The 249,581-nt window shown below is 41.3% G+C and overlaps 2 protein-coding genes across 3 annotated transcripts; both read left to right on the top strand.

The window, feature by feature from the left end:
* The first annotated feature begins 86,447 nt into the window (after positions 1 to 86,447).
* has2 (hyaluronan synthase 2) lies at positions 86,448 to 90,239 on the top strand. Its single transcript, XM_028425884.1, has 3 exons — positions 86,448 to 87,074; positions 88,633 to 88,734; positions 88,825 to 90,239. Exons 1-3 carry the CDS (start codon positions 86,448 to 86,450, stop codon positions 89,752 to 89,754), a joined length of 1,659 nt encoding a protein of 552 aa, XP_028281685.1. The 3' UTR covers positions 89,755 to 90,239.
* Positions 90,240 to 110,975: 20,736 nt separating this feature from the next.
* On the top strand, positions 110,976 to 234,703 carry znf407 (zinc finger protein 407). Of its 2 annotated transcripts, XM_028426289.1 has the most exons (11): positions 111,002 to 111,067; positions 112,696 to 112,773; positions 113,515 to 114,193; positions 114,541 to 116,724; positions 122,153 to 122,267; positions 168,117 to 168,191; positions 187,332 to 187,498; positions 194,195 to 194,278; positions 196,469 to 196,589; positions 200,794 to 200,972; positions 233,270 to 234,703. In XM_028426289.1, exons 3-11 carry the CDS (start codon positions 113,584 to 113,586, stop codon positions 234,148 to 234,150), a joined length of 4,416 nt encoding a protein of 1,471 aa, XP_028282090.1. In that variant the 5' UTR covers positions 111,002 to 111,067; positions 112,696 to 112,773; positions 113,515 to 113,583; the 3' UTR covers positions 234,151 to 234,703. The 2 variants fall into 2 exon arrangements, with proteins under 2 accessions (XP_028282089.1, XP_028282090.1); XM_028426288.1 differs by lacking the exon at positions 112,696 to 112,773 and having other exon boundaries at positions 110,976 to 111,067.
* Positions 234,704 to 249,581: the final 14,878 nt, after the last annotated feature.

Here is a 249,581-nt window from a genome sequence, read left to right as displayed (position 1 = left end):
CCTTCTGCAAGGGACATACCGGTGCAATCATTTTACTTGATTCTCAGCATTTTTGGGGAATGCAAGATCATAACTTAGCACAATTATGCTTCATGTAGTTAAGTCCCACTCTTTGTGTGATTGTTTGCGTTATCAGCAATTTGCCTCACATGCAATATCAATTGTGGTCAGACATCATGAAGATATTATACAATTAGAAAATAATGTCCTAAATCATGGCGTATCTACCAAATTCATTTCTGCTGTGTCTTTCTCTTTGTGTGTCTGTCATGGTGTCTTTTCATGTGTGAGGATGCATGACTGGGCTCTCTTCCCAATGTCTCAAAGAAAACATCCAGGACATTTAAGCCAATTACATGCTCCCTGACTCCATGGCCTACGGAGGCAGTGTAATACCTCAAGTTAAATGCTCCTAATTCTCAGTTTTGGGCCACAAAATATTCAAAGTGTACAAGAATTTTAGTGACAAAAGACTGTCCATTAACAATAATGTGAATATCTGTCACTAGTACTTTGTGGTTTAATTTTACCAGCCCATGACAGGAAAACACACACAACTCTCATGAGACTTTTTTTTTAGTGTCTCGCTAATTATTTTCCTATACTGCAGATGTCGCTACCTCATCTATATTCCAGAGGAGGAAGGACAAAAGTCCCCAATACTGGCCTAGTCCAAGTTTTTGCCTCTCATTAGGCACTTTTAATCCGTGTGAAACTGTGAAACACCCAGAGGGTAACTGCCCATTGGAAGCGGCCCTTAGAACTACTGCCTACATTTTTTTTCCAGTAAACTTGTATTCACACTGCCTGTGAAGATGATGACATGACAGTTTAACAGCTGGCAGTTAGTACTAGTGTCATCACTTAGCTCTGTGTAACATGATACTGTTTGGCCATCTTTAGAGCTATAGATCTCTGGTTTAAACACTTTCTACCAATTTTTTACATGTTTAAAAGAGGTTACCAGAGCTATAGTCATGTGTTCGATCATTTAATATATATATATGAAAAAATGCTATGTATTTCTAAACATACCTAATCATCTTGTAAAGTCTTTATGATTATTAAACTTACACAATATAATTATTAAGTATATGCAAAAAGCCTTTCAAGAATATTAACGCTTAAAAGGATATTAAAAAATAGTAATAATGTTTCTATAATTTGGATGCTTATTGTTTGGACTCAGACTATAAGACACAAATAGGCTGGTCATAAATGTATTATTAGCTTCACCACTGCAGAGCTGTTTGCTACCAAGTCCAGCAAAATCAACAAAAATAGGAGAAAAGTCATGAGGCTGTAATATGTTTTTCACTTCTGTTCAGCATTCTCCAATCTTCTACTTAAAAACTTATTAGTTTTAACTCTGTCCTCTTGCTAAACCTTTTTGGCCCAAAAATGCACATTAAACAACAACCTCTTGTCTAAAAACCACAATTTAGTTTGTAATGTATTTTAGTATTGTGTGTAGGGGGTCTCAAAATTTGTTTAAATGTGCTGACAGTGATGGATGTACATGGCAACATTTCCCATGATGGGTGATGAGGGATGTTATGTGGTAATATGCTAATAAGCAAAGGCACCAAATGCAGTGTGGTGGTGACACAATGTCAGACAGATGCTATTGTCTCAGAGGCTTATGGAAATGCTGCTGAATAAACACCATCAGTAGTGTATAAAGTGTAGTGAAGCAGAATGTCTAAGGAATTCAGTCTATTTCTGCCATTATTCAGGGAACTTTCTCTCCTGCATAGTTTAGCTAGAATTGAAAACATTATGCATTTGTTCTGAGCTCCAGGAAAAGCCTTGCTGTGGACCAGCCTCACATATTGATGATGAAATGGCTAATTCTTGCAAAACATCAAGACAGAGCAGACTGTCTAATGCATCCTTGTTTTGACACATACAAGAACTCACTTCATAGAATTTATCAGCTAAATAAGATCCAACTGCCTCAAAAAGTGGGATAACATGTTTTGTTAGGTCAAAATGACCTTTGACCCTTCAATCCTAATCAATTCATCTCTCAGTCCAAGTAGACATTTGTCTAAAATTGATTTTGATATAAGGTTTTAAAACTTTGGCCTCATTGTCAACGTGTAGCAGCATCCAGTAATAAACTGAATAAAAGCAAACAGAAGGCCAGGGAAAGACTAAAACATAGCATCCCTGAGAGGAACTGGTCTCCATGCTTATTCATTTAGCATGTGGAGAATCAGCTTAACCGTTACAGTTACTTTTGTTTGGTTTTCTTTAAGAAGGTCTTTGTTGAAGTGTTTCCGTATCTATTTATTTGTGCATGTGTGAGTGTGTCTGTGTGGTCTACTCTCTCATTCCAAAAGTAACACATCAAGGCTCCAGAGGTCATTGGCAGTCACACAACATAACACACAATCAGATAAAATAGGGTGCAGAACATTTTTGACAAATAATAGTGACAGTAGATTTATGCAAATAACTGCCTAATATATTCATGCAAGCTTTTTAAAGGATTTTTTTAGTACCTTTTACATAAGAGCAGAGTAAACAAACATCTCATTGTTTGAGCCCACCATAATATTCATATAATAATGATAAATTACATTGTAACAAATTTACATGCAATTGTGGTTCTATGAATTTTCAATAACAAAGAGATAATATCAGTAGGTATGACTTTTAATACCAAGGTAAATGAGTTCATGTGCAACATATAAACAACCTCTTTGGCAGTGTTTTCTTGCTTGTGATTGTGTGTGTGTGTGTGTGTGTGCTGCACAGCAATCCTCTCCATTAAATAGACCTGGATGGAAGCCTAGTCCACTGTATGCAGCCGTAAGAGAGAGAGAGAGAGAGAGAGAGAGAGAGAGAGAGAGCGAGATAGAGCGAGAGAGACAGAGAGAGAGAGAGAGCCTGGGCAGAGATGATGGGAGGGGTAATGTGAGGGATTACAGACAAAGTATTGGGACAGTGAGGTAACATTTGGCTGCTTAGCGCGTTTGGGCTAACAGCTCTATTACTTTATTACAATCACAGTATTGTTATTCAGTAACAAAATGTAACCAAGCCGGCTGTGCACTTGCAGGACTGCTGTTTTTCCTTTGTGCTGGGCTCACAGTAAACTGAAAGGCGACTGTTTCAGATCAACCTACAGTAGGTCTAAGAAGTGAATTGTATTAAGTGAGAAGCTTGAGCCAAGAGACAGTAGTTTAGCTCAGCATGAAGACTAAAATTATAGGGAAACAGTCAGGGAAAGTTAAAACCCACCTAACAACACTTATAGGACTCACTGATTAAACAAAAACTGGGTTTATATTCTACCTTTTTTCTTCCAGAGAATGTATATAAAGATTGATTTAACCCTTTTGTACCAGCTGCAACCATACTTCTGCTATATTGTTGATTATTTTAACATGGGTATCATTGGGAATTGACCCCCTCATAGAGCCAGCCTCAAGTGGCCATTGGTGGAATTGCATTTTTTTCCCACTCTTTATTTCTCAGCCATGAAGCTTCTAGCCTAATTTTTATTGATATATAAATTACCCCTCTGATGCAAAACCTCAATTTCATCTCTGTTTTTTTTCCATGACTTCCAATACATGTTCACACATTTGTACAAGCAGTCATGACACTTGAAAAGTTACTGGTGCTCTACTGTGGATTACAGTTTGTATCAGCCAAGCATTCCCTCACTGGATGGAAACAAGAAAAAAAGGTCTCTTTCGGTCATTCTGACAGTCACACAATCTGTCAACTCAATCATTCAATCGCATTTGCATTAACAGTTACAAATCTGAAGAGTCTGCTCTTGGTTAAAAGCAGTTTTGTTATTGTGTCTATGTGTCTGTATGTGATATATGCAGATCCATGCAGACACACACATCTATATTGTAAACCTATTCCATAAAACACATTATTTTACCATTGTGAGTATTACCATAACCCCTAAACCACAACACCACACACATACATCCAGTTTCACAAGTGCTCACGTTCTCCTGGCAGCTCCTCTGAATGTGCATTTAAACCACAGTGGAGTATTCTGCCATGATTGCCTAATGGTGATGAATTTGTGCAATAACGCACAACAAGGTCCACAGAGAACTGGCCTTCACGTCCAACAATACAAAGACTCATAGTGATTCCATACAGTTTAATGGCTAATGGGCTGCAGAGAGTGCAACCACATTGTGTATACAACCCACTCTGAGAGAAGGGGGCGGTGTGTGTGTATGTGTGTGAGGCAAACATGGTAGAAAGTGGGGGTAGGAGAAAGGCAGATGTGAGTATATTGTAATGGCTAAACTAACAGAATTAAAGAGCTTGTCATCTCATTAAGCCAAATAAGGTCAATGTGCAAACATTAAACAGCCGATTATCAAGGCACCACAGGAAGTGGAAGAACTGTACTGGCTGTTTGCACCAACAATTACTACAATTAAAGTCCACAATAGCTCAGGTGTAGAATTGTCAATGCATGAACTTAAAGCTACATTATCTAATATAGATCTTTGGCCATTTGAGAGCAGCAAACAATCTTTTATCTAAACTGATAGTATTGTTACAACGGTACGAGCGACACAGGATAAAAAAATGCATGACGCATGCGCACATGCAGTCCTGAACAGACTCTGTATATTATGAGGCGCCACCTAGCGGTTTGGAGGACAACAAACAAGCCAGGTTAAGCTGGATTGAGTGTGGACACATGTGTGTGAAAGCCAGATTTGAAAATAGCTCTGAACATATCCAATTTAAAGGCTATCCGGATTCAATGCTACTCTGGATTGACTTTCTCCAGTGTGAACAGGGCCATAGTCTCCTTATCAGTTTCCGTAATTATGTTAAACAAGTGAGTTAGTGAAATGTCCACTCCTGTAAAGGGAACTTATCAGTAGAAACCAAACTTGCTTTTTGTAGAAGGCTGTAAAAATGGTTATTTATGGTTTAAAGTTGGCTATTTTAACATGGGGGTCTATGGGGATTGACTCACTTCCCCCCAGAGGCTGCTGGGGAACTACAATTTTTAATGCATCCGCGTGGGCTTTGTTTCTTCCTGGACTTTGCTCCTTGCTCTCAAGTTTTCTGTTTGGCTGAAACTAAATAGGGGTGGTGTGGCTATAAAATTGCTTTATTAACAGTGACAGCAACATAGAACTTGTTAAATCTCAGTGGTATTGCTGATGGCACACCCCTTTCAGTGACAAGTGGAACACTCACACGTCAGCAGAGTAAATGCTTATTAAAGGAACTTTACTCCTGTTCTCCTCCTCTCTCTCTCTCTCTCTCTCTCTCTGTCTCTCCACCTCCCTGGTAATTCAATCATAAGATTAAATGTTGCCACATCACTTCTTTGGATTTGGACGCTATTTCTTTTATCACTATGGAGCTTGGCTGCTTGGTAAACACAGCAAGAGAGAAAGTTGGCTTCTATCTGAAATGTCACACAAGAGCACAACCACCTTGTCTGTTGAGACTTGAAAAGCATGATGAGTTTTGCAATGCTAATATTTGTACATGTGCTTCAAATGCATAAAAAACACAAAAGTGATGCGGCCCTGTTGACAAGCCAGCATTTCACCATCTTTCATTGCCTTGACAACTTAGAAAGCTCTTTATATTCTGGCATCATCATCACATGTCAGGTGCAATAAGAGCACCAGACCCTTGAGCTTGGAGGATGATCTTGCAATGGAATATCAGCAGCTGCAGCGCCAATACGTTGATGTTCCAGCCCATAAATACAAGATAGTTTATTGCAATATTTTCTTGTCAACAACCCAAACAAATATTCACTATTAGTTTTTTCCTCCAGAGTGTAAAGGAGATGGATTTTCTTCTAAAAGGTTGTCCTATGTCATGCAGGTACATCAGCTGTGGAAGTCCACCCATCCATCCATTTAAAAAAATTGGGTCACAGTAGCAACACAAGGAGCAGAGGCACCCAGAACTTCCATTCTCTAACAACTTCCTCCAGCTCCTCCCAGGAGATTCCCAACCAACCACTCCCCTGGCCAGCTGGAAGATGTAATCCCTTCAGCTGCTCCTGGGCTGGCCTTGTGATCTCCACCCAAATAGTTGTGTCTGGCACACCTCTAAAGGTAGGCACCCAGGAGGCATCCTACCCAGATACCCAAACCACCACAACTGTCTTTTCTAAGGTTAAGGCCTACACTGTGGCAAAAGGGGGGGGGGGGGTGCTTGGTCTTGTGGATTGGTTTCCAACAAAACCTGGCCTGCTGGTTGGCAGTTGGGGGTGGGGGTGGGGCAAGGGCACTATGGCATCACCAGTTTTGGCAGTAGACACTGGCTTTCATTACAGGAACCAGGAGTTAACTGTAAATCAAATCCCAATAAGCTACCTTCTGACAGGTGACACCATCCTTTTATATCCTGCTTTTAAAAATCTTACACACTACATCATCTGCATCCCTAGAATGGACTAATTCCACACACACACACACACACAGAATGGAAATGGCATGCTTGCATGCTGAATATGGAAGCCAAGCTTGATGCTCTATGAACTACTTCATATAAAGTGACAGTTAGCTGGAACAGAGACTATATAGGAACTCAAGTGTATCTTCATCCTGTTGATATTGATCCATAACTCATTGCACAGTAAGTGGACCATAATGGTGGTTCACAGTCTTTTGGCTTTTATGGCTGAGGTTCTTAGTGGATCTGTTGGAATTTAAGCGGGTTCAAATATGTACCAAGAAAAATGCAGTCCTGACTAATTCGTCTCCAGCAGTCTGTATTCCACACATACATCAGCATCAGTCACTGTCATCATATTAAAGCGGTTATGGAAATACTCTTTGATGCTTGATGAGTTTTACTGCAACATCAGTATCAGTAAGTAATGTGAGATACTTGTGGTTACAAAGTAACTGTGCAGAAATGGTGTGCATATGGCCCACCTGTGAGACGACACACAAAGACTCACAAAGACTCACAAAGACACACAAAGACGGTATAGTAGTGGAATTAATAGGCTTTCTTTTTTTGCTCTCTCTCTCTCTCTCTCTCTCTCTCTCTCTCTCACACACACACACACACGCACACACACACACACACAGTGTCATGGAAACTAGGACAATGGAAAGCCCCTTTTCTCCCCTTCTCACTCTGGTGCGGTGTCATTTAGTTCAATGCATCACTCTATCGCTGCTTCGAGTAACACTGTTTTGATGTGATTACTGTTATGCTTCAATTTTAAGCAAGACTCCATTTGAGCAGTTAAGTGCTGCAGCATTCATGGCAGAGCTGCTCATCCTGCATCAATTACACATTGGCAGTGTGGTGGAAGTCCTCCAGCCTCCATCAGTGATTCAGACCTCTGTAGCCTGTTGCTCATGTCTCTTATGTTCTTCCAGCTGCGACACAATGTAAGAGAATTTCCCATTGAGGTTGGAGCAGTTCAGGTCTGTAAATTGTAGCTCTATAATGCATGAATCAAATGTAGTGCTTCAGGCAGTTGCTTTCTTTTGCACAGCAGTGTAACATATGGAGCCTAAGAACAGTGTGGACATGTGGATGAAATTTTTACATTTAAAACTCACTGCCTGTTTAATCTTTTTTTGTTTTTCTGCTTTAATCAGGTATAAAACCTCTGCTCTACCACATAACATAAGGATTTTTATACTTTTACTCACACTGCACTTTTGTATACCGTACTACCATATGCTAAAGTTTGGCACAGAGATTAGTGGTCAGTGTTGTTACTTCCAACAGATGTTCAACTACATAAATATGCTAGGAGAACGTAACCATTCCACACATGTGCTCCACCTAGCTTTACACTTCTCCAGACCAGAAAGATGCCAACAACAAATTGTACTGTACTAATCTACAGGTTTCAATGCCTCTGTCACCAGTGTGTTTACTGTGTGTAACACTTTTTTTCCATTTTCCTGGTATTAGGTTGCCATTTCTATAGATCTATTTTGCCACAGTGTCATCACTCACCAGGTCTGGCTCCTATATCCGATAAGCTTGTTTTACTTTCATGACTGGACTCCTTATCGCACCACTTCCTGTGATGCAGCCTGAGAGACCAGAAGTCTGGAACTTCCAGTGTTATGATATTAGCTATGCAAGAATGAATAATCACATTGAGATTTCATTGCAGCCTAGACCCATAACTGATATCATCACTGAGATGTGTCCGGGAATTGTTTGACTTAAATGCCATCTCATCAGCTGATTTATTTGGTCCTAGGTTTTCTTGACAAGTTACACTACTTTTTGTTTGAAACCAAGGGATTTTAAAGCTCATCCGAACACTTCCTGTGACTCAGGGTATTACTTGGCAAGGTCTAAAGAAGATTAATGACTAGAGAAAACAACAAAGATCCACCCATCATAAGGAAAACTGTGGTCTACAAACAAAATGAAGACAAAGATCTGTTCAAGAAATCATATTTAATTAAGATCTGACTTTGCTTTGCAGATATTGTAGTTTTTGTCCTACAATATAAAAAAAAAACAAAAAAAAGAAAATATAAATAACTGACTATTGTGTACTTACAGTCAGATAAATACACATGGGTGCCAAGTGGGTTGATTGACAGACTGTCTTATAAAAGAATAATGATAATTATTCTATAATAATAATACAAAAGACATCAGAATATGAGACATCAAAATAAAGAAATACCACTCATGTAAATTAGATTTTCATAATCATATGTGAAACTGGTAACCTCTGAAGCTGGAAAATGAACCCCATACAGAAGTGTAAAAAACAACAGTTCCCTGCAGCCCTCCATGTTAAAATGGCCAATCCTACAGCAGAAATAAGCATATTAACAGGCTGGTTTTGGTTACTATTAATTAATTGCTTCTTTTTATATCTTACTCATTTTAAAATTACATAATGTTGGGTGGACAACTTTGAGTGACAGGTGGGGGCCGACTCATACTGACACCACTCACACTTCTTTGAATTGACAGATTTTGTGAACATGATGTCAAAGCCTCCAAGCTTGTATGAGTAAAATGTATGACATCATGAATGAGTCGAGGTTTCCCATCCCATCCACACCTGATGCCTGTTTTTCCTGTGCTTTCCCAGACAGTGAAGTTAACTCCCAACCTGCAGAAGTCTCACAGGATCCCTAAAAATATCTGCTGAAGCCCGTACAGACAGGTGACCTTTCGTTACTGAGTGAGGTAAGAAACAATTCAACAGAGGATGACATACTGCAGAAATCTGCTACTGAATCTTGGTGATGTCACAGAGCAGGTGTTTTTCCTTGATGGGCTGATGGGAAACACCTGTAGTCCAACGTTAAAGGAGGAGTTTTTGCCCCTTGATTCACTGTTGATTTACCCTTTAAAATGGACACAGTGACAGATTCATACCTAGACAAGTCAGGTGTATTTTTCTTGTGAAAACCAGTTCTCCTATTAATCTATTGAAGAAAAATAATTGGTAACACACATAACCAAACCCCTGCAACAAAAAAAGTATTAAAAGGTTATATATAAGTCTTATGATATACACACATTTTGCATAACATGCTATCATACAATTTATTAACCTTTCAGAATAGCAGCTAAATTGTCAAAAGAATCCCCCTTGGATCATGGCTGAGATTAGAATTAAACACTGTAAAACACTCCAAGTGTCACAAACAATACAAAACATCTGTATATAAGCTTAGCTCAGAACCTAATCAATCATGGAAATATATATATTTTAAGCAGCATTATATAAGTTATAAGTTGTTGTTGAACAGCATACCAAGCCACATATAGTAAGTTAACAAATAAAAGAGCTATATTATATTAGACTATTTCATTACATGTATAACACCATTAAAAAGAGAGGACATAGCAATATGTCCTATCCACTGGACTAAACCAATTCACTTAGGAGGTGATTGATAAGGCAACCCAGAAAATACATCTGTGTTCTGCCAGTATGATGGAATTGTGGTTCATTTGGTAGCATTTTGTAGCCTGAATAATGTCACTGATTGCATTTGTAGGCTTGTATTTGAAGTCTCCACTCCAACGGGACAACTGAGGTCAACCTACACTACCCCACCCAACTCCTCGTCTCCCGTCACCCCTGTGAGATCTTCCCAGCAATGCTAACAGCTCACAAGGAAGCCTGGTCTAACTCCATAGCATCATGATGGGATGTATACATGCTGCAGTGAACCACTGCTTGGTGTCACCCATACCTAAATCCTCCACTGTTCTTTGGTTTAACATATTAAAATATGATCACACTGTTACGGTTCTGTGCACCATCTTTGATTGTGTCTTTCATCGGTCTCAGTGACTCAGACACACAACATATACACAGAGATTTTAAGGTTGAGGGTTAGTTAAACACATCATGCAGCAGTGATGGGAAGACTGTAAACCCATCGCAGTCATAAATCACAGTGTACGGCTGTGGTCTAGAAATCCCCGTTATTACAGGAAAAGGGGAGCTGACACACCGTGAGATAAAACAGCTTTATCTGTGATTACTGTCTTTCTTACGGCTCTGATGGTAATATTTATCTGTTGGGGAAACACTTTGGTCCAGACGGAAATACATCTCGGATAGATTGCTCAAAGGTCAAAAGTTGACTCAGAGAGCTCTGGTGTTATTGCTGTAATGTCTGTGTTATTACGGCGGCTTGGTCAGGTGACGTATCTTCCTCTGAGCAGAGGATTATGGGTCAGCAAGCTGACATCAATAATAGTTTTCACACAATGAATGATTTAAGTGCCAGCAGAGGCCAAATGAGAGCGACTGACCAGGAAGCATCATCACCAACCTGACGTTAATAGCTCACAACCATGGCTACGAACAAAAATACAACATAACACCACACAACCAGAGCCAGAAGGAAAAAGGACACCAGCTTGTAGAATTATGGCAACAACAGCCAGCTGACTGTGAATGCTTTTCATCGAAAGTCACATTTGATCATGTGAGCTTCTGTGAGATGCTGGTGTGTGATCTTGCAGTCTGCTGAATCGTCTTGCATGAACCTAAAAGGGGATGTTCCATCAATCTATTATCTAAACCTGCTTCGTCCTGCAGTGCAGGGTCATGAGGGGCTGGAGCATATCCCTGCTATCTACAGTTGAGAGATAGAGGTACACCCTGGACAGGTCACCAGTCCATCACAGAGCAACATACAGACAAACAACCATTCACACTCACACCTACCGGCAATTTAGAGAGACCAATTAACCTAACAAGCACATCTTTAGAATGTGGGAGGAAGCTGGAGCATCCAGAGAAAACCCACACAGAAAGGCCCCTGGTCAGAATCGAACCAGGAACCTTCTTGCCATGCTGCAGGAACTAGAATCTTCTGCCTGTAAAATAAATAAGGAGAGTTTTGTGCATTTGATAAGTGAAATTATATCACTAGCTTACTATTATTGCTGTCATGCAAATTAATCTCTTTCTCATTCACTAGGCAGAACATTGTGGAGTTTCAACAACATCCGTTTGTGTGGCCTGTCTCACCCACCATATTCTGCACAAGGATTCTGCACAAGGTAATCATAGTAAAGAAAACTGATTTAATTTCAAAGTCACATTTCACAAACCCCCAGTATAAACATTGTCCAAAGAGGTCAAAGGACAGCCAGATAAACCAGAAGCAGTCATTGACATCACAATAGTTATCCATCGGAGTGTATTATATTCTGGGGCTTTCCACCGCTGCAGGGTTCCCAAAATCACACACATGCATTGTTGCATTGTTAAAATCAATCAAGATGTTTCTCATCTTGGTGCTTTTTTTTTTCTTCTTCTCTGCACTCCACAGAGAGCCGTACAGCCAATTTTTATGGCCGTTATGTTCTGTTCTGATCTCTGCTGCGATGTGCAGGACTGTAAATATGTATGCTATCATAGAAATCAGCAGATGTCTTTCATTAGCAAGGATCTTCAAGGTTGATACATGCAGGTAATGAGGTTATTCATGACATAGTAACATTACATTATATGTCCATGTGTTAAAAAGAAGTGTGGAGACCAGGATCATGCGTTCAATACATTTTGCTTGATACAAACAGAAACAATTTGAGTTTGTCACCTTCGGTGCTTTGTGTGGGAACCTTAGAGAGATTTTGTTTGCATGGTTTGTTTCTGAGTTGGAACTCAAATGATCAAGATGTCCTTATACTGGCATTCAAACACAAAGCTTGGGCAAAACACATGTACACCAGTATGAATACACACACACACACTGCACTTGTGCTAATCAAAGGCAGATACTGAGCTGATGTATAATAGACTCCGCTTTTCAGGATACACACTCTAAATCAACTGCTGGCCTCTTCTGATCTCTTCTGCCTCCTGCTCTTGATGAATTTAAGCCGTCCTCACAATCCCTCAGTCGGACAGGTCAACCAGGGTCCCAAAACCACACAAATAGCGTGTCTTTCATTTCAAAACACACACTTGACGTATGAGTGAAGTCAGGGCCCTTTGAGGGTTATGAGAGCAGGACACATCACACATCACCATTTCCCATTTTCAGTCAACATTACACAAACATGTCACAAAACGTGCAACCGTCTCATGCATCACGTTAAAAAACAAGTCGCATTGATACTGGTTGCTTATTTGCTTGGTTCAATATTCGGCTGTGTTCAGTGTGGCAGAGTTAACGGGACCCAAACACAGACTCAAAAGACTGAAGTTCAACAAAAGAGCTTTTAATAAATAAAAGTCCTTCAATACCGAATCCAAGAAACACAAAGTACAAACAAAGAGTAAAAACAACTGAACAAACCAAACCACAGGAACACAAGGAAACAGGAGAAGCTGGAACAGAGCGTAGGTACAAAGACGGAGGGAAGCAGGACTACAAACTAGGGGAACATCACAGATGGACTGACAGGAACAGAGGGGAGCACAGGACTTAAATAAGAGAGGGAAACAAGACACAGGTGAGGCACATTAGGGCGGGGTTAGCAATTCTAAAGGAGGGAAGTAGGAAGTAGAACTCAGAGAAATAAATTAGGGAACATGAATTTTCAAACAGCACACACACACAGGAGGTCAGAGGCAGGACTGGAGGAAACTATTGAATATAATTATGATAAGGCAATGAGAAAACAGGGAATAAAACAGGGGGCAGCAACACACAGGTCACAGAATCAACACAGGAGGTCAGGACAGAAATAAAAACCAACCATGAAATACCATAATGTTAAAATAATCACGGACACCGAGGAGAGAAAGAGGAAAACAGAACACGAGATCACAGGATCACAACACTGCTGGGCCTATCAGTGCTGAAAATCTTTATGACTCACAGAACTGTAAACACTGTTTGAATGTGCACCATATGTGGGCCTATCTATTATATAGCGCGGGCAACCACTGTGTAAATGATTAACATCAAACATTTCCTGCCGCTCCAAAAAACCCAATTAAAAAAGAATAATAGACTGTTTTACTTACACATTTAATCAGACTAATGACCCACTTCCACACAGAGTGTCACGGGATGCCAGTTTGTTTTGCTTAGCACTAACATATGTTTCTTACAGTAGACAAAATAATAAAAAAATCCTCTCATTTGGTTAAAAACACGGTGTCTCATTTCTGTGGATGAGAAAAGTCACAATAATCAAGAATGAAATGTTGCACCGTCTGCATGGTGATGTTTGATATTTTAATGTACAATCCTGTTGCTCATACTGGCACACACTCACTTTATTGGGCCACATGCACAGTGATACCGTGACATAGCTTTAAGCAGGACTGCATGCTGGCAGCGTATTTAGACTCATATGAAACTGAAAACCCTCAATGCCAGTAGATCAGGACAGATTAAGGCTAATAGTTTTGCTCTGACCTTGTTTCTTCCAGAGTTTTCCCAGAGTAAAAAAAACACAGTGTATATTATAAAATTTTAAATCACTTAATCACTTCCAGCCATTGGGTATGATCTGTGTACCCTAAGGAAACAGGCTGCTTCTTTTCCACTCGTGCCTCCTTTCACTTTCTTTACCTGGGATATTAATATAACGTGGGCCTGGGTTGTCCTTTGACTGACAGTGTGCTGCTCTAATTATTGTAGCTACCGCTGTTTCCACTGCTTTTGCTCGCTGCCCCCCCACAAAGACACATTTGCCTCTGATGGGAACCACATTGTGGGATCTATCTGGTTAGACAAGAAGTTCAAAGAGACCTAAACTGTCTGCTTCTGTCTTGTATGCAGTAAAACACACACATACAGTTCAAATTTACACTGGATACCCGGGGGGTGCTGTGGGAATTTTGTCAGGTGGATAACCACAAATACCCAAATAATTGACTTTTCTTTTACTTTATCTGTGTTAAATGTGTCAACATGTAACTTTCTAAAAAGGCTGTCATGCCATATATGGTACATTACTGCCACAAATGTTCAAATAATCTCAACACCAAGACCCCGTTCAGACTGGGGAATGTCAATCCAGCTAAAATGGGATCAAATTCGTATTGCTTTTGAGCCAGATACGTTCAGACCTACTTTCGAATCCAGGTATTGCACACAATTGTCCGTGATCAATCTGGCGCCTTTGCTGTCCTCCAAACCGCTAGATGGCACATCATAAAATTCAGACCTCATTCAGACCGGTGTAGGAGAGGGTGTGTGCATGCGGTGCACAGTTTCTCCTGTTTCATTTGTTCTCTTGTCTGTTTTTTTTTTCGATCTAGAATGCTACTTTGTAGCCATGTCGAAAATAAACTCCTGGCAAAGCTATCGCAGTTTGATACACACAGCTTTTGTACGTGACCCGGATACTGTCCCTGTGAAGAAGCATGGCATCACTGGAAGTAAACTAAAGTGGGAATATGGGCCATATCTTTGTATGAGGTCACCCCACGGTTTCGCTCAGTCTAAGCGGACATGGAGCAGACGCCATATGAGACACTGCAGGTAAACACAGTATTGATGATCAAAGCATAGAGCTAATCCTGTACTGGGTAACGAAAATGTCAGAGCAGCCCTATGAATGAGTACACTGTGTGGATGTATGGTGGGTTTTATATGTTTGGTCTGGCCTTTTCCTAAACAAGAACATCAAAGAGGCCATCTTTAACTTAGTTCTAGATATGTCTGTGGCCATCTGTGATATTTGAGACATTGCTGTCAGTCTATGATTTTCTTTCATTATCAAAGTGATCTTTAATTATCTTCAGAATGATTAAATGTACTTATAGGGGCGGCTGAACGCCTCCTCTCTATAACTGATACATATGATTTTGTGAGATTATCCAACTTTTTCATGGCTCTACACAGATGTATGGGAAGAGAACCCAGCATTAGATTAGGCTTAAACTAAAAGCAGTTTAAAAAAGATCACATATGGATACAATGAGACGCACTCCATGCAAGCAGAAGCAGAAAGCCCTTGGTTTCACATGTTTAATGTTAGCCGTCCCTGTCCTCATCCAAACCGTGGTCGGGAAAACAGGGGAGAGTGGTCTCCAGGGCCGAAGGCGGTGTCCCCCGGGGCTAACTCCCTAACCTTAACTCGGTTGCCAAACAACGAAGAATGGTGGTGGTACACTAAATAACAGAGGTTGTTGGTTGAAGGGTGACTTTATTTGGGCTAGTACTGCACATGAAAACATGGGAGTAAACTAACCTTCCTCCGGTCGCCAGCTAACCTTCACCCGGTTGCCCTCTCTCTTTCTCTTTTTTCCAGGCTCGTACCAGACCCCACCGGTGCGCCTCACATCTCATCTCACAACATTAACATATAGCAGAGAGGTGGTGGGAATTTGTCCAGATGCACTTGTGGTTTGTACTGTATATTGCATGTTATTTGTAGTGTATGTGTGTATCAATATTTGGTTCATTGGGGAATTGTTGTAGAAAATGTTTCACAACCTCCATCCATCATTCACAACAAAACAACGTAAGAGGGAAAAACTGAACAGCGTACGTCTGGCCTCTGGGACATATCATACTTCTGAAGGGCATGCTCATGTTCTGGTCTCAGTGCTGGACTGGCCAATGTTGAACTTGAATGTCAGACCAAAAACACTGAGCGTGTTACCGAGGGAGTATTGCGTCATACAATGGCCCATTTAGTTCAGAAACTGGGTGTGTTTTAAATGGCTTTTCCAAGCACACCCGCAGACAAGCAGGTGTAAAATATAGACTGTCATTGTTGTTTATATGCTTTGCTGTGGACCTTATATTGACGTCTATACAGGTTGAAAAGACAAATGCAAATTTAATTTGGCCATGTCAACATGACTAACCATGACTAAACCATGAAACTTTGTACACATGGTGCCTTTTGTTCATATGAGACAAAGGCTTGGAGCTGTTTTTGTTAGGATACTGAAACTCTACTGGACACATGACAAAAAAAATCCTCATTGTGATTAAAAGGCCCCATTCTGCAGTGGAAATCAAAGCTAGGACACTGTGATCAGTGGGCTCTATCACCTGAGCCACTGTCGCCTGGCTGTAACAGCTTGTCATAGTTGATTAGGTGTTTACACCCTTGCTCCCCTTGCTCGGCTTTTAGCTGACTGAGAAGTAAAAAGAGAAGCTGCTAGCACCCAGGAGCAATGAATACAATATGTTTTCCTTTATCCCTGTATACGAGAGCTGACTGGCCATATTATGCAAATGTATACCACTAGTTAACCCCTTGGAGGTGTGGCTTCTTATCATTTTGAGTGTGATTTGAGCAGACTGTTTCATGTCCTCTCACGCTTCTGACTTAATATTTTTAATGAGCCTCTCATGACTCATCTCCATCCTGGCAAGAACATCAGGCTGACTCTTTAACCTTGAAGATAAATCAGATATATTTGGTGGACAAGCAACAAAAACTTTTGTTACTGTGGAGAAAGAACTGCAGTGTCAACAACAGCCGTATTTCTAATGTGAGGGTTAATCTCTGTTAGACTGACAGATCTGTAAGTAGTAATACCTGTATGCTAACTTATCATTTTCTTTCTTCATCCATCATAACAAATGTACCATGAGACAAAAAGCACAAACCACAGACACAGACAGACTGGGACAGAGTGAGTGAGTGTCAGAGGTGGGCAGACAGTTTGCCAAGCAGCCAGCCATGCAATCATCCATTCAGACTGCCAGACAGACAACATGCCCTGTTGCTGTTCACCTTCCAGGTGAAAAAGGTCAGCGGCCCACTCCTGTTGGTGCGTGTGGGGTTTCACAGAGACTCTATGGAACAGGAAAGAAGGGGGAGCATCTGGAGGACTGTGCTGCTGACTGAGCAGCAGACAAAAAAGACTTGTGACAGTCTGAAGATTTGTCCTTCACTTGGATCAAAAAGATTTTATTAGCAGAGTCTCTCCACTGAAGATTCTCCCAGCTGAAAAAGTATTTGGTTGTGGACCTGAAGTATTTCACACGTGTTACCCAGAGGTCTATTAAAACACTGGTGTTATTCCTCTTAAGCTAAGTAGTGAGAATGTGTGACCCGAGCATGCTTTTATTCTGAAAACAAAAACGTGTGAAAGTTTACCTTTTAAAAGGTTTCACAGATTTTTTGCAACAGCTGGAGCCTCATCTACCTCTTCACTCCAGATGTTGATTGCTGTAAGCTACGTGTAATTGGTGGTCGAAGAATCATCATTCTTCTTGGAGCTCCATCCTTGGTTTATGGGTTGTGAAGTTTTGGCTTCTGACTGAAATGTTGACAGTATGTGTCTACTCAAAGGAAACACCTGCATGGTGTCTGTGAGGGCCTCAGGGGCCACAGACGGCTTTTGAAGTAGTGGAAACTCACACACAGGCACAGACAGAAACATAAACAGACCCTAACTCAATGCTAATCTCAACATTAACCCACAAATCAGTTTGCTTTATTGAGGGGACTCCGGGAGTCCCGCTGAGAACCTCTGGACCTCACAAAAAGTGGTAAAACATATAAAAGAACATGCATGTATATTGATGCACATGGCATGCTGTGCAGCAAGACATTTGGTTTTAAACACCTTCTTATATCTCATTATGTCTCTCCTTGTCACTCCTCTCCTTCGCTCCTTTGGGTTTGTGGGCCAGGGCCCCAAATTGTGCTGAGCAGACAAAATTCCCATGTCCACTGCTTTGATTGCCATTTGCTAAGAGACATCCTTTGTTGTCTGCTCCATTGATCAGTGTTGATTAATATAACACCCTTTGGTGTATTATATAGATTATGCCCCACCCCCTAGTGGTAGTTGAGACGTTGATTCCACCACTCCTGCTGTCTGCTGTTAATTGCCTAGCAGACATTGTGACCTTTTGTCCCACTAATCCTGCCCTTGTAAGACGTCTTCCTGACCTGTACCTGTGAAAACCTCACCTCACCTTTTGACCACTGAATCATTTGCATACATTGAATTGAATTGACATTGAGTGAAGAACCCACTACAGCAAACTTGGAATACGATGTTAAGTGAATTTCTTCAACAGCAGTAAACACAGCCATCAATTTGTCTTCTTAACCACCAAAACATACTTCAAAGCCTTTCATGATAAATGATAAGAAACCTTTAAACACTTTTCTTCCAGCTGAAGAAGAGCTTATAAATACGTTTCCCTTTTCTTCTGAGAAGCAGAAGATTTCCCAAGACGTGGTAAGAGAGACAGTTTTTAATAACATTTCTCTCTGCAGAGTTTACACAGCGATAACTGATTAGTTAAAATATTACATTGTACCTTCAGCTCTCATTACATTGGGTCAAGAGTGTGTTCCAAGCCCCTGGTCAGTTGTAAGGGAGACACAGAGGCTTTCTGATTCTGCAATGATTAGAAGCACTAATCAGAACAGTTGTTCAACAACACGTGAATGGATGCTTCAGGAGCAGTTACACAGTCACATCCACCACTCAGACTTTTCCAGCCTCTCCTGGAGTCCGAGCCAGCTACATTCCATGTAAATGTCTCTTCTACTAATCATTTGGCTACTGCTGCCCTCCAAAGTTTGTCAGTAGTTTGTTGCCATCCTGTGATTCAACCATTAAAGGAAAGCCAGAAAACCAGCTGGGATCTGCAGATGCTTTGTAAAAGATCACAGTTTTCCATGAGCTCACCAGTCTTTCCAGGATATGTTTGAAGTAAAGTCTCCTAACATAAAACTCATTCAGTGTCTCCCCTCTTCTCTGCGACCACTATTGTCTTTGTAGAGTTTGCACTAGTAAAATACAACTGTTTATCAAGCTGACATTTAACGCCCACGTTATGATTCAGTATGTGATCTGTGTTCAATGAGTAGCACTAAATATAAGAGCACAGACCTTTGATGAGACTTGACCAGTTCATAGTGTTACCACTGGTGTTAAAATGGGTTAAATAATTCAATGTTCCACAAATGCTGCTGTAAAACCTTTTTTTCTAAGCCCCAGTGGAAACACAGGTTTTGAGTGTGTGTGTCTGTTTAATACGGCCTCAGCTGAGTGTGTTAAAGGACCTATGACTTTTTATAGGTTTGACCAGAGAGGGGATCTGAGGTGTGCAGTGACTGTATGTTAACTTACATCATGTTCACTGGCTTGACAGAGAGTGCATGTGCGCTTCTCCAGTATCCTCAAGAAGTCCAAATGTCCACATGTGAACTTGGGGTACGCATTAGCACACTTGTGCTTATGTGTTTGAGGGTATGTGTTTGTGTCTGAGGATGTGTGTGTTTGTGAACCTGGATAGACTAAAACAGAGGGGTCCTGAAGACAGATCCTTGGGAAAACATGTGTCAGGATGACAGAATGATTCCTTAACCCCCCTGGTTTTTATTGTTCCCCTAAACTCTTATACAATTAACGCTGCATATTTTGCCACACAAAAGATGTAACACAATCACAGTTTCTGATCTTGATGGACCTGTTGGCAGCCATAACTGGTAACTAAATCCTTTTTTGACCATTTTCTTTCCACTGGTGACCCATTTCTTACAAAATCCCCTGTCTCTCAGGGAGACATCTTTGTCCAGCAAGAAAAGGACCAATAATAGGCCGAATATGAACAAAAGAAGCCAACATTTGCTTTGATGAACAGCTTAGCAAACCTCTGCAGCCTCTGTTACATCTATGTTCTCTCTATGTTGACACACACAATGCTCATTTTCAAAATGTATAATAATTTCATTATTTTAATTATATTAATGTATATAAATGTACAAAATTACTTGTGTACTGTACAACAAAGCGATTCTGTAATAAAGTTATCTTTGTACTGTATATAAAGCTAAGGGTTTACCAAAGTGACCCACAGCTGCACAGAATGTCATAAATACAATGATCATGAATGAATTTGTTACTGCCATATGAACTCCAACAAGAAGTTAAATGTCGGTGCACAAAAACACTGAGCTGAAGTGCTGCTATGTAGTGCTGTAATCAGCAGGAGGAATTTGACACAAGGTTATGTAAACCATTTAAAAACTCCAGCAGACAGGACCCAATGACCGGACGAGGTTTAAACAGGGCTGGAAGTGAAGTGACATTAAGACTGTCTGCTACTTTTCTGTTTTGTCATCATAATTAATCTGTAATCTGTAACCAAAGAAATATTTGGTGAAGTTTTCTTTTTTTAACCTACAGTAGCAACAGTTCAGTGAAAGAAAATCACACTGTAGACCCACAAAGCGTCACTGCAAGTCACTGCGTGATAGAAAGCAAAAACGCAGCACTGTTTTTCTCATCTCCATGGAAGGATTAGTGACTCCAGAATATGAGGCCACCTTTAACCTCTTAACCCCGCCACACCTCAGTCCCTCAGCTGAGCATAGAGATCACACACACACAGGCAGCACATACATTAAACACGCAAGCACTCGATTAAAGAATTTGTGTGTAAAAATGTCCTGCAAGGTGAGTTGCTCCTAAGATCCATTTGACTTTTTCCGACAGACACACACGCCCTCATATGCTTGACATATGCTACGTTAACCAGACATCAGGCTTGGTCAGGTGGTGTCGGGCAGTAGAAAGTAGGTGAGCTCATCTGGGAAAAATCATACAAGAGACAGCCTGACGTAACAGGCTCTTGTTCATAAAAAAAAAAAAAAAGCTTTGACAGAACACAAAGCAAAATGCCTTCAAAGGTCCTTTTATCTTGTTATTATTAATCAAATACAGTTAGGCAACATTGCAGCTCAGGGATTTAAACAGGTCCGCCTTCTCAGAAGTGATGCGCTATGGTGTTTTTCTGGGACTCTGAGAAATGTAACCATGGCAACAATGTGTATTTGTTATGGTACTGCTGAGTCCAAAGTGTCAGGAAAACACCGAAAATGAGGAAAGACACAGGGAGAAAATAAAAAAAAGACAAAGTGGTGTTAAAATGGAGAGAGTGGCGGTGAGGGGGAGGAGGAAGAGGAGGAGGAGGAGGAGGGTTGCTCCAGCGTCATCTGTGTTTCAGACACCTGTGACAAGCTGCTGCTGACACGAGTTGCTGTTCTGCAGTCTGCAGCTGATGTCTCTGGATGTCCTCACCATACTGTAGAGATGTAATCTCATATTTCTCAATGCACACATGTGGAAAAGTTTCAAGCATGTATTAGGATAAAGGTTAAAGGTCATTTAAATTGTTGTGGGGATATTGTGCTTGTCTTTGCCTTTGGGAGTGTGCTCTAATACAGCAGAGAGGTGTGGTCACATGACTAGGACTAAAGTCAATGCACACTTATGACTTCAAATGAGACATAAAGCTATAGAAATATGCAAATGAATAAAGATTGTTGATTGTTAGGTATTCAAAACATCAACCTATCGGAGGATTCCAGTGCAGTATTACATAACCATAGTTTCATAGAAGCAGCATGATCTTTTGATTTTCTCCAAGTAAAAGTTATGTTGCAACATTTTTCACAACCTGGATAAAATTATCCTCACTGACTGCTTTTGATAATTTCATTAAATAGACAATGGTTTATGGTTAAAATAAATTCAAATCCAACAAAACTCTAATTGGATGAGAAATTGTGTATCCAGTTTTCCCTAAAGGATAAATCAAATATTTCTGATTTTGATTTTGAGATTTTTTTCTTTCTTAACTGATAAAAGCTCTACAAGATCACAAACAGAACAGAACTGTCAAAATGTCAGCCAGAAGCACAATGTGCAGCCAGGTTTTCATAATAAAAGAACATTTAAGGCACTGTGCTTTACAAACTGCAGTGCAGTCTCACTACAAAAAAATATCCAATCCTTTTGTTACTGAGGAGGTCTTTTCAACAGATAAACTATGCAGATGGATAACAAGTGTTACAAAATGGTTCTTTTCTCATCCAGTTTTTGCCATGCATTGAGCAGTTGTTGACAGCCTAGAATAAAAGGTCTTAACCTTATGGTCCTATCTGACTCCACTTTGTTGGAATGTAACACTGATGATCCTCTTTGTTATGCATGAGCCCCCTTGAATGCCTCTATGGTGAGATGTTTTGAGCAGTGACATGCTGGAGGGACTATACTCTAGACTCTTGGCCGACCTGGGAACACCTTGGCATCCTCCTGAAGACACTGGAGGAGGTAGCCAGGTGTCCCTGCTTGTTCTAAAACGAGCTGACAGGCATGTACGACTGCTGTTTCATCTGTTTTATAACAGACTAAAGGATGATCACACAAATTTTTTGGCTTGTCCCCCTTAGAATTAATAGCAACTACAGATTCCTCACAGAGCAAACATTACACAGAGCAACAAATGCAGTGAAAATATAGTAAATCATCACGACGGTCCAGTGGCCAAAATCAACAAAACATGGCAACACCTACAGCATGTTTTTCTTGTTCAAGGTCTTGGACTCCACGCTACACTTCGATGTAGTGTTGGGGTTTAGAGAGAAGAAGGGTGGGAATGTTATTGATCATTGTCATGGCAATAAATGAAGATGTGTATGCTGAATGTTGGAAATGCTCTAAGGAGTTTGTGTGTGTGTGCAGTGTATTTGCAAGTATGTGTGTGTGTGTGTGTGTGCATTTGAATGTGTCATGTTACACAAAGAAATCCTGCACAGGGCCAGATGTGAGGATTTGTTGTTAGTGACGCCCATTGTAAATCAAAAACCTCAACTAATGAACAACCAGAGAAAGAGTCTAACAAAGAGAAGTGAAGTGAAAGACAAGGAGTGAAGAGGAGAAAGTTTGGGAGAACAATTGAAAAGAGGAAGAGAAAGCTGCCTGTGGAGAGTCAGAGCAACAACAAAAACAAAACCTGATGTAACTGGAGGGCATCAACGCTGTGGCACCTAAATGACAAGAACCAATCTTTCAACACTCAAACCAAAAATCACAAAGAGTACTTGAGCCTCCTTCCCCATCTCTGTTCCTCTAACCTACAGGAACTATTTTACATACCTGTCAGTGTGATTCAGCTTCTCATTGCCTCTGTCTGTAGAATGACCATGGTCTGTGAGTCAACCGGTAACACGAACTTTTGAACATGTTGTGGTTCTGTTGGTATTTGGAAGAGCAGGAATGTCCACGTTGACATCTCTGACATGAGAACTCATTCATGAATATGTATGATTTCCTCCATTCACATGATAAATATTTATGTTTGTCATGTTTTGGTCAAAAAGTTGACTTTATAGAAGGAGAAGTAAAAAAAAACTGACCTGTATGTTCACATCCACTTCCATCACGCCTGTCTGTATGATCACAGCTTGACTCAGGGGAACGGGGTTATATACATTTTTCAGACATTTGCATAGCTTCCCAAAATACTCAAGTTGAACATCTGGCTATGATCTCTCACTATATTCTTGTGTCTTTTTGTTCACTGCATTTTTATTATTAACTTTAAAGACATTTATTGCACAATATCAGTTAATATGGTCACTGCTGATATGTTTATTTCTGATATAAAGTTGGACATTTATGGTTGAATTTTTTTAATCTATATGTTTGTTTTAATGAAAAACATTTTTAATAAATATACTTGATCCCTTAAGTTTTTTTTTTTGGTTTTGGGGTCATTAAAGTCATTAATGAGAAAAATGAGCAAACAAGAAGCTGTTTGTATACCACAAGTTCCATATCCAAACAGCCGTAATGTGTTTGTGTGGATCTCCAAGCAACAAACAGCACACCAAACAAAGCTCAAGAGATCCATATCACTGCACAAATACGGAGATAAATTCCTCTTTTTAGAGAAAAACATAAATAAACTTTGGACATATTTGAAGGTAGTGAAGATTTAATTTGAAAAAGAAGCAATTTATATGCTGAAACAGGACATTGATTGTCTGCTATTTCCTTCATGATGCATACGATACGATTTCATTCTATTTTTGAATTATTTGTGGTGCTCACTTATTAAAGGTCCTGTTCTAGATTAGCTGTAGTATGAAGAAATAGGTTATAAAGTACGTTTATGAAACACACATGGAGTGCATTTTTCCCAGTTGTGTTTTTATGTGTGGGTCATTCAGACTGTTTCCCTTCAAACCAACAAATGTGGCACCTCACTCACATGATCTTTAATATTATGCTGAATTTCTATAGTAGCCAAAGGGATTCAACATTGTCTTTCTTTCTGCAATATCCACACACGTTTTCATTAAAGCCCCTTATTTCCATATGGTTCCACGTCTCAGCGTGCATCATCTTTTTGACGGAGGTCTCAAAGCAGCACCTCAGTATGAAGAAAATGAGGACAGAGGACACATTTATTATTAGACAGCCCAGTCTTGCAGCATACACAAATGTGTAACCTGATTGGTAGTCTAATAGGAAGTCAAAAACAAAAATGGAGCAACAAAAATGTCTCAAGTGTGAAACACCTGTGTGTGAGTGGATTATCCTCCATCCCTTTCAAGCCCCAAGTATGGACTTTAATCGGCCTTTGTGCAGGGTTATATCAGTAACTTTCCCGGCAATTAAATTAGGGAAAATTCGATGCAGCTCAATGCCCATGAAAAACAATTCCTGTAGGATATGTTTGAGCTTTTGATGTATCTTTTTTTGGCACAGAAGTCCTGATGTATTTTGAAATGTGGGTTCTTTAGAAGTAAACATGGTTCTTCACTAAATATATATAGGTCTTTGTTTGTAGTGGACCTTAACCTACATTTCTGCAAAGAATTACCAAACATCACTGAACTTGGTCATGCTTATCTGACAGACAGGATATTGAGGCCTTTTTACTAACTAATGAAATCTGATTTCATCTCAGAGGGTTCTTCGTTTCTCCACTGTCTGCTGCGGTGCACCACATGTTTCTCATGCATTGATTTTCATGCATTTTAACTCGGAGGATTGTTTAAAGTCTAAATCAAACAGAAGTTCTGAGTTACACTGTGATATCAAATGGCTGATGTTCAGTGTGTCCTGCCAGCTTGGTATCCTGGGGCATGTATGACACATCGAGAATCAGGATGTCTGTGGAAAGATGTCAGCAAACTGTTGAGCTGGCTTAAACGAAGCTCCTGGATGGTGGCTAGGATTATAGCTGCATCACCACTGGTCTCACTTTTAACTTTAACTAGGTCATATGAGTTAATACTGTTAACTAGTCCCACACACTAGTTCTTCATCAGTAGACTTCTCTGATGTGTAATCTTTTAGTTGTTGCCCATGGCTGTGATACAGTGATATGATAATGCTGAGAAAGTCAAAGCCAATAACATTAACTTCGAGCTATGATGGCGTGATAAAATGGCACAACAGCACCAAAGCCAAAATCAACATGAGATACAGTTTCTCTCACAGAGAACAATCGTCTCTTCTTCTTCTTCTTCTATTGCTGTTGCTGAAAATGTGTCTTTGAATGTGTGGAAACTAATTGTAATGAGCTTTTTCACATTTGTGTGGTTCCTACTTACATACCTATCAGTGTCTGTGGTTACAGCTTAGACTCTGACTGAACAGGGTTTCACATCTGCATTTTGCTGCGTGAGGTTTTTACTGTGGTTTGCTGAAGATGTGTTTCCGGAAAACCACAAGTAAATTCCTGCTTGATGCGGATGATTTGCACGTCCTGTGCTCTGCTTCACATATCCCTGCATGAGCACAGTCACATGATCGGATTGTAATATGCGACTAACTTCTCACTGAAAGCATGAGTTTTTAATGAAGGAAGTGTGTGGTGGCACTGGATACCAAAATACCGACAAATTATAAAATATGTGACTGACAAATGTCTTCAAATTTCTAAAGAGAGATGCTGACCAGATGGCCTGTGGACTGAGTTTATTATAGCATAACAACACACAGTTGGAGTGCCAAATATCAAGGGATTGATTCAAATCAAGAAAATTATCTATAAGTGGACTTCCAGTTTATCCACCACTGGCTGTCCCAGAAGGTTTGAAGATTTATTGGAATACGATGCATCAATAAAAAAAACTTTAAATTTTATCACAAGATCTGGGGAAAGCTCATGACTGTTGGTGTCATGTGTCTATAATCAGAGAGAGAGATTGCACAAATATGTCCTGCATGGGAGGTGTGTCACGCTTTGCTGTCCAAGGGAAACATTATGAACATATAGACAAATTGTGCAACCAGTCTACACACAATGACATAAAAAATGATGAAGAAAAGCAGGTAAAGTCAAGCAAAAGTGATGCAATTAAGAATTTGTAAATCAATAAACAAATAGGGACTAACCTAAATTGGCTTGATCCGGTTTGAACAAAAACACAAGAAAAAAAAAAAAGAAGAGCAGCCAAGTGAAAGAAGCCTCTCTCCAATCGTTCCCCCTTAAGATCAGATTGCTCAACTGTTTGGGCAAGCCCTTAATCCCCCCTCAAAGACACACACACGCACCTCACACAGACTCACACACAGCGGCCCAGACACACACTGATGTAGACTCCCAAGGCTCCCTTGTATCTGCTGAGTGGGTGTTCCCACCACACTGAGTCATTAGGTGACACAGTCACCCAGGGTTAATGACGCTGGTTGACGTGTGCTTTTATGTTATTACTCCAAAGACTGTGATGTCATGCCAAACGAGAGCAATTTCAGAGTTATGCTCTGCACTGTAAGGAAGCGTGCAGAATAAAAATCAGCAGTGATCAGCAGCAGCAGTCGCAGAATTATTTGTTGGTTTGTTATCTACATTGAAACAATACAGCAGAAATTGTAATGCAGTTGTCAAAAATTAGCGCATTTTAATAACATTTCTTTGCAGAAGGCTTTTTTTTAAATAACATTTTTAATAAATAAGCACCATATTACAGGCAGCACAGTGGTGGAGCACTGTCGCTTCACAGCAAGAAGATTCCCGTTGTGAATCTGGCCTGGGCCTTCCTGTGTGGAGTTTGCACGTTCTCCCTGTGCCTGCATGGGTTTTCTCTGGGTACTTCGGCTAATCCACATGCTTGTTTGACAATTGGTGTGAATTGTTGTTTGTGTCTGTGTTGGAATGGCGATCTGTCCAGGGTGTACCCCGCCTCTTGGCCATGGATAGCTGTGATACGCCCCCCGTCACCCTGAAGAGGACAAGTTGGTTGGATGGAAGCATCTATTATATTAAAAAATAAGCAATAAACTGATGGTGGAAAAAATGATTTGTCTATTAACAATAAATATCCCTTTGAACTTTATAGTAAAGCACCACAATGACTCTTTTTCTATCATAATAATAAAAAAAAAACTTATTGTACTATGTAGCTTGTACTTGTTCACGCTCCCCTGAGGATAAACCTGAGATAAACCTCATTTTGACACAAACAGGTTGCCATACTATGACTGAGCACAAGTCATGTTATTCAGAGTCTAATGCTGAATGCTTCAGTTGGGTATTAAATGTGTTAATTCCAATTTATGATAAATAGATTTCCACAATACAGAGTGACAGTGCGGCAGGCCCTAAAAGGCTGATGACATCACTGCCGACTTGGGAGTGTTCACCCAATGCAATTAATCAGTTTGGCTCCACGAGTATTCATTTAATGATTATTCCAGTGAACTGATGCTGGCACAGCCACACATTTATATCACACAGTTCACTCATTTTTACAGGCATTTACGCCAGCAGCTGAAGCACTTCAGGCAGTATGACTCCCATCTATTGGACATCCGTGCAGCTCGGTCTGTCCCAGCTCATTTCTGTGACATCTAATGTTTCACTCACTCAAATGTTGGCCCAAGTGATCACTCTTGCTGTTGCTTAACACTGGTGTCTTTGGCATCAGATGCATGCATATGGTTCTAAGAGTTGTGTGCATTAAGAGACACAGTAAAAGGCAACATGTGGAATATAATACTGTATATAGAAGCAGACCAACTTCATTACAACACACAGGGTTTAATCCAAGTCAGCAGAGATGGAATGATAGAATTACAGTTCAGCTGGCCGTGTTCAGAATGTTTTTGTGATACGTGGTTGCCTCACTGTTCAGGATGACATTCTGTACCCACAGTTAAGTTACAAATTCCCAGTGCATACTGTACATTGTTATGTTCCTGCATGTCTCTAAGCCTCAGCTAATCATTTTGACCTCAGTATAATCACGGCTGCTCTCATAACGTCAGCATATTTGTCAGCACGTTTCCACCATAATAATTATTCACTTGTGATTGGCCAGTGCCCTGGTTGGGACCTGAGCCCTGGTTGGCAGTGAAACTGAAGGCGGGCTCTTCCCCTTGTAGTGAAGTCATGCTGTTTTCAAAGTTGTTTTTCAATTTGTCTTTCTCACACTGAAAGTTGTGTTTCCATCACTTCAGAAGACATTACACTAATGCAATCTGAACCATAACTGACTAGAATTCAATGATTTACCTCAGATATATGGTCCACACATAGAGCATGCATATACACTGTGTATGTTGCCATTGACACAATGCACATTGCACAGTTGTAACTACACTGCTTCAATAACATTGATTCACTCAATCTTAAAAGTGACCTTTTAAAATATTTTTGTAGGATTAACAGCTGAAAGTTTTTTGGCCAGGGACAGCCAGAAATAAGCATAATAAAAACTGCTACACAGCAGGAAACTTATTTATTGACAATGCTGTCCTCGAGGTGAATGGATGCTCCACAAGGGAGCAGTGATGACTACGTCCATTACACAGCTGGTGAACCCTCAGCTGTGCTCTTCCACTCCTCCCTGTGCATCACTTCTTATTGGCATGAGTCAGTTAATCCAAAGCAGAATTTAGTAGGAGGTGAGAAACCTGGTTTAGGACAAAGGTTTTGTTATTTATGGGAAACCATAACAAGGGTGAAACAACACTTTCTACCAATTTATAATTTTTAGGTTAATTTTATATAATAAAATTTTACAAAGACCATGACAAATATGTTATTTTTACCAATCAGCAAACTGCGTTTTTAAAGATGGGATTCCACAGTGTTCTATTCTAGGTCCACTTCTTTTCAGTTTGTATCACAGCACATATTCAGATGTATGCAGATGACACAATCATATATACCTACGTGTCATGTAGACTACATTGTACCTTCAACAGTGGAGTGTAAATAAAGATTGGATGAGTGGTCCTGAAACCCCCAAAAGGCGACTGAGAGTGGCACATTGAATGAAGACAACAATGTTCCCCTCATTTTGTTTCCTTTTACTGATTTAATCTGGGGAGGATCTCACATCAGGGATAAACTTCTTTGCTTTCTTTCTGGACAAAGGCTGTGAGGACAAATTTCCAGGAAATCAAGGCTCCTGTGTGAGTACTTATTTCCTGAGTGTTTATTTTAATGTTAAAACCTGATGAAAAAACAGGAAGCTTAAAAAGACAAATGATATTTTGGATTAATTACCAAAGTTTGTTTTTCAAATTTGGATGTTTTCTCACATAGAGACAGGCCTGTATGCCACAGAGGATAGTTTAATTCATCATGACATCATTTGTTGATATAAGCTGGACGTGCGTCATTGTCTCATGATGCATGTTAACAGAGCTGACCGCCTGTCAGTAGCCACTTTGTAACAGAAATTTTAAGGTCGCAGCTATCTTTATTTTTTAATCATCAGCTGGAGAGACTTCCAGTGCTTCAGTCCCTTACTGATGATAATTTAATCATATCCTATGTACCAGACAAACAGTTTGAAAGAAGGAGAGGCAATGTTTGTGGGTAAATTCTGTTCCACAAAGCAGGACACCTGTATCTCTGTGCAAAACAGGCAGTCAGATAAGACTGGATGGCTTCCCTGTCTCCTCTAGTGAAACAGATGCGATAACAAAGGGCGACAGGGATCTGAAATCTGAACAGAGCAGACACCCTCCAGTATAAACTTAATAGCTCAACAGCTCTAAAACTGCAAATTGCTCTATTTACATAATTCATAATAAGGACTAAGTTATGATGTATATGTTTAATAATACTGTTATTTTACATGTTACTTTGGTGTCTTAAAAATGATCAGTTTTTTTTTTTCACATCCAGGATGAAAACAAGGAGCTCTATTTACAACTGTGCCTTAGTGTGTGTGTGTGTGTGGCCACCTTCTAAAATTACTTTACAGACGGAAGTGGATAACACACACACACACAGATAGAGATATAGGCAACCATTGTGATTCTGTTCCAACTGGTGATTAGCCAAGGCGGAAACTCACAAGATGTTGGGGTGTCTTTACGCACAGACTCCCGTCTCGTGAGCTAATTTTCCAGTGAAAACACTTCCTCCGTGTGCCTTTGACCCCTCTCCAGTTGAGATCAGAAGGAAAATTAAGACTGGAAATAATGTATGTTTGTGCATGTGTGCGCACATGACTATGAGAGGGGTGATTATCCACTTGTTCACAGACAGCATGTAACATTTTTGACACATTTATCCCCACCTGCTCGGTTTAATTTGACATGTGAGGTGATGTTAATTTTTCATAAACATTAATGCCTGACTGATACAGTTGTCTGAAGTCTCAGCAGGGAATCTTTGCTCTACACACATACACACACACACACACTGCACACACAACTTCTTGTTCCCACTGCTTTATTAAGCATCTGGGCTCAATTTCACACTTCAAAAACATTGGGAACAGCACAGCCAGTGTTAGCCAGCACTGTGTGTGTGTGTGTAGTGCGTTTGTTGGACAGCAGTTGTCCCACTGGGGAGAGATTTGACTGTTGATATTCTCCGGCTTGTTCCTGTTCAGGGACCACAGCCAACAATGCCAGGGAAAAGAGTTGGCGTTTGGATATAGAGCAGCCTCTATGTAGGGGGGCAGCCTTGCATCATGTGAATGTGTGTGTGTGTGTGTGTGTTTGAGCTGGAGGCTGTGGAGTTATGGGTTGGTTGCCAGGTCTGCCAATCACCAACTCACTGACCAGCTAACACACATATGCACAAACATAAAGTGGGTTTCCTCCTGTACCTGTAACACAAACACCTGGAGCATCCCTGTGACTGGCGCCAATCTAATCTCAGCTTTATGCAGAAATAGACGGACAGGTAGACGTTTCTCTTTTTAACTCGCCTCAAGCAAATATGCAGTCTAAGTCTCAACATATGACTCCAGTCCTGGGTGACAGGATTGTTTACTTTGGGATTGACGTTTCTTTGATGATTGTGTGATCTGTGATCCTCTTCATTAGTTTTAATATCTTCATCTATATCATCATTGACCAAAGCGCCTCGCTTCAAAGTGGTTGTTGAAGCTCGTCTCTTTAAAATCTACCAATGTGGTCGTTATACAAACATCTTCCTCTCTTCTGCATCGGCTTCACCTCTATAGTATTCTCCATAATCGCCCTTTAAAGTTTAAAACCCTCGTGTAATCAGCTGTGTGGATCAGAGGGGAAATCCCCTCAAAATTACTACAGGAACTACTCCAAAACTAATCTCACTTTTACTCACAGGAATCCTCCCGTTCCTTTCTTGACCGTCTCTGGCTCTTGTCTATCCTTGCTCTCTGGCAATGATGATGAGTCTCATTTATCTCTATTTGTCACAGTTTGACTGGGAAATAGTCATATATGTGTGGTAACATGAGATGTAAACACATCTTTTAACACTATCTGCAATAAGCTGCCATTTTCATGCCCACCATAAATTATGGTCAATTGATGTACATCTACTTGAGCCTTGTGTAGACAACCATAAACTTTTTTTCTGAGAAATAGACCCTGACTCATTAGGCAGTGAAAGTTGTTTTTGAGGTGAATGTGTCAAACACATGCCTCTTGTTTTAATCACATGGAGTAAAAATGAAAACTTGAATATTAACCTTGAAGGACACTTGACCCTGAACAGGCTGCAGTGCCCAAAGGCAGAGAGAGCTCAAACAGATGGACCTGAGAACCAGCTGTTGCCATGGACGTCACTATATACAAATGCACACAAACACACACATGAACCAATGCTGAGGCTGTCCAACCAGGGAGCTCTATTCTCCAAGAATGAGATGATGTTTCAGTGTGTATGAAAACCATTTTCATCTTTGAAGGAGAGGAAGTAATCACACAGAAAATTACAGCAGTGAAAGTTAAAGATGGTTTTCGCAGAATCAGGTTGGAGTCATTATAGTGTAAGTGTAGGATGTCTGAGTTTTACCTGACTAGTATCAGCTTAGTTCACAAGTGTCTGAACTTAATGATATAATTTCGGTGGATGGAGTTTGGCTGAGCACTCTTCTAGGAAAAAAACAATTTAGTTCCAAGAAAACGTGTAAGACTGCTGTACAGGAGTAGACTTCAAACATAGTAATATAATCTATGTCCCTGAGCAGCACAGTCTGCTAATTTATACTAAGAATAAGTGTGAGTTTATTCACCAATTTAAAGTTTTAAAATCCACAAAAATGTAATATTAAAAACAGCTTTTAAATTATGGCTTCTCATTCAATAACCACCTCAAAGACACTCAGCATGAGCATGCTGGATTCAGGCTGCTGGGGTTTTGGTCAGATTTATCTTCCATACACAATAATTTAATACAGCCATCTGTCCATCCATCCATTTTCTACCGCGTATCCAGGGCCGGGTCTAAGCAGTGACACCCAGACTTCCCTCTCACCGGACACTTCTTCCAGCTCTTCCGTGGGGATCCCGAGGCGTTCCCAGGCCAGCCGAGAGACATAGTCTCTCCACCACGTCCTGGGTCTTCCCCGGGGTCTCCTCCTCCTTACTACAATCAATGAAATGTAATTGATAATAAGAGAACATTGCTTAATTGTCATTTGCCTTATTATTCAAGTGAAATGTACATCCATCACCTGAATTCAATCTCCGGTGTTTGCAGGTATTTGTGTTTTTACGGATGCCTTTGCTCTAAAAAATACACCTTTAAAGTATAAACCTAAGAATATAATAAAGGACACAATATGTGAAACCATGTTCTGCTACATAACACTCGCCCAGAATCATCCCTTCTTCATTACTTCCTGAGAGCTTGACCACATGAACGCTGTGTTTCATTTTGTCCTTTATTTGTCACAGCTACCAGTTGTCTGGTACCCTCAGTGGATGCTTGTGTCTGTGTGTGTGTGGCAGACAGTGAACAAGATGAACAGACCGGCCGACCAGGTCACCGGAAAACTGACTGCTCCCTATCTCATGTCTCACACACAGAGATATGGGGATGGCTCTATGTGCGTTTTTGTGTTTTGCTCCCAGGGTGGTTATCAGGTGCAGTGGGTGGGAGGAACAGCTGCAGTCACCCCTCAACTGATACACCGCTCGTTTGTAAAGGGGACAAAATTGGACCCTTTGTGTGTGTGTGTGTGTGAGTGTATAAAATGTACGTGTGTGGGCTGAAACCGAAGTGACAGGGTTATTTCTGTTGGCGTGCAGTAATTAGCTCTAGAAAGAGTCACAGTGGTTTCAACTGTAGTAGTGTGTTTCTGGAAACTTTCAACACTTTGGTGCGTTTCGCATCACTGCACCTCAGCACAGCACAGAGGTCTATGGTTAGTTTGAAGCTTTGTTAGATGCACTGTGATAATATTCATCACCAATATTGGCTCAAAATTGGCTGCGAAAGGGTTTCGCAAATATGATCTCTACTATGATCTCACTTCTTCTTATGTTCAGAAACACGTTCTGTAAGCTCGCAGTGCCTTTGGAGTAGCAAAATCTCATCTCTCAATCATGAAAGTCATGAAAGAAATCTGTCTTTAAATAAATTCACAAGAACAGACGGGAAAAAATATAACCCACTACAGACTGAAGTCAGTAAGAAACAGGATGACACTTCCCAAAGTGATGGACTAAATGTATATTGAGGTGATTTGTGTCAAGGTAATGGCTGTTCAGCCGCCATGTATCTGATAATATATGCATTATATGAATGTAACTGGCACTTGTCTGTTGCAGGAAGGTGTTTAATGGCTACGTGCTGAGACGGGGACTACAACATAAAAACTGTAGACATTTGTAGTACTACACTTAATTTATTTCATCTATCACTCCAATTAAATCACTGAAGGGAGTTTTGGCTTCAGAGCGTCTAATATGGAAAAGCCACTGTTGTGTTTTTTATGGACTGGTGCTGGGAACCATTTATTCTGGCATGTAGCTTTCCAACTCCATTTTTAGATATAATCTCCAACCTGGGAGCAAAACAGACTCAATATGACTTGATTTACAACATGTTCGAACATGGGAGTTGTAATTCTTTGAATTTGAATCCACGACCTTTGTAGACACACACACACACACACACACACACGTGCATGCAATTATTTGTAATACTTTACCTGAATAATGATCATCTGCTAATTATGTTTATAGTAATAAAATTACAATGAAAAGTTGATTTCAGTCACTGTATTCATACGCTTCTCTAAAGTCCGTCCACACTCCTGTGTGACCTGCAGGATTTTTGACATTTGGCAGCTGAGAGCCATAAAAATATCATCTATTGATCTGCTTTATTCTCCAATGCAATTCCATCCATCCATCATCCATTAACCTGCTTCATCCTGCAGTGCAGGGTCAGGGGGGCTGGAGCCTATCCCACCTAACTACGGGTGAGAGGCAGGGTACACCCTGGACAGGTCACCAGTCCATCGCAGGGCAACATACAGACAGACAACCATTCACACTCACATCTACGGCAGTTTAGAGTGACAAATGAACCAAACAAGCACGTCTTTAGAATGTGGGAGGAAGCCAGAGCACCCGGACAGAACCCGCGCTGGCACAGGGAGAACGTGCAAACTCCACACAGAAAGGCTCCAGTCAGAATCGAACCGGGAACCTTGTTGCTGTGAGGCGACACTGCACCACTGTGCCTCCAATGCAATTATTAAACATAAATATTTATAGTTTCATTTTCTGGTTCACAAACCAGGACGTGAGGGTGCTCACGTCTCCGGTGATGATGGGGTGTTTAGGTCTTCTTCTTGCAGCTGTTTAAAATCTATAAAAACACAGGCCGGTTATTCTGATGACAGATTCAACCATCATGCAGAAAGAGTTTTCAAAAAAATCTGGATAGAGTAAGCAGTCTTCTCTCAGTCGTGGCTTATATTTAGATTTGGTGGGTTAACCATCTAGGGGTCAGGCTGCATCAGGTGTTATTGTTAATTGTTAATGTATTTTAACTGTCCCAGATATGATTTTACATGGTGAAAAACATTGAGAAAAAAGATTTTTGCAAAAGCCTAGAGGGTAAGTGTTTAAAGGAAGCCTTGATAGGTTGCCCAGTAATACTGAGTAATGCTAAATACTTCCAGGAATAACTCTCCTTCAAACAATAGAGACAATCTGAAATACGTATTCTCAAAGAAAGACACAGCTTTCTTTGTTGTATTGTTAAAGCTTTTCAACAACATCAGTAACAGTGTAATTTCCTTTAATGTGTTATATTTCAAAGCTGGCCGGACTGAACTCAAACTGACCCTTTTCACCCGTCATGAGTTCTGCCAGCAGGAGCCTAAGTGATCAATTTCCACTTTTCTCCTCCCAGCGGTTGTCAGACTTTGAGAAATGATTCGGTCAATGACATGTTAACTTACAGTGCTGCGAAAATGTATTTAACATGAGCTTCATCATTGCTCTGGTTCTGTTATTCTTTTCTTTTTTAAGGGGTTACACACAAACACAACTCTAATAATAAATACTAATTCATTCATCAAAGATCATTTTACTCTTCTAAAACTTTTTATTGTTCCTAAATGCAGCTTTGCTGTCTTCACACAGCACCCATTCTAAAAGAAGAAAGAAGGAGACGACATATTTCCTGTTATCAGGCCGTTTCTATCATGGTTCCTACAGGTTGTTTTATGTCTCACTGATGTACACCTGATGGCCTGCAGGATCAAATATGTACAGATGGTGCAAGAGGAAATGAATAATCTTCATCCTCATGCACAGACCTGCCGGGTTAAGAATAACTCGTGATAAATGTGAGAAATTCTTTATCATTAAAGCCACTGACTGTGTTTTTCCCCTTTTGGCCTACTTTTAGATGGAGTATCTCACAGAAAGAGGGAAAGAGTGGCTTTGAGGATAAGAGGAACCACACCACTGGACGTACCGATCTCTCTCTTTCACTCAGCCCCTCTCTGCTTTCTACCACCCTGTTCTATCTCTCTGAGAGAGGTAGACATGAATTTTATACAGCAGCACATGGTTTCCATTTTCTCTTCCCTCTGCAGCACCCAACCTCCCATTGGTGTCTCCATTTTGACTGTGACCCATCTCCCATCCTTCTCTTAAGTCACCCTTTTCTTTCTTTTTTGTGCCTTAAAAATTCACCAGCTTCACATCTTCTGGTGAACATTACTTATTTTGTTTTAAAGTTTTGATGAAGCTTGCACATCAGATGCTGTTAAGCATTGGCTTTGGTCCACTTTTTCCTTCTCATTGACCCTCTAGTCACCTTTGTCCCTTTTTGCCTATCTCTCTTGCCACCCTTAATGGGATATGTAAACCAGGCCCGGCGGTGTGTGGTAACACAGAAGGCAGTTTAGGCCCCCCCCAAACATGCTGACCTGTCACTCTTGCTAACTCAATACAGGCAGCCCCCTCAGATCGACAGAGCGATATGACGGTAAAAAGTAGGTCATATTTGTGAGCGTAGCAGAGTTATTATGGAACCAATATAAATAATATTCCTTCAGGACGATGGAGGCAGATCTGCATGGAGAACGAGCGATGTGACAGTTTGATATGAAGACAGAAAAAATGAGAAGAACCGAGTCCCTGGACTGAAATGGATATTCTTTGCTCCACAAAGCTGAGCTTGTCTGTGTCAGTTATGTAACATGAGGTCACCTGCGGTCCACCATCCCACTGCGAACAATAAGAGAAACCAGAGGTACCAGTTACCTACAGGGTGGTGTTGTTCAGATGGTTTTACTATGGTGTTTGTATTAAATTTTGATTTTGAAATACTTAGAGACATAATAATCCCATCAGGGAAGGGACTTAAGGCTGCCAGTAGCCAGTGAGTGCACTGGAGGCAATGCTAAAGACATATTTGTGAAATTTGTGGCCTTTGGGCATCATTTTCCAATAATGTTGTTGACTGACATTGTTATGTAAGAGGTGCAATTGCAATTACAGGATATAAAATAAACATATTCGAGTAAAAAACCAAAAGAATCCAAAAACTAAACCTGAGGCCAGGTAACACAGGGATGGCAAACACAGAGCACATGGACATGGACACATGGACTAAATATACAGTAGGTGAGTAATGAGACACAGGTGGAAGCGCGTGATGACAAATGACAGGAAGTAAAACAAACCACAACACAACACAAGGAAACAGCCTAGGAACCTGACACAAAACAGGAAATAAGCACATAGTGCAGGAGAACAGATATTTCAAAATAAAACACAAAATGATTCTAAAGATATAGGTCGTGATATAGAAAGCTACCAAAAACAAAACAGGAAATACTACAGACCTAATGACATTTTCGGACGTTTCCAAATAGAAAACAGAAAACTAAGGATTATAACAGAAATTATTAGGCTACACTATATGTAATCCCATAACTCCCTGGTTGTGTTTATTAAGTTTGTCCTTTAACAACTTTAAACATGTGGAAAGACTCATTGTGCAATTTGTTGTTGTATTCCACTCACAAAGTGTAATTGAGGAAGGCAAGTTACATCAGTGAAAGTTCCCACAGCATTCACACAGTATTCCATGTATTTCAGCCTTTTCCACTTAAAAGCAGCCACCAGCACTGTTTATAATACTCACTTCTGTCTTCAGTGGGAAAGGGTAAAAACGGCCTTCATGAAATGCAAATACAGAATAAATGTTTTTTCTTTCCCATCCCCCTATTTTCTGTGTCATCTGTCTCCATTTCAACAGCTGTCATAAACATTGAACATAACACACACACACACAAAATACTGCAGATACACCTAACACAAAATGCAAAAAACAAAATAGCACATTAGCATCTCATATTCCATGTTCTGTACCTGCACTACTTTCCATAATGTGGGTCGAGCCAGACAGTTTGATTTCAAAAACATGGTCTGCATTCTCCAGATGAGGATAATCAATTTGACCATGACGAGGTGGAGGCTAATTTACATCAAATGTCCTCATGCTGAGTCAGGTTACATGGAGCAAATCTCTAAAGGCATCTCATCAGACGACCAAAATTCTCTGACTCCCATTCAGATTTCTGGTTTTGTGTCAGTCTCACACAAATCACTGCGTCTGTGCACCAGAACAAGAGAGAGAGAGCGTTTAACAAACAGGCGCACACAGTCGTACAGTAAATGCCTTGATGTGTCATGCTCACTAACAGACTAAAGCCAACTCCATTGATCACAGAGTCATAGTGTTAAAATAAAATAATAAAAGTTATTGCAGTGTATTATCAAATCCTTTAACACTGTCGGAATTGGTCTGGCCGATAAGTCTTAAATCACTTAAATCATTGTAGAGCACTGATCATTAAATCAGTGCTAAAATGTTTGAAAATGTTTTCACAACAGTTCCATTGTGTTAAAAGGTCTTTCATGTCCATTTAGTGTCTGATTGTCTGACACTATTGTGTCACTTGTAACATTCTTACAACTACAAATTATAGTCAAACAATAACATGTATCCAGATCCAACTAAATCAAGTCAAAAGAGAGAGAGGAGAAGTACTGAGTCATTATTTGACACTATTCTGTGGTGTTGCTGACTGATGTGGTTTTTAAAAGTCATAATTATTACCTATATATTGATATTTAGGCAGTGCAAAGACTACAACCTGCATCAGAGTCTCTCACTCTCTGATTCACTGACGGCAGTCGAGCTGTCTGTCAAGTCTACACCGCATACAATAACTAACCCTGTGTTAAACAACCACACGACATGCTACACATCATTTCTCCACCCTGTTGTTGGCTCTTGCATTAGTGCAAAAGACAGCTCTATTCTAATTTTACTCAATGTCAGTGCAGTTGTATTGTTCATAGGACCTGCCCTGAAACCACAATCAGCACAAACTCCTGAGGGCCGATTTACAGTAACCACAGCTCTAGTGCTGGTCCAGCTGCGCCACTGATTTGTACACTTCTTTTAAATCTCACACAACTTTCTAATCCTCAATCCAGACTGTTATTTTGGGCTGGCTGCCAGGCGGAGTGAACGGTTACAGACCGGTTTTCCCACCAAGATGTGGGTGGGATATTAATCTGAGCTCTGCAGTCCCTGCTTTCAAGACCTCTGCACATCTTTCAAATAGATACATTTAGATCTAATCAATACATTTTTTTTGGAGAGATGATGGAGGTTGCTGACCAACTCATAAACAAAACACACACAGGTAGGTCAGTGTGGTCAGAACACAGCTCTGAGACAAGCCTGTAATGCTATGGCAGGACTCTAAAGCCCCGTGAGTGGTTGTCACCTCTGGCCAACATCAGTCCTTCTGTCCGCAGACTCTTTTTTTTTTTTCTTACAAACATTTATCTTCCCTGCTCTCCTCTCTTAACCTTATTTTAGCAGCCCTGCCCAGAGCAGGAGCCAGAGCCAGGCCAACTCAAACAAACCTCTGTATCTCCTACTAGCCTCCTTATCATCACAGCTGACTGCTGGCTCAGACGGCTCGCCTCACAGCTGGCTATGTTGATAAAAACAGTTCTTCATCCAGGCCACCCGCGCCCTTTAATTTTATTTGTTGTTTTATTCACAGCGATTACACTTTTCGGACAACTTTATGTCTCTGGGAAGTGATGAGATGAAGTTGATAAGTGCATATTATAACCACATTGCCAACAATATGAATTTGTCAAATTAGTCTGAAGTTGGTCGAGACAGCCATACAATGACCAGGATGGATTTCAATATAGATTTCAGCTGACAAAAACAATCAGACCAGCGGTGATATTGACAAGTTGTGTAGCAGTGCTGTGTTTTGAGGGAGGGGTTCCAGATGTGAGCTTTGATATTTTTTTTCCTGGCAGGGGAAAAAGAGACCCACCCTGCCTGTCTTTAACCGCAGAGTGACCTCTGCAAACTACTTTTGATTGTCTGGTCCTGTCATCTTCTTGACCTCCATCTGCCAGTCTACCAGCGGCTGAGAGCAAAGAGTCATCACCATCCCTGCAATTCTGAGAAATCCAGCTGCTCAACAAGAATTTCTCCACAAAAAAAACCTGTTTATGATAAATGAGTCTGGTAGATTCATTGACAAGCTGGTTGCCTCGCAGGGTGTGGCAGTTCTACTTCCACAACCTGGACTTAGCGTGTGTTGTTGTCTGGCCAACATATGTAGAGGTCTGGCAGAGAGAGATACTCACCAGGGTGTTCCTCCTGGATGACTGTGAGAAAAATCTAAAAAGCTGGAGAGAGTCAGTGTTTCTCAAACTGTGGGTCAAGTCAGGATCCGCACACTCTTACAACCTATACTATTACCCAGCCTTCGATTTATAAGGGAACGGTGCTCAAGGACTCTTCTGTAGGGCGGACACTCGAAGAACAAGACCTGGATCTCATGATAGGTTTCATCTACAACTGATTCACTTAATTTGAGGGGATTTTAGCCGGTGGCTAGACATGATCTTTTAATGGATGGGATGAGGCCTGGTGATATTCGGATTTCCTTCCTTTTCAATCTGTTATGTCATTTAAAAGCACAAATACATTTTCTCATCAAAGTATTTTGATGGTCCTAGGCTTTAGATTTCTATTCACAACTGTGTTCATAGTGCTACCATTAAATTAAAAATTGAATATACACATATAGATAAATTTCTAACAAATATTGAACTATTCCTTTAGGTTTAAGGGTTATTGTCAAGGTCACATCTGTCATCTGTGTATCTGGCTATCCAACCATATATTCACAATTATTATTTTTTTATTGATCCCCATTTGTATTTTTTAAAGTAGATCTGTGAAAACCGATAGCACCACAGAGCTCTGTGTTGTCTCTGATTGATGAGACTGTAGAGAGTAAACTTAAAAAAAAAAAAAAAAAAAACTAGGTCAGGAGTGAACATGTGAAGGAGAACGAGTGCAGGGATGGTGTTTCTGCCAGGAATATAGTACAGGGACAATTTCTACATCTGCTAAGCGAATGGGAAAATGCTGCAGCCTTTATCATGTGATCAAAAGTCTCTCATCCAAGAACTAATAATAATTTACTACTCATTAGAAAACCATTTATTTATATCCTTTAAATAAATGGTACCCCAAAAAAACAAACAATCAGTAGTGTAGGCCATTTAAAAGCTGTTAGACATCATTATCAGCATATCTGAATGATTGACAGGTAATTTGTTAAATTGCGGTTGAGACATCTGTGTCTTGTTAAAAAACCAAAACATTTAGGTACCAGTTTGGCTCAACGATCTTTTTTTTCCTAAGAAAACTGTAAACTGTAGAGTGTGTGGACATAATGCAGTGCATAGATTCTGATTCAATGATTGGTCCACACAAGGAGCCCAAACACAGCACTACAGTGAGGCCTCCATATCTGTAGAAAGAGAAACCCTGAACAGACACTGACTCTACAGAGGGACACACACACACAGTTTCTTTAGAGAGTGTTGTAGATATAATCCCGCTGAGGAAGCTGAGCTGGGGTTCTACAATAACAGAAAGGGTGGATCAGATCTGGCTCTTATAAACACAGTGATCCACTGGCGGCCTCTCCTGCTTACTATCAGGGTCCTGTGCATGAGTCAGGCAGTTGTCTGTTCATAAAAAAATCAACATTACACCAAACACAAAACAGAGTCCTGGAAACGGTGGTGAGCATGATGTGTTCTGTTGTTACTGGCGGACGTAAATGGCATTATTCAACTTCATTAGCCCCACCACACATACACAATAATGCTGTTTAGTAAAAATAAACAAAAACAGATTAAGTCAGGCACACCCATACCAGCCTGCAGGCCGCGCAGACCCATGATAAACAATGGGAACTTCAATGGTAGCTGTCTAGAGGTTCCCATATATGGCGAGTCTTCAGCCATTCAGACACAGAAAATTACAGGACTGAGGCAAGTCCACATAAAATATTAAATTCTGGCTTCTGGCCACCCCACACATATAACATAATATTGATTTGGCATTTACAATGTCTGAACAATAATTTATTCCTGCTATATTTCCCTACACAATGCACCTTATACCTCAAGACAAACAATCTTCACAGTAAGTCGGGCCTCAGACCTACATAATCAATTAATGAATAGGCAAGGCAAGGCAAGCTTTATTTATATAGCACCATTCATACACAAGGCAATTCAGAGTGCTTTACATAAGAGGAAATCACAGAATAAAATAATAATATTATTTATTATGAATAATATATAACATTTTTTATAATTTAAAATCTGATTATATGACAGGTCAATAAACAACTTGCAGCATCTAGGGGCTAAAAAATAAGCCAACATGGACGTGACAAAAACTGCAGTTCCACCTATGCCCACTTGAGGCTGCATCCACAAGTGAGTTAACAGGTCGACTTCTAAATGGAACAGGAGCTGGCACCGCACACTCGCTTCCACGCACATATTGTTGTTGCTAAGAAGCTCACAGCTAACGACTTATACCGTTTAGTCAGCAGGATTTTTAACGGTGTTGTGTTGATGGTGGTGTTAAGTGGAACCATGCTGTGTAACATGAGTCTCTCTGCCTCCCCCAGACTCTTCATAAGTATTATAGTTATAGTGTAAGCCACTCTATAAATCTCATACTGAGAGCAATTATTGCATTACAGTATTCAGCCAGCAGAGAGCAATGGGAGAAAAGGAGAAACGGGGAGTTATGAGGAGAATAATTAACGATGATTCTTCAGTTGCATTAGTCATGTTTTATATCTGTGGATGCTGCCATTTATTTTTTATAAAAGTGCAATGAACACACACGCTGTCTCCTGTGCTGAGAGAGAAAGAGATGGGAGCCGAGCATCTGCTGTATGTTCATGGAAAACTGAAACTCAAATTAAACTTGCACAGCTGTTGGCGTGTGTGTGTATGTGTGTAAATGTGTGTGTGCGAACATGTGCCTAAATCTGTAAAGCATTTGTTTGTGAGCGTACTGTATGTATACAATGGATGCATCCAAGCTTGTGTGTCATTGTGGATTTGTGTGGATGTCATGGCAGCAGCTTCCATGAATTACAGGAAGTTACTGAACACACACACACACACACACACACACACACACACTTATGTAATATCTGACGGCTTCTCTAAACGTGTCTTATATAAAAGATATTTCAAAACATTAAGAGCGAGGCTAAATTTTATTGTAAAAAAAATAAATGGGCACAAAAAGCATCTGCGTCAAACATCTGTTTGATACATTATTAGATCCTTGATAGCCTGTGCCTCATGGTGAGAGACAGAGTTATAAATTATGATAAAGACAAGTGACATCCAAAAGAAATAATGTTGCCGTCCCAATGACATTCAACTGGAATGTCTGAAGGATTCTTTAGATTTACATTCATATTTGTGCTCCATCCTCCTACTTCAGGACACAAATGTATCAACATCGCCTCTCATTTGGTTCTGCATCTCTTATAACTGGGTCACATGACTGACTTGTCTGGCTCAGGTTGTGCAAATATAAACCTCATGGACGGTAATAGATGTTTTGGCATGGCTATGCTATAAACCTGTATATTTCTCAGTAATACTGCAATAAACATTGGAAGTATCTTTTGTACACCTCACTACACACACACACACACATGTAAACAATGTTAGATGGGTGACATTCAATACTATTGTGCAACTCTGAGTGTGATCACAGCATCTGTGCAGCTTCAATTAATCTGTGGGGACAAAAGAAAAAACTACAATATTTTATTGGGGTGAATATTGGATTATTACTCCTAATGATACTGTGGAATATGTGCAGAGAGGTTGTCACACACATGTACACACATACACATTCAAACATAAAGAGAACAATGAGGCTTCTGAGTGTTGTCCCAGGCTTTAGTGTGTCCGTCCAGGCAAACTGTAATCTACACAGTACTGTTTGATGGAGTGTGTCTGCTCCAGCAGCAGTCCCACCCACACTGTTGGAGTGTGCACTGGAACGTGTTTCTATGTGTATATACACATAGGGGAATTACTCTTATTGTGTTTCACATTTGCCGCCAATCTATTTTGTTTTGTGATGATTGTCATATGGGCACGTAGAACTGATGAGTCATGGGTAAGTTCTTTTTTTTTTTTAAATGATTGTTTATGATGGTGTGATATCCATAATTGATGGTGTTGTATTTTCAGGTAAGAAATTCAGGTGTGTGTGTGTTTTTGATGTGTTTTCCCCCTGAAGGGAAGAAGGATGGTATTGTTTCACCGACTGGAAGATAGCACACATACACACACACACGCATCTACATTAAAAACTTCCATACACAGACGTGCACACACCGATATAACTCAGATAAACTCTGCACAGCATAACAGTAAATGATCCACAGAAATCAATTAACAGTCACATTGTTCTGAGTTGATTTCTGCTGGCGTATTTACACACACGCACAGATGCACCAGTTGCTGTGTGTTCTCAAGCAGCTGTTTTCTATCGTATTGTGATTGCTTTTCGGCAACAAAAACAAACCAGACCACAGCCATCAACACATGTTCACACAGGAAACTAAACTGCAAGTTTCACCTCTACTTCACAAGTAATCTGTGTCCAAACCATGTTTTTCTTGCTTTAAGGATCTGCAGCCAAACTTATGTTTTTTTATTTGTATCACATAATAGGGGGTGATATCAAACAGTGGATGGCTCTAACTTTACGGGAACATGACCTGTACGCCTCCTGCCGCCACTTCCTCCATCATAACAGGCACAGAGTAACTGAGAATGGTCATGGAAATATAAGTAAAAACACATATAAGAATACAGATTTGTACTCTTGTGACCCTGAATGAAAATCTACAAGCAGACCATTTGCATGTTTTATACATTTTGAATCTGCCCAAATGCTGCAACCTGTAAAACAAGCAAGAACATGATGGTTTCAAGGGGAGGACTGGAAGATCCACTCAGGCCGGCTGCACGTGCATGCACGCAGATATCACTGAAAAGAAGTCTGAATAATAAAGAGTAGAAACGGATTAGCTGCAGGTTGGATTGGGCCACTACGCTCAGTGGTGGGTCTTGGTCTCGGACGTTCAAAGGGGCTGTAAAGCTCAGACCTGCATGGTTTCCATTATGGTCACTATTCACGCACATACACCTAATTACAATTTAAATGGTGGATAATAGTCTATCGGAAGGAAACACAGTGTCATTAATGTGCAGCCGTGCATGTGTGTTTCTGCCACATATGGGAAGAATGGCCTACTGCTGCTCCATTCAAATGTAATGTTAATGTATTTGTGTAACTTCTACCAACTTAACGGAGGCATTGTGTACATGTACAATAGATCAGTGTGTGGTGGAACTTACAATTCATGATAAAACTTTTTCGAGTTAAGGTAGAAACCATCCAACACGCAGAAATCCTGACGTATAGTACTTGTATAACTTAAGTTTAACAAGAGTACTGCATACTGTATATATAGACAGCACAGAAAGACACTTCGATGGGAAGAGAGCTAGTGATATAGAAGGAAGAGTTCCACAGCTGTTTTTACGTCAGTCTTATGTAAACTGAGAAGTGATGTTATAAAGCCTGTTGATGCAAAAGGTCTAACATCCTCCACTCTCCTGACGTTCTTCTCCCAACATTCCCATTTCCTGCTTCTTTGTTTTTATCTCTTTTTCCCCACCAAGACATGCCACAGTATCAGAGCACCAGTGGTGGCCCATCCTCTTCTCTCCCTGGATAATTTATGGCCTCTGTGAAACAGCTTTAACACACAGTGTGGAGAGAAGGGGAGCAATTTCATGGACAGTAATGGACCAGCTCTGGATGAAAAAAGGACAATACAACCTTTAGATTCGGTTGTAAAATGGTAGGTTTACAGTATTTCATGAGGATAAGGTAGTTGAGATAATGAGGCAGATAGCATGAATGAAAGGAGTTTGAAACTATTTATAACTATTGCACAATAAAAACAATATGACAGGAAGTGATGGCCGATCAGACAGAGCCTGCTTTCACATTATCTGGTTTAATGTTTGGACAATGTCTACTCAAAACACAAACGAACCATAATGCATTGTTTATTCCGCTGCAAGAATATTGAATGAGTTTCCAAAAACAAATCATGCTCCCCAGGGTATTGATTTTAGCATCCCTGCTGGTCAGTTAAAGTGATGTAGACACATGCTGGTCTTTGTTGCCTGATTAGACCATCTCTCTTGTACTTATGGTCTACTGCTACAAGCTCAGAAACATTAAGCTTATGTGGAAGTGTCAAAACATGCAATTCTGCCAGTAGGCTCCAATAAACAAACTGCCATGTTAAAATGTCCAACTTTACAGCAGAAATAAACAAATTTACAGCCTTGTACAGAAAAATATTTTTGGTTGTTGCTTTTTTTTCTTTTATAGCTGAACTGTAAATGACATGATTTGTTTTTTCTTTATATAAACTCAACTTGGTGTATTTGTTGGAAGTTCAGGTGAACTGTGATACTGTTGCCATGGCAACGGTCTCCTCCTTCTCCTCCCACAGGGATTTACATCACAGATGGTTTGTCCATAGTGCTGCCTATGGCTGGGTGTCTTGATTTTTATGAAATCTCTCCCAGCGCGATCACACCCATCATCAACCTGGGCAGAACCCTAAACATGTGGAATACTGTGTGTTTCTTCTGCAGAGGCTTTAACTTTTGCCTCTTCACTGCCACTACAGAGGTAATTGTAACCGTGCACAGTAATGGAAAATTAGACGCAGTCCACTATTAAACTCAATAATTAGCTGTGATTAAGTCATGTTAGGAAAAAACTGCGAGGCACGTGCTGCTTGCTGTGACGTATAACATGAGTGGAGCAGCTTTGTGTTTTAAATAGATGCTGTTTTGAGAGGATTAAGAAGGGGTCAAAGGGTGTCTGTGACATTTGGGTCAGGACTTTGGCAGACTTTCCCCAGGCAGACAGTTAAATAATGATTGTCCGGCTGCTATAACAGCTGCTATTGTAAACAGCCTAGGAATGCATGAGTCGCCTTTACAGCATGGGTAGGTGTGGTCCAGAGTGGGGCCGGCCATAACTCTGCATAAGAGTTCACTCTGATAGAAGCTAATGGGCACAGTACAATATCATACAGTAGACTTTAACACTGCTGTAATAAATCTGTATGTTGTTGACGACCGCATCATTATGATATGCGAGTCCTTTGTATCAGATCATGACATTAATGGTCAGCATATGCTAGCACTGGCTTCAGTGCTCTTAGATGATGCACTGTCTGTTTTATTATAAAGCTGCTATGGTCTCTTTGAGAGTATTTCCTCACATGCAGATTAAAAACTATAGATATAATTAGAAGCATATGCAGCAGAGTACAGTACAGGTTTATGTAAACCTCAGCCTCATTGATTGGCAACAACATCAAAAACATGAACAAGAGCTTACCAATAGGTAACACGTACAGTAGCACACAGTAAGTTATGTCTAACTCTAGGTTGCACTATAATATAAGTCAAAGGCATTACAACCCAAACTTTGTCACTGTAAAGTTGTTCCTTGTGTCAACATCAGTTAAATTAAACCGAGCAGGTTGACCTGTGGCTGCATGACGGCAGTTATTCAAAGAAAAGGGAGGACTTGCTCATCCGATTCTGCAATGTCAGCTAGTCCTGCAGGACAGAGGAAAGCCAACCCACTCATTAAAAATCTTCTCCTTCTCTCCAACCCCCATCTATCTTGTCACATTTGGATTTACAGTGCAGTTGAGTGTGTATACTGTGGCACTACATTCATGTTTTGACCAAAAGCGAAGCTAGTGATGCAAACTTTACATATATAGTGCATCTCATTGCAGCCAGACAGCATACGACTAGCACACCATTACACCTAATCACCTATGACACATAAAAATGATTTATTTTTACACAAATGTGTTTAATTATACAATGTTAAGAGGTAAAGGTTGTGCTAATTTAAACATGATTGTGCACAGATGTGTCACAGAATGCTGTATATATCTGTAAACAAAGCAGCATTTAAACCTAAACATTGCATTTAGGATGGAAACTGCTAGCTTCTCACTCACTATCAAAGCTGCTCTGACTGTTTCCTTCTGTAATACATGGAAAATATTCCAGACTGATTGTAAGAGAAGATCTGAATGGCTTCCTTGTCTGATCTCTCCTGTGTTTCCCAACTATTAATCTTATTGGTGCCATATGTTTGGCTGCTGTTGCTACAGTTTACTATGATGTATGTAGCCAAGGCTTGAGAAAGCCAATAAACAGCAAACTAGCTGTGAGCTGTGAGGATGACATAATGTTGCCTGTGCTACAGACACTAAACCTATAGTTGCAGCTGCACAGAGAGAAAGAGGAGAGATGCGTTCACATAATAATAATTCTTGCTTTATATTGCTTTCACAGTACAACACATATACAGCTCAGTGCTATACATTAACAGTAAAATAGTTTTACAGCATAATTACAGAAACAATTTTGGTTTCAGTTGTCATAAAACCTGCTTAAACAATAAATAAAAAGTGACTGGTAATAACACTTTAGAAGATCCCATGTATTTGCACATTAGGCAGAGGTCATTGGATTATAATATATCCAGCTCAGACATGACACAGTTACAGATTTATGACCTTTGCCTACAGTAATTTCAACAGAGGAAGGAAATTATGATCAAGCGGACAAAAAAAAAGCCAACTCAGATCGTTTCATTCTCTGGGAACTGAGCATTTCAGTCTAGACGAGGTAGTCAAAAAGCAACTGGATAGCATGAACTGTTTTACTGACTGTAGCCATTTGCTTCCTGGCTGTTCAGGCTTGAGTTTGAGGTTTGTTAAAGATACACCTGCAGCCCAGGCAAAGGGATCTCAGACTTGTGTGTAAGTGAATGACTTAAGAATGTGTGTATAGATGCCTCTAGATGTGTGTGAGACTTTGTCAAACTGTCACCATCTAGAGGTTATTGTTGCTATTCATGAGGCAGGGGAAAGGATTTAGACTACACTTCTAAATACAGTGTTACACTGTTGTTTTTAACCAATTTAAATGGAAATATTAAGTAATAATTATGCATTCACTATGGTGAGAAACTGAGTGGTTTGATCTTTGATAACTCATATGTGGCAGCAGAGAAATCTGCCCTGCTCACTCACAGTGGACACGATCACGAGCTGAAAGTGCAGTAACCCCTCCAAGTCCTATGGTTTTTACATAAGAGAATACACAAGAACCAGACACACCACGGAGCTCTGCAGGTACACTGCCTGCTTACTGAAGAGAAACATCTGTTGAATAGATGTGAGGATTCATTGGCGGCGCTGCTGCTTGTTTGAGAACAAAGTGCAACAAAGTGTGACAAGAGTATCCATTTGGCTGGCTTGTGTCTGCATGTATGTGTGTGTCTGTGTGTCTCCAGGTGTTATGGGAGGAGAAGACAGTAGCAGGAAATTCTAGCAAGATAGCAAGAACCAAAAGGTGTTGACTGACTGTCTGGCTGGCTGCAAGACTGATTTGCAACTTGCTCTCTGGGTGGCTGACAGGCTGAATATCTGACCTGCTGATTGGCTGTGGAAGCTCCTTACAGGCCTCTCTTCAACCAGCTGGTTGGACAACTTGGTCAGTTACAGGCTGCTTGACTGATGGTGTTTTCAGACTGTCAGACAGCTTGGGTTCAGTGGGTGGGGGGGTGCCAGTGGGAGATGCGTGTTCTTAACAAGGCTGAAACAACATGATCACCCACTTAGTTTCCTCTTTGTATCTATTTACAGCCATGGCCTGCATCCTGAGAAGGTCTGGCACTCCCAGAAAAGATTGATCACTGATTTGGTACTGTTAAAACTACTTATTAAAGGAATATGTGCTCCAGTATCTTTTCTGATACAAACTACATCAACAACAAAGCCATGCGTATATGAATGTGACAGCCCTACATGTTGTGTGGAAAGAAAATCCATTCAATGCAGAAATCATAATAATAAACACTCACTGCATACATATTGCAGGTCTTAATATACAAGGAGAAGAAATAATACAAGTGATACAAACAGTGAAGACAGCCTCCACTGCCACCACAAAGGGATAACAAAATGTCCTGCTGTTCCACCTCTATCCAACAGTTTTGAAAATCTTCTGTGAAAAGAGGCTAACATTTCATGCAGCTTCAGGTTTGGACATTAAAATTCCCCACTTGCAATCAGCCCATTTACCATATAGAATATGATACTATCACAATTTCAGAGTTTAACATGCACATTGGAAGCACAATCAAATGTATCACCCAAGAATTACACACTGGTTGGCAGTGATGCCACAGTAGAGAAGCAGAACAACACCTGGAATAGCCTTCAGTCTCAACCTTTGTTTTTCATTACCACAGTGCATCAAGTGTGCATTAGCTGTGGAGCTAAAGTTGGCTGAAAGACGAACACAGCTTTTAAATTTTCTTTAATATCTCTTTGCATTTGAACGCATATTTCTAAGAAATACTTAAGTGGAAGATGTTCTTTCTCTACCAGTGTAAACTGCATCTGCCATTCTGTGGTGGAGAAGAACATTAATCTAGAAGCTGCGGTTCGAAGAACTACAAACTGGCATAAATATGGTTAGTATATCAAAATAAGAAAACCTCCATTTATTGTAATGTAAACACACCATAATAGTTTACATTTGTTATCCCCTCAATATAAACTAAACCAAACTTCTCTTAATTTAAGGCAGTCCAAATACGACCATAATAATCATATTATACCACAAATGAAAACATCTTTTCACAGAAATATTGTTATGCTTTTTACTATAAAATCATACCAACCTGCTTCTCTTGTGTTTCTCCATATTGATTTGCCAGAATCTCACTCTCTCTTCCTGAACGGCAGTCTCCCCCCCCCCCCCAACCACCACCACCACCCTTCCCTGCTGAACAGGCTTCTAGGGAAGAAACACAAACTGAACAGTTTTGAAGTTTCCCACTGCTGTTTTTATTTGAATAATAACAGATCTAATTTCTCATTCTGGACAAGCTCACTGTGAGCTGACAAAACGAAAATCGCTTCAATTTGTCTGTGTCTTTACTTTTCAGAGCATCTGCCAGTCAAAACACTGCGCTTGATGAAAAGGAAAAAAGAATGGTCAAATCCCTGAGAAAATATTGCGCACACACCATGCTGGAGCTTGGTGTTGGTTGGTTGTGCAAGCCTGAATGTCAAATTGTTTTCAATCCAATCAGTTAGAGGTTCAACCTGAGCCGTGTGATGTCCGCCCTCTAGTTTCCTCCTCAGGAAGTCACTTTATGTTTCTATCAAACTTTTTGACAAGAGAAAAATGTCTTTCCCATTACTGTTTGAGAATTTAGTCACAATACACACATGTTCTGTTCAATTTGTCCTGACCTACAGGACCTCAGACTTCTCTGTGATAAGAGGAGGTGTGACAGAAGCTTGAGCAGTGGCTTGACGTGACATACTCGGGGATAAATTGGTCCAATCTGTGCAGATAAGATTGTGCAGCGCAGCATTCTGTGCACTGTGGTGTACACATTCTTCACTTTTAGAGATTCCAGCTATGACAAATAACAAGATGGTGGAAGAGAGGCGGCAGGCAGCTGAGTGCATTCAGCATAGTCAGAGCATGTGTGTATGGATTACTGTGCTACAGGTGCACGCTATCTCTATTACACCTTGGAAGCCTTCTTCTCTTTGGTCTCACTGTGCTGTTACAACTGCTGCTGGTCGTCTTTAAACTGTTGAATTGGTGCTGCGTTAGAGAACAATATAAATATAAAACTCAAAAATTACACATTGAAATACAGTAAGGCAACAATAATGTCTGGTTTTCAGTGGGACTGCCCTGTCCTGCTGAAGACAAAAGACACACATTCAAGGCCTCCCCTCTCCATGTTTGTAGCCTTCTCCTCTTCCATATAACCATCCATTTGTGGAAGCTGTTTCCATGCTATTTATTTAAATATTGCCATGTTATTTCTCTAAATATAAAAGTTTTACTGTTGATGCATTTCACATCTGGCTGCTATCTACACTTTATCATAAGATTACATCCACTATCTACAATATCAGGTGCAGAACATTACATGCAGACATGAGTGCTACAGGTCGTGTCTAGTCCCTCAGTGGGACACGCAGTGCAGTCTGGATATCATGAGGTCAGTTCCCAGATGATATTCACACCACAGATCCACAGAGAGATAAATGACTTGAAGAACTGTACACTGACCTTTCAGCTTTTCTGTACGTCACTGTAAAAATGAATTAGCGTGTTTCTTCTGTCATGGATTAAGCCTATGATGTAAAATATGTGTATGAATTTGGCTCTCATCTTACTGAAGCGCTGATCATTTTGCTTTGTGTCAAAATGATCCATCAGCATGATCATTTTATGTAGCTTTGGTATGAATAGAGAACACCGGCAAATGCTTTGTCATTATCAGCGCTGCAGCTGTAGATGTGAGACAGACCGTCCACATGTCCAAGGAATATAAAAAGGCAAGATTAGACTGAAACAAAGATCTATGATTGTGGTTGTGTTATACCGGTCATAAAACTTCTTCAAAAGGGATACAGACTGGGGCCAATTATACTCTAATTCCGCAGAGAGCATGAAACTGGTCCGCCAGGTCTGTGGAAAAGCCAAGTGGGTGGCTAAGTGCTGAAATTCATCTACTGAAACTATTCAATGTAGAACCACATGAGAGAGAGAGAAAAAGAGAGAGAGAGAGAGGGAGGGAGAGAGAGCGAGCGAGAGCTCCAGTTCTTTAGGTTTCCTGGCGAGGATGGGCAGAAGGTTGATTGCAGATTAATGCCTCTCCTCTGTGATGTTAAAGAATGCGGCAGAAACACAGATGGACATACAAGTGAACACCACCCATTTCTGAAGGTCTTCCCACAGTGAAGCACATTATGAATGTTGTCATGACTTTGAGATAAATACAGAACTCTGTCTCCAAATTAAGCATAAACAAGACACTGTCCTGTTGATAATGTCTTCTTAACCTTGGCTCAAAACATAGACTCTTGTCTGCACAGCTGGAGGCAGCATATGATGTGAACCAAAACATATCCACCTATGTAAATAAATTGTAATTGAATTGTCTTAACTGTGATTCTCATTCTTTAAGAGAAAAGTCTTTAATCAACAGATCACAAAGAGCGTAGTTGCTTCAGAACAGTCACACATACACAGCAGTCCAGGATCAGTCCAGATGTGACTGAGAATGGTAGTTTCACTCAGTATAACACTGAGCTGTGTGTGTTCATTCAAAGCATTACCTTCACTTGTATTTAACATCAAGATAACATTATTCAGGCTACATTTTTACAGTAGCTGCCAAAATCGTTGTCAAGTATACTGTTGATGTACTAATTTTCACTATTTAAAGTGATTTAATGCAAAGCTTAGTTTACAGTCTACAAATGGGGAATACCATTACATCATAGCTGAAAACTTGAATTTTCCCTCCAGAGGACTCGACAAGTGTCTGTATCTAAAGCAACACGCTGCTGTGTTTCTTGGCACTAACAGGTCTCAATGTAATTCCCTGACTCAACTTTGGCTGCAGTCCCGGAAACATACGCAGCATATGGTAGACGTGACGACGGAGCTGTGCTGGAGCAGAGCTGCATGTAAAGGAATGTGAAAAAGAAGAAGCCAGGATGGTATGAGGAGAAGAAGAGGGTCACAGGGAATGCAAAAAATCTTTTTTATGTCATATATAGAAGATTTTAAGAATTCCCAACATTTAGAGTCTGTACATATTAACATTAGATGACGTCTTCTATTTTGACACTGAGTGCACGTGCAGCTTCAGTGAAGCATGCCATGTGCACTTACTCTACAGTAGATGTATTTTGCTTGTTAAATTTGACAGTTATTACCCCTCTGAAGACATCAAGCATCAGCACGTGTGAATGCCTCATGAAATGTTCCAAAACCCCCTTTTTTTAATTCACCAAAAATGCCACAACTGTGCCCCAACAGTGCAACAGATCTCCTTTTTTAGGATGTCTTGCACTATTATATAGCATAATATAGCATCCTTTACATGTATTTTTGTAATGTTCACATTTTTATGTAATGATAAGCCTTGCAGCTGTGGCGAGAGGAGGTGGAAAGCTGCAACTGTAATATATGAAAGCAGAGAAATGAAAGCTCAACAACGCCATCCTGGGAATTACATTGCAAAGACACTCGAAGGCGCACAGATTTATACTCAAAGGCATTAAACATGGTTCCTGATTGATTTTAAAAATAATTAGTAAACAATGCTTTTCTTTTGTTTAAGATAATGCTAGCAGCACTCATTCACACTGGGAGGAGGAAGGGGAAAGCTAATCAGGAGCTGAGGCCTAGAGGATGGACAGAACAAACACACGTAGCAGACACACTCTCAGTCAAGAACCCAATCCTAGGAGGACACAGTGGACGAGATGTTGGATGCCACCACCAAATCAACAGTAACCACCACCGGCCTCCAGCAACTGAAAAAGGGGAAAGGAAGAGTAACACAAATTAGCAGGGTCAACAACAAAGGAGAAAAAAGGGACCAATCAGAACAATCAACTTCTAACCAACATTACAATTTCTGGGCATGTCACACTAATTAACCCGGATACAGCAACTAATACAACAAATAAAAAACAAGAAGCAAAAGAAAAGAAAGAAACCTGAACCAGTTAATGAACACAAAAAGAAAGAAAAAAGGTATGTCACACTACAATACAACAAACTAACCCGAACAGCCTGCGAGGTGAAGCAGCACACCGACTTGTTGTTTGGACCTGTTGCAGCCAAACAACCTCTGACCCAGAAGTGATGCAGAAGTGACGATAGGAGAGCAAAGAGGAATCAACAGGAGGGCTGCCCCCTTTATGCTGGCCCACCTCCATCAGGATTTCTACACTGCTCCACAGCATTTGCTGCACAAAAGACTTAAAGACTTAAGAGGCATTAGAAGCAACTTTGCAGGCTTTATAAACACATTTCTGAGTGTGGAAATCTCCTCTAAGCCAACTATCTAATTTATAACTAGTCGCTCAGAGCAGAGGATGGATACACACAGGCACCCCCACAGCCACTGTTTTCACCATGAAAGCCAGGGCTGTTCCACTACAAATGATTTCATCATGGAATAAGCACATCTCCAACTCATGGATAGTGGAGTGCATTACAGGAGTCTGAAATTAGGTGCTGAACAGGAACAGCTGTAGTGATGTGGATGAAATCAGAAAACACCTTTGTAGGTTTTTAGATCAAGATCAGAAGTTGAGCCTCTGAAAGCCTCTGTTTTTGCACACATTAATCTTCTTGATGGCTGATAAAGATGCTTTGAGGTAACACAAGTTCATCTGGACTGTGAGATTTTCAGTTTTCATTTAAATACTGCTCTAAATCTAAATGAAGTATTGGTTGGATTTTTCTTCTTGGCTGAGGCTCAGATCTGATCAGTGATTATGATGGATACAGATGCTTATGATTCACATGCTGTCTCTCTCTCTCTGACTTTTCCCGATGGATCCTTCTCAGAATATGATAAAGACTGAAGCTAAAACATGAAGAGTTGAGCTGACTCAATCTGCCAAGATTTGCAGCTTATGAATAACATCACACCTGACAATGAACATTAGTGGCAATCTATAGGGAAAAAAGTGAACGAAGAACTGCTGGTTCTTGAAGCTATAGCTCCAAAAGCTCCAAAAGTCACCCAATCCCTGTAGACCTCAATGTCTAAGTCAAACTATACAGCAAAATTAAAACATTTCCACAACCTGCCTCGGGTATATATTGATAATTTCCTTGTTTATCTCTTCATATCTTTATTTCCTTTTCTGGGATAGTTGCTCATGTCAATGTGGAGCCATGCCATGTGTTATGATGGTGAAAGATGGAGCCATGAACCATGACATCCCAGGTGGTTTTTCAATCTAACAATCTTGCTCCGCCATTTGATCATCAGAATAAGAAGCAATACATTTCTTTGTGACCGTTTTCCATACAATTTCTCATCCTCAACCCATTATCATGAGTCAATTGGATGAGTATGCCATGAGTAAGGGTTAAGATTGAAATAAGGGGAAAAAACACTTTCATGATTCATTGTTCATGAAAGAAATCAATAGAGTATGAAGAGCCAAAAGTCTACATGCAAATAGACCTCCACAACACAAATGAGTCAGAGGAAAACAGAAGGGCTCTGTGCGGGTAAAGGTGAAAGGTGTTGTGCAATATCTACTTTTTGTATCGGGGGTTACCCTGTTCCCCTTCCAGACCTGATTGTAGCGATAAAGAGAAACGTGGGGAGCAGGAGCAGGACAGAAAGGAGGAGGAAGGGAGGGGACATAAGTTAGTGACAGGAAAAAAGAAAAATGAAAGCAAACAAGGAGACTAAAAGTGTGAAAATGTGAGAGGGTTAACACTGAGATAGTGGGGGGTCACATAGGCAGAGAGAAGCACTGTGTGTGAGTGAATCACTGGCAGGAGGCAACAGATGTCAATGCAGGGGGTAAGGCTTTCTCCAAATTGAACACCCCCCAGGAACATTAGTTACTAACAGACCTAAGGGAGACTGTGGGGGGTACAGGGGGGGAGAGGCGAAAAAGTAGTAGAGAGAAAATAGCAGAAGAGAGGAGAGGTAAATACAAAAGTACAGAGAGTAGGAAGGAGGGGAGTAAAGGGAGAGAAGGAAGCAAATGGGATATTAAAACAGGAGATCACAGGGAAGGATGTGGCCTCAAATGTAGGGCAGAAGTCAGAGCATTAATCCAAAAGGTTCTTGCAGGGAGATTAATCTATAATGGAACTATACGTTTTTTTATTCTAGGTAACCATATCAAATTTAATTTAGCTGAAAATGTAATCACTGTAGAAATCCTACATCCAGATGACAGAGAGAAAATATGTGTCCTTCTATAGAGGAAAATAAAGCAATGAAATCAAATACTTGGCCACTAAGTTGTTTGAGTTTGCAGATTGGATAATATATGTCATTAGTTTCCAATTAGACATAACTTTATAATATAATAGCCTATAAAATGGCATTGACATTTTTGTGGTTATACATAGTCTTTGCCTTACTCTCACTCAAGCAGGATTCAGTGACAAGCATTGAGGCTTGCCACTGAACACATTGGCCCATCCATTCTCCAAACCGCTTAATCCAACAGGGTCAGGGTATAGGATCATAGGGGGGCAGGGACACATGCAACTCTGTACCACTGGCAACTTCCTCCACCACCTCCTGGGGGATCCCAAGTCACTCCATGTAATCCCAGGTCCTATAGGTCAACTCTCAAATGGCTGTGCCTGGTACACCTCTAAATGAAAAAGTCCAGGAGGCATCCTAATAAGGAGCAGAGTGCACCAGCTGGGAGGTCTTAACTCTTACACCAGTCTCGGCCATGTCTGGCATTGTAACTGGAATCAGTAGAAAGTGCACCACCTGACTGAACACGGCTGTACCTGTGCCTGGTGTGTGCGTCCACCTGAGTATGTGCAAAGCCAGGAATAAGGCCTTATTTTGATAAAATCTCATTGCAATCAGCAGGGCCGTTTAAAAGTCTGAGTTGTGCACCAGTAATAACATGATATTGGTCATAATTTTCAGGTCTAAGTCAGACAGAATGTTCCACCCAGCTGGTGCACACCAAATCCCTGAACCACCTCAACTGACTCCTTTTAATCTGGAGAAGCAAAGGCTGCACAATTTTTCACAGTCCGAACATTCATCTAAAAAACATGACTTAGAGACAGGATCTATCGACCTAATAGCAAAAGCCATTGTGCAATATACTGCATTGATTTTAAACAGAAGTAGGATCAAGTCCTGAGACTTAGAATGAGACCTTACTTATAGAAGATGTGCAGTAATTACATTATTGTATATGGATATTTCCCATATATCCTACTTGGTAATGAATCACAAATGCTGCTCTTAGGGGTACAGATGACTAACAGTCTCTGGAAACATTGTGTTGACCGAAGACTTTAAAGCAGATGGGTCTGTCTGACAGCTCCTTCAACTGAAAATCTGCAAAAAAAATGTGTCAATGTGTCATAAACACATTCCAAAGCTGACCAAAAAAACTGACCATGCAAGCACATCCTGCTGCTAATCAAAAACTATGAAACCGCACTCAAAAAAAATGACTCATTGGATGAACCTAATTACACTGCGGGCAGGATAAAGCACCTTTACATTGAAATGCATTATTCATCCACATAGTGGTAAAGTACAGATGTAGTCACAGCTCCCCAGGGGGAGACTGACGGAGACATGGCTGCCAATGTGCACCTATGGCCTCTCCGACCACCACCAACTCATTCATACACATTCATACACCAGTGCACTGGAGGCAATGTGGGTAAAGTGCCTTGCTCAAGGGCACACAACAACGACTAGGGAGGAGCAGGGTTCAAACCGCCAACCTTCTGGGATATTTCTCACACACAAATGACAAGAATGAGGTGGAGTGGTGCATGGTGATATAACATCGCTCCAGGCTCTTATTCGGGAAGAAGAGTGTTGCTTTCAAGTGCTTAACGACCGGCCATAAATCATCACTATCTTTTGTTGTCAGTTGGTTCACACCGCCTTATAGTTAGGGTTAGAAAGAAATCAAGATTTGGGTAAAAAAAGAAAAAGTTAAAATCATGACTGAGCTGCTTAAAATAATACATTTTCTTGACCCCTTATCATAAGACCATGTATGTTAAGCTGCCATGTGGTGATATAAGTGACATTCAAATAAAACTGCTTTCTTGCAGTTCATTTGCTCAGGAGTGGTCTGAATGTAACTTTACATTTCCATGATCTCATAAATAATCAGACACACATGGCCAACATAAAGTAAAGCAAAAACTAAAGGTTAAAAAAAAAATGCTGCCATGTGGACGTCCCCTTCTCTTCCCTCCGTCCAGCATTCCTCAGGAGAACATGTTATTGAGAGGTCAACACTGGACATATAGACCCTCTAACCTTCACACTCGGCAAGGAAGACATCTGGTTAGACACACAGGAGAGGATACTGTGTCAATTCATTTGAGACCCATCAGTAAAATCACACACCGCAGTCAAATGACTGACAAGTTGTGCAAACAGGACCCACAGAGACAATCGGACATGACAAGATGGATCGCTAATGATTGAAGGAAACAGAGTACTGTATTTATTACACAAGCCACCCGACACCGCACTATGTTCATGTTAATATCAACAAATTGAAAAAATATTTTTTACACTTAACAGTAAAGAAGCTAAGATCTAACTGATTCAGTTATTTCAAAATAATAGAAATTATATCAAGGTGCACCAAACAATCGTCCAGCCATTGAGCTTTTTGACAGTCTTTCTACCTTCTTACCTGCTAATAGCAACGGTTACACTGCTGTGTTCCAACACTGTGCTGCAGACATTATTGTTGGTGGAAACACTGTGTTTCTGTTGCCTGTTGGTCAAGATGGTGACATGTCCTGTACAATCAGCTGAGTCAAATCAGGCTTCACCTGTGCATCTCCATGGCAACACTGATAGGGGAGACAGATAAGACGGCATGAAATGTGCATGAAGGGACTCTGAATTGTTGTGCCAATGCTTAATGCCAAGTGTAGTTTCTTTCAGTGTAAATATAACATTAATGATATACTATATATATATATAGTGTCCTCTGTGATCATGTACATCACATGTGGATCCTTGCAGCTGTGTTCAAATATGAGTTGTTTTAAAACTGAAAAAAAAGCTTGACTTTAGTTTAGTGACTTGTGTTCCTTTGTTCTGTTCTTTGTGATGGGTATGGCAGTCTTCGTTTTGTGGTTTTATTTTACTTAGCTTTAGCTGTGATGTTTTAGGTTAGAGGGAAGGAACCCGGTCCTGTGGCCCTTTGAGGGTTTGGTTTGGGTGGCTTCTCTTCTTTTGTTATTTTTCTGTGGCCCATCAGATTTCTTGTTTGTTGTCAGTCATGAAGGCAGATGACTTGGATGCTTTCGAGCATTTACAAAAATGTAAACCAGAACAGAAACAAATTTGCAGAAGAAAAACTGAAGAATTTAAATACTGTTTGTGGACCTTTGAATTCATTCAACCTTTCAAAATATTATATACTTATTATAAACGTGAAATTGTGCAAAAGCTTTATCAGATTTCATGCTTTCAAATAACAAATTCAGATTTTTAAAATTATTTTTACTATTTAAATGTGGCATGAAACATCTTCCATATTTTGTCAAAATATTTGTGAAAACGGCAAATTCTCCATCACCTTATTTGTACTAAGAATGTGCACACATCTATAATAACAATATCATTGGTGACCACTGCATTGCTACAGTTGGCTTAATAAGACATGGGGACTGTAGAGGAAATTGCCTAATATATACAAATAATTTCTTTTTTTTATTTTTCCCACTCATCTCCCACCCAGATGCATTCTGACACAAACCTTTCAGCTGTGGTGGGAGCTGCAGCTGAAGTATGAGAGACAAACCACCGTAAGGTCCTTCTAATCCTGTAAAACCCCTGCTTCGGTGTGAGCTGGAAAATGTCTATCTCAATTCAGCGAGCTGCCAACAGCAGCCGTCGTGCCCTCGTCAGAGCCATGATTAGTATCGTAAAAGGAGTGAGATTAATGATGTGATACAACCTGATTTCAACTCCAGCAGTTGGAGCTTTGGATCTGATCTCCATCTTGGGTCCAGTGTTTCCAAACACAGGCTGTCTGGTTAGGTAGGTGCCTGGACAGTGGCTGAGAAAAAGAATTTTGATAGAATGCCACTAAAAGTCGTCTGCACTGAAGTCATGGCTCACTATAAATTAAATAAAATGAGTGAATTTTCTGGTTTTCCAGCTCCAACTCTCTCTTTATAATTTTATCCAACAGGGTCGGGGCCAAACCTAATGATCCAGACCTCAAAACCCCTCCAACCACTTTGAGGTTCTGCCCTTGAGCATTGACAGCAACCCATATTTGTGCTCAAAGCCAGGGCCCAAGCCTCCCCTCTTCCACCACTAAATCAATCCCATCTTCTGCTTTAGATGCTCTGCCTAGCCTAATAACCTTTGCTCTAGCCTCAACTACCCCAGACCTGAAATGCCCAAGCCTCAGGTCTGGTTACATTCTGTTAGTCACAGCTCCAGGTTTCCATCCACCAGTCCTCTTCTTTCAGCAGTATTTATTTCAGCCCAGCCCAATTCAAAGCTCAGTTCAATCCAAACAAGGCCCTAGCCAGTGTAAAACAGGGTGCACTTCATAAAAAGGTGATGTCAGCTGGCAAAGTGGACAGACGGGACTCTGTGCTGCGAGCATGTGACGGTGTGTGTGTGTGTGTGTGTGTAGGTGCGTGCACTCCCTGGATGTGTGAATGTTTTGTGTGTGTCATTCTGACCCAGTCTCCATCAGCAGACAGTTTTCAGTAGGTTTCAGCTGGCTTTGAAGTGATCTCATGGGAGCCATTAGCCAAAGCAACAGGCCAGCTTGAAGAGGAATGGCATCATGGAATAGAGAGGAGGTGACAGCATTCAACATGCACGTTTCTGGATGACAGAAACAGTTAATGACTGCTTACAAACCGTGTAAAGCCTAAGATATTCCAGCAAACACACATGATTCTGTTGTACTATTGACCAAGATGATTATAAAATGATTAAGTTAATCGAAACATATCCGATACAGGTTTTAATTTAACGACTTTTATTAGTCTTATGAGTCATTATTGTAAAAGAAAGTCCCTAATAAGAATCATAAAATTTGTCCTTAATTGTATGTTTATTTTTGTAACCAAGACGACAATGTCCCGCCATTGCAACATTATTTCACGTGTTTGACCTTCCCTCTATAGGCTATGCTCACCTCTGTGTAGTTAATATGAACCTACAGCAAGCAGACAGTTACCATATTGCAATTACTAATTGTAAGAAGTCTTCTCTTCATCTTTTGTTTCTGCTTTCCAATCCGTCCCTTCCTCACTCTTTTATTCCTAAATTTCCATCTACCTTGTCATCTTACCCCTCCCACTCTCTCATACTGTTCATCCTTCAAACACACATATTGAGACAATCTCTCTCTCACTCTCTCACTCTCTGTCCCACACACACATACACAGACATGCAGTTACAGATAAATTTGCACAGTGATCAGAGCACCACACCCTGGCGGAGTCACGCCTTGATGCATTACGAGGTTACACCCCTGTTTGCCTTGGCTCCTGTTCCAATTGTACACAGTGGGCAAAACCCCCTTTTTTTCCCTTTGGGTGATATCGATGAAGGCTTTTTGAGCAGCACCCACATGCACACACACACAAAACCAACACAATGAGGATTTACCGACAGATGATTCACCAAACATGCCAAGTTGCTCAAAGACTCATTAACTCTCTTTGGTTCCTGTTTATGTGTCTTGTAGTTGGCTCAGTGCTGCCACTGCATTCCTAAACATCTTTCTTCTCATCTCTGCTGAATCAATCTTCAATCGTACCATATCTGGGAAGTTAAGTGTATTATAAACGCCTGTCTATTGACTAATCAGGGACAGCTGTGAGGTTGGAAATGTTATACAAACTCATTTTAAACATATGCAAATATGTGGGGGAATGAAAAGACAAAAACAAAAAGCAGTGAAGGGTAAACATGAGAGCTTTTTGGGTGTAGAAGTGACCCGGTGTGTAGATGCTTGCAGCAGGGATGTTTTCCTTTAAACTCCTGGACGACAGAAGTTGGAGGAGTTGTCATCTTTCTAAGAAATGGGCCACCTTTTTTATTTGGCTCTCTCTGCTCACAGCTGCTATGCATGTGCAAGCATGTGTGTGTTTATGTTAACACAAACACAGAATCCTATCAAAACCTGAGAAATAGTGCCATGTTTAGTTTGTTTATGTAGGCTTTGAGCAACATCGTTACACTGCAATATGGTTATTTATATGTGTTAGCCAGTGTGCATGCACTATAATGTGTGTGTGTGTATGTATGCGTTTCCACCCAAACACAGTGTTTCCTAGAAGGCTAGCTAGCTGATGTGAAGCGTGGTGGTCCGCCCGTTCGGGGTGAAAGCAGGGGATTTTCCCTAGAAACCTAATTAGACCCAGCAATGATGTCATAAGCCAGCCATGGGTCACTGTTGTCAAGACGACAGGTATAAACGTAGAACCGTTTAGACACAGTTAAGTTAAGCATGGGCTTCTAATTTGGAGTCACCTGCTCACTAAACCTGCTCAGTGATTGAGGTTTAAATCGTTCCAGGGGATGATATGCTAACATAATTACAACGTTTGCATAGTGTCCTGCACCAACCTGTTCACTCCTGTGCATGCATACATTCATGCACATCAGTCCACTGCACACACACACACACACACACACTGCACTGCAGGATGTTCATGTGTGTTAGGCTAATTGCTTTAAAACAATACTGTCTTTCTCTGTGCTAAAGGAGCAATAAATGATGCATGGCCAGATGTTGCCAGGGCAGTTGTCTACCACTTGGATTTTCACACACACAGTTTTGAGTCAATGTGTTCTTCATTTGATCAGACAGACTGACACACCACAGGCTCACTATCTCCATTTTAAAGCTTGCACAAAAGAATAAGCTCTCTGTGCAGAGTTCTTGGAAGTGTGTACTACTATGTGCACACACGTATTTATGCGCAGCACTCGCGTACGCATTTTATTTAACATTCTGTCATCACAGGTTTGATGGTCCAACCACGCTTTTCCTATTTGAGTTAAGGTCCATGTCCTGAAATGAATAGAAGTCTTTCACAATGCAAACTGTTTTACATATGTGCTTGATAAACAGTCTCTGTGCCATAAGCCATCTGTTATTCTTATGGGAAACAATGCAAGATGTCAAGGACAGTGGCACTTTGTTAGTGATATGCACACAAAAAGGAAGTAGGGACAACAACAGACCATTTCACTCAAAAAAACTTAAAAAAGTAAAGGATATAAACATGCAACCAAACGAAGATAAAGTAAAACAAAAATAACATATTAACAAATGTACTTGATACCTCTGAAGTCTAAACCCTAAAAAAGTGATTTATGATTCATTCAGGGTGTAGCAACTAACTCAGAGTAAATGGGTTTCTAGGAAAGAGGCAAGAAGAGGAGACTCTGATGTTTATCACCCAAATACAGGCTTGGCCAACATACTGGAAAGAGCCTGGAAATGATTTCACAAGACAAAAGGTAGTCTGTTTTTTTACTCACACAATTCATGGTCTACTGTTAAACAATATGCCATGTTGTATGTACATGATGATGATGATATAATGGTGCATCGGAGAGTTGACAGCAAGTGAGAGAGGAGAGAAAGATGGAGAGGCATGGAGAAACAGATACAGGAGCTCCCACAGAGAGAGGGATGGGAAGATGAGCGCTTCTGGGAGAGGGATGTTTTTTTTTTTCTAAAAAGGATGAGTTGTAAGAAGTAGGTGTTTAAAGCTGGTCTGCTGGCGAGACCGAAAGAGAACGAAAGAAGAAGGTAGGAGGATGGTAAAAAAAAAAACAACCAAAGAAGTAAGGTGCACAGGGGAGTAAAGATATATAGCATGAATAAAACATGGAGAATCTGATGCTGTTGAAGGAACTGCTGGCACATGTAAAAACATGTGTGTATTGAGCTGCTATTTTTCTGCAGCTGATGGCTGAGAAAACATCTTTCAACTTGCAATCAGCCTGTATAAATGATGTGGGGATACAGTGTGCTGTTGACAGAGCTTGTGAGGTAAGCTGCACTGAAGGAGTGAATACAGACAGGCTAAAAACAAAGAGAGAGAGAAAGAAAAAGAAACTTTTATGTTGCAATGCGGTTTTGTTATTATTTTATAATCTGAATATTCAGGCCTAATGATGCATCATGTAAACACTATAATGGGAAACTGAAGCACATTTTCAAAGATGATTATTGGGTTTGGATCCTGTTAGTAAACAATTAGTGTCTTTTTTATTATTATCCATAGTTTTACTAAACATGCACATGTGACTTCTATTACAAGTGTAGTGACATGTGAGTGTTTTTTTTTAATTTGTGTGCAGTCTGTGAGAGTTCTGTGAGATTTCGAACATCATGTATGTCAGAGCTCCTCATTCTGCAGTATGTAAACTGGACACCCTATCCCATCGTTTCATTCGGTGCTCATGTAAATAATTTGCTGGTATAGTCATCGATTATAATTGGACAGGAAACATTTGGCCTGTGTATCTACAGCAACTGTCGACTTGTTTCACCCTCTGAAGCCAAAATGAGTAGGTTCAGTGCGTCCTGGGACTTCTGGATCATTGACGCTGACTAAAAACCCCCCTTGCATGTTTGGCCACAACACAACCACGTGCAAGCCTATCAGCCTATCATTATTCTCCTCCCATTTATGAGCGGCGGTCTCTTGCACTTCCTGGCATCTGTAATGTGTCACCTTTTCAGGAACAGAGGAAAACGCTGCTCAACCTCACCAATGACCTCAAAGGGTTTATGACAATTGGACAATCCATCATTCGCTGCATGTGAGGAGTTAAAAAATTTTATTTGGCAAGGAGGTAATTCTAAAAGAACTTAATTATATAATACTGGTATCTGATTGGTTCCCCAATATAGTTGCACGTCACAAATTAGCAGTGTGAGGTACCAGATTAAGTTGTTCTAACAGGGGAGTTAAGCAGGTTGGGGTTAAGACTGCCTAGAGGAAACTCTGTGGTGGTCATGTCTTCCTATGTAAAATAAATAAGGACAGAGGAGTTTATTTTCACTGTGGTTAAAGAGGAAGAACAGAGAGAGAGAGACAGAGAGCGAGCAGAGGAGAGAGAAAAAGGAAGAGAAAGTGGTTTATTTTCACTGCGGCAGAAAGAGTTTGTTTTAACTGTGTTTTGAATTTGGACTTATCCCCCTGTGTCGGCCAGAGACTGAAAGAGAATCCATAGACAAAGGACACAGTGACAGAAGAAGGAACATAAGGAAGGGTATATGTGAGAGAAGGGGGAAAAATAGACAGGTTTTTTTTTTACACTGGTGTTGGCCAATCACAAGATGAATCAAGAGATTCTAAAGGTGTATCACAGCCAGAGTTCTACCTCACTGTTACAACACACACTTTCCGTTTCCTGAGTGTGTGTTTCTCAGAGGTGACTCTGCTGTTGACGCATTCACAGCATTGTGACGTCACTCTTCTAATTGATCCCTGCATCTGTGCACAGAAAAAAGAATTCAGGCTGGAAACATGCAGCCGCACTGATTTAATAATAGTTCTGATTGTTGAGAAGTTATTGCATAAGATGCTTTCATAAAGAGAAGGAGATTCAAGGCAGCAGAGAGGTAAGGCACTGTCATTGTAAGTATACTTTTTTGAACATGATTGTGTTCAAGAGCATCTTTAAATGGTGACTTAATGAGGTATGTGAGGGTAAGCGAGTAAAATAAATAAATGTAAGTAACATGATGCATGTGAGTATGGGGAATACATGTGAATGATCAGTTGTGGTTTCAGTTGCATTCTTATTTCTTTGAAAGAACCTCAGCAGGTGCTACACACTCAAACGCGATGTGAACGGAAAGAGTGTAAAGAAAAGTTTGCTCAGATGTCAGTCTACACTTTCACACCTGAGCATGTGATGCTAATCACTGCCAGCTCGCGTCTGACGGCTCAAAAAATAATTATTCGCCATAGACCACATGACAAAAAAAGCTGGATTCTGTTGCTTTGTGTGTGGGGAGGACGTGTAACCAGAGCCGTGGGCCATAAGCACATGAGAGGTTCAGTGCTGTATAAGATTGATTGGATAGCCACAACATCAAAACTCAAAGCCTAAACAGGCTCATGCATTAGCCCCTAAGACCCATGCAGATGCATATTACGGTGATGATGAGCTCATGACAGTACCCTCTTACACACCACGATCTTTGACTTCAATGTCAGGATTTGGTAACTCTAGCAGTGAGACTTACGAATGATAAATTCCTCGATGTAAATATTTCTGACTAAAATGCTTCTTTTGTTTTTGAATAATGTTTCCATTTAAATCCTAACTCTCAGTGAAAAAGCCCCCTTACACAACACAATGTCTTAAAGATAGAATTTCACTCAGAAATGGTTCTAATTATAGAGAATCATGTCAGGAGAAGTATTACATAACTTACAACTGGGATGGTTATGAAGATCCAAAGCTAAGCTACTATGCTGAAATCCACGTAGGTCACATGTTGTCAGTTGGAGTCCAGATCTGGCCATGACCATTAACTACTGATGCACTGCTGGATATCCACGGGCCCCTTTCTACAAAGGCATCTGGAAAATGTGTCCATTTTTATTATCAGAGAGAGAGAGAGAGAGAGAGAGAGAGAGAGAGAGAGAGGGTGGACAGGCTGGACATGGGTGCTCTAAAGTTAAATTGTTAGTTTATGGAGTAAATACAAAGTTAATAGTAGAACTGTTGTTTCTCATGGTCCTTGAGGATAGGATTCTTGTTATGAGACCCAGATTTCCAAGCACAGAAGCACATCTTTTGTTAAAACCTGTCACCATGGCAGCCAAGAACTTTTGTTTTGTAGTGTATTTTACATTGTAAAAAAAAACTCTTTTAACCAAGACCATGACTCAGTACCAAGTAATTCTGTGGCCTAAACATCAATCCATCCATCATCTGAACCTGCTTTGTACTGCAGTGCAGGGTCACAGGGGGCTGGAGCCTGTCCCAGCTATCGACGGGTGAGAGGCGGGGTACACCCTGGACAGGTCACCAATCCATCATGGGGCATCATGGCCTAAACATGTTACAGAGTTTGACTATATACTGCATATTCCTAGTGAGGACAAACTCTGCAGGACACAATAAAGACCACTGAGTGTTCACTTGATGACAATCAGGCCTTGATAAAGCTTAAACATTAAACAGAGAAGCTACCATTTTTACACAGGGTGCCATACAATCTGCTCAAGATGTTTCAATATAAACATAAAACAGGGATCAGTCATAACACACTCACTGACATAATTTTAAACAATCAGTTTAAATTACATTGGAAAGCATTGTTTTGGCTTGTGATTCAAGAGATAAACAATAAAAAGGTCTTCCTGAAGTAAAGCAGGGCTGAAGTTGTAGTGTATATCTGTAGCACCTGATACCTCAGAAACGCCCTCTGAGCATTTGTCTTGGCAGCATTTCTGGCAAGTTCTGGTTGAGTGTCCAATCTGCTTTTTATCAATCAATGGCAAAATTCACTATGCTGTCCAGAAAGTGTGTTGTTAAACCTCAATTCAACCACAACTGTTGAAACCATATCTGACCAGAGAGAAGTCATCTGTAGCGTCCCATCAACATCTCCACCCCAGACAGGCCAATCTCCATTTTTATAGCGCTTAAGTGTTCATGTCCAGGAAGACATTCATTAGTCAACAGGCTCAGTTTTCACCAATGTGCTTGTGGTCTGTCTCTGTTCAATATAACTGTTATTGTGTCAAACATAAAATTTGGTCACCCTAGAAATGCTACCAGTACATAGAGTACATTTATTGCCTCTCACAGATAAATTACTATGCAATTTATGAGAGATTTATTAATCTACTGTAAGATACCATCTTTGGCCTAAAAGGTATTCAATATTTCTCAAAATATATACAAAAATACAAAAGAAAGACAGTAAAGACAACCAGGTATCTGTGAGACATTACCGTATAATCCAGTTTAAGCAATATATCAATGGGTCTGAAGGCTTTATGGATGCTGAAACACTGCAGAGTGGTTTACTATGCCCCGCACCAGGACTTTACGGCTCTTCAAAGTTATCATGGCATCACTTACTTCCTTCCTTTTTACTGCAGCAATCGTGTATATACAGTATTCCCTCCCTTCATGTTACTAAAATCAGGAAGAAAAGTGGGACAATGACAGACCAGACACAAGAGCCAGACAGAGAGGCAGCAAGTAAATCATGAATACAAGACTTACGTTTTTGGGTCAGAGAGAATTAATGTGCAAGATCAGGTGACCATGAATGACACGGTCTGAGAGGAAGGGATCAGCGGGTCAGTCAGTGGGTCAGAGAGGGGGATGGGGTCACTGTGGCTGGAACCTCTGGATTATGGATCACTGGGGGCATCGGTCCATCTCTCCCTGGACAGCTATGGCTTGTCCACTCTGACCTCTGGTTGAAATATACCTGCACCCTTCAACAACATGGTCTATATGATCCCTGCTTTATCTCCAGCAGGCCTGCTGGGAGAGGAATGCAAGAAAGAAAGAACACCTCTCCGTTAGCAGGTATGCATTCCTCTGTGTAAGGCGGCTGTTAGGAGCATGTAAGCTCTGCAGGCTCTTATCACTGACTTAGCAAGCTGGAAAATATAGAGTTTGCCTTTGTAGTGTTAAAGTAGGAAGTGGGGCTCTCTTATCAGTGACCGTGATGTAGCTGGGAGATGTAGAGCTGATTGCCCTCTTTGGGGGGTATTCTTTGTTCTTGGTGGTACTGTACTGATGGAGCATTACGCGTGAACCACAGCTCAACATGCAGATAACAGTTAGATCATATTAACTAATATGTGTTTTGGTGGAAAGAAAAAAAGCATAGATCTGATTTAGTTTCCTCAGTTTAAACATCTTGTGGACAATTGACCTATGTTCATTGTGTAAGTGAGTGTGAAACATTTTTACTTAGAAATTTTGGAGACTCTTAACAAATAAGCCAGATGATATTAGTCATCATCAATAGATCCCAAGAGTTTTGATCCTGCTTTGGGAAAACGGAAGCAGAAGAAACTGTTGTGGATGACTTCAGTGCAGCTGGGGATGGACCATACTGACAGCTGATTCTTCATAAAACAAGCCAAACACTGCACATGTATTAAAAAAGATGGAAATGAAATCACCACAAAAGCAATACAGGAATACAAGGAACAATTGTTAAAGGTTTTGTCTTTATTTTTTATTATTAACACCAATACCACTGTCCATCGACAACACATTTTTGCTGGAGGCCTTATAATGGTTTCATTTCACAGCTCTTTCATAGATATCTCTCCAGCTGGTTCTGTCACCATAGACCTAGAGGGTCAATTATGACCCCAGACCTGGCATTTTGCACTTTGATCCCTGAGGCTAGAGATCACGCTGGTGATTATGTCTGGCCAATAACCAAATAGATTGTGGTTATATGTAAGACTGTGTGTGTGTGTCTCACACTACAGGCGTAGGTGTTGCAGAGAGAGAGAGGGAGAGAGAGAAGAATTTGACCCAAACTTCCTCTAAACCTGGACTAGCAGGGGTCCACTTGTGTCACATGTTCTCCTGTCTGTTCAGATAAGAACATGGGAAACCATGCTTCCCCACCAAACAGTTAGAACTGATGAAGCTGCTTGGATGAGCAGCGAAACGTCTTCTAGAAAACTCTACAAGTCCAGACGCCTTGCTTCAATCTTCTCTACGTTAATGTGTCATATACTCTCCTGCATGCTACATCATCACACTGGTGATCTGGGTATCACTGGTATGTGGATCCACTCACAGATGCTGTAATGACATTAAATCAAATGCCGTGCTTATCTTTATTTTTGAACCTCCTGCACAGCTGAGGAAAACCTCATCTCTTATGGGAGGTGTGTGTGGGATCTGCACAGAAGGCCTTCCTCCACCTGTCCTGTCATCTGCTGGGTTGCAGCTATTCACTGCATTCACAGTAATACACCAATATTAGCTTGATTAAGAGCATACTGTTAATAAGAAACTGCCATGTCTGCATCTGTGAACTAATACATAATGGCAACAAATCTCTAAGCTATACTGGTGATTTCATCCTGGTACTTGTCTGCCATTTTTGAGCATGTGAGTGTGAGTGAATGTTGAATATTCCACAATTGATAAATAAGAAACAATGGAGTACAATGTGAAAGTAAGAACATATATTTTTCTTTAATAGAAAAAATAATAAAAAAATAATGCACTTTATCATGTTACCACTTGTGTACATTATTGCTTGCTATTATTGCCTATAGGCTGAATATGGACATTAATCGAAAATGGAATGCATGTAAATGTGGGTCATTGTTTTATTCACTCCCTGATTGACTGGTAACAGCTAATAGCTAACAGCGATGAATGGGGGTAAGGTTTAGTTATATATCATGCTATGCCACAATATGACTATGCAAAAGTGTATGCGTAGGTGGAAAAACACCTAACCTACAGGACAATACAAAGTTTAACTCAAGGTATATGTACAGCCTATACAGTCAAATATCCAGCACCCATTATAACACATTTTAAATGACAATATGTGGAAGAAAGGATTGTGCTGTCATTATGTCAAGTAACACTCACAATCCTCATTTTACTTATAATTTCCCATCTATACTTTTTGTCATCCATTACAGGAAGCAACACACAGCACAGCCTGGTTCCTTTTAATACCACCTTCCAGTCTCACTGCTGTTATTGAAAAAAATGAGCTGTATTTACCAACCAGCGGCCGCTTAACTCAAGATCAGCAGTTGACAAGTCAGGGGTCTCAATACAATGTAATTTAAAGTACTGCATGTATTAGTGTGAAAAAAAAACGTACATAAGCTTTGAAGTGTCATCTAAGGTTTAAATATCTTGTGCCAAATGTATGGTAAAACCCTTAGTTGTAGCACAGTAGGCACATTTATCAAGATTTCTGTATTCAGTTATAATCTTTGACATAACTACTTCCATTGAAGTTCACCTTCAGGCCACCTCTCAAATGTACACACTGCATTTGTAATAGTTATGACCTTTTACTCCAAAACAGTATTTTAAAGTGAAAACAAGGGCAAAAATAACCAATTACCACAGTTTTTACAGCCATCACTTAGCTCTCAGATAAAAGCCACTGAGCCTCCAGAGGAAGACCATTACTCTAAAACAGCAGCTCTTTGAAGCAGGGGACAGGGCAGCAGTGGCAGTGAAGAATGACCGGCACACTTCCTGTTTCACACAGGTTACTCAGACCTGTGCAGCTACAGTATATGACTGTGACCGTAAGAGAGGAAGTGAGCGTGTCCAAGGTGACAGTTCATTTACATATCAGTCCACATGTAGATGATTGTGTTGCTCATTGCTATTGCACTTCCACGTGCACTACAAGAACATCTGAGAGCCAATAAAATGGCTAAAATTGAAGGGACTACTAGAGGTAAGGATCTCCTGACATTTCAGGTTCCATGCTGTGTAGTCCTCACATAGACAAACATTTACTCTATAAATGAATGGCACTGAACACGAGGGGTTTTTGCAAACTGCTCACGTGATTCCTACATACATACGACATAATAACAGATAGATCTGGACAGGATGCATTACTGCAATAAAAATGGAGAATATACTGAGCTGCTAGCTTAGATAGAAATATTAATGACATCAGCAGTCTATTTGTAATCACTGTTGATAGTAGAGGCTGGTATGTTTGTTTCCTTCTGTTCAAGTGATAGAGACGTGACGAATAAAGAAGGGCACGTATTGACCGATAAACACAATCAGGATGCAAAGTACAGCCTGTCGCTGCCATCATTGTCAAAAGTGTTTCTGTCCATTTGCAAACTCAGCAGGGAGCCTTGACATTGAGTACATGTTTTTCATACAGCCAACAAGTTCAACTGTTCAACCAGAGTTTAATTTCTTGGCATCAGAATTGAAAAATGTTTAAAGAAGATGGATGTCTCTCAGTGGACAGACGTAGGGGGCTACAATGACATATTTCATCTGGAGTTATATACATAGAGCAATCCATCAATCTGAATCTGTAATCCCATGATGAAGATGATTTCTTATGCCATCATCTGGGTCCAGTCAGTAAAAAGTGTTAAATGGGCAGTTTAAGCCAAACACTTGGTCTGTGCACAGGGGATATTTGTCATGAAATGATAGGTAAAGTGAGGAACAGAGACAAGTTAATCATAAATCATTGCTTACAATTGTTTTTTGAATCAAGCCTTACCTGTACTGTTACATTAAGACAGATATCCTCATGTATTACTATAAAATCCTGTAAAGAAACCCTCACTGTGAATTTAATTTGATTTTTCTGAAAAGTATGAGTCAGGAAAAAAAAGGTTTACAGGAGCAGATGACCCAAATCCAATGGTGGTGTGGTATTTTACACAAATGACAGCATGGCAACACTCACGTGTCATGAGCACTTTCACATCAACCGCGTGCAGAAAATAGCACTTTGATCTGTGTGCTTTGGTCAGAAAAGAGGGCTACACCAGCTATTTAAGCTATGTAACCTCAAACGAACTTTACAGGTTAACAGGATTGCAAGAAAACAGGTTCAGCAGCCACCAAGTACAGTACAAACTTGGACATTAAGTGCACACTGTGTCTCTTTTTTTTAATAGTATCACAGTCTCTGTGTGTTGCCATGTTGCAAACATATGTCGATGTTGGTAAATGCTGCTCATTGTCTTGTGTGTGGTGATGACGATTGAATACATGGCAGCTGTTATCCTCACAGGTTGTGGCCCTGAGGTCTGTGTGACCTTAACTAACACCCAGCATGAGCTGAAACGTCAGACCGAGCAGGATGGGGCACCACTACGGAGGTAGTGAAAATGGGAACAGTATGGGGAAAAGAGGAAAAAATGAAAAGAAAGAGGCACAGGTAACAAGAGAGGAGACAGACAGAGGAAGTCTATGGAGGGAATTATCCTTTAAAACTTTAAAATTGCTCTAATTCTGCACGGTGGTCTGGTTTGTAAAATCACCCGGGTAACAATACCACAACAAGATGGGTGGAGTATCCCCATCCAGACCCTTATGTTCACCCATCACAAATGAATACACACACACACACACACACTCAAATCAACACAAATCTGCACAAGTTGCATCATGATTGCCTCTCTCTCTTTCCCTTTCGTCCTTTCTGTGTATGTCTGGGTGTGTGTAGGATCCATCCACAATACATGGCGTTAGTGGAAACTCTGAGCCAGCACCCATAGGAAAGGAAGGAGGGAGGAGGAGGACGATGAGGAAGATGCTTTCCTCTTGGGGATCAAAGGTTACTTCTGTCCATTACCGGGCCAGCTCCACCTCAACTGGCTGTGTGGAGGAAGAGATTAAAGAGTGCATGTGTGTGAAGATTCACTAGTCCAAGCAGCGGCACAGCGGTCTACTGTATGTGTAGACTGCAGGCCTAAATAAATCTTTAATTTCCACAGATAAAAGGGATTAAGACTGAGATTACTTCATCAAAATCAATATCGTATTATAAATGTTTGATCTCACATGTACAAAATCTGAAAGAATCTGTTCACAAGAGGTTCGTTTTACTTAAATGTTGAGAGGAGTGAGCAAGTCAGTCTCATCCTATAATGTTAAATAGTCATAATAATTGTTCAAACTAACAAACTTCAACTGGAATTGTGTAACATTGAGGTAATTTAATGTATTGCAAACTAAAACTACTTGAATAAAATCAATAACACATTATCTTGACTATCACCAGTATCATTGTGGGAAAAAACCCCAAGCTGAGCTATCAAAGTTCTCACTGTCCGGACATGGTATCTCTGCAGCCTCTGATGATGTGTCGCTCCAGCTGTCAAGCAAGACATGCTCAGAAATCAATGAGTTGATTTTTACCTGCATCATATGGATATGGGGCTACCGATTAGAGGTGGAGGGGGTGTTACATGCTTCACTACTCGTCACTGTATATGTTAATGATGAGTAAGGTCTGTAATAAATTGTTCTCTAAATGAGGCTAAGTCATTTAGCTTGACTTCTGCCCCCTCTCCCTTTAAATATTATTTCTTCCTTATGGCTGATTGTGCATTAGGGGAGGAGGGCAATGATGATTTTCCTCATTTTCCAAATGACAGCTTAACATACAGCCCTCCAGAGAGACGTCAGCAAATCATTGACAGAAGTATGAATTTAAGAGCAAAGACACATGGTACCAATTGGACCTGAACTCCTTCATGTAACCCTCTCCATGACAGGGAGGAGAGCGGAAGGGAGTCCAAGATGGTAGCCTGCACTCTGTGTGTGTGTGTATTGGATATCCCTACATAACTGCGTTACGCCCAGCTCAATCAATTTTGTGTGTGTGCACGCTCTCTGTCTCTGACATAATCCCACCCGCCACATGGCTCAGTGTCGACATCCAATCAGCGGCCTGTGTTTGGTGGCTTTTTTGATTGAGCTGTCTAGAAAGTGTAGTTCACACCCTGAAACCACACCTCGAGACGCCGCCGGTTTTCAGATTGTTTTTAAACGCTGCACACCCAGTTATACCACCCACCCATTCAACTACTGGCTTCTTTAGCGCCCGCTAAAATCAAATGGATGCCACGATTCCTCAACATACAAACTCTTCTGCAATAAATCCAGTGATGTCATTTGTTGCTCGCATACATTTAGTCCAATGTAACCATACATAATTGGCACATAAATCTAATTTACTAAAAGCAAATTGCACTGAAAAAAAGACTTTTTGCACAAAAACACAAATGATGACGTATAAAAAAAATTAAAAAAAACTCTTTCATGCTAACAGCTTTATTTATTTGTGCTGTTGAAATTATTTAACACACTGATGAAAGATGCTACTTGTCATCCTTGGTTGAAAGCATTGTACCTCAAAGAGGTCACAGTGCACACATCCGCACATTGTATTTATGGTAAGACAGTTTGCTGCCATGTTTTCAACACCAGCACACACCTGCATCCTTTCATCTTACACTTAAAGGACGACTAGTGTAACAGTAACCACAATGACACAGTAACATCTGTGTGTGTGTAGCTGCAGTTATCTCTTATTTGCTGCAGGAGAACGAGCACTTTATTGTCTGGTGTACCTGATGCAGCTAAAAAAGTTTAATATATACTCCATTCAAAGCACCACTGATAAAAAGAGCATTACTCCTTATGACTTTGCTTGTTGGAGTTAGAGGTGGATGTGTCAGAGTGGGGGATTTGTGCTCAGCTTAAGTAAAACAAACAACAGATTGACAGTGTGACATGTTTAGAGAAAACAGGCCCACAGTTCGTGAGACTTCCCAGGATAATTGCTCAATAAATTCCCTAATGTTCTGTGCTGTTTCCGGTAGTAGAACTAGAACATATAGACTGTGTGTATAGCTATGTAGATATGGATATATATATAGAAGTGAATTAAGCAATTGCAACAACCAGCATTTACATAAAAGTCCTTCCTGTCAGGACAGGACTTGTCAGAAGTTTGTCTGAATGTCAACACTAATAAAAACCTATGCATCAAGTTTCCCATGATGTCATATGTGTTCTATACTGTGTGCACCCACTTCCAGGAGTCTGGTTAGTAATTGTATATTTCCTTGTCAAGTACATGAGCTTGTGCAAAAGTCTAAGAAAGCAAAGAGTAGAGGACTCATGTGACCCCTGAACAATATATGGCTCCTGTGACAATAACGTCCCACACAGTCAGGAGCAGATGCAGCGAAGCATGGGGCCGTGTGTTTTTACTGCAGCATACATAAACAATGCAGGTCTGCTCATTGTTTTCTTTCCATATAGGTCCCATTTATATTCATCAGCTTGGCTTGTAAACATACATTCAGAATGTGAGGTTTTACAAAATAAATGTTTATCATGTGAAGTTGGGACAGAATATGACATCACTATGAGCTAAAGCTTCTGTGATGATAAACAGTAAAAACAGTACGATCCCCACGTCCACATACGAACGATAAGGTTATAACACTTAATCTGAAGTTGGTCCTGATAAGAGACGTTCAGTGGCACTACTGCCATGATGTAATTGTGTGTTGTAAATCCCTCTGAGGACAGAAAAATGTCCTCAGAGGGATGTTCTAACATCAATAATAAAGACTCTTAAAGATAAGTAACCCCTGGAACACCTTACAGGGGTTTTACCCTCCAAGATTTCATTACAGGTGAGGAATAATGTGATAGAGTAAAGGGTAACCCTCTGCATCACCCTGTCTGGTTTAAATTCTTAATTCTCAATGCACTTTTTCAGCAAATTGGACATTATCCCTGCTGGTTTCCATGGCAACAGACCACACGATGCCACAACTGACCGGTCCCAAACAAGTATTCAACACAGACCTGTACTGTAGTGAGGTCCAGTTCAAATGCTGTTTATTCAGTCCACTATCAGGTTAATGTGCATAGCAGCCATATTAACAGAGCTTTTATTAACCCTGTTATTATTGACCATTTTTAACTTATTGTTGTCTTTTTAGACTGACTTATGAGGGACACACACAGTATTGTTGCTTGTGTGTAAGGGGTACTTAGGCTGCAAATTAATTGCCTTATTTGGAATCAATAAAATTGTCTTTTTCAAATTTTCATACTTTTTGTGACATATTGGATTCATCACAGTAGAGGCCTGCTTTTAATAGGAGATCCTACTAATTTATAAAAGCACAGAAAGAAACTAAAGTGGGAAATGTACATTTTCAGAACTTAAAAGCACTTTATATTATCTTTAATTGTCCATGTGGGCCTAAATTGGTGTGTCTTGTTATAAAAATGATACTTTGTGTTGTAATATGAACAGAGACTTTTCAAAGAAAAGATGAGAGTCATAATTCTGAAACTTTAAATTGAAAATCCCTTTCTTTCTCTTAAGTTTTTCAGGTAACAGAGCGGTGATGTTGTGATCACTGACAGACTCACGGTCTTGAGAGTAACATGAGCCAAGAGTTTGGTTGGATAATCCCTTTAGATTGGAGAGGCGCTACTGCACCGTGCATTTCAGCCTCCTGGCTCTGGGTTCTGTATTACACAGCACTGCCTGCTGGTCAAATATATGAACTGCAGGCATTGAATCAATGAAATGACTGAAATTCCATAACATCCAGCTGACATGTGCTGGGTGAGGATTTCTTACACAGATGATTCTGTGGATTCACATTCTGTTTCCAGCAGAGAAATTTATGATCACATACATTTTAATTTCATGCAATATTAAACGTCTGAATGTGACGCTGTTCCTCAGCTTGAGGTGCGCCAGTTTTCACACTAGGTGCAATTTGAATGGGAGCATGGTCAGCCAATGTAAGCCTCTCTCTCTCTCTCTCTCTCTCTCTCTCTCCACAGGAGTCTGAATGAGTTTGGATGAGTGAGTCTCTCTCTCACACACACACACATCCTCTCTCTCTCTCTCTCTCTCTTTCTCTCCCCCCTCTTCTCTTCTCCGTCGCTCCTCCTTTACACCCCCAAAACCTCCCCTTTCTTATTAAAACAACACGCCAATCTGTTGTAGCCCGGTAAAAGGGGCTTGGGAGCCGCAGCAGCCATAAAGGAGGCTCCACACACACACATATATACACACACACACACACGCGTACACACATACACACACACGCATCCGTCTGGAAGGAATTAGACAGCTGAGGCAGCGGCAGAGAAACTTTTGGCCACTTCTGTGCGCTCTGTGTAACCTGGATGCTTGGGGGAAACTAAGACTACCTACAAGCACCCCCACAAGAGAAAAAAAATCTGGCTTATATTTGATTATTACAGTGATTGCTGGAAACTTCTTCTTTTTTTCTTCTTAATATGACGCTGCCAAAAGTGAATGGCTTTTTGTAAACTTTTGAATGAAAGTGACAGACGTTGATGGACAAGAATATTTATCATTTTTTTGTATGACCTGCAATTTATTTATATATTTTTGACATGAATGATACCAAAGTTGACCGACATGATGTTTGTAAACCAAAGATGCATGTGGTGCATAGTTACTGACTGCAGACAGAGAGTTTGAGAGAACGAGCGCTCCTGAGTATTTTTTTTTTTGCACATCCAGCCGGAAACACGAGGGACTTTTTTTTGACATTTTTTTTCCACCCCTTAAATTAATGAGGACCATTTCGAAGGGATTTATGAAAGTCATTTTCACTCAAACTTTGTTGCTACATTTTCTTCCTGTGGATCAGTACCTGAATCGCCGAAGTTGACCGCATCCTTTCTCTCAAAGACGAACGAGGGGGACAACATTTGCTTAAAGGTAGGTGGCCTGTGATCTTTCAGTGTGGTGGCCCTGCAGCAGGCTGACAGACAGACAGACAGACAGTGATGGATGTTTTGTCAGATGTCAGTCATTCATGTGGGCAGTTAGTTAAGACATCCGTGTGAATTCAGATGATTAATCTTACAGTTCTCATAGATATATAATGTTATATATAATATATATATATCCAATTTTTCCATTATATGGCACAACATGTGGCGCTGATAGCACCGCTGTATACTTTTAAATTGAGTACTTGATATTATTATTTGGGTATAAAGTTTGTTTTGCGCTTGTGCATGCCTTCCTGTCCAGCTGCGCCAGCTGTGCAAACATTTATCCAGATTACTCCATGCTTCTCAGTTTTTTTTTGCTGAAACAGTTATTCTAGGCTGAGAATAAACGAAATTGATGACGTCGTAAGACATACGTCATTCTTGTAAGATTTTTTTGAGCCAATGAGATGCGTGGATGCGGACACGCTCTGCCTGCCGTGTTGTGGAAGCGCGTAATTTGATGCCTAACGTGGCAGACAGATATTTAGACACATATATATGCTGAGTTTTTATACAATAATGTTACAGCTGTTTATAAAAATGAACTACTGATAGTGGTGGCAGGGATTTACCCTGCTGACATCTTCTAGCTTTAGACCAAAAAATAAATGAACCGAGAGCTTATGACAGGTGTCACATTGCCAATCTGCACTTGTGGCATGGTTTTCAGCATTATAGCCTCACACCCACCAAACACATGTGCATGAATGCTAATGAACATCTGTCACACTCCTTTGACATATTCTCTTCCTCCATCCGCCTACTCTGACCTCTCAATCATCAGATACCACTGTATAACCCACACACGGAATGCCCATCTGTGAGTTGGATGTCTGAGCATTCCTGACATTTATCTACGATGTACAGTAAAAAAAAAATCCATCCTACACATGGAATTTACTTCCTACTGTCCTGGACTTCCTTTATATGATGCATTTTAATGCTTGAGCAGCTGCAAGCTGAAGTGTGATACGCACCTGGAGAGTTAAATCAGTGTTGATCTGATTAGGCTACCGTTTTGAGTAGCACTTTATTTACAGTGCTTAGTTTACATCGTAGGATGAAGGTAAAAAGATGCAGACCACATCTTTTCTGAATTAATCGGTGCATGTGTGAAGCATTTGTTGACATGCTCTTCCTAATCTAAGACCTCCTGGGAGTTCCCTCAGCTGAGTGCAAGGCTTAGTGTGCAGTCAGGAAGACACTAAATACTATATATTTAGGAGATGATAGTTGTCATCTTCAGCTAATAATGCCAAAAACAGACTTTCTTGCAGTCCGATACTGTCATGGACTGCACTGCAGACTCATCTGAGCCACAGGATGTACTTCCACACAGCACACAGAGCAGTTTACTACTCAACAGAGGAAGGCATTCCATGGCTGGCCTCTATTAGGGCTCACAACAAGTCTCACGTGCCATTACTGCTCCCAGCAAGGGTCCTTCACTGTATAGGGCCTCTGGGCTTTGGGGTGGCAGGGTATAGCTATTGAAGTTAAAGACATGTGTAGCCCCTTCCAAATCACTGGCACCACTTCTGTTTTGCACTCATGCCACAGTTCCTTCTAGTAACTTTGGTACATTAGCCCCACAGCCAGCCAACTACCTCATACTGAGTCACACAGAGTATCACAGGGAGGGCTGAATGCATAGATCCAGGAGCATGAAGTAATCCAGGAGCTTCACAAAGTCTGCTGTGTTTGAGTAAGCTGCAGCACATCAGAAGTTCTGTCTGTATTTTCATCTATAATACATACAACCATCAGCATTCATCCATCCACTGTGTGTGATTGTGAGTGCCAGACTCTGTTATCTCCTAGCCACAATTAGCTGTGGTGCTAGGAGTAGAATTTTCCTTCCAGCTGTTGCCAGATAGGGGAAGTGTTGGATCAATGGAAGACACAAGTTACAGAAACTTTTTATCTGTGTCACTGGAAAAAGCTATTCACATTTTGTTCTTATTGTGTAAATGCACAAAGATATGGCTGTAGGTGGCATTCCACACACAAGCCACATCTGTACTTCTAGCTTCTTGAAATCTGCCACAGTGGCATAATTCCAGTACCTCAGCTGGCAGTGAACAGAGCCAAGTCCACCACCGCGGCTCCAGTCTCTTGCTCCCCTCCCCTGCCTCTATTGGTGTGTGTGTGACATCTCTTTCTCTCTCTCTCTCTCTCTCTCTCTCTCCCTCTCTCACCCGGCTTTGAATGCTGTAGTCCTGTACTTCTTTCCACTTCCCTCCTACCACTTGTCTTCCCACTGTAGAGTTGATTTGAAGGCATCCGACAAACCAAAATACCAAACAGCATTGGAATCCAGAACGAATTCACCTCAGCATTTTATTAAATTGCAGCTTCTTCTTTAACCTTCACTTTCTAATTAAATACAACTGAAATGACGCAACCCACAACTGTTGTCAGTTACAGAATGAGACGATCACACACAGCCCAGAAACTATTGATGGAAATGGAGGCTAATGCAGAACAATCTGTTGCAGTCACTGCTTCATCACACCTGATTCTAATAGCATGCAGAAGGTGAGCAAGTAAAGAGACAGTAGAGAGGAAAAAGGAAAAAGGGGTGGTGCAAAAAGCTTGTAATGTTGTAACATTGCACCTTTACCAGCTGTGGTCCTATTCACCTGATTCCAATCATATGAAGGGGTAGCACAGTGGGTGGTGTTAGTTCTGGTTCTTATGATGACATCATTCCCACAACAACAGCACACTGTGACCACATGGGACAGAAGAAGGGAGGAGGAGGGGGAGGACAAAGGGGAGGAATGAGGAGGCACTGACACTTCCTAGTTGTGCCTTTGAAGACAAATCAACCTATAATCACAATTTAGAGATACCAACAGTGTGATTGCAACTCAGCTCATCATTAATCAGAACAAATTTCATTCCTCCAAACTGGAAAATGTATCTAGTCAGAAGTGTGAGCAGACAGGGAGCAGCCTTGAGTGTGTCTAGCCTAACAGAGCAGCCAATTCTCAAGTCTTTTCCCAGCCACTCCCTCTCCTCTGCCTCATCATCTGCTCTGGAACATGTGAGCCTTTCCTGCATCCTGCTACAACCGTCATGAGGGCTATCTCTGATTTTTAATGCTTTTTAAATGCGCACTTTTCCAGCCCTGCCCAGCTCGTACACACTGACAACTTAGCGCACACCGTCGGCGCACGTTGCTTGTTAATGTTTTTTGCATTTTCTGTGATGAATGATGCATTTGAGATGTGTGGATGAAATCAGCAGGTCTGGTTTTCTCATACTTTTGTTGTGATAGTACAAAACCTCCACTATATTTCTTCAGTGGATCAAGTAGCTGTTAGAAAGTAAACATAAATATAATGAATGTGCATGATTGAGGTAATGATCTTGTCATAAATAATACTCTTTACATGATTCATTTACAGCTTCTTTAGTGTGAAACTCCTTACATGCCACAAGTGTGAGGTGTCACACAGCTTTAAAGTTTGATTTGTGACTGTTACTCCTCTGCTGAGTCACACTAACATAAAGATACAAGCTTTATGTTATCTCAGCTCCACACAGACCGGCAACCTGCTGTCTTTTTTTTGGCACCCTGTGCAAAGCTGTCACACACTCCCATACACATCCAGGACTTACTGTGTAAAGACATACATGCACACAGAGTCTGGTGAGCCTTGTTATATTTTATGTCCCATCGCAGGCCTTGAACTGGAACCCTGCTGAAAGATTCCACTGCTCTCTAGTGAGTTGAGTCAGACCCATCTCTTCCTCTCTACACTGCACACACACTCGGCACACACACACCTCTTCCTGTGCACATGCGCTCTACATATTATACTTGGCTGACATATTTACTCATAGATACACACACTTATTGTAATGACATTCACATATACCCAGACAAGCCACATATATTGAACAGCTGTCCACTGTTATGTAACATACAAAAGGTTTATTACAGCATGTGGTAATTCTCCTGACCTTACTAAATCACTTATTATACTTCAGCAGCATCTATATAATCTTAATCTGGGACTACAGCTCAATGTCAAGCTTTTGTCACAAACAAAAATACATGTGAATATTTACAATTTAGCAGGAAATAAATGCATTCTGTTGTGGCTAACACTACAGAAGCACAAGAGAAAAATTGTAGCTAGAATGTTACTCATAAAAAGCAATAGCTTTTCTTAAGTGGGACTTTAGTGAAATCCAAAGATGACAAGGATAGTGCGACAGAAAGATTCAATTAAAATAGGCACTCAAAGAATTCAGGTTATATAAAGAAAGTGTTGCTTTGTGGATGGCACTGGAACAAGTACTGAAAGGATTCATTCATCAAATGGATGTTTTACTTTTATTATCAGTAATCAGAGTTTTAACGTATCCAGGAAAACATCACAATGCCTTTGTGATAGATCCTAATAGAGAGAATTCATCAAAGCACCTAACAAGTGTCTCCTATTTCCTAGATGACTTCTAGGATGTCATTACTCTCATCTGACACCATCTGTGTTTTGTTTGTCCAAGTATAAAAAATACTGGTAAAGCTCCTATTAGCATCAGCTATGGTTTATGTTTAGTGCTAATTTGTAAACATTAGCATGTTAGCATGTCCACTTCATCTGTAATAGTTTGACTCTCAAACACTAAGAGACTGTAATGTTATTTCACAATAGTAAGGTGTATTTTTCCAGGTATGAGATTCATTCATTCATTCATTCATTCATTCATTCATCTGCTAATTCACTATTTATTCTGCATCCATGCAAGACTTTATTATTATTGTAATGCTATCCCGGAGGCTTGTGGGAGTTTGACTCAAGGGACTGATAATAACGTCAGAGTGAGACTGCTAAAGCATCCAACCCAAGGTCACCATAGGGTTGGACACACAGACACACACACCAAAAAAAACAGAAGATAGTGATGGGGTTTGATCACTCGCACGTGCCAAGATATAAAACCAAACAGAAATCTGGGGTGATATCATGAACATGTGTTAATGACTTGCACAGATGCAAGTGTAAGATACACATACGCACTACTTCAAAGTGACATCATCCATATGGTGACAACTCCTCCGCTGTCACAGACACTGCTGTGATTAGAGGCTTTATCTCACAGGGACCAGGGCCAAGATAGGAACAGCTTCATGGCTGACTTTTTTTCTCTGCAGTTAATCTTCTCACAGTCAGAGCTTATTGTTAGTGTGACCTTTGCCCTGTGTCACTCACCCAAAAAAGTGTACGTAGATACCAGGAAGAGAAAAGCATCCTAAAGTTTGCTTCTTCTGTGATGCAAAACTTTATGCATTAGTGAACTGTTTTCTCACTGTCTGCACTCATTTCCCCTGAGCTGATGTGAATGTGTCACTAAGCTGTCACAGAGGTTCCCCTAAATATGCACAATTACATTTTTCAGTAATGCTTTCACCTAAATTGGATACATGCAGACCGGGTGAACCAGTTTATTCTACACTACCTTATATAGCTGTTAAAGCATTCACGTGCACAGGCTGAAGGAGGTCAGTTTACCACAATTAATAATGTGTATTTTTACAGACACACATACACACACTCTCTTTCTCTGCACTGCTGGAATTAGCTTTTATATGTTCATGTGTGTGTGTGTGTGTGTGTGTCAGGGGTCTTGTAAATGAGCGGCTGACGTTAAGAGCCTCGCCACGTGCCAGAGGAGGCCTGCTACACTGGCTGTGGCCTTCTCATCCAATGATCAAATAAACAAGGCAATCTGTCTGAGCCAAGGGTGTGTGTGTGTTTGTGTGTGTGTTTGTATCTCTTAGCTTAGCTTCTTGTTGCCTCTACTCTCTTGCTTTGTTTTCCCCTTGTCTTTTGATGTCCATCTGCTTATCTGCTCACTGTTGTAACCCACTTTCTGTTGCTTCTCCATGGCTCTGTGTATTCCCCTCCCTCCATCTGTCCTATGTGTTTAGGTGTGGTGTGAAGAACTCTTGCCAAATAACAAACACTACTCTAGCAGTGTGTGTGATTATTGCGCATCTCTTTTGACAACTTTATGTAGCATACATCAAATGCAGATCAGCATAATGTCCCACAAGGGGGAGCCCTACCGACTCAATGACCAGAGAAGCACACTTTGACCTTTATAATGTCAAAAGGTCACACTTTCCCATATGTCATGCAAATTAAGTGTATTCTTTCTAAAACCGTATCCACCCTGTCTTCACTGCACATCTTCATCTTTGTATCTGATTAACTGTAGAACTTAATTTCCTGCAACACTGTCCACAGGGACTCAATGAAGGGAAGGAGCACACGTGCAGCATTAGTAAATCTAAAAAGCTCTTGTGTCCTTCTTCCCACGGAGATATAAACAGATGACATCACAGGGTGGTCCGCTCTGCGTTGAGCTGAGCTGAGCCACGCTGAGTGGGTCTCCGTTGGTCTGCCAAACAGATGGCGGTAGCAACATAATGAGGGCTGGAAACAAACTTCAGGAGTTTGAGCAGAAGATTTTGTGCAGGACATTTCATATAGACTGCAGCTCAGGGTTTAAACACAAAAAAGCAGGGGATGTTCTTCGTTATTGCTCTAAACACATGGCTCCTTATAAGGGATGTTTGACTTAAAGTGTTTTACGTATTTTCTCTAATACTGCAAAAAAAAATGTCATTAATGTTTCTGCCTTACATTTAGAGAGTGCTTGGGGCCTGGATGTTTGGCAGGGGCAGCCAGTTTGTTGGTTAATTGGGTCAAGAAATCTTGTAATGTGCGCCCACCCACACTAAAAGAGAGTTGGAACAATCGGCTACTCACAACTGTCTGACATTTAGACAGGGATTTTGGGGAGGGGTAGTGGGAGTGAGAGGGGGAAGAGGGAGGAAAAAAAAGATTTACTGCCTTCTCTACCTGGGTTTGTTGTAGAAAAACACAAAAGACTGAGTGTGTGCCATAGAAAAGAATGCTGAAAATGTTGCGAGTAATCATTTTCCCTGTGTGAAGTCTACCTACTCGAAATTGTATTGTTGAACATCCTGGGTCCCTATCTGCTGATTCATCATTAATGTTGACACAACTGTGCCTAATTTGAACCTTTTTCTTTTGTCTGTAGATGAAATGTCAAAGAGTACTAACCTACCTGCGGATATTTGGGACAACCATGTTCGGCGTGTCCCTCCTGGTGGGAATCTCAACTGCCTATATCATGGGCTACCAGTTCTTTACCACAGCTCGCAATCACCTATCCTTCGGACTGTATGGCGCCATCTTGGTGGTCCACCTCATCATCCAGAGCCTCTTTGCACTACTAGAACACAGAAACATGCGGCGTTCCTTAGAGACGCCCATCAAACTGAGTAAATCCCTGGCGTTGTGCATTGCTGCATATCAAGAAGACCCAAACTACCTGAGAAAATGTCTGGTGTCGGTGAAGAGGCTGACGTACCCGGGGATCAAGGTGATCATGGTGATCGACGGGAACTCAGACGATGACATGTACATGATGGAAATTTTTAAAGAGGTCATGGGATGGGACAAATCTGCCACCTATGTGTGGAAGAGTAATTATCACAACAGAGGCCCTGATGAGACCGATGAGAGCTATGCCGAGAGCCTTCAGCAGATCTCCAGGGTGGTGCTGAACAACAAGTGTGTGTGCATCATGCAGAAGTGGGGAGGGAAGAGAGAGGTCATGTACACAGCGTTCAAAGCACTGGGGAGGAGCGTGGACTATGTGCAGGTAAGAGCCTTTTACATTAATGCAAAAATATCAAGTTATGCAGATTGTTACATAACAATTCTATCTCTGTTGATGCCCATGAACATACACAGGTAAGACAAGGAAGAGGAGGAGGAGTAGTGAAGAAGAATGAAAGTGTATGCCAGACTAACACAAACTAGGCAGGCACAGGGTTAGAGGGAAAAGAAACAGAAAGGGAGATGGCTGAAGAGGGGAAAGGGGGGGGGGTGCTGCCAAACCAAATATGGGGTCCACAAAGAGTCTTTTGTGTTGCTTTCAGGCGCACGGTGGCTGTGTGCATCGTGTTGTGAAGTGTAGCGTGAAGACGGGCAGCAGTAGCTGATGTCTAAGTGTAATAACAGATCTGTTTCACAGGGTTGAGTGTTACATCATCTGCATGAGTGGTACTCAGAGCCCGAGCCCATAACTGTGTCAAAGAAAGGTTGAATATGGAACGCATTTGTTTTGTGGTGTTAAAAAAAAATATAGAAAACACTCGAGTGTGTAGGCTAACAAGATATATATACCTTGGGGAAAAACCATTTCCCCATGTGTGTTTGCCAGCATAATAGAGTGTGTGTAAGCTCAAACAAAATAAACAGTGGCTTAAAATAATAACTGCTGTGTTCCACGCGAGGCTGTTTTTTTATGCAGGCAGTGATTGTTAAAATAAACACGTGCACATAAAAGTCACCAAATGACTTGTGCAATTCAATGCACTGTGTTTAGCATATAGGCTAGTGGTAGCTAACAACACATATTGTAAGTAGGTATGACACTTGACTCTAACTAACTTTAACTCTGCTGACTCAGCAAAGTGTCACCCTTGAAAAAACGGGTTGCCTCTCACTGCCATACATATATTATTGTTGTGGTCCCTTGCAGTATGTTATGGCACTTGCAGCCACATGCAATGTGCAGCTAGTAGTGTTGAAAAGGAAAAGAATACTATTGTGAGCAATGCTAGAGGCCTAAACAATACTTTTATTTGACTAATAATGTTTGAGTTATTTTAATAGGTCTGCAGTACAGGATAAAATCTCCATGATGTGATGTTGTCTAACACCTGCAGCTGGCTTCAGATTGCCAGAAACAAGATTTCAAAAGAAGTTGCTGCAGCACTGCCAGCAGCCATGCCCGCTCCCTGAGATGTTTAGGAATAGGAAGGACATGCCTTTTCACTATCATCAGCCTCTGCCTGTAGCAGATGTGTTTTGTTAACAGGGATCAGACTGTTGGATTGTTTTCATCACCTGTTTTTTTCAGTTGGGGGAATGACCTTTTACAGGCCTTTTTTGGAAGAAAACAGGCAGAACTTAAAAGGAGAATCAGATAGATAGTGGGTAGTTGGATTACAGTGGAGAGCAGTTACTCTGATCTGTGTTGCACTGAGATTACACACTGGGTTTATTGCTGCTTTACTGTTTTCCACACATTTAAAGACTTTCATTCCTCTCAAATGTTCAACATTTGTCTTGCCTTCATCTGAAGCAATGCTTACAGATGACCTTTGGTCTCAAAACACAGTTAACCAATGCTTTTATGGGTCTTTTTTCAGGTGTGTGACTCTGACACTATGCTGGACCCAGCATCATCTGTGGAGATGGTGAAAGTTTTAGAGGAAGACCCTATGGTTGGAGGTGTTGGAGGAGATGTACAGGTAAACAAAACTAAACCTGCTTCTGCTACAAGTAACACTGTTTTGTGTTTATCAAACTAACTTTTTATTCGCTTGTCATTCCCTCTGTAGATCCTAAACAAATATGAGTCGTGGATCTCCTTCCTGAGCAGTGTACGGTACTGGATGGCCTTCAACATCGAGCGAGCCTGCCAGTCCTACTTCGGCTGTGTTCAGTGCATTAGTGGGCCTTTGGGAATGTACCGAAACTCTCTCCTGCATGAGTTTCTTGAAGATTGGTACAATCAGACCTTTATGGGAAACCACTGCAGTTTTGGGGATGACCGTCATCTCACGAACAGAGTTCTTAGCCTCGGGTATGCAACCAAATACACTGCACGGTCAAAGTGCCTTACAGAAACACCCATTACATATCTGCGGTGGCTCAACCAACAGACTCGATGGAGTAAGTCTTATTTCAGAGAATGGCTTTACAACTCCATGTGGTTTCACAAGCACCATCTATGGATGACGTACGAGGCCGTGATCACCGGCTTCTTCCCGTTTTTCCTCATCGCCACAGCGATCCAACTCTTCTACCAAGGACGCCTCTGGAATATTCTGTTGTTTCTGCTCATTGTGCAAGCAGTGGCGCTGATCAAGTCAGCGTTCGCTAGCTGCCTCAGAGGTAACATTGTCATGGTGTTCATGTCGTTCTATTCTGTACTGTACATGTCAAGCCTGTTGCCGGCCAAAATGTTTGCAATAGCAACAATCAACAAGTCTGGATGGGGGACGTCTGGGAGGAAAACGATAGTGGTGAACTTCATCGGTCTGATTCCGATATCGGTGTGGTTCACCATCCTCTTTGTCGGGATTATATACACGGCAATTCAGCAGACAAGAAAACCTTTTCCTGATATGGAAAAGATAGTTCTGATCATAGGGGCGGTGGTCTATGCCAGTTACTGGGTCATACTGTTGACTTTGTATGCAGTGCTGATAAACAAGTGTGGGAAGAGAAAGAAAGAAACACACTATGACATGGTGCTGGACGTTTGACTTTTTACACTGCAGTCATCACTTACCACTGAACTCTCCTGAGTTGTTTTCACTTACACCACAAATGTTTTTCAGATGCAGTGCAGCTCTGGAGGTAAAACTGGGTGAGTCCAACCAAAATGGGCAAAGAACCAGATTTTTTTTTTTCAACTTGAATGCTAAAAACAGAAAAGCAGTGACTGTGACCATAACATTTGTGAACAGCAAGTTGGCTTATCTACATTACTTTAGTTGAAGAACAACTAGTGTACTCTAACTGGCTAACTCTGTAGATCACATATAATGCAGTTGGCAGCAAGAGTACAAGGCTTTTAATATTAGCTACCTCTTACCCTTGTCATTTTCAGTGGGCTTCACTGAAACATTAGCAAGCAGGAATAATGTTTTACCTCCAGAGCATCAAATGTTGTTTTTTCTTTAGTCCAGAACAACTATCTGGGTGTTGCCCCCCCCCACCCCACCCCCCACCAAAGGGAAGCCAAAAGACTGCCAGTTTATCTCCACTGTTGAATGACTGCACTGCATCTAGGGTTAGTGGTCTTAGTCCTAGGGGCAATGGATGGCTGTACCTTTTCAGTGTTTTGGGTAGAGCAATTTTACAAAGCATGAAGGGGAAGAGCTCTAAAATGGAGAGCTGCTCTCTTTCGTTTGTTGCTTTCATGTCATATGGGAAAGATATAAACTTCCTTGTACTTTTTGCCTTGAGGCAGTAAATAGCACATCTGGAATTGGAAATAATCCTTCTTCTGATGCCAACAGAAAGAAAGCACTTGTCTTGCACCCTGTTGAAGGATGCTTCAGTGAGTAATTCTGAGTTGTGACATCCTTGATTTTTTTTGTAAACATATCATTGACAGTTTGCATGTTGGTTGAATGTGAAATCATATCAACATGCTAGTAATAAGGTGCAGGTGATGCTTATCGCGTTTCCCATATGACACGACTGCCGTGATTTTCTCAACGTTTACAAAGTGAAGAATCTCAGATTGATCTCTGATTGGTAGAAATCTCTACCAGATCAGAGTGACCAGGTGAACATGTGACCACAAGAGAGAGAGAGATGGGGTTTCATTGCTGCTGTGACTGTTTTACAGAAACAATGACTTTTGTTTCACTTCTTATTAATGTATTTCTTTCTATCATTTTGAATGATAACCACCAAGCAGACAAGGTCATGGACATGTTCCAATCCAAAAAATGTTGTTTTTTGTCATCTTCCATGTGCCCTTGCTCCATTCTTGTACATAACATGGTGACATCTCTGTCCCTCCTGTGTTCATCCACCTGTGAGGAGACGATTTTAGCATCCCTAAATGTGGTACTACCTGATAACAGGAATGTGAAGAAGGGCATTTAATGGAAGAAAATGTTGGAATGTCCGGCAGGAACAGGCATGAGTTTAATTCTTACGCACTTTTGTGTCTGTCCCGTCGTCTGGCGTGATGCTTGATGATCATCAAGATGAAATACCTCAGAGGTTCTCTTTGCAGTGCATCAAGACGTCAAAAGGCCGATGCATTCTGATGCTCTCAAGTAATTTATGATCATGATGTTTGTGATATTAAATATAAAAGTGTCCTTTTTTAAAAAAAATACACAGTTCCTTATTGAGTCGAAGCTGGATTTCTCTGCCTTGTCGGCCCTTTGCTGTAGCCGTTTACTTAATTATACTTTGTATTTCAATGCATTTTATATATATATATATATATATATATATATATATATATATATATATAGACATTTTTAATCTATTTTTGCTTATAGCTACCAAAGATTCTTTATTTTCATTCATGTTTTTATAAGAAAATTTGAAAAAATGTATTTGTTGTGCTTTCGACTGTTCTGACAATGACTTGTATAGCTGACCAAATAATGTGAAATTATGAGCTGGGTTGTTTTTTTTTCTTTTGTCTGCAATAACAACAATGAAAATGCAATTCGTAGGGATAAGTTATTGATTTCAAGTGATGATGAACCTGTGTTTTTGTACTTAAGATAGAAATCCAGCATATTTATTTAAGACCATTTTGTGTTTTTTATTTTTTCAGATTCTGTGCTCTCTGGTGTACATGTCAAACCCCTTACGGTTCCATATGTCTACACTGTAAGAACAATAAATAAACCACATGTGAAGATTGATTTTTTTTTTTCAGATTTCTGTTAGTAGTGTCTTCAGATCATATTAGGCAATAAAAGCAATCCAGACTGCAAACTATCATCTGTAAACATTTGCACAAAAAAATATAATTATCTGCAAACTGTGTGTATTTTAAGGTTGTGATGTGCCTTAATGGTGACTTTTCATTCAGCTTTAAGGTTTGGTATTATTTTCAGTGTCTAATGAATGGAACCATTGTTTTCATGCCAAACTAGTTATGGGCAGTGTTATCATAAAGCACTTTTTGTGTTGTGCCAAATAAAAATAACTATTGATTTTATTTGTTGGCGTCAAGAGCGTTTTTATTATAGTTTTTTTTCACATATCTTGTTCAAGTTATTGAATGTTTGCTTTCTAGCCTGTACCATTTGCATAAAGATCATTATTGTATTGTTTTTGTGTGTGTGCTCTAATAACTTATCCACCTTTGACTGGACCATTTGGACTGGATAAAAGCCAATGACAGCCTCTCTGAAGTCCAGCTCCAAACACTTAATGCCCCTCCCCACCCATTTTCCTGCCTGTTATTGTCAGCTTTTGCCAGTTTTGTGGGAACATTTAGAACGTTTTTGGCCGAGGAGAAATACATACGTAGACACAGTACATCTGCCACCTTAAAAATATTCATTATCAAGAGAGGCAGCGTCTTCCAAATAGCTGTTGAGTAGGAGGAGGCATGACTACCTCCAGTGTGAAAAAACTGTTTGGCCTAAGCCATGATCTGATCTTCATATGTACTCCTTTTGTGGTTAAATTGCAGATGGGCAATACAAATATAAATTCTCTTTATGATTGACTGATTGTTGCTGCGAAAAAACTAAAGAATATATAAAATTGCACAGTGTATATCATTTATTAGCATAATGTATTGTTGTCCAGTTCTGATCGTTCAGATACATTGATTATAACATCCTATTAAATGTGTGAGTTCTTAGAAAGTGTGCAGCCCAAAGTTGAGTCAGTCTCCCAAATGGCCAGTCTGAGCACGGATTTGGATCTGAAGATGTGAACTGTTTATGTGTGTTGCATTAGCACAATATGCACAATCAAAACAAAAGAAGGAAAGAGGATACACAACAACAAGTACTGCCCAACATGTGAATGCACTTAATACGATTTACTGGAAATGACCTGTGGAAGCCACTTGGCCAGTCGATCGTGAAACTAAAAAATATGTGTGTTTTATCAGTGGGTCGTCGTGGGTCAGGACAGGAAAAAAAATGTATTTCTTGGATGCACACAGTGTCAGGAAATTAAGATCAGGACACTGGGAGGCGGGTTACTAAATTGTAAATAGGGTACGAATAAGTGCAAGAGCCGTCTCTGTCTGTCTGTTCTTCTCTGTTTTCCTCAGCTGGCTTCCTTTGCTGGCACTGTTAATGGAAACCTAACAAGATGGCATTGCTTGTGTTTTGAAATGATCAGGGGTCCAAATGGGTTTTTTTTCATAGATATTACCAAGTGATTATTTTCTGTTTTTTCACCATTGTGAGCCTGACAACAAAGTATGAAAGAAAAAAACTGAACAAAGAACAGATAAGATGTGTTTTATTGTATTTATGTCTAGATATGATTTATTTGTCTGTGCTATTGTTGGGGATAACAATGAGCAACAACTCCACACTGGGACATGTATCTGGAGTTAATTTTCAGCCAAGTATGGTGAAAATAGTCTCCAACAGATATCTTATATCTACTTTTAGCATTAGGTAAATCTCTTTTATGCCGACTCTAGACTCTCTCTCTCTCCATATCTCAATTACATGGATTAGCTTAGCTTTTTTCGGCATGCTATGGACACCATATTTAGGACCCATCAGAGGCCAGTTCAAGTGCTTTTGTCATACCTACAGTCTTCCTGCAATGAATGAAATACAGCCAATAATCCACTCAAGATGAGAACCACAAAAAATGGCTGCTAAGGCTTAAAATAGACTTTACTGTGCACCAAATATAGTTTCTAAATTCTGAATTGGGTAATTTCCTCATCTACAGTTGAACAGATCTAAACTGACTTTCTGTCTGTTTTACCTAACCACAACTCCCACGCCACAAGACCAAAAAATAATCCCGAATCACTTTTAGATGTAGTCCCAGTAGCGTTTTATGTTTCTGTTGTCTCTCTCAGTGAAGTGTTTCTCATACAAACAGAGGAGAACAGCACATGTGGGCAGAGCGCTGCAGAAGCAGCCAGACTTTTCTCTCAGTGCGTCAGGAGTCAGCGCAATCACTGCTCCTGCTCTGCCAAATGCATTACAGCACTGCTTAACGTTGCTGCTCGCTAATGGCTCCCTACTGGCAAACTGTCTCCAGCAGCTGACTAAGTCTCTCACCCTGCTTGTCCCTCTGCAGCTGGATGCTTCTTTTCTTAGGATCCAGATGTATAGGCCTACATTGTCTATACCTATGTGCATAATCTCAGCCTGAGCTGCTTTTTAACAGACAGATTGCACCACAGTATCTTTGCACAGTTTGGATGACATAAAGTTCAGTAAACTTCACAGTTCCCAGTGGTGATACTATGTCTAATGCTTTTTGTATGAGTTGGACCTAAGCTGTGGAATTTTGTAGTTGTCATGGGTACATTTTGCAGAGCATTCACAATCAAACCAACATATTAATAATCATTTCAAAACCATGAGAATTAGTGCAAGAAGCATCATTTAAGTGGTCTTAGATTAGACTAAAGGCTGTAAAGGCCTGTTTGGACTGATCACTTCCTGTTTTATTTTGAAATTTTGCTGTTCTCCATATATTTAGTTTCCTGCCATTTGTATGTCTCACCTGTGTTGTCAGATTACCCGACCCATTGTATTGAGATTCTTTGTGTTTGATCACAGCCTGTGACTTTTGGATATTGCATCCTGTCTGCTGTGTTTGCCTCGCTTTCCTGTGAATGGAGAGACCTAAATAACTAAAATTACATGAAGTCAGTCTCACCTAATTTTTTACCCTTTCAGCAGAGCAATGAATGGAAGGGAGTGGGGGGTAGGGGTGGGGTATGGGATGATAGTTACAAAGCAATCATCTTTGGTCCTGTGAAAAACATATTACATATGTGCATGTTGCTTATAATATTTGTGTATAATGCAGGTGTGTCAAAACAAAATTGTGGAACACAAATTCCAGGACAAAATGTTAGTTGATATAAACTGTACATAAACAGGTGAATTTGTAAGTACATTGTCTGCACTTGGTTCGCATTGTGTGTTGCATGAACACAGGTTAATTATTGTATATAGGTGGATGGAAAATTGTAGGTTAGAAACAGAAGAAAGACTTCTCACTGGAGTCAGATTAAAGGTGCTGCATGGAAACAAAGATGCACCAGCAGCCCTCTGTTTTCTGATACAGAGATTCAGTTAAACAAAAGGCTGTGAAATTGAAGGGAAAGGCGACCACAAATGTGGTTACAGCAGTTACGGTGCGTCGATTACTCTCTGACTGAGCTAGTTTAGTTAATTCCACTGAAGCCCTTACCTTAGTTTTAAGTATTTACTTAATTTTAGTGGTTAAATTGCATGTACTTTACATTAAATATATCACTTCATCACTTGTGTTTCCAGGGAGGTGATGGGACCTCATTGCTCTTACAACTGAACCCTTTAAAGGCTGCTTCCTGGTTCCTTGTTTTCTTTAGCGATAAACATTTGTTCATACTTGTTGAAGCTTTCATCTGTTTAGCTTCTTTATAAACATAATTTTCTCAGTGGGTTTGAGATCTGTGCACAATGACTGAGCCCTCTGGCCTTGGGGTCTTGTCAAATCCACATGTCAGGGTGGAGTGTTTTTCTCAGATTGATGCATCCCATACACCCCTGCCCAATGGGATTTCTCACCATGTTTGATGGTTAAAGCAACTCTAATTGAGATCACTGATGTAGAGTCTCCACCTCCATCCCCCAATATCTCCATATCTGCAACCACTCCTGCTTCTTTTCTGACATGATTTCCTCTCTGTCAGATATTTTTCTTTCTTTCTTGGCTCTTTCGTTGTGTTCACAGCTCCTGCTTCATTTTCCTCCATCACTCTTACCTTTCTCTTCCTTTTCCTCTCTTCTGAACCCTGTAACTACATAATGAGCCTCATTCAGGAGGGATAATTGTTTTAAAAACTCCCATGTGTTCTCATGCCTTGGAGAATATTAAAGCACCCCTCAATGATGTGAGAAGAATCTTTCTTTTTTACTTTTACTGTCTCACTCGTTTGGAGAATAAAATGATGAGATGTAGTATCCATCCAGTGTTTATTCATTCATTTACTCTGCCATTCTTCGGTATCTGTGCTTGCTCTGTAGGGTTTTAATGGGTGACATTGGTAGAGTCCAGATGTCTGGTCCCCCACGGCCATATAGGCCACCCACAGTTTAGTAAACCCTTTATTTTTACGCACGATCCTGATGTAAAGCATCCTGATACTACCACAATGCCACATGTCTACAGCCTCCACATGTCACATGTGTATGTTGTACTCATTTTACATTGATGTTATAGCATTACAGCGCTAAAGGTAGCCATGGAGAAAATGCTGTGTCACCTTTATATCCTCACTCTGTAAAAATGCTAATGCATTCACATTTATGTGTGCATGGATGTGTGTGGGTTTGCTCCAGCTGTAGCTAGATTCTCATGGAAAGGAGTTCACAGCTGGAAGGATAGAGCCACAATTATGTGTGTGTGTGTGTATGTGTGTGTGTGTGTGTGCAGTTGTAATCATCATATTGTGGGGAAATAAATCTGCTCAAGCAGTCATGCTGTGCGAAACTGCTGTCTTTTCTGGGATAAAAAACAGATTCCCATAACCTAAATCAGAACATTTTAGATGCTGGTTTAAAGATAGAAAAAGATTCAGGTTTGTTTACTATTTAGGGCAAGAGATCAAAATCAGAATTGGGACAATAATTAGATAACATAATGAAGTACATGAGATGTATAGCTGGAGAGTATTATAACAATATACTGAATTAAGTGTTCTTATAGGGTCTGTGTATGAAGTGAGCCTGTGCATTGTCATGATCTGGTGTTTTGGTCACCCTTGTTTTCTCATTACGTTGTAGTCTTTGGTTATTTTTGTTATTTTTTTGGGTGTGACTCAGTTTTCATGATGTGTTCCTGTTTTATTTTGAAGGCCCCATTCTCCCTGTGTATCTGTCGATTTTACTTCCTAGTGTTCTAACCTCCTTGTGATTGCCTATACCCTGCCCTGATTGGGGTCACCTGTGCCTTGTTACCTTTGTTTATTTAGGCCCTGTGCTCCCCTTTCTTCGTGTCGCGTGGTCTCATTACCTTGCATGTGTTGAGTTACCCCTTGTCCCTCCCTCGTCTTTTCACTGTAAGTCTCAGCTGTCTTTAGAGTTCAAGTTTTGGACTTAATCTCTGTTAGTGTTTTTTTTTAGTGCTTGGATTCCTGTTTTCTTGATTGAATCATGTTTCTCAATAAATCTGTCTGAGAAGCTCACCTGTCTGCCTGCGCCTGAGTCCTCTCATCCACAAACCCTGACATGCATTAGTGCCTCTAATACATCTATCAGTATAATGATGGAAAGAATATATTTGTTTATCAATCAAGAGAGACAATCTATCAATCTTGTGCTGCACTCTCTACTTGCACATTGTCAAGCTTTATTCGGAGCAGTGAGAGGTGGCATGCATATTGAGTTCAGTTGTGTGCAGCCTTGTGTGTGATAATCAATTAGCATGTTTTACAGCACCCATGTGTCTTTTTTTCTATCTCTATCTTTTATGTCCTTAACTCTGTTTTGGCACACACTGGCTGCACGTCCCACGGTGCACGTTGCACATGCTCTAATTTAATAAAGTGAATCTGACTTCTCCCCAGTGGAAGCTGATTAAAGGACCATTGACTCTGGTGAGAGAGGTTGTCCTTATGTGTGCCTGATGGCCACTTCAGGGTCTGAATACGGTAATAGAGATGATGTTAAATACTATGCAAAGTACATAATTGAGAAGATGTATGCAATTTTAGTTCTCAGAGGGAATATATGATTTTTTGACTGTAAGCACAGAAGCTTGATATAACAATACTGGATATATTTGGCTCATTTTTTTCTGCTACATATGCTGATATTGTTCATGCTGTCAGTGATAATAATGAGTAATGAGGGTGGGGTGGTTTCACTTGTTTGAACGCTGAAATCCCCACTGGGATAAACAGTAAAACAATTGTTATAGCAGCAAACAATGTGGCATGCTGGGAAAGCCCGAAGATGAAGGGAGCATGGTGAACGCACATCTTGACAGCAGACAGTCATAACAGAATGCAGAGGGACGGATTCAGCTTTGGTTTATGCAAGTCAGGGAGCAACCACCACAACTCTGGCTTTATAGAAAGTCATCAAGTCTCTAAGGATCCAGGATGAAACACAATAGACTCAGACCAGTGGAAAGATGCATTCCAATGAAATTCACTTGAGTTTTTCATTCTTTGCTTCGCTTCAGAATAAAGGTTTTGAACCACAGCTCAACACATGGTGACTCTCCATTGATGGGTAGATGAGACATGGATGAATAAGAGTCTTTATATTGTTGGTACATCTTTCATTGTTTTGTATTTTTGCTGATCCATTTAAGTGAGGAATTTTGTGTTGTTACTTTGCTACCATCAATGTAAAATACTCATTTTTATGGTGGAATAAGCTTTTAAAATTGTAGACAAGACAGTTTTAGATTTCAAAATAAAAGACATAATGAAAGTGCATCTGTAAATATGTTTCTTTCTGCTATGTTGTTTGACTTAAATCAATTACCAGCATGTGAGTGCATAACTATAACACAGCTGCTGCTACAAATATGAGCAATATGATGGTGTCTTATGATTAAAAATTCTCAATTTTACAGTAATTATACATTTTCCATTTTAAGGTCACCACACAATTAAATGACACAAAAAGCCACTTGTTCTTTTTTTCAACAGACATAACTAACAGATTGTTATGTATTCTCTATCCAGGTCTCATATCCCTAAACGTACAGCGTGTCTCTCAGAGGCTTCACGTCCTCCACCCAGCTGTTTCTACTGAGGTCAGGTGAGTTTTTATCTCACAAAATTGAATTTGGTCATGTTAAGTTTAACATTTGACTCTAATAGTCCTTTAAACACAAGTCACAAGGATCCTTTAAAGGACAAAATGTATTTTGCCCCAAGTGGATGCTGACCGTTGGAGACTTTAAAGCAGGAAGTTTCAATGGAGAGGACTTGCCCTAATTGTCACATGAGTGGATCTGTACTTTTGTTCAGACTCGGCAGAAGATATGTGACAGATCATTTGAGCTACAGACATTTTGAATTGATTAATAACTCATTTGAAGCCTTACATTTGTATTTACAAGAATCCTGGGCTGAGGTGAATTAGTAAAAGGACTTTGGTAAAGTTTATTGTACTACTTCCCCCACCCAGTTTCATCTAATTTTTGAATATATAACAATTTTTTTTTTGGGATTGTATGTAAAAATTGATTTATTTATTTCTTGCCCATTAGCTGTTGACTGGCAACCAGGTGGAACTTGGTCCAAGTCAAACATTTGTCTGGTACATTGGATGTTTAAATGGTTAAACAGTGCCACTTTTACACATTTAAATACAGCAAGGCTATCTGTTTCTCTCTGTTTCCCAGATATTCCAAATATGAGTAAGTGGTGTTAATCTGCTGTCTAATTCTGGGCCAGAAACACAAAAAAACATCTTATCTTTAGGCTGACATTTTCATGAAAAATATAACAGACAATGAACAGCAGCTCAGCCATGTCTCTTGCTCTTGACTTTGTGGAGAGATTTTTTTGTGGAAGGGCATTGGAATGAGTTTGTCTGGTGATGATGAGTGGCTGTTAAGTCACGTTTGTCTGCCAAGAAAAACTTTGTGAGAATAATCTGCAGACTTGTCCTCCAGTTGTCTGAGAGACATGCTGTAACTGCTCTACTCATGCCAGAGCCAAATCTGTTGAAATCCTCCCAACATCTCACTCCCTTTCACACAAAATCTCTCACACACCGACTATTAGTAATAATTGAAGTAATCACTATTTCATAATAATGTTAGTTTAATGTCATTTGATGAATTATTCTCTTCACATTAGTCAGAAAAGGCCAATAGCTAACTTCAGTTTCTAAGAATTGAGCTTAGTCATATAAGTCAGAGTTATTATGTCAGATAGCTCTGTCTACAGTATAAACACTTCATGAAAAACTGACCTTAAAACCTCTGGAGTGTTTCAAATCAACACAGTATCCAACACGTTCATATACAGACCCTCACATGCAAACACTTGTGACACACCCCGTCTTTGTTCTCGCCGACAAGACTCTGGGTTTTAATTCTCAGAGAAGTTAAGAGTCTTTAGATGAGGTCAGATGAAAAAAATGACTCCAACAGAAAGATTATAGATCGATTACATTTTAGAGAGGTCTCATTTGTGGTCTGTGGTTTGATTTCAAGAAATGTGTCATACAGCTCTCAGTCTTAGATGTCTCTGTGGCATGGGCTCATGTCATTGTGACTTTTCTTTGAAAGAAAACACAGGAAGTGAGCCAGGGACTTGAGGCTGAGAGGGTGAAGGACCAGATATCAGACCATTCAAGGGAGGGGTTTTTTATCTATTCACCTGATTTAGCTGAGATGAAGGAGGAACTCAGTGGACATCATAAACCTGACTGGTGTCAGGGACCAATGTCTGACAGCAGCTTCAACAAAGAAGGGGTCTGTAGGCTGTAAGACTGCTAGAATCAAGGGTGAGAATATAACAGGGAAGTATGTGTTTGTTTTTGTGAAACTGATGCCTTCACTAAAACTTATCAGTCATAAAAATTACTTTCTGACGTTTTGGGGAGACGAGACAGGGGAGAAAAAGAGATAAAACTGCTCTTCACAGTGAGGTTAAAAGGGGAAGGCCGGGGTCAGACTACAGGGAAATGACCTCAGACTCACTGCTTCCATGTTCCCAAGGTCAGACATGCCTCATTTGGCCTGCCAGCACACACAGGAGACTCGTGTAAACTCATATTCTCTTCCTTAAAAGGGTGTTTGGAAGTCATTACTTACAACATTACTTTATAATTAGTTCTCCAGCTATAAACGTTCAAACTAAGGCATGCACAGTAAGGGTGTAATATCAATAGCAGCTGAAATTGCAGCGTCTTTTTGCATACAAGAGCAAATCAAATAGCTTTCTTTTTTTCAACATTGGTTTTATTAATAATTCAAATCTTTTAAATCCTTCTCTTAACACTGGACCCACAGGCTGGATGAATACAGTACATCTTTCAGCATTGTATCAGGGCAGGCAGTGGGCTGGCTGTTGATTTAGTGTTGCCAGGGGAACCTGGGACTCAGGGATGTGCTCCAGATGTTTCACAAACAACGAGGGGACTTCCTGGTTCCTGAAGGACTGAAAGTTGTGCACATCAACCCTGTGCTTGTGTGTTTTTTGTGTATATGTGTGTTTGTGCTTGCATGTACGTGTTTCTGCACACATTATAAGCTTTTAAATGCTGTTACTCCACCAGCATGTGTGTGTGTGACATCAAACCCAACTCCTCCCAGCAGGACAGAACATTTTCTTCTCTATGCTCACAAAAAAAGGAGGGATAAAGTGCTACACACCCTAAAGCACTCATACATACAGAAAGAGAGAAACGTGTGTGCAAAGTGAAAAGTCAGAAACAGGGAGAAATAATCAGACTCACAAAGAAAGAGAGAGAGAGAGGGAGCAGTGTGTATTACAGTCAGTACAAAGCTACTGAACTGATCAGAACAAGATCCCACTGAGCATTTACATCTATCATAATACACCATGCCCATCCAAGTCAGTGGGTTCAGGCCTGTTAAAATAAAATATTCTCTTTTTTTTTTTAACATGTCTGCTGTGTCGGATGGCAACGGAAAGGACATGAATAAAAGCACTTAAGCCAACTCGGCAGCTGTGAGATGGATTTAAACCACTGAAAAGTGTTTTATAAGATGCAGCACCCACAGAAATACCAGCTCTCTAATTACACATAATATCATTATATTTACACTATAGAACAAGCATTGTTACTGCATATCTTACTTATTACACTCCAGTAAACCACAGAGGTTTTAATCTATAGTTTTTGAACTGTTAGACACACATTACTGTAGTTGCCAAATCCATTTATTGAGCACCTAGTTTGAGAAACTGTTGTAATTTTTTTTATAACTGCCATAAAAATGTACTTACAAAGCTGCCTTACTTTATTGGGCTTTCTAAACAGGGATTGTGGAGGAGCTTAACACCATTTCTGCAGAGTTTTGTAAACAGTATAGGGACATCTTTGGCATTGAATATTGAATATGGGCTATGTATGAGTATCCACATGTCACATGCTTTAATGCTGACATCTCTAAGGAATAGCCAGCCTGGTGAATAGATGATTAGGAGCACAACAAGTCATGTCATGTGTCATTATTGCACCCATGTCAATGTAGGACCAACTACTTCTGACCTTAGTCTCATCCCATTATGCAATATAGAATCTATTTCTTGTGTACAATGGCACAAATTGTCCACATATGTTATGAAAAGGTCACTTTGTTTGTGCACATATACACATATCAGTGTATTATGGTTGTGGTTATGGTTAGCCGTTAAAAAACAGGATAAGGTGTAAGTTGCTGTTTGATTACGTCACTGGAAACAAACGTGCACAGGCACATAACACAATTCAATTGAAAACTATTAGTTAATAGAATAGAAATTAATGACTCCTCTTATGACAATACAAAAACAATGACATGAAGAAGAGGCGTGCTGATTCATTTTCTTCGTCATAGCACAGGTAGCTGTTTGCACTTGTACAGACCTTAGAATGTCAATTTGTTTTACAGTCAAAATGACCTTATAGAATGGAAGTTCCCAGGACAAGCGGCTCCCAGAGTTTCTGCTGAATGAGGATAGCAAAGAGAAAATAAAAGACTTCAGACTCTTTCTGGAGCCATTTCAAAGTTCGAACCTCTGGGACAGGGATTGTCAGGGAAGATCTGTGTGTCTGGTCTCTGCGATGGCTCCTCTGAGGACCAGTTCCGCTCACACAGTCCTACTACCTTGGAAAGTCTGGCTGGAACTTTCTCTTTGCATTGCATTGTGTGTAGAAGTACAAGAGGAGGAAGATAGAACAATTAGTAGGCTGAAATATAATTGTTATTAAACTGTTTACTTCTTTATAAATTTCAGTGTGTTTTCAGTATGGTCATTTTCCTATCAGCTCGCCTACAGTGCTGAAGTCTGTGCCACCGCACAAAACATGACACCGTGTTGTGGGTCCAAAAGGATGTGAGGTTACCAGCACTAGTGATGGTGTTCTGCACTCAGGACAATGTGTTCTCTATAAAAACATCAAGGCAGAAGCAGATTTCATCATGGCCCTTGCCTTCAAGAGTTCTCCTTTTAATGTTAACACATACGAGGCTGTAATGCCAGTTATTAAAACATTTACATTTACAAGGATGCAGCACTACAGCTATTATTTAAAGTTTCTTCAGAATTGTTTCAGACATCGATTTAACAGACCTCATATCATCTCCCCAATGAATTACAGCAACTTTTAAAATGTGATGTTATTTCTTTTAATCATTTCCTTTAGCGTCATAATTTACATCCATTATCTAAATGAACTTCAGGCTGAGAACAAACACATGCTCTCACTACAGTGCCAGATAAAGACAGGAAGGATAGGGAGAACAGAAAAGAGAAGAAACAAGTTATATCGCACAGCTTTTACATGTAATCTTATCAAATAAGCTCTTATTCTTCAGAAAACAAAACAGAACACAACAACAGTTATAATGTGCTATCATGTGACAAAAGTTTCAGTCAACAGAACTGTCAGACCTGAAAAGGAGAGTGACGACTGAGTAGTGCCTCTGCTGGAAAAAGAAAAGACCCTTTTTACCTACACTCCAAAAGTGGTCATATCCGGCTGATGATAACTATAATGTAGCAAGAATAAACCTTCCTCATCTACATTTCCCTATAACAGCAAGAAGTAATTTGTTTTGCACATGTTTAAAATGTTGTTTTTTTACACGTGCATACAGTGAAGTAAGATCTCTTCATTGCCAGGTAAGGCTGCATTAGGTGACTTTCCCAAAAGCTCAGTAACATTATAAACCCTTAGTCCTCCATCCACTGAACAATAGACTGAAGGGATCAAGGCACTAAATCTGTTTGGGAAAATCACCCCTGCTCTCTCTCACCCTACCAGTCTTACCTGGTTATTTAACAGTGAAGCCGAGTTGTTTTTGTAACTTACGTACGGAACCTTTCTGGCAATAATACTAAATCATGACCTGTATGAAGGTCTGACTGGAACTTTTGCCGTTATTGTGCATGAAAGGAATAAAAGACATTGCACTGGCATGTTAACAGTGCACAAGTTCTCAGGTTGGCTGTCCAGGGGCAAAACAGTGCCCTTGAGACGGTGACACACTTAAGCTTTAGGACTGCTGGCTGGCTTTGGTGTTATTCTAGACTAAACACTCAGTAAACCACAGCGGATACAAACATTTTCACAGCAGGCACAACACCGCAGTGTGTGTGAGGCAGACACAGCAATGGAGGAGACAGAGGAGATAAAGCTGAAACATTCAGCGGATTTCTTTGTGTTTTGTATCTTCCAAACATGAGTGAGAAGTCAAATTATTAAATATGTTGAGCGCCATTATAATTTGCCACACAGGGAAAAAGTAGATTGTGGACCTCTTGTCTGATCAATCTGGCAATGTTGTTAAGATAAGTAGTTTACAAGCAGCTTGGCCTCACTGCTCAGATCTGCTGAAACTCATTACAACTTATTGATAAAATTAGAGATTAGGACATGGAACTGAATGTTTAATGTTCATTTTTGATGCTGCAACCTTACATCGAAACAGCCTGTCCCTTAAACTAAGTGGATACTTATGCACCACCCATTCCTTTACCCCAACCCCCACCCCACCTACAATATACACCAGAGTTGTTGGGCGTAGAATCAGATCTTGTGGGAAAGATTCCCACGATGTTACATCATGATTGACCACATCAAATCAAAAGCCAATAAGTAATGCTGAGTGACATTCACTGCAGAGAGAGGAGTGGTGCTGGGTTTGTAGAGTGACAGATCACATGCAATGGGGCTGAAGAAATACCAGATACCTGTAATGTACAACAGCTGCTATATCTATTTAAGGTGACACCTATGACAACATTTTAATCAAAAAGCAGGCATAATAACCAGAAAAAGTTGAGCACACACACACTCCTGAAACAACAAACAAATACACACTGAGTCATAGTTTCTCTATAGTTGACGTTTGGTTGGGACTGTTACCGACAGAAAGCTCTCCGAACATCAGCTGTTGAGGGCCCGTCTCCCCTAACTGCTCTCAGCCACTCTAAAGAATCACGTGTGTGTGAGTGCATGCTTCACACTTCTGTATGTGTGTTTAGGTAAGGAAGGTGGATGGGTGTGTGTGTGTGTGCGTATAGGGGGCAGGAGGTATCTAAATGTTTTCTCGGGTTCAGCCCTAACACCAGCAGACTTCTGACACTATAATCACCCTCTTACATGCACGTGCAGACACACACACCCCTCAGCATTACGACATGAACCTGGAAAAGAAAAGAAAAACAGTCGGAGCTGTAAGCGGAGACACGACCTTTACAGCAGGAAGTCCGATAACAGGCAGCCTCTGGACATGTGGTCCATTAGCATTTATCCTATTGGGATTTAGGATTATGAATGTGTTAATTCATTTCACTGATACACTGATGAACGTTGCCATGACCTGTATTTACTGATTCAGATATGGCAAGGGTTAATGCCCATAAATAGAAGCATTTTTATGGTTTTGTGCTTAATAGCACCACTGACCATGAGCCACAACATTCCAGGTTCCAATCTGACAAGACACCAGATTAGCAGCCAGTGCTGCATGTCGCTTTGGCTGCATTCACATGATTCAATTGTAATTTTATTCACTAACCAGATTTGTCCATCTTGATGGTTCACGTTTAAATTTACAAGTGTCCTTCATCAGTCTTTGATCTGTGAACATCGCGATCCTCTGACATGCCATGCATGTGCTCATCAGTTCACTTGCATGTGTCGTGTTTCATGGGATATTTGTGAGACTGCTTAAGACCTTTTCAATGTAGTTCTTACTAGGGTGAATGGAAATAAGAGTGTGTTTTTATATGAAGTGCTCCAAGATGGCTCTAAGTCCGATGGAACAAGAAGGCACAAAAAACAAAACAAAACAGCTGTTGTTTTGGGAGCTGTTGTTAACACTGCTGTGCTAATTTTCTTCTATTGTTTACAGGTTTGACACCACATGTTGGGTGCAGACAATAAAGAAGCTCCTGCATTGTATTGTCATCGATGTTTTTCTCTTTCAGTATCAAAATAGTTTTTATGCCAATGGGAACAGAAAAAGTGGAGATTTAGGCTTAAAGGACTAACATGTCATGGAGCACCATGGCAGGACATCATTAAAGTGGCTTCTGACCACATTTCTGTCAGCTTCAGCTTTAACATTAATGCGATTCTGTTCAGACTGACTGAACATATTCCCTTCATTCATTTCAATGCAACCACTGAACTGGTACAATAGGTTTGAACCATAAAGGACCTAAAAAAAGCAAAAGTTAAAGCTGCCTCAATTTTTGCCATACTGTACTTTAATGTTTTTTTTTTTCATAAGCACAACTTCTGTTATAACTTGGATTTTGTCCTATAATAACCTGGAGAGACTAGACAGGTCAAGACATTCACATCTGAGATGTCAGACTGAAGTGAAGTGAAGTGAGAGATGGTCAAGAAAACACCCTAATTCCTCTCATCTCTTTGGGTGGGCCTGAGGAAGCACTGAAATTGAAATCAAGGTTTGACTGATGTTACACAGAGCCAGTCTCAAAAGCTCCAGCCCCGAGGATGTTTAGATGACCAGCAACACTCATAACATGCTGAGTTATGCTCTCTGTATTTTATGGTTCTGTTAACAGCAGCCTCTCCTGTAAGAACAATTAACTCCTCGTTCCTCATGTCCTTCATGTAGGTTACTATTCATAGAAATCACAATAATTAAGTGTATCCACCGGTTACACCCTCCACTTTTCCAGATGCATTATGTTACTTATGCGTTGTACAAATTTCAACATATTACATAAAGGGTGGGCGTGAAATGAAATGAAACACCTTTTGATTGTAGTTTATGTGTTAAATGTGTTGTGTTGCTGTGCTTGGTATAAAGGTGATATATGAGCTCAGATGGAAGGGTGAACATGCATCAAGTTAAAAGCAAGTCTTGTTTTTGTTGTTGCTGGAGACAAATCAGTGGAATCCCAAATATGGAATGATTGTTCTGATCCTGGTTTAATTATGATTTACACATTTGAAGTGGCTTTCTGAGTAGCTGGGGAAGTGAATTCCGAGAAGGAGCGACAGAAGGATTAAGTCTACTGTGCTCCACCCAGTGCTGTTCAAAATGGCACAGACATACTTTAGAAGCTTTTTCTCTTACTTTTAAGACACACACAGAGACACACAAACGCACTCCCTAGGTGATACCTCCGGCTCTGTGTAGTGTGGTGTGTGAGGTAATGCTTCTAGGAAAGGATGGAAAGAGGTGGGAATGGGAGGGATGATGGTGTCTGAGGGGTGAGAGAGACCCTTGGTGTCTCACAGCTGTGTGGTTTACATGTGTTGTTATGTTTGCTGCCAGAAAACCAAGGAGCTCCCCCCCATGAGTTCATCATCAGACTGTTTCAACTCAGACACGCCCAGTGAACACAGAACCCAAAGCAAAACCTTGACATTTGGTCACCCTTATTTTCTTCTTTTGCAATATGAATCTCCAAAAAGTTCTGTAGCAGGGCAAGCTACTGTACTCATACTCTTCCTTTCTGCCCAGTTTTACTCTAATCCCTCACACTTATTCAACCGAGCATCCAAAGATAGAAAGGAAGCCTCACTAAGATCCAGCAGAAACCTGATCAGCCCTGTTTTGGCCCTGGTCTGTAAGAGAAAATGTCAGAACTTGAGTGACAAGGATTAAGCAGCTAGTCTGAAGGAATGCTACTGCGCATGCCATGCATTTGGGATGCAAGTGGTTTTACTACAGATGGGAGAAGGGATGAGTAAAAAGGAGCAGACATATCAGCGCAATTCACAGTACTAAAAGAAGCACAGTGCATTACTGATAGGCATCGTCTAAAGGGAATCAAGGCCAAAACTTTCCACCACATGTCCTAAAAACACTCATCCTAAACCCAAACACTACAGCAGACACATTCTGAGACTTACCTTTTTAACATAGCTGTGTGTTTACACAGTGAGGTGATGCATTTAGGGACTGCTCTGACCTCATGGTCTCAGGCGGCTGCTGGTTTATAATAAATGAAAGGCTGTGAAGGCACATACACATTGTGGGGAGAGAGAGAGAGAGAGAGAGAGAGAGAGAGAGAGAGAGAGCTTTCTGGGTGGGGGAATATCTTAATCATACATTACAGAAAATATTAAGGGTGGGGGGTGACGCCACTGCAGACACAAAGGTTAACTTTAATGGTAAAAAAAAACCGACAGGTTTTTGAAACAGGAAGGCTGCAGTCAGTCATTAAAGTAAGTGCTAAAGATGAACAAAAATGACCGAAAGAAACAGAGAAAGCTGCAATTTGTTAGCAAGTGAGCAGATTTGCACAACTGCCTCCAGGAACAAGCCATATGTTCACACTAAAGCTCTAAATGACAACTACTCTTCTTCCGCCCGCTCTGCTTTTATGTTACCAAACTAATTGCCAGGGATAAACACAAAGCGTTAAATATCTTAAATAAGCAGATGTACGTGCTAAAGTTCAGTTCTTGGAGACTAAGAAAACTCAAGCTAGTCTAATGACCTTATTTCAGCACTCTGATATACGCTGCTCTGGATGAGCCTGAGTCCTTACCGGACACAATAGAGAAGCCTATACAGTTGCTCTGGATTCAGGATTTGGACTTTTACAGAGTTGTAATCTGTTTATATCAAGGAGTTATGCATAGAAGCTTCCAGTAATGAGCTGATTTCGTCAGTGACAAAATGGTTTATAAGGCTACTGCATTCAACTCAGCTCATCTCATCTCACTGGATACTTAGGTCAGCATTTCTACATCCTCACTATACTATGTATGTGGGATTTAAATGAGTGAGGTCAAGTGGGTTTACACTCTCGCAGCTGGTCATTGCTATAATAATAAATATCTCTAAAGTGATATGAAGTGTCTGTGTTTCCCATGATTTGTCTATATATGGACTAACTAAGACTTATGCATCCACCAATGAACAGGAAGTAACATCTTAGTTCAACCTTTATCAGTTGGGAAACAAACTGCATGACATAAATAAAAAAGTCTCTTTATGTAAACCATTCTATAATATAAGTCCATTTAAAGCCTATATTTGGCTGCCACTGTCAATACAGATAAATGGAATCCTGAAGTATCACTGTGTTGTCATGTGTTTATGTGTTTTCTCTTCCTTTCTTTGGTTGCATTTCCTGAAACATCATTACAGTGATTTCACTTTCTGACAAAGACTTCTGTCTTTCAGCAAACTTTTTCTTCTTTTTTTTTTCTGAAGTGTGTCTAGGGCGGTTACCATAGCAGCACATATACACACACACAGATTGTGCAGCTGTGGCTGTGGCTGCCAATGTGTCACAGGATGTGCAGATTGCGCCCTCTGGTGGAGCAAAGTGAGCTTCTGATACGTTGAAATTTGAGCAGCTATGGAACCAACCTGCTCAGTTACTAAAGGTAGCTTAATAAAAATACCTCAAGGTGTAATTTTATGATGCTCCAATTAGACAATATGAATGAATATTGGTATTTTACATGCTGACTGCCCATCACACTATTTTGGGTTTTTTATGAAACTCACACTGACTGCTGCTGTTGTTATAATGTTTATTAGTAACACCTGTGCTTTTCCTTCTCTGCTAAGTAAAGATGTGTGCTGTGAAAAAGGCCTAATAAACATGGCCTCCAGCGCCGTGAGGGGGGTTAATTAGTTAATAAACAGAAAACACCTGTGTGGGTGGACTACTTAGTTAAAACTGTCAGATTTATTTTTATTTAAATCAGTAGTATTACCACAAACAATTCATACATTTAAACACAATATATTTCAAAGTTAAACTTTAGAAATATATGAAGGCACTCGATCCAGACTCTCCCCTTTTAATAGACAATTAATGGAGAAAAATGAATGATGAATCCCAATGAAAAATGGGGGACAGGGGAGGAGGACATTTGTGTTTCAAACCATCCATGTCACATAATTTTGACTGTGATGAATTAAAGAAAATTATTGCAAACGTAAACTGTGTATTAATTCCAGGAGGTATCATTTATCACCTCCTGACCTGTCACACTACTTAATCAATTAATGCCTAAGCATTAATCCATCTTAAGTCTTTCCATAAAGCTAACACCGGGTGTCAAATGCAAGTGGTGATTCATCACAGGCTGACCATTTGGAGAGAAAGAAAAATAAAAAAGATAAAAAGAAATACTGTCTCTGTACCACTCTCATGAAGCTTCCATACATACACAGATTCTTGAACATTATTTTTATTATCTTCCACACAGTATCAGTTTACTCAAAACAAATATACAATTCACTCACACACAGTGTACAACACTATGGAAATGCTATTATTTTCTCTTTGCAGACTGTAACAAAAGAAACTACACGAAAGAACAGTTAAAAAAACTGTTTCTTTTAGGTTAGGCAATCACTTGATATTAAATATCTAAGCATGCCTAATCGTGGTACTAAACTGTTTGATTTGCTGTTGACGCGACGAGAAATGCATCACCTAGCAAATGGTTGTGCTGCTAAAAAGATTCTTATAGTTACGAGCAGTAGATGCTGTGAAAACTCCACGTTACTGTAACAATAACGGAAGACACTCGGCTTGACAAAGCTCTGAATACTTTTATTATTTCACCTGCAATCCGTTTTTCCAACTGGCCTTTGAACGCCACGTCAGGCAGGAAGCAGACAGGAAGGCCGTCTACTGTGACGCATAAGCTCACGCTACGGTACGCCATTTGTGTCTAGCAGCAAAACGCGCGGACACTGGAAAGAGTCGTATAACAAAGGGTAAGTTATACTAATATTTGACTATGTTGACAATTTTCTTCTCGAGGTGTTTTTACTTAAACACTACTCAACTCTCTAGAGGTTTGTGATGCGCTGTTTCGACATAACGTGTCCGTGTTTCAGAGGTCGACATTAGCCTCCTTTTTGGGCCTCTGTGCTGCCGTCGTTTTCCAACAGACCTAGAGCTGTGTAGACCCGCCTTAGCGCCACCGTCATTGGCTGTTACCGTTAAAGCAGCCTTTTAATTGGCTGCGCCGTGTGTATGTCAAACTGCACTGGAGCGGCTACATGTTGCTAGTTAGCGGGTTAGCATCAGCATCCACCAAAGGAACTACAATTAACCCAACTAGTGTTTATGTACAAGGATCGTTAACACTGTGAGAACATGTTCCGTGCAGTATTGTGCACTGTAAAACGGACTGTTTTTGCTGCAGTTTATAGCACGCTTTGTAAAACCTCTTCTGCTTACAGTAATATTACTTACTTTCAAGCTATTATTTAATATTTGGTTATTGCCTGCTGTTAAGCCTCTCAGACTGAGCTACCGTTTAGGAACAAACAATTTAGCTGTGCTTTAAAGTTATCTTAGGTCTCGTTAATGACTTTGGGGTACAGAAGAGGCAGCTACATCATCAGCAGTGACTGCAATCGGGTCCACACTTGTACATTCTTACCAGTTTGCAACTCACCTGAACTCTGAATTAAACTCTGATTAACCGTGGTGTCCTGTTTCCACGCACAATCAACTCCTGCTCAATGTTGTTACTTCTGGTCCTGAAGTCATTTTCTGCCAAAGCACCCAGTAGATGGCGTTAGTGAGCACAAACGGCTCATTTTCAAATGTAGAAACTGGAAGTCTCAACACCAGTTGATTTGGTTTGTTTCCTTGTTTTCTTTTAGTGAAACAGTTTTAAGTACTAAACTTTTAGTACTGACTAAAATAAAGGAAGCACCACTACTCACACAATACATAATCTAGATTAAGAATTGATTTCACAAGAAGAATTCTGCCATTTTTGTAGTTTTTTTTTCAAATAATTTGTGTTAATGAAGAAGGGTGTGATGTGGCTCTAAGCTTAGGTGATGTTCCTAGTGGCAAAGTTATGTTTAGCATTAATATTGGGGAGGATGGCGCATTAAAATTATATGTGCAAAGCCAGGATGTAGATAATGTGTTTGTGTTGTGAGAAAGAGATGCCTTTTTACTGCCTAATTAATTAAAAGTAAACAAGCTAAACAGACTAAAAACAAAAGCCCAGATTCAGTTCAATGATAGCAACACATCTGTGACCGCTACAACAGAATGATTACACATGTAATTTCTAATAAAGGTTAATTGGATGAACAAGTTTAGAAAACACCCCGTGAAAACAAACAGCTTTCTCAGTTTTGGCCCAGGTTGTACCTAATTAAACACAGCTTCACATGATAATTATGATGATGATTATTAGCTGGATAGGTAAGAAACTAAAATTTGGGATGTCAAGATGGGAGAGAACACTAGAGCATCACTGAATATAACATTGTATGTACATACCAACAAAATGAGATAAAACCGCATGATCAAACTATGCCAAAAAAGGATGAAAATAAGCCTGACAAATGTTGGCTGCAACTTCTTTGGTCAGATGGGGTCCAGCATGTTTGGAGAGAACCTGGCCAGGACCACCACAGTGACTGCACAGTGCCAACTGTGAAACATGGAGGTGGGAGTATGCTGATATTGGACTGCAGTGCAAAAAGTGTTGTGGAGATGGTTGCAAATCTCCATACCCAAATACTGAATGAAAAGATGGCTTTATGAACACATTTTGCATAAAAACAAAGTAGGAAATAAAAAAGAAGAAACTATAACAAAGTGTTTGTTCCTCTAGAGTAGGCAAATAAGCTGTTGTTGTGGTTTTATTTACCCTGTGTTTTTATTGTACAGTAACATATGCTTTATACAACAACTTAAATACAATATGATTGTTGCAAGGTGATGCAGTTTTGATGTTGCAAAACATTGTAATAATAGTACACAAAGATGCATGTTGTTTTTCTGTAAATTGTGTGTCAAAAAGAAATATGCTGCAAACAGCGGAACACTTCAAAATATTGTGCTATTTCAGCCATAGTGAAATTACTGTGCAGCTTTGACATTTAAGAGTGCTGAAACGTCTGTAGCATTGGAATATAGTCATTTTAATTTTCAGCTCTCTGTTTAAATGACTCTGTCTTTTGTCAAGCACCTTTCATGCTGGCTCGTTTACACCTACAGTTCGTGTCAAGTGGCACTAGAGGGCGACATTTACTTTCAGTTGGTGAGCTAGAGTTGCAAAAGTATCACTTTTCAAACACTTGTGGTTAGTTATACAATTTGTTGCTAATGCACTTGTTTACTGTTTTTTTTTATTACATAAAAAAATGAAGATGACTAATGTAGTCTTTTTGCCCCCCCCCTGCAGAGAATTTTGATCCACCATTGATGACAGCAATCCAAATCACTGTTCTGTGTAATCATAGCAGGATATGAAATGGATAACGCTCTGTCGTTAGAAGAGAAGGCTGCTAAGGACAAAAAGCCTGAAAAAGTCAGAAGCAGGAGGTTACAGCCAGATAATGTCGAAATGGAGGAAAGTACAGGAGACCTACCTAGTAGCACCACTGAAGCAGAGAAAGAACTCACACCAGACTCCACACATGAAGCTGAGGATACCCAGTGCAGAATTTGTGGCTTCTCAGCCAAATGCCCAAGATCACTGAAGGTTCACGTTGCACGGAAGCATGGAAAGTCAACCAATAACACTGCAAAGAATTCTGAGAAAACTGAATCTTTAACTGATGACAAGGAGGCAGACATGGAGATAGAAAATGGTTCTGATATTAAACGAAACCAAGAATCTGATCCTGATGCGATTAATTTAGCAGCCAGTAATAATGGCTTGACCAAAAACCTGAGTGTCCTAGACAAACAGCAGACAGACCAAGAAGAGGCAGTTCCCACTCAAGAGAGAAGAACAAGCAAGCGAACCCCAAAACCTAAGATTATTTATTCCTGCAACTACTGTGGGCAGGAGTTCAGGGACAAGTCACCTCTAGATCTTCACATCCAGAGATACCACACCAAAGACACCCCGCTCACATGTGAGTATTTACTGGTGACTTTGCACTGGATCCATATTATTTTCAGGATTGTATGTATGATGTTGTGTTTTAGGGCCTGTGTGGGTTTACTTCCCACCATATCTAAAGATGTGCTTGTTATGTTAATTGGTGACTCTAAATTGCCTGTGAGTGTGAATGGTTGTCTGTCTGTGTATGTTGCCCTGCAATGGACTGGCAACCTGTCAAGGGTGTACCCTGACACTACAGGATAAAGCAGGTTCAGAAGATGGATTGTTGAATGTTGTGGTTTAGTGTAATATTGGCATTAGGTGTTTTTAAGGTTTGGCCATTTAGTTTTTAAAAATGTTTTTAAAAATTTCTTGCAGTTGATGCTGATGAGAACATGGATGAAAAAGTGGAAGCTGAGGATTCAGCCAACACTGCCAAGTCTTCTCCAACACGAGTGGCTTCCAAACGCACACTTAGCAGGTTCCAGCTAAAGTGTACAAACTGTGACTTTAGGGTCAGCACCGCTGCACTGCTGGAGAGTCATACTCGCATCAAACACCCGGACCAAGAGTGGTACCGTTGCCAATTATGCAACTTTTTTTGTGCAACATCCGAATGGATGGATGCTCACCTTTCCTCAGACAGCCACGTGGAACAGCAGACAGGAAAGAAGAGTACAGAATGTTCCTCATTTGAAGAATATGTTGAGAAAGTAAGCAGAGAGAGTGCTGGAGAGGGTGTGAACACAGCTGATATGGCTCAGGTCCCTGGTGGAGAGGGAGTAGCTGCTTTGACAGAAGAAGATCAACAAACTGATGAGACAAGTGTCTCGGTTGAGGAGGAAGAATTAGAGGTTGGTCCTCCAAAAAAGCAAAGAGGAAGACCAAAACAGGGGTCCACAACCACTTGTGGATACTGTGGCCTAGTAGTGTCCAATGCTACCAACCTTAGTGTTCATATTCGTCGTAAACACAGCAAGGATTATGGCTACAGCTGCACTTTGTGCAACTACAGTTGTGTGACCAAAGGAGACATGGATCGTCACTGCGTTACAAAGAAACACGTTAGGCGAATGGAAGAGTGTGCAAATAAGAATACAGTCACCAATCCCATTAGTGCACCATCAGAAGATTCCAACAGTACCCAAGCCCAGGAGTCAAATACTGAGTCACAGACGGTCGCCAAAGAACAGGAACCTGACAATACACCTTCCAAAGAATACAGTGGAGAAGAGCAAACTCAGTCAGACACAACCCAGAAAAAAGGCAAATGCGACTCTCTTAATGCTTGCAGCCTCTGTGATTTTGTAGCCCATTCTGCCCCTTCCCTCCACCTTCATATCAAGAGAAAACACACCCGAGACTTTGAGTATGTCTGTTTAGCATGTAGCTACTATGCTGTAACAAGCAGGGAAATGTCTCGCCATGCCAACACAGAGAAGCATAAACAGAAAAGCCAGAGATACCTGGAATCCCAAGGAGGTGAAGGGCGAAGGGCTTTGGCACTTCTTTTAAACCCAAAGGAGAGCACTGAGCTTCATGAGGAAAACTCTAAACCCGAATGTGAATCTCTGAACCCCTCAGAAGTGTCTGAGTCTTGTTCCAGTGACAGTCAAGCTATGGAAAGCAAGAATATATCTGCTTCCTCTGTTGCCACAGGGCCTCTTAATGCTGTGGATATTGTGGCTGGCAATGCAGAGGAAAAGCAGGTGAATAGTACAACATCTTCAGTGGGTGGTGAAGTAGATCCAGCTAATCAGACAGCAGTGTCTGAACCCCAGCAGGCTCCAGCAGAAGATTCACAACAGGAGAGCCAGGATGCGAAGACCAAGCAAGCCGACGGTGACCATTTAAAGGCAGATGCGATGATTGTAGATACAGAAATGTCCAAAGCCCTTCCCTTTGATGCTTCCATTATATCGATGAAGGCTTTTGCTGAGCAGGAGCAGGTGCTGCACAATAGTCTAGCACTGGAAGGTGAGGCTGCAGTGGTATGTTTGACTGGAGGCTCTCAGGTTCCCTCTGGCTATCTGTCCCCCAGTCCTGCATTTGTCAAGAAGCTCAAATCCAAGGAGGTGAAGATGCGGGACGAAGCCAAAGGAAGCAGTTGTCGCATACGTTGCGAGGACTGTGGGTTCATGGCAGATGGCATCAGCGGCCTTAACGTCCACATCTCAATGAAGCATCCGTCCAAGGAGAGGCATTTCCACTGTTTGGTGTGCGGCAAGTCATTCTACACTGAGAGCAACCTGCACCAGCACCTGACCAGTGCCGCCCACCTCCGCAATGAGCAGAACAGCGTAGAGGAGTTACCTGAGGGGGGTGCTAGCTTCAAGTGCGCAAAGTGCACAGACCGCTTCAATTCAGAGCAAGATCTGTTTGTTCACATTAAGGAGAAACACGAGGAACTGCTGAGAGAGGTCAATAAGTATGTGCTGGAGGACACAGAGCAGATCAACCGCGAGCGTGAGGAGAACCAGGGCAGTGTGTGCAAATACTGCGGCAAGGTGTGCAAGAGCAGCAACTCCATGGCCTTTCTGGCACACATTCGAACACATACTGGTATGTATACTGCTTTTAGTTACTCACCTTCCTCTTTGTGCCATTCTCTACATCTGACACACAGTATAGCACAAATGAGGTATAAAAGTAAGATCATGGCCTCCTGTGACTGATACAAATTGAAATTGTGGTTCCTATGATCTCCACAACACATCAATTTTTCCCCAGTAATCTTAAAAGGAAACCATAATCTCCCCTTTTTAGCTGCTGAGCTATTAGGCCTGTGTTTTTAGTGGAGAGATACAGCCTGTTCTTTGGCAGCTCCGGCTAATGCTGAGGCTACTATCTACTTCAGCCAGGTAATAGCTGCTTCAGTAGGGGTGAAGGTAAAGACTGATTGAGCTTCAGACCAGCAGGAGAGACGCTAATGGACCCCAGATTGGGATTCCCTGAGCAACGCTTGGTCAGAGACATGTGTGACTCATAATTGATGTGTCCATTACCAAGACTCAGTTGTAATTATAGTCAATAAGTCTCTGTAAATGTGTTAAAGCTTAGGCTAAAAGCATTGGAGGTCCAAAGAGAGGTGGGCTAATAATTTAAAATAATCAATGCAGACGTATTCAAAGCCCTTAATTTCCCTTGTGTCTGTATGTCCATGTTTGTGTATAAGTGTGTGAGTTCTCGTATGCCTAGTAAATGTGTGTATATGTCAGCCTTCATGGCTAGCTGATTATCCTCAATCCATTAAGATTTATCTTGTCATTTATAATGCAAAGCAGAGCTGCGTTGGTCAGGGTTTCGGCTGGGAAATGTCCGGCAGGTTAAGAACATGGGGCGCTCCATTACTTTTCCCTGACCATGTGTATTAATTGCTTTTAAAATCAACTTAATGCAGGAACAAGATGTGAGGGCGCCATCAATAAATGCCCCTCTCTGCCTCCGTTGGTCCATCCGCCTTTCAGCCTAAACTTTAATAGGACTTTAATTGAAGTCCATGCTCCGTGCTTACCAGGTGTGCACATGATTGTATGTGTCTTTGTGTGTGTATGGAGACAGAATGCGATGGCTTCTCCTTTCAGACACAGTGACAGTGGATGGTTTGCGTGGGTGCTGTAGTTTTGCTTTGTGGCTTAGAGATATCATTTCCTAAAGAAGTGTGAAAATTGTGCTGCAGCGAAATATGCTGCATGCTGTTAATTTAGGGCTAGTACAGTGCATGAAGTTACAAAGCAAGCATTCTTTGTTCTCATATGCATGCCAGTCACCTTGTGTGCCAACGTTCGATTTCTTACCTCTAAAATCAAATTGCCCAAAGCTATAAGAATTGGAGGTTGAAGTCCCGATGATTAATGTTAAACCCCTACTTTCCTCTTATTAATGGTTAGTCTATATGTATTCATAATTTCATTCTCTGTCATAATTCTAGAGTTTTGAGGTCACTTACTTCTTGTTACTTAAGAAAATGAAAGCTTTGACACTGAGGTCCAAACCAATGGCATCAAGTCAAGGGCATTCTGAGATTTTAACTGATGAATGCTTTATTTTATTTTAGATTTTACCTCTTTTTATTGAATAGAGTTATGTTCTTGTTTATGAGATTACATCTCCACTTTCATTAATGCTGTCGTGTTTGCAGAGAGCACCTATTTCTCTTCATTTTGACAACATATGCCAGTTGTTATTATTGCTAACTTCCCTCATTACAGTGAATTATTCACCTGTTATATGGCGGTCATTTATTCTGGGAGTTTGTTTGTTGGGCTATGGAGCAGCACGGTGGGGGTCTGCCAGTTTCTGAGCTGGGAGCACGTCCAGATCCTTTTAATTAAGACCTAGTTTTTATTCACTTGATTAATCAGTGAAATCAGGAGACGGTAGTGGGAGGCTGCACACAGATTTGTCAATTTGTCCCTTAAAGGAAACACGTACACATGCTTGCATTTTGCCAATGAGGCTACAGCTGGAATTTGCATTTTGAGGTAAATTGGTCACTTTTTCACTGGAGTGAGCTGTCTGACCTCAGACTGAGCCTCAAAGCAATGGACACACCTGTCATGCATGTTAGCACACAGGATGTGATGTGTTCTGTGTAGCAGAAACTCAGAAGTAAAATGGCAATCGCTCCACTGGCCTCCTTTGTGGTTGGATATTTTAACATTTCAAGACATATACTGCATATAATTAAAAGTATCTTGTTGGAATAATGGGGGATTAAACTCTCCAATGAATGAATACATTTCCAGTGCTTGCTCAAGGCCCTATTGGATTCCTTTCTAAGATATTTTAAGGTCTTGACCTTTCTATGCAAAGTGGCCAAAGATGATAAATGAATAAATTTGAATTGAAATGAATAAGAACCAACCATATGAAGACCCAAAATGGGTACATTTATAGTACAACATATAAATGGATTTCTAATGCATTATTCTCAAGATGGGATGCTGAAATACACTCATTACTATCCAACTCCATCACTCACTGTCAAACTGATTGGTGAATAACATATATTGATACCTAAAAATGCAAAAGGATGATGACAATTAAGTGTTTACAATTAGTGTCAAAGAGAAAAGCACACAGGGGCAACTCTAATGTATTTACTTTTTACAATTCTAGATTTAATTGCTGTTTTTTCCATGCCAGTGCCTCCTGCTGCAGCGCCCACCATGCAGCAGGCTAGTGGAGCGACTGGTGAAAAAGTCTGTACAGAGGGAAGCTTTCTAGCTTCAGAAGTGTTGGGATGAGCTGGCTCGGGCCCAGACAAAGGCACTGGTGGACAACTTGTCTCACAGGAGAATTGTTTTAGACTTGGAAATGGAACAGGCCAGAATTATATGCGAGGGTATCAGTTCTTTCCATGAACACTCTTCCAGGTATGGTGCACAGAGTAAATCCCAGTGCCGACTATCCAGGCAGTCATTTATAAATTCATAATACTACGCAACAAAGCCTATTAAATTCGAACCTTAAAGATAATTAGTTATTGCGAAATTGCTACTTGTAAGTTTAAGATCTCCCCACATGTGCAGGAGAAATAATCCAGCCGATGTCATTCGGTTTATTTTGCTTGAAGAAAGTTGGTTCGGTATTAATAAAAGATGCTACTACATTGCATTGTGGAGCTGAAGGATGTTTTTGGAGCTTGACCCATATAATAGACAAAACAACCTAAACTCTTGGCCAGTGCTTGCTGTTTCAATTTTTATTTTTTTGTCTCACAACTTCACTACATTGCTCGTTTCCCTTTAATACAGCTGCAAAGTTAAATAGTTGTATATATTTAGAACCCCTCAGAGATGCTATTAGATTTTCTGCTTGTGCTTTATCCTTTCTGATTCTTCATCTAGCATTGTGTTACATTATATTTTTCACACTTTTGGTGCCTGCAGGCAAATATTCATGTAAAGAATATGTTTAATTTGTTAATAGTGCGACTTGTGGCACTGCATTAACTATTTCATTTACTGATATGCAAAATAAATCCATTCGTAGGATGAAATAATTAAAAACAAGGTGACACATTTTGACTGAAAGTCCACAAGATGTTCGTGTCCTGTGTGTGACAGGGGAAAAACAGGAACACTCAAACGTGAAAGCTAAAGTCAAGGCCACAGGAGTGTGTGGCAAGCAGGCCTTAAGACATCACTTTGTGTATGTGTGTGTGTGTGTAGTGGAACATTGCGTGAGGTTCTTCTCTCCTCCCAGGAAATGAATTAGTCATTCCCTGTCTCATCTGGGATGTGAGGGAGCCACATTGCCCCTATGTGGATGGCAATATTAATTTAACATGACACTGCATTGATGGTCAATTTCAGTTTCACGGAGGCTGTTTAAGTGGAGTGGTGGAGTATTAATGTGATAAGATGTGAGAACTGAGGGACGTTACATCTCTCTCCTTTCTGCCATGTTTCATACTCAGCCAGCCATCTGGACAAATCAGCTCCCCACACGCCTCTCTCTCACCTCAAGTTTAGGTTGGATGTGTCTGAGTGTGTGCGATAGGGAGTGATTGTCTCCTTCTGTTTGTCCATGGGGGATTATGTTTTGTGTGTATCTGTATGCACATGCATAGGTGTGAGGCAGGGTTCTAGATGTAGGTAGGTGTGATGGTGGGTGTGGTGTGAGTCTGTACGTCTGTCTTTTTGTTTTTTTTTGTAGGTGTTGCTGATTTTGTTGTTATTTTCTTCTTTTTGTAAGCGAAAGTGTCACCACATTTACGTGTGAGGAGTATAGTTATAGGGACACAGCCTCCCTATTGTTTTTGTGTGTGCGCCTTTGTAACCGTGCAGAGAGATTTGCGTGTCTGCGTGTAGTCTGCTGTAGGGACATGTGAAATGAAGAGGCTGGCTTTGCTGTTGCCCATGTGTAGACCCCCTCCCACCCCCCCCTCCCAGTCCCTTGTGTTTATGGGTCTTGTTAGCACAGGCTTGCCTTTCAATCTTCGTTACCGGCATAAAATTCGATGTGTCGTACTTCCAGCTCACAGCAAGTGAACCGTGTATGAACGAATTAGTAATCTACACAAAGTGCTTAATCAAATCAGCAGCTGCCCCTGGAATAAATATTGTACAACGTCTTGGGATATTCACTGGGAGAGGGTGAGGGTTTGCTCAAAGATGCGTACGTGGATATCATACCAGGCTGCCACTTGAACTGGAGTGTCACACTGTGTCGTGCAAGCGTAAATGTGGCTCAGCCTACTGAACCAAATGCTACATCTACTTTACCAAATGTGTTAGATATTTGTGCAAAAGTGCTACATTAGCATGTTGTGGCAGACTAAATTTAGCCACTGGTATGATATCATAACCCTTATGACATCTAAATCTCGTTGTTGTTTTGTTTAGAAGGACTGACATCTCACCTTTAAATTTGAGCCGGAAGATGTTTGCATGTGGAAAGTACAGACATTGGCCCGTGCTGCGGTGCTCTTAAATGACAGATAGCAGGGAGAGGCTTTGCCACTTTCTCAAATGCTACCCCGCCCTCTGGACTTATTAATGACAATAATTAGGGAGAAACCTCCCTGCGAAGCCTGCCAGAGTGATTAGCGCTTTAATGATGGAATGGGAGGTAGTGAGCGCACACAGAATTGATTTACGTATTCGCCCTGACCTTTGGAATCCAATTTACGCATCCACAGGCAAAGGAAGAGTAGGTAAGAGATGAAGGAGAGTGACAAGGATAGATAGAGAGTGAAAGACGAGCTGCATGGCACTCGGAGTGTGACTGTAGTTTTTATGGGGACTGGAGTAAGGGCATCTGTTTTTATAATTTTGAAGTCATTTTGTGGCTGTGAAGTAGATTGAAGTCCTAGCATAGAACTAATAACAGTCGTCCATGGCTGGCATTGAAAAATGATCTGTAATGTAAAATCACATTTCTGCCCAGCAGCATACGTACAGGAGTCATGTTTTATTAAAAGTGCCAATTCTTTCTTTCAGTATTATTGTTGAATATGATTTCTCCGTGCTTTGTTTTGCAGGGTCCAAGCCCTTCATGTGTAAAATATGCAACTTTGCAACCGCTCAGCTGGGAGACGCCAGGAACCATGTGAAGAGACATCTCGGCATGCGAGAGTACAAATGTGACATTTGTGGGTAAGTTACAAGAACCAGCTTCTTTTATAGTTGACTGAAACTTGAGTGGTAATTGATCAAGTTTGCAGGCAAAGTGATCGAATCATAATGAATTAACCGGTTAATATAAAATAAATATAAAGCCTGGTACTTTCCATCCTGTAATAATAGGTTTACCTCTTGTCTTTTAGAGTTATTAACTCATATTGATGAGGCCTTAGACCAACAAACATTTAGATTATTTAAACAAATTCAAACTTATTGGGGCAATATAGCTTCTGTCAGTTCTTTAAAACAAAGAACTGAAATTGAGACTCAAATACCACTGATAAAGTGTGGTGCTACTCCCCTCAAGTGTGATCTGCTAATTATCTATTGTACAGCACAGTTTAAATTGCATTTGTCTCAAGCTAATTCATAATTCAAGACAATTTAACCCTGCCTGACCATGATAAGAGATTTGGGACGGGTTTGCTACCAATGTGGCGTTGACTCCTCTTTCAAACTGTTAGATTTAAATCCATTAAAAAAACATTGAACATGCTGGCTGAATGAGCTACTTCTCCACAGAATTGTATTAGCATGCCTTGTGAGAATCTTACTGGTTCTGTATAAAAACACAGATACATCTTTATCCAGGGACAAAGAAAACCAATTTAAAAGGGATTTATTGTTGACGGTGGTCCGAAAATAACCTTAATTTGTGAATAAACTTGTGAATGACTTTTGAGTGCTTCCAGGTCCTATTTTCTGAAGATTTTTTTTTAAAAAAGGGAAGGCGAGTTTATTTTACCTTCTTTATCTTTCCAGCTGTACAAATAATCCTAATTGGAGGTTTATGTAGGTAACCACCAGCCTGTAAATACCCAGTAGTGCAAGTTATAATAGCACTACCTTGTACCCCCTACATGTAGACCATATGTTGTGTTCAGATCCTTTCATTCCCGTGGTAGACTTCCTCACTGCCTTGCCATGTTCAAATGGACGTGTTAAACTGTTTAACATGCAGTCGGGGAATACAATAAATTGTGGGATTTCCAGCTTTGTGCAGTCGAGCTTCTGTGGCTGCACATTCGCTAAGATGAAGACATATGTAGAGTTATTAGTTTCTCCCTCTGTGTGATTCTGTGTAAACCGTTCCATTTAGTTCAGTCGCAAGCCGATTTTGTTCTTCTAAAGCTTGAGCAGAGCGAATGTGTTTATTTGCACCCGCTGATGTTCGCAAACATATTACAGCAGGAGCAAACAAGCTTTGGTTTAAACACAGCTTCTCCTTTAATGAGAGGAAAGGCTCATGTTTCACAAGCCCTCCAGCTGAAAACCCTCTTTTCCCAAGTGCTGCAAATGTGTTGGGCTCTGACCAAATGTCTAGCTTTACATACACACACACAAACACATATACATAAGGAACACTTCTCCAATATGCTTTTAAATGGGACTACTAAATACAGCCCTTGGTTTCACAAATCATGTGGATAGAGGAGCTGTGTGCTGCCAGTGCCAGCCACTGGTGACAAATCGGCCCTGTGTGTGCCTTCAGTACTGACTGATCACCAGGCCATCCTTTCTCTTGACTAAAGAGCAGCAAACACAAAGAAACCCCCCAGAAACACCACTCATTAAGGCCAGAGCCATACATACACATAACCCGCTCCCCTTCCCAAAGTTTTCATGTTTGATGATATGTGCTTAATCTGAATCTAAAGCACGTTACTAATGGATGGCTATGTTTCAGGTATAATGTGTAATGTGATTACCCGTTTTGTTTTGGGTGACCTAGAAAAGTGAGATTATAGTGCGATTAAGCTCTGCATTCTCCTGCGGATACTAATGACAGGGCAGCATTTTGCTTAACCAAAAAAGTTTTTTAGTGTAATCACAATTTATCATGTCAATTAACACACGTCTAAGTTTAAGGTCCTTTTTTTTTGCTATATATATATTTTAATGTCTGCCATCTCATGCATCGAGCAGCCATTAGTTTCTAGGTTAAGTTTGGTGCCTTGTTGTTTATGCACAGCACATTGTTTGTGCACCTTTTTCCTCCCCTTTCCTTAAAAAATTCCCTCCTCCCTGCCATCGATTGCCTTGTTTTCCTTGTTAAAGTTTCAGATTAGACGATTACCATTGGCTCTGACTCCGTGAATGAATGGATGGGCTGCGCCTCAGCTGTCCACCTCACTTTAGCTTCAGCTCAGTGCTGCTGCTCTCTTTCAAGCAGCCAGGAGAGGGTGGGGGGGGGCATTGTTGATAGTTAAAGATCATATTGTTGTGGCATTTAATTAACAAATGCAAATGCAAGGGCAGGGCAGATTGGAACCCTTGACCAGGCTGCCAATCAAACCTGAGTGTACTGGTCAGTGCCTCGCTCATCATCGCTATCGCCTCATAGTCTGCCTCTGCCTGTGCCTCGCCATCTTCTCTTTTCTTCCACAACCTTGGTCCTACCTATCTGTCTGCCTATGTTTGTCTTCATTTTTAAAAGAACAGATTTGTCTTAATTTGCCTATAAAGATTTCTTGATGTAAAAACAGAAAATCACAAATTGGCTCTTAGCTCGAAAGATAAGATTTCTCATATTTAATTGGTAGGAAAAAAAATTCTTCAGCATGTAAGATGGCAGATTCTTGTATCTCCTCCTGGTGTGTTTTGTCCACAGTGGGGCTTGGCCATTTAATGAGCCTCCACCTCCTCTGATCCATCATGTAGCAGAAAGGCCGTGGATTCAGCATTTCTACCCTCCCGCTCTCTTGTCCTCCCTAAAGATGCAACGGACATTCAGTGCTGTTGTAGGTGTTAAATTATGCATAAACAGTCTAAATGCTTTGAGGCATTGGTTTAATATCTCAGCCTAGGCCTTAGAAGTATTAACACTATCATGGACGAGGATTGTCCTCTTGTGGACTGCCGTTTTATGATTATGGGTCATAAGCTGCCCGTATCCTAGTGTCACTTTAGGAATTTGAACAACGCTTAAAAAAAACAATTTCTTTCTCACAACACAAAAAGTTTTCAGTGTGTTAAAGTTTGTCTAGTGTGCGGAGGAGGCTGCTTTGCGTTTTTCCCTCCCTCCTCTCTAGTTTTCTTGACTTAGTGTTAGAGAGAGTATATATAGTCATGATTTCATGTTGGGTGTTGTGTGTGTGATTTGACTGTTAACAGGATGGGGCTGGCTCATGTCAGGGTTTTTATGTCCCCCCCTGTCTTGTGAGATTGTCTGGTCTGTTCCCAGAATAGCCCATCAGTTCCGCCCTGTGTTGCTCATCCGCTGTAATGTGCCTTAATGCCCGGGCCTGTATGAGAAGTGTGAGGCCTGGCAGTGACAGTGGAGGAGCATCTTAGCTTGCTGCTTATCCAGAGAAAGCCGTCACTTAACTCAGCCCCTCTATTGTCTGTCCACACCCCTCTCCTTCTCCCCTGACGTGATTCTCTATAATCCTCAAACAGATTCTGGTTAGAACTCCCTGAGAACTATTTTTATGTTTTTTTTCCTTCCTTCCTCCCATTTAAACATTAATGGTTGTTGCAGATGAAGAGAGGGATCCCTATGAGGATGATTATAATGTCACTCCACTGATCTCCCGCCGCCCCGAAATAATTGTACATCATCGCTTCATAACGTGTCACAGGGACACGTTGGTGGCGTGCAATTAAAACCGCAGAATATAATACACCAAATTACTGCCTGTCAGGCCTATGAACAACACACTCGGTATTTGAGTTACACTTAATCATCACGTACATTAGCGATTTCGCTAAGATCCCTCCACACCACCCCCTCCGCTTATACAGCAAGGGCGTGAAACACACTGCTTCTTACTGCAGAGGGATTGTGGTTTGTGATACAACAGCTCTAGGAAAGCTATGTATTGATGTTGGAGTTTTGAAAGCACTAAATAATGTGGCTTTGTGAGATCAAGAAAATTAAGAAACTTTTGTGATCTTTTTGTCTGTTATGGTCTCAAAAACTTGGTGACCTGATCTTGACTCATGGCTTGTGCCCTCTAGTGGATTCATGATCCACACCTTTATGGATAAAATGACAGCCGTATATTCATATTCTTCATCTAGTTATGCATCATGTACTCGCTTGAACTTCCTGCTATAATTTCTGCTCCTTAGTCACACTGCTTTATTCCCATCCCATCAGGAAGATGTATTAATGTTTACTGCTTTGGACACTTTAAAGTCTCAGTCTGGGAACACGTTCCTTGTCAGTCAGTAGACCCCTTCACCAAAATAAACACATTTTGCTCTGATGCATTTAACTAAATTTAGTGTGCCATTATCGGAAATGAAATAAGTAACGCTAAAGGTCATTTGGAAAATAATGCAGAAAGGCTGGTCTGGAAAGGTTAAGTATGTGACGGAGCTGTTCTGATGATAACGAGGGTTGCGTATGGCTTGGAGAGCTCTGCGTTCTGGTTTGACTCGGCACTCTGCGATCGCTCTTTATGACCGAGACAGCTTTACAGCCCGTTACCCCCCATAACACGATAAAGCGCAGCATAATGGATTGGATGTGTTTAGTAGCCTTGGGCTGATGTTTGTAAAATTAATGTTTTTTGCAATAGAAACACACTCATGCACAGGCACACATGCACACACTGAAAAAGGCAAGAGAGGAAGAAAAGAGAGGAGAGAGAGAAATCTCGACAGCACCGATGTATCAATATAAATCCACCAGCTTACAGTTTTACACTTTTTATACTTGTTTTGGAGCTGAATTGTCAGACTCCATTTCCTCATAAGTGATGTGTCCTCACAGGTATCGCTCTGCTCAGGAGATGGCAACAAACATATGGCTTCATTAGTTGAGTTTGTGTTGTAAGGCCTGATACTCAGCAGAAAAGCAATGAATGCTATTAACTTTGTTTTTTAAATTACAGTACTTTAGGGAGATAAAGTCTGTTTGCTCGGTCAGTCTCGTGTTGGTGAAAGGATGCTTTTGAAGAGTTTGAATGGGACTCTGCTCAGAATCTCTGTGTGCATGAGACAGGCGGAGAAATCTCTGTCAGCATATCAGTCCTATTAGGTTTTAATAACTATCTCATATTCTTTAGTGGGCCCACAACAGGGCCTCGGGGCTTCGTAATCAAACCATTTCCCTTTAATCAAAGGCAAACCAAAACAAACACTGGGTCTAGACACTAAACGGCAAGATCAGTAGTTAAGCTAGGGAGCCAACACAGCACATAGGCTTATGCTGGTAAGTTACACTTCTCTTGAGGACTGTAGAAGTTAAGAAGCTACTGTGTTTTCTGTACTATGCAAAATCTCAGAGGCTTATTTGCTCAAACTTCATAGCTCTTTATCATTGTTTGTTTTTGTTAAATCTAAGCTTTTGAGACAAAAAAGAAAATAAGTACTACTCTTTACTGTGAAAGTTCCTTTTATGATAACATTCATAGACTTTTAATTTACCATCAAAAGATTCATATCTGCTAACAAAAGTGTTCAGTAGTGGAACATAAGTAAATTGAGTTTACACCCCCCACCTCCAAAACCAGGACAAAAGAAATGCAGACTTTATCCTATGAAAGTAGTTGAATTATTAAAAAAAATGTTGCTGAACAATCGATTCCATAGAGCTAATCGTGTCATAGGTATATTGTAGGAGGAAAAAAAATAAAGAGAGGGAAGTTAATGAGTGATTAACAACAGCAATTAAAAGATGAAGAGGAAGGCAGATGAAAAAAGGGGTGTAATTAAAATATCAGTCCTCTCATTGTCAGAAGTGCGAGTGTCATCCATTGTGCACTTATTAAAAAGCTGGGTGGAGGGGAAGGAGCGAACGGCGCTTAATTCTAGCAGCCCAAAGTGTCTGGTAATCTGCCCATGGATGGAGCTGGAAAAGGCTGTAACTCATGTTTAAGTGTTAGGGCCGTGTCATTGCAGGTTCACAGTCATGCATTTCTGTGTTGACACCCATCGGGGCAGGGGATATTTGGCAGTCAGGAGTAATTTAACTTAATTAATGGGATGCATATTTGATGGAGGAATAAAATATCCCGGCTCAGCAAAGTGGAAAAGGGGAAAGATTTAGTAGGAGTTAAAGGTGGAGGGGAGAGTAATTTGTGCATTCAGTTACCGGCTGCTTGAGAGACAGAAAGGAAGAGAGCAAAGGAGAAGAGGTAGAGAGAGAGAGAGAATGCGTCAAGGCTGATAAAGATGGCAACCGGGAGAGAGGAGGAAGCAGAGGGGAGGATGAGAGATGGATGGTTGACACAAAGCTGAGCTGATGTGTAGAGGGGAATGGGCTGTCCCTCCATTGAGAGGGCCATCAGACTGACAACGCTTGATTTAATTGATATCCGGACTGAGCCCCGTTCTCAGCGCAAACAGACACATTACGCTGGTTTGCAAACTTGTGGCAGAGCTACCGACTGCCAAGGGCCTTTTTAATATTCATGAGGGGGCTTTTAAGGGTTGTTCGGCAACGGTCTCCTCCCTCTGCTTGCCGCAGCCGCCTGCTTTCCAATGCGCCTTTACTACCAACACACACAATTTACCTTCCACTCACTCACAAAGCACACATGCAACATGCTGCTTCTCCCAGACAAAGCCGCGGCCTGACGAAAAGCTGTCACGCTGCTCTTAATCTCCCCTGGCACTTTTTAATTGACTTCCTGTAGGTATAGATTATTTTCATGGCGAGTCTGCCACTGAGATGTTTGATACCGTCCTGGAGACTGGCATCTGTGATGCTTGTAGCTCACCGGAGATGACGCTGCTATCTCGGTCCCTGTCTCCCTCTCTTTCTCCTCTTCGTCTCTCTCCATGTGATGGCCAGACTTATTTGGGGAACAGGGGAGAGGTAAAATGCAATCAGTCATTGCCATAATCATAATTGAGCTGATGTACCTGCTGGGAGTGCTGGGGAAATGTTGGCTTGGGTGGAGGAGAGGCTCTTGGTGTCTGACTGAAGCTGTTAGTAGCATTAGACTGGTATACAGTGCAGGTATTGGATAAGAGTTGGACATCAGCCAGGCTGGGCTGTCCAACTGTTATGATGGATATAATGTGGTTTCTTTGATTACATACTGTATTTATTGAAGTATTAATCAACACTGTGCGGCCTGTCTGATGCAAGTCGCTTAATTGTAATAAAACACCTTGATCAGATTCCAAACAATTATCCATAGATTATGATTATGATTAGTTGTTAGGTTATGTCAGGTTCATTTATACAGCCCAGGGCGACTTATTGTGTCTTTACAAGCCTGCAATCAGCAGTTTTCGACAGAGCCAAAACTTTTAGAACAATGCATAATGCCATAAGAGTCATACCTAGGAAAAAGTGTCAGTAATACATGGTTATACATAATAACAACATAATAATAATCTCATTGTCCTGATGTTGTAGCTTAGCCTGCTTCCATCCTTACTCTGGTGTAATTCTCAGAAGTAGAAAAGTTTTCAAATGTTTTGGCCCTGAAAGTGGTGACATTTAAAAAGTTATGAAATATTAGCACAAACTGTCAGCTGTCAGTGGCTGGAGTCCAAAAAAAACATTGTTTGGGATACAAGCCTTCATATCCATTGGTACGCCAAATTCCGCTCTCACTTTGCGGATCACATGTGGTCTGGCCCACACATGCTCATACCAGGCACACAAGTGGACAGGGCCTCCGCCTACACACTACCATCTATTTACACATTCGTCGTATACACACAGTAACTTGCCTTCTCTGTTATAATAAAAGGCTCTTGATACTACATCATGATTTAAACAAGCACAGTATCTTCAGCAGTAAGCTCTTTTGTTATCTCCAAATGGATCTTGGGGCCAACAAGTATCTATAGTGGGGTTTGATTTTATTGTATTTTTTTAACCAATTAGGATTAATTAGAGAGGATGTATGATTTTCAGAGGTCTCACTCTTAGCATTATGTAATCTGTATTCTTAAGAAAACCATACAAGGACATGTCTGTTCTCAGATGGTGTTTGTTTACCAAGCTCTTTATTGTTTGTTTTCTTCTGTGAATCTAACTGCATAAAATGTCTCTTGTTGTATACCGTAATCAGTTACATAGGTTTAAAGCTTGTTTTAGCAGTCTCCCTTGTTAACTTTGGCCCTTGTACTCTGTAGCCAATCATTTGGTAGCATCCTTCAGGACTAATATCACAAGATCCCCTTGATTCTCAGATTTATGAAGTGATATTGACCATTGTCTATGCGAAACAGATAATAAGCCATGATGAATGGGTGACATTAGTGATGAAATTACATCAACCTTAACGGGCTATTGTATTAACACACCTAGCCGATCTCACTCCTCCCCACTGCCCGTTTAATTGATTAATTGCTGACGTGGATGGATGAGGGGTTGCGGGTCCTGAATCGGTGGCTGATTGCTAGTCAACCATAAACAGGAGCAGCCACAGTGGGCCCTCAAGGGCAATATTCATGCTCCCCATCCTTATGGTGATTCCTTATCCGGCTCTGACAAGAGGAAAAATATTCGTCCATAAAAATGCTGGTATCACTGGGCTGACATATAAAGCCCTCTGTCACTCCCTCTCCTGCCCTCCCTCCTCCTTCCCTGTGTTGCAACTCCTTTAGTTCTCAGTCGCTCAGTACACCCGTCGGACTCTGAAATCACCCATCCTCCTCTGGATGTGTAGCCACAGTCCCTCAGGTAACCCTTGCGCCTTCCCAGCTTTAAATATGAGCAAATAATGGCAGAGTGAATGATGCTGCTTGTGTCCTTGACTGGGATCCTCTGTGTGCTATAGCCACATCTCACTGTCTCCGAGCCTCGTGGGATGCATAAAACACCCCCGTAGAAAAACTCCCAAGGCTTGTTGGTGGCATCCACTGGATGGATGCAGGGATACAGAAAAGCAAGGAGGTCTTTGTGTGTGTTTATGCAAGTGTGTAGGGGGGTGGATAATGTTTACACTGCTGTGTGTTTAATGAGAGGGACACTATGTCCACTTTAATGTGTTTGCATTTCAGATGTGGTGCAGAAGTTATTATACTGCACATCACATTTCCTTTATGTTTTACTGTTTGTTTGCCTGGATCGTCTGCGGCTCTGGTAGCTGATGTTATGTTTAGTGGTGGGAGAGGTTACGCAGACTTAGTGCCTGCCACCAAGATCTTTTCATCAGCTCAGTTGCCACCAAATCATGCTGAACCTTCTGACAGGGGCTAATTTTTTGTGGAGGGGTAAAATGTAAAGGGGGAGGGAGGTGTAGGGGTGGGCTGATTGCCTTCCAGTTCGCCACCCACGAGTCTCAAGTCTTTTTTAAAGAGGAGAAGACATGCGACCACAAAAGTTGAAGATCCCATTCTCCAACACAACATCACGTTAACCTCTGCGCTACTGATCCCCTCCGGGTGAGGCGTAGGTCTGTACCCCTGCAGCCAGCCGTGAAAATGCTGACACATCGATTATCCCTCAAAAAAAAAAAAAAGTGATGAGAACGAATGCACCGTGCAAAGAGGAAGCATTTATTCATTTATTCTGTTTATTCAGCAAAACAAACAGAGGTCAGAATTATGCTGCAACACTGATAGCTTGTTGTCTATTATGGTTAAATTTCAAATTAAGGGGTTCATTTTGCCCACTTTCATGGTCACTTCAAAGCCTGCCTGCTGCCTTTAAAGCCCCCCCAGCAACATCAGATTACTTAGATTTGTACATAAGCTTCAAGTAGAGCCAGAAAAAACTATTTTTCCCCTCTTTGAGTCCGGTTGGAAGGTGCTGATGTGACTTGTGGTCTTTTTATTGAACATTAGATGGCGCCATTCAACTTGCTAGAAACACGCAGTTACAGATCATTTATAATGTCTGGGCCATGTGGATCTCTTGCATGAATGAAAGGCAGTTTAGATTCTGTTAGTTTTGTTGAAATATGTTCAAATCTTTGAGTCATTAAACATTCATCTTAATGAATATTTGTCATTTTATGATAAAATATATATAGCATTTTTATTGGGAATAATTTATTGGCTGTGCGCATGCTGGAGATAATGAAGTGAAAGTTTGTTTGTTAGACTGAGCTACCTTATTTAGAATACAAGCAACTTTTACAATTAATTAAAATGTGGATCTCTACAAAAGAGGAAGTCTCATTTAAATATGCTTGAGAGTCCACTGCTTGCCAAAGTCATACTTTGAAAAGTGGGAAATTTGTTAACAGAATATTTCTGTGTATCTTTGAGATGGTAGACCACTACCACTGAATGTGAGTGCAGTAGTAAATGAGCCAAGTTGGAGGCTGGGCTTGTGGCATGGCAGACGTAGCATTCAGGGGGGTGTCCCTGCCGGTGCTGCTTTAACTAGGACAAGCCTCTCTATACCGGTGGACCTCAGGGGCCGATCAGCAGGTCTCAGGAGAGGCTTCCCGCGCCGCCGTCTCACCAGGCCTGTCACGAGGGGGCTGATGCTGGGCTGGCTGGCTGGCTGGGTGTGGGGCTAGTGTGATGATGGTGGGTGGGTGTGTGGGGGCTGACATGCCGAGAGGGCAATTACAGCAAGGACAAAGACTACACAGTGATAAGTCCCCACAGCACCCTAATGAAGAGAGCAGGTTAGCCTGTTAAGAGGACTGGGAAAATGAGCATGGCCTCAGTGCGTGTTTGTTTGCGAGCGTGTGTGTTTGTGTGTGTTTAACCTACCCGAGGAGGATACATTTTCTGAGGTCATGTTGCTACCATGCTTGCTAACCTCACTGACTGATGCTTTCCTAAGCTGGGGTTTTCTCCTTATAGAGCAAAAGCAAACAACAACATGAAACTGGAAACCAGTTTATCTTTTGGGAATTGTATTCCTTTGGCTGTGTATAGTGAGGGAGAAAGTCCCGATGCAAGCCATTAATGAAATGAAATCTTTAAAATACCGTGCCTTTGGTGGTAATTGTTGCACATTAGTGCATCTACAATTTGTTTTTATCACACCACTTAATGATTTTTTTAATAATATTCCACTTAAAAATGCAGTACATTATATTGTGTATTTCATACATGAAATAAATTGATGAGTCTGTAGGTCAGCCGTTATGGAAAAAAAAAAAATTAGGAAATGAAAACGAGAGAAGGGAATCATTTCCAGAGAAGAATTAGCTGCTTTCCTCTTTTGGTCACTTTTGCATATCCAGCCTGGATGTGATTATAGCCAGATCGTGTTATCAGACAACAGATCCCAGATGCACCACCACTCTTTCTTCTTCTTCTTCTTCTTCTTTTTATTTCTTTTCTTCTAAGCTTTTTTTTTGGGCAGCAGGGAGAGAGATGGTGTGTACCTGATACTGCTGTGTTGGCACACCCGTCTGGGATCTGATAAGAGAGCCTCTGGAGCGGCGCTTATTCAAATCAGTGCATGTTCACAGTGAATAGGAGCAGGTAAAGGCAATAAGATACAACGCGATAACCTTTCTGGAGAGGGAGAGAGAACAGTTTTACACTCTGTTTCACAGCCCTGCTACACCAGATGAGGGATTTTCTAGCAGAGTCTAATTGATTTACTTTATGCAGAGTTTTACAAAAAAAAAAAAACTGAAAATAAAATCCTTTCTTTAACAAGTGCGACTTTGCAGGAGTTTAAACAGTTTCACAATGCTTCAAAGTGATTTTATCATTAGTTTGTTTTATTTGCTTTGTAAATTAATCAGCTCTCAACCTCTTCATTGACCGCGTTCGACTGCTGTTTTGGCTCTGCTTGTAAGTGTGTGTGTGTATCCGTGGTGTGTTCACTGTATTAGTGTGTGTGCGTAAATGTGCAGTTTATATTAAATAAATATTCAAATGTCACATAATCAATTTAGTTTTTAACATTCACCATCTGTAATGTCTTTTTGACCAACTCAGATACCAGATAAAAGCTGGAATGTATTCCAGAATGTGGGTGCTATACTTCTATGTATAGTCTGCGTGTGTGTTTGTGTATGTCTGTGTATATGTCACAAACTTAAGCATCACATTAAATCAATTAAATTTAATAACACTGATCTGCAGTGATCAGTTTTAGAGCCACTGTGCAGAAATCAGAAGTGAGGCTTAATTGCGGAGTGGAGGGTGGTGTGCCAGGCAGTCTCAGGGGGTGGGGGGTTGTAACATATGTTGCGTGCACTCAGTGCAAGACTCAGCGGTGATAGTTAAACATTGGGGTGAAATGCATCCTCCAAGGGCCTCTGTGTTAATGTGTTTGGCTTGTACTGAACTCAGCCTCTCTGCATCTCTGCATTTAAAACTGCGATGGTATAAAAACCGTCGCTCTCACCAAATGTATTTGATGATACAAATTATGAAGAGAATTAAAAAATGATTACAGTAATAATAATAATCATTACCGTTACTAATAATTATGATGCTTCTGTAATATCGAAGGAATATTTTTTGATTAATTTACCACTTTTTGAGTATAATTTAAGAAATAATTATTTAGGTTTGCTATGTTAATTTTTATAATTGTAACTGGCCATTCAATTTAAGAAGAGACTCTTGTTCTTGTGTGTGTGTGTGTGTGAGAGAGAGGGAGAGGGAGAGAAAACAAGGAGCTGTGCATACTTGTGGTTGCAAACAGGTTTTGTTGCAGGTCTTGCAGTCAGAGATTATGAGATGACAAAAAATATGCAATAGAAAAATATATCCTGCTTCTAAAGAATAAGCACACACGTAGAAGTGGTTCTTGTAATAATATAAAAGCTGTTTAGATGATGCAGATGTTGAAGTTGCAGAATTCTGACTGTGCAATGATATTAGTACTATACTATAATTTCCGATGAAGTAGGCTATTGTGCAGCTTATTTGCGGTCAGGGGTCTAATGTGCAGGCTCTCTTGCTATATTAATCTTTTTTCTGTTTACATATTGACTCTCACAGTATGCAGCCTACCAAGTGAACAAGATAATGAAACACCCCCCCCCCTTTTTTTGCAACCAAACACCACTAATCTAATATATTAGTCACCCATGCTCGTGTATGGCTGAGCAATTATTTTAAAAAGTTTCCACACCGCGCCGAGGTGACAAAGGGAATATGGGCAAGGAGGACTGCAGACACATTTGACGGCTGCACGGTGATGCTGATAGGCCAAACGGTGGTGGGAACCCGCCACTTTTAATCATGTGGAAGGTGACGGCTTTCATAAGAGCATGCGGCGACTCTGACAACTCTAATAAGGAGAGGTGACAGAGAAACTTTCTGTGTTAGCGGCAAAACAGAGGGGGAAGGTCTTTTTTTTTTTAAATGCATGTGTGTTTTTTTGTTTTTGCTTGAGTATAAGAGACGAATTTCACAATCTGAGACTGGATTTGTGGTGAAAGAATGTCAGCATTAATAAAGGGCTTTGGGGACAAGGTCACACGGGTCCCTGTACAGCAAAGCACCTCGAGTCTGTTTGTGGCTTTGGAGATAGGCAAAACATGCTAAGACGTCTCCCACTGCATAAGGTAGCCGACTGGAGTTTTGCCCATCAATGTCTCATTGCACAGTCTAATTTATGATTCCTCAGCCTTTTTTTATTCAAAGACAATCTTAGCTCTGGAAAAAAAGGAGCAAAAAGGAATGATGCTTTGAGGATATAATTAAAGATATCGTTCAAAGAACAACTTTTTGCATATTTGAATTATTACTGTCGTTAAAAACCACACAAAATATGGAAATATGATTGCCGGAAGCACATAAATCAATGATCAGCAAGGCCTCAGAGCCCAATAAATATGGGGAGTTAAATACTTTAAAATGCAAATCACATCTTAAAATTTGCATATGGGTGAATTTAAAGGAAGTGTGCTTCCTTAAGACCCTCTGAGGTAGAAACGGGTGGAGCTGGAGGGGGTTCGGAGGGGGGGGGGGGGGCGCAGACAGGCAGTCAGGCAGCCGTTTTTTATTTTTTTTTCTCGTTGTCATTGGTCAAGTTGTTGGATCGTTCTAAATGATAGCAGCTGAAGTGGGCTGACAGACACGACTGCATCTCTTTTGTGGATCCAGAAAGTGCCTTAAGTGATCTGAATAATTAGGAGTTAATTATTCTTCATCCATCTAAATCAGAAAAGGACAGATATGGGAATGGAATTTATAATTTTAGCCCGACGTACTGTCTCATTCTAATGTGGTAAACTAAAGTGACTGTGAATAATACCTACTGACCTTCGAGTAATTACGCCTCGCTTGGCAATTTGCTTGCTGTTGCTAATTGAGGGTATTGATTCAGTGATATTCATATTAAAAATACATATGTTTTATGGCTGGGATTTTTTTTCTGCTGGTTGTCTTTAATGTATTATTAATCCTTATTATTTTATTTTATTTTTTTAACAATAATTAGCAGTCAGGATGTGCTACACTGGAGGGTTTTAGTAGTTTCTTTGTCCTACTCCTACCCACTGTTGCAGGTAGTGCATATTATGCTAAACTTTATGCTGAATCTAAATTACTTTTCAAGTAACACGAAGCACTACATCCAATAGTAAATTTGATATCAGCCTAGAAGAAGTTAAAATTGTGTTCCACACGAAGGCTATGATCCCACTGGTTTAGCATAACCCCCCACCCCCCTCGTGTTTTCCCCCTCAGACATTTAAAGACGGTCTGGCGGCACCACTGGATCAATGGACATGATGTCTCTTTGTGCATTAACACTCAGGTTAGAGTGTTAGGTTAAAAACCTGCCCAGCACCTCCTCGGAAAAAAAAAAAAAGATGAGAGAGAAGGAGAGAGAGAAAAATCAATTTTCCCTGTGGAGTCACAGGGGCGATCTGTTGGTTCTAAAGGCATCCCTTTACTAATATGTATGCGTCTGTGTGTGAGCAATGTGGGGGTGGCCGGGACTGTCACTCGTGAGTGTTTGCATGTGTGAATGCCCTTCCTGTGGCGCCTGCAGGTATTGACCAGTACAGAGGACGAGGTGGTTCGCTTCAAACGCATCTCTCCTTCCTCTTTAGCCCGTAATATTTTAAGCCTTTTCGACTATAGCTGAGCTTCAGTGGCAGCTCACAGCCTCATAATAACCCAGATAGGGATCGATGGCACTGGATTTAGGCACTTACCCCTGCTAAAACTGGTAAACTCATTTGTCTTTCCTGAGCAGCGTCCTCTCTGTTGTTTAAGGAGACACTTAAAAGAATCCCCTGAATTAAGATAATGTGACTGTTGGTGTGTGATCAGGCAGCCTCAGCTGAAAGGACAAGCAGCTTTAGCTCTTTTATTAGCTCTCTGTTTAAGGGGCCATACATGTTTTGACGGAGTCCAACTCTCTTTATTTTATTTCTGTCATGCCGATTAGTGTGCCAGGGAACACCCGCTCTGCTCCTGCATCCCCTCCCCACAGGATGTGTGTGTGTGTTAGAGAGAGAGAGAGAGAGAGAGAGAGAGAGAGAGAGACTGACTGTGCTAAGCATGCCAGCTCTAAATGAGATGGACCAAAGTGTGATGGCCCTGCTGCTCCTTGTGTTCAAGCTTACATGAACGCCTCAACACAAATTCTTGGTGAAGGACTCAATGGATGCCGTGAAATCGTATTTGCTGTACAGCTAATGGCATGGGACTGGTTCTGCTGGAATGTTCCTCAGAGCAAGAAAACACGTCATTTGGCTATGATGCACACTGACCATTTACACTTACTACACACACACACACCGCATACAGTATAGATGTTGTATTGTAGTGCATGTAGATTTAAAAGCTATATTTTCAGGAGTTCAACTCATTTTTAAACTACTAAAAGGTTTTATAGCAATGTGAAAGCAATTGATATTTCCCCCTGACAGTGCCAATTGATCCAAAAGACGTTAAACCCAAGTGATACACACACTGATACACCACCCACAGCAGCACATGAGCTGGCACACAGGGAAGAGAGCCCCACTGAGTCTGTAGATATGCTGTTAAGGTGCCTTGTCTAGAGAAAGTAGGACAAAGTGTCACTTTCAGTGGAGGGAGGAGGAAAAAGATATTGTTAAAAACAAAGGAAGGAAAGAAGGAAAGGAAGAGGCGTTGTGATGAGTCAGAAAAGTGACTCCTATGAGAAGGAAAGAAAACTGCAAAAACTTCCAAACTTCAAACAAACCTTATATTCTTTTTAACCCACATACCAACACACACAAACAGGCATTTCTCTCTCTCTCTCTCTCTCTCTCCTCCCCTCTGCGTGTAAAAATACAAAGGGCCATCCGTCCGAAGGAGCCACTCTGCCGTGGGTGCCGCTGGGCGCTGCTGCTGGTGGTAATTAGGCGTCACAACACTTAGGCCGGGTGTCTCGCACGGCGCTGAATTCCTCCTGACGTGACGGAGGGATGGAAGAGTTATTCAGATCTGCAGTTTCTTCTGCACTGCTGGTCATCTGTCCTCTTCAGGGCCCATCAGCCTAAACAGCCCACCCAACACACATACATACGCACATGTGCGCACTCACTGCCTGACCCCCCCACCAACTCTTCTAAGCACCCCGAGGCAGAAGGGAGAGGCACTGTGTTAGAGGGAGAGAGAGATATCAAAGCCCTGGAGGGGTTAGTGGACGGCTGTGGGGGGTAGTGAAAAAGATGGTGTGTGCGTGTGGTTGGGGGGGGGTCGTGCTAGTCAATACTCGGACCTCCGCATCACTAACTGTACAGACAATATAGATCAATAGTAGGTGAAGGCACATACATTTTACTAATTACTGCAATAATTAAAATGGTCTGTTGTGATTAGAATAAAATCAGTACATGGTCAATTTTTAGCTAAATGGATCCAGACACAGTGGACTAATCCTGTTTCAGCCTTGTTGCTCCCTTGTCATAAAATCATTTGAGAAAACAGCATTAGTAAGGTGAAGTATTTTATTCTCTCTTGCCATCTCTCCATAGATACCACAAAGACCTGTGGGACAGGATGAAGGTATAACTTTCACAATTTAATGTTATTGCCACACTCGAGTGAACTACACCTGAATCTGAACGATATATATATAATTTGATAGTGTAATAGAAAGCAATGGAAACAGCCTTGACAGTTTAAAAAAACTGTATTTTTACAAAAGGATTTTAAATAGTACTGGCCTGTAGTTTTTTGCTTGTGTGTTTGTATTTGCATAGTTGTCGATCCGCTTATTAATAACACATGTTAATACCCACAACAAAAGATTTGATTGAATAATGAAATAGGTTGAGGATGAGAAGGGGTGCAGGGTTAGAAGAATTTTGCTGTGGCAGTGAATTCAGAGTTTGTGTGGCGTGCCGAGCAGTACGCCGGGCTACAGGAGAGAGAGAGACATGCTGCTTTCATGTCCCTAAGCCATGTTCACGTCCACTGAAGACTTCTGTTTTTACACAGGTAGGCAGTTTGGGGACTATCTCAGTAAGGAAGGAGGGGGATACAAAAAAAAGACAAGAGGAATCAAAGGATGTTCCCCCTTTTAATAATGTAACAAATATTCTAATTTCTAAAAATAAAACCTCCTCTTCATCCTTCCTGCTAATCTGAGCAGTAATTTATTCCAACCCAAGGCCATATTAGTATGCTAGCCAAGGGCAAAGTGGTTACGACAAGACCAAGTTCCCTCAAAAAAACTTAGACACATATAAAAAGAGAGTGAAAAGATCAGGCGCCAACTTGTCGACACCAGCTGAATTTAGGATTGGATCCTAACTAATTGGCTACAATGGATTGTACAGTAACTATACATAAGAAAACATTAGACAATAGCAAACCGGTAAAATATCTGTATACAGACATGCCAGGTCATCACGCTGTTTTTACAGGTAGTCATAACATAACATTAAAGATTCACATTTTTTTCATTGTAAATTATAAAACAAGGCAAGGTAACGTGGTCTTAGAGCTAAAACAAATGTAGCATAATGCCGCACTTGTCTCTGCACATGCAAGCATTTTTATTTCTGATTAATTGCATCTGAACTGTGAGTTTCCCTGTCTGTGTGTGTGTGTGTGTCCACATGGATATATTGATGCCATTTTATGAAAAGCAATTGAGCAATGGGACTTTGTACTAACCATCAAACAGACACTTCATTATGGGTGCAGTGATAACAAATACATTGTGTAGGATAATGATGGCAGTGGTTCATATTGTTCATTATACGTCTGGGTGTCACACGGCACTTGGAATTTATATATATATATATGTGTGTGTGTGCCTGTGCATGCGTGTGTGTGTGTGTGTGTCTTTGTTTTTGTCATTTTACAACATCATGTTTCAGCAAATTAATGTCTGAACCATTGGGAAGAAAAATATACCATCATTTGCCATCGGTGACAAACAATATATTTTGGATAATGATTGCATCTATTGGCTCCTGCATTTGTAAATGTGAGGTAATGAATTTCCTTTTGTGAGCAATGAAAGCAAACAGAGATATTATGTCACTTTGCTTGAACAGGCCTACTGGGTGCATGATGATGTGTCATTTCAAGATAAACTATATCTGTAAAAACATCCTTTTATATTAAGAAAATGCTAAATAATTCTGTATGTATGTGCGTATAAATATTCCTGTAGATTCTTATGCTGTTCAGACACATTCGCAAAGACCTATGCAGGGAGCAGGAGGTGTGTGATGTAGAGTTTGACTTGTGGAGGCCTCCGGCATGTTGGCTGCCTTGACTCGTGGGCCTGTCAAAGGTTTTGGGGCATTGGACTGAGTCGATGCCTGCCACACACATGTCATGCCTCCCCTCCCTGATGAGCCCTGCAGTGACGCAATCAACAGTATTATTGCTTGGAAATGTATATATTTAATTTGTGAAACAATGACAGTTTCGCTTGATTTATGGTGCAAGGCAAGGTTTAATTAATTGAAAAATGCATATTACCCTGTGACTTAATTATTGGCTAATTAATCACCGGGTACTTGTTCAGTGTTCCCCCTCCTTTTTTTCCATCTTTTCGGGCATATTTCTGTGTGTGTCTGACACTTGAATTTCCTCCCCGGGTCATTTTTATGTGAGGTCACGCTTTTTCTTCCTGAGTGGCTGTTGAGATGGAGAACATGCGCTGTAGAAAACCTTGGGCAGAGCCTGATGGCACACAGCTCAGGTAGAAACACGCTGAGAGTATGGCTTTCAATGTCTTGGCATCTTGTAGTAAATAATAGTTAATAGTAGAGAATTCAGAACTTGCACATATTTACAGTATTAGACAAGGCTTAATTATATCATTTTAGTGCACATACTGTGTGTTTGTAAAGGAGATTTCTGTTTACTTACAACAGCAGTAGTCTTTCCTCTTGTTTTCCTGCTTGTGTGGGACTCCTAAATTTAAAAATAAGATTGCTGCCCACACAACATCCACACCTCCACTGGACTATCCCAATGCTGAAAAATATCAAGCATGAACAGTATGCACCAGGGTGTGAAAGCTGCATTTACCTCCTCCAGCTCTTCACCCAGTCACCCATGTGGTGTAGCTCTAACCCTGGAGGACCTGGCTGCAGCTTCTAAATGTAGGAAAATAGTCACCTGAGCCACACACACACACACCCACAGATATAGCAGTGGTCATATGTAATACACACTCACCCTAATCACACATGCATTCACAAATTACACTCAACACTTCAAAGTCTTTAAAAAGCACCAAGCTCGTTGCACACATAGAGCGTATTCATATCTTCTATAGTAGCCTTGGGAAGAATAATTTGCCAAATGTGTAAGCTGATCCTGTGGGTCATGGTCGGTGAATAAACTGCTCACTGTTACAGCTGTCAGTGGTTTACCTCTCACTGGTGGTGGGTCTGAATAGTAGTATTTATTTCAGTTCGTTTTCAATTGAAAATGCAGGGCAGGTTGATCTAAAGATCAAGGATTTCCGCTTGTGAGAGCTTCTCCAGATAGAAGCTGTGGATTGGATGCAAACATGCAAGAGTAGGGGAGGCCCAATAACCTTACCTCCAACACCCATTCACCCTTCTTGGCCACTGTCTGGCCCTCGTGTCTGTGTCTGGTAATGGTAAGCGTTTTAAACTATTAGAGCTGCTGTGAAAAAGGCCCGTTTGAGTGCAGAGCTGTCAGTCTGCAATGAGGCAATTGGGGGTGGGGGGCTGTCATGGCTGTCACTCAATGGGAGGATGAGAACTGTTTGGCCCTAATGGATTCCTCCAGGCGGACGGCTTACACAGCGGCTAGAAGTAAAATCGATGCGTTGTCATGAGCGAGTGAGGCATCATCAAACGGCCAGGTGGACAGGGAGGCAAGAAAGGGAAGGCCTGCTCGGGTAGTTATGTCTATATCTCAGCCTGTCTGTGTGTGTGTGTGTGTGGGGGGTTTGGAAAGAAGAGAAGAGACAGACAGATGCTCAGCTCGGTTTTACACGCCCAATGGGGCCTCTGCTATGATTGTAAGCATGAAAGGGGGCTCTGACCTCCATCATCTCTGTTGCTTTTATTTTCCGGTTCTCTTGGAATCAGACACAGATACACACAGACATACCCCCACACACATACACATAGATAAATGTGAAGCTGTGCAGACAAGGGGTATATTGTCCTGACAAAAGTCAAACATCATCTTGCAGGCAAAAATCACTTTTCATACAGCAGATTTCTCTTCAGTGATTCCAGGTTTTGACTAGAACCTGCAGTGAATGAGGCAAAAAAAGGCCAAGCAGTCTAACCGTTGATGACAGATTTTCACATCTGCACATATTTCTGCAAACTGCAGAAAAATTAACGTAGCAAGATGAACAGGCTAGAACATCTTGACAGTGTTAGATGAACATGAGTAAGCTGCAGGAGGAAAGAGGAAAAGGACAGAGGAATGTGTGACATGACAATTAAGAACATACAATGTGTAGTGGCCTTGACTGTAGCTTCAAGCCCAAAACACATTGTTATCCACTGCCTCTTTGCTGAGATTGATAGAGCTCACTTGCTTTCATTGATAAGCAGACAGATAACCATTAACTGTTTTGTCCTTTTTTGCCATTTTCCCCATTGGAAGCACACCTCTGGGGACATGACAGGACCACCCTTTGGCCCCCTCCACTGGGCCTGAGGGAGCGGTGCAGGTCCATTGATTGGCAGGCAGAGTTGGAGGAGATTGCTCCAAGCTGGCCCTCGGCAGAATGCTTGATACTGAGCAGAATTGCTGGTGTTCAACTTCTCCACTTGGCCTCTCAGTCTGGGCTCAGGCAGTCTCCTTGAGTTTAAAGCACGTCTGATGATATTTTTTATTGTTAACAAATCCCATTAAAAAAAGACTAAAACCAACAATGATTTGAACAGACTAACAGCTTTTCCCTGTACTTCCCTTCCTTGCTTCCAAACCCAATAACTATTAAAAACACATGAATGAGGCACACTGATGCACTGAGTCAAATGTTCCTTCCTTATAACAAACATGGGAACTAGAGCTCATTTTGAGCTATTCCGTGCCGTAAATACTTGTTAGCACATCCCTGAAAATAGTTCCCAAATGCCCCGTTTCATCCTGTTCAGTAATGTTTGCTTAAACCTACAGTGGCCAGCTGTTTTAGGAAATGTTTGACCTTTTCATTTAATAATAAAAAAAATCTATAAGCTATTTTGGGAGGATAGCTTAAATAGGAAGTCTTTTATAACTATCACTGTAGATGCAGCCTTTAAAAATTAAAGCTGTGAGTCCAGCAAGATGTATAAGAATATTCTTTCCTCTTGTAAACAACTAGACTGATACATTTTCCTAAACACACTTGATGAAGTGGGATTTCTCCCTTCTGTTTGTTCAGCGCTCCACCAATCTTCAGTTTAGAACTTGAGTCAAGACACTTTGACTACACTTCTTGTTAGCCTTTGGAAACAGGAATCTCTTCTCTTTATTGCTGAACACATGAAAGAGTTGGTGTTGATTAAGGAGGCCTTTTAAGCTATGAAAGCCCTAAATGTGCTGTGTCCTTAGTAAGATGAAAAGGAGTCGAAGTTAGTCCAAGTTGTTTCTTACCTTAGCTCTTCCAATGGGAAGAACCTCTGGGAGGATGCCTAAGAGAGAGAGACAAATTAGAAGCCCTTATTCTTTATGCTAATTTCTCTTCATTTTACTTGTAATTATGCCCCAGCATCCTTCTTGTTCTTTCCTCTCTTTTCTTCTCTAACTGCACCCTCCCTGCTTGTCTCTTCTTGCAGATGAAACATTTTCATGCTTGCTCCATCTTCGTCACTTTCAAACACTACCCACTTCTATTAGACCTTTCTCTCCTGTTCACCAAAGAGTATTTGATTATTTCCATCCTTATAGGAGTATTTCCTCCAGATGAAACAAAATACATTTTTGTTTCTTACTTCATAGCCACAAAGTGAATTGGAAAAACATGCCCCTTTATCGATGTGCTATGGATGACTGTTCAAGCCAAAGTGTTTTGTGGTGACGTATGTCCCCTTTCTCCTTCTAAAATGTCACTTCTCCTCCATCTCAACGCTGCCATTGCCCATATTTATTTTATCTTGCTAATGTGGGTCACCCCTGTATGGCGGCCATCAGCGAGGCACAGTCAAATAGCTGTGTCTGAAGCCTACCTTTGGCATGATTTATGGGCTGGTGTGACGCTCAGCTCTCAGAAGGACCGCCATTGTCCTGCTACAGCTCTCAACTCTCGACGTAGGGGCGCTTTGTCTGCGTTGAGGCAAACCAGACCCCCGTCTTTAAAAAGAATCAAATTATTTCATCATGTTGGAAATGAAAAGGCTGTAATTACTCCTAATTAGACCCTGACTTTTTTCTTTTCTCCTTTCTTTCCCTTCTTTTCCTTCTCTCACTCTGGAGTTTCGGAGGTGAATTCTTTTGCCAGAGGGTTTGAGATTGCTCTAAATCAGAGCCGTTAGGGTGGAGAGTAGGAAACAATTTTCTGTTCAGTTTGAAATTGATTAATATAGGCTTTTGACAGCTCTTCTGGCTTTGATATTCGGTGAGTGGGGAGGTCTGAAGTGGTGTGATGACACTGTAATGTTTGCTTTAAAGCTCTACCTTAATGGGGCTGGCTCCACAATGTCATGGCGTTTCACAAGCCAGAGGAAAAATGAGAAGCTAAACACACCATTTGTGGAGCGTTAGCGCATATGTCTGTGTTCCTGTGTGTGAGTGTAATGCCTTGGTGGACCATACACCTAAGCGCGCTGGTTAGAGAGGGTGTCTGTGCAGCCGTGTAGGATTTCCCTTCCAATAACACTCCGTCCACGCTGGAGAGCTCTAGTCTAATAGCCTGGCTATCACGGAAAATCATTTTCTGCCCGTCAACTATTTACATGTATCTTTACCACACAAGTCTTGTCGTTTTAGGTGGCACAACAATTTGCTAAGCAAATCCACTCACCATTTATCTATCAAGGGGACGCTGTTGGTGTGTGTGTGTGTAGAAAGTTGAAGGGGGTGGTGGCGGCGGCTGGTGAAGGGAGGAGGAAGGCTTTTTCAGAAGAGGTGGGGGAGCAGTGAGGGAGGCAAATATTTTCTCTGGCTTGCGACAGCACAGTGAAAACACACTCCTGATGCTGATGTGTATTAGAAGTGAGCCGTGCAAATATTAGCACTGCGTTACAGTGGCAGAGCAGTGGTGAGCGGACGCTGGTGTGTGTGTGTGTGTGTGTGTGTATGAAATGGGAGGAGCTTAGTCGGCTGCTGTACTGTGTAACATTGGCAGATTAAAAAAAACAACACACACAAACCCCTATGTATTCCTATTTCTAATGTGATTTTAGAGATGAAGCTTGTACACAGATGAAGTTAATAGAATGTCATATTTGAAGATGGGTTGCCACTAATTATATTATTGATTATTTAAACTGAATAATTAAATTGTTGGTGTTTTCAACTGTGTCCTTTCTACAGACCTCAAATAAACCAAGAATTTCTACATATGAGCCAGAATATAACTGTGGAAAATTAAACTCAGTATTAAAAATGTGACTGACATGGCTGCACACACACTGTACACATGCACAGCTACACACCAGCCCACCCAGCACTCCTAAACAAATCATTGCATTTACTCAGCCGGACATTAACTTGTTCAGGTTGGCATGTATGCTCAAGGGCACAACAACAACAACAACAGCGGCAGTAGTTAACTCCACCCACATTTCCCGCATAAGTCAAATACTTGTGAGAGAGGGAGAAAGGAAAAAGACTGCGAAAGGGGCGGTCAAACAGAACGGTGATGCGTCTTGTTTGTCAGCAACAGAGTGCAAGGAAATGTGACAGAGCGCTGGAGGAGGTTTCCAAATCCATTTCCTGCTCTTGTCCGTCCACATCAGCCGCTGACGACGGATCTGCTGGTTCTTATTGTGTTCTATTATAGAGGGGCGGAGGATGTGGATGTGGATGTGGAGGGTGAGAGTGGGGGGGGGGGGGGGGGGGGGGGGAAATGAGGGGCTCGCTGGTGCACACATGCCCAAAAATGATGCGTCTCCTTTGATCTGTTCCAGTGTGAGCCACATGAACAGGCCCGCCGCCAGGCACACACGCACTCACGCGCACGCACACATACACTCAGACAGCCCTGCAGTTTGGCCCTTTGCACTTTTTATAGCCCTGTTCTGTGTGTGTGTGTGTGTGTGGTTTTGACTTACTCCAGCATCTTGTTTTTTTTTGTCCACATGATTTTTTTTTTTTTCAAATACATTTGTAGACTCACTGTAAAAGAAGCCAGTGTTTGAGGTACAGCGCTTATTAGTTTCTTATCTCAGCTAATTACCCATTAAATAACCACATGCACACACACATACGCACGCTCACACACTCCGGTTACTGGATAATTAGCAAACGGACAATTATGAATATGCATTTCCCACTGCTTAATACACAGAAATATGAATATATCCATTTTAATTTTCTCAATTGACTTGTCATGCTTTCTGTGACTTAAAGGCTATCTCCACCTGAATCTGGACATCAGTTTGCTAACGAGACTTCTTGTCATTGCTTGGCTAGATTTTCTTCACTGACTGAGGTATGGACGGTTTCTGCCAGTTCTGTGTTAATATCTGCAGTATTCCATGCATAGTCAGTTTGATGCTTCATTAGCAACAATTGATGCTGGTGGCCTGCAGGCGACCTCAGGAGTTGGTCCAGCAGCTGCAGCTGTGAGGTCTAATTCATTCCTCACTGAGGTTCCACCACTACAGCATTGTTATTGATGCAGATTTGCAGTATGATTTTTGCACATCTCCATCTTTTCAGATCTTGGTTTGAATATTAAAAAGCCAGTTAATAAACTTTTCAATTTTTGCTTCTCATGTTGCTGCGGGACTGGACAGTCTGTTCTTGTTTCTCTTTGTTACTGGTGCTGCATGCTTTGTTGTTTTCACTCTGGCCTGTTGTGCAGAGAGGATGCTTGGAGCGTTATGTGTCACATCAGGTGCGTCAGGATGCCCATTGGCTACCGGCCGCCGACCGGAGCAATCCCGGCCAATCAGCTGTCGGCGAGCTGACCTTTTTTCTGGCGCCCTGACCCTGATGGGAGGTGAAGTATGTGGCTGGTAGCAGTCAGTACTGGCACAGCAGGATGAGGAGGAAAAGGAGGAGGAGGAGGAGGAAAAGGACCAAGCTGGAGGGTGAGAGATTTTCTTGGCCAGTCACTCCTGTTCCCATCCTCTTTCCTGCTCTCAACTCGTCTTCAGCTGGAGTCATGACAGGCTCTCTTGGCCGGTATACACTGTGTTTCACATGCAAAGACCAACTCTCTTCTCTTGTTACAAAGTCAGTAGTACAAGAGTATAACCACATGAGATACTTCCAGACTTGTCCATTGTAGTGTGTGTCTGTGTTATTTGAAATGGTGACTTGTCCCATTTCCCTCTAGTCTCTCCTGTCGTCTCAGAGGTGCTTAGCAACAATCTGTCCTCCCGAACGAGAAAACAAAAATCAGAGGATGCTTGAAAACGCTCTGAAATGCAGTAATGAATATTTTAAACATAAAGGACCACTCTCCCAGCCTCCATTTGCCTGGCTCAGTCCTCCAAACAGCCCTTTTAAAGTCAAGTGATGGGGGTTAAGTTAATTATGCACATTAGGGCCAGCCTCCCTCCCTTACTTGCTCAGTTGCTCTGTATGTGTGTGTGTGTGTGTGTGTGTGTGTGGATGAGTTGCGGCAGTGGCTTGGGATGCCGAAACTCTGCCTTTAATTAAACACAGATGCAAGGAGGGAGAGACTGTCTGTCACACATACTTTTAACAGCAGTTGCACGCATGCAGACATGCATGGGCACAAACACAATTGAAGAAGATGAAAGAGTAATACAGACTTGGGGTGTGTGTTTCCTCTGCAAAAGGATAAATAACTACTTATGATGATGCTTATTCCTATATATTTTTCAATTATACACCGTTGATTTTGGATTAAGTTATGCTTTTTAGATACTTTATTTACTTTATTTTTGATGTGATCATTTACGAAGAGCAGAGGAGGCTGGCGTTAACCGATTACATTTGTTGCAAAAAAAATACCACATCAAGGCCAAAAATAATCTGAGAAGTTTTTAGTTAAGAACTGTCTGACTATAGTGTTGAAGTAATTGTAATTGTAACTTTTTGCTGCTTCTCCCACATTTATTTGACAGCTTTGATTACTTTTTCAGATTAATCATTCACACAGAAAGTGCCATTGTTAAGCATTGTGTTATGAAAGTGACAGAAAAATATATATACGCTAAAAAATGCTTGACTAAAATCTGAAAAAAAAGTTCTCCTAGAAATTCTATTACGCTTTATCTTGTAAGAGCTTACTTCTGCTTTCATCTCTCATACCAGATTCATGTGTAATTTGCTCTAATTAAGGATTTGCACCTTGCAGTTTTGCCATGCAGGATAGAGACATTTGCCTTCCCTGAAAGCTTTGAATTCAGAACCTCTTTCTTTCCTTTTTTGTCTCTTGGTTTCTCCTGTGCTACAGAAACTGGCTCATTTTTCATTAGAGGATTGCCCCATTATTTCATTTCTTGTGATAAAATGACAAAAGATTACTCACGAGAAATACTAAATACAGAGCCGGACCGATGGGATCTCCCCTCATATGTAATGCTGCTGCGCTATGGCTGAAGGCTTCATATTTCCTATTTCTCTCTCTATTATATATATCTGGCAGAGTTGTAGATACAAGAACTGTGTGTGTGTGTGTGTGTGTGTGTGTGTGTGTGTATTACATTCTGGGTGTCCCAATCTGATCAGACACCACTGGCTGGTCAGCAGACCTTGCTTTGTCTTATTTTAGCCAGAAAAAATGGTGAAAAATTAGTTGCACTGCTGACATTTCTGTCAGCAAGTTGGGGGAGAGAATAACTTATTTTACACAGAGAAGGAAGAAAAGGGTAAAAATAAAGAAAAGACAAGCCACAGATGGCTAACAGGGAATTAAAAACAAAAACATATATAATAAATAAATAATAAGCACATCATATCTTTATCTGAGATGATTCATATTTTATTTCAAAACAGTGGCCGTATTGGTCACATTTTTCAGTAGTGGATAATAGAAAATGTAAAGATACGGGTGGTGAAATATGAGTTGGTTTGTGGAGGTAAGAATGAGAAAAGATTAGTTTGAGATTAGAATAAGAGAGATGGAGGAGGGCAGAGAGTCTCTTTGTGTGTATGTGTGTGTAAGTAGTTTTCAGAGAGCAGAGGTTTGTGTGTCTGTCAGCGTGCGTGCGTATGAAAGAAGAATGATTGTACGCTACGCACTCCCACTTACTGTGTTGTTTACCTACCTTACAAGTAGAGATTGGACATCCTTGACGGACCAGCTCAGCTACACTTACACCTGCCCACACATTAGTTTTATTCTTTCTGACCTATCCAACCCCACATATACCTTAAATTCATACACATTCTTCTTAATTTATCCAAATTTACACAAACAGTGAAAACAAAAACTATAGTTTATACAGCCTGATAACTTTCGTGCTTTGCAAACTAATCAACATATATTTGTTTTGTGATACTGGCGCCATTGTTTTTGCATATTCATTTGCCTGTTTGTATCAGATAACCCACCTCGAGTCGAGCTCCCGCTGTTGTTTATTCAGTGAAGCTGTTTTTCTTGACTTTCCTGCTGCAGTCCTTCAGTAGTTCAGACGCTGGCAAACCATCCCCTGAGTGGCCCCGTGTCTTTTAATTTAACAAGATACCCACCAAGGAGACTTGTTTTGGCTGCTCCCCTCCATCCTGAGAGTCATTAAGACCGGCCCACGGTATGGGAGACCCAGGCAGACATTAGCATAACCAGTGGAGACCGTCAGAAGGAGCCCTGGGTCAGTGGAAACTTCCAGATCAAATGCTCCCAGTTACCATCAGAGTTGGACTCTATTTAACACCAGCAAGGACTAGTAGCCCTAAGGAACGTGTTACCAGACTTAAACCAACACTACCAGCATGCTCACACACACACACACATACACACACAGTTTTCTTCTGTTTTCATCCCCTCTCGTTTTAATGTTCTCTGCTGGGGAAGTAACATAATTTGTAGCACGAGTGTCCTTTTTTAATTATTACATTACATTACATACACTTGAAGGATTTCTATGCATTCAACTTAAATATTTGATTATAGATGTGCCAAAGTTGTGAAATGATCCATTCTTCTGCTGTTTATGTTATCAGCTAAATATCTTTATTGACACATGGGTTACCTGTAGATATGTATTATAATGTAATGTAGTTTTTTTTTTAGATAAGTTTTATGAAGGGAGAAGTCCTTGAAGTGACTTTAACAAACACACAAAGAATATGTATCAGTGTGAATTATATTTAGTAACAGAGAATGGTGAGTAAGCTGTGCCCTTTGTCAGTTGTTGAACCATCTCGAGTGTCAGTAGAATTGTGTTGTATCCTGTGTATCTGTGCCCTCAGATTTTAAGTACAGTCCTCTTTTTGTTTCTTAAAAAGGGCGTGTCATCTAAGTTTAGACTTTTTGCTTACAGTAAATGACATTACATGTGGAAAGGTCATTGCGATCTTGCAGCCGCTGTCAGTCTGGAACCCTCTTGACAACAATTTGGATTTCTCTTTAAAAGAGAAAAAAAAAGCCCTGAACGCATAATTTTCTGTCCATATAAAAAGCTCTCTGTTGTTTTTATCATCCTGGTAAGTGTCCTTTTCGCTCTGCCGGCCCTGATGGCATCTGCTTTGCTTTAGAGGAGAGCTGAGCGATTCACAGTGACGGACGTGGTCGACTCATCACGCAGGGCTAATTTACTTGAAGTTCGGCCGTGTTTGTGTTACTTCAGATCTGTCACGGGATCACATTGACGTTGCTATAGCATGCTGTTGTTTTGTTTTGGGCACTAAGAAATCCAAACACTAGGATAAGGCATGATGAATAATGCTGTCTGACAGACAGGGCCTGTTGTTGCTGGACATAACTGGCAGAGGCAATGAGTCTGTGTGCATGTGTGTGAGAGCATAAGGTCTTACTTGTAGAAATGGAAGTCAGTTTTCCCATGGAATTTTTTTTGTTTTGTCTTTTGATTGTTTTCCGCTACTCTCATAAAGCTGTTTACAAAAGGCATGCAGCTGCTGAAGGCACTTAAAACCTGTGAGAGCTCTTCAGCAGCTATTTGGATTTACATGGATTAAATTGCCTTGTGTAAATGAGATTACTCTTACCTTGCATTTACATTTTTAGTAACTAGGTTGATGTGCCAGGCAGAATGTGTGTGGTCAAAAGACAGGGATGTTTCTCTGGTGTATTTTTTTCAAGACTTTTACTAGTATAGTATTTATAGTCATGAATTTCTTCTTATCCAGAGATAATTCAGTTTCAAGTGCATCTTTTAAAAGCTGTTGGAATGTCACAAATAGTATAACGAACCAACTGCTGCCACTCTAAAGCTACTAATAGTATGATCTTAATATAACAAATATGTCATTACTGTATGTGTAGTTTTTTTTTACACAGCTAATGCCATTATTTAGTATTTTGAAAATTAGACTCTTACTCTAATTGAAAATTAAAGCAGGTGTTAGACTACATCTGAGACAATCGGTTCATTTTTTTGTCTAAAATGTGAAAATGTTTGGAAGACAGTCCAATATTTAGTCAGTTCTCTTGCATCTTTCAGGGACTGGTGGCAAAACACACAGATACATGTATATTAGTGTGTTTTCTAGCTGGCCAGCTAGTTGACACAACATCATAATAAATCTTTATTCGTTAAGATAATATAAGGAGATTATTAGCTACAACTTATAGCTGGACTGGTAGGTATAGCACTGACATGCCTGCATGAGTGAAAGGAGGGTGGGTGCTGATTGGTTGACTGTCCATTACAAAACCTGTACTTAACTTAAAAACTGTTGCTGTTTATAGAAATAAAAAGAAAACAAACTGATTACAATTAAAGGACAGTCCATAAAAAGCCCTATGTAGAAATAAGAATGATGAAGCTAGTGGAATCAAATTTTTTTTTTGACAATATAAAAAAGAAAGTAAGTAATTAACTTTTGTGCTTTTAAAGTAAACAGGGGAAAATAAAGTGAGTCTAAACTGTGGCTGATGATTGATTGTTAACAAAACAGCTCATGCAGGAACAATCATTTTCTTATACAGAACTGTTTTTGGATGATGTTACACAAAGATGAAGGTATTGTTTTTTTTAACCTATAAAAACACTTATGCTGGTTGAATCACATCTCAGTCCAAGTGAAGAGTTTGTTAAAATAAACCCAGTAAGAAACTTCTGAAAATATCTATTGGCCAAAAATCTTCCAGGCTTTAAAATCGCTCATGTGCATCACTTAAAATAAGTCTCTGGCTATCATAGTGCCAATGCAGCTTGCTAAACATATTTAGAGTGAAAAATATGCATCTTCCCACAACTCTCCTTACAGATGTAAGAATTGTTTATCTAGTTAACATGCCAGTCGACGTTCAAAAAGAGGAGAAAAAAAACAAACTGTCTAATTAGAGATGGGAGTCATTGTCATCTGTCTCATTATGAGGAATCATGAAGGCTTCTTATTTCTCTCTTGTGCCATTTGATATTTCCCTGTGTCTACAAATGAACAAGGGAGAAGTTTCCATATTTTAAAGCAGCTCTGTAAACAGAGTCACTTTTCTTTAAAAAAAAAAAAAAAACACACACACACACACACACACACACACCGTCAATTACCCAGTGGCAATGCAGATACAGCAGAGCGCTGTGCTGGCTGGCTGACTAGGTGACTGGCTGGGTGGTTGACTTGGTGGCTGACTGGCTTGTCACTTGGAAACTTCTGAAATGTGATTTACATCGAGAGCATGTTGTAGCAAACCCTATCCCACAGTATGCATATTACCCCCATTGTTTGTGACAGTTGGTTGTACCTGCGCTTGGGGGGGGAAAGAGCGCCAAGTAGGCATCCGACTTTGCATTTCAGTGGCTGAGCTCAGGGTCAGCAGCACATCTGGTTGACTGGGAGGTTTGTGTATGTGGTGTGTCATTTCTGCGTTTCACATTCCATAACTTGTGTACACAGCCGCACACACACACACACACACAAATACTCACACATTCACTTGTTGCTGTGCAGCAAGAGCTTGTGTGCGTAAACCAGCAGCAGCAGCAGCAGCAACAGCAGCAGCAGCAGCGACACACAAACGGCAAACCCGACACACCGGTGCACTCCTACACAAACAAACAAACACACCTGCTGCTCCTGGCAAGTCGCTCTGACAATCAGCCGAAGGAGGGAAGGCAAACAAAACAAACAGTTTAATTTACATGACAGTAGCCTGCTTTACATTAGCATGCCGTGGCAATGATAGAGTGAAGCTCTGCTGGAAACAGCAGGTAATGAAAAGTGATGGTCCTATTTGCGGTATACTGTAAGTACAGGAATGGGAAGCTTGAGCAGTCAGAACTAATAGCGTGCACTGTGCTGCATATCTCCCAGACAGTCCTTTTACTGTGTGTGTGTGTGTGTTTTTTTTTTTAAACTACTTTTCCAGTCCTTTCTAAAATAACTAATTTTTCAGCATTGCAGAATAAATATAAGCAAATAGTTGTGGTGAAGAATTCAAGTTGTGTACATGTGTTAAGTGAACTGAGGAGCATGATTTGTTGTTTTCCATTTCTCACAAAGTTTCTTCCTTTAGACAGAACACAAGAGTGTTCATGGAGTTTTTATGCAAACCAATTCATGTGCGGTTTTAACGAGCAATTAAATTCATCAATGAATAAGTAAACAGTTTTGGCCAGTTTGTAATTTCACAGAATGGTAATTGTGCGGCAGATTGTATTATTTATTTATTGCAATGTAATCTTTATTTCTACATGTGTGTTAAGTGTATGTGGTTTGTGGGTAGGTTAGTGTGTGTGTTTTTTTTTTGGTATTTATAAATGAAAGCATACACTCATTGTGTCATGTGTTTTGTGGTAATACTATTTGTGTGTCTGTACATGAATTTCTGTGTGTTTACTGGCTCCAGTGGTCTGCTCCTCATGTAAAGAGATAGTATCTTCCCACAACAGATCAATAAGGGAATATTTCTAGAATCCCTGGTTCTGTCTCTGATTTAACCAAATCATGTGTGTGTGTGCGTACAAATGTGAAGAATACTCACACTGACAACCTCACTTGTGTCCTGGTGGTTAGGTTGAACTTTTCCGCCATTATTAAATCTATTGGCATGTTATCAGACGTAGAAGGGAGGTAGAGACATGTATTGTTTCGTCTCTGCTCTTCGATGACACTTGTAATACATTGATTAGATTTGTTTTTTAACCTTTTCATCAATCAGTTCTATTGCTCTCACCTCAACAGCCTTACCATACCTTAAGTATAATAGGTAGAAGGTAGGTTTTTTTTTTAGACGCATGTACGCACTAAATATTGACACACTTACAGATACATCGTCTTGCACACAGTCTCCACCACCCCCACTCTTCACCTAGCTTATGTTTACTTGCTGTAAATTGTCCTAAAGGGACACAGCCACAGATGATTTATGGTTCCAGATATCATTAGATCCCATGTATTTTTACTCAGTGTAGCCTTTTTTTTAAGGCATGTGGCACCTTAAGTGGGAGGCGGTTGGTCATTAATGAGTGAATAATAGCATGTTCCCTCCCGTATATATTAGAATATAGCTTCATGTGTCCTCCTTCATGACATTCCTCCTTGTGATAGCAACGCTTTGGCAACAGAGGACAGCCTGCACTGATTAAATACAAAAATATTTATCCAGGAATTAACAATGTGTATGCAGAAGGCCAATATGTGTCAGAAAGTATGGAACGGATTCATTTTCTGGTAAATTCGAGTGACTGGCTGATGGTCTGACAGCTCAAGCTGAGTTGTTCTTTAACTGGAACTATTTAGGTTATCCTCAAAGGGTCATTAACAGATTATTGGCAGCTTATTAGCATAATAAAAACGATGACTCAATCATTAAGTACTTAGACCATCAGAAGTAGAATAATTGAAATGAAAAAGAAAGCAGATTTATTTTAATTGAAAAGACAGAAGGTTTTATGGGACTAGTCTATAGTAATAACATCTTTGTCTTTGATTATTCTTGATTAGGAAAAGGATGCGTAATAGCCATCACACGTTCGGAGAGCACAAGGTCATGTCCTTAAATGGCCACTTTTGCTGAACACAAATGCAAGAATATTATGTGAACTATCACATAATTATCGCTAGCCAATGTTTGACAGATTATTTATTTATTTATTTATCAAGGTAGTATTGTTTGTATACATCCATAATTGGTCCATCCTTGTCAGTGGTATATATGTGTCACAAATACCCCTACTGGTTTGTGGCTGATGTCATTTGCTTTGTTGGGGGATATAGATGCAGTTTTACCAAAAAGAGTCTGGTGAATACCTCAGGGAGGTGTGCACAGCGTATTAGACGAGGTTGTATACATGCAGTACGTGTACCATGTGTTTACTCTTCCATCAGATCACTTTTAATGTCTTGGACTTGTTTACTTTTTGCTCATGAGAGTATCAAACCTGTTGGTATAGTTTGCACACACTCTTTATGTCTTGCAGAGGTTGGACACAGACAGTTCAAGGTTATCCTCCAATATAACACAGTCTAGCTCACAGATAATTGTCAATAAAATTGATCTTTGTATTTTTTTACCCATATTTTTCTGTCCTCCTCCCCTCCCCTAGACGCTTCCCTTCACTCCCTCACTCTACTCTCCTCTGACTGTGTCCTTCTCTTTTCATCTTAAGCCAGATAAGTCTACTTCGACTGCCAAGAGCAACGAGTATCACTGCCTGCTTTTTTTTCCCTCCTCCTCTTATGTTCTTCTCACAGTGCACTGAAGCCATGTCGCAATTTCTCAGGGAGTTTTGATGCCTGGATGTCTCCTGTCTGGGTCCATCTCGTCTGAGCCGCAGTGCCGGCCCTATGCGATCTGAACTGCGCTGCCTCGCTGCAGGTCAGCCTTCACGGCCGATTAGTGTCGAAGCGCCACTTTGGTCACAAGTTGTCGGGAGCGCTTATCAACAGCGATCAGTCTCGCTGCTGCACTCTCCCTCTCTCTCTCTCTCTCTGTCCGAGTCCTCCACATCTCCTCCCTCTTTTTCTTTCCTTTCTGTTTTCTGCCCTCTCCCCTTTTGGCATTACCTCCCTCCCCCCCTCATGCTTTTCCCCTCAAATCACCATATTTCCATCTCTATCTTATCACTGTCATCCTTCTATTCTCCCACCTTCTTCCATGTTGTTTTCCTTGCGGGTCCTACATGTTTTTATTGCGATAGAGATTTAATGAGATCCCAAGCAATTCATAAGAAGGTGTAACTTATATGAGGCTTCACATTTAATATGGGGAACCACGACCATTTGTTTTATGTTGCTTGTCAATGAGGTTAAGAATTGTTTATGTGGTTAAGGGTGCTTGTGACCCTGCATAGCAGGACAGAGCAGGTTCAGATAATGGATGGATGGATGGTTAAGCGTGCTATTCATGCAAATGTCTCCATAGTAACCTGGTTTTGCACCTTTTTGCTACTTCTATGAAAAGCAAAAATGCAGACAACTAAAATTTCACTTGTTTTTTCCTAATTAATGAAACAATATTGATTGTGTTGCCACTTTTTCTAACATGACTATTGATACCATTCCATCCAGTCAAAAAAAAAGCTGATGGAATATCAGCCAGTCATCTCGAGGGTTAATGGTTGGTGCCAACATTCTCTCTTTTTTTCCACGTTTGACCTGCCTTCAGAGTCATTTTTCTGTGTTTTGAACAGTGTTGTGCACTCTATTTCCAGTTCGGCAGACACAGATTCAGTTTGTATTTATTTGCTATTTCCTTCTTCATTCTAATCTCTCCATCCCTCCTTCTCTTGGTGTGTCTGTGCGCCGTCAGGCCTTGTCCGTGGCAAGAGCGGAGACGAGTCATGTTTGGCCTGTCAGTATGGCTGCTAGTGTCAGTATCTGGAGCTGCTGGTTCCTCTGACAGCGCTGGAGGGGCTGCTGGTCCTAGCAGAGTGCAGCCGTCACCCTGTGACACGCTCAGTGTCACCGATCCCCTCCGTCTGGTGACATGGCATCCCCCTCCTCTACCGTCCTCCTCGTCTTTACCCCCCCACCCCCAGCCAGTGGCCTTTTCACTGCCACTCTGGAGTCACTCAGTCAGTCACTAACTGCCTCGCTGAGGACTCTTTAGTGGAAGTTGACCTACATGTGTTTCTGAAAGCTGATACTAAGATCTTTGTATTGATGCTGGTAATACTGTTTTTTTACATGCAATCCATCCATCCATTCTTCTAACTCATTTTATCCTGCACATGGATGTGGAGATTCTCTGGGTCTTTATATATTGTGCAAAACTAGAGGGCACAAACACTGAAGAGGGAAACCAATAAACACAAAGATTTTATTGCCAGATAGATAGATAGATAGATAGATAGATAGATAGATAGATAGATAGATAGATAGATAGATAGATAGATAGATAGATAGATAGATAGAGCCTCTGTGCACAGCAGGACTAAATATGTGTGTGATTTAATCTGGCCTTGGCGAGTGCGCAGCAGTGACAAATGGATGCTCACTATGAAACCCCCTCATCCAAGAGACAGTATTAGTTTTTGCTTTAATTACCAGCAGCAGTAATGTTTCCTATCCATAACTGTCGGCCTGCTAGAATGCAGCCTGGCAGAGGGGTGAGGGCCTTGTCTTTTCTCTCAGTGGGCCTCCTGTCTCTCCCCCCCATCCGTCTATCCTCTCTCTCTCTCCCATTTCCTCCCCCTTTCTCTCCTCTTCTTCCTCCTCCTGCCCCTCCCACCCCCTCCTCACTCGTCGCATCTTTCATTTCAATATTTCAATATTTATGCCTCATCTGAGAAAGTTCAAAGTCACAGTAAGGAGGCATAACTTTCTCCCGCCTCCCCGCCGTCAGCCCAGGACCCTGCCTGGTGGACAGGGAGAGGAGAGGCTGGTGACGGCTGGTTTCCCCTCCCCTCTTCTGGTCAGTGGTGACAGAAAGAGATGGGAGAGGTCTGGCTCTGAGTCGGATGCAAATGCAGACAGACTGTAATCAATATGGCATTTTAAAGCCAGGAGTGACACAGGTCTGACTGATACTGTTTATATTTAATACCAAAATCATTTTTGAAAGTGATTGTAAAAGTGGAAGAGAGTATTTTTTATATACTTTATATAAGATATGTCTAATCAAGTCTTCCATCATTCTTCTTTTCTAAAGCTGCATCACATTAAGCCTAGATTTTGACTGCACCAAATGGACATTATTTAATATTCATGTTCAAGCCGGTGTCTATACTGATGCAACACCCACAGCCAATATTAGATTGCACAGCGTGTAGTACCTCAAAGGTCCAGGGGCAGCACTCAGGTCCCATGGGTGCCGGTGTTATCCATGTCTGAGCTCATGTCACAGTGTGGGTACAGTTTTCTGTGGGACTAACTGACCACCTCTTTATAAAATCCAGAGCCAGTTTTAATAAATAAAGTGTCTGACAAGTCTGTCCTTTGCCATAAAGATCTCTGACAGCTGCCGTCTGGTAATAGATTAGCCTAATTACAGCGTCCCTGAGTTTAGATCACAACGTCACGTACAGTACTCAGCCTGTCGCTCTAATAGCCACCACAGCCTCCACTCTCCATTCCCCTCCTCTTAATGTAAAGTTGTAAAAAAAAAAAGAATAAAAAAAAAAGGAAAAGCCAAAAGGAAAAGGTCGTCCTCATTTGCATGCAAGCCTTCATTAGAATATGCGAATATGCTAAGGACTAGAGCGGGTGCTTTGCATGTGTAGGTGATGAATGGCCAGTGCATTGCAGAATAGGAGAGATGGAGGCTTCGTCACCCTCATCTGCATAGCATACTTTATTTACTTATTTATTTATTCATTTACTTTTGAGTGCTTGCTCTCTGTGATACATCTCACGTCTGTAGATGGTGACTGAGGAGGACCTTTGCAATTTACCCCACCCCTTCCTGTCCCGCACACACACTTCAATAAGACAAGCTTTATTAAATAGCTGGATGCGAACTTGAAGATTTCTTTGCTCTTGAAAAAAAAAAAACCGAGATATGTTCGGACCGCTCATACAGTAAAATGTTTGTGTTTGTTTACTGCTTTATACATCGCAGCAAAGACTTAAACAAGGCATTAGGATAGGTAGAAATTGGCTGTTTATTGAGCAGTGAGTTAACCTGTGAAGCATTAGAGAGCGTTATCGGTGGGAGGGAGGCCAACGCTCAGTTGAGTAAAACCTTTTTTTTTTTCCTTTTTTTTTTTTTGGTCAAGGGAGGGTGTGGGGTTTAGGAGGTGGAGGGCGAGTTTCCAGAGAAACTCTTCTCTTCACTCTTCTGTGTTGCTGGGGCGGCAGATGGTGGGTGTCAAGACAACTGCAGCAATAGCCAAACAAAGACATCCTTTGTGTGTGTGTGTGTGCGTGCATACTTTCTGAGAGGTGTAGAAGTGTGCTAGCTTTGAGTAGGAGGCAACAGCATCTATAATAACACTTGAACGGTGTATTGTGTAAATTTCTAAGCTGTACTCTCTTACTCAATCTTTAGTCCATTGTCTTATACCATTTGAGACAACTGACACCTCACTGGACCTCAGAGCAAATACTCTGTTACTCCTGGGTTAGAGAAAGTACTTTTCAGTTTTGCTAACCAGAGAAGATGACAGATGTCACATTTACAGTTCAGCTCTTTATACACCACAAAGTGTGAACTTCCTCTTTGAGCAATCTTCCTCCTCTTTCAACACTTACAGTTCTTTGAGCCTAATAAGTCATTCTTTGATAGGATCGCTGAATATTAGATTAGTACCATAGCGGTTTATTTTGCTCCTCTGGAGTGTGACCTTAGCTGCCCTTCACAGAAGCGCGAGGATAATGAGAGTGGTAGCTGGCCGACAGACAGGCCTGACATCCCAGCTACGCCCTTCACTCAGCTGGCTGAGGAAAAACGTCAATACAGAGGCCTTATGTTTTATGGATTATCTGCTTTAGCAAAACTATAGTGAGAGAAATACAACTCTCGCTTGTCATGTTGCTTCAGTTCTTTTTAATGTGCGAGACCACTCACCAAAACAACAGCGTTTGAAATTAGAGGCTGTCTTCTTTGTTTGTTTCTGTTCAGTTTCTCTCTCTCCCCGTTCTCAATCTTAGCATCTTTTGCGTGCTCAGGTCTGAAGGTGGTGACCTGGGATTCTTTGATTTTCTGGATCGTATTTTTTTCCAATGCATCTGAAGAAGCAATAGTTTTGGGTGCTCCCATTTGCCATGCATCTGTGTTTACAAAAGGCAATGTTTCTGTCATGAGAGAGGCCTTCAACTTTTAAAATGTTATGTCCTTTACTTCTCAGACTTTATGTTTCATTTTCATCTCCTTCAATTTCCTCCTTTTTCTATTAAACCAATCTTCTTCACCATCTTCATAATATGTTTAATTTGTTCTCAGAGGATAAAGCTGAGTGTATAGTAAATAGACTGAATAAATCATGTTTGAGCCTTTTTTGTGGGCAGGGGTGTATCAGGGCTACTGTTCATCCCCAGGAGGCACAGGGGAAGCTTGCTGTTGTAAATGGACCCAAGTGCAGCCCTGTTATCCACAGTTTAATCTGCCCACTAGGGGCTAGAGAGAGAGAGAGAAAGGTCGGGAGGGGGGTGGCGGTGGAGGTTTATCATGGCTCTTGGTTCATGAGGATACTCAGTGGTTAAAGTGGTTGCATGGCATGTTTTCTCTCAGTTAGACTCTTTAACAAGAGATAAGACCCTTCTGGTTATGTGAAAAAGAATGTGCACAGTTCCCCTAATATTAGACTTGGACTGCATGATCAAAAATATAATGCTAACAGCAGTGGTGTCTGCCTCTGATTAATTGTGGGAACCTCTGACCACAGAGGGTCAGTTTATTTTTATTCTTCCATCAAAGCAGTCATTCTAAAGTAGGAATGTATGTAACAGCTTCAATAGTGTCAGTGCAGAAACCTTGAAATAACACTTATTGCCTTAAGGAGCCTCTCAGATGAATTATATCAATATGTCCTTTAACTGAATCCTATGATGCTAAAGTGCTCTTTCCAAGTGTTCATACCTTGCCATGATTTTCTTTGTTGATTAAATGTTATGCTGTTTAATATCACTAGGAAAAAACATCTCTTTTCATGTAACATGTTAGCTTCAGTCAACCTCTACTGACAGTAGCTGTGCTATCCTAGCAGTATAAGCGCTTTATAAAAATACATTCAGGCTTGTAAAGTCATTTTGCTTAGTGCTAGATTTAGTGCTTAAGCAAGCCTAATAATATTGAAAGTACAAAGAACACAAATAGGTTCTTTTTTTATTATTATTATTATTATTATTCACTCCCCGCCCTTCACCTCTTCTCCCAGCCGACGCCACACACACCTGAAGAGACCATATAAACATAAGGAAACCTGCATTACAAATTACTGCACATCATAGAAATTGTGCAGCAAGCTTTTTAAAATACCAGCGCTGCCAGTGAGGCGCTTTGTAATTTATCCCTTCACGGCTGTTAGCTGCGCAGCGCAACAGTGATTTATTTGGTTTAAGAGAAGTTTTGTTTAGAGAGATAATGAGCAGGACTTCTCTTTAATGATTTAACACGGCGCGGTGGAAAGGAGAGGGGGGAAAAAAGCACATATATTTTTCATATCTTTAACTGCACTGCAGAGAGGAAGGGAAGGAAGGAAGGGGAGAAAGATGCATTAGCAAGAGAAGCTAACAGCCTCTAACAACCTGCATTTTGATTCATTTTGTTTTGTTGTGTAAAACGAGACTTTTTCACCTCTCTGTAACAGAGCATAATTTTCGAATGTAAAGTATTTCATTTAACACGTTTCTCAAGACATGTGCTGTCTTTACTGCGGATTGTATTTTTTTTTTTAATCCATAAAAGTAAATCGTATTTGTGCTGATACCACACAATGTGCCAGTTTGTAGAAATCTGTTTTGAAAAGTGCTGTAGCCACCTCTGTAACTGTCTGTACCTCCTTTTTTTACACCTCTCTTTTCATCTTGACACCAAATACAGTATTATTCTTTCTTGTTCAGCATTTTCAAGTTTCTTCCCTCACTTAGGATTTAAATCCCAAATTAAAGCAGTTAATTAGAAAATATAATGAAGCTGAGTAGCATAATATGAAAACAGTGCTATGACGCTTAGAGCTGGGGGGCTTCGTCGCGTTGAATCTGCCATCGGCACATAACGATGATGATATCAATAATAGATTACTTCATCAATCGCTGTTCTCTTGAAGATGGAAATGCGCTGTTGGGAACAGACTGAATTTTTATTTTTCATTATTATAATTTTTTTTTTTCCTCTCTTTTTCTCTCCTTTCCTGTAGCTTGAAAATGTCTGTTTCATCTCACATTAGGGTGTACTCTGCATAAATGCAGGTGGAACTTGCTCTCCTTCTAAATGATCCTTTAATGGAACAGTGTGCACTGGAGCTGGGAACTCTATGGGGCGCTGCCACTGTCGATGAGAACTTCGCCTCAATCAATCCGTCAAGCCCCATCACCTGCCTCAGCAGATGATCCAAAAACCCCTTTGGAGAGGCAAAGTGAGCTTTTTATGTACCCTCCTCTAAGACTAGAGGACACATATACACACATACACACACACACATGCATGCAAGATGCACACACTATAGGCGCGTGCACGCACAGGGAACGGCGTCACAAGTGAGAGGTGTCTGTTTCACTGAGAGCCTTGACGTTGATCAGTCGTCAGAGAAACTCTTTGCCTCTCTTATTTTTATCAAGATCATCTTAGAATAGATCAAGTGCTTGCTTTGCTCTGGCACAGGCTTGAAAACAAAATCAATTTGGATGTTTTATTTATTTATTTTCCTCCCTTAATATCTGTTACATTATGGGATGTTTCCATAAGCGGATCTCTTATAAAGCCTGAGCAATATTGATGCAAAGTCGCCTCTTGCTTCCGTCAAACAAAGCGACGGCCTCGCAAACTGCATTTGCCTCTGCTTCTCACCCTAGTTCCTATTCACTCCAGCTTATCTAGATACTCCATCATGATTTTTCATATTCTTTTATTTCCCCTTCTTTCTCTCCCGTGGCTTTTCTTTCCCCATCCTTCCATCACCATCTATCTCCACATCTGCAAATTTGACATCACATTTAGTTCTCTCTCTCTCCCCCCATCTTCTACTGCTACAGGCTGGCTTGTAGTACATCCATTAAACCCAGCCTGTAAACTCAGCAGAATCCTTCCTGCTTCCTCAGTCCTTATGCTTGATGTCTGCCTGTCTGTCTCTCTGTCAGAAAAGCAGTCGCTCCGTCTGTCAATAAATGTCTTATCTTTCGACTTCTTGTTCCTGTCTGTTTATCCGTCTGTCTGACATGTCGGCAGCTGTCTCAGCGCTCCAGGGTTGCTGTCAGCCAAGTGTTGGTTTCTGTTCTTCTGTCAGTTCACCTGCCTGTCAGAGCTTCTCAGATTAGACATGTCAACTTACTTCCAGGTTTTCCGCTTCTCCAGGATGTGTTTATAAAAAAATAAACAAGGAAGAAACACATTACATTTACTCTGAAGAGTGAATTAGTTGTGGCATTGTGAAATGTTCTTTATGTTCTTGGTCTGCTTCTCCAGTGGTAAATATAGAATGTGGGTGCAGTATCCTTTGACATGAAAGTTGCTAATGTATGTGCTGCTATAAAACTTACACTGTTCTGTCTCTGTATATCTAAATATGGAAATATTACACTGTGGAAGAAGATGTTGATGATCAGAAATAGTGCGATAGGAATTGAAAAGTGTCCTAAAGAGTGCAGAAGATGACATGTGGGATGAGTATAGCAGATAGATGGAAGAGGAGGAGACGAGTGGTAGAAGAAATAAGATAGAAGGAGATGGAGGGAGGAAAGTGCAGAGGGGAGCTACCTGCTGCTGATGGCAGTCAGAGTCAGTGAAGGATGGAGGGCGATCCAGCTGTGACATTAAAGCAGCAGGTGGAGGCCATCATTAGGACTGGCACAGGAGGCTGGATGAGCCCGCACACACTCATTTCTTTGGGGCCCAGAGGACCACTGTGGAGTTTACGTGTGTGTATGTGTGTGTGTGCGCTTCACAAAAAGAGCTGAAGCATAGTCCCATAACTTCATCCCTACTTCCCTTTTCATCTTTCCCCCATGGAACTGCTCTTCCTCCCTGAGTTTTTCGGGCGTCTTCACTCGGTGAGGGTTGAGCAGTTCCTACATCTGGTTGCTTCCTCATAATGGCTTACCTTTTAACCACGTGCAATTCAGTGGTTTGTTCACTTCAGCTTCATTTTTCACCCTCATGGCTTTTGGGTTCATGGCAGTGCACAGCATGCAACAAACTGGATACTCAATCATTTTCAAAGGAAAACCAATACATTTCCTTGTACCACCGTAGTTGGTTCTTTGAGGATGTTTTCCTGTTGACCGAAATGATTTGGGGTTACTGACAAAAGCTTACAAAACCAGCTGAAAGTAACTCACAAAAAAGTTTGCAAAGTTATGTCCAATCTGGCTTCATCCTAGCATGCCTTGTGCAAAGCTGTTGGGAATGGATGTGCGTAATTTAGGGGTGGGGGACCAAGGGGGGGGTGGGTGACTACAGTACATCTAAGCCAAGTCTTGCTTGAGGCTTTTTCTTAGATCTCCCATCCCTCCCAGACCTGTAGATGGGCCTATCCAGGAACACCATTAGGCAAATGAAGTTGTTTGTATCAAATATTGACATGTTATCTCTTCATCATCAGGCGGCGGGAGGGAAGAAAAAGAGAAAGATTGTAACTGTGGGTAATTGAGCCGTGTCTCCCCTGCTTATCGGTAAAGCTCCGGCACGTCACGGACCTAACGAGCTGTGGCGCGCCGATTAGTCTGAAGGGAAAGTCGAATGTGAAACACCAGAGCCTCTGTCTTCTTTTCTTTTTCTTTTTTTTTTTTTTTTATATCTGCAATGGATATTATGAGCCTCCCTGGAGGGCAGAGGCACAGCCTTATTAGTTCAATTCATAGGGGGGGAGAGAGAATTGATATGGATGAATGGCATGTTAAAGTATCCCTTTGTTACAATAACCATCAAGGCTGATGGTTCGGGCTGATGATGCAGCCCAAGGCAGCAGGACGACAAGCTGAGGCCTTGACCTGGATGGCAGAGGATGCACACACACCAAGGGCAGGGGGCTGATTACACACTGCCTTAAACAAATGGATTTGCCCCTTTAACATTTAGATATGGGATCTTTCTGTGTGTTGGTGTGTGTGTGTGTGTATACATGAGATATTGGGTACTTGAGAATGTCTTTTTGTGAATAAGGATTGCCATTTGTCTGTATATGTATTAGTATGTGTGTATGCAGTCTGTGTTTTATCTCGGTATTATCAGAAGTCTGTCTGTATTAGATATGGTTAATAGCTAATTGTGAATGCACTTGCATCACAATTTGTCTGCACATTGTGGTTGCATTTTTCCTTTTGTGCATGGTTATTTACTGTGGAGTTTTTGTGCAGTATTAACACCCATTTAATGGTGTGTGTGTGTGTGTGCACGCAGGCTGTGCCAGGTGCCTCCACAGGGCATTAAGCATCTTGCACTCGTGCCACTCTGAGAATAATCCAGTTTATAAAAAAGGGTGAGATGAGAATCTCACAACATGCCAGTTTGATTTGTACCCCTTGCTATCAAAGAATGCTAATTAAAATCATATTTTGCATATGTCTTGTCTTTCATGCGCATATGCAAATTGCCCCTGTTGCCTTTCAGCACTCTGTAATTAGGTTTATGAAGGACAGCTGTAATACATAATTAACAGAAATGTTTGCAAGCTCTTTTTCTCCACGTCTAAACACGACGACTTAAACAAGCATGCGTGAAGTGTTCCAAGGCCATGCTTTTCTCTCAAATGTATTGATGTATTCTTTTACCCCCCATCCTCTCAAAAAAATATCTTAATTATGCTGTTTGTTTATTTATAGATGATGGCGTCAGTCAGAGGCGCTTCCAGTGGGCCAGAGAAGCTCAGCATTTTGATCTTGCCATTCCCCCTGATTGGAGTATACAAGATTTAGTCATACGCGCTTGCTTGTAGTTTAACTCCAAGGCAACATTCTGGACGGCTGGATGGATTGAGTTAGAGAGGATTGAGAAAATCTAGAGTGATGATAACGAGGCAAAACAGTGGAACATGTTTGAATATTTATATGGTAGTGTTAGTTAGCACTGGCCTAAGGGCCCTCGATGACGGACGGGACTCTGGGGCCATGTTAGGATGGAGGACGCAGCCGTGTGTGTGTGTGTGTGCGCTTGTCCAGACGTTGGGGGGGTTGTTGGGGTAGAGAAGGGGGGCACGAGCTGACATGCTGACATAAATGGTGAAATAATTATGCTTTTGCCTTATGATAGAGTGACTACTGAAGTTAGTAAGGGAAGGCACAGACGGGCTTGCCGAAGAGAAAATACAATAACGATCTACTTGGAAGAATGAAAAGTGAAACATCCAGAAAAGAAAAAAAGACGTGGGAGGAGCAAGACAGAGGACGAACCCAGTGTGTAGTGACAGTGCCAACCACATGACTGCCGGTTCAACTCCCTCTGCCTCTTTCATGTAGCTCCATCCTCGGCTCTCAGATGTGGTCATTGTCTCTCTGTTGCACAATAATGGGAAGTGATGGGTGCTAAATGAAAAGGCCAGGGGATGAAAACACTGGTGAAGCAGCTTGGATGTCAGAGTAGTTAGTCCTGTCATCCGTTCATTATGTTTTCATATGCTGTTTAGGAGACATGGTAAACTCAGGGCCCTCGACGAAGTCAGGACATTGTGGTCACTGTCAAGCGATGGCACCCTGGTAATTTTAACTGTGTGTGCGTGCTACTGCTACGTACTGTATATATATATCTGTGTGTTTAAATCCTTGCACGTGTGCACATTCTTGTGTGACACATTTATGCACAGCATGTGGAGGATTGTTCTAGATTCTCACACTAATGTCTGACCAGAAAAGGTGCAAGTTCAAAAAACAAACTTCTTGTAACTCCCCATATAAATTTGTGTCTGTTTTCTCAATCTGTCTTTGATTAACAGAACAATAGTTATATGAGCCAAAAACCTGTTTATGACAGCTTCTATTTGCTGTTCTGAAAAGTCAATGTCAGATGGGTTTTTTCCTGGAAAAATCTGGGAATGTAAGAGAAGGAATGGCCTTGTCTTCTCATGCAATTGTTGGAAGTAGTGTCTAATAGTGGGACAACAGCAGACAAGCAGCAGACAGTCTCTCTTATCAGAGCATATCATTGAAGAAGAAAAAAAAAGTGAATGGCCAAAACACAGATTCACTATCCGCCCTGTATAACAGCTCAATGTGGGAGAAAATGACAACAGGAAATGTGTTTATAATCGAGTATTTTTGTAAGAATGCTGGTTTATTTAACAGCTTGAAAAAAGTAAATTTTGATCAGCACACAAATGTTTGTTAATAATCATACATATGTCACTTATGTGTGTTTTCTAGATGGGCCTTTGTAATGAAGAAACACCTTAGTACCCACCTGCTGGGAAAACATGGAGTTGGACAACGTAAAGAGAGGTAAGGTCACAATCTAAGCATCACAATCTGCCTTCTCGTCATAAAACAGAAAGTGGAGCTTGGAAAAGTAAATTTCTAGAGCCTGACTCTTAAGTGTCTTAGCTTGTTTTTTGACAGACAAATGTAAGAGATACACGAGGCAATTAGGTAGATTTTGGAGGATGACTGCTACAACCTCTGTGGAGGTCTGCAAGCTTTTAAAGGGAAAAAAAATCCCTACTAGTTAAATTTCAAGTTAAATATAACTTGAGATCCTCCCTTTCCCTAATGAGTTAAATGGCTTTCACTCATTCTGTCTGTCTCGGTTTCTTGCTTACATCCCTTTTTTCTGTCAAACTTTATCTGGCTCCCTCCCTCATCTAAGTCTCTGCTCTCCCTCTTGAATTAAGGATGAATGATGTTTCTTTTACCATTTTTGTGCGTGTGTGTATGCACGTGTGTGTTTCTGCGTATGTGTAATGTCTCCCGCTTGGCCCTGTCTATCAGAAACAGAGCCCTGCTGTCAGTGTGTGTGCATGTGTATGTGTGTGAAAAAGAAAGATGAGGAGATGAAGTTGTGAAGCCCCCCACTTCTCCCCCTCTCCAGAACCCTGACAAGCCAAAATGAGACGTTAAACACCTCTCAATCTGTCAAGCGGGCCGCTAAAATAGAAACAGACCCGCTTTTTCATTACTCCGCAACCAAATTGATACTTTTGACAACGTGTGGTATTAGATATGACAAGTGGCTTCAGATATGAAAGTAAGCACCCCAACCAGATGCCTCTCCATCTCTCAGACATTATCAACTAAATTCCTACTGTCAGCTGTTCATCTGGATTAGATGGAAACAAATCCTCATATCCTCCACTGCTTCAAGTCTCTGTTTCATTCACATTGTTGTTTTTGTAACCTTTATTTATCCAAGGATTTAGTAACATTATACCTCATTCATTTGCGTCTGTCTGTGACTGCTGTCTGTCACTCAGCTAACCGGGGATCAATGACCTCTAGAGTCCAACTATTACTGTGGCCCTCTTATGTCCACTTGGCCCGTCTTTATAGAAATTACAGAAAACAAAATTAGCACCACCCTTAGCTTTTTAAAGTGGTCAAATATTTTCTCCTTTCCACTGTGCCAAGCATCATTTATGTAATTTACCATCTGTATCTGAAAAAAACACCACAAATCAAAGTCAGAGACCTCCATTACTGTTAATTAAGATTAAAATAACACTATCATTTCTTTTTCAACCACATTTTCAATAGTTCTCCTGCTTAGCTGCTTGTAGAGTCTCCAGAGCTGCTAGGCTTTTCTAGGTACCAGATACAATCCCAGCAAACAAACGCCATCACCTTGTCGCTGATTTGGCTTTTTAGTTTTAGTTTTAGGAGTCAGAGACTCTGGGTGATACATTTTTTTCCTATTATTCTTTTCTGTCAACCAGATGCACTTTTCAACAGGCCAGGTGAGTTGTAGCCTTGGTCATTCTGACTTTGTCCTGTGAACACATCTCTGGGAGAGTGTGTTCTCATAATAGTATCCAGCTTTATGCAATATACTGCCCCCTCTGTTGTTATGCTTGTGGATTAGACCCAAAACATCAGCAAAGTTAATAGTGAAGATCCACTTTTAAAAGTCATTATTCTGGTTTTGAAGTGCATGTGGTAAAACAACAGTCTACATATGTTGAGAACATGACTGATTAAGCCCAAACATTTATGGTTTTAACTCAACACAATCCCTGTGCTATTATTGTGCATCGTTTCTACTTTGTAGTACTGAGTAGACTTGCTGTTGCATTTATGTTTATGGGCAACCACAAAATAACTGTCCTCTCCCATTGCTGCAAACAACCAATCAAATGATCATTCTTTCATCTGTTGTTTTCTCATTGTTTTTATGTGCAAGCACACACTTCACATACACAACACCTTCACATACACACATTCTCCTGCATGTGCACTTAAAGTGAGGACAGCCACAAGGTTTGTTCTATTTAAACCTGTAAAACACGGTGTCATCATTTTTCTGACAGTCCTGCAGACAGAATTTATCTCATCATTAATTAACCATCATATTTCCAACACAGTGCAGCTTAATTAGCACAAGGTCATTGGGGAGGGCTTATTAAGTGGAACAAATTTGGGCAAGTGTAAGAGAGGAGGCAGAGGACGGAGGACGGAAGAGCTGAAAAGAAGGAGAAAGGAGATGGAGAGAGAGAGAGAAAGAGAGGGGATGACAAAGAGATGGGCAGAGAGAGGAGATGAGAGAAAGAAAGAAAAGAAATGGAGAAAGAGAGGAAGCGTGTGTGTGTGTATATATGAGCGGTTTGGGCCAACTTGACAGTACTGCCTCAGTGATTGATAACTGCACTGGTTTTGAAAGCTCAGACCTGGAGACTAGGACGGTAGCTGAGGGAGAAAGAGAGACAGAGAAAGGGAAAGGATGGGGAATTGTGCAAACGTGTGTATGTGTATGTGTGTGTGTGTAGGGGGTGTATCTGAACCAGCAACTGGGGACCAGTAAGGAGGGGGAGTGGATGGGTTGAGAGGCAATGGGGGTTGTTGGGGGGAGCCAATTGCAAACATATGCTGGCTGGCAGGCGGTGGAGAGATGGATTGCAGGGGGACAGTGTCAGAGAAGCAGTTTCATCACCATCTCTACGGCCCTGTTCACCAGGTATTTTTAGAACACTGGGGAGATCTGTTAGTCAAAGGATGAGAGGAGGAGGACCAGGAGTAGGAAAAGACCTGACTAGCCGTAGGTTACGCCAAGCTCCACTTAACCAAATCCACCTGGGACCCCAAGTTATTTTGGGTGGGGAGGAGAGAGTCCCATTGACAGTTACTGGTATGTCTTGTTTAGTTAATCAGCTAAACCATTGTTGTTTAAGGGAGATGGACTAAAACATGTCTAACAAAATGTCATGTTTCTGTGTGGAAAAGTCCTGGCTAGGTAACTTTGGCAATTGAAACCAAAGACACAAATTCTAGCACTTCCTTTTGACCATAAGCCAGCAAATAGTCTTGTCATGTGGACACCACTTTCTTAACTTGCTTATGTTTCATTGCTGAAGGTAACTTAAAAAATCAAATCAAACACACGATGTAGTTTTATTTTAATGTTTCATCCATACCTGTATAGTATGTAATCAGGTCACTCTTCCTCGTTACAATCACGTCCAGTTAATGAGTGTAGTGGACGGTGGCGGCTAGCGCTGGCCGGATCTGACTTTAAATAAAAGGCTAATATTAGCCCCTTATATTGTTCTAACCCCAGTGGGGGAAAAAAGAGGAAGATGAATCGGAGGGGAGGAAGGTTGAGATGACAGACTCCAACCATTTGACAGGTTCTGGGTGAGAGAGAGAGGAAGAGAGAGAGAGAGATAGAGCTGAACTGTTATAAAGTGACACAACTGGGTCTTCGTCTCAGTCACACCACCAGTCCTCACTGCAGGCACTGAGCGGAGATGAGGGCTTTTTGTCCTTTTATCTGCTTGCATGTGTGCACTTTCTCATGGGGACATATACTTATGGGGACAGCATGTCCTCGTAAGTCTACCATAACCTGGCCGTGTGGTGTTTGATTGTGATGGCTTGGAGTGATCTTTAAAGGTTTTTATTGCAGCATTTTGCATTACAGCTCGGAATCATAATAAGAAGTTGTTTCTTTTGTTATTACCCACTTGTAATATCATACTGTGTTGAATTATCCCTGTTCCTCAGTGCATTTTCATCTGAATATATAATCTCCTTTTTTTATTCAGTTAATGGATGCACGGTCTGAGCCAGCCTAGTGGGAAAAAAAAAAATAAATTAAACGATTGCAAAGTCTTTGGAATCTGTAAAAGTGTCCACACCAGTGTGATTTTATTGGTTTTGAGAGAGTGTTGCACATCAAAAATACTTGTTCCTGTTCATTTACAGAAGAACAATAGAGTTATCCTGATTATAAAAGGAGGATAAAATACAGAGAAGGTTACTATCATCATTTTGGTATGTGTGGTGTTAACTGGTACAGCAATGAATAAAAGCCCCCGAGGAAGAACATGGAATAACATCATATTTGAAGTTACTAATGAATAATGAGCATTGCTTCTTTTAAGTAACAACCCCCTATACTTTGTACATGAACACACACTGACTTTTTTATACATGTGTAAGCACATCTTTTTTTGACTGTGTTATCTAAAGCTAGTTTACACATTTTACCGCTTGTCTTCCTTCAGTCCCTCTGCTGTGTTGTGTTAGGAGGTGTCTGCAGACACCTAAACCAACACTTCAACAACAGGGGCGTGGCTTGGAAGTATGATTGACAGCAGCAACCTTGACTCAATTGCTTGTAATTAGTTCTTTAAAAACAGGGCGCCGAAAGACAACTGACCCGTCTCACATACCTGTTTTCGTAGGTAATTGTTAAAAACGCCTGCCATTTTCACGCTTGTAATAATAAACTCCTTGAACTAATACACTCATCACTTTTGAAACAGGAGTGCTGACAGCCTAGAAGAAAGATATATTTGTTTTAGTAGTTTTAAAGTGGGCTTTTTTTTCTGCAAAGTATGATACAAGCAGCTGAAGAGAATGTTTTCAGTGTTTTGGAGATTTCTAATTGCAAGTGCTGTTGCTGTTTTCTTATTCTGTTTTCTTTCGACAGCTTCACTGTATGTGTGAGCCAAGTAAGCGGGTGCTAAAATCCTTAAGAGAAAAAACAGAAATCCAGGTGAAAAGGCATGAACACAGTTCCAGAAATAGCTAGCATGATGCATGCAGCGCAGGTGTGATGACTCACAAAATGAAGACAGGGATATTCAGAGCATCCTGCAGTGAGAAGTTTGTTTTTTGAAAGGAGATACTGCTTTGGGATTGTTAATGGCTAACAGTAAAAAGATGGAGTTAATAAGTGTTTGGTTTTGCATGCAGGCTTTTCTTCTCTGAAATAGACACAGTGTGTGTTGTGGGTTTAACAAATGAGCTCGCATTAGTAAACAGAATGTTTACAAATAGCACCACATTTATTTGTGTACATACACATGACAGAATTGATATATATACATTGATGACTTCGGTCACGTCACTGTGGCAGGAGCTGTGCTCAGCTGAGCGGGCATCTGGCTTTGCAGTGCCGGGCTCTGGGCTCTCAGCCGGGTCCCAGCGTGCCGTGCAACCCGGCCATATTGCCCCGGCACAGAGGGCTGAGACCATCCAGCCTGGACGGGAGGAGCGGGGGCGGAAGAGCCCTGCTTAGAGCCAGCATGGTGGCAATATGGACCACACGGTCCAGGCAGGGGTCAAATCACACACACACACACACATAAAACACTAGCCAGTGTGTGTGTGTGCATGGCATGTGTGAGGGAGAAAAAGAGAGAGTTAGCACTGTGATGGGGAGATAAAGAGTAGATAACGACAACCCCTAATTCATTAGAATAAATCCTTTCCCTTAATTATTGATAATGAATCTGCTCTTTAATCTTTCTCTTTCTTCCTTCCCTTATCTGCCTGTGTCAGCACTTTGTCTCTCTGGCTTGATGTTGGGTGGTAAGGCCTAGTTTTCTGCCACCCAAGGGCAGCAGTCAATAACATCCTGTACTGCTGGTACTGTAAGCAAGGATGCAATAGCAGCACTGAGGAGCAATAAAAAAAGCAGCAGCAAAATATCAACTTGAAAGAGGCCAACAATATTTGTATATCCTTAAATTTAAATAAAAAATTTCCTCTCCAGGAAACAGACTCATGACTGACCAACTTACACCAGTAACCAATGCCGTGTAGTAGTCATCTCTGGTTTTTGCGTGCTTGCACATATGTAGCTCCATTTTCCCAGTGGTCCGTGCAAGCTCCGATGTCCCAGCATGATACTGGCAAGGCCTCAGCGACCCCTAGCTCACCTTTGTGTTTGCTGGCGGCTTGTTTGAACAGGAGCCAGCGGACAGCGCCTCCCTGTTTACCCTACTCAATATTTCATGGAGAATGAACACCCGCAGAATGAGGGATTGCGTTAATATTGCTGTTAAAATTAAGCGATAATTAAAATTTGTTAGTTTAAAAGCCATCGCAGTCTATAAAAGTTTGATTACTGGAAAATTAGGTGCATTAAGTTTTTATGGGCTGGCCTGTGCTATCGCTTGGGAACGATTTTTATGCACTTGTCATGGGCATATGGTGCAGAATTGTGAGTGTGTATGTGTGTGTTTGTGTCTAGGGGGAGGCATGTTGCTCTCTGAAAAGCTGACACACTTTAATGCTAAAATCTCGACTCCTGTGGTCTTACTCATCATTAGTTAAATCAAGACACTGCTCCTGAGCTACAACTGTGACAAAATGCCAATTATAAATCTGAGCCTTTGTCTTGGAGTAGAGGGGTCAAAGGTCATGAACACCTGTGTCCTCTTTATGGACATGATGTTACATCAGCACTCCTACTGTGGCTAGGTTGGTCACTCTTAACATCCTGCTCCATGTTTCAGGGTCCAGGGAGGTCCTATTACTAATAATAATGTTAGTTAGCAGTTGACAGCTCATCCTAGAGTTGGAAGCCACTTGTCATGTCAGAGCAACATGACCTTGGCTTGCAAAATAAATCTGCAGCAGTAGTACATCTTCTCATTACAGCATCTACCTCATCCGGTAGTGCAGCTCCAACAGTCCCTTCTGCTTTTGAAGTTTTTCTTTTCCTAAGAATGATGTCACCTACTGCTGAAGCCCAAGTGACATTACTCAAGCAGACAAGAACAGAGAGTGTGCACAGTTCACCTTCGTATTCATTTCACATCCTGTGGCACAAAACCAGGCAGTTATACAGTGACACAATTGTGCGGCTAACTGTTGACAGTGGTTGGACATTATGCACAGTGGGACGGTGGAAAAACTGGGCTGTTGCCAGCCTGTTTTTCTTCTCTATTGAAACATCAGACTGTCATAGCAAAAATGGATGTTGCCAGGCATTACTAATGAACCAATTAATCAATGAATTAGCTGAGCAGCGATTAAATTAATGCGAGCTGGACGGGCAAGCGGCAGTCGTGGATATATCCTGGGGAAGGTGATTAACACACACACACAGAACAGGCAGCGATCAACAAGGCCACTATTAAGTTGGACAACTTCCTGAACTTTTCTCTTTTCAGCTAAATATGGAACATCTTAATTCATTTTACTTTTATATGGACTAGAGGAACAAGATAATATTTTCCCATGTGGCTGCACAGTCATGCTAACATGCTGTGAAGCTGTTTTCAGCAGAGACTGTCACGTGTATTTAAATATACATATTTCCTTTTTTTGTCTTGTGTGTGTCATCTTCTCATATACAAATTAGCCTCCTTTTTAAAAATGCAACATTTAAACCTGCATATTTGTCATTATATTCTCGGTCACATTTTTATAAGATAAATTCCAATGCATTCCTGAATTATTGAAAACCATATATTCACATAATTTCATAATTTTCAGTAAAATCTGACCTGTGATAACAACAAAAATCTCATAATGACACAATTAGAAAACATTTTGTGTCATAAGACATTATCGAAACACCAAAGCCTAAGCCACGTTTGTACCCAACCAACATTTGTAACAATATAAATCTGTTCATATAAACCAGAAGTTTGAGCATTGTCAGGCAGCCAGATAGAAACTTTTGTATTTTTGGTGAAGTAAGTGACTGTGAAATTGAACTATTCCTCATTTTACTCAGGACCCCCTAGTGTACCCTTAAGGAAACCTGCTTCTACCTCACTGTTATAAGCTACCACTTAGACTTAGACTGCATGCCTCTCTGCATCCTGTGCTGTCTGTGTATAGCTGTGTGTGAGACATTACATGAGGTTGATCCAATGCAGTTTAGGGCAGTGTTTTCCATGGTGGGTCTAGGGCACACGGTCTGTCTTGAGCAGACTGTAGGGGGACCTCTACGGGCATCCATGGAGTCTTCAGCAATGTTCACTATACAATAATTCAGAGGAAATAACTGCATTCAGAGAAAACTGTTTTTTAATGCTTGAAGCCAATTTTTACTGTGATCTGCAATTCATCGTTAAACCAACAATAGCAACCTTTGCTTATTGTGTAAATATAGATCCATGACCTGACCAAGAAGCTGATCTTCACATTGACCTGTTAAGCATCCAACAATAAAGAACTCATCATCATTAGCTTTGTGTGGGCTGTCGGTCCAGCACTGTACCACATCAGCTCCTGATATTCAAAGTCTCATGCCCCACCACACTCCACTAGACGTTATAGAAGGTGGTGGTGGGCGAGTCAGGGTGTTCGGGGAGAAGGGGGGCGTCTCCCTTGATTATGTGACATCCTCCGGAAGACCGCTGGAGTTGTTTCCTCCATTACTTAGAGGGGGAAAAAAGAGGCCTTTTCACTATTGAGACTGTCACTCTCAATTTGGGCTAACGGTAAGCATGCACAAGGCCTCCTGAATACACCCCACACCCCGCCCCACCTGCTCTTACCCCACTTCCACACACTAACCCCCCAACAACATACACACGCATATACACACACACAGACCGACATCACCCCAACCTCCCATCCCCCTGCAGCGGGTCGCCGTGGTGACAGTTTGATTAGATCATCAATCGTGGCCGTTAACAGCGGTTTTCCTGAGCACCTGGACCGGCAGGTCACAGCTGGCTCTGAGCTACCGCTGTCCCCCTGACCCAGCGCTGTGTGTGTGTGTGTTACTATGCTTGCAGACACAATTGCACATGCAGTCTTATTATGTTTGTGTGTTCAGGATGAGCTGTTTGTACTGTATTGCATTGTGTGTCGTCCTGTGGGAAAGTCCATTTGTGTCTTATACATGTGGATGTTTGTGTGTATAGCTTTGCATGTTCATTGTGTTGTTAGATTAATATGAATAAGAACACACTCTTTGGGGGGCCTTTAGACCTACTTTATTATCTAAAACATTTTTGCCTGATGTGGGAGGTGAGAAAAAAATGTTTTGATCTGGGTTTTAATTCGCGTGCAAGAGACAGTTTTCTAGTGAGTGTGATGACAATTTACATACACAAAATATTAATGTTTGCGCATACAGCGGGACTGCTTGAAGAAGAAATAATTACAGCAGTGAAGTAATAAAGTACACTCAGTGGAAACAGAGCTCACATCTGTATCTGTGTGTTCTCTCCTTCAGGAGATACTTCCCTGAGTGTATTGTTCTGTATACATTTACAGATACACAGATACCGGGGTGTAGCAGTTATGACTATTCATCTGCAACACCACACACACTCTTTACCATAGTTGTGACACAGTGCACTACACAAACACACACGTACATAAATTCACCTGCTTCCCCGCGTTGTCTTCAGCTGCTGTATCCGGTTCTTCGTTGTTCTGGTAAAGCAGTTAAATTTATGGTCTAACAATAATGGGACAAAGTGTGTGTCTCATTGCGATTCCTCAGGTATTCCATGATTAAATAAACGTCCCCGGTCTTTTCATAAAGCTTGTTTATGGCAGCGTGGCACCATATGCTACTGCTTCCACCTCACCCACCCATCTCTTTCTCTCTCTCTCTCTCTCTCTCTGTTTAATTCTCTCCTTTTTTCTTTGTCTCTCTCTCCCTCGCTCTCTATCTCTCTCCCCCTGTTTCTCTCAGTGCTTCATACACTACCCTACACTGCCTCTACCAGATGCAGACTAGCCATTATTCTGTGGCGGAGTCATGGTGAAGAAGCTAAAGTTCTGAATTAACATGTAGGAACCATTATGCTGTGATGATGATATCCATCTGTGCTGTGCATAGGTGCTACTTAGTAAATTGTCTATGCTGTAATGGCACATCGGTAACGATATAATCCTGTTTTATCTACTCCAGGGTCTGTTCACGGCTTTTCTGTTATGTGTTATGACTTATTTGGTTTTGTCGCAGGCCTGTGTGGTTCTGCTCTGTTGGTCAAGGCAGAGCCACTAGGATTTATTTTAATTGTCTTCTTCGTAGTGTAGTTTATGCTCCAAATATTCTATGCAAACAGAGGCAAAGCAACAAAAGTTGGGTCTGGTAATTAATTCTCAAAAGCTGCATAAAAGTGTGTGCGCTTGTGTGTGTCACTAGATAGAAGGAAAGTTTCTACACAGCAAAAGTCAGAAGAAAAACAATTAACTTCTCCAGCCAGGACATGGCAGTAAACACATGTGATTGTTCACTTTATTGTCTTTTCTGGCTCCATTGTTGTAGAAAGGCCAGACACAGAGACACTGAGTTTGTATACTTTTGTTGTGATTATTAATGGCCAATTCACATTAACCTCGCTGTTCCTAATATACTCGACAATGGCCCAAATCACCTGAGCGACGAGGACGATGGAGGCTGTCCCCCTTGTCCAGCCAATGCCATAGCAGCTACACTGCTATCCCCCCTACCCAATGACCAAGATTAATGAAACCTCCGCCGTTTTTAATTAGCATGGCCGCAGTCATCAATTACGTCTGCCCCACCCCAAATACAAATATTGTTATATTTGGGGGAAAAAATTCTTGATTTATTTCATTATGGTGGCCGAAGGAGTGAGATGAATGGCCTCCCATCATGGTCATTTGCAGAGATGAGGAGGAGGAGAAGAGAAGGGAGAGTAGAGGGGGGGTAATAAGATCACTAGAGGGAGGGGGATGGTGGGGGGGGTGGTTATGTCGCACATAAAGTACAGTAGAGGACGTGAACGTGGCTGGTCAGGGTAAAGCCAAGTCTACAGGGATACTATAGGTCTCAGAGTCCCTGTATGGGGATCTGATTCCAACTGTCCAGGAACTTAATTAGACTTTCCTTGAACCCAAAGTCACATGACGCCAGGTTTCCTGGAGCCAATATAAGTAACAGGTTGTCATACATTGTATAGTTCAAGTACCAATCATAACACTCTTTAAGCATGCCGACTATAATTGGCTAAAGCAAGCTCATCAGTCACCCAGTAACTTTGATCTAACCATTTTTAAAGATAATATTTGAGCCACTTTATGTGTCCTATTTAGATTATGTTAAAAATGCAATTACATTAAACCAGGTACAGAGTTTATTTAGATAAATTACAGCAGTATCACTTCTTTTTTTCAAAGGAAAGCCTCAGTTTACATTAGAGAACTATTTAAGCTGGTCTGCTTTGCTGTCACATACAAAGCACATCATATTTAAACCCTATACTTGGCTATAATTGCCACATGTGCCTTATATGTTGTGTGTACATTTGTCAGTAGTTTATATTGGCCTCTACCTTTTATGTCTGATCCAGTGGTGTTGGCTCCTGTCATAGCTTTTTTTATGTTTGTGAGCTGGATCCCTTTAAGTCTCCAGGGCCCATCTCTCGGTTGAACACAAAGAAACAGTGTGTGTATGTGACAACATGTTTTGAAATGACATTTTCCTCCAGTCAGTTTTGATGTAATGTTTATAACTGCAATGGCAGGTTTGGGTTGCTGTCTTAAGTTTTTTGGTCTTGGACACAACATCCGGATTAAACAAGAGGTGTCTTCTTCAAGTAGAAAATAACAACGTGCTTGATTTTAGCCGATTGCAGCTTTGGTGAAGGAAGAATGGATTCTTAAATATCAAATCCTGCCCTGTCAAACTTGTCTGATATGATGCAGCCAAGAAAGAAGAAAGAAAGAAATAATGCACACAGATTGTTTGGCTTTTTCCACTTTTTTCACGTCTCTGCTGGCTCTTGCTCAAACCAAGTCTAGACTTGCTTTTCTTATATTAACATTCTTGTATAAATTGAGTTATGAAGAAAAATAAACTAGTCGACTGGTTCATAAATGATTAGCCCAGTGCAGATTCTTTTCTGCAGTTCCTCACATTTACCAAAGTCTGACTTGGATGTGTCGTAATAATAATAGTGCGAGTATGTTGCTTTATGACTTGAAGATGTGCACGGCTCCTTTCTGTGGTTTGGGAGTTTGGGGTGTTTGCGCTGCGGTGAGCCACCAGTCATTTTACTTCTACTGGCCACACACACACACACAACACAGGGAGAGTTTATACCCTTACTGCCGTGGCCATCGCCTGCCCAGTGACTCAAGAGAGAACGGTGGGAAACATCTTGAATATTTTATGAAGCTCGGGAACCCCACCTCTGTCTTCCACCGCCCAACCAACCCCAGCTGCTATGTCCAGCAGTGCACACACACACTCACGTACACACCAGCAGAAAACAGAAATAATGTTTTAAATGCAATCATTGTCAGGCCCAAACAATGTCATTTATCAAGGGAGCATTTGGGACTGTATAATAAGTTTCACATTATTAATACAATTTTTCATCCTCTGTCAAGCCTATCTGATTTATGGCATACGTGTGATCTAAGGTGATCATTGAATTACAATTTCAGTAATAAGAGAGAGAATGGACCTGGTCTTTTACTTCTGCCCACTGGAGCACAACCCCCCCACTCACACACAGAAATACACACACACACACACACACACACAAAGTGCAGGATAAACAGCCTCCAGTTGCAACATACAGCAATTACACACAACATACAACAATAGTCCCAACAGCCCTGTTTGTGTATAACTTTTACCCGTTGTACCACAGAGCAAATTTGCTAAATATTTGTGGGTTAAGCCAATATGCCAGTTCCCTAATTTCAGTGTGGGGAAAGAGTAAAGAGGAAAAAAAACAAATGAACCTAGGCCCTGTTAATTAGATAAGGGACAAAGCTCATTATTCTAAAACGATATTGGGGCCTGGAGAGTAAATATGAGTGGCCTGTTAGAGGCTCAGTAATGGGACGGGAATGCAAGTCGTTACAGGGCCGAATGATTTACAGCTAGATGCTCTTTGATGTATAGACTGTACCTTTTATTAAGTGGCTGTCGTTACGGTCACTGGCTCAGTCATTTCCCTTTGTGTCTAATCAAAATCCATATCCAGACACCCCACCATCCAGACCCCAGCTGCTCCAGATGGGAAAGAAAATAGAACAGGAATGTCAGCGTTCCTTCCCACGGCCCGCATCTCTCCTCCCTCCCCTGCCTGTGAGCGCCCATTCAGCCAGATATTCTTATGATGCAGATAATACAATCTAACAAACAACAAATAACGGCAAATAAACAAATGGAGATGTGGAATACTCTTGAGGTAATTAAATAATAAAGACAGACTCCCATCATAATTTTCAGGATCCAGTTTGAACAAGTATTTGCACTATTATCAGTCTTGCTTTGGCTTTATCAGATTAGCTTGTTGTTGAGTGCCTGCTGATCGGCGTCATACATCATCCTGTTTGATTTCTGTTTAGAGCGAATTTGGGAAAGCTGCTAATTGGATTGTGGGAGTCTAGCCCCGGTTAAAGACGGTAAACAGTGGAGCAGGCTTGTCCCCTAACTCTCAGCCCCACAGGCTTTGAAAACACCAGCTCTCCTCAGGATCGCCACAATTTATGACACATTTTCTCTGTATTCTTAAAAGATAATTAGGTTTATCACCCATTTTTTCCCCCCTTTCAGCCCCCCTTCTTCCTTCGCGTTTGTGTACCTGAGAGCACACAATCGCAGCATAAAAACATAAATATTTCTGCAGCACAGCAGCGCTGGCAGGTGAGCCTAATGAAATTCTAGGAGTGTAATTTGATTTACGAGGTGCTAATGCGGCCTGATATTAGAGAGAAAAAGCTCTGATATGGCTGCCTTGTGCTGTATTTAAGGCCTATCAGAAGCCTGATAAAGAGCATCCTGTCTTCAGCACTGTGGCTGAGTTATTGTTGCAGATATTCATATTGATAGTAATTCTTCCCGACGCAATTTAGTGCCGGCAATATATAAATATGGAGATAATAGTTAATTTTGGTGGCTGCTCAGATTGCGATGCCTTAAATTCAAGGCTTACAAAAAAAACTTTGAACGGTGAAGCATCTGGACACTTTTTAAAGTGCCGTTTAAAGAATGGTGGAGGGGTTGTGAAGAGGCCTTTGACCAAACCACGTCACACAAATCAGATTTTCAGTACTTTTCAGCGGCTGCTAATTTCAGCAGGAAGCTTTTTGGAGCTCTTGATATGCAGTTTTTTAGGTTGAAACATTATGATTAATAGTTTGATATCTGTGAAACCTATTAAGCCTGTAAATTAACCGAGTGTCTGGAAACAAGACATTGAACCAGTATGCGCAATGAAAGTGATAATTTTGGGTTGTTTTCTTCAGAATAATGCTGGTTTTCTTGCAAAAAAAGACTTGTGTGAGAAGACTTCACAGGCATACATTTAGGCTTTGTGTTGTTTCAAAGTGTGTTTGGGACTATTGAGCTATGGCTCATAATAAAAACAGCCAATAACAGGGCCACCACGGAGGGACCTGGCCTTTGTGCCTCCCTGCTTCCCCCCTCACTCCCCTCGCCCCTTCGGTGCCACCTCCTTTTCCTCGTGGCCTCTCCCCACCCCCTAAGTTATGGGCTGAATAACAGTGCAACAATATTAAGATAACATTTCCTGATTGTTTGTCAGGCAGGAGGCTCCTTCACCCTGCTTTCATCACGTCCACCGTGTTCATTAAATTGACAATTTGTATTTGCCCTACAGCGGGATAAACAGGAGCTTATCTGATGGGCCTGGTCTTTTATTATTTATTTCATTATCTTTTTTTTTTTCTCTCTCCTCCTCCTCCTCCTCCTCTTTCTCCCGGGATTGAAGGTAAACATAAATCAGCAGCAGCATCTCTGTTGTGTGCCGTTGTTTATATTGCAGTCATATGCAGCAGCAGTCCTCTCAGAGGAGGTTCATCTACAATACTCTGCAGACACATGTGGCCTCTTCATGGAGGTTTTAGTCTTGTTTTGTGTGACATGCTAGCTCCACACTCCTGCAGGTCTCAGTATGATACAGCTCCGTAGATATTTCACTTTAAAATGCACTTCTGTTTAGACTTGCTCCTAAGAGAGACTCCTCTTCTTGTTACAGCCTGGTCTGTACTGCTGTTTGCAGTATACGCAGGCCAGAGATGGATGTTTTTGTTCATTTGAATGTTAGACTAGCACCATCCGGGAAACTGATTTGAGTACCTGCAGACCACATTGACTCCAGCGCTTTCTAAAGCATTTCTCCTAAGCACTGTGAGCGATGATGTTGCCCTGTTCAATATCTTAGCCCGGGAACAAGGCTGTCGTCGGTCAACATTGTGCAAGCAAACGAAAAATAACGAAGCCAGCTCCCTTACTTAGGAAACAGTTGTCCCAGAAATTTAATCTTTTACTCATTTTTTACCCAACACCCCCCTCTAATCAGGTTTCAATTGACTGCCATTGAAGGAAGAGCTTCTCCACAGACACATATATAGGTCCGAATCCAGTCAGACACCATTTAAGGCTTACTCAGTCTTTCTCCCAATATCTTGGAGAGCTCAGGGCCAAATGATTTAATCTTCATTCAGCTAATTTAGTCTGGATTTAAGCTGCCGGGTTGTCGAAGTGCAGAGTGATGGAGTCTGAAAACAGGATGAGAGAGAAAGGGGAGAGGAGGGAAAAACGGAAGGAAGGAGGGAAACGGAGAACGAGAGAGATAAAGTTAGAGCGATGGAGGGAGAAGGAGAGAGACGAGGGAGGAGGAGGAGGAGGAGGAGGGGGCTGAAGATGATGATCCATCCTGACCCTAGTGAATGCTGTCATGTTCCTCCCTCTAGGTAATCTCTCTCACTCACTCGCTATTTTGCATGTGAAAATGCTCTCCTGACAGTTGCATATCAGATAAATTTTCTCTCTTTTTTTCCCCTCTCTTCCCCCCCTTTCCCTTCGCCAAATAAACAACAGTCTTCACTTTGAAGTTGTCTGTTTGTGTCAGTTTGGCTTCAGGCGAGAGTCGGCCTCTCTCTCTTTTTCTGTCTTTGTGTTACAGTGTGAGAGGATCGGTGGATTATTTCCTCTCACAACGACTGGCCAACAACACAACATGGAAAAAGCAGGGAGTAAATTAATCCAATCAATTAAAAAAATAAATAAATAAATTCTCTGTGTGTTTACATGGCAACTGATAAGCACGATGCTCCACAGCATTCGAGTCAGGACAGGACAGCCTGATTGAAATTGGAAAACCTTATTTAATTCTTTTAAATCTTAATTTTAACAAAACTGACATCTGTTAAACACATTTTCAATCCAGAGCACATGATCAGATCAGGACACACCACTTTACTCTTTGGTCCCCCTCTTTCAACAAGCACCACCTCACCACTTGGGGGTGATAGTGAGTATGTGGTAATGAGTCAGGTTTTTCTTTTCCAGTCTCTGTTAGTAACTCCTCCTCACAATTAAGGCCAGACTGGCCTGTAATGTTCTGACACTACAGCCCTATATGCCTGAGCTGATGACATAATCAAACCACAGTATGGATATGATGACAGTATAGACACAGTTAGCATGCAGTCCTTTGCATAAATCTGCACAGGATTTCAATCAATGTCGCTTTACTTTGCGATCAGAAAGGAAAAAATAAAGTGAGGAGATGCAGGAAAAAGTAAAGCAGAGATTTAGAAACATTTGCTCAGGAGGTCAAAATGCAATTCACCTTTTTTTTTTTTTTTTTCCAGTTTCCTCTTTTATACAAGGCACACACAGTGTGTCCATGATGAAGCGATCCTGATATTAGTCATGTTGTCATACATTATGCTTCTAACTTCCTGATGTGTGTTTTGTAGTGCCTGCCGGTGCATTCATACTGTAGTTTTCTGCATTTCTGGACAATGCATCAGTTTCCATAATCACACAAATGTTTTTTTTTTAATTTTTTTTGTGGTTACTTTATATTTGTGTACATTCCATTTTTGATTTTAAGGTAAATTATATCCTTTCATCAGCTTCCATCATTGTCAGAATCCTGTTATATGATAAATATTTAGATTATTTAACTGCTGTGATACACATGTTTAAAGGTACAGTGACCTATTTTATTTCATTTTATACATTTACTAACTGTCACCATAGATGTATTTTCCACCTCTAAAATCTTTCTCAAGAGTTTCTAAACTTTCTCACACTCTGTTGAATTTGAAATAGGCTGCTTTGGCAGCATTTTGTGAATTAATTTCTGTTGCTGGTTTTATATTCAGTTCTAGGAATCATTATAAAAGTTTTCAAATATTTCAAATTGGCAGACCTCGCTGCCTCTCTTACTCGCGTCTCTCTCCGTCTTCCCCTTCCTTCTTTCACACACACATGCAAACACATTCACCCAACCCCTTTCCCATCTTTCTCTCTGTCTCTCTCCCCTCTACCTCCTACCTTTGGTGTGTTTTGCATGGTGCCTGGCTGTTTAGAGGCAGTATGCATATGTATGGGCGAGACGGTGGATCGTGACGGGATCTGACATGCGGGGACAAGATCAAAGCGCTCCATCTGATCCCATAAAAACAGACGCAAACCCTCCTCTCATCCTTACAAAACCCCTACTGATAGTCAACTCTGCCAGTCCTGACTCCTCCATCTTCCCTCCTCTCCTCCTGCTTTCCTTTTTTCTCTCTCGTTTTTCCTCCATCCCAGCATGCTGCGTGCCCACGTCAAGGCCTGCCTGCCTGCCTGACTTTGCGATTACGCCCAGTGATAAACAATGGCCCGTTTAGCTCATAAAGCAGGAGTGTTGTGCATAATGCTTACAATAAAAGATAGCATCTCTTCACTCATCTTATTTACCTCTCCCACGGTGGCACAGGCGACGAGCTGTTCTATAAATGCCGCAGGGGAAAAAAAAGGGAAGGAAATACAGATGCAGACATACATCTGTTGGTCAAATAAAATCTTTGGCAAATCAGTTGATAAGAAAGACTGGAAAACAGGGCTGTTTAAATATGCATTTCAGCTTAAAGCCAGGTGATAAAGGCGCCATTTTAAAACTGCTCCATCCTTCCTAGTAAGTGAGCTTAAAATGTCCCCTCAAGTAGTGTAGAATGACATCCATATCACATTTAGATTCATCTTTATGGAACATATAGATTGATATAAAAGCCAGGACACATTTTCCTCTCTATCTCTCCTTTCCTCCACCTCCACATCTTTAATCCCCCCCACACCCCCCTTTTCTTCCAGTAAGGAAGATGTATGAGTTTGAATTATTGATTCAGACACATGCTACATGCTGCTTGGAGTCATTATTTGTTCAGGTGAGTGTCATGCTGCTCGCTATGAAACAGATACCACGGGGATTAAGCGACACAATCAGGACTTAAAGACAGCCGCCCTCCCTAAAATAACATGGCCCTCACTGCAAGACGAATGCTCCCCAAAACCCGACTTCATTTGTTTATGACTCGCACATTAGTCATTCTGCGCCTAAATTATAGCGCAGGGGTAAAGATTAATTCAAGCACAGGCTTTTTCTATTGTTTTTACTTGTGTGTATTTCTTGAAGCCTAATAACGCAGCAGATGAATATAGGTGCAAGCATCCTACACACTGATTAAAAAAAAACACACACACGGCTTTTGTTGGGTCGTGGGCGTTCGCATGAAGAATAGACAGATGTCCAGAGCGAAGACAGAATGACATGAATATTCACTGTTTGCGCTGAAAAAAGACGCTTTGGCGTTATACAGTAAAACAAAACCAAATGATAAATCATGCCTAACATATTGGATTGATGCTAGCTCTGTCTACTGCTTGGTGAGCGCTGCTGGTGACCATTTTGCAAGTGTAGATAGAGGGAGACTCTGATACAACAGCCTTAAGAGAGAAGCAGGAGGTAAAATGTTGCTAACTGTTCATTTAGCCCCGGCTAAGTGGTCAGGGACGCTGGACAGGTGAACTCTATTCTCCACACTGGCCCTGCGGGGTGTGTGTTATGTGTGTGTGTGTGTGTGTGTGTGTGGACTGTAACAGAATTTCTCTAGTCCTCTGGGTCCTGGTGCAAAGCAGAGAATAAATGGTGGAGGTGGCAGGCCAGGACAGAAAAATCAATGCCTGCTTATACAGACATGACACACCAGCAGCCAACTGCATTCTGTGTGTGTGTGAGTGGGGGCATAGATGTACAGCGTGCAATCATACGGCCCCGTGCTCCGTCGGTGTGAGTGCGAGTACCCAGCAACCTCCATTTCCTTTCTCACAGGGTAGATTTTCTAGCATTTTACGTCAGCTTTGGGATCAGTAAATAACTCTTCGTTTTTTTCCCTCCCCCTCCTCCTCCTCCCTCCTCCTCCTCCTCTCTTATTCTCCTGCAGGAAGTTTGAATGCGAGTTGTGCGATCGCTCCTTCAGTGAAAAATGGGCCCTGAACAACCACATGAAACTGCACAGTGGGGAGAAACCATATAAGTGTGCCTGGCCATCCTGCCACTACGCCTTCCTCAACCTGTCAGCCATGAAGGACCACTACAGAACGCACACTGGTGAGCAACAGAGCTAGCAGCCTCCACTGGTACACCCACATAAACACACTGACTGACACTCTTAAGTGCAAAATTCATGGAATTTGCTTTTTACAGGCAATCAGAGTGTGGGACAAAGGGTTATTTATCAAAAGGACTATACTTGGATCAGACATAATGTTCCTTTTCATTCCTCTATAGCTGCCGACTATTCAACAAAATGAAGTTTATGTGAACTGTGAAAATCTCACATTAATTATGAATCTTCACAGCTTTGGTTGGAATAAATATATACACAAGTTTTTGGCCGATAATAGCCATGACTTGTCCATCTGTACTGATATTCAACATCCAGACGAGAACTATTTCTTGGCGGTCTGGCAAACACTCGTTAGACACACCTCCTGATCCCGATAGGACTGCCACATGATATTATATCAGCCAATTAATGGCCAAAGGGAGAAGGAAAACAGCACGGGGATGTTGCAATTCTTGTTTGTTTTGTTTTCTGCCATCCTCCAGACTTGGAGGGTTGCATGTTGTGGAAATTAAGGAAGTGTGTATTCCCTAAATCCAAATGGTTGTCATGTGTATTTCTTCCAAAATCCATCTGGTCACCAAGAGCGTCTTTCCTCAAATCCAGCTGGTCAGCAACTGTGTGTTCATCAAATCCATCTGATCCTCAAGAGTATTTTGCCTGCTCTGAATCTGTCCTCTGTGTGTCCCTCCAAAAAGCGGGGAAAAAGAGAAAAATCAGCACACGTTTTAATTAGTGTTTATTCATGCGTTCCCTTTCATCCACAAAAAAGAAAAAGAAAGAAAAAAACAATTGAAAATAAGAAAAATCCTTAAAAAAAGATTGAATTGTTGTAGTAAGTTGGAAATAGCAGCAATTCAAAAATAGTCACTTTATTGTATTTTGAAAATCCATTATATAATCCCAGTATTTAAGTGTACTTTGTTTCTTGTTTACTGCCACCACTCACTCTGGTTACATTACCAGTGATGAAGTACAAAACATAATGTCCGCACTGAGATGGGTCTTTTTTTTCTTCTGCTTTTTTTATACATGCAGTGCCTTTTCCTTCTGAATCTATCCTTTCCTTTCATTCCTGTACATACAGTTAAGTACACTGTGGGACTTCTCTGAGTCGTGTTTCTCACTTACTAAAAACTTTGGATAGACAGATGGTGCGGTGGCGGTGGGAGGATACTGTCTTGAATAATAGCCCCTCGATAGGAGCCCAAGTCCGTTTCTTTGAAAGTGTCTTTATGCTGCAGCCCAGCAGTTTCCCCTCGGCCTCAGTAATGTCCCACACATGGCTCCTTGATGCCCTTTTAAGTCAATGACAGAAGCAGCAGCAGGCAGTGGCCTGACAGCCTGACTGAGCGCTTGCAGGAGAGCCCTCCATCCGTCACGGGTGCCTGCTGTGTGTGCGGGTTTGTGTGTGTGTAAGCGTGTGTCAGTGTAGGACTTGCTGGATGTTATTTTAAATGTGTTTTAACAGTGATGTAACGTCAAGGCGCCTCTGACATAATTAGACGTCTTATTTTCATTTGTTTCCAACTCTCATCATTTCCTCTCAGACGGCTGGCGTCACGCTGTCACCTACCTGTCACCTGATGAGGTGTGGGCTGGTGTGTGTCTTTGCGGCCTTCGGCAAGAAAAATCACACTCTTTATTCAACAAGAGAACTTAAACAATCAAGGGTGACCAAACATGAACATATATGAAAGTAAGATTGAACCTGAAACAACCTTATACTAGTGTGCGATGAGACCTGACTCGATTAGCGACACCCTAAAAAGCTAACACAATTTGTACTGCTATGACCTCCGACACTCCTTTGCCAGTTGTAATTGGTGCTGGGTTTGGACGGTTAGCTGCAGCTATACAATCACAGCAATCAGATTCCAGCAGCCAACCTGACACACTGAAATATTATCTGCATGTGTGTGATCTGTTTAAAGGTTATAAATCGCCTCCTTCACGGAGCTAAGATGCAATACTAATAAAATAAGTTGGAGATTTAAAAGTTGAACTAATCTGTCCATGGAAGAGAACAGGCAGTAATGGAGGGGATGTGAGTTACAGTATTTGTGTGTGTGGTGGGGTTACAAAGCCTCACAGGATGATGATTTAATACGGTGTCTGTACTGGAGTGCAGTGTAATGATACACAGATAGAGATCATCAGTTGTTGGACAGGGTCGAATTTTACATATCTTTACCAAACTTTTGACTGATTTGGTTTATGTGTGCAGTAAGACCTTTACCAAACATTCATATTTAAGCTAGTTCGACACATTAGGGTGATTGCAGACACTTGAGGTGCTGTGATTGTTTACAGGACCAAAGCTTGTCACAACCAAAATCCACGACTGAGAGGTATGGCGTTCTTTTCCCTCACAGATTAATTCTGTCATGGCCATTTTGGCTGCAAAAGTAAATTTGCTGACAAAGGAGTAAAATATTTTAATGTAAACATCAACTGGAACAAGTGTGGTTACTAGGCAACAGCATCAGCACCTCAAATAACGTAAATTGGAAATCCTTTGTACATCAGACTGCTTCACTTAACACTCGGTTTATCCATCACATGTTTTAGGTCACGCCTGATAAATCAATATCATCCATCCATTGTGTCTCCATTCTGCTGGATTACTTTGGGTTTTTTTTGTTTCTTCTTCTTTCATTTACCTCTAACTTTTACTTGAAAGTCTTTACCCCTCCTTGAGGTTTAAACTTTTACAAACAGTGGTCAAAACAAAGGCAATGGTCTGCACCCTTATTAGGTCTGATCTGTTCCAAAGTGCTTTTTCCTGCTGATAGGTCCGAATATCTGTCATGAAATTGTCTGTAAACACACAGTAAAAGTAAAATCAACAATATGTTTTGTATTGAACCCATACCCATACTGTAGACTAATATGTACTTAAAGTAAAATGTCAAATGTCATCTGGCTGTGGATAAAGTTGTTGGCTGTGACACCGCTCAAAAAAAAAAGAAAAAAGTTCACACCTCGGCTTTCCTTCTCCTGCTGCTAACTGGATTCATTGTTCCTCTCTGATTTGTGTGTTTTTTATGTTAATCACTCCCTACTCACACACTAGTCGTGTCTGAGGGGGGGTAGAGGGGATTCAGTGGTCGTCAGCCGCCAGGGTCATTTGTAACGGCTGATGAATGAGCAACTCAAATAAATAAATAAATAAATGCGGTGCATCTGACCCACCCAGCTTTTCCCAGACTCTTGGGCGTTGTGGGGTGGGGTGGGGTGGGGGGGGGGGGTAGTATGGAGGAGGTGGGCGAGCAGAGGAGGGTTTAACACAGCGACAGGGCCACAATTGATTTCCTCATTGCTTCAGTTTGTCGCTTAATCTGGCGATATGCTGATAAATCTTCGCACTTTGTCAATTAATTTCCCTGAAAAATGAGACCCAAAATGGCGAGCACATCAATACAGCAGCGGATTCCGTGTCAAAAATTAAGCGGTAAAATTAATTGCCCTCCCATCCGCTCCTGCTAAAACATAACTAATGAGGGAGGCAATTATAGCTGCATGCAGACTCCTCCGGGGTTATTTAAAACACACACACATTGGCACACGCATACATATATACTATATTCACACACATGCAAAGAGAGGTTGTATATTTTGACTTCAAAGTTCTTTTATTGTCTCGCAATAAGGCATATTTAATTCCAGGAAGGGGTGGAGGTTGAGGTGTATCATGGGAACAAAAGAGAAGAAGTGATAGTAATATTCAAAAAGTTTAAGGGCTCTCAGTGTTGACACATTAGCAAGAAAATGGGTTTTTTGAGGGTATTTTTGTGTGTTGAGATTGACTTTGAGTCAGTTGTGTATCATATTAAACAGTTATGACCTTTAACTTGATATAGGTTGTTGACAACTATTTTGCACTACCCTAACCACTGAGGACTCATGCTTGAGTTCAGGGTTTAGCAGTCAGCTAGACTTAAAGTTGGTTGCTGGTAAAGGTAAATCACAAATGATTGTAATCAATGCAAGGCTATATGTTGTGGATGGAGATGAGTCTGTGCTGCTCCTCCAGTGTTGACAGCAGCATGTCACTCTCCTACTACCCCACCATGCCATTCCCAACCCAGGTTCTCGGAGTGCTCGCCCCACAGAACAGCAGATGAAAAGCACACATGTAATTTATCGCCAACGTTTCCTCCTCAAGAATAATTGTGGCGACCGCGGCTGGGCGGAGGGATCGATGGCTATGGATTTTTCTGTGGTGGGGTCTTGTAGCGTTGGGCGTAATGAGAGATGGAAAGAAGGGAGGGGGAGGAGGGGAAGGGGAGGGACTGGCGCTGTTTTTCTGATAGGGAGAAATGGTCTGACCACATGCTTAGTAACTCATACAGAGTTTAGAGATGCAGGAACAAAGGTGCCTAATTTATTTTAATTACGGTCTTTGAAAACCCCTCAATGGTCAGTGGGATGCTACAGAATAAAGCTCTCTGACAGAGGTGTAACAATTTTAGTAAATTACTATTAGCTAAATTATTTTAGCTTAAGTTTATCCAACTTTGGCTTTGTTAAGAATTTTAATAGATGGATAAGTGGAGTTTTAATACATCCATGTTTTTCTATCTTTTTGTTTCCATTTTGATGCTTTCTGCTTGTCAGAGGTCCCCTCACCACCAGCGAACAGCTTGAAATAGTACATATTACATTTTGTGAAACAAAATTCAAATACTGGAATTAAGGATTGAAGTCTTCAGATGCAAAGCCGTGATTTAACGAGAACACAGAATGAACATTTTCTGTGCATGTTCCTTTAAAGGCTGAACCCGTATGCATTGGCTAACAAATGCACCTTTTTTAAGGCTGTTTTTCTCTCCTCTAAGTGGCACTGCATTAAAACTCTTCTCACAGTCGAGTGGCTGTAAATGGGTGTAATAGAGGAAACTTGAGGCAGCTTTGTCTCTGCGGACTCAGTGAAAGCTGCTATCTGTGCAGAAGAGGAGCAGAGCACCGCTGAGGCCCAGCTGGAAGAGTCACCCAAATGTGTTGTCAGTGTGTGGCAAGAGCCGGAGTTCAGCATCAGCATTTAGATGACTACTTAAATGATGGAGATCTCAGCTGCACGTAACTCACGTGCATGCTCATTGTGCATGTATGTTAGAAACATATAGCGCACCACATGCAGTTTGATTTGTGTGCGTCTGTGCACAGATTTGCATGCACATCTGTGTCCATTCTAGAAATGTGCGCATGTGTTTCCCTGAGTGAGTCTTATCGCAAATGTCGCTGTGTGTGTGTGTGCGTGCAGGAGTGTGTGACTGCCCGTGTGCAATGGCAGACAGACAGTGTGAGAGAGAGAAAGAGAGGGAGAAAAAGAGACCATCATGCTGTTAATGACTGAGCCAGATGCAGAGAAGAGAGGAGGAGTGTAAAAAAGCTCTCCACGCTCCCCATCTGGAAGGCATCGCCCCCAAATGAAGTTGTACAAAACCATCCCATTGATAATAAAGCTAATTTTTATGGCTCTGACAAGTATGTAATTATGTTCAGCGGTGCTTTTCAGATTTTATCACAGTCAATAAACCACACTGGCAATTTCCCGTCCCCCATTTGACATATTTACACGGATCCATCTGATTGGAGGAATTAGTTAGCTATGAGAGCTCTGATGGATATACACTAGTGATCTGTGACTTCTGCTTGGCTCATCTGTTAGCCAACTAGACCCTCTGCTCATCTGTTCAGTCTGTCTTTTCTTTTTTCTCGGTGTCTGCCCTTCTCCTCCTCTGCACATTTCTCACTATTTCCTTCTCTGTCTTCACTTGAGCTCTTAGGATTTTGCTCAATGGCACATAAGCTGTCATTTTGAATAAAAAAAATCACTATCCAACTATTTCATAGATGTAATTCAATAACCTTGCACTTTTTTTTAATCACCCCTTGATATTTAAAATTGCAATTTAGCTGTTGTATTAGTTTTTGATTAATGTTGATGCAACTTTGAAATTAAAGGTGATTAAATGTGAAAATGGTGACAGATTAATTATGCTGCTATTTGTTTTGTTGAGGCTGAAACAAAATCACTTCACATGCTCGATGAATAAAACCAGCTGTTCTTCCAGTGTGTTTTATTATTAGTGACATCACTTGTATTTTGAGTGAATCAGAATACACACAGGGTGTAATAAAAACAAACATTAATGCTCCTTTCACTGTTTCAACAATCACAGCTATACCGTTTAGTATTTCCATTCAGTCTATCATTGGGAAATTACTACTCTCATTCTTCAGTTAACCTTCCTTTCATGTTTCTTTGTAATGGTTTTAAACCAGTGCTGTCAGTGTTTGGATCAGCAAGCAAACATAGAGTTGAAAACTTAAAAGGCAGTTTTAATTGTCAGTGTGGAGCCCCCCTAGGCAAAAGATTAAGATTATGGTCAACAAAGTGTTTGGAATATTCTGAGTAATATTTTGCATGCTCTTGCAATTTCATTGAAAACATATTTGATTGCCTGAAGCCTTAGATCCAAGCTGTAGTCAGCTGGAATTAACCTTTTAAAGAACAGATTATTTGTAAGCCTTTTGGAGAAGATCTGGATTTGAAATTGTCGATGAAACAAAAAAGTTTTTTTTTTTCCTCTTCTCAGATATTTCCTGACAGGCCTTGAGTCATGTGTGTGTCTACTATACTTCCCTAATTTTCTCTCAATCTGTGTCTATAGGAGAGAAGTCTTATCTGTGTGACCTGTGTGGTTTCGCGGGAGGCACGAGACACGCCCTCACCAAACACAGACGCCAACACACGGGTAAGCGACGGCACACACACACACACACACATCCTCACAAACTCGTGTCATGAACTTATCAACTCACACAAACACAAAAGTGGCGTATGTGCAGACCTTAATAATCTTGGATGGTGAGTGACACTGAGATCTGAACAGCCGCATAGTTTTTTTTGTGACTATTTGCCATCTCTCACTCACACACACAGACACACACACAGAGGCACATCAGTGTGACATGCTGCTGTCAGTGATAGGCATGTGTACCAGAATGGCTGACTGAATCTGAGATTTTTAATTTCAGTTATCATTTCACCATGTCATTCTGTCGCTTAGGGAAATTGCATTTTTCAGATAGGCTGTCAATAACAAGTGTTTTTTTGGGGGGGAAATTGAGATAGTGAAACAAATACTGTTCTTAACCGTTGTCTGGCAGGCGTCCAACGATCAAGAATCATGTTATAAATATTAATTCAGGTTTCCATAATTCATTTTGTTTGCTCCTCAGTATTTTTCTGCCATTTCCCCCTGAAAACCTTCAATTTATGTCCTCCTCTCCCGTGTTGACATGCGTCAATTCCTCTGATTTAGCCACATATTCAAATCAGTTGTCATGCAGTATCATATAAAGGGACTGTCCTATATGACAATGCGTTATTGACAGATTTTGACTGACAGATGCTTTTAATGTTTTATTTAATTTTATACTTTTTAAAGTTTCTTAAAGTCACATCTCGTCTGTTTTTGTGTCCTTAAATTTCTTAGCTTTCTTAAAATATACCAGAAGTGAATGCTACTGTTCTCTGGATGGAAATGTCACAAAAGCAGTAATTAAACAAACACTGGACACAAGTGTCCATTAAATGTCATGTAAATAACAGATAAATATAGATTAAAGTAAGATACCTTCACAGCTACTGGTCTGCCAAATAAAGGTCATTAAAACAAAACAAAAAAAACATGTCAGAGAGTATAAACCTGTCAACTGCAGACAGTTGTTGTGGCGTTGTTACACCTACAGGCACTAGTTAATCAACCTTATTTTCTGTCACCTGTATAAGCCAACATTTGACATTTCAGAGAGCTATAAGACTTCAAACTTCTTTAGCACACATAGGATGTCACAGATTTCTTTATGTGACAGATTACTAGCTAACAAGTTCAATATTTATCCAACAGAATCATCCTGTAATCTTAATTCTGTAAATGTTGTTGCTCACTTTTATGCTGTCTTGAGTCAAGGATTCAAGCTTGACCAAGAACTTATGTTACTTTGTAGGTTAACAGGTTGTTTTTTTTTTTTTTTTTATTCTGGCTATAAATATTGCTGCTCACAAATGTGTGCTTTTAAAGGGGCCTCCAAGAACCTGCAGCTGAGCTGAAGTGTCTCATAACAAACAGATGAATAGAGCTTCAAGTGTAACTCGTGTCTGATTCTGTGAGCATATCCTTACAAATGAAACAATAAGAATTACATAGAAATGAAATACATTTAACATGTGGATTGCCACCCACTCATTATATTTCATGGAAATCCATTCATTCCACCCGTCCTGCTGATAACATAAATTGTTCGAGGTGAGAACACATTTAATAATACTAATAATTGAAATGTCAGCTCCTGTCTCCACATTAACACTTAAACTTAGTTTTGCTCTTCAGTAGAGAAACTGACACCTCTACTGCTTACGCTGTACACATTTCAACTTGAGCCAAAATTTCTTTACAGCCAAAATCTGTTTACAGTTCAACTGACATTTCAGCTGCTTTCATGTCTTATTTTTTAATGACAGATCAGCTGCTTTTATCTCCTACACTTCAAGTGACTTTTCTTTTGCTTTCAGCCCTTATATGTGTTACTTTCTTTCTTTACTTCTATACAAATAATTCTCAACAGGGCTTAAACTTGCAAATTCAAACTGGTTTCACCATTTACAGTTACACTGATCCCAGTTCTTCAATAGATATGAATTCACTGCTTAAACCTTTCACATGCAAAATATTGATCCTGAACATTCAGAACTTTTTTTTGTCATAGAAATATTTCCTGGCCAACCTATGTTTTTGAAATTAAGTGGTCACAAAAATATCAGATTTTTTTTTTCTTGGCCAAGTCATGTCAACTATACCTGATTGCCAGATCACATCAGTAAGACCTCTGTGCCTCATTACTGTCTGTCTCTTATCTTTCTCAAACCTTTCACCCCACAGGAGAGAGACCCTTCAAATGCAAGCTCTGCAACTTTGCCTCCACCACACAGTCCCACCTGTCACGGCACAAACGTGTTCACACCGGGGAGAAACCATACCGCTGCCCCTGGTGCGACTACAGGTACCAGCTCATTGACCTGCATACGGTTGGTGGCTCTGATGGCCACCAGCACCGGCGCTGATGATCAGGGGGGTTGATGGGTGGGGGTAGGTGGAGATGTGGGGAGTTTGTGGGTGTTATGTGTGTGTGTGAAAGAGAGAGATTGTGAGAGAGCAGGTGGCATTATAGGGTAGTTATAGGGGGAATGGGGGAGTGGCATTAATGCTAGAGGCTGTGTGTGAGAGAGAGAGAGGGGTGGGTGGGAGAGGTGGAGGGCAGACAGGTCTAATCTCCACAGCACGGCTCCATCTTATCACTTTGCCATCATCAACAGGCCTAGCCAGATCTTTACAACACACATACACGTACACACACTACCACACACACAATGTCACTGTCACTGGCAGGTCCCTGTCATTAAAACACCATCATACCACATCAGTAATTACACAGGAAATTGTCGGTGAAATTGAAAAAGTTTTGGCTGGCGTTGCACATCTCCATCTCTCTCTTTCTCTCTCTCTCTTTCTCTCAGTGCTTCCTCATCAGGTTGTGGCAGAAGAGTGTGAAAGGGAATGATCTCAAACCCATCATTGGTTTTAGATGTACTCTTCATTCGTTTTTTCCCCTCTGTGACAAAGTCATTTCAGCAGCTTGCTACACCTGCTCCGCTGCAGTGAAGCACTTGACTCATTTCATCTGTCTTTTGTATGCAGTTTAGTGTAGTCAGGCTATTATTTGGCAATTATGAAAGGATTATATAACCTTGGGCCTAAAGTTTTAATACAGCGGTTTTTGTTTGTAATATTTTAAGATCGACCAGCCTTTGTTGTTTCATTCGGTTCTTACTGAGGTATATCAACATTCATTGATTGCATTAAAATGAAATTATATGCTCTGGCTTTCATGTTTCTAGGAGGAAAAATCGTACTGTTAATAGATATATGTAAGCGACTTATATATTGAGCGCATTATCTTATCTGTATTTCACACCACTTGGTCCTCCTTTTAAACCACTCCACTGAACTAAACCCACTATCAGAAAGAATGAGCCAAATGTTCCTGGCCCCATTGTTCCCTTACTGATACATAATGATCATTACAGATAGTGGCAAATGAAACAGTAAATTAGAAGCCCAATTAACATTTTGGTGGCCCCAAGGGTTCTGAGGGGTCCAAAGGGGGGAGGGAAAGGAGGGGGAGGAAAGGTAGGAGAAGGGGGGGGGAGGTGGTGGAAACGCCCTGCTGGCTTACTAATGTGGGGATGAAGAATTGAATGCTGGGGCCTCAGACGACCATGAGGGCCCTCCGCCTCCTCCTCCTCCTTCGCCTCTCTTTTACACACTAAATGTTTGAAGCCTCAGCATCTCTGGTGGCCTGACCGTGATAAAGAGCTACTAGATGAGTTGGCGTGTTTGACCTTTCAACACAAGTCAGGCTTATGAAATAAATATGATGCTGTTGTGAGAAAATATTTAGGCCTGAGTCCCATGGTAATTGACAGCTCATATAAACTATATGTGATTTGCTCTATTAACAATATGTATGTTAAATGTTAGGAATGTCAGAGATGGTCCTCACTTGATACAGTGTTATCTCCATCAAGGCTGCTCTCAAATGCATATAAATGAGCAGGGAGTGAATGATCTATCAAATGCCACTCATCTACTATTCAGACAGAGATAGATAATAGAGGGAGATAATTATAGTTTGGAAATAGCGGTAAAGATATTCTAATGATATTGCACCAGGAGTCCTGGGCTGTCAATTAATGATGTCTGTTTGACTATTCTGCTGCTATTTATGCACACTGCAAAACTTCTTTACTTTATAGAATCACTTTTATTGTTCACAATGAGGACTTTTTTTCTCTCATTAAAGTCGCAGTGGCATCTTAAACAGGCTAATTGATATGTAGCCTCTGACTGCTGCCACCGTTGTTGTTTATTGAATGCTGCACCATTCATGTTTTAATCTACCTGTTAAAAAAGTGTTTCAGTTCAAGGCAACAGTAGCTTTTGAGGATGACACACTTACTGTCAGTGCCAGGGAGGTTTGTGACCTTGTAAAGTGAAGGGAGAGTCGATGGAGGCAGAGGGGGTGGAGAGGCATTAATGATGATAACTGGGCCTCCGTGGCAGAATAAGATCCAAATAGGACCGATGATGATGATCCAAATGCAACCCCCTCCCAAACACATACAAAGAAACACATTTAAATCTCCTCTAACGAAGCGCCTCTCAATTACACCTCTCCCATTACCATACAGTGTTTGGGAGGAGGAATATGGAAATGGCTGAACTAAAGGGGAGAGACAGAAAGTGGCAGAGAAGGGGTGATGTATCCGTTGAGCATCAGCATGGCTGATTCCCATGGTGAGTGCATGGGTGGGGGAGGAAGTTGAAACGGTGTTGGACTAATTAATACAGTGTATAGTAGGAGGGCTGGTGTGGGCTTTCACTAACTGTGACACCTGCTGACTCCTAAACGCACGTTGTGTTGTTTTAATATGACAATTACACCATTACCATATCTGAGAGATAGCATGGCCCCCCTAGGAATCCACCCGCGCTCTCTTTAGAACCTTTTAGCTCAGCTTCAAATTTTATCTATTTATGCTCCCTCTGTCGAATAAGAAATCAGTTCACTTTTGGTAGGAAATGCATTTTTAGCAGCATCATTTGCGTTAATTCATGACACTTGTGACAGTTTAAAATTCTTCTTTCAGTGTGTTGAAGTAGAGTCAACAGATGGCTGTGATTTGTCTGTGAACTTGTTATTGTTTTGCTTGTGATGGATGGTAACAATATAATCAAAACAATGTGCGCTATGTTGTTTTATTAAAAATATCTTAATATATAATGAGGTCGATATATTTCAGTCAATTTAAATCCTTCTCTTTTAGACAACTTTTTATTTGTAAATGCTGTGGATTGCAGTATCCTAGCATTGTCCTTATGGCAGGTCTTCTTTGTTCAGTGCACTGGTACATTTTCCACAGCGGGAACAGAACCCAACGAAGGCCCACTCTGTTTTTTTTTGAGGCCGCAGTGGAGCTAGACTGGACTATGGCCCCATGATGGAGAGAGGTGTCTCTGCAAAAGTGAAAACAAATTCTCTCCTTGGCTGGCGTGAGCTATGGCACTGTGAGGCTTTATTGTCCCGGCCAAGGTGATAAGGGAGAGTAATTGCGTATTATACTGTCCAAGAATGTCAGGTCCAAACTGAGCACGAGTGCCCCATCCATCAACACATGATGGTGTGTGAAACTGCATTCTACACTACACATGCTTTCTTGCATGATGCATTATGTGTGCACATGTGTGTATGAGTGTGGTTATGGACATGTCTGTGTGTTCAGGCCTGTGTAGTAATGTCAGAGATTTATAATTTTCAGTTTGGTGTAAAGTGAGGTTTCTGTATATCTGTATTCAGTATGTATGTATGTGCATGTTTTTTTTTTTTTTTTTTTTTCTTGACCATTCAGAGCTCCTGTAACACACGTGTGTGTTTGTGTGTGTGTCCCTGGGCAGGTTTAGATAGAGCCTGGGAGCAGGTCAGGCAGATCATTAATCTGCAGAGGGTTGTGTGTGACTCTGAGCTGACATCGTTACATCCCATACCCTGCAGTAGCTTACTGCTTGGCCTGTCCTATCTGGCCAGCCCATAGACGCACACACACACACACACACACAACATGCCTCACTAATCCTACACCTTTTATACAACTGCACAAGATACATACTGCATAACGGATGTCTTCAGACATATCTCTCTAATGCATTCAGTAGGCCTCTAGATCCATTCACAGTCTCACAGCAGCATTCACGGTGCTCCCCGCACAATTACACACTGAAGTGAAAATACCTAAGACATATAGGAGCATGACAAAATTCAAAGAAATTGCAGGATGTTAACATTGTTTGTTAAACATTCATATGAGCCTTATTCATAGAGATGTATTTAGGCAACAAATGCTAGGAGACCCTGTCAAAACATGGCTCCTCCCCTAGCTCCAAAGCCCAGCTTGAGTTTTGTGTGTTAGTGTGTGTCATTACAGCAAAATAAAATGTTAGCACAGCAAACCTTTCTTGGGAATTTTGCCAAGTGTTTATCTTTTTTTTTTCTTTTCTTCTCCCTCATGACTCTCATCTTTTAATCTTTTTTTCCTTCTTTAGTCCAAAAAGGAAATGAACGTCTTTTTATCTTTGTTTGTCTCCCTTAGATCCAACTGTGCGGAGAACATCCGGAAGCACATTCTGCATACAGGGAAACATGAGGGCGTAAAGATGTACAACTGTCCCAAGTGTAACTACGCCACCAATTCTCCCATGGAGTTCCGCAACCATCTGAAGGACAGTCACCCTGATATTGAGAATCCAGACCTTGCCTACCTACATGCAGGTAAGGTGTTTATGCTGAGGCTCGTACACGAGTACATCCTCTCTTCATCTTGTCTAGGATTATGCTGAATAGTAAAAGAAAATCTACTATAATAAATCAGTGAACTGCTTTTCCCTAATGACAAATGATAAAATTCTTCCTGTTGAGAAGTTCTTAACGCTTCTGTGTTGAAGGGTGTTTGAGCTCCTTGCCTATTTCTAGCAACATGTTTTCTCATGTGGGAGCTTCCTAGTACTATCACAGTTTTGCTCTCCTAGGCTGCTGGATCAGCTGAAATTTGAAGAGCTTTTTTAGCACTTTACACATAAAGATCTGTAGTAGTTACAGGGTATGCGGCTCAGCTTGTGAAAAAAAGCATTTTATTGTCTCTCATGTGCTCTCAGGGGGAGAGCTTTGTAGTTGAGGAAAATAACCCTGATGATGCCATAGTGATGCCATCAGACCTAACTCAGGTCTGACTTTGAGAAACATCTGCACGCCGCGACAAATATACAGCCAAAGACAAATCAACATTTGAAGGCAATCTACTGAATTAAACCACCTGACTGCCCTTGTAGCACCTGCCCACATTCTATTATTCTACCAAGTCTGATCTTTCAGACTCTTTGAGTGTGTTTTTGTCGGTGGATCAAGTCTTGTTATTCAATCCTGATGGAGGGCACCCAGCCACAAAGAGGCAGAGCTCAAAGATTGCTGGTCTAGCCATCCCTGCCAATCACTCAGACCATAGAGACAGATGAAATCTTGTTCCTCCTCTATTGGTTCCTTTGTATCCCAGTGTTGTTCCTTTGTCCTTGAAGGCCACCAAATCCAATCGGCAGAGTGCTTGTCCTTCAGAGGAGCAGGGAGGACAGCCTTTATCCTGTTATCCCTCTGACCTTACATAAAGGCTGTAGAGTTGGAGGGGCGCACCATGGGAAAGAGGCCAGGCATGGACATTACTGGAAAATGGCTACTTTCTGGCAACGCTGGTTTATTTCCTATTGAATGCATCTGGGTTCGTCCTTGTACTGACTCTGAGAAGTTTGTTGTTTTGATTTTATGAAATGGGCTTCTTTTTGGTATAATTTCCATTCAGCGATTTTAAGGAATAAGTTGTATCTTTGATCTCCTTTACTTTCAACCCATAACCTCTCCGCTCAACCTTTTTACCTTGGGTTACTTTAAAAAAGACCTCCTTCCTCCATATTCTTTGTACCCTCTCACCCTTAACCAAATCACACCTTTATGTCCGCTCTTGCCTTTTCACCTCAGAAGTTCACTCACCTCGGTTTGTCCTTATGCATGTCTGACCTTTAGTTAAGATGCCATTCTTTCCAGTTTGACCTGTTAAGCCATATGAGAACACAAAACTGATTCTGAGTAATGAACGATGTTCTTCCCATGCCTCCTGGCCAGTGCTCCACACATTGCAGGTTTCACATTTCAGTGTTGTGTGTGAAGGTCAGATTTTGTCTGGAATGCATGTCTTCCTACAGTCGTATGGACAAAACATATTCTCCTCTTTCAGTCAAGTTAAGCAGCATATTTTTAAGACTTGTTTTAATTAGTATTCAGCTCACACCACATATGAACCAAAGAATGATCTAAGATGCTGATGGCGTTTCTTACCCTGGAAAAAACTAGAGCAAAAAAAAACATGAAAGAAATAACCAATTGATTTGCTTTCATCAATGTAATACAGGTTGCCTGTAAATACGCATTACCAGAATCCTGAAAATCAACAACTCTTTACCTGACTAAGACTAAAGCAGTCAGACTGTAGGTGATTTGAAATGCCATTGAGAGTACATGTGTGATCTCTTCCTCTTTCAAAAGGGAAAAGGAGAGGTGGTGGTGGTAGCAGAAAGAGCAGTTCTTCATCTAAGTAGACAGAACGAGACCAAAAGAAAGAGACAGGGGAAAAAAAGATTAAGAAGGTAGATGTTGAATTAACCTGCTTGTGATTGCTCTCTGTCAGAGTGGCACCCGGGCCAGCAGTGAGAGGCAAATCGTCTGTGATGGCCCTTCCCGCTGTTCCCCCTTTGAAAGACACAGATCAAACGCACCCTAGTCACAGGCCCTTGTAGCCCCTCGTGCTGGATTGATTGACACCCGAACGTCTCCGCTGCTACTCTGTCTTTCCCTATCACTCTCTTCCTCTCTCTCTCTCCCTCTTCGTCTTCCCTTCTTTATTCAGCGTCGCACTTCGAATTAAAGCCCTTCTCAAGGATGAAAGCAGAGGTCCTTTGCAAACGAAGGAAGAGAGGGAATTAGACCCAGCAAGTGATGGAGGGGAATGATGATTAGAATTTGAGGGGAAGGAAGAAGGAAAAAAGAAAGGAGGTTAGATATGTGAGGGGGAAATGTTGCTGATAGGACACATTTTAATAAAATGGTAATGACAATTGTCTTCCTTGTGCGATCTGTGAAGAGATATGCCAAAGAAAAGCAGCAGCGGCTGTGTGATCTCTGCATAGATAGCACTGCAGAAGAGCTACAGGTACTTCAGAGCAGTGCGGCTCTGCTAAATTATCCCTTGACTAGAACTTTCTTTCTAGTTAAAATGCTGCAAGTATGCCATGACTGCTGAAGCTTTGGGAAAAGGTATATTTCCTTCCTATCTCCCACCAGCGAGGTCAACAGACAAAAGCTTTGTTAAATCCGACCTGTGTCTTGTTTGCTACAAAAAAACCCCACAATGTTTTACATACACACAGGTGAGATGTCGCCATTAGCTTTGTCAGAGCATCTTCATTCCACTATTTTTAATTGTGAAATATTTCTGTAATTTTCCACCAAGGTTATAATTGCACATCTTGGGGGCATAGAGATCAAATGCTTTGTAATTAGCTAACAGCGACTGAAGATCTGGTGCTTAGTGCCTAAAAAGATAAAACAAATAAATAAATAAACTTCTTCAAGGCATTGTTGCTGCTTTATGCAGATTCTATTTTCCTTAATAATGCATGATGGATGGCTACTGTAGAGGGTTAGAAGAGGCCTGGCCTTGTAAGTGATGATCTTAATACACAGTTATAACCACAGGCAAATTCATTTGTTTGCATATATTTTTCCTTATTAAACAAATCTGTAAACAAATATGGGTTTCGATGGCTTTTACTTAAGTTATGCATCGATGTGCCTCCCCTGCTACCCTTCTTCACTTTCACCTTCTGTTCGTCATGTAATGAAACATTAATCTTGTGAGTTTTTACCTGCATATTGTGTTATAGCAGCATGTTGGATTGTGGAGGACAGGTGTGTATGTCATGCAAATGTGTCCTGGTATCCCAGCGCATATGACACTGTGTCGACGTTGTGAAAGAAGCCACAGACAACAGCGATAAAATCAACATCTGTTTCTAATAACAACGTGCTACATGTGACACATTTCTATGTGGGAAAATATGTGGAGGAAAAAAAAAAACAATGCATCGCAGTTTTTTTGAAAAACACTGATAGGACGTCATGTCGTCAACGCCGGTGATAAACCTGCGTTTTTGTGTCACCTTCCTTATGTTGCACTCACATGATAGACATTAGAGAAAAAAGTCATTCTGTTCAGTACAATGGAAAATCAGACCAGGCAAAGGGAATTGTGCTGATGCAAACTTTGACGGAAGTAAGTTATTTAACTAACTCGGTTAGAACTGTTATGGCCTGAATGGACGAATAAGGCTCAGATTATGTCAGTTGCCAGAACAGCGTCTGCCTCAGCAAGGCTGCATGTATTGACTTGAAATTAGCCCAAGACAGTACTGAGGTGTTAATTGGAGATTTCCCTCATGGAGGAGTATCTTGTGGCTTCACCTGGCTAACTTAAAGCACTGAGAACTACATCAATCTCACTACCCTATATTCTTCTTTCGTCCTCTTCTGAACTGTTGCTCACTTTTTAATACCTTCTTCTTTCCATGTACACACTCCCCGTGTATAGCCTTGTTTATGATATCACGACGGAGAAGCAGCTGCTCAATGCCTGTCCCCCAAGAGACCTGCGGCAAGAGATGTGTGAGTCTCTTTAGGTGGTTAGCTAAGCGTTTTAGGGAAGAACGCACACCATCAGTTGCATACATCTCAGAAAAACCAATACATGGCCAGTCTGGGCCGAGTAAGCAGCAATTCCTGCATAATGACCTGCTCCAATGAGCGTGAAAACTCCCCCAACTGGCTGCATTTATCACACATCAGCCACAACAAACGGTCTTTTGTTTCATCCTCTTCTTCTCTTCCCTTGCTTTCCGTTTAGTCCCTGTATGAAAGCCCAGTTCTCTCAGCCAATTAGTGGTCATTCAGGGCCTTGACTGACAAATCACACCGAGTCAGTCCAGCAGAGACACAAAAACAGTAGGTACTACTTGAAGTGATTTTTTTTTTCTTGTTTTTGTCTCATTTTGGACATCTGATTGTTTTACACATAACAAATTAGTACAGTGTGAATGCAGGAAAATACAATTAAAAACATATGAATGTTCCCTTTCTTATAGTTGGATGTTTAGTAGCACGATAATACATTCAGAAGAACAGATTTGTAGCTGCAAAACCGTCAAAATTTAGCTTTATGTTTTTCCAAACTTTAAGATTTCATAAAAAGTTACAGCACTAGTACTATGATACCAATTTCCTGTTGTAATTTAGCCATCCTAGTTTAACTAACTGTATGTTTGCAAGAAAAGCTTGACCAGTGGAGTATGCTTTATATTTAACAGAAACACACATAGACACACACAAGCACCTTGTGTGAGTGACGTGAAGTAGGGATGCTCCCAGGCAGGAGTGCTCCTCCAGTATAGGACAGTGAATATGGGACCAGACAGGCCGCCGGCTCCTATAAAACCTCATCCATAATTCAGTCCTGCTTCTGCCTTAGTTCCGACAAATTGTACACATTGAGCTACAGCTAATAGCTAACCTGTCTGAAGAAGAAGGAGAAGAGATGGAAAGTATAAAAACATAGTTATTGATGAGAATGGCGAGTAAAGAAGAAAAGTTAAAAGATTAAAAGAAGAAAAGCAGAAATTGTTAAGGAGAGCATGTTAGAAAACAAGGCCACGCCACTGATTTTCACTTCCATCCCAGCTTGCCCCATCTTGACCTTTACTGAGTCAACACCGCTCCATAGTACCAACATGTTTTCCCTGATCTGCACCCTCATTGGCTGAAGTGCACTTCTGAGATCTCCACCATGACCTTTGCCCCTTTCGCTGTGCCAAGGACCCTTGTCTTCCTCCTTCGCCTCTCCCTCCTGCTTGTGTCATCTGTTTGGTGGCTCTCCAAACGTCTCAGCATCTCTAATTACCAACAGGCTCAACTTTCCAAACTAAACAACCAATTACCAGCGCTTTAGCCCAACCCAGTCCCATGTTTCCTGATACAGTGGCCTATTAGGGCCCCTTATTTCCCCAGCATAATTGAATCCCCTGGCTTCTCATCAGTGGGCTAATTTAAGCCAATGTGCAGAGTTGGTAATCAGAGGGGCTGCCTATTAGACTATCAGACCCCAATTAAGTGCCCTCTTATTTCCAACATAACAAACCACTATCACTACTGTTGTTATTATATTTCCCTTTTTAGTGCTCCGTTTTGTTTGGGTATAACTGTGGTCTATTTGTAGAAGAAAAAAAGAGGAAAAAAGGGAGTAAAGTAGTTTCAGTGCTGAGTTAACACAGAAACAGGTGGTGTTTCCAAGCATGGAGATGGACATTAATTATAGTGACAGTCCAGTCAAGGGCTTTGTAAAACATCCATTCTTTTTTTTCTGGGTTTTCTAGCCACTATTGCTAGAAAGTTACCACATGGAGAGCTGGCTTGTGTGTTCAAGTGTCCATAGGGTTGTAATGATTCTTGTTTTTGTCTGTCTTGTAGAATCCAAACTCAAAGCAAAGCGTGTTTTCCAGCACTAATGGTCAGGTTTAGACCAATTTATTACAAGTGATTGTTGACTCAGAATGAGGTTTACAGTGTGAAATCCCATCCAAGTACACTGTGGTTCTACAGAAGTACTGATAAAAACTTACTTTATAAAAATGTGCAAGAGCTCATTAAGTGATGAAACTGCTCAGTGGAATTGATCTCATTAACATAAGAGAATGTCTTTTCTCATATGTGCCAAAGACTTGTTTTGCCACATCACTGGGTTCAATGCATGCATATGTCAGTAAAGAACGCTGTTAGAAAATATATGGGCAGTGAAGTCTTTGAGCTTTAAAAAATTCAAACACCTGCCTCCAACTGCCACTTGGCATCAGCGAATGAGGTTTAATGCAGTTTCAACTTGACAAATAGATTTGAAATGCCTTTTACCACCAGCACCTCTTTCTGAGAATTGCAGAATATCTCACTTTTTTCCCTCTTGTTCTTGTTCTCTCTCCCGTTTCCCCTGTCCTGTCTGGGTGACTGCTGCAGTTGAGGGGAGCCCGAGTGTGAAAGAGGCCCACAGAGGGTTGATGAAGACTGTCTTATACCAAAGTGTGTCTCAAGTCTGGGACTGTTTCTTCAGCATTTGAGTTGGATTGTGTACATATCTGTGTGTGTGTGTGTGTGTGTGGTAACAAGAATTAGTCTGTGTGCGTGTCTTGAAGTCTGCGTGTGTGCATTTAGTGTTGCTGTCGACTCCCCATAGCCTAATTAAAGGGCGAGAAAAGCCACTCACAGGGAGATTAAACCTAAAAGGGTAAATTAGTACTCAAAAGGGGTGTGGCAAAATTCACACATATGCACAGGCCATGAAATATCTTCTGACACCTGTGAAAAAAAAGGAAATAAGGAGTATGGAGAGAGGGAAAAACCTTTGTGTTTCTAAAGCAAAGCTAGGTGTTACGAATCTAAGATTTATCTTAAAATTAAAGATCAGAGTTGGGGATGTCATTCAGTTCTGGGTTGGCTGATCAATTAGAAACATGTCCATTGACTTTATTTTCATTAGGTCAATAGTTGCTTTGGACAAAAGCAGTAGTCAAATCTTTGCAATACAGTTTCAGGATTATGCAGGTGTAAATTGAATATCAAATCACTGAGACATGTAAATGTTGTGTTTGACCTTTAGGAGTGTTTTGTTTCTCACTACTCTACCCCCAACATTTAGGACATCTATCAAAATATATATAACTTCACTGTCATAATAAAAACAGAAATACATCATCAGCATAGATATTGCATAACGACACGTGTATGCATGTAGTTAAATTAAAAACAAACCAATGTAGAGCCTTGTGGCACCTCATAAGTAATCATTGTAGTAAGAGACTTAGACCTAAGTTAAGTTGTGGCTAGAAGCATTAAGTTGGGTCATCATGAGACACCGAATCTCTCAGGATTGCTTCTTCATATTCGACCCAGCTGTTGTAAATAACACCAAAATCTAATAAGCTATGTAAATCTTACACACATTTTATTTGAATCCACATAAGGTCAAAGGTCAGTTTTACTGCAACACCATACATTTTCCTAACTTAAAACAGATCTGGATGCTCAGACATGTCACATTGTCACCCTATTTCAGAGAAATATTCCACAATTCAACTGTGTGCATTAACACCCCAGGCTACACTCATATCTCTGTGTAACTGTCTGTCAGTTTTTTTTTGACCTGCTTACTCCTCACTCTCTCCACATCAGTCTCTTTCTGCCTGTGTCTTGCTGTTTTGTGTGTGTTGTGATGTTTTCCTACTTTAGTGATGTGTGTTTGTGTGTGTTTTAAGAGTGAATGATGCGACTCCGGGCCAGCAGCTGAGCTCTGCCATGCTATCTGTCTCTCGGTCTGTCTGTTGTCTCTTTTGTCTTGTCTCTACTCTTTTTGACTGGTATCAGACAAGCGTGCTGTTTTCAGAGAGAGTGTGTGTATGGGTTTTTTTTTGTATGAGTGTATGTAGATGTCATCTGTCAGTGTCTTTCTCCAAAATCAGACATCTAACAGAAGATCTCAGCTCGGCACATACACATACACACAGAACTTCATCTCCCATCTTATAGTTCTTCGCCCCAAGGACTAAGTGTGTATATTTGCACGTAAGAGAGATTTCATGTGTGTGTTTTGTGCATGCACATACACCCGTGCATGTCTTTCTGTTTGTGGGTGTAAGGAAATAGATCATGGTTCTGTCACGGCTGGGCCTGCAGGCATAAAAGGCCTTAACGGATGTCTCTTTCAGTGAAACACACACACATACACACACTTTCTCTCACATGCACAAACACACACATATACACGAACAGGTCTCAGACCCCTCTCCCTCCTGGACTTGCAGTGAGGAATACAGATTCAGGCTCCTCTCTAGATAGTGATCAGCCTTGCCGTGGCTTCAGAAATGCTATCTTTACCGGGCGGCTGAATTGATAATACTCCCCCATACGCATTTTATTACAAAGGCCCAGTTTGTAAAAAGGTAATCATTTACTGTTGCTACTATCTCCCCTGTGCCATACATCTTCTGTCTTCACAGGACAAAGTTCTCCTGCTGCTACCGCTGCTGTTTTTTTGTATTTTTTTTTTTTTTTTTACTTTGCTAGTGGGTTTGTAGACGACTTTCAGGTTTATTATCATCTGCTGCCTCCCGAGTTTTACACATAGAGCAAACCACCTGGAAGAATTAGATCTGTTTTGTTATATGTATGTATTTTGCGTGGGTACTCAGTTTATGTGTTTTATGTGTGTGTGTGTATAAGGGACAGAAAAACTAAAAATGACAGTGAATGAAGGACTAATCCCTTTGGGCACATAGCGGAATCCAATACCAAGTACCAAAATCTCATCATTTCAATTATCATATTTATCATATTTATTCATTTTCTCCCAGCCAGGCTTAATGCCGTCTCTCTTTTCTCCTCCCTCTCTCCCTCTCTCACCGCTCCTTTCTCTGTACATTAATCTATTTTTTTTTCCTTCCATTGCTATTTCCACTAGCGACATGTGAGCCTGCCAGTCATGATGACTGACAGCACTCAAGTGGCCTACAGAAAAGCAACTCATTTTTTCTTTTTCTTTCCCTTTTTTTTTTTGGTCAGACGTTGTGCTGGTGATGCCGAGGCCTTATCAGGAAACCCAATTTATTGCCGTTTCTCTGGGCAAAAGGGGTTGCCACTCACGTTGACTGACAGCTCTCAGATTTGCTGGCTGCAGTGTAGGGATTTCCTTTAAGTTGTTATGTTTTCTCTTTTTTTTTCATACTGTCGGGGATTATTCTATCTCACACGGATGTGCGTTCACGCTTTACACACATACACGGAGACACAGCAGATAGATCAGCCGCACTTTGTTTTCAACTGACCTTGCTGGTAATTTTGACTGACGGACTGCAATCTGTGGTTCTGCCTGCCACACAGCAGGTTAAATTCAGCCTTGTGAACATCTTTGTTTGGGTAATTGTTTGATTTGTGAGGGAGGGACTAGGGTTAAGGAAAATAAACTCACTGGATTCATGCAGGGATTGGTATTTCTGTTATGTTTTTGCGTGCTAGTGCAAAAACATATTTGTTTTCTCAGCTAACAGCATTTCATGAGGGACATGTATGAATGTATGTTCTCATCTCAACTGTGTGTTTTAACATTTCCCTCCCTCCTTGTGTGTGTGTGTGTGTGTGTGTGTGAGCCTTAATACAGTGCATGTGTGTGAGCACCTTTGTCTCTAATTTAGTTGGGAACACATCCATGTCTGTCACCCTGTGTAAGTTTTTTTTTTTTGCATGTATGCAAGTGATGCTTGTGTATGTGTGTGTGTGTCAGCTCCCATAATGTTTGCGTTTGTGTGTGTCAAGTATGACCTCCGAATCCTAAGGCTTATCGTGGCGGTGTTCCACATTATTGATAGCGAGCGGAGATATCGACAGGCCAAGCGCCGGCAGCTTCCAGCAGCGCCGGCAAGCGGGATGGGACTTTGATATGACATATTGTGCATCTCAGCACAAGCCATAAATAATTCTGACACGTTTTTGTATGCATGGGAAAGTCCTTGATTCAGCCTCCCATAAAAATAAACTTCTATTATGGAAGGTATTTGTCAAGTGGGTGCGTGATGGATGGCCCGGCGTTTACCCCATGGCAGGACGATGGGTTATGGATGCCCGCCGCCCCTAGCCGGGGGAGGAGTCGCACCCAGCAACGCTGACACCAGAGTAATTACTGCCCTCCTCGCCACGGCAACGGAGGGAGGGAAGTGGAGGAAGGATGAGGGCAGAGAGGTGGTGGTGGTGGTGGTGGGGAGGTGCTTTATACACACACCTGCACCTCTCCGCAGCCCCCACCCCCCCACCCCCCTCCACACTGTCCTGTAATGCTGCTGGTGTAAAAAAAATGAGTGTGATGAAAGCTGGAAGGGCTGTGATGATTGGACACAGACAGATGGATGGACAGATATAGGGATAGATAATTAGATTTGTGTATTGATTGATTGATTTAAAGAGATGTATACTACTATTCCTAATGACTTTGTTTCATGTCATATTTTCTTTGCCTAATTACTGTAAACTAATGAGTCTGTGGTCTCTGTTTTGCTATGGCCGCAGAGATTTTTATCAAAGAGCTCTCACTTTGATCAAAGGTTATTTTATTCCATTTCTTTGTCGTACAGTTTTCATTTTTTGTCAATCAAATTATCAATTAGCTATGAAAAATTTCACATTCTGATAAGACATCTTGGCATCAAGTAGAAGAACAGATGTGCAGCAAAATAATATAAAGTACCATAAAATCTGTGGTTATTATAATATTTATAAATTCAATGTTTCCCAGATAGAGGTTATGCAGCTTGACCTGAAATGTATCTAGAAAGCGAGGGAAAACTGTTGCTTATGCCTGGGTATTCTCATGTTGGCACACTTATGAATATGTACAAGTATTTGCGTGTGCTAATTAGCACATGTGTGTGTGTGTGTCTTCTTGTCAATCTGTGGGCCCAGCAGCCAGATTGAGTTGAGGCTAGGGTGCCATCTGAAGAAGAGGAGGAAGGTAGGCGTGCAGTGAGGGACGAGTGATGATGCAGTGCTCTCCGAACCGCTGTTACCCCACTACCCTGTGTGGGCTTGCAGGTGGGGCATACGGTCAGAGTGGAGGGGCACAATGGCAGCCAGTCAGTGGGAGTGACACCTGTTCACTGCTTGCCCACCCCTTCATCCTTACAGCTGTTTCACATCCTCCGCCTCAACCTTTCCCTCCCCTCCCAGTCTTCTCCTGCTTTACAACTCCTCCTTCTTAGCGAGCAGAGTGGAGAAGGAGCCTGTCACAGCAGGCTGGGGAGCAGTGAGTAGGACCGGTCCAGATGTTGTTACAAGCGAGGAAGGAGGAGGGTTCTGTCAGGACACAAACACAAATTCAGACAATTACTGTAACATCAGCAGATTGCCTCTGTGCCACTAGGGCTGTTGTTAAGTGCGATGATTGGTACAAGATGCTGTGTGTAAGTCATGCACAGCCTTCAAAATCACAGGTGAACAATGATTTAGAGTGTTTTTTAGAACAGTTCACTGACAAACCTTTTGTCAGTGAACTGGACTTGATTCTTCTTTTAGATTTCTGCGAAGCTGCACAGCTACGAACCTATTTCACAGCTTAACCCTTCACTACACCCCTTGCATATTAAAAGCAGGCAGTATTATCAAACACATGTTTGCATGAAACAGGCCTTGTTTAACCCGGTAACCCTCTCTCAAGGTCCAGATAGGTGGACTGAAGCTGCTGTCGGCTGCTACAGATTGGGGGTCAGGGAGAGGAACAGGCCTCGGTCAATAGGCTTAGAAGACCATCAGGGACTATTGATTGTGGCGGACAGTGAGGCCAGCTCTGCACTAATTGTTTCTTTACTAGCCTGTGGCAAAGACAACAGTCACGGGCAGAGACTCATGAATCTTACATCTGTTTTGTTGCGAAAGCACCGGGAGTTAATAGCCTTTGATTACTGAGGGGTTTGTGTGTGTGTGTTTGTGTAGGTGTGCAGTTGTGAATGAGGCGCATGTTGCTGTGCGTGTAATATGTGTGTGTGTGTGTGGGTGAGAGAAAATCAAGGATGTAGAAAATAGTGGATAGATTTTGTATCAATTAAACATTCTTGCATTTCTTAATGATTAACTTCTGTTTCAGAAGAAGAAAATGAATATTAATGTTGCAATAATTCAAAATTAATATTTTGACTGCTTGTTTCATTTAAAGCAAAACATAGGAGCCAATAGGATTAGTTAGAGTTTTGTTTTCAACAACATGGGCCTGAACTGTGATCCTCTGAAATACTGCTTGTCCCAAACAGAGAGCATCGACACATTAACCTATAAATCACCATGTGCTGATGAATTAAGAAATGTTTTAAAGAGGTATGGTTGAACATCTGTACTGAATGTTTCTCCAGCTGAAAGAAATAGTTTGCAATGCTGTTTGAATATGACACTTTTCTTTTATGATGCTGCAAATGCTGGGTGATCAAAACAGTGCCCTGAACACATGACTTCCTTGTATGTTAAAAAACATTGTGATAATTATACTAATTCATTTCCAGTTATTATTACTACTACTTGAAGCTCTCCTTCCACACATCAGTGTGAGTCACTAATGTTCAATATAGTTGACTATTCAGTTGCCAGTTCTAATTGCTTCACCAGTTTACTCTTGCTCACCGTCTACACTACGATACAGTTTTTTCTGCTCACCCGCAGACACTCCCTGCTTGATTTCTGTCTAGCCGGTATCAGTTTTACTGGTGCTGTGGATCTTGTTAGTGTTCCAGAGGCCAGTGTCCTGTACAGGAGTCATATCTGCTATTCTAACCCCGTTGCAAGTGGCCGCGCTGAAAACAACTGCGTGCGGTTTGTTTATTGCATACAGCAGCAGAGTTTGTTTGTGGCCGGCTGTCAGAGCGGCCGGCCTGTTGTGATGAAAGACACTTGGACCTTCCCATCCATTTCACATTTGCTCCAATCAATTATTCAACAGGACAGCCAATTAAAAATGAGGGAGAGCGGTCAGGGCCTCGCCCCCCAAAGGCCGCCACTAGACAACTCTCTCCGTGAATAATTGGTGCAATTAATTTAGCATTGAGCAATAAAGGAGTTCTCACTCTCCTCTCCCTCGGTCTCTCTCTCTCTCTCTCTTTCCTCCTATACACTGCAGAACCTCTCAACATACCAGTCATTGCAGACACACATCACAACAACTCACACACACACACACACACACACTGCAGCAGTAATAATAGCAGAACACTCAGGGACTATTGTACAACATTCAGGAATGCAGGTGAGGCCAGAGCTTCCAATTGCAATGTGCCCTCATTTCATTGAAAGCAGTACTTAATCTTTGTATGCATTGTAATAAATCTCTTCAAGATCATTTTGAGTAATTGTATTAAATAAAAAAATGTTTTAACAGGAGCCATAAAACTGGAAAAAAAAGATTATATTTGTGGATATTTGCTTTATAATGATCACCAGTTGGAGGTAACACTTACAGCTAGCTTGTTATTTCCTAGTTATATCACTAGATGTGTACACTAAACAAAAACACAGCTGTGCCCCCTGGGACACACACACACACAATCTTGGTACGCAGCAGGAAGAAATCTAAGCTAAGATTTGGGAACCTTGGTCAGACCGTAAATTATTGCCATACAAAGGAATTATTCCATTTACTTGATTCTATACATTTCTCGCTTGTATTGTCCCTTATCTGCAATTATGGTTAATTTGCTGCTGCCCTTGTGAGATGGTGCCTGTACCAGTAATAGCAACCCACGCACACACACATTCACACATGCACGTACACACAATGTAATAAGAACACTCAGGAGGAGGGTAATAGTGACAGCTAAATTCCACAACAGCTTTGATTTATTCAATCACAACAGAAGTATTATGATGGACCAAACACACCCCCCCCCTTCTCCTCCTTCATGCCCCCCCTCCCCTCCTCCCTTTCACCATTCCCTCCTCCCTCTATCATCCTCTCTCTTATTGATCATTCTCTAACTCCCAGTATACCCCCACTCCCTTGTCCTCCACCACCCACCTCCATGAACAACCCCATGCCACCCCCACCCCCACCTACCTCTTTTGATAGCCAGATTGACAGTTGAGTAATTTCACTGTCAGTGCTGACTGACGCATGGTAATGGGAAGACGTTTCAGGGTGGCATTACAACACAAAATAATTTCCAATTTACCGCTCATCAAAAGCACTCACAAAAAAAGAGAGAGAGAGAGAGAGAGAGTAAGGGAGGGACGGGTAGAGGGAGAAAGAGACAGAGAAAGAGAAGATGGGGGGGACACAACAGTGGATTTATGGCTTCAATTACTGATATTTCACATTTAGTTTAAAGCGACATGTTTTTGTAATGTGACAGGCTTCACTGGATTTGAAAACCTCTTCAGACCTCTCCACTCTCCTCCCCCCCATGTCACCCTTTTTTCTCTCCCTTCTTGCCGTTAAGATAATGAAATGTGTGTGTGTGTGTGTGTGTGTGTATGGGGTGGTGGTGGTGGTGGTTGGAGGTTAAGAGAGTGATAGCTGTGACTCCTGAGCCTCTTTAGAGAGCCGAGGAGGGACAGATGGATTTCACTACAACTCACTCCATCATTAAGTGGAAGGGCCTTCGTCTTCTCATTGGTTGACTTTAACTCATTATTGATGAATTTTCCCATGATGCTTTAATTGTTTTCCCCCTCTTTTTCCCACTCATATGAGAATAAAGAGTGTGCATTGCACAAACATGGAATGTATTTTGAAACTATAGTGACTTTACTTTCAGATACAGGTTCCAACTGTCATTTTGCTGATACTAAATCACTGTAGGTTCTGAAAAAAAACCTGCTCACTAACTGAGTTGTCCATCAAGAACATCCTAAGACATTGTTTATGTTGAAAAGTCAAGTCAGGACCCCGTAGGGAATCCTGGTCTAAGCTGCCCTCCATCCGAGCTTCTTCCATTATATGCTCCTTTTTGTGCTTCTGCTCTCACCTGTGCCCCCTTGCTACTGCGTGCACTGCGTCCATATGTGTGTATACGTGTGAGCATATTGCAACCTGCCCTTCACCCAGCTGTTAGTCTTGTCACAGCAGAGATTGATAAGTTGATGCTAAAAGCTCTTTGTTTGAGAAGCCTCCTGGAGTGAGAGAAAAACACCACCTGCTTGCTGCAGCGATATGAATACACACACTCACATACCGTACACACATGCTGCTCAGTGCAGCTGACATTTGACAGTGCAGAAGGGGTTCATATCAAATACAAACAGCAGCCAGCAATTGTGATATTAAACCTAACTGCACCATAACTTTTAAACTGCTGTTTGGATGGTAGGCTTTTCAGATTTCATATATTTATCATACACTGTTATGCTTGTATATAGAAGAATGCTATATAATGTCCAAAAAAAAGGTCAGGCAAATTGAATTAAAATACAATCAATTATCAAATCTGGTGTGACAATTGAGCACCCATTAGTCATTTTGTTTTTAAGGTAGTCATAAGCATTCATTTAAAATAATCACAGTTAAATGATGATGTTGATTGTTACCTGTTCAGCAGGGTACAAATGTGGGGGATGTGTAACTCATTTACATTAATTATCCAAAACCTAACAAACAAGCTATGCTAAAGCGTTTACTCTCTCTCTCTCTCTATTGCATATCTTTGAAGCCAGATGATACATACAGATGATGGCACAGCAACAAAGGCAGAGACCTTATCTGTACAGATAAGGTTAAGTAAATGTGCAAAAGACGGTTAACTGATATATATTTGTGAGTGTGTGTGTGTGTGTGTGTGTGCATGCTTGTGTTACTGAATTTCCCTGTGTTTCTAGCAAAACAGGTGCCTGGCTGCCACCAGGCTGTAAACAGCTTAACTCCCACCAGTTTCTGGATAACTTTGCTACACCTGAGACATGTAAAAGAATGCACAAGAAAACAAAACAGAAATCAATACTGATAATACCAAAAGGTGAGGTTGTATACCATGCTGAGGATAGGTTATTGCTTCTCGGGGTCATTAGTTCACTTGACCTGACTTTTGGAAAATATATTGTTTTGTTCTCTTGTGCCTCTAATATAGCACCAGACATGGCCGCATGTCAGTCTTCACATGTGACATTGCCAGCAGCTGGTACTGTATGTTTAGCATGCTTTATATAAGTGCACATGTGTCTATGAGTGTGTAAGTATGTGTACGTGTGTGTATATGCATGCTGATGCCATATGTCTCGTTCCCCAGATACAGCTCCATATCAGCTCCAGAAAGCAAAGGAACAGAGCCAAAAGACTAACAGTCACCCACTGTACACTGCAGCCAACACACACACACACGTTTACACAAGCACTCAGTATCAGAGGAAAACAAGATACCTAGCAATGAGGAATATGGTTTTTTTAAAAAAAAAATGGAAAGAAAAAAGTGTAGAAAGGTTTTTATGCATGCATGTGTGATCCCGTGTGGTTTTTCTAGTTCTGGACCGTGACACTTTATCCGTCCTCTATTAGAATCCCTGAATCCAAACTTGTGGTATTCAATCATTTTGATTAAAAGCCGCGGTCTCTAACAGAAGTGTTGGGAGTGGAGCTGCACGGGGGCCTGCCACGTTTGAGAATTCATATATTTTCATAAACTTTTAACAATGTCAATGAGACACGTCTTCAATCTTTGGCTGCGCGACGGCGGGGCATTCAATCTTTCTTTAGCTTTTCGACAGAAAATTTGAATACGAGTGCAGTGTTATTAATGTGACAGTTCATATGGGGGGCTTCATGGGGGGATTTGTGAGGGTTTTTTTTATTAGTTTTGGAGACACTTGAAGCAAAGAGAGAAGGAAGGGGAAGAAACACGCTCTGTTAGGTCAAATACAGCTGGAGGGGGTCTTCTCTACATTCCCAGCTACCAGTGAAGTTAACATTTTAATTTTGCACGCCCAATTAACAACACTAACTAACCAGAGACATTAATTTCTGCCGCAGCTTCTGTATTAGAGAACCGAATACATTTTTTGTCCTGTTGTGAATCTCTTATTTATTTATCACTTTATTTTGCAATGACCCCCCCCCCCCCCCCCCCCTTACTCTCCTCATTTTTTATTGAATTGCAGTCATATCAATATTGCTCTAATACTGATTTATTCAGAGGTGTATCTCTATTCTGACTCTGTTTTATGTGGATAGTTGAGGGATTTGTCAGTATATCGTGCAATCAAGAAAAGCTAACTAACTTTAATCATATTAATATAAAATCAGGATGTTTTTCCTTCTTTTTGAATTAATTCTGATGTTCAGGTTTGCTTGAAAGTGACCCTCGTGAGTGATTAAAGCCGAATGACTTTGAGCGTATCACATTTGGATTGATAGGAGGTTAAATTTAGCCTGATGCAGTACAGTGCATCTGATTGCCCTTGGTGCCGTAAAGAGCAAACCTTGCCTAATATGAAATGGTTTGTCAATGCCAGATCAATGTGTACATCTTAAAAGAACACATGCTGGCTACATAATCTATAATGGTAGGTAGGGTAGAGCAGCGCAGCACTGTATTGAGTGTCTATTGTCTTTGACACATCTTTGGTGTCATGGGTGGTGCCATAGAGGCGCCTGAGAAACAGGCCAGTTCCCATTCATATAGCTTTTATTACCATTCTCTGGTTACACACCATAATAACACAGAGCATTTTATCAGCATTAACTTCACTGGTGTAGATATCCATCTGTCAATATGCAAACTCTGCCTATTGACCATGCTCAAATTTATGGCATGTCCATGCGTTTGCTTTGCTGCATGTGTCTTTCAACATGTTAACCATTGTGTGCACACAACTATAATATTTGGTGTGTACTCGTTACACTGTTCAAAAACCTGATATAGAATACAGCAGACCAACACATGCATATATGTAACCCGAAATGCATCAATACAGGTATGTATATCTAGTAATTAGAATCATTTTCATCTCACTTTCCAGAGGTATGCTATAGATACACAGATTTAAGTTTCTAGTTTTACAATTTTTCTTTTAACATTTCTGCACCCATCCCTGAAGGTTAGAGCACTTGTATCCCATGTATTTATGTCATGTTTATATTCTTCCCTTGTGAAAATTCACAAATGCTATGCTATGCTGCTTGGGTCATAACAACAGCAACTTGAACACAAGCACGCGGTTAATGATCAGTAACAATATTGAACAGTCTGCTGGGACAGAAGCTTTGTTTATTTTTTAAAGATACAGGTATTGATTTGATAATTGTAATTTTTGAATGGGTGCTGAATAATTCCACTTACCTCCAATAGATTGAAAATAATGCAAAAATGTCTTCGTGTTTAAAATCTGAACTGCACCACTAGAGCAAAGTAAAAGTTATCATTTAGGTGAAGTGACCCTTTAAAAGGTCAATAGTCAACCCTGTGTGTAAACAAACTCCAGTATGTGTAGTTATTCTACAACATTCTTTTTTTACAACCCCAGGTTCAACCAAACATATCCATCTAACCCTTTTGTTTATTTTTCACCTGCACCTGAGCATTATTTTTTTTCTTTAGTAGTGTGTTGTGTGCATGTTCCACTTAGTTGCACACATCCTGTGTGTGTTATGTTGAATTGAGGACCCTCCCCTGCTCTGAGCTGAGTTTCTCCCAGCCTCTGCTGCGTATCACCGGCCTGTTGTCAGGAGAATGGATGGAGTCCGTCCCCCCCAGTGAAAACCTGGCCAGACACCGAGTGCTAACCCACTGGATAACAGATAGACACAGACATCCCACATCCCTTTTGGGGATTTGAAAGGGGGGCTTCTGAGTCTGTCTGTGTGTGTTGTGTCTGTGTGTATGCGTATGTGTGTGTGTTCTAAGAGCAATCCTGTGGTCGTTTGTAACCCTGGCACTCTCATAGCACCTGCTGCCCAACCCAGGCAGCCTAGTAATGATGCAGACTGATGATGTTAATAAGAAGAGGTGCCCCCCTTGGCTACATAGCTCAGGTAGGACGCGCGTGCCCACTCATCGACACATACATATACATGCAAAAACATGTATACATGAATATCTAGATGCACGTTTAAACATTTGCAACATTCATTTGCGCACACATACAACACATTACACCTGTGATTCCTCAGGAAGCCTCTGATTCGTTTGTTGAAGGTGGGAAGCAGCTGAGCTGGGACACACTAGCTCCCTATCTGTACAGAGATAGAGAAATAATAATGGAAATAAAAATGTGTTGGCACGTACTGTGAAAATCTTTCTGCTGGAAGGAAGAAAAGGGAATTATCACATATACTGATGTCTTCATGCATGTAGCAATACTCTGTCTCTTTTTATTTAGGAGATAAACATCAGTAATTGGTGGTTGATGCACACTTTCCAGGTTGCATTTGCTACAGGTACATATATATACAATAGTTCCCTTTTAATCTCTGTGTGTGTGTGTGCTCTGGTTTCACAGGTTTGTAGTGTTTGTTTGTGGTCTCAAGACCTTAATCTCTTTGAGTCATAATGATACTGTGTAGTAAACGCTGGCTGGTTACTACAGGTTGGTAGTTACTTTATGTCTCCCTCTGCAGTGTCTTCTTTTTTTTTTATTTTGCCTCACAATCCAGAAGAATTGATGGAGTCGCTGTGTTTATTCCGGCAATGTCAGCACCGCACACACGCTTTCACTCTCTTTCCCTCTCTCTCTCACTTCCTCTGTCTCTCTCTTCCCCTTCTCTCTCACGAGGTAAACATATTTTGCAGAAAAGCTGACGGAGAGCTTGTTTTAACAACCTCAAGGTCAGCAAGTCAAAGCCTGCAGTCGTCGCCACCCTCGCTGTGTGTCGGTGGCCTCTGTGTTGGTGCGGGAGCGCGTGCATGTGTGTGTGTGTTACAACAGTATGGCATCTCCATGGCAGATTTATACCTCACTGTGCACCTTCAATAATTCAATAACAGTGCCTGTGTCTCCTCCCCAGCTTTCAGTGTCATTATAGAACAGGGCTAAATGCCACCAGGCCTAGTCCATCTCTCCATCGGTGTCTCTTTACTGCAAAGCCGGGACACACACACACACACACACACATATTGCGCCCACACACGAACACACTTTCTGGTGCGCTCCTCTGTTGCCCCACTTTTAGTTGAGCTCCCACAGCTTAGCAGGCTGTCTCTTGTTGCAAACGTTGCTAAAAGCCTGCTATATTTGTCATATTAGTAAACCTGTTAATTTTCAGCCACCACATGGTAATTTTGATCAGAATCCTCTTTTCTCTAATGTGACGACAGTTGCATTCAGCTACATTGACCATCAAAATCAGTCAGTTCCCCTGTTCTCTCACCTCATTTATGGCCTGTCGATGCCTCCTCCCTGCAGTGTGAGGCTGTTTTAACCCTCCTGACCTATGTCCTAGCCCTGCTTAGCAGTTTTCTGGACATCCGTGACTCCTCTGGTATTACGGAGCTCCTTCAATCTCTCCCATCGATCCAGCTCCCACTCTGTTGCTATGTGCTTCAACCTCTCTCTGACCCATCCTCTACTGCCTCATAGTCCTGTCTGGTAATGTGCCCTGTGCAGTGCCCTCCCCCGTGCATGCTTCTATGTGTGTGTATGTGCACGCACGAGTGTGTTTGCCGCTGACCTGAGTGATGAGTGGTGACCCTCTGGCTGGCGCCTGGCGTCCTCCTCACTCCTATTGATTAGATCTGAGGTTTCATACAGTAGCCGCCTCACGTGACTCTGTCATTTACTGTCTCTCCACTGTCTCCGACCTGTCTTGCGCATACACACACACACACATATTCATGCACATGCATTCATTCAGTCAGTTAGGAAGTGTGTGTGTAAGTGATGAGCGTGTTCTTGTCTGCACTAATGAATGCGAGAGGGGTTAAAGGGTGGCATTCCATATTGCATGTATGAGCATACATGGGGATCCAGGAAAATGAGTTTAATTAAGAGACAACAGATGCAGCGGGCTAACTTGCTTGTATCATTTAGCTTATAGCTACAGAATGAGTCAGCAGCAGAGTGAAGTGTAAGTGAGGGATCAGAGAGAAAATGAGGATACAGCTGTCGATGTTAATAAACATCTTAGGATTTGATTTGATTTGATGAAGTGTGAGTTGTAAGTCTTTTCATTTCTCAACGTGCCAGGTTGTTTCCTGCCCTCGCAGACTTTGGTAAACAGCGTCCTGAGAAAAACAAGACCTTTTTGTGTGTGTGCGTACATATGCCTCTTCCACTCAGTCTTTGCCACAGTAATGCTCAGGTTAAGTGTAGTTGCAGGCTATTATACATCATTAGGGTAAGTAAGGCTCAGGCAGGCGCGGCAAGAGAAATGGACTCTTTCAGATGCTTCATTCCTCACCAGCCATGGCTGCAATAGGACCTGACGTCACCCTATGCACACACACACACACTCTTGTATACAGGCACAAACTGCTACACGTTGAAAGCAGCTAGTCACTTATCCTGCCAGTCAGTCACAAATCACCCTGTCAATCAGGTGGTTTATAGAGGCCGAACCCTCGTGATCGCTGCTAGTCGCTCAGTCCTGCCTGCCACTCGCCTGCCCCTGCGGAAATTAAAGCATTCTTAATGGATGGATGTGAGTGTTTTATTATGTTTTCACATTTTATGATGCATGTTAACATCAGCCACGCTGGACTTGGAGTGTGGTAATTTCTTCTCACCACATCAATTAGAGTCAGGCTTGTAGATAGCCTAGATACAGGCCTTTTATTAAAATTAGGGATTAGACATCCTGTGTGATAGATAGGAAGCAATTCATTTCAGTTTTATTGTAGCACTGATTAATAGTGCATTTATTCTTATGTAATATTTGTTGTCATGAATATGTTACATCTTGCTGAGGTGTTTGCTCTGAAAGGGTCATATTAAAAGTAAATGGAAACACAAGCTTTCCTCAGACTAATTCTATACTTGATGTTGAGTTTTTTACACCACAGAGCAAGATGTCTTCTGTTATCTCTCTCTGTTGTTGTATTTCACATTCAGAGGAGGTACTGCGGTGTCCTCTGCCCAGTGAACAGACCTCCAGCTGGGTTTAAAGACAGAGGCCGGCTGGGTGGCAGAGCCACAGGAACTAGGAGGTGATAGATGAAGGAGGGCAGGAAAAAGACTAATTGTTCTCATTACAGAACAAATAAAAATCAATACCTCTCAAAGGAAGGGGAGGTGGTAGTGGTCTTGAAGGGCACTGTAGTTATTGCATAGGAGTGGATTTTGTTGGAATTGCGAGCGGTGGCGAAGGCGCAGTGGAACCGATCACATTTGAATGCTAATTCCGATAAAGGACAGCTAGATTAATAGATGGGGCGATCCGGCACTGGTCCTTCCCCACATAAAAGCGGTGGGGGTGTGTGAGATTGAAGTTTTAAATGCAATTAAATGAGAAAACACATGGTAAAAAAAGGGGGAGATATTTCCCCAATTTTTTCAAATTAAAGCAGGAAATTTCATTACCAGGGGAGCATATTTTACAAAGGCAATTACAAGGTTAATACATCTTCAACATCCCCCTTTAAAGTCCTCATATATTTGTTCAGGGAGTTCGTTCTTGTATTTTAGTGTAATTGGCTATGCAGTGGCTACACAGAAGGTCTATGTATATACTTAACCTTACCTTAAACCAATACACACATAGTCCTTACTAGTGTATACAATAATCCAACAATACTCTTTACAGCTCTAAATCACTATGACAACTATTCAAGTATAGCTGAGCCAAACAACATATGCACACCCTCTCACAAATACACACATTTCTGCAGAGTTCCAGTAGCATATTGGCAGCAGAGTGTGTGTGTTGCAGACACACAGTGGATCTGGTCTGGCTTTTCTCTGACAGATGACAGCATCGTGTGCATGTATTTCCATGTGTATGTGCATACATATGTACAGCATGTTCGTGTTTATGTGGAAACAGCTTTCACTCACACATGTTCATCCGACCAACGATGTAAATACTTGAGTAATCAGAGCGGGGCAACAGAGTGTTCATGTGTTGTTGCGTAAACTTTGCACACACAAAGTGCATAAAAAAAGTTGTAAAACAAAGTTTAAAGAGCACTCAGTTTTATGAACAATATTTCAATCAGAAGTTGAAAAAACTAAAGAGCTTTAACATGTCAATGTCAATCTTTTCAGAGCTTCCTCCCTGTCAGGTTGTTTTCCTCTGATTTAGCCTGTCTTACATCCATAGAGACAGCACACCGTATGATAGAAATTCAACAGTGAAGCAAATTGGCAGAGCCACAGAGGGCGGATCGACAGTGAGAAGACAAGCTGGGAAGGAGGCGGAGAGCAGAGGAGGCAGTGTGAAAGATAGAGAGAGAGTGAGATGGAGATGATGATGGAGAGAGAACGAGGCTGTGGTGGTTTATATAACATCTCCAGGATGGTCTTTGGCATGCGTCAGGGGGCTGAGCCATCAATCACTCCATCTGTGTAAAATCACGAGCTGACTCCAATATTGCTAAATATTTATACTGTCACATACACACAGGCGTGCAGATGAAAAGAGCCATTCATTAAGGCCTTCTCAGGCCTGTCAGCCTGGAGATGGAGATTAGAGAAGCAACCTCCCACTGCGCCTGCCTCTCCTCTCACCGAGCTCCTCAGCCCTATATATAGAGCCATCAGGACGATAAATATCTTCAGCATGCCTCTGTTAGGTAAATACCCAGTAAATATGGCAGGGAGGATCGGAGACTAAGCTAAACAGACCTGTGTGAGTGTGAGTGTGCGTTGTGTACTAGTGTGAGTCATTCAAGGGGGAACAATAGGGACTCGTCACACTATATTTTGTATGCGGAATACTGTATGGATGGCCAGGCTTTGATTTAGCTGGCATCAGTGATGTTGTGGTAAATAATATAAGGTGGCTCAACTGTTATTTTAAGTGATGATCACCAGCCAAATGACTATTCCTATTCTCTAATCTGTTTTCAAGCAAACATGACTATACCCTATACTTATAAGATTTGCTCATAAATCTGTAGTCATAACTCACCCTTATTTCAGATTACCAGGTTGGATGTCTTTCATAGTGTTATGCATATTGCCAGATCCAGTATTTTTGATACTAGACCTAGGCTGAGCTCTACTCATTTAACTTTATTTAGGTATGCATTCATGTAAAATAAATGTAAAATCTGCTTTTTAGGGGCATCTTGTGATGATGATAGCCAATAAAATGTGGGTTAAGATTATGGCATATAGGAAAACTCTGCCTTTGAATCAGTATTTAAAAACCAAACCTTTATAATATTTTTCTAAACCTAACCAAGGTGTCAGACTAGTTAGGTGGCCCTGACTGTGGTGTATTGTGAATGCCTTCATGCAGTCCTAAAGAAGACTGAAGTCATTATCAGTTAATCTTAAAATGATTAACTGATAATAGAATGTAGGTCCTGCAAAACAAAGTGCAAAGCCTTAGTCAGATGTTTATTTTACAGCAACCCTAAATTGAAGATGTTCAATTTACTGTAATCAGCAGTTACAAACAGATAAAGGTCCATGAGTCTTTGAGTAGAAGTCGTTTTTGATCAGACCTCCAGCAGTGAAATATGATTGACATTTTCTCAGTTTCCAGACTTTTTAATTGATTTTATTAATTAAGAAAAAGCTTGAGGGTTTAGTAAAGTAAATTATTGTCTTTTGCAATCTTAAAAGGCTACTACACATACTTTAGAAAGCGTTAGACAAAGAAAACCTCCATGACTGATGGTTGTCATCAAACTTGAAGATTTAGGCCTTTCTTTGTTTGCTACTCCAGCCGTCTGCACTGAGATATTCTGTCTGCGCCTGTCTCTTTGTCTTTAGTCTTTGTTTATTCCCTTTCTCCTGCAATCCATCGGAGACCACTGTGACTTCATTTCTCCACCCAGTTTTTAGAAATTCTGAAGCAAGCCATTATGTTGCGATTATTCATTTCATCCGCCTTGACGGACCTCAGATCACTGCGCGGGCCAGGCCTTGGCAACAAAAAGACATCAGCAACATCATCTTCACACTGTAATTACCAGAATGGGGGGAAATTTAATTTTGATTAGTGAAAAAGCTTTTATTCTCAAACTCACATCCATAATTAATCATTAAATCATGGGAGAGTGAGTGAGAGGGATAGATTGGGGGGGGTGGATGGAGGAAGAGAGGGAGGGATGTAGAGAGAAAAGGCATGCAATTATCTGCAGAAGTTCGACATCCCCAGTAAATCCACGGAGCCGTCTGACATTGCTAATTAAAGAAGCAATCAAAGGTCCACCTCCAGAGCTTTTGAGAGAAAGACAAGAGAGAGGAGGAAGAAGGAAACAGGACAGAGAAGTAGAAAGAAGGTCTAATGGGTAGAGTAAGAGAGGGGAGGAAGGAGGGGGAACATGGGAAAGAAGAGTGTTATGATCTTTGTTATTGTTTCATATGTCAACCTCCTCTCTTGGATTCTTGGATGAGGCTCTTACACGCCTCCTCGCTCTATTCCGTTTCCTTTTTTTTTCTTCACACGCATCTGGCCATCACACTATGATCATTTCTGACCTTCATCAGTAGAGTGCAAATAGATGTGATTTACAGCATCAGGGAAATAACCAGCCGTCCAACAAAAAGTAATGCATTAGTCATATCTGGTTAGTCATTTTTAAAGTTGAAATGATGCATCTTCTGATGCTTTTCTAGCTTTTCTATGACACATAATCAGTGATGTAACCTGCAGTCATCAGGTGTTTCAGGCCTTTCAGCATCAGACGCCCTCTCACTGGCAGCCCTGCTGAGGCTGATCAGGCCTCACTTTGTGTGGTTGTAGCAACGTCCCACACGTTCGCTCTTTTTATCCATAGCCAACCAGATGAATTCTCGGCAGCCTGTGAGTTGTGGTAGATGACGTGGGCCTGTACTTGCCCTTGTGATGCAAGGTGCACCATTGATCTTGGAGAGGGACTTTCCAGTCTTGCCATATTACACTTCCTACTGCATGCCAGTACATACTGCACTAACTGTACTGGCTAACAAAGTCTTTATTTCATTTGAACATCACCTCCAACTGGAAGAGGTTGGTGCAGCTTAGTTAACACCTAATGATAGCTGTCTGCTCAGGTTGTCCATTAACTGAGACAATTGGCTTATTTATTACTCCCTGAGACTATATGGGTTTTATTGTGCTCTTTGATTTCATCAGTGTTCATATGTTATCTATTACCTAAATGTGCTCCTCATGTCAACATGTGATTTTAATAATTTACCCAAATCTAGAATCCAAATATTGTTAAAGCAGTAGCATATAAGATGTCTCTGAAGCTGTATGTATTCAAAACATCATGTATTTACTGATGCAATTTAGGTAATTACCACAAAAGACGCACCGTTGTTGAAGATGAAGGTAACGATGCAGTCAAGACGGCTTCCTCAATGATATTTTTTTTTCCTCTTCACCTTTCACCTTTCTTTCCCTCTGTCTCATTCTGTCTTTCTCTCTGAGGGCACAGACCTGGGGGACATGAGGTAGATAGAGTTAGTGTGGACCAGATTAGACTCACACTGGGTCATCCTCTGTCAGCAGAAAAACAGCTGAGAGCAGGACACTGACCCGTGTTCCCTCTGACCAGTAATACTCCACTATGTGTGTGTATTTGTATGTATGTGTGTGTGTTTGCACTTCTCACCTCCTGAGCCTCTTCCACTTCAGCCGTCAGACGATTGTATTTTATGGAATAAGGCTGTCGAGGTTATGAATTAATGAAAATTTCTGTCTGAACTGCTGTTTTTATCATGTTGTTGTTTGCTGTCACACCAGCAAATAACAAAATGATTAATATTGTTTTGTTTTTTTTTTAGTGTGGATTCTGTACTTTTGCACACTTACACGTAAAATGTAGCACAGTGAGACAATTCATTCGAGAGGAGCATAAATGTCACTTTCATAGAAAAACTGCACAGTCCATAGGCTGTTACAGATAGGTCTCATTTCAAGTTCACATGTTGGCAATAAAAATTGACCAGAAAATGTAAACTCTTCATGTTCTTATACATGGAACCGTTAAGTAATGCCGCACTTTATGTTTTGCATGGCTTCCATTACACAAAATGACGAGACAATGAGAGAAACATGAAAGAAAACGATGTACCGATTGAGGATTACAGCTTTCCTGCCAGATCCAAACACTTCTCTCAATTGGGGAAAATTTAAAATGAAGAAAGTAAAGAGACTATAAACCATAGAAAACACTCAGCCTTTCACAGGAACCAGGAACCCGCTACAGAGAACACTTCACTGCCAAAGACATAAAACATAACTTCTGTGGGCCAGAGATTTTTTTTTTTTTTGCTATGACAGCCTTTTTAAGAGACTTATGATAGAGCAAACAGCGCGTAACATCAATTGCCCAAAGAGAATACCAACACAGGCATTCATTTATGTCACAGTTTTGCAGATTATTTCAAAAGTACTCAATGCTTTCTTTAACTTCCCTCTGCAGTCGCTGATAGATTAATATTGGCTCTCAGAGTCACCGTATCGGTGTTGCAGCCCAGAGGGCCCTCTGTCAGTCTGTGCCCTCATTCTCTTCTGTTTATTCGTCCTTGGGGTGTGTTCAGAGCGTCTCCATCTCTCTCTCTGCCCTGTCCACCCTGTGTCAATCTGGCGGCTGTATAATTGGTTGTTTTTTGTTCGGCCGGCCTGTCCTTCGTGGCGTTGATTCATGGCGTTTGTAAAGGTGACAGTAGCAGCTGTCCCTACCAGACAAAGTAGAGCCATCACTAGGTGGACCTCAGCTGACCTGCTAGTTTGTGCACATACACACATCTGTCCATACACATACTCGCATAGGAAACACATGCAGCTTTTACTTTTACTTACCTCCCAGGGGGTGGGCAGAGGCAGGTAAGGTCATCATGTACACAGTGCAGTCTGAGAAGGTCCAGAAATACACAGAAAAGTGAATGAAAACATGCACTTTTGTATAATAGTATGTACATGTATGGCCATGCCCATGCATGTGAATGTATGTGTGTGTAATTATATATGTACATGCAATTATTGAAACAATACGAAATAATAATGAAAAAAAAGCTACATAAATGCATGCACCTAGCAGCACACACACACATGCTGACACACTGAACACCCCCTTATACGCAGGCCTTCCCTGGTGACCTGGATACACCCAGAACTGACACTTTATCTACTTAGCAGTGTCACCTTCAAAAGCCTCTGATACACACACACAGACATACACACCATCTCGTCTGTAAAAATTCTCCCACAAATAACAGCCATATGTGTGTCAGGTTTAGGGGTCTCCATCATGCTCTTTTAAGGCGCTGGCTTCATATCTATAATTGAAGGTAATCGGCTGGTAAAAGGATTGTAAAGGGTTTTGTGCAGAATTGATCATAAGCTCTGGCTTTTTCATGGTCCTGCCATTGACCTTATAATTGATTTGGTGAGCATGCTTTTCCTCTCTCTTCTGTTATACTTTGATACAGTATAATTGACTTGGCTTGCTGTAGTGTCTACTCACTCGCTGATTTCTTTGTCTTTCTCTGCATGTGCCTCTATACTTGTGAGATCCAGTCAGGATTCACCATGGGGGGTGCATATAGGTTAAGGTTAGGGTTAAACTAAAGATTACAACCACTGCAACATCCTCACCAGTATGTGTGCTCTCGCCTGATTACATGTGCATGTGCAAGTGGGCTTATATTTGCAGCAGGCTGACCTGTGTTACAGCCAGTGTAATTGATTATGTGTGTGCTGGTGTCTCGGTGTTAAGGTTAATTTCTCTAACTGCTGGTAAGTGCTGTCTGACCGCTCCCCTGGCGGCCTCTCTGAGCTGAAGTAATGCCACTTAGAGGCCCCGGGCCCCTGCCACTGGTCAGCCCATTGATCCATTGATCAATAATTGCATCTGTACCATACACTGAGCAAGGAAGCGCCCACACTGACCTGATGCTGCAACACAGCAGCTCCCGTGTAAGGCACGGAGTCACATCACACAAATGGTTATCAAACTGCGGTTCAGGGATCACCTAAGGGTCCTTAAAGGGGTTCCAGAGGAGCTGCCAGGAAAATTAGGTTTAGTTTAATAGCAGTAACATTTCATTCATTAGAAGTTATCCCATTTGGAGGGCAGAATTGCTCTCACTCCCCATGCAGTGTTCAGACTTCAGCTCTAACATTGTTTCTTAGCTGTACACACCAATAATAATCAGGTTGTTTGAGATGCTTTTTTACCAGTTTGACTTTATTTAGAGCTGGTTTTTAAAAAGAAAAAAAAAATTGTATTCACCAAATGTTCTTTTCTTTAACTGCAAGACCAAGATTTTGGTCGTTGTTGTTCTTTCCACTTCTTGCTCTTAAAGTGTACAGTTTTTCACACACACACACACAGGTTTGAAACAGTTTTGCTGAAATTTTATCAACATCAACATCATAGGATGAATTTTGTACACATTGATTATCATTTATTGATTGCGATTTACAATAAAATTGTTCCCAAGATCTTTCTTTCTGTCATTTAGTTATCAAAATCACTGTCTGTATCTGCACCTTTTTCTTCCTCCTGTTGTTTTATTCCTCTCAGGGAGCCTCCATCTTGTTTCAGATCACAGCCAATAAAGCAGCCTGCCTCTCTGTCTCTCTATCGCTCTCTCTCATCCTCTCTGCTACTTCCTGTTAAAGGAATCAGTCAGTCAGAACACTCAAAACACATATTAAACAGGCATCAGCCTCTCGCCGGGGCCAAATCACGCTGTTCAAATGTTGTTCTTCCACTGGGAGCGCAGGACAACTGAAGAGATGGGATCTGCAACATTAACTTGATTCACGGCCGCAGCGACTGAGTGACACTCCATAAACCTCAGCAGGCTGTCGCTGGGCCCTGCCGACAGCACCCCATGGCTAATGTGACACACACACACACACTAGCAACGCGTAGCCTTACCACCACCCCCACAGCACTACGCCGCACACTATGAAACAGTCACATATGCGAGCACACGGGAGCACGTTTGTTGTACATAGGCGCACTGGCAAGGCCTGACCTGAAACCTCCCGCCCACATACCGACTCATACATCCTGCATGTGATTTCTTTTAAATACATACATGCATTAATAAATATTTGGCACAAAAACAGGGCTTTAGTGCACATGCACACACTGTCGGGAGTTCTCGCACTAACATGCCTTTTCCCTCTAAAAAACACAGACACGCTTACAAACAGGTTTTATGGTAATGCAGTAGAAACTGCACAGCCATTGAGTTATTGTCCTCTCCAGTCGACCTCTCAGCTCGCAGCGTTTTGGCGTAGGCAGTTAGCATCAGCCCTCTAGCTCTGTGTAAATAGGTAACCTCTGCTGCTCAAAATGCCAACTTCTTCTGTCTGCCTTCAACAGTGCTGACTCCCTCCACACACTAACTACACTGCTTGTCACTTGAGATACAAACAGTGGAGTGAATTGATATTTGCTGCACAGACTTGTTGCTTGTGTACTGCAGTGCCACAATACGTCTTCCAATAGTTTCCCCTTCAATAAATGCATACCAGATAGATGCAGAGATAAATGGACAAACATGAGAGAAGAGAAAATAGTTTAAGAATAGACATTGACAAGTACTTTTTGATGTTCAAAAGCAGGGAGTAGAGCAACTCATTTGTGAAATTGCAGCGTATAATTGGCCACATAGAAATAAATGTTCAATGTATCCCAACCACAGCTGCACAAATCAAACAAATCACACACCTCAAAGTATACCTGACAGATGCAGGTGTATGCCTGTGTGTCATTAAAAGAGGTAACATGCTAGAGCAGCAACAAGTTGTCATCTTCTCACTGTAAGTATAGTGGCAGTTTCTGGTGATTTAAAGTGTGAACATGAGCACTGGACAGTGTGTTACATTAGAAACAGAGACAAACAGTGTTTTGCATGTCTCTTACTTTAGGTGACCAGTGAAAGAATGTATTCCTTCAAAGCCTAAATCCAACAGGAAGTGTCAGTGGAAGCATGTGTTGCCAGAAAAAAAGCTTTTTAATGCTTTAAGTTTTGAAGTTGGCTGCTGCATTCAACACCTTTCACTTTATTTGCTGCCACTAATAGGTGTGCTTCTTCACACTATGATCTGCTCTTTTATCCTAATACTTCACTCAGGTGTTGGATGCACTCATAACACATAAAGTGCTCTCCGTTTCCTTGATGGTTGTAAAGTTTGAATTTTTAAATTTAAATCTACAGGATTACTGTCAGCAAAGAACTTTGGGCCACTGCCTGCTTTCTAAGTCCGAGAGTTAAAAGCCCAATACACCTCTGTGCCTGTTCACACTGGAAGAGGACAGGGCACAGTCAGGTCAGAGACTGTTTGCAGAACAACTCTGACTTTCTGATCACATTGTCAACCTTGTGAGTGCAGGACATTAAATGTCAGAGGAAGATAGGAATATCAATGATTGATGAGTTTGTTCCTGTATGTACTGTGAGATCTATGTGATCCTGTCGCTACCCTTGGATGTAAAACCTTGTACCTCTAAAAATGTCAACTTTTCAGGAACCACGCCAAAAATAAAAGTTTAATTTCACTGAAAAGTTCGAGTTTTGAAAAGGGATTTAATAATCTAAAGAGTTTAATGAGCATGGGGTGATGGGAATCTGCTGACAATCGTGCAAACCTTTATGTGTGACTAAAACATTGCAAATTAGGGTCAATATCCACTTCTAGTGTCAAAAATGTGTGTTTTTTCATTTACTCCCCCAATAAGTTAATCGACGCTCGGCAGCATAGGTGTGAACAGAGTCCCCCTCTTCACTGTCTCAAATTCCCATTTTTCTGCATAGATTAGCCTACAAGTGTCTGAGCCAGGCGCTGTTTAAACAATGGCATTTCTAACACTGTTCCTATCACCTTGGAAACGCCATGGCAACCTGTGATCTGAGAGGGCACAGTGTGGCTCAATTAGCACCAGCCGTATCTCACCACACTCTTCCGCCAGTCGAATATCTCCATATTCTGTCTCCTTTCATGCATTAAGTGACACAAATATTTGAAGTGTTACATCACCTTTTATGTCAACTTAGCTTTCCATGTAGTTTTTTTCCCTCTTTTTTCTCACAGTGATGGACTTATACACATAGCAAGTTCAACAGCTGTGGCTCCAGAGAACATCAAGAGAAAAAATTACTATGCATTGCCATATGTGGTATAGATACTTTAGGAAGTAATCTCATCTATCTCGTTTTAAATACTTTTCTTCTGTGTTTTGTGACTAGATCCCATCTAGCTTCTTGTTTAAATCTCTGTATACCTGCATCCTTTGATGACTTTAGTTTTCTAGCAAATGTGTGTTTTCTATTGGACAAAACGTAATGTGAACTGTCTTTCCCAGGTATTGTATCCAAATCCTTCGAGTGTCGTCTGAAAGGCCAAGGAGCTACATTTGTGGAAGCAGAGGAAGTAGGCTCCCCTGTGCACAGAAAGGGCCCATCTGAAGAAACCAGCCATGATGAGCCTGTCCAGCAGGTCATCATCATCCAGGGCTATGGTGACGGGGAAGTGGCCATCGACCAGGCCCTGGAGGAGTCAGCCGCTGCCACACTGCAGACACTGGCGATGGCCGGCCAGGTGGCCGAGGTGCTCCACATCACCGAAGACGGACAAGTTATAGCCTCGGGCAGAGAGGTGGCATCCGCAGGGGCCCACTTGGCCGGAGGCAGCACCCAGTACGTCGTTCTGGAGTCGGGGGAGGCCAGAAAGGAGCTTCGGGCTGTGGCTAGAGGAGGTGTAGCAGTCACAGCTGCTGCTGGACAAAGTCACATTGTTTCTGAGTCGTCCACCGCTCTCGACGCTCTGCTCAGCGCCGTCAGCGAGATGGGTCATCAGGAGGAAATACAAGGAGAGGCAGCTGTCGTTCACCAAGTCTTGACCCCTGAGATAGCAGAAGCTGTGCAGAGTGCAGAGCAGCCAGAGGTGAAACAGGAGGAGGAGGAGGTGCAGGTCATTCAAGAGAGCAGTCAGAAGGACATGCAGGAAGTGTTGCAGCTCGCCGCATCCCAGATGATGAAAGAAGGCCTAACCCAGGTCATTGTCAATGACGAGGGCACGCACTACATTGTGACCGAGCTGGACGACTGCACCTTACAGGTGGAGGGAGGCGTGTATAGGGAGGCAGGGGCAGATGAGAGGGAGGCACAGCAGGCAGGGCAACAGGAGGAAGAGATGGTGGTATATCTAGATGGAGCTCCTCATAATATAGTCCTGGAAGGGTAGAGGAAGAGGGAAGAGTTACTGGAAGGTTAGTCATTCAATTTCAGTTCACTTGTTTAGTTATGTTAAAGTTTGCCTCTTCTGTCCCTTTTAGTTTCACCCAGCATTTATACATCGCTTCCTTCTTACTCTCTGGGGCTATGCTAAACTCAGGTTAAACATCACTTATTTAAAGTGACAGTGAAGGAAGGAGGATTTGTTGCTGAGTGAGATAACACACAATCTGCACAAGCACCAAGACATCGCACGATTAATGCCATGCAAGTCAAGAGAATGAACACACAAACTCCATGTTCAAAAGATGCATTTAATTTTCTGAGTAGTAATAATTCAGAATGCATATTTCACTCTGTAGAGGTAGCAGCCATTTTCCGGATTTTGTTTTCTTTGTATTTTTTCTGTTGCTATGAGAAAATTTTTCACCCTGCAGTGTGACAGAGTGAGTGTTTTTCTTTTTTCTTTCCATCTTTTTGTAGTGTATTATCAGTTCAGAATTAATAATTTGCTGAAATTTGAAAACATCATTTAGATATTTTACAGTATATGTATGAGAATATGAATGATAATTATACTTTTTAGGCTTTTTTCTCTTAGAAATGCAATTTAATTTCAAACAATAAACAGTGAGCCACATTTTTAATAACTGTGCCAACATTTATTTTCATGGTTATCGTTGATTGCTCTGTCAAGCACCCACTGCAGCATCAGTACTGCGATTACATGTACAGTTCAGCACCATCATACAGGCAACATGCACATACATGCATCAGCTGATGGCTCCCATCACGCTTTCTGATCACTAACATAGTCATTATCATCACCATTATCATTATCGTCATCATGATCACCATCATCCTAATCGTCATCCTCTCATCTCTCTCCCCCATCAGGCCCATTCTGTTCATTGTGTACAACACACTCATCCTTTTTTTCTCCCCCCCCCCCAGCAGTATTCAGCACTGGAGGGAGAATCAATATTCATTTAGGCCCCTACACAGGCCTGGTTTCTGATGGAGTGAGTGGGAGAGCAGTATGACGGCCGCAAACACAATGGCCAACCGTTGAAAGTAGAGAGAGAAAGCACTCATACACACCGAGGGCATCAAAAGATCATCCCTTTAACACACACACACACTCACAGAGCGAGAAGGTGGGCTGAGAGAGAAAGTGGCGGAGGAGTGGGCAGGAAAAATGAGAGCATTACAGATGGATGTTGAGAGAGGTGAGGCCAAAGAGAAGTGAAAGAGCAGTGAAATCCACAACCACACAGAGAGAAGGGAGCCTGTAATTTCACAGAACACCTGTCTGCCTTTCAGCCTGTCTTTGTCTCCTGCTCTCAGCCTCATGTTGAATTTATAAACTCACAGTCTTTTCATGCTCCCCCCCTTCCATTCAGCAAAGATAGGCACATTTAACTGAGGTCACGTTCTCACTGTGAACATCCATACGTGCCTGAGAGAGCCAAAAGTTTGACGACACCCACTGAGTGGTAAGAATGCAATAATAGCATTTTAAAAACTCACTTTATGTTAAATGTTTAAAGGATGCTAAGACGACAGAAGCCACATGCATGAATATGGTGGTGATAGAGGGTAAAATGCACACTAACCTTAAACAATATTTTTTTTATGTTGGTCCTTTTTTGGGAAAACATGTTAGATGTTAGATTCATTATTTTGATAATTACATTTGTATCACAAACAAAGCATTGTCTAATATGTCAACTAAGAATCTAAATTGACTAAATTGACTTGAATATGTGATACACACTTTATTGCTTTCTGTGTTGTAAATTATGTGTGTGACCCCCCCCCCCCCCCCCCCCCCCCCCCCCGAGTCACAGTGTGGTTTTTCTTTTTTTTCTGAATAGGAATGTCTGTCTGCACCGCCACTTGTACATTATTCTACATGTCTTTTTGAGTGATTGTGTACTGTATTGTGTGCATCCCCACCCTCCCTGTGTATCTCCCTAATCAGGGCTGGATGGCTCATTATTAACTGCAGCAGGCCACTCGTGTGACATAGAAGAGGGAGAAATTAGCAGCTGTCATCCAGTGATGAGTTCATTTCCTGACAGGCCTCTGCTCCGAAGAGTCCTGCTGCAGACGACCAGACGGCTGATGGAAACCTGCCGCTGAAGCTTAATTGGAGAGCCGGAAAAGGCCAGGGTGGGGTGGGAGGGTTGTTTGGGGGGGGGGGTGCAAGGATAGAAAGATCAGGATAAAAAATAGAAGTACGATGTTAAATGAAATGTTTTGAATGGAACTCTTAGGAATTAGGCTGCTTTGTTTACTGCTATAGTTATTATTTACCAGCTGTTGTTAAATACTTAGCATACAGAACATTGTTGAGGTGTAACAGATCTCCTTAGTGCAGAGTGGTGGGTCACACATCATTTTCTCCCTCCAGAAAACAGTTTCACTGTGTTTTCATTGTTTTATTTTCTCTCAGTCACACTTTGGTAACAGTCATGCAAACAACACTATTTATAGGCAAAGATCAGGGTTTGGTTCTTGGTTGCCATGCTAACGAGTCCTAGCCCATCGTTTAACCACAGCAAGCACAGTCAGGCCACAGTATATAGACAGACATAGAGAGACAGACTACAGTGCGTCTTGAAAATTGGTCCGATGCCATAGAAATCTGACCTGAGCGCTGGTATGTGATGACAGTATAATTCCAGTGTTTCTCTGTATCCGCTGAGATTACATGATCTGTTTCTTTATACAAGGTATGTGTATATATGTATATATGTGGTATTTTCAAACACTGTGCCTATACGTCCTACCTCTTAGTTGAACTGTAGAATCTAACACAGTGCATTCAAATATATACACAGAGGTGAACAGAGGTATACCTGCAAGAATACACTGAAATACTAACTTGCGCCCTCTCCCCGGGGCAACTCTCATCACTCTCCTGGGGACAACAGAGGGACAGGAGTGTGGATAGCTCTTTTCCTCCCTCTCTTTCTTCCTGTCTCCCCCCTCTCTCTCTCTCTCTCTCTCTCTCTCTGTGTGTGTGTCTCTGTGTTTGCCTGAGTATGATAAATATGGCAATTCTGTTTAGTCGCCATCTATAGAAAAGATATCAGCCCGGGGATCATTTTCTTAATGTCTCCACTATTAGTTTTTGCTTCCCTTTGGCAGTATTAACATGCTGGCTGATATGCTCTATTTGTGTGTGTGTGTGTGTGTGTGTGTGTGTGTGTGAGAGTGAGAGTGTGTGTCCTCAGGGCTCCAGGTACAATTCTATTAAACCCGACTTGTTTGTTTATTTCCTGTCTGTCTCCCTCTACATGTGCCCTGCTTGCTACACCCTTAGATCCTTGTCTGTACGTACCTCCATGTTAACGATAGGCCACACATAGTTGCATGTACAAAATCCAATGTTTGTTTTTGACATTTTTGTTGCTGTAAATCGATAGTTGTTTGAGGCAGAGGTGGAGTGTAGGGGAAGCCACGGTTCAGTTACGGTTCAGCTCTTCCATGGGAGTTATTATGGGAAAACAGAGAGCAAGGAGCGAGGGGGGAGAGAGAGAGGGAGAGAAGGAGGGATGGGAGGGTATGTGGGGAGCCCTGCATGGCTCTTCTCCCTTTCTCTTAGTTTTCCTATGTGGCTCTGCATTTGTGTCTTTGATCATGTTAATCCCTGCCTAGCGCCCACCCCCCCGGTCTCCCTGCCATAGACTCACTGCCACACACACACACACCTCAGCGCCTGACAGAAATTGACAGCCCACTCTATCCCACACACCCCCTCCAAAATGGCAAGCATTCTTCATTCTTCAATTGAGCAGCTTACTCCAACCCCAAAAAAGGAATAAAATAATAAAAAAAAAAAAACACACACACACAAGGCTTACCCACTGACAGTCTGCAGCACTTCATTAAGGGGAAGCAGTGATTGAAAAGGGATCTGATTAGCTCTCCATGATGGGATAGCAACATTTCAACCTTGAACCAGAAACAACTGTAAGTGCTTTTTAATTAGGCACACAACACTGAGGAATAGCACTTCAAAACATAAAAAAGATGAAGTGAAAGACAGAGTCTTCAGCAGAAGGGAAAGTAAATGATGAGGGAAAGAGTGGATCAGTGGGAGGCCTATTCCCTCTGCCCTTACAAGAGCATCACTTTTTCAACACCGCACACATCACGGAAGACAAACTTGAAATTGAATTGAGCCCAAATGCTCTCAAAACAGTTCCAGTTTAGTTTCCTTTCCATTTAGATTTACAATATTTAAAATTATATACGCCTCTTGAGGGGATGAAAACGCTGTGCCTTAAATCTGTGCTCTTGAATTAAACAATTTGACATCGTCAATTTTATATCAGTGGCCTTCACAAGGTCTGATTCACGTGTATAGACTCTGAGAAGTCGGCACGCTACCCTGCGCCAACACACCACTCTGTTTAAATAGCAGATCTTCACTGTCAGCCTGCGATAACACCTTTCTACATAGCTGCTGCAGCCATCTGCTTCATGTCAGCACTGCCATATAGGGTTAATTCTGTTGGTATATTCATTTTAGCAAAACAAACAGCATGACAGACGAAGAGAGGAAGAAATGACGATTTTTCTGAATATGATTCTGAAAATATGTCATGATAAAGTCAAACTTTAATGTTTTATTGGGTGAAAAATTAGGTCACCTCAGCAGTAAATAGATACAGTACAGGATGGAGCAAAGAAAGCATAACAACCTGTGCTGTTTCTGAATATACTCTCCGTTGATATGTTTGATTTTCACGTAATTTTAATAGTCAGGTGTTGGATACGCAGTGTCAAGACTGACGCTGTGTTTTATTTCAGATACACTTCCTGTGTATACTGTGAATCTCAGTAGAGTAGACCTTCACTCTTGCCCAGCTACATCTACTGAACTAACCCTAGGCGTGTCATTACAAAGGATTAAATTAACCCAATAAACATGGAAGCGCTGAACTTCCTTGGTAAAACAGAAAAAAATGGTTCATTATGTTATAATGTGAAAAGTTTCTCGTTATAAACAAGATGTTTTTTAAATGTTCTAACATATTTTCATGTTATAAGATGTTTACATGATATTACAACATTTAAAGTACCATGTTATTACAATAGGCTTTCATTGTTATAACACCTGAATTACATTGTATGTTATAACATGATAATAATAATGTATATTGATAAGGTAACATAAACACAAGTAAAACAAATTAAACACAGGGCTAAAGAATACACTTAGATGTTCCTGTTTCATGTGTGTTAGAGTTCATCTGGCACACTGTGATTTCTCAGCAGTGGGGTGTCCATTGTGATACCACAAGGCCAGTTCACTCACACATCACAGAGAGTCCACCACTGCCTATCTGAGGACCAGTTTATCTACAATTATCACTATCATCAGGCTTGGACTTGGTAAAAATTACTTGTGAACATCTCTACTATGTCCAGAATATTTTCCTGTAATATTACTTGTGCATTAAAAACACACCGAGGAATAATGCAATACCATTTTACAGAAAGCAGGAAAGACTATCAAGCTAAATCTGTTGTTGCCAGGCCAGCCCAGCCATTACTCCTCACCTTACTACCACCTCAGCTCATGCTAGATTGCATGTCGGCCCAACTCAAACTGTGAATTTCTTCTCTTAAAATATAACTACAGAAGAATGCTATCTTAGACGCAGCATCGGTCTACAGCTTTGCCAGTGGCCACCATAGCGGCACACACGCTGACATCAGTATGCTCGTGTTTAACAGATGTTTAACATGTTGTTCCCCAGCTTAGTTTAACATGTTGGTGGTTGGATCAGAGGGTAGTAAGTCAAAATGTTGCAATCGACCATTCATCCTGAGGGGGATGTTAATGTCTGTACCAAATTTTGGGGCAATCTATTCGATGGATGTTGAAACATCTGAATGGAAACCACAAACCCTCATTGTTGCTATAAAGAAAAATCCAGGACATCCTAAAGTCATTAGGAGTTTTCCTCTGGGAACAATTTATGTCCATACAAAATTTCAAAACAATCTTTTCAAAAGTTGTAAAAAAAAGATATTTCAGTCCGAACGCTTGTGGAGGGAGTATTTTTTTCTTATCTAAGGGCACAGGATGTCATATGACATCATTTAATACCAACTTAATTTAAATGCTATTCATTTCAAACGTTTACTAAAACTCTGTTTGTCATTTGAATGGAAACAAAGCTGTTACTAATTTGACACCCCTTCCCTCGTGGGTTCATGTTACTACACGTCACACTGCTGAAAACTCATTGTCTTACCTAATGTTCAGCAGGAACACACTTCTCCTGGACATTCGTTGTACAGATGTGTCAGACGGACGAACAGGCAGCTCCTGCAACGCAACCTTGTTTTCATTTATTACACTTACATTCCAGCATTTCTAAAGAGGCCCACATGTGTTAGCATCTTACTTATTAAACTAATGTGATGGCAAGAGTCTCTGTATAAAGTTTTGCAGACTTTCCTGTTAGTCATCCTCTCGGTACGTCGTTACTTTCCTTTTTTCTGTCTCCTAATGTGTACAACAAGGAAGTGAGGCCTCAACTCTGAGGGTGATCTCATTTGCTGGATTGAGTTTTAGTGCCACTGATATTGGATTAGATGTGATACTACTCCTGACTGTGCCGCTGGAGAAATGCAGTCCCAAATTTATGGTGCTGCCAATGGGTGGTGTCTGTGTCATTCAACAGGACTCGTATTATTGGCTAATTCCCTCATCCCCAAGTGATGTGGTTGGCATTTCAGCTCTCTAAAGAGGAGTTAGTATTTTAGTGTAATGTTCTTGGAAAAGACGAAGACGTCAGTTATGTGGATTTTTTTCCCCCAAATTGATCTTAAACATATCTGAGCTTGTTATAATTTCCCTGGTTCTCTCGGAGCGGAGTATTTCAAAGTAGGACATAATTGCAGGAGCTTCCTTTCTAGCCACCCTGACCGTCTGCCTTTTAACCATCTTGCATGGTGAATTGAGCCTCGCATTTGTGAAGTGTAGCCCTGGGAGTCCCCTAGTGGCCCCTGCCTTGCTGTAACAAGCATGGGGGGCCCCTGTGGTAAGTGCTCTCTGGGGACCCTGGCTCTGATCTGGCCGTCCCTGGGGCCCTGTTAATTCCTGCTCCGCTCAGAAAGCCTCGCCACTCTCCACTGCTCTCCTCCTCCTACTTTTCATACCGCTCTCTTCCTCTTCTTCATCCACTCGCTGTACACACACACACACTCTCTCTCTCTCTCTTTCTCTCATTGTTCTTTATGTAGAAGGTGTGCTGTCAACAGGGAACTTGGCCAGTCTCATTAAAGAGCTGGTGGATGTTGGGAAGTTGTGATGGTGACAGAGATGTGCAGATCGGTGGCAGGGTAGTGTCGTAGTTGGAGAAACAGTCCATTAACCAGACCCTGCTGATATCCAGTTGAAATATAGTGCAGAATTAGAGTGTCTAGAAATTCCATCATCCATTTGGGATGATTCTGAAACTGTAGTTTTGTAGTTCTGTACCGCAGTGTGTAAAGAAGTCAAGAAGGTCTTTGATTCCAGCCTTTCATGCACTCCAATTGTGATCAGATCCAATGGTTACCTTGAAAACTGCTGACAGTTTTACCTTTGGCTTTAGACTCTGATCATACATTCATACGTGACGTGATCTGAAAACAACAGTGATTGAAGAGAGTGCAGCAACAGAAGTTAGAATCTCATGGGTGCCATTGACAAAAGGCTAATAGGAATTTTTTGAATACTGCAAAAAATAGGCTAATCCTGCTATTATTGAACAATAGCACAGTCTTCTATTTTCAAAAAAGGCAGTCTTTAAAACATTACTTTGTACTGTACATGTGTTTTTTTACTTGATAGTTTATTTTGTAGCAAAGAATAAAGGTGTGAAGCTTGTGCTAACCATCATCCAGCCATCTAATCTAATTTATTCTTAACCCGTTCAACAAAACAAACTCTACTGACTTTAGAAAGAGGGAACCAGAAGTGCACTTTTCCTGTTGGAGGTGGAGAAACTTGTTGCAGTTGGGGGAAAAAAAATTGCCTTGTAATTTGTTTTTGATGGACAACAACCTGTTATCTTCCCCTTAGTCCATCACCAAGTGCTTTTGGTGCCTACATCTAACCAAAACAAGAAAAAATACCATGGTGTCCCTGGTGCCTTGATAGGACAGTTAATAGTGACAAATAATAAAAGAAAAGGTCTTAGGACAGAATCCTACCCAGGATGCTATAATTAGAAGTAGTCAGCTAAGCCTCCAGGATGCCTCAGCAGCTTGTCCAAGCTTCTTTAATTTGACTGATCCATAACAGAACAACGTAAATTGTTTTGCTGTTTGGTTTGACTACTTGGATGCTGCCTCCCTCTGTGTCCCCGAACATAATAGTTGAAACTTTAGTTCCACTAGGGCATCCTCCAAATGAGATGAGAAGATTATCGCTCTGTTTCTGCAGGCTTTTCTATCTCCCCCCTTTGCCCCTTCCTTACTTCCCTTCCCTTCCTTTTCTCCCTCCACTTCTTCCACCCCTTGCCCCATGGCTGGGCTGAGAAGGGGCTGGAGCGCGGAGGAGGTGGAGGGTCGAGGGGAGGCGTGTACATGTGGGGAGGAGGAAGGGGGAGGCACCCAGATCATGCCGGGCGACTCCACAGGAGTGATAAGAGCGAATAAGCTGTCAGCGTGGGCGTCGGATGGGCCTTATTGTTCATATTTAGATGGAGGAACAATGGCGGGGTGTCAGGCGCCTATAGTTCATAATCTGCTGATGCTGACCAAGTGTCAGTGTGATCCATGAGCACAGAGGCTCCTGAATCCTTAAGCAATCCCCCGTAGGAATGTCATGGGGGAGAGTACAAATGGGACAGCATCTGCCGGACTATAGATAGATAGGTATAGCAGAAGGGGAGGGAGAAGAGGGAACGGAAGGAGGGCAAAGAAAAAAGAAAGGATAGGAAAAAATGAAGAGGTAGAGTAGGAAGGAGGGTAAGGTGATTGAAAGAGGACAAATTAAAAGGTGTTAAAGGGAATTTGCCAAAAGAACAACAGAGCAAAATTTCCCTTAAAAAAAATGAAAGCTGCTAATTGTGAACAAGGGCAGAGAGAGCACCTGCGACTAGAGAGCGATAGATGGATGGATTGGGGATTAGAAAGAAGAGGCAGGAGGCAGAGAAAGAGAGAGAGAGAAGAGGAGGGGGGGAGTGAAACAGGGCGCTGATTGTGAGGAGGCCTTGAGCTCTGTGAGCTCCCACCTGCAGGTGAGACAGAGAGGAGAATGGGTGTCAGATTAGAAGGAGGCCCTGAGAGCTCCTTCCCCCACAATGAAGGCTTGATTCTGGGCAAGAGAGATGCCCCCGAGACGCCAGGCGCGCCCCGGAGCCGTCACAGCCTATCAGCCACTTTTCTGTACTCGTCTTGATCGAAATGCAACGGCGTTGCCCTCGCAGCGCTTCAGCTGTGACAGATGACAATTAACGGTGATTCTCTGATGGAGTTCTTCAACAGATCTTATCAAGCTGTTGTGTTTTTTTTTCTTCTGACAGTGCTTTGAAGAATTGTAAAGAGGCATGCAAAGCTACACACACACACACTCAAAAGTCACAGTCACGTGTTTTGCTGGCGTTCTTAAATGTGTCACAATGAAAATGCCCCCCCAGGCATTCTTCATTTACTGTCACAACCATTAGACATGGAAGGGGAGAAAAATAAGAGATGGTATCAGTAACGCATGAGCTACAGTAATTAGCCTCCTGATGCAAGTATGCTTATGTGTTTGCATGTGTGTGAGAGAGATGCTGTGTTAATGCACACAAACGCACAAAATGAATACCCGTGTATTCCTACATCTGCCCAGGACTCTCATCAACAAGAGCCGTGTAAACTGGAATCACCGCTTTTAGGGTTGAGTCCCAGATTTTCTAAATTATATATCATCTCCAGTGACTCATAGTCATACTATAAGCTATGCTAATGCCTCCATTAGTTTATGAGCTGACATGAGATGTAATGGGGAGTCTTGTCATGCCATGCTGATTCCTTCCAAAGCTCCAGATCTTCATTTTCTCTCCCGCCTTGTTCCCTGTGCCACCACCTTAGCCATCCTCTCTCGCCTCCCTCCGAGCTGATGTGTGCACTTATGTGTGTGTGTGTGTCATTCTTTAACCCGGGCTCTAACGTGTCAAGCAGCTTTGGTTTTTATTATTACTTACTGTCATTAGTGGCTTGTTATCATGGCGACCACACAAGCAATTTTATTATTTTCATGTTCTGCAGTCGCTGTGAATAATCATGGTGTTTTTCGAATCTGTGTAAAAGCTGCATTTTGTAGCATGCTAGTGGTTTGAATGTAACGTAACTGAATGACTGCACAAGGTTAGGACTTTACTGTAAATGTAAAGGGGCAAGTCAGCCAGTTCCTAATAGCTGATTTTTTAGATACAAATATATATTTTCACCTAAATTTATTCCAATTATTACTGTTGCACTGTTGCTGTAAGTGAAGCACAATACAACCTGCAGAGGTTTCAGAATAAAAGTCTACAACATCTGTGGTGCCTTTGGAGGGATTAGGAAGCTTTTAATAGGAAACATAGAGGTAGTTTGATTTACTGTGGTGAGTCTGGCCAACATTCCCATCCAATATGGCTCCAATCGCAGCCTGGATGAAGCAGTGGAACAGCCCAGAACCAGACTCTGCTGTGATACCTCCTCCATCACCTCCGTGACCCCGCTGATGAGGCTCCTGTGGTCCGTCCAGGATGGTCAGACAACCAGTACAGCAGTCTACCAGACTGTTGTTTCTGGTCCACATCCTCCTGGATGATCCTTCTGTCAGAATTGGCTTAGATGAGCCAGCAGAGCAGCCAACACCTATGCTGTGGTTCCAGCTTTGCCATTTTCTGTGGCTTCTACTGCAATTACCGTTTCAGAGAGTAGCCGAGGCCTACAGGATGGCACTTTTTTTACCTCTGTATATGAAGGTCATGGCCTTCAAAGCATCGTAAATCCGGATTATCCAGCAAGGCTGAACCAGCGCTACAGATTGTGGTGTGGTTTCTGCTCAGATCCCCTCCTTTGAACCCCACCAGAGATTTTTTATTTAGGTACCTAAACATTAGCATGACTGCTGGAGGAGCTGGTTTTGACATATTGGACAAAACAAAAATAACTTCATACATATGTTGAAAAAAAAACACACAAAAAAAAAGGTGTAGAGGAAGCTGGATAGAGACCCCAAACTCTGACTTCACATCCGTAAAGCATGGCATGTTGCCATGATCCAGCCACCGGTCTCACCGGATCTCGTTACCCAGCATGCCCCAGGTTCTTCCGCCCGTTTTCCCCTTGCACTGCATTGGCCTGTGTCGGAGGTCTGCACAGGATCAAACGTCGTGCTCTGACGTCCAACACAAACACGCAGCAGTCAGAGAACAGCTCAGTGAGCGACACTGCGGAGGCTTTTCCCTCCATCCTAAACGCCACTGACATCACTGAGAGCTTAGCCAGTCCTTCTGCACACTCCCAAAGGCTAAGACTCGCCCTCAGTAATCAGCGGGTAGATCCCATAACACACACACACAAATGCACACGCACAGAAAAATGAGCTGGCACTCATTCATTTAGCTGAAGCAGAACAACCAAGACACACAGTGACAGCAGACATGTGTGTGTGTGTGTGTGTGATCACACACTGATACAGTACACACACTCAGGACTAAGGGCTCAGTCAAAGCAACTTTATGATTTATGGCTGAAATCACTTCATTTCAGTGCAATCAGTATAGTGCAACTTTTACCTGTTATTTTCTAATTTCTAAATTAAGGTTGAGTTAAAGGTCAGAGGAAGACTATGACCCTGAAGCTGATGTGTTTTTCCGACTAAAAGAAAGTCTCTGATACTTTAACACCGGAAATCAACACATCCAAACTCCTCTCAGCACTTTTTTCATCACTTTTTATGCACATGTGCATCTGATATATGGCCGATATCAGTGTAACTTCATCCATTTATCCCAAAAGAATGGATAAAATAAGAACACGTACTCAGAGTGCACAAAAGTGGTCATTGTATTCTGAGGATTCAATACCATGCCCCAAGTTAGAATAGGAAACAAGAGGCTATGGCTCATCTCTGACACTTAATCCCATCTTGCATGGCATGATCAAAGGAGTTTGTCCTATAAAAGAAAACGGACAAAAGGAGCAGCTATACACCGAATGTCCTGTACTAACATTCCAGGTTGCAGCCATGTGACTTTCATGAAAACACGAAACTGGGATGATGACATTTATCTATAACAAAAAAAAGAAAAAAAACTTTCCTTCCAGACAAGTTTTTGAGGCATCTTGGAGAATATTCTGTACTCTTCTGGGATTTTATTTCTGCGGCTTCTGTCTCTTTATGTAATTATAGACTGACTCCATGATGTTGAGATCAGTGGGGGTCATGCCATCTGTTGCAGGACTCGTTGTTCTTCTTGATGCTGAAGATAGCTTTGGCTGCGTGTTTTGTCACGCAGCCGAATGAGGACGAATCAGACGCCTCCTCGGCGGTGTCTCATGGTAGATGAGAATCTAAAATGCTTCCTAGTGAGAAGATAATGTTTTAGCATGTTACCAAAAAACATTCAAACATATTTTTCATTGCATAATTAAATGTGAAATCCTCACATGTTCTACCTCACTGTGCACAGGTCCCTTGGGTGCTGGATGGCAACACATCTGAATTGTTACCTAAGTTCAAGTCCCCTTGCCTCAGCAGGGGCGTGGTTCCTGCCTGGAGCGATGGCCTCAGATTTAACTGCAGGCGGGTGGAGGTGTGGGAGCGAGGGAAGCCCTGGAGAGCAACCTGGTGGAAAAAAATAAACAGTGAGTGCAGCACCTACAGCAGAGCTATAGTGCAACTACAGTGCATCCACAGTATGTGCGTAGCAGTCTGGGAGTTAGCTAACTGCCTCAGGGTCAACTTAAGGGCTCTGACTGCAGGCCGACTCATCGTTTGCATCAGACTGCATTTCTACAGCCGGTCAGGAGTTGCCGGTTGGTATTTGGGGACAGAGCAACATTTGCATCAGGCCACAAATCCCTTGTTTCCAACACACGTATTTCGTTGTCTCTCTGGTAAAACAGAAGCAGACATGACAGTTTGCTTACACTCCAGTGGAGGTACATTGGAAGGTCCCATGTTACTCACTTAGTGGGATTTATTTGTTTTTTTGTTTACTGTTTGGACTTAAAATGAAAGATTTAGCTATTTAACAGAGGACAAAGGGAAAGGATCATTGTGAATCTGATGCTTTTTCAAAGTCAGGGTTAAATGCTAATTAGCATTACCCTCAGATTTTTTAGTTTTTTTTATCAATAAAAACCTGACATTTATTTACATTGATGAATATTCCATTCATCAATATTTTAAAGAATATTGCCTACAAGTGGGTTATTATGAACATGAACAGAGGAAAAATTGTCAGCTTTGTGCAGAGTTGAATAACCCCATTCAGACACATCAACATTTTGACTAAATGACGTTCCTCTCCTTCTCACACAACTCTCTCGCCAATTTAAAGGAAGAGCAGTTCACGTCAATTATGGATGCACACTATTGAAATGTGCGTGGTGATAGAGGGTAATAGTAGAGACCATGTTTTATTACTTAATTGAGTGGAGTTCCAGCAGGCCTTGTAAATGAGGAGTGACAGTAGGCGTTATCGCAGAGCGCCCTGGGTAATTATGTTCGGCTAAGTCTGGCTCGGAGGAGGTGAGACTCTCGCAGTGGTTATAAACAGCAGAGGTAGACGAACATGCGAGCACAAACGCTGTTTTATTTCCAAGGCAAAGAGCTCAGTTTGTGTGTGAGTGTGTACAGAGGGAAGAATGTCATCTATTTCTCAGAATGTTTATCAATTTAAACTTCCATCTTGAAGGCTGACACTCGCTCCAACAGGTTTGTATGCTACAATTAGCTCACATAACGACTTTGCAATCAAAAAGCAAAAACAAGCGTGTTTGAAGTACTCAGTCCTGGTGAGAGGTGTAATCATGTTCAGGGCAATTAGACAGGTTTGTTGTTCTCTACAGCCATGTTACGTACCTGTGGGATGCTGATTGACTCAACAATCTAATTAGGTTTCGTTATGGAGGCTCCACAACATGTTAGAATTGGCAGCGGGGCCCCGTATGGTACGTGGGGCAACAGGGTCATATTTTTTGAGCATCAGGCACAAGTGGCCGCCGCTCAACCTCATCATGTCGCGTTCTTCTTTGACCTTGAACCTTTCGCTCTGATGATACGACAAGATGCCTTTTCACAGGGAAAGAAATGTTCTTCTGAATGATGATGCTACACTGCCACGCTGATTTTATTTACACACATTATCATTAAAGGTCACTTAACAACTTTAATGTATTTAAACAGTTCTTCCTAAAAACAGATAATATCTGTTATAAAAAACACATATTATATAAAATCTTTATTATTATACAATATTTGGTAGGTTAATGAGAAAAAGTTTAGTTTAAACATTATTTTTTTATTTTTTTAAGTGACAGTGACACGTTAAGCTTAAGTCAAACAGTATTGAATTGAAATATGATGATTTATTATAAATAAAATTATGACATTTAAACAGCTGAAGCTGACATTTACTTAGTATTTTTTAAATAGAAATGTGTTTGTGTAACATACAACAATTATATAATAGACATCAATCGTTATTATTATTATTGTTATACACTGCATAACTACTTTTTGAGTGTCAACCGCGCCGATAACATCAAATCGTCTGCGTGCTCCTGTTCAGAATTGCCTTTCTGTGATGTGATCTATTTGACGAATAAGACAGATAAAGACCTGGAAGATGAAACCGTGTATGATGGAGAATCACAGATGTTATGGGGATGGGGGAAGGCTCCGGCCGTGTGACACTTTATCTATGAAAATGGATAAAGCGAGCAGAACAGAGGATCAACACAGTGAGGGCAAAGTCTCCATAGACTAATTATTCCTGTGACAAAGTGGAAACCGTGCCACCATTGTCCTCGCTCCACCCAGTCACACATGTAGAGCCGAAACTGAAAAAGAAACTCGTTCTTCTTTGAAACAGTTTTTTTATATATATATATATATATACATAACTCTAGGTGAGAGCAAAGGAGAGGCTCTGATTAAGGCAGCGTATAGTGAAGAGAATCTACGGTGTCGCCCACCTTTGGGGCCCTCCTTAAGTGGCCTTAAATAAGATAATAAGGGCGATGGGCAGAAAAGAGAAGACTTTGTCTGCTGGCATTAGTGCGATGGCCGTGTTAGCGGTGATATCTTTGAGGGGGGATAGTGTGCCAGTAATGAGACAGGGTTGCCTTCCCTTGCCGGCCTAATTAATCCTACATTTTCATAGCGTATAATCACTGCCCACAGTGCAGCCGTATACTGGTCAGAGAAGAGAG

Source organism: Parambassis ranga, chromosome 16 (genome assembly GCF_900634625.1).
Source record: "Parambassis ranga chromosome 16, fParRan2.1, whole genome shotgun sequence".
Classification (NCBI taxonomy): domain Eukaryota; kingdom Metazoa; phylum Chordata; class Actinopteri; family Ambassidae; genus Parambassis; species Parambassis ranga.
Note: the sequence above shows the minus strand (reverse complement) of the source record. Positions and strands in the feature narration are given on the sequence as shown.

Excerpts from the sequence above, each read along its gene's own strand:
- has2 (XM_028425884.1), top strand. The coding sequence starts at position 86,448 with ATGAAATGTCAAAGAGTACTAACCTACCTGCGGATATTTGGGACAACC. Across the intron at positions 87,075-88,632 it reads GGAGCGTGGACTATGTGCAG|GTGTGTGACTCTGACACTAT; the intron begins GTAAGAGCCTTT and ends GTCTTTTTTCAG. Across the intron at positions 88,735-88,824 it reads GTGTTGGAGGAGATGTACAG|ATCCTAAACAAATATGAGTC; the intron begins GTAAACAAAACT and ends TTCCCTCTGTAG.
- znf407 (XM_028426288.1), top strand. The coding sequence starts at position 113,584 with ATGGATAACGCTCTGTCGTTAGAAGAGAAGGCTGCTAAGGACAAAAAG. Across the intron at positions 116,725-122,152 it reads ACACATTCGAACACATACTG|GGTCCAAGCCCTTCATGTGT; the intron begins GTATGTATACTG and ends TTTGTTTTGCAG. Across the intron at positions 196,590-200,793 it reads TGCCCCTGGTGCGACTACAG|ATCCAACTGTGCGGAGAACA; the intron begins GTACCAGCTCAT and ends TGTCTCCCTTAG.